Source organism: Mobula birostris, chromosome 6 (assembly GCF_030028105.1).
Source record: "Mobula birostris isolate sMobBir1 chromosome 6, sMobBir1.hap1, whole genome shotgun sequence".
NCBI lineage: Eukaryota > Metazoa > Chordata > Chondrichthyes > Myliobatiformes > Myliobatidae > Mobula > Mobula birostris.
This window is the reverse complement of record NC_092375.1, coordinates 44,412,394-44,700,751: the sequence shown is the minus strand read 5'-3', so window position 1 is coordinate 44,700,751 and position 288,358 is coordinate 44,412,394. Positions and strand designations below refer to the sequence as shown.

The 288,358-nt window shown below is 41.5% G+C and overlaps 1 protein-coding gene across 1 annotated transcript; it reads left to right on the top strand.

The window, feature by feature from the left end:
* Positions 1-67,060: 67,060 nt before the first annotated feature.
* On the top strand, positions 67,061-264,991 carry igsf3 (immunoglobulin superfamily, member 3). Its single transcript, XM_072260381.1, has 10 exons — positions 67,061-67,407; positions 148,226-148,603; positions 201,432-201,839; positions 211,433-211,822; positions 217,224-217,625; positions 224,142-224,543; positions 242,240-242,647; positions 245,166-245,576; positions 252,202-252,624; positions 258,511-264,991. Exons 1-10 carry the CDS (start codon positions 67,368-67,370, stop codon positions 258,759-258,761), a joined length of 3,513 nt encoding a protein of 1,170 aa, XP_072116482.1. The 5' UTR covers positions 67,061-67,367; the 3' UTR covers positions 258,762-264,991.
* The last annotated feature ends 23,367 nt before the right edge of the window (positions 264,992-288,358 follow it).

Below are 288,358 nucleotides of genomic sequence, written 5' to 3'. Positions count from 1 at the left end.
TTTATTCCAATGGTACTAGAAAAGCTGAAAGGATATTCATAACCTAACTTGTTGAAATATGAGACCTGGGGACAGGGGTTGGCAAGGCTCATTGAGGTGGATATGGTAATCTATTACTAGTAAGCAGATAGTAATGCAGTTATCTATAACTATTTAGAAGGTTATATGAGGTGTGGGGCGTGGAGGGAGCTGGACGTGATGTTGTATCTGACTAACGACCACGAAGGCAATCTATGCAGTATTGGATGAGGTATAGATTCAGGACAAATCTGAACTACACCCACGATTGTGTGGCTAGGCACAGCTCAACCATTATCTATAAACTTGCCAAGAACACAACTATTGTTGTCAGAATTTCAGATGCTGATGAGGAGGTGTACTGAAGTGGGACAGATCAGCTGGTTGAGTGGTGTGACAGCAACAACTTTGCACTCATCGTCAGTAAGACCAAGGAACTGATTGTGGACTTCAGCAAGGGGAAGTCAAGGGAACACACAACATCACGTCTAGCCCCCTCCACCCCCTGCACCTCATATAACCTTCTAAATAGTTATAGATTATTGCTTTACTACCTGCTTACTAGTAATAGATTACCATATCCACATCAACGAGCTTTGCCACTCCTGTCCCCCGATCTCATATACTTCAACAAGTTAGGTTATGAATATCCTTTCAGCTTTTCTAGTGCCATTGGAATAAATAAATGAGGTAATTTCACTGCCTGAGGAGGTATAAGTCAGGTATTTACAAAAGAAGTCTAGTGCATTGATTTTTGCTTTTGTCTTGCTTTCACATTTCTCTTTCCAATATTTTTATTAATTTATATATATAAGAATACAGAGTACAGGAAAAAAATATATGTATGTCAATACATGAAACTAAATCGCATATAAAGACTCCTTACCCTATATTTGCACAAGTCAATTAGTTTGTGAAATTGCTTTCACATTTAATAAAACTCATCGAGGGGTCAGAAGTGGAAAGGCTGAGCAGCTTCAAGTTCCTGGGTGTCAACATCACTGAGGATCTATCCTGGGCCCAACATATTGATTTAGTTATAAAGAAGGCAAGACAATAATTATACTTCATTAGGAGTTTGAGCTGAATTGGGATGTCTCCAAAGACACTCGCAAATTTCTACAGATGTACCTTGGAGACCATTCTAATTGGTTGTATCATCATCTGGTAAAGGCGGGGTGGGTGGTGGGAGGGGGGGCTACTGCACAGGATCTGAAAAAGCTGCAAACATTTGTGAATTCTGCCAGTTCCACTATGGGCATGAGCTTCCTCAGCATCCAGGACATCTTCAAAAGGTGATGCTTCAAAAAGCTGGCATCTATCATTAAGGACCCTCATCACCCAGGACATGCCCTCTTCTCATAGCTACCATCAAGGAGGAGGTACAGGAGCATGAAGCCACACATTCAATGTTTCAGAAACAGCTTCTTCCCCTCCGCCATCAGCTTTCTGAATGGACAATGAGTTCATACACCTCAGTATTTTTCCCTCTCCTTTTGCACTACTTATTTCTTTTAATTTTCTTTTTTTATATATGCTTCTTATTGTAATTAATAGCTTTTATTAGTGTGTATTGCACTGTACTGCTGCTGCAAAATAATAAACTTCATGTCATATGCCAGTGATATTAAACCTGATTCTGATGTTGTTACTTTATCTGCTACAATTTTCTCTCTGCTGCCTTTTTGAGGAAACCCTCCTATAGAAGCTATTACCACAGCATTAACTGTGTGAGATAGGTGTCCGTTGAAAAGCTGGGCTGATTCTTAGTTGCATGTACTGAAGAGCAGAAATGCCATTTTGGCATCAATCCAAAGAGGACGCATCAAGCAACAAGAGTAATTATAAATACTACTAACAGAAGGAGCATTTTATAACCTATATGCTTATATCATTCAGAAAATAGTAATTTCTCCTTTTACACTAAGTACTGAAGGAACTTGCCAGGTCAGGCAGCATCAATGGAGGGAAATGAACAGTCGATGTTTCAACCAAGACTCTTCATCAGGACTCCATTGTGGTAGTTTCAGGTTCTTCAGACTGTTATGGAAATCACTGCTGTGCCTCACTTACTTTTTCCACTCCATACAACTTTATCACTTTATTGCAGCCTCCTCCATTCTAACTGGACACATCTTCTCCATTCTAACTAGGCATATCTTCTCCACTCCTGTAAGCTCCCTCGTGACAAGCATACTGCTCAGACCCTCTTCCCCATCCACCCCAATCTCACCCCCAGCTCAGTCCCAAAATCTTCGGATTCTTCCTTCACTTATTTGTTTCTCCAGATTCTGCAGTATAATGTTACACTTCAGAACTGGTCTTCCACCTGGCCTTCCCTCAAAACTCTTCCTTAGTGTCCATTTCTCCAGCAAAGCACTGAAAGTGATTCATGATAGCAAAGGTGTTTTGGTCAAGGAAATTGTTATTGGCTTTTGAGACTTGTAGACTGATATCCCAACAAGTTACCACCACCAGAGACGGAAAGGATAAGATGATGAAATACAGCCTCTGGGTAAGTGCTTTCATGCTGTTGCCGACTGATTTCTTTAATTAACTTTGAAAATGAAGCTGTGGGTCAGCTTGGTTGCTGACCAGAGAATTTCCAATTAAGATTGTCATTCTGCAGCCCATTAGGTGCAGTATTTATCCTTAGGTTCATCAGGAAGTTGTGCCCTTTGATCGTATTTCAAGCTTACCAACTCTAAAAATATTCCACAGATCTGATTAGCACCATTTACCCAACAACATATTGATCTTAAAAAGACATTTGATCTCCAGAGGAATAATCAAACACAACAAAAAGAGCATTAGGTTTGAGAACAATATGGAAATTAAAAGAATTTGATCCTTATCAGGATCAATTTGTATTGTGATTTGTCCCATTAAAAAGTGCTCATTAATTGTCCAAGACTCCACTGCGATTTTTGTTTGCTAACCGTCTGTTTATTAGTCAGAAAGTACTGACATTAAGTCACACTTAGAAACATCCAGACTCTTGTGGTACTGGGAAGATCCAGAATGGCTACACGACAGTTTTTGGACAAAATATCAATCTACTTTCTACCATTTATACAAAAAATACCATTGCATTATTTTGAAGAACAGACAGACCATAAGACCATAAGACATAGGAGCAGAATTAAGCCATTTGGTTCATTGAGTCTGCTCCGCCATTCGATCATGGCTGTTCCTCTTTTCCCCTTCTCAGTCCCACTCCCTGGCCTTCTCCCCATAACCTTTAATGCCATGTTCAATCAAGAACCTACCAAGCTGTGCCTCAAATACATCTAACAACCCAGCCTCCACAGCTGTCTGTGGTAACAAATTCCTCAAATTCACCACCCTCTGGCAAAAGAAATTTCTCCACATCTGTTTTAAATGGGTGCCCCTCTATCTTGAGACTGTGCCCTCTTGTCCTAGACTCCCCCACCATGAAAAACATCTTTTCCACATCTACTCTGTCTAGGCCTTTCAACATTCGAAAGGTTTACATAGAACATAGAATAGTACAGCACAGTACAGGCCCTTCGGCCCACAATGTTCTGCCTCCTATATAAGCCCCCACCTTAAATTCTTCCATATACCTGTCTAGTAGTCTCTTAAATTTCACTAGTGAATCTGCCTCCACCACTGACTCAGGCAGTGCATTCCACACACCAACCACTCTCTGAGTAAAAAACCTTCCTCTAATATCCCCCTTGAACTTCCCACCCCTTACCTTAAAGCCATGTCCTCTTGTATTGAGCAGTGGTGCCCTGGGGAAGAGGCACTGGCTGTCCACCCTATCTATTCCTCTTACTATCTTGTACATCTCTATCAAGTCTCCTCTCATCCTCCTTCTCTCCAAAGAGTAAAGCCCTAGCTCCCTTAATCTCTGATCATAATGCATACTTTCTAAACCAGGCAGCATCCTGGTAAATCTCCCCTGTACCCTTTCCAATGCTTCCACATCCTTCCCATAGTGAGGTGACCAGAACTGGACACAGTACTCCAAGCGTGGCCTAACCAGAGATTTATAGAGCTGCATCATTACATCGCAACTCTTAAACTCTATCCCTCAACTTATGAAAGCTAACACCCCATAAGCTTTCTTAACTACCCTATCCACCTGTGAGGCAACTTTCAGGGATCTGTGGACATGTACCCCGAGATCCCTCTGCTCCTCCACACTACCAAATATCCTGCCATTTACTTTGTACTCTGCCTTGGAGTTTGTACTTTTTTACTCTTCCAAAGTGTACCACCTCACACTTCTCCGGGTTGAACTCCATCTGCCACTTCTCAGCCCGCTCCTGCATCCTAACAATGTCTCTCTGCAATCTTTGACAATCCTCTACACTATCTACAACACCACCAACCTTTGTGCCGTCTGCAAACTTGCCAACCCACCCTTCTATCCCCACATCCAGGTCATTAATAAAAATCACGAAAAGTAGAGGTCCCAGAACAGATCCTTGTGGGACACCACTAGTCACAATCCTCCAATCTGAATGTACTCTCTCCACCACCACCCTCTGCCTTCTGCAGGCAAGCCAATTCTGAATCCACCTGGCCAAACTTCCCTGGGTCCCATGCCTTCTGACTTTCTGAATAAGCCTACCGTGTGGAACCTTGTCAAATGCCTTACTAAAATCCATATAGATCACATCCACTGCACTACCCTCATCTATATGCCTGGTCACCTCCTCAAAGAACTCTATCAGGCTTGTTAGACACGATCTGCCCTTCACAAAGCCATGCTGACTGTCCCTGATCAGACCATGATTCTCTAAATGCCTATAGATCCTATCTCTAAGAATCTTTTCCAACAGCTTTCCCACCACAGACGTAAGGCTCACTGGTCTATAATTACCCGGACTATCCTTACTACCTTTTTTGAACAAGGGGACAACACTTGCCTCCCTCCAATCTTCTGGTACCATTCCTGTGGACAACAAGGACATAAAGATCCTAGCCAGAGGCTCAGCAATCTCTTCTCTCACCTCGTGGAGCAGCCTGGGGAATATTCCGTCAGGCCCCGGGGACTTATCTGTCCTAATGAATTTTAACAACTCCAACGCCTCCTCTCCCTTAATATCAACATGCTCCAGAATATCAACCTCACTCATATTGTCCTCACCATCATCAAGTTCCCTCTCATTGGTGAATACCGAAGAGAAGTATTCATTGAGGACCTCGCTCACTTCCACAGCCTCCAGGCACATCTTCCCACTTTTATCTCTAATTGGTCCTACCTTCACTCCTGTCATCCTTTTTTTCTTCACATAATTGAAGAATGCCTTGGGGTTTTCCTTTACCCTACTCGCCAAGGCCTTCTCATGCCCCCTTCTTGCTTTTCTCAGCCCCTTCTTAAGCTCCTTTCTTGCTTCCCTATATTCCCCAATAGACCCATCTGATCCTTGCTTCCTAAACCTCATGTATGCTGCCTTCTTCCACCTGACTAGATTTTCCACCTCACTTGTCACCCATGGTTCCTTCACCCTACCATTCTTTATCTTCCTCACCGGGACAAATTTATCCCTAACATCCCGCAAGAGATCTCTAAACATCGACCACATGTCCATAGTACATTTCCCTGCAAAAACATCATCCCAATTCACACCCGCAAGTTCTAGCCTTATAGCCTCATAATTTGCCTTTCCCCAATTAAAAATTTTCCTGTCCTCTCTGATTCTATCCTTTTCCATGATAATGCTAAAGGCCAGGGAGCAGTGGTCACTGTCCCCCAGATGTTCACCCACTGAGAGATCTGTGACCTGACCCGGTTCATTACCTAGTACTAGATCTAGTATGGCATTCCCCCTGGTCGGCCTGTCCACATACTGTGACAGGAGTCCGTCCTGGACACACTTAACAAACTCTGCCCCATCTAAACCCTTGGAATGAATCAGGTGCCAATCAATATTAGGGAAGTTAAAGCCACCCATGATAACAACCCTGTTATTTTGCACCTTTCCAAAATCTGCCTCCCAATCTGCTCCTCTGTATCTCTGCTGCTACCAGGGGGCCTATAGAATACCCCTAATAGAGTAACAGCTCCCTTCCTGTTCCTGACTTCCACCCATATTGACTCAAAAGAGGATCCTGCTACATTACCCACCCTTTCTGTAGCTGTAATAGTATCCCTGACCAGTAATGCCACCCCTCCTCCCCCTTTTTCCACCCTCTCTATCCCTTTTAAAGCACTGAAATCCAGGAATATTGAGAATCCATTCCTGCCCTGGTGCCAGCCAAGTCTCTGTAATGGCCACTACATCATAATTCCATGTATGTATCCAAGCTCTCAGTTCATCACCTTTGTTCCTGATGCTTCTTGCATTGAGGTACACACATTTCAGCCCTTCTACCTTACTGTCTTTACACCGTTTATTTGGCTTCTCTTTCCTCAAAGCCTCTCTGTATGTTAGATCTGGCTTTACTCCATGCACTTCTTTCACTGCTCGATAACTTTGGGTCCCATCCCCCTTGCAAATTAGTTTAAACCCTCCCGAACCATGCTAGCAAACCTATCCAATCAGATACCCTACCCCCCCAACCCTTCTAAATTCCAGCAAGTACAGACCCATAGCAATCAAACATCCCTCATATGATAACCTTTTCATTCCTAGAATCATCCTTGTGAACCTCCTCTGAACCCTCTCCAATGCCAGCACATCTTTTCTTAGATGAGGAGCCCAAAACTGTTCACAATACTCAAGATGAAGCATCACCAGTACTTTATATAGCCTCAGTATCACATCCCTGCTCTTGTATTCTAGACCTCTTGAAATGAATGCTAACATTGCATTTGCCTTCCTCACCACCAACTCAACCTGCAAGTTAACCTTTAGGGTGTTCTGCACAAAGACTCCCAAGTCTTTTTGCATCTCAGATTTTTGAATTTTCTCCCCTTTTGGAAAATAGTCTGTACATTTATTTCTACTACCAAAGTGCACGACCATGCATTTTCTAACATTGTATTTCATTTCCCACTCTCTTGCCACTTCTCCTGATCTGTCTAAGTTCTTCTGCAGTCTTCCTGTTTCCTCAACACTACTTGCCCTCCACCCGTCTTCATATCATCTGCAAACTTGACAACAAAGCCATCTCTTTCATCATTTACATCATCTAAATCATTGATATACTGCATAAAAAGAAGTGGTCCAAACACCAACTCCTGCAGAACACTACTAGTTACTGGCAGCCAGCCAGAAAAGGATCCTTTTATTCCCACTCGCTGCCTCCTACCAATCAGCCAATACTCTAACCATGCCAGTAACTTTCCTGTAATACCATGGGCTCTTAACTTGGTAAGCAACCTCATGTGTGGCACCTTATCAAAGGCCTTCTGAAAGTCCAAATATATAACGTCCACTACATCCCCTTTATCTGTCCTCCTTGTAACCTCCTCAAAGAATTCCAACAGATTCATCAGGCAAGATTTTCCCTTAAAGAAACCATGCTGACTTTGTCCTACCTTGTCCTATGTCACCAAGTACTCCATAACCTCATCCTTAACAATTCACTCCAACATCTTCCCAACCACTGAGGTCAGGCTAACTGCTCTATAATTTCCTTTCTGCTGCCTTCCTCCTTTCTGGAAGAGTGGAGTGACATTTGCAGTTTTCCAGTCCTCTGGCACCATGCCAGAATCCAATGATTTTTGAAAGATCATTACTAATGCCCCCACAATCTCTACTTTCAGAACCTTAGAGTGCAGTTCATCTGGTCCGGGTGACTTATGTACATCTGGCATACTGCTAGTGTCTTCCACAGTGAAGGCTGGTGTAAAAAAATGAAGAAAAAAAAAGAAACGCAGTTACCTCTCGTGTCTTGGACAATATTCATCCATCAGCCAGCATTGCAGGAGCTGATTCTTTGATCATTATCATATTGCTCATGTGGGAGTTAGTTGAAGTGATTACCCCATTAAAAAAAGTGACTATCCTTCAAAAGTTCTCCATGACTATAAAATGCTTTGGAGGAATGTGAAAATGTTATATAAGTATAGGACTTCCTTTTCATGTCTCCTACATTAAGAGTATTAAATGTGGAAATGAAGCAGCCAGATGTAGAAGATGCAGATCTGATCTCTAATCTTAGTTAGTATCATTTGGGGTGTATTAATAAGCATGTTCAGCTAAGGTGAGCAAGCTGGAAAGCCCATGTGTTTCCCATAGGTATGTGTGGGAGCTCCTACTGAGAGCTGTGTGTGCATGGACTTTGTATCGGCCATTATGATGATCTCACCAAGAATCGGAATCAGTTTTATTTTCCCTGACATGATAGTTGTCGTTTTGTCACAGCAGTACACTGCAAGCCATAAAAAAAACTTAAAATAATCACTCTCTTTTTGCACTATTTATTAATATTTAAATACAGTTGCTTCCGGTTAATTGGGCCATCAGTTAATTGGGACAGCCGGTATTTGGGACATGCTTAAAGAGCAAAACCAAATTGAGGAAATAGCTGAGTTTCTCTTCATTTAGTTTGTACACTATGCCATTGCGCTACTTAGCTGGGACAGGACATTGTGGCCAAACAGTTGCTAACCAGTGTTGTCAGTCACGTGCACTTGCGTGGCCGTTAGAGACCACACTGTGCTTAGAGCAAATAGTTTTTAAATAGCATCAAGTGCATGTGATTGCGATCTAAAACGATGATTTTTATCACAGGAATTTGGCGAAAAATAAGCAGCGAGACGATTCAGAATTGTTTTGCTCACAGCGATTTCAAGCATTCAGGCTTGGAGTTGTGAAACGCAGCCGGCGGTGAAAATGAAATGATTTCACTACTTCAGCAAGTTAGGAATTACAAAAGATTTTATGGTATCAACAATCATCGTGAATGTTACAATGAAAATGAAGATTTGGAGGATGCAACAGTTTCTAACTAGTGTCAGTTGCGTGCACTTGTATGGCTATTAAACACTACTCTGTGCTTAGAGTGAACAGTTTTTAAATAGCATCAGTTGAGTACACTTGTGTTATGTATTCATTTGGGCAAACCAATGCTGAATTAAAAGCAGTGATTTTTGACACACAGAAATCTTCATACAGAATGGCAAAGAAGGTAGTCCATTATCTGCACGAGGTGTCTGGGCTGAGTATGTTCTTTTACAGTCTATCAGAAAAACACGGCAGCAGACACTGGATGAATTCCTGTGTCGATAACTGTGGGGAACTAAATCACAGTTTTATAGTAGTCATATTGGTAGTGTTCTACTTTGTTCTGTATTTCATTTAAATACATAATGTGTTATCAGTTAAGCAATAGTTTGTCTTTTTTAAACTATTTCCATGAATCTTTGGCTAATTGGGAGAGCCATTTAAATGGGCCAAAATGTACTGATCCCGATATGTCCCAATTAACCAGAATCCACTGTATTACAACTAAGAATATAGTTTTTTAAATAAATAAATAATGCAAAAAGAGAGTGGTACAGTGAGGGCATAGCCCGGATTGTGAGGCTCTGACATGATATGCGCTGAAATCTTGAGGCATTGGCTTTTGAACATGTCCTCGATGCTGGGGAGGCTAGTCCTCTTCAGCTGTTTCTGATCCTGTGTAGGGTGACAGAGGACACATATTGTTCATAATGTGTGCCCCTAATCGCATGCTTGAGTGGTCAGCAGACATGACCAGAGCACTTTGATGACACCAAATGAGCTCTTTCGAACACAACTTTACTGGTGCACCATCTCCCCAACACTCCTATAGCCATCACTACCGACACCTCAGACTATGTAGTGGGTGCTGTGCACAAACAGTTGTTTGGAGGCATGTGGCAGCCACTCACCTTCTTCAGCCGGCAGCTCCACCAGTCCCCAAGAGGAAGTACAGCACGTTTGACTGCAAGCTGCACAGTTTCTATCTGGCTATCCACCATTTTCACTCTTTACTGCAGGATCGGCATTTCACAGTGTTCGTTGGCCACAAACCGCTAGTGCATGGGATTATCAAAGTGTCAGACTCTTTGGCACTTGGCCTAAATTTCAGAATTCACAACTGACTTACAGCGCATAGAAGGGAAAGATAACGCCATGGCTCATTGTTTCTCACGGCCCACCGTCGACGCTGTACACGTTGGGGTTGACTATACCGGCATGGCAGCCGACAAGCTACTGACCCAGAGACCCGGGCTTACAGGACAGCAGTGGGCTGACGTCAAGTTCAGGGATGCAGGAGTTTCTCTCCTATGCAATGTCTCAACCAGCGCCTTCACCACATAGTGTCTGCCAGCTGGAAGCGTATTATTTTTAACTCCATTCACGGCCTCTCAAAACCTGGTGGGAAGGCTTCAGAGAAAATAGTTGCCTTAAAGTTTGTGTGGCACAGCCTTGGGAAGAACGTGTGAGACTGGAGTGCAACCTGTGTTGTGTGTCAGCAGGCGAAAATTCACCGTCACATTCAGACACCGTCAGCACCTTCTGAGGTACCTAAGTGACGGTTTGACCTGATTGGTATTCTTCACCCCTACTCCCGCAGTTTCACCCATCTCTGTACCACCAGGTGGCCAGATGTTGTCTCTCCAGCGTCAGTGATGGCTGTGGACATGGCTCAGGTTTTCATCAACACCTGGGTCACTCGATTTGGCACTCCATGAGATATTTCTTCTGACTGTGGTCCCCAGTTCATGTCAGACCTCTGGGCTACTATGGCCCAGAACCTCAGCATTAAATTGTATTACACTACAGCGTATCACCCGTAGTCTAATGGCCTGTGTGAGCCATTTCACCGCTCCTTAAAGGCTGCTCTGAAGGCTTTCCTGACAGACAAATGTTGGCACGATCATCTCCCATTCTGCTGGGGCTCAGAATGGCTCCAAAAGAGAATCTGCGGTCCTCCACAGCTAAGCTGGTGCACAGCCAGCCGCTACGGGTGCTGGGTGATTTTATTCTGATGCCATGACCGCCTGGTGGTTGTCTCAGCAGCTTCCCAGCATCCTCAGTAAACTCAATTTCTTTTCTCACATTTCTACCTCCTATCATGGCATACAGCACCCTTGGGTTCCAGCTGACCTACATTCTACCTCATTCGTTATGTCTACCACGATGCACATCAACACCCCCTTAAGCCCACTAACGATGGCCCATTCCACATTTAGGATCGGGGCAAAAAGACCTTTATTGTACATAGGAAGAGTAAACCTGAATGTATTTCTGTAAATCGCCTTAATCCCACCAAGACCCAGATAATTCCACTATCATACCTCCTGCACCACAACGTGACCACGTACATGTCAGCACATCCCTGGATGAGTCAGAGGCACCTGCTGTTACTCCAACCAAGGCAGATATAACCCACGCCGGGCTGCTTGTGCGAGCTCCAGACAGACTCATGATGCCGGTTTTGGTGAAGATTCGTGGGGGTGGCGGTGAGCTCTGTGCAGGGTAATGTAATGCGTGACAGATGACACATACTATTCATAACAGAAACTGGTCTACGCAATTCACAAACTCCGTCATTGAGTTGTTGTGTTGTTAAGAGACAGTGTCTGACATAATGACGTCAGTGTAAGACAACTGCTTTTGGTCTTGTTCATAATGGAAGTAAAGAGCTGTGGCTTTTGTTAAGCACATAAAACGACTCTTGTATGTTTTATTCATAAAATCCCACACCTCCATATCAGGCAGTGATGCAGGCAGAATGATTGATAGAAATTTTCTCAAAATTCAAAGTTCAAAGTAAATTTATTATTGAAGTATATATACTGTATGTCACCTTATAGTACCCAAATTAATTTTTTGTGGGCATTCAGAGTAAGTACAAAGGAGCACAATAGAATCAAAGTAAAATAACACACAGATAAAGACAGACAAACAACCAATGTGCAAAATACAACAATCTACGCAAATACAGAAGGAAAAACAAAATAATTATAGGTAAATAAGTAATAAATAATATTGAGAACATGAATTGTATAGTCCTTGAAAGTGAGCCCATAGGTTGTAGAATCAGATTAGTTGCTGGAACCTTTGGTGATATACAAAATCTCCTCAAACTCTTAATTAAATCATTCATTAATTTACTGAGATGCAGCACAGAATAGGCCCTTGCCATGTTGCCCAGCAACCACTGATTTAACACTGGCTTAATCACAGGACAATTTACAATGAACAACTGACCTACCAACCAGTACATCTCTGGACCGTGGGAGAAAACTGGAGGACCCACGTGGTCATGGGGAGAACGTATAAACCCTTTACAGACAGCAGCGGGAATGAAGAATAGCCGCATGCATGCCTTTTTTAATTGCACCTCTATGTTGGACACATGATGTCGAATTCTACCTATTTCCGCTGAATGTGTAGCCATTGGGAAAGTATTGTGGTGCTAATTTAGCAATTCAGTCACATTAGGTGGTCTGCTTTATTGTGATTATGTTGAAAAGGTAGCACAGTGCTAACAGTTTCACATCATCAGACAACACCTTAGAGAAAATGCACAGACATGATAATATTATTTGAAACACTGCCACAACCAAATGACTTGGAACAAAATCACTTGCACGGGTTATATTGAAAATCAAAAAGCTACATATGGTGGAATTCTGAAATAAATACAGAAAATGCTGGGGAAACTCTTCAGAGTTCCAGTTTAACCTTCAACCTGAAACATTCTCAGTTTATGTCTCCATGAATGCAACCTGAGCTGCTGAGTCTTTCTAGCATTTTCTGTTTTTGTTTTGGATTTCCAGCCGCTACAGATTTTTTTGATTTTCAGAAAGTACTTGTGTCTGAGGGCATTCTCTTATATTTTTCCCAAAGAAAAGTGAGATCTTCAGCAATTATGACTTTGAATTTACACAAGCATATTGACCCAGAAAATCCAGAAAACTCTTTTTATTTTTTTGTTGCTCCTACCAGGGGATAAGATTCCACCCTCAGCACCAGGAACATTGATAAATCATTGCCAGTTCATTTAAATAAATGATTTTAGCACCACATCTCCCACTTAACAGCACACATTTGACTTGTAGCCCTTAGGAGAACCATGGATAGGTGAAGATTGGAGCTCATAAGAAAGCAGAGTTATATAGGTCTGATCCTCAGGTTGAGGTTCAGACTTGGAGAAAGACCCATTTTGATGATATCAGAAAGGACCTGTCAAGCGTGGATTGGGACAGGCTGTTTTCTGGCAAAAATAAAACTTTGAGAGTACAGAGTTTGTACATTCCTGTCAGAATAAAAGGCAAGGATAACAGGGTTTAGGGAACACTGGTTTAGAGAGATATTAAGGCCCCAGTTAAGAAAAAGAAGAGGGTGCATAGCAGGTACAGGCACATAGGAACAAATGGGGTGCTTATGGAGTATAAGTAATGAAAGAGAACACTTAGGAAGGAAATCAGGAGGGCTAAAAGAAGGCAAGAAGTTGCCTTAGCAGACAAGGTGAAGGATAATCCTATAGGATTCTACAGATATGTTGAGAGCAAAAGGTTTGCAAAGGAAAAAACTAGTCCTCTAGAAGATCAGAATGGTAATCCATGTGTGGAACCAGAAGAGATGGGGAGATCCTAAATGCATTTTTTGCATCTGTATTTACTCGGGTGACTCGGCAGTAAGACAAAATGGCATTGACTTCATGGACTCTATACAGATTGGAGGAGGAGATACCTGTTGTCTTGAGGCAAATCCCCAGAGCCTGACAAGAAGATCCCTTAGATCCTACAGGAGGCAAGTGCAGAAATTGCAGGAGCCCGGCAGATACTTAAAACATCCTTAATGACAGGAGAGGTACCTGAGGATTGGAGGATAGCCAATGTTGTTCCACTGTTTAAGAAAAGCTGTAAACATAAACCAGGAAATTATAGGCCAGTGAGCCTGACGTTAGTAGTGGGTAGGTTATTGGAAGGACTTCTAAGGGGCCAGATATATAAGAATTTGGATAGACAGGGACTCTTATAGAGTTTTTTGAAGTTACCAGGGAAGATGATGAAGGCAAGGCAGTGGATGTTCTCTACATGGACTTTAGGAAAGCCTTTGACAAGGTACCGCATGGGAAGTCGGTCAAGAAGTTTCAGTCATTTGGCATTGAAGATGAAGCAATGAATTAGATGAGGCAATTGCTTTGTGGGATTGTATAGAGTGGTAATAGATAGTTGCCTCTCGGACTGGAGGCCGGTGACTAGTGATGTGGCACGGATTGGATGCTGGGTCCATTGTTTGTCATCTATGTCAGCAATCTGGATGATAGTGTAGTAAACTAGATCGGCAAATTTACACATGACACCAAGATTGGTCGTGTAGTGGACAGTGAGGAAGGCTATCAAAGCTTGTGGTGGAATCTGGACCAGCTGAAAAGGGCAGATGGAATTTAATGCAGGCAAGTGTGAGGTGTTGCACTTTGGGAGGATAAATCAGTGTAGCACTTGCATTGTGACAATTGCACTGAAGGGTGTGGTATATCGGAGGGATCTGAGAATACAGATCCATAATTCCCAGAGGAAGTCCTACAGATTATGATGCAGAATACAGCCAAAGTGGTGAATTTGGCCATCAATTCTTTGGCAAATGTATAAACAGGACAAGAAGAATCATTGAAAGAAATCCACTTATTGGAGGGGAATTCCTTATTTTTCCTATTTGGTTAGTGATGTCCTCTAGTTACTTTGCTATTCCTGGTGGATTACTTGGTTACTGGTGCTGTTATGTCAATGAAGGTCATGATGCTCCACATAATTTCTACTAATTCAGTGGCTGTTTTCTTTTGGGATATCCTGACAGAATGAAATACACTTTAAAAGTCTTTCTTTCATGACCATGAGACTACCAGATTGTCCATTGCAGAATTGCCAATGATTGATCTGATACAGCACAATCATCAGAGTGTTACAGCAGTCAATAATACCCCTGTAATCCTGTTAGTCCCCGTCCCTTCCCTATAGATCTGCTAGTCATTCTCCCTAATTGCCAATTCAATTCTCTTCTGCACCACTTTAAAACAGTGAGTTACTCTTTGCATCAAAAAGTTTATCCTCATATCCTCCTGTACCTTTGCCCAAAAATTTACGTGTTTCTGATCCTTGAGCCATACATTAATGGAACCAGATTCTTTCTACCTTCCTCATCTAAGCCAGTCAAGATTTTGTATAACTCTGTCAAATCTCCTCTCAACCTTCTTTGCTTCAAGAAGAATATCCTCAGTGTTTCCAGTTTGACTTTACTGCCAAAATCTTTCATCCTTGGAAACATTTATCTAAATCTCTTACTAGGACCTTCCAGGTCAACCTTAAGATATAAGTAAAGATGTAGTACCCAGCTGAGACCTAACCAGTGCTTAAGTCAGTTTCAATATGTTTTCATTAACCAGTGCCTAGAAAGCTTCTTAATTCAAGAGCAATGAGAGATTCCTAAGATACCAGCACTGTCCATGTTATGTAAAGGAATAAAATGAAACAAAAATGACAAGTAAAGAATATGCATGTATGTAATATTAGGAATTATAATTTATCGTTCTGGGTTTAAATTAAAGGAAATATTTTCATTTATATATTTTTAAATAAGCTGTTGACACATATATGCACACACATAATACAAAAATAGAGCACTGGCTTTCATAGTGTTGTTCAGTCGATACATTCATTGTGCTATTGGTTCAGATTTATACTGTTAACACATTTCATGTACAAAGCACTACTGCCACCCATATGATGCCTGGGAAAATATAAATCTCAAATACAATATTTGTGAGTCTTCTATACATGGCTTAGCGCCTCAATATCTAGTAGCAGAAGGACATTATATTGCAACAAGCTTCAGTTTGTCACTTAGCATGTCCTCCTGCAGCCTGGAATACATCAGCGGGCAGCGTTGCCATCTCGTACTGGGAGACGAGTGATCTTCCAGCAGCACTTGCATTTATAAATGCTATTCAATTATGCATTAGACAAGTATTTATGTGGCTTTATCTGGTGACTGATTATAGCTTGGCAGAACATGGACTACAATATCATGCTAATGGTAACTTTTTAATGATTCGCTAAGATTCAATGGAACCCTTTGTTAGTAATCAAGTTCTACAACATGCAAGCAGCTAAGAATGTGTACAAGGCATTCTAATTACTGTGATGTACTACTCAAACAATTAAATCACAAATCATCTGAGCATAGCTTCAATGATTTCCTCATTTACATGATAAGTAGAGTGCTAGAGCTAATTAATATCTATCAGTGTAAATTCCAGGTTAAAAAAAAGTCCTTATTGAGGACCTCAGGCAATTTATGCCAACAATTCCTGAGAATTGCTTTGGGTTCCTGTAAGTGAACAATTCAAATATAAATCATGTTCATACCAATCTATTCTGCCGGTTCCATGGGTTTTCTATATGTTTTTATCAAACACTGTAGGCATTTTGGACTGCGAATGAAAGCAATTCTTGATTTTAAAAATGTTTAAGACAGAAGTGGACTCATCAATCAATCTTGCTAAGATCAGTAAAGATCTCAATTATACTTGGTTTTTTATACCACTGAGACTGAATTAGTGATTCTATAACCTGTCCATTGGTTGCAGTGGATTAAATATATACTCCGTGGCCGCTTTGTTTTATGTACACCTGTACGCTTTAAAATCTAAACATGAGAAAGTCTACAAGACACTGGAAATGCAAAGCAACACACACAAGATGCTGGGGGAAATCTAATTATTAATGCAAATATCTGATCACCCCATCATATGACAGCAACTCAATGCATTAAAGAATGCCAACATGGTAAGAGGTTCAGTTAAGACTGATTGTACCTCAGTGGTACAGGCAGTACAGCAATATATGCAAGACAGATATTATGGTTTCTTACATTTCCATGCAGGTGGTTCAAAAGATCCAGCAACAGGTCATTCAGATCTATCTGTTTGTTCCAAAGTTTTAAGCGACTATTAAGAACATATTATCAGCCAAGATATCAGTATTCACATCTGAGATGGTCACTATCATTTAGCCGTGGAATGGATCAAAGAAGTACGCCCTGATTATGTACTTCTCTTGACATCTATTAAAACAGGTAGAGTGCATTCCCGTTAATTGGGCCATTGATTAATCAGGGCAGCTGTTTATTTGAGAGAACTTTTAAAGAACAGAAGCTAAATTGAGAAAATAGCCGGATACCCTTCATTTACTTGGGATACTGTGCCACTTAATTGGGAAAGGAGACTACTGTATCACCAAACAGTTTCTAACTAGCGTCAGTCATGTGTACTTGGGTTGCTGTTAGACGTTACATCATGCTTGGATCAAGCAGTTCTTAAATAGAATCAGTTGTGATTGTTTGTGTTCAAAAAGCATAATTTTGGCAAGAAATAAGCAGTAAGACAATTCATGACTGCTTTGCTCACCACAGTTTTAAGCAGTCAGGTTTGGAGATGTTAGAAACGGCCGCGAGTGAAAATGAAATGATTTCGTTACTTCAACAAATTAGAAATTATGAAGATTTTGAAGATAGGTCACCTTGAATGTTACAATGAAAATCCAGATAAGTGTGAGGTGTTTCATTTTGGTGGGTCAATTATGATGGCTGAATATAGCATTAATGGCAAGACTCTTGGCAGTGTGGAGGATCAGAGGGATCTTGGGGTCCGAGTCCATAGGACACTCAAAGCTGCTGCGCAGGTTGACTCTGTGGTTAAGAAGGCATACAGTGCATACGTCTTCATCAATGGTGGGATTGAGTTTAAGAGCCGAGAGGTAATGTTGCAGCTATATAGGACCCTGGTCAGACCCCACTTAGACTACTGTGCTCAGTTCTGGTCGCCTCACTACAGGAAGGATGTGGAAACCACAAAAAGGGTGCAGAGGAGACTTACAAGGATGTTGCCTGGATTGGGGAGCATGCCTTATGAGAATAGGTTGAGTGAATTTGGCCTTTTCTCCCTGGAGCAACGGAGGATGAGAGGTGACCTGATAGAGGTGTACAAGATAATGAGAGGCATTGATCGTGTGGATAGTCAGAGGCTTTTCCCCAGGGCTGAAATGGCTAGCACGAGAGGGCATAGTTTTAAGGTGCTTGGAAATAGGTACAGACGAGATGTCAGGGGTTAGTTTTTTACTCAGAGAGTGGTGAGTGCGTGGAATGGGCTGCCGGTGACGGTGGTGGAGATGGATACAATAGGGTCTTTTAAGAGACTCCTGGATGGCTACATGGAGCTTAGAAAAATAGAGGGCTATGGGTAAACACGAGGAAATCTGCAGATGCTGGAACTTCAAGCAACACACATAAAAGTTGCTGGTGAATGCAGCAGGCCAGACAGCATCTCTAGGAAGAGGTACAGTCGACATTTTGGGCCGAGACCCTTCGTCAAGATAAACTGAAAGAAGAGCTAGTAAGAGATTTGAAAGTGGGAGGGGGAGGGGGAGATCCAAAATGATAGGAGAAGACAGGAGGGGGAGGGATGGAGCTAAGAGCTGGACAGTTGATTGGCAAAAGGGATATGAAAGGATCATGGGACAGGAGGCCTAGGGAGAAAGAAAAGGGGGAGGGGAGGAAACCTAGAGGATGGGCAAGGGGTATAGAGAGAAGGACAGAGGGAGAAAAAGGAGAGAGAGAAAAAGAATATGTGTATATATAAATAACGGACGGGGTACGAGGGGGAGGTGAGGCATTAGCGGAAGTTTGAGAAGTCAATGTCCATGCCATCAGGTTGGAGGCTACCCAGACAGAATATAAGGTGTTGTTCCTCCAACCTGAGTGTGGCTTCATCTTTACAGTAGAGGAGGCCATGGATAGACACATCAGAATGGGAATGGGACATGGAATTAAAATGTGTGGCCACTGGGAGATCCTGCTTTCTCTGGCAGACAGAGTGTAGGTGTTCAGCGAAACTATCTCCCAGTCTGCGTCAGGTCTCGCCAATATACAGAAGGCCACATCGGGAGCACCAGATGCAGTATATCACCCCAGCCGACTCACAGGTGAAGTGTCACCTCACTTGGAAGGACTGTCTGGGGCCCTGAATGGTGGTAAGGGAGGAAGTGTAAGGGCATGTGTAGCACTTGTTCCGCTTACAAGGATAAGTGCCAGGAGGGAGATCAGTGGGGAGGGATTGGGGGGGACGAATGGACAAGGGAGTTGCGTAGGGAGCGATCCCTGTGGAATGCAGAGAGAGGGGGGGAGGGAAAGATGTGCTTAGTGGTGGGATCCCGTTGGAGGTGGTGGAAGTTACGGAGAATAATATGTTGGACCTGGAGGCTGGTGGGGTGGTAACCAGTTCCCCTTTACCACCACTCTGTTCCGTCTAGCGGAATTAGTCCTTACTCTTAATAATTTCTCCTTTGGCTCCTCCCACTTCATTCAAACTAAAGGTGTAGCTATGGGCACCTGTATGGGTCCTAGCTATGCCTGCCTTTTTGTTGGCTTTGTGGAACAATCTATGTTCCAAGCTTATTCTGGTATCTGTCCCCCACTTTTCCTACGCTACATCGACGGCTGCATTGGCGCTGCTTCCTGCACGCATGCTGAGCACGTTGACTTCATTAACTTTGCCTCCAACTTTCACCCTGCCCTCAAGTTTACCTGGTCCATTTCCGACACCTCCTTCCCCTTTCTAGATCCTTCTGTCTCTATCTCTGGAGACAGCTTATCTATTGATGTCTACTATAAGCCTACTGACTCTCACAGCTATCTGGACTATTCCTCTTCTCATCCTGTCTCTTGCAAAAATGCCATCCCCTTCTCGCAATTCCTCCGTCTCCACTGCATCTGCTCTCAGGATGAGGCTTTTCATTCCAGGACGAGGGAAATGTCCTCCTTTTTTAAAGAAAGGGGCTTCCCTTCCTCCACCATCAACTCTGCTCTCAAACGCATCTCCCCCATTTCACGCACATCTGCTCTCACTCCATCCTCCCGCCACCCCACTAGGAATAGGGTTCTCCTTGTCCTCACCTACCACCCCACCAGCCTCCGGGTCCAACCTATTACTCTCCGTAACTTCCGCCACCTCCAACGGGATCCCACCACTAAGCACATCTTTCCCTCCCCCACTCTCTCTGCATTCCACAGGGATCGCTCCCTACGCAACTCCCTTGTCCATTCGTCCCCCCCATCCCTCCCCACTGATCTCCCTCCTGGTACTTATCCTTGTAAATGGAACAAGTGCTACACATGCCCTTACACTTCCTGCCTCACCACCATTCAGGGCCCCAGACAGTTCTTCCAGGTGAGGCGACACTTCACCTGTGAGTCGGCTGGGGTGATATACTGCATCCGGTGCTCCCGATGTAGCCTTCTATATTGGTGAGACCCGATGCAGACTGGAAGATCATTTCACTGAACACCTACGCTCTGTCTGCCAGAGAAAGCAGGATCTCCCAGTAGCCACACATTTTAATTCCACGTCCCATTCCCATTCTGATATGTCTATCCATGGCCTCCTCTACTGTAAAGATGAAGCCACACTCAGGTTGGAGGAACAACACCTTATATTCTGTCTGGGTAGCCTCCAACCTGATGGCATGAATATTGACTTCTCAAACTTCTGCTAATGCCCCACCTCCCCCTTGTATCCCATCCATTATTTATACATACACACATTCTTTTTCGCTCTCTCCTTTTTCTCCTTCTGTCCCTCTCACTATACCCCTTGCTCATCCTCTGGGCTTTTTCCCCCCTCCCCCTTTTCTTTCTCCCTTGGCTTCCTGTCCCATGATCCTCTCATATCCCTTTTGCCAATCACCTGTCCAGCTCTTGGTTCCATCCCTCCCCCTCCTGTCTTCTCCTATCATTTTGGATCTCCCCCTCCCCCTCCCACTTTCAAATCTCTTACTAGCTCTTCTTTCAGTTAGTCCTGACGAAGGGTCTCGGCCCGAAACGTCGACTGTACCTCTTCCTAGAGATGCTGCCTGGCCTGCTGCGTTCACCAGTAACTTTTATGTGTGTGGCTATGGGTAAAGCCTAGGTAGTTCTAAGGTAGGGACATGATCGGCACAGCTTTGTGGGCTGAAAGGCCTATATTGTGCTGTATGTTTTCTCTGTTTCTATGTTACTAAGATTTGGAGGATGCAATCATCTTAAGCATTGTATGAAAGTAGTCCATTTTCCACACTGATTTTGTTCATTTACAGTCAATCATAAGAACAGGGCAGATGAATTCCTCCATCAATAAATATTTGGAACTAATACACAGTTCCATAGTACTGTAGAGTTATTGGAAGTGTTCTAATTTGTTCCATATTTCATTTGAATGTATAAATTGTTATTCAGTTAAGCAGTAATTTGTCCTTCTAATACCTTTTAACTATATCAGTGAAACTTCATCTAATTGGGGCAGCTGCTTACTTGGGCCAAACTGTACTTGTTCTGATCTGTCCCAATTAACCAGAATCCATTGTACTTCAAATTGTAGGCCAGACACTCTTCTAGAGATTGGAGAGCGTCTGTTGAGCTTGCAGTGTCCAGGTTCATGTATCCATTTCTTACGGGTCTCTGCCCATGTTGGCATTGAAGGAAACGAGGAGGCAGACCTTCCAGCAAGCAATCACTAAAAACTAAACACAGTGGTGCCTTTGCATAGGGGGAGGTGAAAGCCATTGATAGAAAGTCTATTTGATCACTGTGTCAAAAGAGTTGAGATAAGGCATTTATATAAAATTCAGAGGACAGTGGGAACTCAACTAGGAGATGGGTATAACACGTGGGAAGAAGATTTACCTACACATTTACGTGTTGGACATACTAGGTTGAATAATTCCCTGTTCAAAACTAATATGCATGATATGGACATTTGTAAGGAGTGCATTTGTCAAGAAATGGTGCAGCATATATCGTTTGATTGCAGATCCTATGAGTTGCAACAGAAGCATCTAATTGCTAAAAGGAGATCTTTGGGACAGATACAGTTTAGCATGCATAGCGTGTTTCGATATCACTGCCATTGTAATGTGCAGAAGTATGTATCAGTCTTTCTGAAAGGTATTAGCCTTTTTAATATGAGTTTTTCTTTGGTGGGGAGGGGGAGTTAAAGTGGATGTACTTCCTGACTCTTTGCTCCACACTCCAGCTCAATAGGTGGCGGTAATGCGCCATGCGTTGGTCTGCCAACTGCCATTAACTTTACTGGAAGAAGAGGTTCAGACCAAACATCAGAATGGGTAGAAATGTGCCCTAAGTGATTTTGATTGTAGAGTGAATATTGGTGCTAGACGAAGTGGTTTGTGGTATCTCAGAAACAGCTGATCTCCTGGGATCTTCATGCGCAACAGTCTCTAAAGTATACAGAGAATGGTGCGAAAAAGGAAAAAAAATCCATTGAGCGAAATTTCTATGGGTGAAAAAACCTTATTAATTTGAGAAGTCAGAGGAGAATGGCCAGACTGGTTCAAGGTGACAGTAACTCAAATAGCAATGGATTACAAGAGTGGTGTGCAGAAGAGCATCTCTGAACACACAACACATTGAACCTTGAAGTGGATGGGCTACAGCAGCAGAAGAGCTTGAACATGCCTTCAATACCTAATAAAGTGGTCGCTACGTGTAAATGCGAATGATGAAGTATATTGAAATTTGAGTGAAGTAAATGGTAAAGAGGCCTCTGGAAAAGTTACATTTGTGCAGGTTTTTATAACCAAAATGAACTTTAATCATAATAAAAAATAGATAGTTTACAAAAATAAACTCTGGTTTTGTTTTTTAAGTCCCACTAGCATGAATTCCAATGCCTGACTGCACATTGGTATAATATTACTGCCTGACTACATAGTTCAGTCTACCTGACATTCAATGAAAGTGCTCGAGAAATTCACTGGCTGCAATATTTAGCACATTTTTAGCCATAATATTCAGTGGCCTCATGTCTATTGACAATGGGATATCTATTCCTATGTTTTGAGGAGGAAATGCAAAAGACTGAGTGGGAGTGCTTAGAAGTAAGCATATTTATTTATTTATGATGTATTTAATGATACAGCGCGTGTAGGCCCTTACTGCCCTTCAAGCCACGCCGCCATAGCAACCCCCAACAAACCCGAATAAACCTAACCTAATTACAGGACAATTGACAATGACCAATTAATCCACACGGTACATCTTTGGACTGTGGGAGGAAAGCAGAGCACCAGGGAAAACCCACATTTTCCTTGGGGAGGACGTACAAAGACTCCTTACAAATGGCGTCGGAACTGATCTCTGAACTCTGCCATCCCCAGCTGTAAGAACATTGCACTAACTGTTAGGTTACTGCGGGGCCCTGATCCCTGTTCATCAACACCAATCACTTAGAGTTTACAGAACGGGAAGACTCTAGCTGAATTTCTTTGTGCATCCTCTGTTCTTGGTGCTATGATTCTTCCTGGAGGCAAAGGAGGAAACATGTCAATTCTTGAATAAGGGCCTTTAACCCACTTCCACTGTTGCCTACGTCAATCAAAGTCACCGGATCATTGACTTCATTGCCACTGATGCCTTCCAGCGAGTTTCTGATGAACTTTGCCAAATAAATTTGGCAGAAGTTAACACTTTCTTAGCACTTTATTGAAGAAGGCTTGAAATTAATTTCCTTCCTTATGGAAAAAGATAAATAAAGCAAATGAATCTATTGAGTGCAAAGTTCCCAAATGTGCAAGAAGTAATTCATAGTCATCACGTAGTACTTAAAGCCCTAAATGAGAACCTTCATTCCTTCCTGAATTGTCATTAGTGAGGAACACATGCCAAAGCCAATCAGTATATCTTCCACAAAAATCTTTGACATGAAGGTTGATGTTCCAAATTATTTACATTTAACATGTCCCAGTGGTGCAACCATGACTAGTAGTCAAGGCTATGTTTACCATGTAATCATGAGTTAACCCTAACACGGCTTCCAAGAGGTTAACAGCAGATGTAGTGAGCTTCCTAGAATTCAAAAAGTGCAATGCAACTAAAAAAGCACTCAGAAGTGTCATGTTCAGTCCTTGAATCAATCTCCTGCAGCTCTACAAATCAACACAATCATAACCATCAGAATCATTCTCACTCCTTGTGTATCACATAATATAGGAATGAAAAATAGTTGCTATTTTCTGCAGATGAGGGGGAGATTGAAGCCAATGGTAAAGGACCTCTATCTCCACATCGTGAGTAGGAGTTCAGAGCCTTTACGGTAATGGATTTAAACCAATTTAAAACCATTCAAGAACAAGCTCTTAAGACTAAAATCGAAGTGAGGCCTCAGGCCTGCTGGATGTTGATATTAGTCTTCCCTGTTAGATATGTGCCTTTTCACCCCAAGAACAATATATTCAAATATAATCAGTGAATTCTTGCTAAATTGTTTGGTTATGACATGGTTTTGCATTTGATCAGCATTGTCAAGTGGTAATCTTACAGCATTAAAGATGTTAAAGTTAAGTTTATTCATGTTTATTTGCATAAGTAAATAAATATTAATGTTTGACAATTTATAAAGATCGTTGTAAAGCATTCACAGTCGTAGAATCCTGTAGCACAATATCAGGCCCTTTGGCCAATCTAGTCCATACTGTTATTCTCCCGAGTCCCATCGACCCACACCTGGACCACAGATAGCCCTCCATACCCCACACATCCATGTACTTATTCAAACTTCTCTTCAATGTTGTAATTGAATCTGCATCCATCACTTGCACTGGCAGCTAGTTCCCCTCTCACACCATCCTCTGAGTGAAAATGATCCTCTCCATTTCCCCTTAAATATTTCACCTTTCACCATTAACCTCTAGTTCTGGCCTCACCCAACCTCAGTGGAAAAAGCCTGCTTGCATTTACCTGTCTATATCCCTCATAGTTTTGTATACTTCTATCAAGTCACCCCTCATTCTCCTATGCTCTGGGGAATAAATCCTAACTATTCAATTTTGCCCTCTAATTCAGGTCCTTGATTCTTGGCAATATCCTTTTAAATTTCTCTGTACTCCTTCAATCTTACCGATTTATTTCCTGTTGGAAGGTGATCATACCTGCACAAAATACTCCAAATTTGGCCTCACCAAATAATTCCTGGATTTTAAGAGTTAATCAGCAATATGCAGTCCTAAAAAATGTAGAAACAAATCTTCCATGGAAAAGTTCAGTTGCTATTTCTGGATACACTTACATGGTTAAGTTGCTATTGTGGGAATGTAAGCAATTGAGGCAATGTTAAAATAGTTCAAATTATAGGCAATTTGTGTAAAAGACTGTAAGTTTAATGGACAAAATAGGTTTTTCTGTGTCTCCTATGTTATTTTCCTTGTGAGGAATAATAGTATGAACATCTTAGAGACGGTACTGAATCACCATCTTGTATGAAGGCTCCAATGCACAGAGTCAGAAACAACGCTGCTCAGGGTTTTAGAGAGGGTCTGCTCCGTCATGGGCACAAGCCTCCTCACCGCTGAAGACATCTTCAAAAGGTGGTGTCTCAGGAAGGCGGTATCCATCATTAAGGCCCTCACCATTCAGGACATCCCATCTTCTCATAACTACCATCAGGGAGAAGGTACCGAAGACCCACACTCAGTGCTTTAGGAACAGCTACATTCCTCCCCCCCCCCCCCCCACCATCAGATTTGGACAATGAACCAACCTTTAAGCACCACCTCAACATGTTTGCTTTCTTTTTGCACTATTTATTTATACGTATATTTCTTACTGTGTCCTACAGTGATTTTTTATGATTGCACGGTAGTACTGCCACAAAGCAAGTATCATGACATATGTCAGTGATAATAAAGTTGATTGTGATTCTGATTGTAAGCAATAATTGTAATTGGTTTTTCACATCCACCAAATCTTGCTGTCAGCTATACATTCGTTAGATTGATGAAAAGTAGATTTTGTACAGGACTCTCATCTGCTACTCAATTAATTAGAGTTGGAGCAAGCTGAACAGAAAGCTATTTAACACCGTCTTAAACAAGCTATCCAGCGAGATGGCAATCCATATATTCTTACTACGTCAACTGAAGAAACAAAATTATGTGTTACCTGTCAAGCACAGTTAAATATGGTATCAATTAGCATAAAATAAGCAATAAGGGAAGGCAATAGGCCGAAGTTGAACAAGCACTTTAAAAGATGCATGTGCCAGGTGAATTCAACTCTTCCTCTAATGGCACAAGTAAATAGTCAGTAGCTGAAACGCAGACAGAAAGAGAATTTGTCAGGCTGATCCCAAAGGACAGCATGGCTGCTGAACATCTTTTGGCAGCGCAGCTTCGAAGGCCCTTTGTTTCTTTAACACAGTTTTGCCTTTAGTGAAAGGAACTCTTTTTATCTCGGAGATGCAGTGTAAGGTTAAAAGCATTAACGGAAAAATGGGAGGTTCAAGACTACTTATTATTTGTCATTTATCAGGGATATTCTTCAGCCCTGACTTAGCTTGTCTGGATATCAGCTGTCATCAACAATCATAGGGAAGAGCTAATAACTTCAATAGTAGCAATAAACAGACAACATTCAAATATTCTCCAAGGAACACAGACGCCTCCGGATGTGCTGTCAATATGAGTACATTCAGAATTGCATACGAAAAACATCATCACAGTTCTTAGCTTCAAACTTGACTATACGTTGCAGCATATAAAAAATATCTTTGCACTTAATTGTCACTTAAGAATCAAGTGTCAGGAAACAATATCAGTGAACAGGTTACAAGTGTGTGGCTTAATAAATATTGAAGAGTTAACAAAACGGCTACAATAAGATAGCAAGTAGAAGAATAAAGGGAATCTAAATTTCCCATTGATTAGCTCAGTTGTCCTACTTTTACAGGGAAGTTGCAAAAAAGTTTTATGCAAATATGGAAAAAAGTGGCTAAAGCAAAAAAGATCAATGGTCTTATCTATTACTCTAGAACAAGATTTGCAATAAACCGATTTGGTTTAGTAACTCCGATCAGCGAGCAGAAAATATGAAATTCTGGAATTTAAGCCAATTCTGAGAAGGATGATTTTACACCTGAAACCTTAGTTCCGGTTGTACGTGAAGTTACCATTTTTGGCACATCACTGAAATCGATGTCACAATTTATTTTCCTGCCATTACTTTTCAAATTTTCAATGCTTTTAAAGAGTAATAGAGTCCAACATTAAATATTCAAAAGCTTCCACAAATGCACTTTTTTAGGTATGTTCAGCTTACTGTGTGCAAGTGATTGTTTGATTACATTGATAAATGTTAATTTTTATATCAATAAAGAGATTTAAATGTGGAAGATAGCATAAATCCCATTGTTCCCCTGGCCCTAGTTATCTTTATTGATTTCCACTTGTTGCGTGCTGGGATTTAAAATCTGTTGAATGTTAATGCAATTTTCAGGAACTTTGAACAACTGACTAATAAATTTTCACAAAAAATATGATGCACGAAGTTCAAAAGGCAATGAAATCAATCAAAACACTTCTTAATATGCACCTTTTCTTTAAAACCAGTCACTTGGTGATAAATGAAATGCTTGTGTTGTAACTTAATGGGCCAGATGGCCGTCTGCTTCATGAAGGAATTTGAACCTAAAACTGTACAATTCTCAACAAAATCTAAGAACGTTTTTAAATGTGATTTTCTGCTTTCATCTGTTGGATTAATTTGTTTATCACCGTAAGTATGTGGAGGATCTGAACCAGAAAGTCATTAAAACTGACAGATTTCAGCCCCACAACTGCATGACAGTGTCCACAGTTTACTGAATATGGGTACGCAGTGCACGGGATTACTTGCCACCTGCCTGGATGAAGAATCTGAAACACCAAAGAAGCCTGGTGCCATTTGTAAGACGTGATTTTATTGTCAAATGATATTGATTGTGCAGAGTCTTTGCCCCAAGGTTGGGAATCAAGAACTCAAGGACATAGGCTTAGGGTGGGAGGGGAGAGATTTAATAGGAACCTGAGGAGCAACTTTTTCACTCAGATATATATGGAATAGGCTGCCAGTGGAAGTGGTTGAGTCACCAGGACAGCTACTTGGATAGATAAGCTTTCAAAGTGTGTGGGCCAAAAGTAAGTAAGTGGGATGAGCTTAGATGGGATTCTTGGTGGGTATGGACCAGTTGAGCCAAGGATCCCGTTTCTATGATTCGATAACTCTAAACCATTCTGTTTCTTGCTAAGCATCTGTGAACTGTGAAACTCAGTGCCACCCTAGTCATCTGATGATTTCGACCCCTCTCCCTCAAGCAAATTATCTCACCCATTTGCATCAATACTTCACGTACCTTGAGGGCTATTGATGATGTTACACAGTCTTTTGCCATGGGTTCCCAGAAATGACACAGTTCCTATCCCAAAACCCGCAGCTAGCTCCACGCAGAATGTCAACTCCAAAGTTACAGGATAGTCTCTACATTAAGACAATTTTCACTTCTCTCTTCAGCCTGTGAGCGCACCATGTTTCCAATCAGGGAAAGATTATTCTTGTAGTGTACAGGATCGGATCTTCACATCACACACTAACAAATCTTTCTTCAACCCAAAGACATTAGAAACTTCATATCCAGCTAGATATCAAGCTATTTAAACAGGAATAAAATGTGACAAGTTCACCAAGAATGAAAATTTGGTCAAGATTTACAAACAGGACGATGGTATTTATTGTGGAACAACAAACTGGGCACTCTTTCTGCTGTGGCCCTACATAAACACCCTATAGCATTGTGGAAGTGCCTACGCCTGAGGGACTGCAGTGAAGTGCCTTCTCCTGAGGGATAGCAAGAAATGCGTCATCACCACCTTCTCAACGGCAACAAGAAATGGGCATTAAGTTCTGGATTTAATGATTCCCACATCTTGTAAATGAATAAAAGCAAGAGAGATTTATTCATTTATTTTATTTAGAGATGCAGTGTGGAACAGGCCCTTCCGGCCCTATGAGCCACAACACTCATTGGCTCTCCTATTTAACCTTAGCCTAATCTCAGGACAATGTACAATGGCCAATTAATCTACAAACCAGTACGTCTTTGGAATGTGGGAGGAAACCAGAGCACCCAAAGGAAGCCCACGTGCTCATGGGAAGAACATACAAACATCTTACAGACTGCGCCGGAAGTGAACTCTGAACTCTAACACCCCGAACTGTAATTGGCTTGCGCTAACCGCTACGTCACCATGGCGCCCAAAATCATTGCCCAATAAACTGTAGAATATTAGTAACTGTTCATGCCATGGATTGATATTATCCTTTGTTTATTATCATTTCCTTTATATCTTGCTACTTATTTCACCAGCTTTATTTATTGAACTATGACCAAAATATGCTTGCACATTGTGACTGTGCTTACTTTTCTTATGTTACAATGTCCCTGAAAGAAAGAACCAGTACTGTATCAGAATCAGGTTTTATTATCGCTGATATATGTTGTGAAATTTGTTGCTTTGTGGCAGCAAGGCATAAAAAAATTACTATAAGTTAACAAAAAATAAAATAGACAAATACTGCAAAAGAGGAAGAGAAAATCAGTGTTCACGGGTTCATGAATCATCCTGAAATCTGACGGTAGAGGGGAAGATGTTGTTCTTAAAACATTCTGAGTGTGGATCTTCAGGCTCCTGTACCTTCTCAGTGAAGTCAGTAATGAGAAGACAGCATATTCCTGATGGCGAAAGTCCTTAATTCAGTACACTGTCTTTTAAAGATGTCCTTGATGGTGAGGATGGCTGTGCTCATGAAAGAGCTGATTGAGTCTACATTCTTCTGCAGCTTCCTTGGAAGAAATTTGGTAGATTCTTTGATGAAATACCAAATTTCCTCAGACTCCTAATGAAGTACAGGCTTGGGGACACCTTCTTCATGATATTGGGCGCAGTATAGATCCTCCGAGATGTTGATGCCAAGACATTGAACTGTTCACTCTTTCCACCACTGCCCCCCTCAGTAAGGATTGGTTTGAAGTCTAATGACTTGTTCTTCAATAGACAGCTTACTTATACCTGTGCAGTGTCACAAACAGCAAATTAATTAACCTGTAAGAATTCCAATAAAACCACTTAAACACTGTTACACCTTTTGGGTTTACTTAGAGATCGTATGAAGAAAAAGTTGCATTTTACTCTTTATGTATATGCTGAGCGTGGTTAGGTTAATCATCTTAACTCAACCTGATCATTCGTTTAATGGCAAATTCATAAGAGTCTTTACATGTTCTCAATACCAAAGAAACATGAATGGAAACACAAGGTCCTGCATATGCTTACAGGCAAACTCTGCTTGATCAGAATTCTACTGTATAAAAATTTACAGAAACAACAGAATTCAGTAAGATATTAATAAATAGTAAAAAATCAAACATGTTATAATCGGCTGACAACTAAAGGAAGGTAGATTTCTAAACCCCTTTATACTTCATTGAGTTTGGAACACTGTACCACAAATAGTGATTGTGGAAGAAAAGCGGTTCATGTTCATACTACAAGTTAAAGCTGGATAACCTTGAAGTCTAAGAACATTAAAAGAGTATGTGGACTATAAAACATCTCCGACTTTGAATACTATATAGCGAGCAGCGAGACATTCCATTGAGGCCAATTACAAAATATATATTTACAATACATGAACAAAGACTTCTGTTTGATTTTGCATTTCAGTGTACAGTGGTTATCACCTCACTTTACTGTGCCAGTTCTCATCAATCAGAGTTCAAGTCCTGCTGCTGCATATACAGAGTCTGTATGTTCTCCCCTGTAACCATGTGGGGTTCCTGCAGGTGCTCCACAGTTTCCTCTCACATTCCAAAGGCAAATGTTTAGGGTCAGTGAGTTGTGGGTGTGCTGGCAGCATGGCAAACTTCTGGGCTGCCCAGCACACTCCTCACTGATTGGATTTGAAGCAAACAATGCTCATTTCACTGTATGTTTCAATGCACATGTAACAAATAAAGTTCATCTTTATCTTTAGTATCACTCTATCTGTGAGACTGAAACGAAATACTATTTATGCTACAGGTTTCGAAGCAAAGACTCACTCGCTTTAAGCCAAATACACTGGGTACTAAGTACTCTCCAACAAAGGTACGAATGTCAGAAGTTCATTTTATTGTTAAAGTATGCGCACACAACACAACTCTGAAATTTGCCTTCTCCAGATAGCCATTAAATACAGAAAGCCCATGGGCGTAGATGAAAGAAAAGATAGTAACTCCCTCCCCCCCCCAGCAGCATGAAAAGGAAATGAAACACAACTTGAAAACCCAATCCACCCTCCCCCACAGCAAAAAACAGCCACCAGCCCTACGCATGACAATCAGAGCCCCTCATTTGCAGAAAAGAACAGCAACGATAGCACCAACCCCCAACCCCACCCCCACACATAGACAAAAATTAACAGATCAATTAATAAATTAATCCCACGAGAAATGGAGAAAAATTATTCTAATTTGCTTTGAGCAACATCAGAATGATTGATTCCAAGTGCCAGTTATTCTGCTTACCCATATCAATAATTACAATGTAAAGTATTTCAGTAATTTCTTATGTTCGGAAGTAGAAATTTAGTTTCAGAAAACAATGCTAAGTGACTTTCAAGTAGCTCATGCACTCCAGTAATCAGTGTACATCTATGCTTTTAAGGTAACTCATCTTTGGTTAGTGAGAACAAACTAGAAGGAAAATGCACAATTTCAGCAATATTCAGAATAGAATCTCATCAATTTATTAGAGGGGGAAATTAAGAGGTGACTGAACTTAGTAATCATGAAGTATGTAAGTATGGTAAAGATAGCCTGGTGATGTCTTGCATTTGTGCATTTATATTACAGTCAGTGGCCACTCAAGGTCTTCTCGTAGCCCATCCACTTCAAGGTTCAACGCTGAGGTGCTCTTCTGCACACCATTTTGTAACATGTGGATATTGAGTTACTGTTGCGTTATTGTCAGTTTGAACCACTCTGGCCATTCTCCTCTGACCTCTCTCATTAACAAGGCATTTCCACTGGCAGAACTGCTGCTTTTTGTTTTGTGCACCATTCTCTGTTAACTCTAGAGAGTGCTGTACATGGCAAAACCAGGAGACCTCAATGTTTTAATGCATCAAGTTGCTGCCACATGATTGGCTGATTAGATATTTGCATTAACAAACAGGTGCACAGGCGTATCTCATGAAGTTACTACTGTGTGTGTAGGAAGTAAGAGCATTCACCTTAAATAAATTGTACAGAAAATGAATATAGATACATGTGAACAAATTATGGATTAGTAGAATGAGAGTGCAACTTTCCCCATACCAGAGTGGCAGGGCATAGGAGTTAGAAAGAGGATTAGGATACTTGGGCCTCGTGCTTGCAGGTGAATCATGTATCACTTTAACTTATACACCTTCATGCACAAGGATGTGCATTTTTGTCCAAACGTCAATGCGTTTCTATCTCCCTCTTGATTTAAAAAACACCATATTTCTATAGTTTATATATAGAAGATTTCACATATCTCTACTTTAAATTCCGCATTAAGCAGTGTTGTGGGAAGATTGGCATACTAATTTCAGCAAATATTTTTGAGGTTATTTATATATTCCCAGGAAGCTACTAGCATAGAAAATCTGTAATTGAGATTGGACAGGAAATTACATGCTGTCGCAGAATTTATAGATTGCAGCTTGCTAAAAATTGTATTTTTTTTGTAAGGCAGCAAATAGTTCTTCAAGCTGTTCAACACTGCATAAACAATCTGATAAATTCTCTGGTAGATCTCTCAAAATTCTGATAGAGAAATAGGAGCAAGGGGAAGGAGCTTAGCTTGTAATGGAACACCACAGGACCTTTAATGAGTTGCCCAACGTAAATGTCGTGAGCAAGATGATGCACACCTGGGCATTATATAAGGTGTTTAATGATCTGAGCAAATCTGTGAAGGTAAGAAAATTCATATTGTTTTAGGATGTTAAACGTCTATGATAATACCAATTACCTCCCGCTGTAGAGTCTTGAGTCATTTTCAGTGTTTGTCACTGACTGCACATTTAGCACAGGGTGCATATTAACAACACATCCTTCCTCTGCAAGCACCCTCTCATTTATACCACTTACCCATTTGGGCCAAAGTAATCCTGCTATTAAATGTGACTGCATGCTGACATCCTAACTGATCATAATAATTGCCACCATTCACTTTAACTCTAATTGCAGAAGATGCCAGCTCATAACAAAAGAGAGAGAGAGAGAGAGAGCAGCATTGATGGGAAGAAACAAAAGAGAGTGACAGGAAAAAGGAGGACTTAACTAAAATCAACATCAGAATGTGAAACAGAAGCTCTGCTAATCAGGCCCAGATTAGTGAGGTGAAATTATACTCATCCTATTTTGATTTCTCCTCTCTTTTCCTTTAATCAAATACACCTGCTGGAAATCACAAGAACATCTTTATAAGTTTGCTCCTCTTTTCCTTCTGAAAGTATATTAGGTGATAGCAATGCAGGCAGAGTGGTCTTGGATCCGTAATAGTGCACAGTGTCAGCCATTCTATATCTCTTAAAGATCACTCCATTGTGTGAAATTCAGAATGTAAGAAAGATGAGGAACTAGTCAGAGCTGAGAAGGACTCTATTCTTTTGGACCTGTCAGCACTGGACTAATATCTACTGTAGTACCTGCCAAGACAATCCGTTTTCATTCTTTCCAAAACAACACCATTATTGTGTCAGAGAGGCGACCAGATCTTTTATTTCTCCATGCTAATATTCATTTGATCCCCTCCCAGGTACACTCTTCCTACATTCCATTTCCCATCAGGCTCATTGTATTCACAAGAGAGTCTGCAGATGCTGGAGATCCAATGCAACACATACAAAATGCTGGAGGAACTCAGCAGGTCAGGCAGCATCTATGGAGAGGAATAAACAGTCGACATTTCAGAATGAGACCCTTTATCAGGACTGGAAAGGAAGGGGGAAGTCACCTGAATAAAAAGCTGGGGGGATGGAAGGGGAAGGAGGACCAGCTGGAAGATGATAGGTAGAGCCAGGTGGGTGTAAAAGGTGAAGTGCTGGAGAAGAAGGAATCTGATAGGAGAGGAGAGTGGACCATAGGAGAAAGAGAACAAGGAGGGGCACCAAGGGAAGGTGATAAGCAGGTGAGGAGAAGAGGTCAGAGGCCAAAGTGGAAATAGAAGGGAGAAGGGAGAGGGAAAAAATTACCAAAGGAGAAATCGATGTTCATGCCATCATGTTGGAGGTTATATGAGGTGTTGCTTCTCCATGTTGAGAGTGGCAAAAGAGGAGGCCATGGACCAACATGCAAGAACAGGAATGGGGAGAGGAGTTAAAATGGTTAGCTACTGGGAAATTCTGCTTTTAGCAGATGGAGTGGATATGTTCAACAAAGCGGTCACTCAGTTTATATTGGGTCTCACTAATGTAGAGGAAGCCACATCAGGAGCACCAGATACAAAAAGTGACCCCGACAGATTCTCAGGTGAAGTGTTGTCTCATCTGGAAGAACTGTTTGGGAACCTAAATAGAGGTAAGCAAGGAGGTGAATGGGCAGGTGTAGCATTTCTGTCGTTTGCAGGGATATGTGTCAGGTGGGAGATCAGTGGGGAGGGATGAATAGAAAAGGGAATCAACGGAGGGAGCAATCCCCGTGGAAAGCAGAGAGTGGGGTGGTGGGAAAAGATGTCTTTGGTGGTGTGATCCTATTGCAGATGGCGGAAGCTGCGGAGAAGATGATGTGTTGGATGCAGAGGCTCATGAGTGGTAGGTGAAGACAAGAGGAACTCTACTCCTGTTAAGGTGGGGTGAGCGTGAATGTCCAGACAAGGGCTGCGTCAATGATGGATGTAGGGAAACCCTATTCCATGAACATTTCTTATCCTGAAAATTGAAGTGGTGGAGGTGAAGGAACTGAGAAAGCAGAATAGCATTTTTACAGGAGACAGTGTGGGATGAAGTATGGTCAAGATAACCACTGTCATAGATAGGTTTATAAAAGGTGTCGGTAGACAATTTGTCTTCAGAGAATGAGTTAGAGAGATCAAGAAAGGGAAGGGAGGTGTCAGAAATGGACCAAATGAATTCAAGGGAAGAGTGGAAGTTAGAGGCAAAGTTGATGAAATTAATGAGTTCAATGTGGGTGCATGAAGTAGCACCAGTTGCCAATGTAGCACTGCAAGAGTTGAGGAGAATTTCCAGGGAAGGATCCGAACATGGACTGTTCCATGTAGCCAATGAAAAGGCAGGCATAGCTGAGGCTCACACAGGTGCCCATGGCTACACCTTGAATTTTGAGAAAGTGGGAGGGGCTAAAGGAGAAATTGCTGAGGATAAGGACCAGTTCTGCCAGATGGAAGAAGTAGTGGTGGAGGGGAATTGATTTTGTTTGTTGTTGAGAAACAAATGGAGTGGAGAGCTTTGAGGTGCTCTTGCTGGAGGATAGAAGTGTATAGGAACTAGACATCCATGGTGAAAATGAGGTGGTCAGGGCCATGGAACTGAAGGTTGCTGAGGACATCGAAAGCATGTGTGGTGTCATAGATGTAGGTGAGAAGGGACTGAAGCAAGCGAGCTAGGATAGAGTCGAGGTACGTGGACACGAGTTCAGTGGGGAGCAGAGAGGCAATGGGCCCACTCACACAATCAGGCTTGTATTACTCATTGTATTTCCCTCTTCACTTCCAGCTTGCCCCAGCCTTCCTATTGCTTCTCCTACCCATTCAGCTTCTCATCATGGAACACCTGCCTTCTGTCATTTCTCAACGTTCTGCCATTACAATTTGCTTTCTCATAAATCCCATTCCCTATTCTCCTTCACCTTACCTCAGCACAATATGAAGATAAACAACTTCAGGGTGCTCAGTGTTTCTCCTACAATCTTCTCTCATGGTGACCTCGCTGCAGAGTCATTATGTCATCATGCTATCTCTGTCTGTGCTTTGTGGCATTCCAAGGACTTTCAAAAAAAAATCTTTATCTCCTCTTAAAAATCGAAATTCCTAAATAACAAAAGGCAATGAATATTTTAGTAGGTGAAGTATCTTGATGTTACAAAGAACTACAATGACATGTAGTTCTCTGGTTATGTAAGGCTGGTTGAGTGGCATTGCAACAACAACTTTGCACTCAATAAGAACAAGGAATTGATCGTGGAGATCAGGAAGGGGGAGTTGATGGAACACTCATCAGTCCTCATCAAGGGATCAGCTGTAGAAAGGGTGAGGAGCCTTGAGTTCCTGGATGTCAACATCTCTGTCAACATCTCTGAAGATCTATCCTAGGCCCAATATATTGATGCAATCATGAAGAAGGCACATCAGAGGCTATATTTCATTAAAAATTTGGAAATATTTGATATGTCACCAGGAACTCAGGCAAATTTCTACAGACATACCATGCAGAGCATTCTGACCAGTTTCATCACTGTCTGGCACAGAGGAGCCACTGCACAGGATCGGAAAAGGCTGCAGAAAGTTGAAAACTCAACCAACTCCATCATGGACATCCTCAGAGGGCAATGTCTGGAAAAGGCAGTGTCCATTATTAAGGACCCTCATCACCCAGAACATTTCCTCTTCCCATTGCTACCACTGGGGAGGAGGTATAAGAGCCCAAAGATACATACTCAGTTTTTTTGTAACAGCTTCTTCCCCTTTAGCATCAGACATATTCCCCCATTATAGGCACAGGAAGAGCTTCTTCCCTGAGGCTGTGACACTGCTGATCCTCTCATCACAGCGCTAAGCAGTATTGCATCCGATTTGTACTGTCTCAGTACTTTTATATCTGTGTGCTGTAGCACTTTTTTTATTCGCAGTTATTTTGTAAATAACATTATTCTTTGCACTTCTGGTCAGATGCTAAATGCATTTCATTGGCTTTGTATCTGTACTCGGCACAATGTCAATAAGGTTGAATCTAATCTAATCTAATCTAATTAAGGACCCTCACCATCCAGGATGTGCTCTCTTCTCAGTACTGCCACCAGGAAGGAGGTACAGGAGCCTAAAAACAGACACTCGACGTTTTTGGAACAGCTTCTTCCTATGGGTCACAAATCCATGAACACTAACTTTTTGCAATACTTTTTTTATATTTCCTATTGTAACATATTGTTTTTATAAAGTATAACGCTTTATTTCTGTCACAAAACAAATAAAATTCATGACATATGGCAGTGATAATCAACCCGATTCTGATTCTCAACAATTTTAATTGAGAAAAGTGCACAATCACAAAGAAGGTACATAATATTAAATGCAGCTGGGAAAGCAATCTAAAAAACTTCAATATTAATAATGGTGAAAGGCAGTTATCCCTCTGAATGAGGAATAAAACTGAAGATCCAAATTATATGTTTGTGCTACAGCTTTAATTAAGAATTTAATGTGTGCAATTTTGTTTGTTCAGTTAGCACAACTAGAAAAGGTTCCTAAATCCCATAACTCTCCAAGACATGATCAGCCATCTGTAATCAATAATAGATTGAATACCAATATAGAGATTTTTTTTAAAGTTCAGAATTTATCTTTATGTAGAGCCTGCTACGACTCCATTCATTCCAGAATGCTTCACAAGATGATGAAGTTCTTTTGTACTGAAATCAAAAAACCAGCTGGTAAAGTCCCACAAATTGATAAACACACAGTTAACTTGTGTTTGGTGTTTATTGGTTACTGAATAGGTTTTCAGCAAATCAGCTGGTATTTTTAAATAATACTGTGGGATTTCTGAAATCTACATGACAGGGCATACTTAATATGTTAGAGGTTTAATGTCTTGTTTAAAAGTTCACAGACATATCTGATAACACATGGCTTACTCAATATTGAATTGAAGCTTCATTTAGGTTCTGTTGTTTATGGAGTAGAGCTCGAAACTACAACCTTTGGTCTCAGAGCTTAGAGTGTGATCACTGTGCCAATGCGGAAAGTTTTACTGGACTTTCTTGTACTTTATGTAGTTTTTTATTCAACAGTATTTTCCCCTTTTCCTGTAGATAACAAATTATATTGGGCTGTGGTATCAAGAGCCCAGGTAAAGCTTTATCTATCATTTGTTATGTGTAAATTTAAGCAAAGAAGTGCGAACTTGCAATTAAATCTGACTTTACTCCAAACTATCATTTGTTTTTGGACAGCAATGAGTAACTTTAAACCACTCTGATTGAACACTGAAGCCAACTGTAACAGCCTACAACCATTTTGTCTAAAGTCCATCAACTGCAGACCAACTAGGGCTGGTATGAGATCTTTCTGTGTTGCTTCCATAGGATCATATAGTTACAGAAAATACATGACAGAAGGAATCGTGCTTCTCAGTGGTCAAAACAAACCTCTTCACCCTATTCCCTTATTTATTTACTGCCACAGATAATGGATCTTCAAGTACTGTGCAAATTTGATGAGGATTTCTGCCTACACCACACTTCTTAGTGCTGCTGGAGCTGACAGTCCCATGGGAAGATAGCTTGGAAGAGGTCTTTGAAAGGAAGCTCTCCAAGTACACAGGACTGGTCAGCAACTGTCAGCAGGCTGGATGGAGAGCGAGGTGTCTCCCAGTGGAGGATGGTTGTAGGGGATTCGCAGCCCGTTCCTTAGTTAGAGTCTTCAGCATTTTGGGCATCGAGGGAGAGAGGAAGAGGAGAACCATCCCGCAGTACCACCGATGCGGCAGGGAGGGCCTCAAGGTGGCTGTGGCTCAAAAGAGGGGAGCCATGGAGTCATAAGTAGCTAGCCATCTGGACACAAGCTGGGGTCTGATCAGCCCTGGCTGGGTCACCTGGAGGAGGTTGTATGATGTTGAAAGACCCGAAACACCCGATGATTCCAGGAACATCACTGAAGATGTGTCCAGAAACATCAGTAGATGTATGTACACAGTTTAGACTGAGAGTTTCAGACCTGGACCACTCCCTGGAAAATAAAGCTTTCATGCTTCCACCATTTACTCTAAATCAATGCCCTTAGTTTTTGACCCCTCTGCTAGGAGAAACAAGTCCTTCCTACTTATTTTGGCCATTTATAATTATACGTACCTAAATAAGTCACTCCTTAGCTCTGTTCCAAAGAAACCAATTTTGGCTGATTGATTCTGTCTCATTACTGCATTATTCCAGCTCCACGGGTCCTTGGAAATCTCCCATGTACTTACTCCAGTGAAATCACATTGTTCTTGTACGTAGTGACGAGTGCAAGTCAGTACTCATCTGTGTGCCAACTAGACGTATACTTTTCTGGCATAATGTCCTTGCTCTTATATTTTACGCCTCGACTAATTAAAATATCACTCGTATTAAAAATTCATGTTATCGATCTGTCCTGTTACATTTAAAGATAAGAGAACATACACTTGAAGGTTCTACTGTTCCTCAGCGCAATTCAATATCCTCCCATTTATTTTGTGCTCTCTTAACTTATTTCACCTTTCTGTCACTTCAGATTTCTTCATATTAATTTCATTAACTATTTTGCTCCTCAATTGACTGGAGACAATTTGTATCTAACTAAGGTTCTAAGTAAGTTTCTAGTACATTGTTTTTCTGAGGGTACTGCCAGTCTTCCTGATAACTACATCTGCATGATGTTGCTCAAGCTGCAGCTCCTTAGAGATCGTGTTAAGGAACGGGGAGCTGCAGCCCATGAATTTTGGCTCATATGGGAGAATGAGGTCGTGATAGATAGGAGCTACAGGCAGGTAGTTACCCCTAAGTTGCAGAAGGCAGGTACCTGGGTGACTGTCAGGAGAATGGGCAGGCAGTGCAGAGTATCCCTGTGGCCATTCCACTCAATAACAAGTGCACAGTTTGCATCCTGTTGGGGTGTATGTCCTACCAGGAAGAAGCAGCAGTGACCAGGGCTCTGGCGCTGACTCTTGCTCCGTGGCTCAGGAGGGGTGACAGAGGAGTGTGGCAGTGATAGGGGATTCCATAGTCAGAGGAGGAGACAGGAGATCCTGATGATTCTGTGGGCATGAAAAAGAAACCCGGATGGTTCTTGGATGGTCCCAGATTTTGCTCCCGGGAGACGGGGTTATCTCAGATCAGGTCCACAGCATTTTAAAGGAGAGTCTGAACAGCCAGAAGTCATGGTACATATTGGTTCCCGTGCCATAGGTAGGAAATCAGAGAGGTCCTGAAGACAGAATAGAGGGAGTTAGGCAGAAAACTGGAAAGCCGGACCACCAGGGTAGTAACCTCTGGATTGCTGCCTGTGTCATACGCCACTGAGGGAAAGAGTAAGATATTTGACAGGTGAATGCATGGCTGAGGAATTGGTGCAGAGAGCAGGGTTTCAGATTTCTGGATCATTGGGATCTCTTTTGGGAACGTATAACCTGTACGAAAAGGATAGGTTACACCTGAACCAGGGGAGACTGATATCCTTGTGGGCAGGTTTGCGAGAGCCATTGGGGAGGGTTTAAACTAATTTGGCAGGGAGATGGGAACCAGAGTGGTTGGGCTGAGGATGGGGGAGTTGGTGCGTAGTGAGATTGTGAGGAAGGAAAAGCAGATGATAGGGCAAAATCACAATCAATTGGATCAGTTGAATTGTAACGGGGGACAATATCAAAAAAGGGTGATGAATAAAGGACTGAAAGTGCTAAATTTGAATGCACGCCGTATACAGAGTAAGGTAGATGATCAGTTAAAGATTGGCAGGTACAACGTTGTGTGCATCACTGAATCATGGCTGAAAAAAGATCACAGTTGGGAGCTTAACATCCAAGGATATGCATTGTATCAAAAGGACAAGCAGGAAGGCAAATGGGGAGGGGTGGCTTTGTTGGTATAAAATGAAATCATATTCTTAGAAAGAGCTGACATAGGATTGGATGATTTAGAATCTTTGTGGGTAGAGATAAGAAACTTCAGGGGGCAAAAACATCCTGTTGGAAGTTATATACAGGCCCCAGAACAATAGCCAGGATGTGGGAAACAAATTATAATTAGAGATAGGAAAGGCATGTATACAGCTTGTGGTTGAGCCCACCAGGCAAAAGGCAATTCTGGATTGGGTGTTGTGAAATGAACCAAATTTAATTAGGGAGCTTAAGGTAAAGGAACCCTTAGGAGAGCGGCTATAATGTGATAGAATTCACCCTGCAGTTTGAGAGAGAGAAGATAAAGTCAGATGAATCAGCATTATAATGAAGTAAAGATAATTACAGAGGGATGAGAGAGGAACTGGCCAAAGTTGATTGGAAGGGGACACTATCATGACTGATGGCAGAACGGCAGTGGCTGGAACTTCTGGCATCAATTTGGATAGAGGCATCCTGAAGATGAAGAAGTATTCCATGGTATTACAGAAAAAAATATGTGCGTGACAAGGGAAGTCAAATACAGCATGAAAACAAAAGAGAGCAAAAATCAATGGGAAGTGAGAGACCTGGGAACCTTTTAAAAACCAGCAGAAGGCAACTAAATAAACTAAAAGGAGAGAAAAGATGAAATATGATAGTAAGCTAGGCAATAAAAGAAGATGCCTAATTTTTTCCGGATATATAAAAAGTAAAAGAGAGGTGAGAATGGATATTGGACCACTGGGAAATTATGCTGGAGACTTAGTAATGGGGGACAAAGAAATGGTGGACAAACTTAATAAGTATTTTGCATTCGTCTTTACTGTGGAAGACACTAGCAGTATGCAGGAAATTCAAGAGTGTCGGGGCAGAAGTGAGTGTATGTGCTCTTTCTAAGGAGAAGGTGCTTGGGAAGCTGAAAGGTCTGAGTGTACATAAATCAGCTGGACCAGATGGACTACACCCCAGGGTTCTGAAAGAGTTAACTGAAAAGATTGTGGAGGCATTGGTAATGACTTTCAAGAATCACTAGATTCTGGAATTGTTCCAAAGGGCTGGAAAATTGCAATTGTCACTCCATTCTTTAAGAAAGAGGGGCAGAAGAAAGGAAATTATAGGCCAGTTAGCCTGATTTCAGTGATTGGAAAGATGTGGAGTCCATTATGAAGGATTATCAAGGTACTTTGAGGCACGTGATAAAATAGGAAGAAGTCAACATGGTTTCCTTAAGGAGAAACCTTGCCTGACAAATCTGTTGGAATTCTTTAAGGAAATAACAGACAGGATAGCAAAGTGGATATTGTTTACTTGGATTTTCAGAAGGCCTTTGATAGGGTGTTGCACTTGAAGCTGCTTAACAAGAAAAGGCCCCTTGATATTACAGTAAAGGTATTAGCATGGATAGAACATTGGCTGACTGGTAGGAAGCAAAGACTGGGCATGCAGGGGGCTTTTTCTGGTTAGCTGCCAGTGACCATTGGTGTTCCACAAGGGTCGGTGTTGGGACTGCCTCTTTTCATGTTATCTGTCAATTATTTGGATGATGGAATTGATGGATTTGTGGCCAAATTTGCAGATGATATGAAAATAGGTGGAGGGTCAAGTTATGTTGAGTATGCAGGGAGGCTGCCGAACTTAGACAGATTAGGAGAATGGGCAAAGAAGTGGCAGATGGAATATAGTGGAGGACAGAGCATGGTCATGTACTTTGGTAGATGGAATAAAGGAGTAGACTATGTTCTAAACAGGGAGAAAATTCAAAAATCAAAGGTGCAAAGGGACTTTGGAGTCCTTGTGCAGGATTCCCTCAAGGTTACGTTGCAGGTTGAGTTGATGGTAAGGAAAGCAAATGCAATGTTAGTATTCATTTCAAAAAGACTAAAATATGATGCTGAAGGTTACGTTGCAGGTTGAGTTGATGGTAAGGAAAGCAAATGCAATGTTAGTATTCATTTCAAAAGGACTAAAATATGATGCTGAGGCTTTATAAGGCAGTGGTTAGGCTACACCTGGAGTATTGTGAGCAGTTTTGGGACCATATGTCAGAAAAGATGTGCTGGCATTCTAAGTTAAAATATTTTACAGAAAGTGTGAGAATGAGTACGGGGCTTCAGTGGAACCCTTCTGCAAAAGCACACTTCAAATATTACCTTTGCTTCCTGACACTAAGCTAATTATAGATCCAATTTACCAGTCTCCATTGGATCCCAGGGGATTTTACTTCCATGACCATGTAGGACCTTGTCAAAAGCTTTGTGAAAATCTACCTAAATTAATCACTTGATATTGTTTTGGTAAGTCACCCCTCAGTCTACTAAAACTGCATTTTAAAAACTTCCTCCTCACTTACCTTTGACCTTTTCTGATTATGTTAAATCTGATTGAATTATAATTGCTGCCATACAAATGCTCTGCCAATGATATGCCCTTCACCTGCTCAGATTCATTTCTGAAACTAAATCCAAAATGTACAGCCCCACACTGCCCCCAACCCACGCTCCTGTCGAAGTTTGTTATATACCAGCTGAAAAATGTCTCATGAATTCAGTTTAGTAATCTTATGCTCTCTGTGCCTTCTACACAGACTGTCTCCAGTTATTATATGGGCAATTGAAATAGCTGACAATTGTTTTACTGTTAATTTTGCATGGCATCAATTTGCTGCATCTTTGCCCTTGGACTGTTTGGAGATGTTGAGAGAAATTGCTCATTTTATCTTTTTTAGCTCAAGCAATCCAGCCTCCTAATCTTATCATGTGTCCGCATTTATGATTATTTCTTAAAGTATTATTGACCTCCACCCTACTCTTTTATTGGTTTATCCAGCTTCCCTGAAAACGCTGTCACCAGGATTATTAGATCTCTGTCCTTCCCTCTTTAAACTACATTCTATAATAACTATAATATCACACTTGCATAGACCTCACTTACCATATTCCTCTCGTTAAGTGCAATCCATTAGCACAGCCAGATTCTTTTCTGAATATTTTATCATCTTTGTTTTATTTTCTCTTCCACCTCTTGTTAAGCAAATTTTTAACCAATCAAAATACTGAAGGGGTTACAATCATCATCATCATTATGCGCCAGTGTCGTATGATGTGGGCGATCATGGTCTTATGTCCATTTGTCGTTCTTGGCAAATTTTTCTGCAGAAGTGGTTTGCTATTGCCTTCTCCTGGGCAGTGTCTTTACAGGACTGGTGACCCCCAGCCATTATTAGTGCTCTTCAGAGATTGTCTGCTTGGTGTTGATGGTCACATAAACAGGGCTTGTGATATGCACCAGCTGCTCATGTGGCCATCCGCCACCTGCTCCCATGGTTTCACGTGACCTGATCAGGGGGCTAAGCAGGTGCTACACCTTGCCCAAGGGTGACCTGCAGGCTAGCACCTTACACCTCCTTTGGTAGAGATATATCTCCACCCCGCCATCCAGGGGCTATAATGGGGAGAAATAAACATGTTTTAGCAATTTAAAAAAATGCATGTGGGCATCAGTATAAGCAAAATTCAAAGATGTTATCTGGTGCTAACAGTTATACATTGATCAATTTAAAGAACCTAGCCTTGTTTTTCAAATTACATCTTCTGGTTGACAACATATGGTAATATAGATAGGTGAGAATTCCAGAGTTGCTTGTTAAATGATTCATCAACCTGTACAATATGTAAAATCCTGCAGGCATCTCGCTAACTTCTAAGTACCATTCAGACTGTATTGCCAGGATTCACACGCATCACATTTGTACTCACTGTCAGTGTAGAACTATTTATTTTAAAAATTCTGAAACACTGACGATCTTGGTACGTCTTAGTCTCCATCATTCTCTTTCTTCTTCTGCCTTTTGTCTTTACGCTTTTAAGTCTGCATCTTTCTTCCTCTCATTTCCTTTTCCTGGAGCATTTTCTTTCTTCTATCTTCCTTCCTTTTTGCTTTGGTGTTGTCATCTTATTTATGCAAATCATCCCTTTCACTTTCCAATGAATGCAGCTTCCAATCAATATTTATATTCATTTCCCCCTCATTTTAAACCTCAAGTGGTATCAAATACCCTATGCAAAATTCTCTTAAAATCTTCAAGCTGTGGACTAGGAGCTGTGTAATAGCTAAGAAAACTAACAAAACCAGCTTAAAACTTCCAAGGATTGTGAAGATGAATGTTATTCCAGTGCCCTCTATCACAGACACTCCCACAGATCCGTCATCCTAAAGAACCACCTGCCAACACAATCTCACCTCGGTTTCTGGAGTCTATGAACATGTTTCACTTCCATGAAATGGAAGGTTTATTGAACATAGAACATAAAACCGTATAGCACAATACAGATATTTTGGCCCATGATGTTGTGTTGACCTTTTAACCTACTCCAACAACAATCTAACTCTTCCCTCTACGTAACCCCCCATTTTTCTGTCATTCATATACCGGTCTAAGAGCTTGTTAAACGTCCTTACTATATCTGTCTCTACCACCATCACTGACGGGCCATTCCACACAATCACCACTTTCCGTGTAAAAAAACTTACCTCTGATATCCCCTCTATACTTCCCTTACATCACCTTAAAATCATGTCTCCTTGCATAATCCATTTCCACACTGACCAAAAAGTATCTGGCTATCCACACTATCCAAGTCTCTTATCATCTTGTACATCTCTATCAAATCACATCTCATCCTCCTTTGCTTCAAAGTAAAAAGCCTTAGCTTGCTCCAACTACTGTATCTTCATTAGACATGCTCTCTAATCCAGGCAGAATCCCGGAAACTCTCATCTGCACCCTCTCTAAAGCTTCTACATCCTTCTTAGAATGAGATGACCAGAACTGCACACAATATTCCAAGTGTGCTTTAACCAGGGTTTTATAGAGCCCCAACATTGTTGATGTCCATTGTTCCTTTATCCCCAAAGCCATGCAAAATCAGTGGATGGATGCAAAATATTTTATACCAATGAAAAACATTAGATCTTCTAATATTTCCTTATAACCTGGAATTAAGACATTGTGGCTCAGCTTCATGACCCTTCACTGTGCCAGGATTTCCCAATAACCAAAGCTGAATGCAAAGGATGAGTTGTGAACTGAGCTGAGTCTTAATCAGGTATGGGGAGAATATGGGGCAATACGGGGAGAAAAGATGTGGTACGAAGGAAAGCTAGCCAAGAATATAAAGTAAAAGCTTCTTTAGGTATGTGAAAAGGAAAAAAATTAGTTAAGACCAAAGTTGGGCACTTGAAGACAGAAACGGGGGAATTTATTATGGAGAATAGCAGACGAGTTGAACAGATACTTTGGAACAGATACTTCACTGGGGAAGACACAAACAATCTCCCAGATGTAATAGTGGCCGGAGGACCTAGGGTAATGGAGGAACTGAAGGAGATTCACATTAGGCAGAAAATGGTGTTGGATAGACTGATGGGACTGAAGGCTGATAAATTCCCAGGACCTGATGTACTGCATCCCAGGGTACTTAAGGATGTGGCTCTAGAAATCATAGACACATTGGTAATTATTTTCCAATGTTCTATAGATTCAGGATCAGTTCCTGTGGATTGGAGGGTGGCTAATGTTATCCCACTTTTTAAGAAAGGAGGGAGAGAGAAAATAGGGAACTATAGACAAGTTAGTCTGACATCAGTGGTGGGGAAGATGCTAGAGTCAATTATAAAAGATGAAATAGCGGCATATTTGGATAGCAGTAACAGGATCGGTCCAAGTCAGCAAAGATTTATGAAGGGGAAATCGTGCTTCACTAATCTTCTGGAATTTTTTGAGGATGTAACTATGAAAATGGACAAGGGAGAGCCAGTGGATGTAGTGTACCTGGACTTTCAGAAAGCCTTTGATAAGGTCCCACATAGGAGATTAGTGGGCAAAATTGGAGCACATAGTATTGGGGGTAGGGTACTGACATGGATTGAAAATTGGTTGGCAGAAAGGAAACAAAGAGTAGGGATTAACGGGTCCTTTTCAGAATGGCAGGCAGTGACTAGTGAGGTACCGCAAGGCTCGGTGCTGGGACCGCAGCTATTTACAATATACATTAATGATTTAGATGAAGGGATTAAAAGTAGCATTAGCAAATTTGCAGATGACACAAAGCTGGGTGGTAGTGTGGAATGTGAGGAGGATGTTATGAGAATGCAGGGTGACTTGGACAGGTTGGGTGAGTGGGCAGATGCATGGCAGATGCAGTTTAATGCAGATAAATGTGAGGTTATCCACTTTGGTGGCAAGAACAGGAAGGCAGATTACTATCTGAATGGAGTCAAGTTAGGAAAAGGGGAAGTACAACAAGATCTAGGTGTCCTTGTTCATCAGTCACTGAAAGTAAGCATGCAGGTACAGCAGGCAGTGAAGAAAGCTAATGGCATGTTGGCCTTCATAACAAGAGGAGTTGAGTATAGGAGCAAAGAGGTCCTTCTGCAGTTGCACAGGGCCCTGGTGAGACAATACCTGAAGTATTGTGTGCAGTTTTGGTCTCCAAATTTGAGGAAGGACATTCTTGCTATTGAGGGAGTGCAGTGTAGGTTCACTGGGTTAATTCCCAGGATGGCGGGACTGTCATATGTTGAAAGGTTGGAGCGACTGGGCTTGTATGCGCTGGAATTTAGAAGGATGAGAGGGGATCTGATTGAAACATATAAGATTATTAAGGGATTGGACACGCTAGGGGCAGGAAACATGTTCCTGATGTTGGGGGGAGTCCACAACCTGAGGCCACAGTTTAAGAATAAGGGGTAAACCATTTAGAACGGAGTTGAGGAAAACTTTTTCACCCAGAGAGTTGTGGATCTGTGGAATGTTCTGCCTCAGAAGACAGTGGAGGCCAATTCTCTGGATGCTTTCAAGAAAGAGATAGTGCTCTTAAAGATAGTGGAGTCAAGGGATATGGAGAGAAGGCAGGAACGGGGTACTGATTGTGGATGATCAGCCATGATCACAGTGAATGGCGGTGCTGACTCGAAGGGCCGAATGGCCTACTCCTGCACCTATCGTCTATTGTCAGATTCACTATTTCAACAACTAGTAATGATGATCAACAATGTACCATAGGTGTCTTCACTACTTGCTTTATGTATGCTAGCATTTTTTAAAACACAGTTGTCAAATTAATACTTAAAAATGATATTGACCTTAGCATGAAGATTATTTTTTAAAAATGGACGATTATGACATTTAAAAACGAAAACACAAGAAAATCTGCAGATGCTGGAAATCCAAGCAACACACACAAAATTCTGGTGGAACACAGCAGGCCAGGCAGCATCCATAGGAAGAAGTACAGTTGACACTTCAGGCCAAGACCCTTCGTAGTCCTGACGAAGGGTCTCTGCCCGAAACGTCGACTGTACTTCTTCCTATAGATGCTGCCTGGCCTGCTGCGTTCCACCAACATTTTGATTATGACATCTGTTTTCTTTATGGGTTCTGTCTGATGATTTGGTTGTAATTTACATTTTCGAACTGAAAGCACTATCTCAACTCAAGAAGAATAAACAGATCTACAAGATCTGAAGGCCAAGGTCCAATAAATATCAGATGACTTCATGAACAGATGATGGGTGGAGAGAACAACCAGCTAATAGCCATGTCAGCACTGTTGAGAACATTTACAAACCTGACGCCAAGGACCAAAATGTTAGTGGCCTGTGCCAGACCAACATCCCCAACATCAAGGCTCTGATTGTGTTCATCCAGCTTTGATGGGTAGGCCCCTTTGCTCAGATCCCTAAAATAAAAAGCACTCTAATAAAAATATCCGCTGTAGAACGTGAAAGTGAGATACCAGAACAAATCTTTTTTGTTCACTAACACAATCACAATGAAGTTAGAAAGAACTCAAGATTAAAAGTTCAATCATTACTTCTTACTATATTCAGCAAAATGCCTTTACCATTTAAATATCTGTCTAAATGCCTCTGAAACAGAAAAATTGCATCAGATTTCACCACCTCCTTCGACAACATATTCTAGATGTCATTCACTGTTTTTGTTTCAAACTTAACTTTCAGATCCCCTTTAAACCTATTTCCTCTTACCTTAGACTTATGCCCTCTTATGTTTGACACCTATTATGGGATAAAAGATTCTATCTACCTTATTTACAGCACCTATACTTTTATAAACTTTTATCAGGTCATTCCTGAGCCTATTTCTCTCCAGCAAAAACAAGCCTAGCCTATCCAACCTTTCCCATTAACTAATGCCCTCTAATCCAGGCAGAACCTGGAGAATTTCCACAGTACTCTCTCCAGCATAACCATATCCTTCTCATAGTACAGTGATCAGAAATGCATACAATACTACAAGTATGTCCTAACCACAGTTCTCTAAAGTTGCATTTTAACTCTAATAGTCTACACCCAACCTATACCACTTTTAGAGTTGTTCAGACTTGGACCCCTAGATCTCTTTGTCCATCAACATTTCTTCATGCTCTATAATTTGCTGTGCATATCCTACCTGTTTTACTTCTAAAAATGCACCACCTCACACTTGATGGGATTAAATTCCATCTGCCAATACTCTGCTCATTTTTTCATTTGGTCTATATTACGTTGCAGTTTTAGACAACCTTCCTTGTTTACCATAACTCCACCTTTTTTGTGCCGTTTGCAAGGGGAATATTTCAAGGACATCCTGAAAAAACTTCTTGGATAAAGTAACTTCCTCAACAACTCATGGGAATTCCTGGTGCATTACTGCACAAATAAGTAAAATCTGTGAAGGAAATGAGCAGATGGAATGCCTTCCCTTCCATCACCCTTCACCTGTCCCACCTGTGACAGGTCTTGCAGAGGATTTATTAGTTACTTCAGAACCTCAGAATCATTCTTGTCCTGAAGGGGCTGCGCAAGCAGAAAATAATGCTTTTTACTTTCAAAAATATTTAATTTGGCTGTCTCCCTGCTTTGGACTATGTGGATCATTTGGAAACTTTTGTTTTCTCTGGAACTCAGGGGTGATCAGATGAATTCCCTTGACAACAAACCTTATAGACCCTAAATTTTTGTCAGTTTTGAAACACAGAACAAAAAAAAAAGCTAGTTAGCACATAATGCATACTTTCTAGTTATAAAATAACATAGGGTAAAATTTTACACACAACACTTTTGAAATTAAATAATAAAAAGATCTACTGTAAAATATGAAAGAGAGGTACCAGAAAGAATTTTTTGTTCGTTCCACAAACACAATCACAATGAAATGAGAAATAACTCACAGTTAAAAGATCAATCATATTTTTTTTTTCTATTTAGAATTTTAGATTTTACTGCCTTAATCTACAAAAACAGCATTATGCACCCACACAATTTTTTTGTTATTGTCACATGTATCAAGATATAATGAGAAGCTTGCCTTGCATAATGTTTGTACAGATCAAATCATGAAGATAATGAGCATTGCCATATTCATAACCAAAGAAGAAGTAACAAATGCTAAGTATTTATAGTAAAATTGCATCATGAAGAAAATGGATTTGAAAGCACAATTTTTTGGGGCCCTGCAAGCAAGTGCTGTTTAACTCTTCAGTCACTGTGTCCACGATGATCTTGGAGAGCTTTGTGAACTCAGTAGTGGCTGCAGGAACATACCATTTCTGGAGTCAGGCATTTGAGTGTCAGAGGGTAAATGTACTTGGTCAGATCTCAGTGGCCACCTTCTATGAAAATGATAGCCTCTGGGCACATTGCTTTGGACAAAATGCATTGTCTGGATTCTTTGATTAATTTGTAGGTGAGAAACCAAATTCAGTGCTCACCACAGCATATCAACATTATCAATGCTTTTTGCCACAGTAAGAACAGAAGTGACTGACAAAGCACCTCAAGTTCCACCTGGGTAGCTTCCACCTAATGCATGAACATCAAGAATAATGTATACAAAATGCTGGAGGATAGGCAGGTGAGGAGCAGAGATGAGGTAAGAGGGGAGCCACATGGGAAATGAAAGAAGAGGGATCGGAGAGTGGGAAAAATTACCAGAAGTTAGCGAAATTAATGCTCATGCCAACAGGTAGGAGGTTACCCAAATGGAATATGAGGTGATGTTCCTCCAACCTAAAAGTGGCCTCATCGTGGCAGTAGAGGAGGTCATGGACCAAGATGTCAGAATGGGAAGGGGGATTGAAATTAAAATGGTTGGCCACTGGGAAGTTGTGCTTATTGCAGATGGAGCAAGGGTGCTCAACAAAGCAGACCTCTAATCTAAACTGGGTCTCACTGAGTTGCATCAGGAGCATTGGATACATTGACAACCCCAACAGACATGCAGGTGAAATGTTGCCTCAACAGGAAGGATTGTTTGCGGACCTGAATGGAGGTGAGGGAGGAGGTAAATGGGCAGGTATAGCACTTCTTCTTCTTGCAGTGATAAGCGCCAGAAGGGAGAGTGGTGGGGAGGGATGAATGAACAAGGGAATCACAAAGCCAGTGATCCCTATGGAAAGTGGAAAGCAAGGGAGGGAAGGTAAAGATGTGTTTGGTGGTAGGATCCCACTGAAGGTGGTGGATGTTTCACAGAATGATAATAGACAATAGGTGCGGGTGTAGGCTATTCGGCCCTTCGAGCCAGCACCGCCATTTACTGTGATCATGACTGATCATCCACTATCAGTACCCTGTTCCTGCCTTCTCCCTATATCCCTTCACTCCGCTAACTTTAAGAGGTCTGTCTAACTCTTTCTTGAAAGAATCCAGAGAATTGGCCTCCACTGCCTTCTGAGGCAGAACATTCCACAGATCCATAGCTCTCTGTGTGAAAAAGTTTTTCCTCAACTCTGTTCTAAATTGTCTACCCCTTATTCTTAAACTGTGGCCTCTGGTTCTGGACTCCCCCAACATCGGGAACATGTTTCCTGCCTCTAGCGTGTCCGATCCCTTAATAATCTTATATGTTTCAATCAGATCCCCTCTCATCCTTCTGAATTCCAGTGTATACATGCCTAGTCACCCCAATCTTTCAACATATGACATTCCCGCCATCCCTGGTATTAACCCAGTGAACCTACACTGCATTCCCTCCATAGCAAGAATGTCCTTCCTCAAATTTGGAGACCAAAACTGCACACAGTACTCCAGGTGGGGTCTCACCAGGGCCTTGTACAACTGCAGAAGGACCTCTTTGCTCCTATACTCAACTCCCCTTGTTATGAAGGCCAACATGCCATTAGCTTTCTTCACTGCCAGCTGTACCCGTATGCTTACTTTCCGTGACTGATGAACAAGGACACCTAGATCTCGTTGTACTTCCCCTTTTCCTAACTTGGCACCATTCAGATAGTAATCTGCCTTCCTGTTCTTGCCACCAAAGTGGATAACCTCACATTTATCCACATTAAACTGCATCTACCCACTCACCCAACCTGTCCAAGTCACCCTGCATTCTCATAACATCCTCCTCACATTTCACACTACCACCCAGCTTTGTGTCATCTGCAAATTTGCTAATGTTACTTTTAATCCCTTCATCTAAATCATTAATGTATATTGTATTGGGGTACAGCACTACCCAATGCCTGCCATTCTGAAAAGGACCTGTTAATCCGTACTCTTTGTTTCCTGTCTGCCAACCAATCTTCTGTCCATGTCAGTAACCTACCCCCAATACCATGTGTTCTAATTTTGCCCACTAACCTCCTATGTGGGATCTTATCAAAGGCTTTCTGAAAGTCCAGGTACACTACATCCACTGGCTTTCCCATGTCTATTTTCATAGTTACATCCTCAAAAAATTCCAGAAGATTAGTCAAGCATGATTTCCTCGTCGTAAGTCCATGCTGACTCGGACCTATTCTGCTACTGCTATCCAAATATGCCACTATTTCATCTTTTATAATTGACTCCAGCATCTTCCCCACCACTGATAGCAGACTAACTTGTCTATAATTGCCTGTTTTCTCTCTCCCTCCTTTCTTAAAGAGCGGGATAACATTAGCTACCCTAAGTTGGATGCGGAGGCTCATGTGGTGGTAGATAAAGACAAGAGGAACTTTATCCCTGTTAAGGTGGTGGGAAGATCGGGTGAGCATGAATGTCTGGGAAATGGAGGAGATGTGGGTGAGGGCAGCACTAATGGTGAAGGAAGGGAATCCCCATTCTTTGAAGAACAAGGACATCTCCAATGTTCTTGAAAGGGAAGATTCATTCTAGGAGCAGATGCAGTAGAGACAGAAGAAGTGAGTAAAGGGAATGGCATTTTTACAGGTGACAGGGTGAGAAGATACATAGCCAAGTTAGCTGTGAGAGTCAGTACATATATAAATTATATTGGTGGGCAGTTTGCCTTCAGAGACGGAAACAGGGAGATCAAGAAAGTTTTTCAACTCCATCCAGAGTTGTCAGTTGCAGTGAAGAAAGCTAATGGCATGTTGGCCTTCATAACAAGAGGAATTGAGTATAAGAGCAAAGAGGTCCTCCTGCAGCTGTACAGGGCCCTGGTGAGACCACACCTGGGGTATTGTGTACAGTTTTGGACTCCAAATTTGAGCAAGGACATTCTAGCTATTGAGGGAGTGCAGCGTAGGTTCACGAGGTTAATTCCCAGGATGGCGGGACTGTCATATGTTGAAAGATTGGAGCGATTGGGGTTGTATACACTGGAATTTAGAAGGATGAGAGGGGATCTGATTGCAACATGTAAGATTATTAAGGGATTGGACATGCTAGGGGCGGGAAACATGTTCCCAATGTTGGGGGAGTCCAGAACCAGAGGCCACAGTTTAAGAATAAGGGGTAGACAATTTAGAACGGACTTGAGGAAAAACTTTTTCATACAGAGGGTTGTGGTTCTGTGGAATGCTCTGCCTCAGAAGGCAGTGGAGGCCAATTCTCTGGATTCTTTCAAAGAAGAGTTAGATAGAGCTCTTAAAGATAACGGAGTAAAAGGATATGGGGAGAAGGCAGGAAAAGGGTACTGATTGTGGATGATCAGCCATGATTACAGTGAATGGTGGTGCTGGCTTGAAGGGCTGAATGGCCTACTCCTGCACCTATTGTCTATTGTCTAAATCAGCCATGTGAATTTAGGGGCAGGGTGGAAGTTGGAAACAAAGTTAATGAAATTGCCGAGCTCAGGCTGGGTGCATGAAGCAGGAACGATGCAGTCATCGATGTAGCGCAGAAGGAGTAGGGGAGCATTACCAGTGAAGGCTTGGAACATAGATTGTTCCACATAGCCATCAAAAATACAGGCATAGCTGCGACCCATGGCTACACCTTGGGTTTGAAGAAAGTGGGCGGAGCCAAGGGCAATTGTTGAGTGCGAGGTCCAGTTCCGCTAGACGGAGGAGGGAGGTGGTGGAGGGAAATTGGTTCAGTTTGTTTTTGAGAAAGAAGCCTTCTTGAAAAGGGATGGAAGTGCATAGGGACTGGACATCCTTTGAAAACATTAGGAGAACAGGGCCAGAGATTTGAAAGTTACTGACGAGATCACTTTGTAAACATCAATTTCCACAACTTGCAGTAATTTATTCCCCTTCACTCCTTTTCTCTTGGTCTGTTCCTCATTGTGGCTACCCTATCACCCTTTCTATTCTCCTCACATGCTCATCACCTCCCTCTGGTTCCCTTCCTCCTTTCCTTTATTCCAAGGTCCACTATCCTCTATTAGATTTCTTCTTCAGCTCTTTCACCTATCATATCTTGGCTTGTTACTTCATCTCCTCCCACAGCCACCCATCTTCCCTCTCACCTGGTCTCACTGTCCCCTCCTTTGCAGTCCTGATGAAGGTCTAGGCCTGAAATGCCGATTCTTCATTTTCCTCCATATATGCTACCTGACCTGTTGACTTCCCCCAGAATTTTGTGTGTGTTGCACAAAGCGTTATTGTTTGCCTAGCATTAGTTTATTAATATTCAACTTAAGTAGAAATGAAATGGGAAATGTAGGAAATCACAAAACTATTAGCACACAATATTGGGAAGCTCTTCGCATATTCACTTCCTTTAATATTTCAATTGTTCACATCGATCTGATGGGGAATTCTCACGTGTTTTAGATTCAAATGTACAAGATTTTCAATACAGCAGAGTCATTAATGAAAGCGATCATATTTAATTGCAAAATGGTGTTAAATCTTTTTGCTCTGGTGTTGTGGGGTTTTAGCGGATAGCAAATCGCTTTTCAGTAACAGCAATCATGCTCAATTCCCGACCCTCCATGAAAGGAGTTCTCCCCGTGACTTTGCATTTCACTGCATGTTTGAATGTACATGTGACAAATAAAGTTAATCTTTAAAAAAATAAAGATTTAATTTCACTTGTCCTATGCTTATTTCTGCAAGATAAACAAAATGAAATCAATTATACACATAGATTCCCCATTGCCTGTGAGATCATAACTTGTCCTTTCCAATATGTTTGGTCCACATTTGGACTCTCTATTAATTTCTCTTTCTCTACCCAACAACCTTTCTTAAATTAACACGGGTAGTCCTCTCTGCCAACTCTGTCTCCCAATCTTGGTGTTAGATTTTATTCTGGTATCTTCCCCTTTCCTTCTCAGTCCTGAAGACTCCCAGCTCGAAACGTCAACTGTTTATTCATTTCCACAGATGCTACCTGGCCTGCTGAGTTCCTTCAGCATCTAGTGTGAGCTGTCTTGGTGTTAGATTCTTGCTCCTAAACTACCTTTACATTCTATGCTCTTGGTCTGGTGCTTTTGCTGTCAGTTGTTAAAGGGTAATTGTGTCTTTACGGCTCCCGGCTCCCCCTTCATTAAGTACAGAATAATTTTGTCTGTAACAGTCTCTGGGTTGGAACAGTTCTCTGGAGAGGTTTTCTGAGCTTGTTTGTAATAAACAGTCATGCTGTGGTGAGCAACACATACAACATGCTGGAGGAACTCAGCAAGTGAGACAGCATGCTATCAACTCTTACAAAGTCAAATCAAGTGACATGGCTGACAACAGGGCTTCGCCTCCAGATCAGCTCTATGCCTGCCATGCTCACTTTGCCCATCAAAACATGGAAGGAACTATCACAAACTCCCACAGCCCCCGCTGGCCCTGTGATTTCAGTCTCTGAGGCCAACATGAGAGCATCCGTCAGGAGGGTGAACCCACAGAAAGCATCCAGCCCAGAGAGGGGTGCCTGGCTGAGTACAAAAGACTTGTGCTGATCAACTGGCTGGAGTATTCACTGAGATCTTTAACCTCTCACTTTGGCAGTCTGAGATACTCACCTGCATCAAGCAGATTTCAATTATACCAGTGCCGAAAAAGAACGTGGTAACCTGCCTCAATGACTAACATCCAATAGCACTTACATCCACAGTGATTAAGTGCTTTGAGAGGTTGATGATGAAACATATCAACTTCTGTCTGAGAAGCGATTTGGATCCATTCCATTTTGCCTACTGGCACAACAAGTTGATGGCAGATGCCATTTCATTGGCTCTTCACACAACCCTGGAACATCTGGACAGCAAAGATGCATACATCAGGATGCTCTTTATTGACTACAGCTTGGCATTCAATACAATCACCCCCTCAAAACTAATCAATAAGCTTCAAGACCTTGGCCTCTATACTTCCTTCTGTAATTAGATCCTCGATTTCCTCACTTGCAAACCCCAATCAATTTGGATTAGCAAAAACATATTCTCCACAATCTCCATCAGCACAGGTGCACCACAAGGCTGTGTGCTTAGCCCCCTGCTCTACTTGCTTTGCACTTATGATTGTGTGGCTAAGCACAGCTCCAACGCTATATTTAAGTTTGCTGCTGACAGCACTGTCGTAGACCGAGTCAAATGTGGTGATGCATACAGGAGGGAGATTGAAAATCTGGCTGAGTGGTGCCAAACAACAACCTCCCACTCAACGTCAGCAAGACCAAGAAGCTGATTATTGACTTCAGGAGGAAGAAACCAGAGGTCCATAAGCCAGTTCTCATCAGGTGATCAGCTGTGGAAAAGGTCAACAAATTTAAACTCCTTGGTGTTATCATTTCAGTGGACCTGTCCTGTACCCAGCCTGTAAGTGCAATTATGAAGGAAGCACAGTAGTACCTCTACTTTCTTAGAAGTTTGTGAAGATTCGGCATGACATCTAAAACTTCGACAAACTTCTAGTGTAGTGGCGAGTATCTTGACTGGTTGCATTATGGCATGGTATGGAAACACCAATACCTTTGAACTGAAAATCCTACAAAAAGTAGTGGATACAGCCCAGTCCATCTTGGGTTAAGCTCTCCCCACCACTGAGCACATCTACATGGAGTTTGTCGCAGGAAAACAGCATCCATCATCGGGAACCCCCCTCCACCCAGATCATGCTCCGTTATTGCTGCTGCCATCAGGAAGAAGGTGCAGGAGCCTCAGCACTCACCCCATCAGGTTCAGGAACAGTTACTACCCCTCAACCATCAGGCTCCTGAACCAGAGTGGATAACTTCACTCAATGTCACTTGCCCTATCACAGATCTGTTCTCACAATCCATGTACATACTTTGAAGATCCTTCTTACTTTGTACATCCTTCCTTCAGTTAGTCCTGACGAAGGGTCTCGGCCTGAAACGTCGACTGCACCTCTTCCTACAGATGCTGCCTGGCCTGCTGCGTTCACCAGAAACTTTGATGTGTGTTGCTTGAATTTCCAGCATCTGCAGAATTCCTGTTGTTTACATACTTTGAGGACTCTTCATCTCATGCTTTTGATCTTCATTGCTTATTTATTTATTATATCTTTTGTTTTCTTTATTTTTGCATTTGTTCAGTTTGTTGCCCTTTACAGATTGGTTGCCCACCTTTTATTATGATCTTTCATTGATTCTATTATGGTTATTGGATTTATTGGGTATGTCCACAAAAAATGAATTTCTATGTTGTATATAGAGGCATACATGTATTTTGATAATAAATTTACTTTGAACTTTGAGGATCTATGGAAAAGAGTAAACAATCAATATTTCAGCTGAGACCCTTTGGAAGGGAAGGGGACAGAAACCAAAACAAAAGGTTAGTGGAAAGGAAGGAGTTCACACTGGCAGCTGATAGGAGAGATGAGGTGAGGGTGAGGTGAATGCATTGGGATAGATGAATGATGTAAGAAGTTGGAAGATGACAGGCTTTGTTCAAGCCTTCCAGCATTTGCAGAATATCTGGTGTCTCTGAATGATGCTTTGTATTTATCTAAATCACTTCTATTATTTCAAACCTATTTGATTGAACAGGCTGGTATTGGCAAGTTTGAATTAGTGGTTTACTTGAAATTAATAACAATCTGATCATAAAGAGTGAAATCTCCTCTGTAATTCAGCTTCTGTTCCAGCTCTGTGACTTAGCGGGGCATACAAAAATAGGTGGAAGGGCAGGAAGGGTTGAGGATGCAAGTAGTCTGCAGGAGGATTTGGACAGATTGGGAGAATGGGTATAGAAGTGGCAGAAGTGGAATACGGTATTGGAAAGTGTATGGCCATGCACTTTGGTAGAAGGAATGAAGGCCTAGACTATTTTCTAAATGGGGACAAAATTCAGAAATCAAAGGTGCCAAGGGACTTGGGAGTCCTAGTGCAGGATTCCCTAAAGGTTAACTTGCAGGTTGATTCAAGATTAAAAAAACTTTATTGTCATTCTAACCATATACCAGCTCTGCAGGGCAGAATGAGACAGCATTTCCCAGGAGCAGTGCAACCATAACATAACAAACACAACACTAAATAATAAACATAACAATAAATAGTAAAACACAACAGCCACGTGTCAGTTAAAATCAAGTTATAATTGTCCAGTGCAAGTTAAAATTGTCCAAAGCAGAGTCAGGTAGAGCAGCTATTTAGCAGTCCGACTGCCTGTGGGAGGAAGCTGTTTAGTAGCCTTGTGGTTTTAGTTTTAATGCTCCTGTAACATTTGCCTGATGGCAGAAGAACAAACAGTTCATGGAGAGGGTGTGAGGGGTCTCTAATGATGTACCGTGTCTTCTGGAGGCATTGACTCTGAAAGAGGTCTTGGACAGAAGGTAGGGAGACCCCAATAACCTTCTCTGCTCCCCAAACCACCCTCTGCAAGGCTTTGAGTCAGTACTAAGAAAGGCAAATGTAATATTGGCATTCATTTCATGAGAATTAGAATATAAAAGCAAAGATGTAATACTGAGGCTTTATAAAGCATTGATTTGATAGCATCTGGAGTATTGTGAGCAGTTTTGGGCTCCATATTTGAGAAAGAATGTGCTTGTCACAATGAGGGCATTGGAAGTGGACCCAAATGCAAGACAGACACAGACACTGAAGTACAAGGAACAGGACTTGACTAGAGTAGGGACGTGACAGGATACAGACAAGGAGCAGGGACAAGAACACAGATTTGGGCTAGGACAAGGACTAGACAGGGAACCCAGACAAGGAACTAAGAACTAGGAGCCTGGGCTAGGGAGAGTGGGATCAGGACTAGAAACCATGGACTAGGAGACAAGGCTTGGACTCCGAGCCAGAGACTGGACAAGGACCCAGAACCTGGGTCTTCCCTCGGGCTTGGACCCCAGAACCAGGCAAGGACATGACATGGCTTCAGGACAGGACATGGCTGGGGACTAGAGGCCTGAGCTTGGAGACAGGCTAGGGCCTTGGCTCTCGAGGCTTGCAGGCTGGAAGCTGGGGTCTTGGAATGTGGAGGCTGATAACTCGGAGGCTGGAGCTCAGAGACAGACTAGGAACTGTACATCAACATAGAGCCAGGACTTATCCTTTGAAAAGCCAGGACTTATCTTTAACACAACACTAACATGAGACCTGACAGAACATAGACATAGAGCCGGGACTTATCCTTAGACAAGCCAGAACTCAAACTCAAATTCATCTCCACACCAAGGTGGGACAGGTCTCTACGTCAGGTAACAGCAGAACAGCCAGACTTACCCAACAGAGGCAAGGACAAGACAGATCCCCCTGCAGGGCAATAGCAGAACAGCCTAACTTACCCCATGGAGGCAAGGACAAGACAAACACCAAAGAACAACAGACAGTTCCATCTCTGCATTGGGGTAGCTCCAAGTCTCAGTTCGGCCAGCAACCTCAGCTGGTTACGGAAGCAGCCAGATCCCTACCTAGCTCAGAGTAGCTGGCAGCCACTCAGATGGCCCAGGAGACAGCCAAATCCATACCACAAAGACGGCTCCAACTATCAACAGCAAGGCTCCATGAAGCAATAGTTCTCTAACACAGCCTAAAGATGGCAAAAGACCACTCTAGCCTTCCACTAGCAGGTTGCTCCCAGAGAATTTTAACAAGACAAACCAGCAGCCCACACTCAACCCCAAGGCTTATATTCCAAGCCCCAAGATGGGAATCAGGTGCCTATGATGAACTCAAACAAAACAAGGGACAGCTGGAAGACCCGGAGTCCTGAGTCCACAGACCGGACTGTGCACCGGAATGTGGACTTTACGGACGGGACCATTACAGTGCTGGCATAAGAGAGGATCCAGAGGCGGTTTACGAGAATGATCCTGAGGATGAAAGGGTTAACATCTGGGCTTTTATTCATGAAAGAGTTGAGGGAGGATTCTCATTGGATTCTACTGAACATTGAAAGACCTAGACAGGGTGGGTCTGCAGAGGAGTTTCGAATAGTTGGAGGGTCTAGGACCAGAGGTTCAATAAGGCCTGATCTTTAGGAATTCATACCTTTTTTAAAAAAATTTCCTATTTTCCTCAAGCAAAATCTTGAAATCAAAACTCAGTCCTTTAACTGTCTCTGAAGAACACTCAGCTGATTGTGACAGAGGGGAGGAATATCTACGGCAGAATCATGGGCTTCTGTGAATGTGTTGATGACAGATCACAAATTAATGAAGGGTAGTTTGAATGTCAGTATGTAGAGTTAAATTATTAAGAAATAAGTATTTTTCTTTCTCCTACAATTGCTTGTTCAGGTATTTTTCTGTTCTTGCCATGCACCCTCTAGTTCAAGTGACACTAACTATGACAGGCAGTGTCACCTGATTGCTACTCAATACAACAGGTAGTACTGTTCAGCCCAGTTATCACTACACTTCACTTACCAGTAAAATGATGAGAAGCAGGAATCATTTTCCTCTTAATCTCTGAAATGGAGACACGTTGAGGGTGATTGGAACACCCATGCTTAATTGATGACTGACAGCTCCTAATTCCATGCAATGCATCCTGATAGTCTAACATGCAAACTCATGGACTTGTTTGACTTTGCTAATCATTTGGGGGAAAAAAACTTCGAATGTCATAGAAGTCTATACCAGTAAAAGTGTAAGAGTTGTCTAACATTGTGTTAGACGTATCTCAGTAGTTACTCTGTAAGATTCTTAAAAATAGTAGCATAGTGTATCTCATTAATATTGTGAATAATATGCAAATTACATAGACCCTACTGGAGGGTACTTTTATTTCCTTGACAACCAGTATTTTGTTATATTACTGGTCTTATAGTGCATTGTTCTGTTCAATGAAATGAGGGATGTTTTCTCCCAGAAATAGAACACTCTACTATCTTCTTCCACTCATTATACAAGACACTGAGGAAATGTAGCTAAATTTCCCTCTAGCTGTACTACACAATGATTTTTTTTACTTTCCAAACGCTGATTCTATGGGAAAGTATTTCATTGCTCCAGGTGATAAGATAGCTCTAATGTAAAGTGTTACTTGTTTGAGCACTTTTTCAATGATAATTGTGATGACATTAATTTGAATGACATGAGGCTGCACTTGTAGCTTGTGTGGAGGAAGTGTCTAGATTAGGCATTTTACTCTATGTGTGTTAATTTTGCTTTCTGCTCAACAGAGACTGTTAGTTAGGTTTTGGTATACTGCATGGGGCAGCGCGAGAGGTCAATGGTGAAGTTGGGGATGTTGTATTAGTTACTGTAATTGTATGTTTGACATTCATTTCCCTCAAAGTCAACAAAACAAAAGAGCTGGTCATTGACTTCAGGAGGGAGTTCCTGCACATACTACTGTCTGCATCAATGGTGTTAAAAATGAGAGGGTGGAAAGTTACAAATTCCGAGGAGCGAACATCATCATTATCCTGTCTTGGTCCAGTGATGTAGATGCTATGGCCAAGAAACCTCACCAACGCCTCTTCCCCAAGAACCTAGTAAAATGTGACATGCTTCCTTTGACCCTCACCAATTTTCATCACTGCACCGTAGAAAGCATCCTTTGTAGATGCATCACAGCTTGGTATGGCAACTGCTCTACCTGTGACTGCAAGAAAATGCAGACAGATGTGGACACATCCATGGAAACCAGTCCCTTCATGGACTCTGTCTATACTCCTTGCTGCTTCAATAAAGCAACCAAATCAAAGACCTGACCCACCCTGGACATCCTCCATTCTCCCATCAGGCAGAAGATAGAAAAACCAGAAAGCTTCTAGTTTCTACCCTGGTGTTATAAGAATATTGAATGTTTCCCCAGTATGGTAAGATGGGCTCTTTACCACACAGTCTACCTCATTAAGATTTTGAACCTTATTGTCTCCCTACACTGCACGTTCTCAGTAGCTGTTGCACTTTATCATTGATTTATCTTGTATCACCTCAATGCACTTTGTAATAAATTGATCTGAATTAGTAGTATGCAAGACAAGCTTTTCACTGTTTCTCAGTACATGTCACAAAAACAAACCAATTCCAATTATTCCTGTGTTGGATCCAGATCCACGGGATTTAGTTGGGGATGGATCAGTTTCATTTTAGAATTTGATTAGAATGGATTGTGTGTAAGGCCTGGGACTGGAGCCATGCAATATTTAAAAATTTCAATAATAAGCTTTATTCACACAAATATACTGTATGCAAGAAAAATCAGAGTATTGTTCAGTCCATACATTCATAATGTTATTGATTCTGTATATTTGTAGTTTAGGCATATTTTCTGTATGTAGCCCCTGGAATAGCAAAGCATCAAATGTTGAGAGGCTCCTACACAGGGCATAGCCCCTCTATGTTTAGTAGTAGAAGGACCCAAGACTGCAGTCCTTCTTTCACATCGTCAGCGCTGAGCCTCAGCATAACCGTTATCAGGTACTGCTGTATCTGGAATGTGCCAGTCAACAGCATTCCCATAAGGACACCTCACTGTACTGGAAAGCCAACAAGTGTCTGGCAGTCCAAAATCTATGTCTTTCACCAACCTGATGATCTTGCAGCAGTACATGATGTCTGCATCCACCTACTCCCCTGGAAACAATCTAGAGATCAGAGTCCTCTCTTACGCTGCTGCTCAGGATGAACCTTAACAAGGACCCTCCTATCATCAATGCACAGTGCGTAAAGAGGTGGGCAATCTAATTGAATTGAATTGAATTGACTTTATTTCTTACATCTTTCACATACATGAGGAGTAAAAATTGTTATGTTATGTCTCTGTCTAAATGTGCAATGTGCAATCATAGTAATTTATAATAACTTATAGTAAATAGAACAGTCAATGAAACATACAAAAACACTCAAATCAGTATGAGTTAATCAGTCTGATGGCTTGGTGGAAGAAGCTGTCCTGGAGCCTGTTGGCCTCGGCTTTTATGCTGCAGTTCTGTTTCCCGGATGGTAGCAGTTGGAATAGATCAACTGAACACCACTCCAATCCCTTTGCAATTTTTGCTCATTTCTTTCTCAATTTCTGCTAAAACATTGTTTATATTTACATCATTTATTATTATATTGTAATTTGTCCTTTACTGTACCTATTGTCTTGTTTATTAATTACAGTATGGTACTGTTTTGTGCACTTTATGTAGTCCCGTGTAGGCCTAAAGTCGAATGTAGTTTTGTGTTGTTTCACGTAGTCTAGCGTAGTTTTTTGTTGTTTATGTAGCACCATGGTCCTGAAGGATCGTTGTTTCGTTTTTACTGTGTACTGTACTAGCAGTTATGGTTCAAATGACAATAAAAATGACTTGACTTGACTTGGTTGGGGTGACTTGGGTCCTTAATGATCCTTCGGGCCCTTTTTTCACACCTGTCTTTGTAAATGTCCTGAATCATGGGAAGTACACAACTACAGATGTGCTGGGCTGTCCGCACCACTCTCTGCAGAATCCTGCGATTAAGGGAGGTACAATTCCCATACCAGGCAGTGATGCAGCCAGTCAGGATGCTCTCAGTTGTGCCCCTGTAGAAAGTTCTTAGGATTTGGGGGCCCATACCAAACTTCCTCAACTGTTTGAGGTGAAAGGCACTGTTGTGCTTTCTTCACCACACAGCTGGTGTGAACAGCCCATGTGAGGTCCTTGGTGATGTGGACGCCTAGGAACTTAAAGCTGTTTACCCTCTCAACCCCAGATCCATTGATGTCAATAGGAGTTAGCCCGTCTCCATTCCTCCTGTAATCCACAACCAGCTCCTTCGCTTTTGTGACATTGAGGGAGAGGTTGTTTTCTTGACATCGCTATGTCAGAGAGATGGCTTCTTCCCTGTAGGCCACCTCGTTATTGTTTGAGACAAGACCAATCAATGTAGTGTTGTCGGTAAATTTAATTAGCAGATTGGAGCTGTGGTTGGTGACAAAGTCATGGGTATACAGGGAGTAAAGGAGGGGACTTAGTACACAGCCCTGACAGGCTACTGTGTTGAGAGTCAGAGGGGTGGAGTTGAGGGAGCCCACTCTTACCATCTGCCAGTGCTCTGACAGGAAGTCCAGGATCCAGCTACACAAGGCAGGGTGAAGGCCGAGGTGTCTGAACTTCCTGTGGATTTATGGTGTTGGATGCTGAATTGTAGTCCAAGAACAGCATTCTCACATAAGCATCCTTCTTCTCCAGATGTGTAAGGATTATATGTAGCGCAGTGGCTATTGCATCATCTGTTGTGAATTGTAGGGGATCCAGTTTGGGTGGTAGCAAGCTGAAGATGTAATCCTTGACCAGCCTCTCAAAGCATTTGCTCATTATTGAGGTGAGTGCGACAGGACGCCAGTCGATCAGGTATATAACCTTGGTTATTTTTGGTACAGGGACAAAGGTGGATAATTTGAAGCATCAGGACACTCTACACTTGGAGAGGGAGAGATTAAAAATGTCTGTAAACACACCTGCCAGTGGTGCTGTGCATATCCTGAGTACTCGCCCTGGGACACCATTCGGTCCCGCAGCCTTGCGACTGTCCACTCGTTGGAAACATCTCTCAGCCTCAGAGATGACCAGGTTGCTGGTTGTAGTGGTGGCTTTCCTCGGAGGCTCAGAGTTAGTGACATTGAACTGAGTGTAAAAGCGATTGAGCTCATCTGGGAGAGAGGCCGTGATGTTGGCGGCACCACTACGTTTGGCTTTGAAGTCTGCGATGATATGCAACCCTCGCCAAAAGTCACGTGTGCTATTCGTTATGAATCTTGGCTCAATCTTGTCCCTGTATTGTTGTTTCGCAGTCATGATAGCTTTGTGCAGATCGTAGCTGCTTTTCTTGAGCTCCTGCTTATTGCCAGCGGCATAAGCTCTATGTCGCGCGGTAAGTGCTGCTCGCACGGAACTATTGATCCAGGGTTTCTGGTTCGGGACGACCCTGACCGACTTCTGGGGGACAACATTGTCAAGGCACTTCCAGATGAAGCACGTGACTCCATCCATGAACTCGGAGACATCCTCATCATGGAAGACATTCCAGACGATGTCATCAAAGCAGTCTCGCAGCGTGGAGGCCGATTGGTCGGACCAGCAGTGGACGGTTTGAACTATGGCCGCCTCTTGCTTCAGCTTCTGCCTGTATGTCGGCAAAACCAGGATTGAAGTGTGGTCTGATTTTCCAAAAGCTGGGCGAAGGGGAGCTTTGTAAGTATTGCGGAAGGGAGTGTAGCAGTGGTCAAGTGCCTTATCTCCACGAGTGCTCACCTGGATGTGCTGACAAAACTTCGGAGAGACGTTCGTCAGTGATGCACGATTAAAGTCACCGGTGACGATGAAGGCAGCCTCCGGGTGTGCAGTCTCCAGCGTAGTGATAGTCTTGTACAGTTCCTTGAGAACCAGGTTGGTATAAGCCTGCGGTGGAATATACACTGCTGTGATGATTACAGCTGTGAACTCCCTAGGCAGCCAGTAGGGTCTGCACAGCAGCACCAGGTACTCCAGCTCTGGGGAACAAAAGGATTTGAGGGCATGCACATTCTGGGGTTCACACCAAGCATTGTGGTCCATGAAGAATACCCTTCCTCGTTTACTTTTCCCATAGAGGTTTATTGACCTGTCCACCCGGAACAGGGAGAACCCAGAGGGCTTGATAGTGTGGTCCAGTGTCTCCTCCATCAGCCAGGTCTTCACAAAACACAAAAAATTACATTCCTTGTGTCATTACCATCTCAGCCATTGCAAAGCCAGCATCTGTTGGGAGTTGGACATTGTTCTGGTGGGGAGGAGCCCTCTTATAGCCAACTGGGTCAGGTCTTAGTGTTGTTGGTGAGTTCTGGTGATGAGGCATGCTGCTGAATGGTCTCGACAGTCTGCTTAGGAAAGCATCCCACAGGATCCACCATGTTCTTCAGAGCATCCCCTGCTGACCCCACTGCCTGATCGACCTGAGTTCAGAGGTATTTTCTGAAAGAACCATTCCATGAAGGACAGTTAGTGTTGTAACATCCAGCGGAATGGGACACTGTGTGAATGAAGCCAGGCTCACCCTCCCCAACCAGGGACAGGTAAAACCTCAGGACAGAGTGACACAGCGTGCTTGCGCACTTCAGCTCCATGCACGGCTTGATGCAACCCTGCATAAAGATGGTCAACAGGCCAAACATAAAGTTGGGTAACCTCCTGGCTCAGCTCTCTGGGGACGTGCACATCATGACCCATTGGCCACATTCCCACTTATATTCCCAGGTGAAAATGAGTTGTGCAACTTATATATATAAATGAATAATATTTGTCTTCTCTTATTTTGTTGCAAATTATGGGAAAAAAAGGGACCAATTCACTCATCAACCCGAGCAGATATATCAGTTCCGTGATCCGTTACTCACTCCAGATAGCAAGGTTTCATATGCATTAATAAATTAAAAGATTGGAGCAGGTCTAATTATAGTTCTATCATTTATGTTTAATTTATTTTAACTAGAAATGACCAACAGGGACAGCAGGACTTTTTAATCATTTTATTCCCTGATTCCTTCCAGCTATCGGCTGTTTTGGTAGTCGCGTACGACACAGCCAACCTATATTCCTTTGTGTATGTGTATGTATGTGTGTGTGTCTCTGGCCCTCCTTTGTATATACGCCTATTGGTTTTGTATCACGGCCTCTCTGTTCCTAACCAAACTGTACTAACGTTTCTCTAGGACCCCTCTACCTCTACTCTGTTCGAGGCTTGTTCAGCCCACATTTCCACCTACGCTTTGACGTCGTGATCCAGCCTCGTCTCCTCCACCCTCGTTGTGTAATTGGATCCCATTCCGGCTGTTCCAGGGCGGCTCCCATGATTCAAACCATCCTATAGCCGGAGTGCGTGTGTGTTCGCAGTGTATCCTAGTAGCTGTTCCAATGAAATGAAACGCAGAGGAGCGCTGGACCATACCTGGCTCTAACCCTCAGCGAAATCCACCCTCGCCCTCTTACTTCATACACAGTGTTCGGCACTGCCTACCCTGAGCTCCGGCCATCTCTCCTCGTGTACCTTCAGCGCGAAGACGCAGGGGTCCAGGCTGAAGCCGGGACCTTCACTGATTTCGGATAGTTGTTAAACAAATCGGGCTGTAGCGCGTCGGAGGCAGAAGCATTGTTCAAGCAATTGGAATCAGCGGGCGAAAATGAATTACCTTCCCATCCAGTTGATAGTTTTGTTCTTGGGTGAGTCGCTATGTCTGTTAGTTAGTGGAACTCTACGTTCTGGGATTTTGAATTATTAAAGGCAAATGCTCGATTTAAAAAAAAGTATTGCTGGATAAAAAGTACATTTTAAACAGGTTAAGAAAATACTCTTTATGGTATGAATGTGTGTGTATTTAAATGGCTTCAAATGAGCTTGTGACATTTTGCGAGCCCTGGACTAAATATATTTAAATCACTTGCGCTGAACATTCAGTCAATCTCAGAAGTGGTTACTATCTGATCCAAACGTACAAAGCAGAAAACGTCACGTCTTTGAATATCGATACTCAGTTGGTCCATTTTTTTGACCAGTATATTTTTTTCGGGGGGTGGGGGTGGTGATGGCGCTGGAAATTTAGTGAATATCACAATTAGATTTCGCTGTCGCCAGTCGGTATAGCCGTTTCCTTTTTGTTCATTGACAGTTTGCCAGAACTGGTAAGGGTTACCGTTACCATTGAATTTTGGGACTGCAAGCACTATGTTTGTTTACATGACTGTTATCAGTAGAGTTGATTAATTTCTCTCCAGGTTGGCTAAATGCTCGTGAAGATTATTGAATTAATTTCTGGTTTTAAGTTTATTGCATAATTTTTGATAATGCCGCAGGCAAAGAATATTAAAGTATCACTTTATGTAGCCTTAGAATCAAGGAAACAGTAGTCCAATTCTAGTCTATCAGATCGGGTCTTTAATATCCTCTGATCTGAATTTAAGCTGTATGCTCAGCTGCACATGGTTAACAATATAAGAATTCATTTGAATGTATTAGAAATTATTCCTCCTTTAGCACATTTTCATTTTTGATTTGTATCTCAGTAATCCTTGTAGAAGTTAAAACCATAACACTGAGTTGCTCCTTGTGCGTTCTGGAAATTAATATTCACCCCAAAGAGGTGGTTTATTTTAGGAAGATTTATTGTATTCCTCAAAGTGAGAATGAGGCACTGTTCTATTTTGAGTGTTCAGCAATCATGTCAAACATTTTTGAGTTAGACAGAAAATGTTTTCTTCCAAACGTGTTTTTGCCATAACAGGCTCAGGAAAGCAGGACTTGCTTTGCAAAGTGAATTTTTCGACTCTTCTTTTGACTGTTACTGGTGGTTTGCAATCCAATTTAAAGGTGAATTTTTCAACTCCCACAGCACTCACTTAAATTGGGAGCACAGCAAATGTAACGTGCACACTTCCATCAAGAGCGATCTGATCCCATTCACCCAGCCCCGAAGTATGGATTCAGGGGAAGAGGGGGAAAGCAAACCTGTGTGATTCAGGGGAAAGAAACTGAAGAACTTCTATTCCTCTCTAAAGTCATACCATGGTAGCAGTTAACAAGTAACATATTGCATATGGCTGGAAACTTATTCTCACATGCAGCTGTGAAGTTTCCGCTTAAATAACTGAATCCTTTCTGCATGTTTTAGCACTTCCTTCCAAAGAGCAATGAACTGCTAATTTGTTGTTAATGGATAATATTAGCATTAGTCATGTCCTGTGTTTCAATCCAATTGAAATTAAATTTAATCAAATTAAGCTGTCTCCCACCCCATCATTTTAGAGAGTGATACAATTCCATATCTCTTCCACTTTCATTCCCGCATGAATTTCCCTCAGTCCTCCGAGCCAGTGCTTTCGTTCTGCCTCAATAATCCTTTGAATCCGTTTCCTTGACTAAGTGTTTAGAGGATGAATTATGTTCTATTCCCATTTCTGGAGTTCTGATATCCGTAACTGTGTACAGATACTAAAATGCAACACAGTGTTTTGTGACAAAGCCTTTCTTAACCTATTATGAACCCAAGATTCTGCAGATGCTGGAAATCCAGAGCAACACACAAAATACTGGAGGAACTCAGCAAGTCAGCAGCATCTATGGAAAGGAATAAATAGTTGCCACTTCTTGATGAAAGGTCTTGGCTCAAAATGTTGATTGTTTATTCCCCTGCATAGATGCTGCCTGACCTGCCCAGTTCCTCCAGCATTTTGTGCGTTAACTGATAGTGATGTTCCTTGTTCTGTATGCTATGTTCTGGTGAAACCCAAGCTCCCATTTCTGGTTCCCCATTACCTCAGTGTGTTCAATCAGCGTTTACTGTGCAAATCTTTTGCATCCAGCAGTGCAAGTCATTAAGGAGCAGAAAGTGAAAATGAGCAAAGCACATGAATTATGAATTGAAGTACTATGATCAGTGCATTTTCGAACAGCTGGTGACACTCATGCCCAGCTAAATAGAGGCATTGCCAAATTTTACTGTCATAAAAGCTGCCAGCACCATGGGAAAGTATTTATTGGACATGAATACATGATGTTGCCTTAGCTGTCCTTTTGAGTGTACCCCTGTCCAGAGGCTGGTCCTCTGCCTGTAACCATAATTGTTTACATTGTACTCTAGCAATTTTTATCTAGTTGAGCTCAATTCTTTACAGATTTTGGGGCTGTAAAAATTCACATCTATTTCTGTGTTGGTTGTGAAGCCGATCTGTGTCCATCTGCAAGGAGGGTTAGTCCTTTCAATTAGTCCTTTAAATTTGATCCCAATCTCTCTACAATTCCCAGTCATAGAAACAGGATAGTTTAAAATTTCCTTTCTGCAATCTGAAAGTTTTTCAGAATTTAATCCACAGAAGTCTCAGCAGATGCATTTTGGATTTTTGCATTTTTTTAAAATAATTTTAGGTCATGTGAATAGTGCAAAGAAAAGCTCACTGCTTTATTTGGCACTGTTTATGTTCCATTGCTTTATTAAAATTTATTAAGAAATTCAATAATATAGCTCTCTTCATAACCCCAGCAATTTTAGCAATTGGCATGTGTTTCATGCATATCCACTTTAATGCATGATGTTTGATTATTTAAGTACTTTTATGTCTTCAAGTGAACACTTAATGAAAATGGCATGACAAATTTCAGACCTCTGGTTAAAGCTGGAAAAACAGTTCATGTGATACTGGCACAGACTCTTTGTTTAAAACTGTAGCAGTTTGATCCACATGGTTTGTGCCCTTTAATATTGTAAATGACTATTTTCTGTTGCACAGTAACAAAACTTACAGCTTGTATAGTCTTCCTCTTTGTAAAGAATAGAGTTGGGGGCGTAAAGGGGAAATTTAGGAATTTTGCTAGTCTTGCTTTGCCAGCTACTGCTATCTCAAAGGTTTCCAAGATATTTTAGGTGGGTGTAAGGAAATTAGATACTAATGAAGGAAGTCCATCATCTGATGCATTTGCTATTATTACATTTCTAAGAGGCAGATGCTGTTGTTTTGTGGATTATAAAACAATTCATTGCAATTGACTTGTGTACTAAATGTAAAACGTTGCAAATATTATCTTCTGGATTTGGCCACCCAGAAACAGCTGTCCATTATATTATTCAAGGCCAGCAGTTGCAACATGCCTTCTCTCTTCTTCCCCTCCCTCCACCCTTCCCCCCCCCCATCCCCCTAGCTCACCAATCCCAGGCAGTTTTCCAGATTCAGACAGAAATTCTGAAAGAACCCATTAAACTATAATTAAAGCAACACACATCAAAGTTGCTGGTGAACGCAGCAGGCCAGGCAGCATCTCTAGGAAGCGGTACAGTCGACGTTTTGGGCCAAGACCCTTCGTCAGGACTGTAATTAAATGTGTTGATTTGGCATTATCTTCCCAGATCAAATTAATGATTTTAAGAGAAAGAAATTTAGCCCCACATGATGAGTAAATTGGGTTTCTTTTAAAAATCTATGAACTGTCTCACTGTTCACTATGGGTTTGTTTTAGACTACAACACAAGAATTAGATTTGGATGTAATGTTATGTGATTTCATGTGTTGGACTGGGACATTGTAAAGTTTGGATATAGGTAATCTTTTTGGAGTTCCTAAAATGGAAGGAAATGTAAAGCAATGTTGGCATTTCACAATGAAGTGATACAGATCTGTGACTGCTATTCTTGGAACAAGAGTGTGATTACAGTCTCACTAAGTGTTGTGATTTGATATGCCTGCAGAATCTTGTTTACCTGCTTCACCCCACCTGCCGTGAGGTAGAAATCTGCTAGAGGTTCATCTACTTTGTTTTTTGTTATTCTTTTCCCAAAGAAGGAAGCACATAAGAAATTTAATTACTAAGTTAGCCTGAGTTGTGATCCAACTTAGCATGATCAGCATGTGTAGTTTCAATTATTTGAGAAGACTCTGCCACTGAGCCTATACATAATGGAGTGTTTACGTGAGGTTGTCAATTTATGTTCATTTGCAAATGATTATGGGATTCTCACTAGTATGATTCAGCAATAGGGCAATATTGCAATAGCCTGTTCCAGAGAACAACTCTTTGGCCAACAGATTGAGGAGCCTTTATCTTGTGTTTGAATTCTGGTCAGTTCCTCTCGTCTCTCTGATAATTGCACTTAATAGAACTTGTGTCAACTATTGTAGGGCATTAAGACTTGAAGATGATACAGAAGACAGTTGCTGATAGATCATTTGTTATAACCAGAACATCTCATTTAACCCTTTCTCAGTCTGAGTGATGGGGAAGTAGTACCTGCATTTGGGAAGGGAATAAACCAACATATTATTCTCCGTAACTTCCGTCACCTCCAACAGGATCCCACCACTAAGCACATCTTTCCCTCCCCCCCCCCCCCCCGCTTTCCGCAGGGATCGCTTCCTACGCGACTCCCTTGTCCATTCGTCCCCCCCATCCCTCCCCACTGATCTCCCTCCTGGCACTTATCCTTGTAAGTGGAACAAGTGCTACACATGCCCTTACACATGCCCTTACACTTCCTCCCTTACCACCATTCAGGGCCTCAGACAGTCCTTCCAGGTGAGGCGACACTTCACCTGTGAGTCCGCTGGGGTGATATATTGCGTTCGGTGCTCCCGATGTGGCCTTCTATATTGGCGAGACCTGACGCAGACTGGGAGATCGTTTTGCAGAACACCTATGCTCTGTCCGCCAGAGAAAGCAGGATCTCCCAGTGGCCACACATTTTAATTCCACATCCCATTCCCATTCTGATATGTCTATCCACAGCCTCCTCTACTGTAAAGATGAAGTCACACTCAGGTTGGAGGAACAACACCTTATATACCGTCTGGATAGCCTCCAACCTGATGGCATGAACATTGACTTCTCTAACTTCCGCTAATGCCCCCCCCCCCAGTTATTTATTTATTTATATACACACATTCTTTCTCTCTCTCTCTCTCCTTTTTCTCCCTCTGTCCCTCTGACTATACCCCTTGCCCATCCTCTGGGTTCCCCCCCCTCCCCCTTTTCCTTCTCCCTGGGCCTCCTGCCCCATGATCCTCTCACATCCCTTTTGCCAATCACCTGTCCAGCTCTTGGCTCCATCCCTCCCCCTCCTGTCTTCTCTTATCATTTTGGATCTCCCCCCTCCCCCCTCCCACTTTCAAATCTCTTACTAGCTCTTCCTTTAGTTAGTCCTGACGAAGGGTCTCGGCCCGAAACATCGACTGTACCTCTTCCTAGAGATGCTGCTTGGCCTGCTGCGTTCACCAGCAAATTTGATGTGTGTTGCTTGAATTTCCAGCATCGGTGGAATTCCTCGTGTTTAACTCTTTTCTTAACTGGTGATAGCATTGTTGCTGAAGGTTAGAAGAGATTAATGGCAGTTGTTTCATTTATCATGAAATGTTCTTCTCCTTGCATACATGCCCTTGTTCCATGTCATTGGGTATATTTAAAATAGAGGTTGATGGATTCTTGATTAATAACAGGGTCAAAATTTACGGGGAGAAGGCAGGAGGATGGGGTTGAGAGATATAATAAATCAGCAATTTTGGAACAGTTGAGCAAATTTGGGCCAAATAGCCTAATTCTGCTCCTATGTCTTATGGTCTCTAATATGGCAATTGTATTTATAACACCATAAGATATAGGAGGAGAATTAGGCCATTTGCCTCATTGAGTGTGCTCCACCATTTCATCATGGCTGATCCAATTTTCCTCTCAGCCACAATCTCCTGCCTTCTCCCTGTATCTCTTCATGCCATGACCAGTCAAGAATCTATCAACCTCTGCCTTGAATAATACATGAAGATTTGGCCTCCTCAGCTACTTGTGGCAATGAATTCCACAGATTCACCACTCTCTGGCTAAAGAAATTCATCCTCATTTCCTTTCTAAAAGGAAGCACCTTTATTCAGAGACAGTGTCTTCTGGTCTTGGACTCTCCCATCATAGGAAGCGTTCTCTCCACATCCACTCGATCAAGGCCTTTCACCATTTCATAGGTTTCAATGAGGTCACAACTCATTCTTCTGAATTTTAGTGAATAAAGACCCAGAGCCATCAAACGCTCTTCATATGACAAGGCACTCAATTCTGAAATCATTTTCTTGAACCTCCTTGAACCTCCCCTCTCCAGTCTCTTTCTAGTGATTTAATTTCATTTTTTACCAACCGAGCAAAGCTGCCCCCTCTGCCTTACTGCCTGTCCTTTTGATACAATGTGTATTTGGACATTAAGCTCCCAGCTTTAATCTTTCAGCCACGATTCAGTGTTGCCTACAACATCATACCTGGCAATCTGCAACTGTGCTACAAGTTCCTCTACCTTATTCCATATACAGTACTGTGCACATTCAAATATAACCCCTTCAGTCCTGTATTCACCCTTGTCGATTTTCTCTGCCTTTTACGTTGCAACTCATCCTGCTGACAGCAAATTTGCCCTATCAAGAGCCTTTCTCTCTATGCATTGCCTCTGTTTGTAAACCAGTTAACTCACCTTCAGCACTATCATCCATCTTTCCTATAATATTTCTTGCATTGAAATGTGTGCAGCTCAGGACACTTGTCACACCATGCTCAACATTTTGATTCCTAACTTTGAGGTCTTACCAACATCTGCCTCCTCGACCTCTCCACTACCTCTTCTGGCACTCTGGATTCTGTTCCCCTGCAATGTACTGCCTGCACTCATTAGTAAAAATATACCTTTACATGTAGATTCCTTCCCCCCCCCTCCCCCCGCCTAACTGAGAATAGCTATAAGATTTCTTAATCAGGATGGCACTGTAAATTGTAGATTTTTAAAAAAGATTTGCACTTACCTTCTTTTGATAATAAATACTTCAAAAGGCAGAAATCTGAAAAATAAGAAAAAGCTTAAAATAACTCTGCAGGTCAGACAGAACGAAGGAAAGATGATCAAGCTGAAATGTTATCTCAGTTGCTTTACTTCACCAATGCTGTTAACCTGCTGAGCACTTGCAACCTTCTTGATTTTTTTTTTGCTTGTTGCAGCCTGGCCTTTATGCTCTGACCATTTGTCCTGCAGTGTTGCCTTATCAATGCTTACCGCGCACAGCTACTGTCAATTTGTCAGCTGCACACAAACTGCTTGTGTTGTTAGTAGTCTGCTCTTTGTAAATCACATGCTGCACAGTTGCTTTCCCTTGTCTTGTTTTTGTGGAAACTCATTACACTTCTGTAAAAATCCTAGTGGTGAAATACCCGACTCGTACTGTACATGTTTGACTCGGCTCGCATTGTTTTTCTCGAAGCATAGTCTTTTAAGCTTTCTGCACATTGGAGCTTTGTCAATTGATTGGCCACTGGTTTTGTACCATGCTCATTAGGAATTGTTAGATGGTCTTGGCTTAAAAATACAGCCTGGGTATGAAGCAGGGAAAGCAATTAAAGACATTGTAAATCATGTAAATCTGAAATAAAACCAATTACTGTAAATACTCAATGTGTCAGACAGTATTTGAAGAGAGCACAAAACAATTAATGTTTCAGGTTGATGACCCTTCATCAGACATGCTGACTAGTTCTATTTCCAGCCGATTCTGGTTAAGTGGGCCAGCGGTTAATCGGGCACCCATTTATTTGAGACAACTCTTAAAGAACAAAAACTAATTAAGAAAATTGCCAGGTTTCCCTTTGAATATTTGGGACACCATGCTGCTTAATTGGGACTGGAGACTGTTGCCGAACAGTTTCTAACTAGCGTCAGCTATGCGCACTTGTGTGGCCGTTAGACACTACATGGTTCTTCGAACAAGAAGTTTTTCAATGGCATCAGTTGTGAGTGTTTGTTTTCAAAAAGCAGCGATTTTTGTCCCTAATAGTTGGTGAGAAATCAGCGGTCAGACCTGTTTTGCTGACTGCGGTTTCAAGCATTCGAACTTGAAGATGCCATAAACAGCCGGGAGTGAAAACAAAACTATTTCACTACTTCAGCAAATTAGGAACTACAAAGAATTTGAAGGTATTGACAATCATCTTAAAATGTTGCGATGAATATGAAGATTTGGAGGATGCAATCGTCAAAAGCATTGCATGAAGGCAGTCCATTATCTGCACTTGGTGTCTGTACTGATTTTTTTCATTCATAGTCAGAAGGGTGTGGCAACGTGCACTGGATGAATGTCTCCATTAATGTCTACTAGGAGCCAGTACAGTTTTATAATATGATAGTAGTATTGGTAGTCCTAAGTTGTTCCTAACAGCATTTAAACACATATTTGTTATTCAGTTAAATGGTAGTTTGCCTTTTTTATATCTTTTTAACTAGTTCCATGAAATTTTGGCTAACTTAGGAGCTGCTTAATTGAGTAAAAATGTGCTGATCCCAATGTGTCCCTGTATTAATATCATTCTAAGTTTATATTTGTGCTGGTAGTTTTATTCTATTTAGAGAGGATGGGAAAAGCCCTGCACGTGCTGTTGTTTGTCCTTGCCATTGGTACGGTTGAATGGACTGATTGGCTGACTGCAACGCATTCTGTAAAGGGTTATATCCTGCAGGCATTGTGGACCCGATTTGAACGTTTAAGGTAGTGGATGGGTTGGCACATAAGTAGGCCACTTTGTCTTGGATGGTTTTCAACTTGGGAATTGCTGGAGCTGTTATGAAACAACTTGGCTAGTGCTGTTGATGAATCTGGATGGTAGCTCTGGTCTTCAGGATTCAAAGTACATTTATTATCACACAATATATTACAATATATTTAAATCATGCTTATAGTCTCATTACCCCATATTCATGCAAATTAAATTGAATCGTAATATTGAAAAGTAATAATTTTATTATACAAAAAAAATCTAAACCCACTACCAAGAAAAGCTGTTTGGTAAAGAAAGAAAAAAGGAAAAAATCCTTATCATTTTGTAAAACATATTAGCCAACATCTGTACATAATAACAAATCAAAGATTTTGAAAATAATTCAAAAATAGTCCCCACAATGTTAGAAAGTCTTGTCTAGATTCAGAAATTGAACAACGAATCTTCTCTAAATTTAAGCATGACATAACATCACTTAACCATTGAGCGTGAGTAGGCAGAGCAACTTCCTTCCCCCTAAACAACAATGCCCTCCTAGCTATAAGAGAAATAAAAGCCAGAATGTGCAAATCAGGTGTCTCCAAGATAATATCTTTTCCTCCAACAATACCGAATAAGGCAGTCAAAGGGTTAGGTTTAAAATTTACGTTGAAAAGTACAGAAAAAGTTTGGAATACTTCCTTCCAATATTTTTCAAGACGCAGGCATGTCCAGAATATATGATTAATGAAGCTTCTCCATTGTTACATCTGTCACAATAGGGAGATATATCCGAATAAAAACGAGACAGCTTATCTTTAGTCATGTGGGCCCTATGGACGGCTTTAAATTGTAGGAGGGAATGACGGGCACATAACAATGAGGTATTCTAATTGATATATATATCCTCCTGTACTCTGTATTCTTTTATGTAAAAAATCAATAAAAATATTGTAAAAGAAAGTACATTATTATCAAAGTATGTATGCAGTATACAACCCTGAGATTTGTCTTCCCTCCAGACAGCCAGCAAACAATGAAAACCATGGAACCTGTTCAATGAAAAAGATCAAATCGCCCCCAACGTGCAAAGAAAATCTTGTAAATGGCAACAAAAAAAACCAAGTGACAAACACAGAATATAAAACACGCAATTGAAAGAACCCAGGCATATTCAGTTCAGCTCAGTTCATCAACTGCAGGCTGCCGCAATCAAATTCGCCCAAAATCATAACGTATCATAACATGAATGAGAGTCCCATCCTCGAACCGCGTGGATTGTACCTTGTATCATAATGTGATCTGCAGAGTCCCATCCTCGAACCGCGTGGATTGTACCTTGTATCATAATGTGATCTGCAGAGTCCCATCCTCGAACCGCGTGGATTAGATCATAGTCATACTTTATTGATCCCGGGGGAAATTGGTTTTCATTACAGTTGCTCCATAAATAGTAATAGAACCATAAATAGTTACATAGTAATATGTAAGTTATGCCAGTAAATTATGAAATAAGTCCAGGACCAGCCTATTAGCTCAGGGTGTCTGACCCTCCAAGGGAGGAGTTGTAAGGTTTGATGGCCACAGGCAGGAATGACTTCCTATGACGCTCAGTGCTGCATCTCGGTGAAATGAGTCTCTGGCTGAATGTACTCTTGTGCCCAACCAGTACATTATGTAGTGGATGGGAGACATTGTCCAAGATGGCATGCAACTTGGACAGCATCCTCTTTTCAGACACCACCGTCAGAGAGTCCAGTTCCATCCCCACAACATCACTGGCCTTACGAATGAGTTGGTTGATTCTGTTGGTGTCTGCCACCCTCAGCCTGCTGCCCCAGCACACAACAGCAAACATGATAGCACTGGCCACCACAGACTCGTAGACCATCCTTAGCATCGTCCGGCAGACGGCTCTGACCCTTCTTGTAGACAGCCTCAGTGTTCTTTGACCAGTCCAGTTTATTGTCAATTCGTATCCCCAGGTATTTGTAATCCTCCACCATGTCCACACTGACCCCCTGGATGGAAACAGGGGTCACCAGTACCTTAGCTCTCCTCAGGTCTACCACCAGCTCCTTAGTCTTTTTCACATTAAGCTGCAGATAATTGTGCTCACACCATGACCATGTATCATAACGTGAATGAGAGTCCCATCCTCGAACCGCGTGGATTAGACCTTGTCAAAGACCCAGAACTCTAGCACCATCCTCCAACAGCATCGAGGGAGAGAGACCATTCAAACGCAGGGACCTTCCTTCGGACGTAGCGAGCAAGAAGGAGAGAGAGAGAGTCACATGCAGACACCTTCCTCCAGCAGCAGCAGCAAGCGAGAGGCTAGTGGTGGCGGCTGAACAGCCCCTCACCTTCCGCAGTCTTCCTTGGCGAGATCAGTGAAAAATTGAGTCAATCATGGGCTTGCTCCTTGACCTCAAAGCCACTAATTTCACTTGAAGCCTCACAAAACTCTCTTGGAGATGAGCTCAATCAGCTCGAAAACACATCACAAAAATGTAGATCACAGGCTCGAGCAATGGCAGGAGCAGATGTTTTATAGAAGCTCAGTTTTGGGCCAAGCCCCAGAGTTGTTGTAGGAAACAACTTTAAATGATTTTCTACTCCAAATAACTATGAAGATGTAAAGTTATTGGATGTTGAATATTCCACAGTTACTTTGCATTCTTATACCCCTGATAAATATTCCTCTCCCCACTCCTATTAGTAAACACCCTGTACTGTTAGAATGGGGTTTAAAACTAGACATGCTCAGCAAATTGGATCAAACAGATGGAGAGCATTCTGTCCTGCTGCTGAGTGTGGTTGTAGATCGGGGGTTCCTAATCTGGGGTTCACAAACCCCTCAGTTAATGATAGGGGTCCATGGCATAAGAACAGTTGGGAATCCCTATTGTAGATGCTGGAAAGGCTTTGGGTGTTAGGAATCGAGTCACTCACGATGGGTTTAGCCAGCATCTGGCCTCTTTGTGTAATTACAGTATTTATGTATGTCAGAGCAAGTGAAGCTGCTGCTGTTCACAACTTCAGCAACTAACCCAAGTTCAATCCTGACTGGTGCTGTCTATGTGAAGTTTACGTGTTCTCAAGTGATCATGTGGGTTTCCCCTGGGGACTCTGATTTCATCCCACATCCCAACGATGAGTGGGTTGAAAGGTTAATTGGCTTCTTGAACCTTGCCGATCTGTAGGCTTCAGACAAGTAGGCAACTGAATAAAGCAGTGGAGAGACGCCAGCGAAGTTATCACTGAAAATTCCTCCAACTCAGTTGGCAGGATAGGGGAATGGCTGTCATTGCTGCTCTGCGGTTAACGTGTAGTTAACAGCATGGTCGCGTAGCGGTTAGCGTAGTGCCATTACAGTGCCAGCGACCTGCATTCAAATCCCGCTGCTGTCTGTAAGGAATTTGCACGTTTTCCCCTGTGATTGTGTGGGTTTCCTCCAGAAGCTGGGTTTTCCTCCCATATTCCAAAAATGTGCGGGTGAGTACGTTAATTAGCGCCATGGACTGTTTCAGCCGGAAGGGCATGTTGCCATGCTATATCTCAAAAGAAAATATAAATACCGCATAGAGGTTCTGACTGTGCACAGACAGCTCCGGGAGATGAGAATCATCGTCCGCATGATTTGTCACTGAACTCCATCTCCATCACGATGCAGAAGAACAGAAAACACTTAAAGAACCTGTTAAACATCTTCTTAGGGAACAAGTGTAAGTTCATAAGCAACTTGTAGAAATCCCTGTGCTGTGATCACTCAGCGTTGAAGAGAGGCATCTGTGGCAGTGTTTAGCACCTTCATTCTCTGCCTTTAGAGCCCATGAGGCCAAGTGGAGGATACCCCATCCCTAAAGACTCTCGCACCCCCCCCCCATGAAATATGATCAGTGGCATAGACCTCATCGGAACTCAGAGAAACGGTGTGGAAGGAAGCCATGCTTGACTCCAAAATGCTAAGAGGAGACTTTCTCTGTAGAGTCACAGTTTGCTGTGTAATCCACAACTAACCATTTCCATATTCCATAACCCACATGAATAACCAGTGTTGATAAATTAGCTTCCAGTCAAGGACAATGATCCCATTATATGTTGCTTCTCAGCACTATGGCAGCCCAGCTAGGCTCACTGAAAGCTTTGATAAATGTATAGAGTGGCTTTATCGTCAATTCTTACAAGGCCAGTCTCATCTAATATTATGTTGAGTAATAACTCAATGATAAAAAGTATTTCAGTAAAGATCTCTACTTTCTTCTTTGTTTTCATTATTATACTTGAAGCTTTGCCTCTGCTATTACTTGACAACATTTGATTTTACCCAGTGGTGTACCACAGGAGTTTCCGAGTTTGGGGCCATCCTGACGCATCAAGGAAGCCTGCAGCATCATAGACCATCCACCTTTTTGCTGCACATACTCCTTGAAAGTTTAGTCTTAGGCAATACTAAAATGCAGATGTAACTGGGCGTTCATTGTTAAAGTAGATCTGGCTCATCTCCTCTTTTCATATAAGAAGATATGGTCCAGTGGAGATTTTCCAGCTTCTATCTGAAATATGAACAGAAATTCTGGGCTACTCAGCATCTGTGGAGAGGGAAATCATTATCACCTTGCTTAAACACTGATCTGTTTATTTCAAAGTAAAATGGTCATAGTATTTAAGATTCAGTGATGCAGCATTCTCTGTTCATATTTTAATTGCATTACTTCGTAGAGCTGTTTCGTCAACTAACCACTTTAGTAAGGTCTGTTTGTTGCTTATTGTGTGCCAAGCATTGTGGGCGTGCTATGTCGGTGCTGGTAAGAGTAGCAATCCTTGCGGGCGGACCCCCAGCACATGCCCTTGGTTTGCTGGTTGTTAACACAAACAACACAATTCACTATATGTTTCAATGTGAAACAAATTTGAACTGTTAATCTTACATTGAAACATAGAAATCTACAGCACATTACAGGCCCTTTGGCTCACAATGTTGTGCTGAGCATGTAACCTACTCTAGAAACTGCCTAAAATTTCCCTACCCCATAGCCCTCTATTTTTCTAAGCTCCATGTACTTATCTAAGAGTCTCCAGTGTCATGGTAAAGGAAATTGAGTTGGGGGCCACTGCCTTCGAAATGCTCTCCCACTGAGAGATCTGACACCTGACCAGATTCATTTCCCAAAACCAGATCAAGTACAGCCTCTCCTCTAGTTGGCTTATCTACATATTGCATCAGGAAACCTTCTTGACAGGCCTAGCAAATTCCACCCTATCTAAACCCGTTGCTCTAAGGAGATGTCAGTCAATATTAGGAAAGTTTTAACAACCATCACAACTACCCTATTATTATTGCACCATTCCAGAATCTGCCTCAATGTTTCTGTTACTATTGGGGGGGGGGAGTTCTACAAAAACCCCCGGTAGAGTTATTGCCCCCTTCCTGTTTCTGACTTCCACCCACAGTGACTCAGTAGACAGAACCTTTGTGACTTCCTCCTTTTCTGCAGCCATGATACTATCCCTGATTAGCAGTATCACTTCCCCCACCTCTTTTGCCTCCCTCTCTGCCCTTTTTGAAACACCTAAAGCCCAGCATACTCAACAGCCATTCCTGCCCCTGAGACACCCAAGTCTCTGTAATGGCCACAACATCATGGTTCCACGTATTGATTCACGCTTTAAGTTCATCCACCTAGCTTATGATTCCTCTTGCATTAAAATAGACGCATCTCAAACCATCTGGCTGAGTGCTTCTTTGCTCTATCATCTGCCTATCCTCCCTCACAAACTCCTTACAACACCCCCCCCCCCCCCAGTAAATCTAGTTTAAACCTTCCCCAATAGCATTAGCAAACTTCACTCCCAGGATATTGGTTTCACTCCAGTTCAGGTGCAACCCGTCCCACTTGTACAGGTCACCCCTTCCCCAGAGGAGGTTCCAATGAACCAAGAACTTGAAAACCTGCCCCCTTCACCATCTCCTCAGCCACTCATTCATCTGTGCTGTCTTCACTAGCTTGTGGCACTGGGAGTGATCTGGAAATTACCATCTTAGAGGTCCTACACTTCAGCCTCTTTTCCTAACTCCCTAGACTTACTGCGCAGGACCTCTACCCCTCTCTTGCCTATGTCATTGATACCAACATGAATCACAACCTCTGGCTGCTCACCCTCCCCTTCAAGAATATTCTCCAACTTCTCGGAGGCATCCCAGACCCTAGCACCCGGGAGGCAGCACACTACCCTGGCATCTCTTTTGCTGCCACAGAATCTCCTATCTGTCTCCCGGACTGTCGAGTCCCCTATGACTATTGTGCCGCCTGACTTCACCCTACCCTTCTGAGGCTCAGAGCCGACCGCAGTGCTATTGGTCTGCCTGCTGCTACCTTGTCCAGATAGGTTTTCAAACTTGAAAATTTTGGCTGTAGTAAAAGACCTTTCAACCATGTTGAAATGAAGGCATTGATGGAACAAATGGAAGTCAAGAATGGGTGTTGGTTTGGCAAATGATAGAACTGGGGTTGGACAAGTTGGAATTTTGGATTCACTGGGGTGTGATTCCTGTCGCTGTCTGGAAGGAGCTTGTACATTCTTCCGATGACCATTTGGATTTCTTCTGGCTGCTCTAGTTTCCTCCCACATTTCAAAGACGTGTTGCTGGTGTTTGGGTTAGTGAGTGTTGGGCTTGCTATGTTGGCTTCTTTCTGTGGACGCTGTCTGGCCTGCTACGTTCCACCAGCATTTTGTGTGTGTTACCAGAAGCATGGTGATGCTTGCGGCCTGCTTCAGCAAATCCTCACTGATTTGATGCAAATAACACATTTCACTGTGTGTCTTGATGTATACATCTGACAAATAAAACTAATCTTTTAATCTTTTTAATTGCTAATGGTGGTTGGGGGGTAGATCAGACACTATTGAACTTTATAGTGATAGATAGGAGAAGAGTAGTGAGATGGAATGGGAGTAAAGAATGGGGAGGCAATTTGTGGGAGAACCTTCCTGAAGGATACTAGATGCTGAATTTTCTCAACCACAATCTTTGATCAATGTCAAGGCCAAGGCAGGCTTTTTTTCAGTGTGGGTGACTTGCTCTTCTCATGGACCTTGACTGCGTAAGTGACATAAAGAGCGCGCTGCTTGACATTACTTCATTTGCCTGGAGGACTCATTATGTTATACGTCTGGAGTACCTGGTTGAAATTTGCAGAAGTGTGTCATGCATACAGAAAGGACCCAATTACAGCTCTCAATATACAACATAGTGGTATAGGGCAAAAATAGCTGCACACTCAATCTCAGTTGTTCCTAAAAGGATTTTTCTAATTTAATATCAGCAGGAATAGATTTTTGTGTATGAGCATGGACTTTTCGCTCAGTGAATGTTCAACACCAATTTTAAATTTTGGAGTTAAACAATAAAGTGGTGGAAGAACTTGACGTCAAGCAGCGTCTTTGCAGATAAAGGGATTCCTCAACATTTGGGTCAAGGCCTTGTATCAGTTTTAACTTTAGGCTGATTTAGATCCAATGTGGATGATATTCACATTGAGGCAAAACAAAGGTTGCAAGATATTTATGAGATCAGAAAGTTGTAAGGTATTATACTGCTTTCAGATTTATATTTCATCTATGTGGGTACTCATTTATGAATCGTGGTCTTGTGAACCTGTTTCCTATTCCGACATTTATTGAAGGTTCAAAATAGATTACATAATCAGAAATTTAACGAATCACCAAATTCCATTAACTAAATTGCAAGGCAGATAAGCTTTAATCTCCTCAGTAGGTTTAACAAGGACTCATGTGGAAGTTAAAGAGGCAAATTGGATTACAGAACAAAATATCAAAGGATAATTTACTAGCCTTGTGTTATAGTTGCTGTAGTTGTCTCTGTAGATAGCTTAACAGCTGTACTAGCAGCTTCCGGTGAGAGAGCTCTGACACTGAGATGTAACATGATGGCAGTGTTATAACCCTGATTAAGTTATGGACTACGCATCACCTATGTTCAGTCGTTTATCATCTTGCCTTTGCACTTAATTGCTTTCTTGGTTCAATTTCCCTGATGTTGCTAAGCATCTTCTGCTTTGTAGAAACAAATGATTGTGTTTGTCATTAACTAGTCAACTGAATAAATTACATCTTGCTTATGATGAAGGTTGTACCAGGTTATGAGCAACAGGAGACTGAGGCGATGTTTCTGATTATTGGTGAAAGTGGTAAAGTTTATCTATTTGCAAAAAAAATACAAGTTTAATAAAATCATCCTCCATTCCAGTGAGCAATGGGAAATGAAGAAAGCCTTTGTAAAATCGAACTTGTTGCATTGATTAACTCTGAATAGACCAGTTAGCCTGCCGTCGGTGGTGGGAAAGATGCTGGAGTCAATTATAAAAGATGAAATTACAACACTTTTGGATAGCAGTAACAGGATCGGTCCGAGTCAGCATGGATTTAGGAAGTGGAAATCGTGCTTGACTAATCTTCTGGAATTTTTTGAGGATGTAACTATGAAAATGGACACGAGAAAGCCAGTGGATGTAGTGTACCTGGACTTTCAGAAAACCTTTGATAAAGTCCCACATAGGAGATTAGTGGGCGAAATTAGGGCACATGGTATTGGGGGCAGAGTACTGACATGGATTGAAAATTGGCTGGCTGACAGAAAACAAAGAGTAGTGATTAACGGTCCCTTGCGGAATGGCAGGCGGTGACTAGTGGGGTACCGCAGGGTTCAGTGCTGGGACTGCAGCTGTTTACAATATATATTAATGATTTAGATGAGGGAATTAAAAGTAACATTAATAAATTTGCCGATGACACAAAGCTGGGTGACAGTGTGAAGTGTGAGGAGGATGTTATGAGAATGCAGGGTGACTTGGACAGGCTGGGTGAGTGGGCAGATGCATGGCAGATGCAGTTTAATGTGGATAAATGTGAGGTTATCTACTTTGGTGGTAAGAATAGGAAGGCAGATTACTTAAATAGAGTCAAGTTAGGAAAAGGGGAAGTACAACGAGATCTAGGTGTTCTTGTACATCAGTCACTGAAAGCAAGCATGCAAGTACAGCAGGCAGTGAAGAAAGCTGTTGGTATGCTGGCCTTCATAACAAGGGGAATTGAGTATAAGAGCAAAGAGGCCCTTCTGCAGCTGTACAGTGCCCTGGTGAGACCACACCTGGAGTACTGTGTGCAGTTCTGGTCTCCAAATTTGAGGGAAAACATTCTTGCTATTGAGGGAGTGCAGCGTAGGTTCACGAGGTTAATTCCCAGGATAGCGAGACTGTCATATGTTGAAAGATTGGAGCGACTGGGCTTGTATACTCTGGAATTTAGAAGGCTGAGAGGGGATCTTATTGAAACGTATAAGATTACTAAGGGATTGGACATGCTGGAGGCAGGAAGCATGTTCCCGCTGATGGGTGAGTCCAGAACCAGAGGCCACAGTTTAAGAATAAGGGGTAGGCCATTCAGAACGGAGTTGAGGAAAAACCTTTTCACCCAGAGAGTGGTGGATATGTGGAATGCTCTGCCCCAGAAGGCTGTGGTGGCCAAGTCTCTGGATGCTTTCAAGAAAGAGATGGATAGAGCTTTTAAGGATAGCGGAATCAAAGGTTATGGGGCTAAGGCAGGAACTGGATACTGATTGTGGATGATCAGCCATGATCACAGTGAATGGCGGTGCTGGCACGAAGGGCCAAATGGCCTACTCCTGCACCTATTGTCTATTGAATATTCCAGTCATTTAGTATCAAAGGTGCCATTTCACTATTGATAGAGTTCACTATGACTTTTAGTCGTGTCTGATATGTGAACAGTAAGATTCTCAGCAGAACAATCAATGCATAAAATTAGCTTTATTTTTAGATTTTAGGTTTGAGGCTGATAGACATTTGCATGAAGTGTTGTTGCCTAAAAGGTCCAACTAAACACTCATCCTGCACCAGCAGTGCACTGCATAGATTATTGTCCATTTATTTATCTCAGAGTGGAGAAAGTATTAAAATACCTCACAATTGCTATGCTTGTTGTAAGTACTGTACTTTTAGAGAAATTGGCATGTCTCAGCATCTGGCTGAACAATGGATGTATTCTCATCAGACAGTTAGATTGACAGCACGACCATTCATTCATCACCTGGTTAGCATTTTAGTCTAGTTAGCTTTTAGGTTTTTGTGGCTTTTCTGGGAAACGTGTTGTGCTGTTGCCACTGGACTCTTTCTGCCCACCTTGGAAAATGTTTCTTCAGTCAGGGTGGTCCATTGAGTTTGCATTTGTAGCTTAGTGGAGTGTTAACGAATGAAGAAGACAAGATTAGATGAAAAGGTGGATACAGTGTTGGCAGATGAGATTTATTCCTGGGGCCAAATAGGTACACTAAGACCCTAAAGAATGCTGGTGAACATTGGGGTTTCAATTCACAGCTCCCTGAAGATGGCAGTGGTAGATAGGGGGACGAAAGAGGCATTATTCTGTGCTTGCCTCCTAGCTGGGGCATAAGATATAAGAATAGGGATGTTATGTTGCAACTTTACAAAACATTGGTTTGGCTTATTGGGAGTATTGTGTGCAGTTCTGGTTGCCACGCCATTTAGAAAGGATATGGTTGCACTGGAGAGAGTGCAGAGAAGATATACCAAGATGCTTCTTAGATTTGAGTTACGAGGAAAGATTGAATAGATAGGTTTGTTTTCCTTGGAGCTATAGGGCATATACAAGAGAGACGGTCAGAATCCTTTTCCCATAGGTCATAGGTTTAAGGTAAGAGGAAGGAGTTTTAAAAGAGATTTTGGGTGATTTTTTTTTAATGCGGTGGTTGATATCTGAAACTTGCCACCAGAAGTGGTGGAGTCTGAAGCAATCACTATGCTTAACAGGTATTTAGACAGGCTCTTAAATAGGTAAAACATAGATGGGTAGTGTGAGCAAGTGGAATTAGCATAGATGGGCAAAATGGTTGCTATGGATATGATGGGTCAAAGGATCTGTTTCTATTCTGGGCTGCTCTGTGACGTGGAGAATGATGTGCACCAGGTGCATTAAGATGCAGCTCCTTGGAGACCGTGTTAAGGAACTGGAGCTGCAGCTCTGTGACCCTCGGCTTTTTAGGGAAAGTGAAGCAGCGATAGACAGGAGCTACAGGGAGGTAGTCACCCCAAACCTGATAAATGGGTGACTGTCAGGAGAGGGAAGGGAGAACGTCAGATAGCGGAGAGCACCTCTGTGGCTGTCTCACTCAACAATAAGTACTCCCTTTAAAGTACTGTTGGGGATGACATACCTGGACAAAGCAACAGTGGCTACACCTCTGGCATTGAGTCAGTCCCTGTGGCTCAGAAGGGCAGGAAACTGAAAAGGACGGCAGCAGTAACAAAGGACTCTATAGTCAGGGGACAGACAAGGATTCTGTGGACGTAAAAAGGAAACACAGATGCTAGTTCACCTCCCAGGTGTCAGGGTCCACAATGTTGCTGAACGCATCCACAATATCCTGAATTGGGAGGGTGAGCAGCCAGAAGTCATAGTACGTATTGTTATCAATGATATAGGTAGAAAAATGGAGGAGGTCCCGAAAACAGAATACAGGGAGTTAGGAAGGAAGCTGAGAAGCAGGACCTCAAGGGTAGTAATTTTGGGATTACTACCAGTGCCATGCGACAGTGAGAATAGGAATAGAATGAGATGGCTGATAAATGCGTAGCTGAAGAATTGGAGCAGGGGGCAGGGATTCAGATTTCTGGATCATTGGGACCTTTTCTGGGGCACGTGTGACCTGTACAAAAGGGACGGATTGCACTTGAATTGGAGGGGGACCAATATTCTTGTGGGCAAGTTCGCTTGACCTGTTGCAAATGGTTTAAACTAATATGACAGGGGGATGGGAACCAGGATAATAGAGCTGAGGATGAGCCTGCAGGTTTACAAGTAGATAATGGATGTAATGTGAATGTAAGGAAAGATAAGCCAGTGATGTGTACAACTGCAGACAGTGCAAAGAGTTAAGTCGTACCACAGGCAAACTTCATAAGGACGAAGAGAGCAGGACTGAAGGTGCCGTATTTAAATGTGTTTAGCATTTGGAATAAGGTGGATGAACTCGTGGCGCAACTAGAGATTGGTCGGTATGACATTGTGGGCATCACTGAGTTGTAGCTGAAAGAAGGCCATTGTTGGGAGCTTACCGTCAAAGGATATACTTTGTATCAAAAGGACAGGCAGGAAGGAATAGGTGGTGGTGTGGTTCTGTTGGTAAGAGATGGAATTACGTCTTTAGAAAGAGGTGGCATAGGGTCAGAGAATGTTGAATCTTTGTGGCTGGAGTTAAGAAACTGCAAAGGCAAAAAAAACGATTATGGGAATCGTATATAGGCCTCCAAATAGTAGCCAAGATGTGGGGTTGAGATTGCAAAGGGAGCTGGAAAGGACTTGTATTTAAAGTGATGTGACAATTGTAATGGGGGACACTTGAATATGCAAGGGGGATTGGGAAAATCGGATTGGTGTTGGATCACAAGGGAGAATTTGTTGAATGCCTATGAGATGGCTTTTTAGAGCAAATAAAGCTAATGATAAAATAAGTCAAAGTCAGCATGTTTTCTGTAAAGGAAAATCTTGTCTGACATATTTGTGGAATTTTACGAAGAAGTAACAAGCAAAGTGGAAAAAGGAGAGGCAGTGGATGTCATTTACTTGGATTTTCAAAAGACAGTTGATAAGGTGCCATATGAGGCTGCTTAACAAGATAAAATCTTATGGCGTTTCAAGAAAGATACTGGCATGGATAGAGGAATGGCTGACAGGCAGGAGGCAGTAAGTGGAAATAGAGGGGGCCTTTTCTGGCTTCATCGTGCCTGACGCCGGCCCCCTAGGCTGAGTCAACGTATTAGTAGTACTAGTTTTCTGGTTGGCTGCCAGTGACTAGTGGTGTTCCTCAGGGGTCAGTATTGGGACTGCTACTTTTCACATTGTTTGTCAGTGATTTAGATAGTGGAACTAATGACTGTGTGGCAAAGTTTGTGGATGATACGGAAGTAGCTCGAAGGGTAGGTAGTGCTGAGGAAGCAATGTGGTTGCAACAGGACTTAGACAAATTGGAAGGATGGGCAAAAAAGTAGCAGGTGGAATACAGTGTTGGGAAATGTATGTTAATTATTTTGGTAAAAGGAACAATAGTGCAGACTATTATGTAAATGGGGAGACACTCAAACATCAGAGGTGCAAAGGAACTTGAGAGTCCTCGTGCAAGACTCCCAGAAGGTTAATTCACAGGTTGAGTCTGTGTAAAGAAGGCAATTCAATGTTGGCATTTATTTTAAGGGGAATAGACTACAAAAGCAAGGAGATAATGCTGAAGCTTTGTAAGACACTAGGCAGGCTGCACTTGGAGTATTGTCAACAGTTTTGGGCCCCTTATCTCAGAAAGGATGTGTTGTCATTGGAGGGAGTCCAGAGGAGGTTCACAAGGGTGATTCCGGGAATGAAGGGGTTTACATATGAGGACCATTTGGCAGCTTTGGGCCTATACTCACTGGAATTTAGAAGAATCCTGAGGTATCTCATTGAAACCTACTGATTGTTGAAAGGGAAGGACTAGATAGGGTGGATGTGGAGAGGATGTTTCCTTATGGAGGGGGTATCCAGAACCAGGGGGCACAGCATCAAAACTGAGGGGCGACCTTTTAGAACAGAACTAAGGAGGAATTTTTTAGCCAAAGAGTGAATCTGTGGAATGCACTGTCACAGATGGCGGTGAAGGCCAAGTTCGTGGGTACACTTAAAGCAGAAGTTGATAGATTCCTGATTGATCGGGCATCAAAGGATATGGTGTGAGTGCAGGTGTAAGGGGTTGAATGGCGTCAGCTATAATGGAATGGCGGAATGGACTCGATGGGCTGAATGGCCTAATTCTGCTCCTTTGTCTTATGGTCTTCATTGCTGGGCCAAAATATTGGGAGAGTAGCAGCTATAATATCTTGAGTTAGGGAGCAGAGTTTTCCCTCAGCAGTCAAGTCAAACGAAAGTCAAAGTAAAATTATTATCTACCTTTATTATTATGCTACCTTTAAACTAGTTTTGTTGCAGGCATTTACAGGAAAATAAAGAAATACAAAATAATCTATGGGGGGAAAAAAACACATGACAAACAACCACTGTGCAAAAGAAGGCAAACTGCACAATCAAGACATATGAGTTGTAAGGTCCCTGAAAATGAGTTTGCAGGTTCTGGAGTCAGCTCAGAAGTCTGATGGTTGGAGGAGGACAACTGAGGAAAATGCGAATAGATGCTTGCTGTGGGTGGGGGTGATGAGTAGCTCTTCCAGACTCTGAGAAGGCAGCAGCCGTCCTTCCTGAACCTGAGCTTCATCACTCCCACTGCCTTCATTGGGAACTACGTTGTATGTGTGGCAGTGTTCCAGAAATAAAACTCTTTTAATGTGACTTCTGCAGCTGATTCTTTATTCTGAGTTTCTGTCATTGGACAGCTGATCTGCATTGTGTTTTAATTCACAAGAGTCAAACTGGATCTCCCTCTTCCTGCCCAATGTCTGGACTCAGTTCCTCACTGGTGAGGAGCTGGGAACCCTTTCATGTGAACCCATTCGTGTTTCATGCCATATAGTGAGGCAAATTCCCTTTTAAGGGTGGCCAGCTCTGCCTTGCCATTGGTACTGAATTCCACCATCCATGTGCAAACATAACTGGGGATATCAGTGCACACATCACTTCAGCTCTACTTATTGAAGGTGATAAAACTGCAGGAAATTTGATCTGCCTGTAATAATCTGATGAATTAAGTTCCTACAGAGGAAGACGCAGCGAATAGTGCAAGAAACCTACTTTAAATATGTTTGGGCCACTTAAAAGGAAACTTTCTCTGTGAGTTGGAATCTGTAGAATTAGTTCAATTATTTCAATTTGTTCAATCAAGTACTGAGTTATTGCGCTTTGGTCTGACTAAAAAAGAAGCCGCAATATACTAATGCATGTATTATTGTAATTTCATCTTTTGGGTAAGTGTTTTAAGTAGATAAAATGATTTTAAAGCTTCATATTTCTTGAATGGAACACAAGCAAACCTTCAGGTTAATTTTTGGAGATAATCAACAAAATAGCATTTAGTTGGCTAATATCTATTGATTACAAATACAGTAATTATCTTGTGGTTGTAAAGAAAAATATTTGAATGGTATTCAGGAAAGAGAAACCTTAGCTCCCATACTTAGAATTTTTGTCATACTGAATCCCTGGTAATAATTCACACTTCCTTCTCATTGCATTGTCAAATTATGTCCTTTCTTCATGTATGAATCAGATTCCAAGTGTCCTCTAACTGTTTCAACTATGATATTCAGTCTTTCCTCCGATAACATTCACCTTTTCAATTAGCTTGGATTAGAAAGTGACTGGAAGCAGCAATCCAGTTTGATCCTTGACATGAGGTGTCAATATTAATTTGGGTGAACCATGTTCTAGGTTGCCACTCTAATCCTGAAGGATTGCTACGGCCTTTTAAATTGTTAGAAAAAGCACCTGTCTGTCTTCCCTGAAAGTGAAAGATTCAATAGTATGCCTAAAAGAAAAAGCATTGAATTTCTCACTAGTATCTAACCAATATTTATCTCCCAACCACTCATAAAAATAGATCATCCCATAGTTATCTCAATGCTGCTTTAAGAGGCCCAGCTGAGTGCAAGCCAGTCACTTTTTATGTTCCTGCATTCAGCAGTGTCTGTGCTCCTAAACCATTCAAACATTCTGCAGGCTGTAAAATTTAGGTGCTGTCCACAGAGAGCCAAATCCAGCCCTTAAATATATATATTTCTTTCTTCCTTTACCTTCCTTTGTGACCTAAAGTAGAATCCTTGCATAAACTAATATTGTTGATCATGATATCAGTCGCTCGAGCTTGCCTCTTGTCTGCTATTGTGAAATGCTGGACAACATATCACTCAGTGAATCTTTAGTTTCCATGCTCAGAAACTGCTTGTAGTCATAGCAACATACATGTTCCTGGGTCAGGACCTTGTTAAACAGAAACGCAGTACAAAGGAGTGAATGTGCACTGTCCTTTTTTCCTTCCCCCAAAGGCAGACACAAAGTAGAGAGCACAGTAGAGAGTCTGACAGAACAACTCATAACATTGAAGGGCAGAATCTGAGGGACAATATTTTAACACGGAGGGTTGTCAGTATTTGGAAGGTGCTGCCAGAGGAAGTGGGTGAGCATATTGACATTTAAAAGGTACTTGGACAGGAATATAAATCAAAGAAGTTTAGAGGGATATGGGCCAAATGTGGGAAAGTGGGATCAGCTTAGCAGAGAATCTTGGTTGTCATGAAGCAGTTGGGCCAAAGGGAAGGTTTTTGTGCCTTTAAACTGACTGTATGACAAGCGCAATAAGATTAAAAATATTAGAATAGAACAATGGTACCAAGTTCATTACCTCTGAAAGATGTGTGGAAAATGCTCCAGCCTGTATATAGTTTTGGAGCTAATGGAAACACAGAAAAGCTGCAGCACAATACAGGCCCTTCGGTGTTAATGCTCTGCGGAACATGTACTTACTTTAGAAATTACCTAAGGTTACCCTTAGCCCTCTATTTTTCTACAATAATACATGCATTGATACACCATGTACCTATCCAGTTGTCTCTTAAAGGCTATTGTATCGCCTCTACCACGGTCGCCGGCAGCCCATTCCACATACACACCATTCTCTGCATTTTTTTAAAAAAAGACAACTTGCCCCTGACATCTCCTCTGCACCAACTTCCAAGCACCTTAAAACTGTGCCCTCTCGTGCTAGCCATTTCAGCTCTGGAAAAAAGCCTCTGACTATCCACACAATCAATGCCTCATCATCTTATACACCTCTATCAGGTCACCTCTCATCCTCCATCGTTCCAAGGAGAAAAGGCCAAGGTCACTCAACCTATGCTCGAAAGGCATGATCTCCAATCCAGGCAACATCCTTGAAAATCTCCTCTGCACCCTTTCTATAGTTTCCACATCCTTCCTGTAGTGAGGTGACCAGAACTGAGTACAGTACTCCAAGGGGGGTCTGACTAGGGTCCTGTACAGCTGTAACATTACCTCTTGGCTCTTGAACTCAATCCCACAAATGAAGAAGGCCAATGTACCACATGCCTTCTTAACCACATAATCAACGAGCGCAGCAGCTTTGAGTGTCTATTGACTCAGACCCCAAGATCCCTCTGATCCTCCACACTGCCAAGAGTTTTACCATTAATACTATATTCTGCCTTCATACTTGACCTACCAAAATGAACCACCTCACATTTATCTGGGTTGAACTCCATCTGCCATTTCTCAGCCCAGTTTTCTATCCTATCGATGTCCCGCTGTAACCTCTGACAGCCCTCAACACTATCCACAACACCCCCAACCGTTGTGTCATCAGCAAATTTACTAACTCATCCCTCCACTTCCTCATCCAGGTCATTTATAAAAATCAGAAAGAGAAAGTGTCCCAGAACAGATCCCTGAGGCACAACACTGGTCAGCAACCTCCATGCAGTATATGACCCGTCTACAACCACTCATTGCCTTCTGTGGGCAGCCAGTTCTGGATCCACAAAGCAAGGTCCCCTTGGATCCCATGCCTCCTTACTTTCTCAATAAGCCTTGCAATGGGGTGCCTTATCAAATGCCTTGCTGAAATCTATATATACTATATCTACGGCTCTACCTTCATCAACGTGTTTAGTCACATCCTCAAAAAATTCAATCAGGCTCATAAGGCATGACCTGCCTTTGACAAAGCCATGCTGACTATTCCTAATCATATTATGCCTCTCCAAATGTTCATAAATCCTGCCTCTCAGGATCTTCTCCATCAACTTACCAACCACCGAAGTAAGACTCGCTGGTCTATAATTTCCTGGGCTAACTCTACTCCCTTTCTTGAATAAGAGAACAACATCTGCAACCCTCAAATTCTCCGGAATCTCTCCCATTCCCATGAAGATGCAAAGATCATCGCCAGAGGCTTAGCAATCTCCTCCCTCACCTCCCACAGTAGCCTGGGGTACATCTCATCCGGTCCCGGTGACTTATCCAACTTGATACTTTCCAAAAGCTCCAGCTCATCCTCTTTCTTAATGTCTCTATGCTAATGGTGAAAGTTCAAAGTAAATTTCTTCTCAAAGTACATGTACGTCATCATATACTACCCTGAGGTTCATTTGCTTGTGGGCATTTACTGTAAATACAAAGAAACACAATAGAATTAATGAAAAATTGCACAAAACAACCAATGTGCAAAAGACAACAAACTGCAAATAGATGCAAATACATCTTGAAGAATATGGATGTGAATTATGGAAACCTTTGATTTTATTCCATAAATATACTCTTGGGAAATTATGCAACTGTAAGTGTGAATTTTCATCTAGTAATCAATGAAAACCAAAGGTAATTGCCAAGAATAACAGCACCAGTAAGTCCCTTCTCCTGGGTCGTTATAGGATATCCACACCTTCGCAGGCAGAATTGATCAGACTTTTTTTATTCTAAAAGGTGGCAACTGCAGCACAGACCCATTTTAAAAGGGTATTTTAGGAGCAGAATGCGAAAGGCAATGTCCAAGTGGTGTTAGCAGCATGGTGAAAATCCTGTGAAATCTTCATATTGTGTTCAATTTCTACTGAAGATATCCAGTGCAAAAGGTATAGATTTGGGATTTCTCAAACATCTAGTAATGCTTCCCCCCACCCACCCCCCCGCCAACTTCTCCATTTCCCATTCCTATTTCCCTCTCTAACCTTATCTCCTTACCTGCCCATCATCTCCCTCTGATGCTCCTCCCCCTTAAATTTCTTTCATGGCCTTAGGCCCTCTATCAGATTTCCCCCTTCTCCAGCCCTGTATCTCTTTCACCAATCAACTTCCCAACTGTTTACTTCACCCTCCCCCCACCCCTAAGTTTCACCTACCCCTTGCGTTTCTTCCACCCCTCCATCCACCTTACTCTGACTCCTCATTTTCTTTTCTCCAGTCCTGATGAAGGGTCTCGTCCTGGAATGTTGACTGCGCTCTTTTCCACGGGTGCTGCCTGGCCTGCTGAGTTCCTCCAGCATTTTGGCTGTGTTGCTTGGATTTCCAGCATCTGCAGATTACCTCTTGTTTGAGATTTGGGATTGTTGTTCGTGAATGTACTTTTAGTTCCTGTAACATGAGAGTGACGAATTGCCAGTGTTGTTGCAAGAACACTACATTAATTTAGTTTTGCCACTAAGGCTATGTAATGGTTTTTTGTTAAAGAAATTATGATTGCTAAAACATTTATTGTTACCCAGAACACTGGCAAGGTCATGGTTGGGAAAATATTGTGCCCTTCTTGGCAGTTTTCATTTCAGAATCACAATCAGAACACAGTAAGTGATAAAATTTAATAAGGAGTGCAAAAAGAGAGGAAAAAATAGTGAGGTGGTGTTGATGGGTTCAATGTCTGTTCAGAAATCTGATAGTGGAGAGGAAGGAGCTGCTTCTGAAACATTGAGTGTGTGTCTTCAGGCTCCTGTACCGTCACCTTGACGGCAGCAATGTGAAGAGGGCATGTCCTAAGTGATGGAGGTCATTAATAATGGACGCTGCCTTTTTTTTTTGAGACATTATCTCTTGAAGGTGTCCTTGATGCTTGTGCCCATGATGGACTTAGCTGACTTGGCAGTTTTTGCTATGCTGTGCAGTGGCCCCTCCATTCCAAAAGATGATACAACCAGTTAGAATGCTACAGTTTTTGGTGACATACCATCTCCTCAAACTCCTAATGGAAATGATTGGACCTTCCAAAGTGTGGGCATGGGATGGTGCGATAAGCATTCTTGGTGATGGTATAACAGTGGTCAAATGTGTTGGCTGCTCTGGTTCCACAGGTGATTTATTGGTGGTCGTTGTTCGAGCTGGCTGAGTTGAACTGCCCCACAATGATCAGTGTGCAGTATTTCAAGCCTGTTGATTATGGTGCTGATCTCCTCCAATTGCTGCCTGACACTGGCCCGAGGTGGAATGTACACCACTACCAGGAGGATGTCAGGAAACTCCTTCAGCAGATAAAATGGATGACATTTAACCACTAGATATTCTAGGTCATGTGAACAGAACTGAGACAGAACCACCACATTTGTGCACCATGATCAGTTAATCATAAAGCGAACTCCACATCCTCTGTCTTTAAAGCACTGGGCTTTCCTGTCTTTGCAGTGAATGATGAAGCCATCGGACTGCAGCGCTGCATCTGAAATTGCAGACATGAGCCACGTTTCCATAAAGCAGAGTACACAGCAGTCCCTGATGTTCCTCTGGTACACAATCTTGCTCTGAAGTCTTTTATTTTCCAGTGACTGTACATTCACCAACAGAACAGTTGGGAGTGGTAGTCTAAGGACCTCGGCGTTCTCATCCTATCTGCAGACTGGTACGGTACCCCGCTTGTGTTTTCTTAAAGGGGAACTGCTGAGTGTCGTCAGTTTTGAGTATTGATAGATGTTTAAAGCATTTTAAAAGGCTGCTTACTGAAGTACGCATGGGTGTGATTGTGGATTTCAGCTGTAGTAGTCCTGAATGAGAATATTTGATGATTCCCATCAGAGCTGCACTGAAAGAGTCGCCACTTATCGGCGCAACCTTAACTTACCAGAATATCAAAGCTGCCTAACGATGTTTCCATTTTAAGTGGGTGTACAAACAAAGTAGTAAAGTGGGAAGTGAAAAAGAAACTCAGCTGCTGCTGAGGTGACTGACCTACTGAATGATGGATTCGTTAGAAGGAGCCCTGCCGAGCTGAATTTTGGTACCGTCAAAGCTCAAAGGAGAGAAGATCAATTCGGAATGACTGAGTTGAATTTAACAATGCTCTACATTATCAAGTAATACAATAACGGTGCAGTAAGTTCAGAACTGTTTACATAGCAAGTTCAAGGGATGAATAATTCCCAGCACTTAAAATTATTCAGAGCCATAAATTTGTTCAGATGTTTGGCAAGAAATTATCTTCAGGCATCGTGAATACAATGTAATGTTTGGCAGGATTGTTAAAATCAAATGATTAATGTGTGGGCAGTTCCATGTGCATGAAGCGTTCTCACGGTGCTACAGCGGAGCCAGCACAGCTCAAGGTTGAGACATGGTACAGGCACACTCTTGTTTTTGTTCATGTGTTGGACCACTGCTGGACGGTGTGGTATGATACAAGTGCTGCATATTTTCTAGTGATAAGCAAAAACCTTCATTCTGTGAACAGATCAGGAAGCATCCATGAGGAGAAGCAAAGTTAATTTTTGAGCTGATGGTCTTTACCAGAGCTGGGAATAGTCTGAGCTAATACAGATTTCAAATTGCAGGGAAGGGATACCATCAGCTGACTTTGCAAAGTTAAGCAATTGAGTCTGCTTAATGGCATTCCTATATTAAATGTGTTTATGGAACTGGATGGAAGTAGGAGATTTAAATGTCAAAGGGTATTGTGCCCAGAAAGGTTCAAAGGTTCATTTATTATCAAAGTATATAGATCTGAAATTCTTCTTCTCCAGATAGCCACGAAACAAGGAAAGAAGAGAACGATGGCATGATCATCAACCCCAAAATCCCTCCTCCCCCCACAAAAAGATTTAACAAGAAGCCGAACAGGCACATCAACCTCTTTTTCACCCCCCCCAAAACCCCTCCCCTGCACACAAAAAAATGAGAAGGGTCGGGTGAAGAACCCAGTATAGAATAGTCCAAGTTCATATCCAAAACACAGAAAACCTGAGTAACATTTTCCAGGCACAGCACCAACCTCTCCCCTCTCCAGCAACAGAGCAATATCCCCCGGTGATTAAAAGGCAGAGTCTCCTCTCCAACAGCAGAGCGATTTTTTTTTTTTTTTTCCTTCCCCGCCAGTGATCAAGAGGCAGGCCGCCGGCACTCATCTTCTACATTTGCCTCGATGTTTCGATCTCCCTGATCGCTTTAATGGGCAAACAATGGAAGCTTTAATTGGTGAGATGGAGTCAAACATTGGCTTGTGCCCTGTCCCGCAGCCTGCTTGCCCTGAGTTTCATGCGCGCTGCGTCTGCCTCCCAGAATCCTCTTGGAGAGTGCTGAAACACTCAAACAATCTTTAAACTGCAAATCGAAGGCTCCAGCAGTTCCAGAATTAGATTCAAGGTGAAAAACAAGCGTAAAAAACATAAAAGAAGTGAAGTATATGGTGTCAAGATCCATCCAGAAGATGTCGACCAAAGGAGTATTGTACACAAGGTTCATCTTGACTGGAAGCCTTCCAGAAAAAGATAGGTAATGGGAAAGAAGTGGAAATGCAAGCACAGAATAATTACCTGATTTTGCTATAGTGGAGTGTAAACTGAAAATGTGTAAAAACAACGCTCTGTTGATTATCTGAAATGATTGACTTCCTTGTCAAGTCTAGAAGATAGATGTGCCCAATCAAAGGATAAGCTGCTGTTCCTCAAGCTTCAGTTAACATTGCTGCAGCAGTGTAGGGTGTTGAAGACAAAGAGTTCAGAAAGAGGAAAAGGCACAGCATGAATCTTCCAGGCCACGATTGTGCTTGTGAACAAGATGAGATGTTGCATAAAGTGGTTTCCCTGTCAGTGTTTGTCTTCCCCAGCAAACAGGAAGCAGCAAATAGAAGCAACAATATTAGAATGGAAGAAACACAAGTAAAATCACTGCTTAATATGGGAAGGTGTGTTTGGGCTCCTAACAGTGGAGAAAAGGGTGTTGAGATGGTGTGGAGTTGGAGTACAGTAACCCTCTGAAGTGAACAGTTCCTTTGGAAAGTAGGGAGGGGGTAGTGTTGACAGTTTTGGAAATCGCTGAAACTATTAACTTCTACTGTTCAAGTTTATTGTCATTCATCCATATACAGCTAAATGATACAAAAAAACAGTACATACAGCACATAAAGTAATATTAGCTCGATAACGTTAGCAGATAAGGTACTCAGTAGGCATGCAGGTTAATGCTGATGAGATAGAATGTGAGGTCAGAGAACGATGTGCTGGCTTGTGAGAAGAGGAATGATCTGGTGACCACCACATCCAAAAAATAGACTATTAGAAACATTGCTTAACTTAAAGCATTTAGATAATGTAGATATTGAATTGGTTAGATGGTTTCTTAAGGTCTTCATGATAACTCTTTGGTTCTTGAACAAATTCCTGTTTTCTGGACCTTGCATTTTTTTTTTGTTTCACTGGGAACATAAAACTCTTCATTGCCTCAGTTTCTCTTCCAGGACATCCTTTGCTTCGAAGAGTGACCTCACCAGGCTTCAGCCATAAGAACCTTCCTGGTCTAGCTGAACTCTTTCCTTGAAGGGCTTTTCCTGTAACTTCGTGCCTGTTCTGCAGTTAAAATTTGCAGCTATGGAAACCTGCAAAGAATCTTTTTTTTCAGGACATATGGAACAGTCTTCCCCAGCATGACTTCCAATGCATATTTCTTAAGCATTATTATACTTCATTAATTTGTCATCAAATTTCCATTTGTCCCATATCTTTCACACAGCCTGTTTGATTCTTCCCTTCCAAACTTTCTCTCCTTTTCTCCCTGTCTCCGGTTCTGTGGAAAAGAGCTTTTCATTTGGCTCCATTTTATCTCACTGACTCAAATTTTTCTGGACAGTACTTCACACTTCATCGTGGATTCTATTCTACTCTGTCGGTTTTACATACCACTTTCTCTGCTAGAACTTCAAAAATATCCACCTCTTTCCTCAACTGTGGGCCCTTGATTGAGTCCAATCCATTCTTGAGACATCTGCTCACTCAATTCTCCCTAATTCACTAAGCTCTGTTTGTGTTTACCCCTCCCACATTTTCAGCCTTATACAGATCCCCTACCATCCACTTCCAATGTGACCTGTCCAGATCCACAAATATTTCTCGAAGTGAGTCAACATTTTATTTTTAATTTCCGCCAGCCCGGCATATTTCCCATAATATATTCTTCTCTCCAGTGATCAGATAAATGAACATTTTGTTTTGAAGGCTGATATTCTGGCCAGTAGAATGACTAAGGGCATCTTTGTCATTTCATACAGTGGTCCCTCATTAGCACAGGGCTGTAGGCATTGATTCATTGTGGTATTATTGATTCTACAGCCCAAGTAGCTGCAGGTGCATATCCTGTATATGTTAAAAACAATTGTAGGAACCATACACTGCTGTGCTGGGAACCCCTGCCCTCCAGTGTGTTATCCCAGCCATGAGTTGTCCTGTTGCTTGTAAGAAGGCTGCAGTTGAATGGGCTGTGGAGTACTGAGGCCGCATTTTGTCTGGCCTGATGAGTGAAGGCAGTTGCTGGGGACTGGTAGTGCTCGCTCCATGTGGTGACAGACCGATCAGCTCTGGCACCCCCTCATCACTTCCTGATGGATCTGATGACAGCTGAGTTCCCCCTTCACCCCTTGACATTCAGAGAAGCGTCTCCGGTAACAAGCTCAGCTGTGCTCACTGTTTCCCTGGGGAAATGTCCATGCCAGGGAGACGGCAGTTTCCATCACATCCCCCAGGGGGCGCACAGGCGCTCTGGAAAGCAGGCTGTCTGACAACGCACGGAGTAGGTGCTGCCAGGCCCCACCACTGGCCTGCACTACCTGTTCTGGCAAGGGTGCAGTCCTGAGCCCACACCTTAACACTGAATGGCCACTCGCTCCGACCCTCACAGGCAGACTGGGAGGGTTCCAGTGGGTCCCTGCCACATCTGTGAGCAGGAGCGGGGAGGGGTGAGCATTCACACAATTTCTGGCAGCTCTGACAGTGACCTGTACAATGTCAGAACCCCCTTGGTGCTGATGCTCTTCCAGCATTTGTAGAACTATCCATATGCTCCTGCAAAAGCTTGTCGTCTGAACACACACAATGTTGTAGCAACAGCTTGTTCCCCTCCACTGTCAGATTTCTGAACTGTTCGGCCCATCAAGTCTGCCCTATATCTGAAACAGTCAAATGTTATTATTTCTTTCAACCCCACTCTTCTACCTTCTCCCCATAATCTTTGATGCCCTTACTAGTCAAAAATCAATCAACCTCTGCTTTGTAAACAGAGGGGCAAAGCTGGGTGGGGAAATACATCAAACAATGAAAAGGGTGCATCAGCCCATGGGGCCGCATGAATGGCACATTTGTTTGTTTTATTTTCTTTAAAAAATGTACACTACTGAATGTATTGACCATGAGAATGAATATATATATATTTGCACTGTTTTTATCCTCTGTGTGTGTGTGTGTGTGTGTGTGTGTGTGTATGTGTATATATATTATTATGAATAAGAGTTTATGTTTGAAATTAAAAAGAAAATGCTGGAACAACTCAGCAAGTCAGGCAGCATCTGTGGAAATGAATAAACAGTCAATGTTTTAGGCCAAGACCCTTCTTCAGGACTGGAAAGGAAGGGGTAAGATGCCAAAGTAAAAAGGTGGGGATAGGGAAAGGAGGACAAGCTGGAGGTGGGTCAAGTGGGTGGGAAAGGTCAAAGGCTGGAGAAGAAGGAATCTGATAGGAGAGGAGAGTGGACCATGGTGGAGGGGGGGGGGAGGGAAGGAGGAGAGGACCCAGGAGGAAGTAACAGGCGAGTGAGGAGAAGAGGTTTTTTAATTTATTTACTGAGATACAGTGAGGATTAGGCCCTTCAAGGTGTGCCGCCTAGCAACCCTCGATTTAATCCTAGTCAGATCACGGAACGATTTACAACGGCCAACATCAACTGAGGCCAGAGTGGGGAACAGAAGAAGGAAGGGCGAGTAGGAAAGAAAGAAAATAGAAAAGAAAATTATAGGAAGGAGAAATCAAATGTTCAATTATTGAATTATTCTTGAGTGGGAATTGGGCTGGTTTAATGGTCAAGCAAATTGTTAACTTGTGCTCTGGTTTACATGTGGACAGCAGATTATTGGCTGCGTTGCCAAAGGGCTGGTAATACTGAAACATAAAGTGGAAGTAACAGAAGCAGCGAGATAAGAAGGGAAAGTAAATGGTGTGAAAAGCCTCGTTATTTAATATCAGCATCACTCTGCTTATTTTAAGACGTTACGTGGATGCAGCTGAGCTGGTTGGGCCTGATGACTGACTCATTGTGAGATGGTGATTCAAGAGGAAGTGAACTGATTGGGTATCATTCTGGAGTAAAGTTGATTTGATTGCTTACTGTTTGTTACAAATTGCTGTTTGGTGTGATTAATGTCAGTGAGGAATGTTAACAGCTGGTTTGCAGAAAGCTGCACAGTGATAGCTGTAGCAATATTCTTGGGTAACGTGCTCATTACTGATTTCAAGGTGCTCATTACTTATTTTCACTTTTTATTCAGACTAAAACTGGGATCCAAGGGCTGGATATCATGCAAAAGAAGAGAATGTGATGTGAAGCTGAAGTGTGTAGGAGGAAATATGTTAAATCAATCTCCAATGCATTCAAAAACAAATGAAACCCCACATTTAATACATAGAAGCTCTTAACCGACTCTTCAGATTGCTTTGGGTTTAAGTTAAATTTATTCTACAGCTTGACACCAACAAAACGTCTGTCTAGTTTGGAACAACTGGGTCATACATTAACTCGTTCAATTGCTTTACACACATGGGTCTGTCGGATTTGTAAAGAACTAGTTTGCAGCAAAGGAGATTATCTCACCATCCAAATTTCAATGAAGTAAATTGTCTGATGCACTAAACCTCTTGCCTGTTACCTGTGCTGACAGCTAACTGAAGTGTCCATCATGCTTTGAACACCGGGATCTACACTGTGTTTTAATGCAAGAGACGTGGTTTCTGTGAAGTGGATGACTTTCAAGCTACTTTTATTCTTTCTTGTCATTTTAAGAGAGAATGCCATTTGTATTGTGGTACTCCTAAGCTCAGAAGTAGAGAACTGGTACTGATTAGTCAGGTGAAATGAAAAGACTTGGATGTGATTCTAGTGGAGCAAGTCAGGTGCCGATGTATTCTCTTTTTGCTGTACCCTCAGTTTTGTGGTTATAAATGTGGTTTCGATCTGAATACTATTGGGAAGACCCGGGCAGATTCAAATGCAATTTCACTCACACATGGATATATCAGGTGGTACAGAAAACAAAGCGAAGAAAGGAAAATTTGTATGCAAGTGAAAATGGAAGCAAAACCCAGGTGCTGGCGTACAGTGGAAGAACCCTCAAGGGTTCTGGGAAGGATAACATGCAATTTGAATTCATTAGCATATGTCAAGGTTAGGAAGGGAATAATGATGAACAGCCTAACAGTCTCATGGCTTGGCACTACAGTATGTCTGCAGGGAGGTGCTCTCAGGGTTTAAGTCTCAGACACTGTTTCCTCTAAAATGTGTGAGTGCGCGGCCACGCAGTAACTGAAATGCTCCCGCGCACATGACCTTTTTTTCCTGGGCAGCTGGGCTTTTCTTACTCAGCTACTGTTATGAGCCATGGCGAAAGCACTGCCTCAAAAATATGGCAACAGTGCTCTGACTTCAAATTTGCCGTTTCTGAGAAAGTTAAGACTGGTTCGATTAAGGTGTTCACCAATATGTTGAGCTACCTGCTTAGAAACAAAGAACTTGAAGAACTGTAAGTTCTTGTTGACATCGTTGGAACATTTCAAGTTTCTCTTGCTGAGTGTGACTATGGATTCAGTCTTTTGAATTCAATCAAATGTAAATGCAGAGGCACACTAGAAGTGGAACATTTGGATGATCTAATGAGGATTAAGGCCCATCTTTCATCTGGATGTGAAATTAATCCAGACAATGTTTATAGACAATTGATTTGGAATAAAGACAGATTAGAAGTTTATGAAAAGTGTACGATTTTCTTTGTGTTGTGCAGTATTTCATTACACCCTTCAATTAATAAATAACATTGCACGATTTTTCCATTTTCATTCTGTATTATATTCTATTGTAGCGAAAATTCGGCCCATGATGACAGACATGCAAACTCATTTAACTCAACAACTTTTTATGTGATAAACTCAAAAACAAACCAGGCGTTATAACCGGGGGAGAGAACCCACTCAGTTACATACAGACAGAGGAGGTGATTATTACACACCCCAGTTACTGTCAGAGTGACACACAAACTCACGTGCAAGTAACTATATAATCTGAGCTAAAATGTAACAATAAATGAATTTGAACATTCCACCATAATCCCCCAAAAGCATTTTAGCACAAGAACAATAAATAGCACTGGTCATTAGAAATGTGGGGCAGGCTATCGACCACAACCCCCCTTGGAGCGTCACGCTATATATGTTTTTCTCATTCTATATATTCTATATTCATAGTATGCATATTACAAAAGAAAACATATGAAGTGCCGCACAGTTTTCAGGCCATGTAAGCAATTTCCTGCTCAGAACAATGATTGGTTCATGCAGCTATAAAAAAAATAACTACTTTGAGGAAACATTGTTCGCAGGTGACTGCTATCATCAATATGCTGTAGCTACAGACAGATGGATTTTGTTTTCTCTTGTCTTAGGCCTGAAGATCATTTGGGTTTGTTTTTGTAATGCCCATCGGCATTTCTGTACTACTAAGAGTCATAGAGCATTACCGCACAGGAACAGGCCCTTCAACCCATCTAGACCATGCCAAACCATTATTCTGCCTAGTCCATTCAACCTGCTCCTGGACTCGATACCTCTCCCATCTAAACTTCTCTTCAATGGTGAAATTGAACCTGCATCCACCAATTCTGCTGGCAGATCATTCCAAGTTCCCAAGTGAAGAAGTTCTCCCTCATGATCCTCTTAAATATTTCACCTTTCTCCAATAATCTGTGACCTCTAGTTGCTGTTCAAGTAACAAGGAGAGAGCAAACAACGAATAAAATAATTTTTTGGAGGAGGTGAACATTTTAACTAATCACTGTAGTTGCTGATACAGTTTGTAAGGTATAGTTGTATTTGTATATACTGCGCTGCTACTTACTTAAAAAGGAGCAAACCACCAAGTATGGGAGAGGCTGACGCAATGGGACGTTTAAGAGGCTCTTAGATAACTGTGTGGATGTTTGGCAATTGGAGGATTATTTGAACCCTTTGTTCATATAAGTGAGTACTACGACCAGAGATTTTGATCAATTTAACTGAGAATTTTTATTTGTGAATCACATGCTCCTTTTTTTCCACAATAGAGCCCAAAAAGGGGAAGATTATAAAGCCTGAAAAACTTAAAAAAAAAAAAAAAAAAAAATCTGAATTTTGATTCTTGCAAATTTTGGGCTATTGGTTCTTGCAAAATTGTCAGAGATGTTCATTCAGGTTAAACTCAGGACTCTGACTGGGCCATTCACGGATGTCAATTTTCTTCATTTGAAGCCACTCCATGGTTGCTCTGGCAGTGTGCTTTGGATCATTGTCCTGCTGAAAGACAAACTTCCTCCCCAGTTTAAGCATTCTAGCAGAGGTTAGCAGATTGTTATCCAGTATCTATCTGTATTTAGCAGCATTTATATTCTCATCAACCCTGACCAGATTTCCAGACCCTGCTGCTGAAAAGCATCCCAACAGCATGATGCTGCCTCCACCATTATTTACAGTAGGGATGTAGGGATGGTGTTACCCGGCTGTTGCATAGTATTCAATTTACACCACACGTACCACTTAGCGTTGAGGCCAAAAAGTTCCACTTTAGTCTCATCCACAAGACCTCCTTCCACATCTTGCGATACTTTGCAAAGTCTTTATGGACAAGGATATGCTCTTCCTCTTAAGCCGTATGAGTGGCGAACTTTACAAGGCTCTGTATACATTAAGCTATTTCAGTAGCTAATTACTTCCCTTCTGCAATTCATTGTTTTAAAATTGCACAATTAGTCATTTTAAGAGATGATTACATTGTTCTTAAACAAACTTACTCAGTTCCTTCATTATTTTGAGGACATATTTCTAACTTGCAGTATAAGCCAAACTTAAATCACTACAGTTATCCATTCCAGATACAGGTAATTCGAATAAAGCACTTTTCAAGTAACTTTCACTCCTTTAACACTTGCATCCAGGAATACAATTGTTGCAATATGTTGTATAACATGTATTCGGAAGATTGTCTGAAGGTCTGAACTTTGTGGGGCAGTACTGCTTGTTAACTACAGCAGTTACAGTTATACAATGTTTTCAGTGTATTACTAGGCAACGTAAATAAGCCATATCATCTTCTATGATTCTTTCCCAAGTCTTATCTTCATGTCTCTGTTCTCTCAATCTTGTGAGCCTTGACTTCCTGAAAAACACAAAACGCTTTCTTTTTCAGTTGAAGTTAGACAGACATTGCCTTTGTCCTTCCCTTTGGTCATAGTGCACTGAACTGACATCAGGAAGAGCAGCCCTAATTTAACATCACTCATGGGTGTTTTGAACTCTCAAATTGCCTCCAAGTGCATAACATTCCTTCCTGAAGTTTGGTCTGAGCTTAATTCAGCCCATTCAATGCAGCAAACAAGAGGTCCTGTAAACATCAAATGCTTTCATAAGGCTTGCGTAGTCTCATTTAGCACAACAGCATCACCTGACTTGCTTGAAATGACCTTGCTGCAGTACACCATATTAAGCTTCTGTGATTTCATCTTATCTGTGTGTATCATTGCAATGGCAAAACCATGACTGCAGCATTACAATGAACTAATTGCCATGTTCTGTCCAAAATGAATGCTGTTCTGAACTGCCGGTATTCCCGTTACCCTTAAAATACTGTCATTGTCCGAGTCATACTCTGTACTCAGTCAGTCAGGTCCTCTTTGGGACCTCTCACCCTCTTTTACTAGCTTACTTGATACAATGTACCAAAGGTATATTTTTTCCAGGTTGTGGGGATCTCTGCAGAAGCGTTCAGAATGAACACCTTCAGCCTAAGAATTTTGCTGCCATTGTCAAACAGTGTTTGCTTCACTCCCTACCTAAAAGTGAAATTAGTATGCCCAGCTCAGGATATTGAATGGTCAGATCTGCAAACTGAAGGTTTTCAGAAAAGATGTGGTAAATGTTTTCTTTCTGTCTGGAAAGGTGTATTTTTCACTGCTGTTTGAAACTCTCAGTGAAGCCGCACCTCTGGGAATGTTTCCATGCTGTTCACTGCTCTACTGTTTCTCCACAGTCTTTGGCCTATACAACCTGATCTTCTTTTGATCTCCTTGGTACAGTACCACAGCATGCACTGGCCAACATCTAGTGTGCCTGCCCTTGGGGAAGTTCTCTCCTTTAGTTCTCCGATCCCTTTTCAATCAACATCTGACAGTGAGTCATAAACTCTATTGCCACAGGTTCTGTGTGCGTTGCATACCTGGATCACTACACCTGTCCCTGGAGGGAACAGCTTCTCTTAACTTGATTATATTTTGGCTCAGATTGTGAAATGGTAGCCATCAATCTCTGACAGTGATCACTCTGTCAAATCCGTAGCCGCTAGCTCTTGCAAACCCGCAGCCTGATACCTCCTCAAACCCATCTGACCAGTGATCTATGCAGCTGCAGGACCTTTTCAATGTCACTGCACACACATTCCTCCAATCCAATGAATCCCCAGGTAAGTGGAGCACACCTCTCTCCATAACCATGGCACGTAACTGGGCTGACCTGTTTCCATGGCAACCTAATTATCTTCCTCCATAACCTGGAAAATCACCTCCACCATTTATCTCTTCCTTCACTACAATTAGGAGTGGTTCCATTGCACATTCTGCATGTTGGATGACCAACGTTTTTCAACATCTCAGAGCACCTATTCTGGGCGCATCATATTGATGCAGTCATGAAGACGCGCCAGTGGCCATACTTCACTATGAGCTTGATGAGGCTTGATAGGATACCAAAAACCCAAGCAAATTTCTGCAGGTGTGCGGTGGCGAGCATTCTGTGTGGTTGCCTGGTGTGGAAACTCCGGTGCACAGGACTGAGAAAAGCTGCACAAAGTTGTGATCTCAGCCAGCTCCATCAGAGGTACCAGCCTCCCCAGCATTAAGGACATCTTCAGATGGTGGTGATCAAGAAGGTAGCATCCATCACTGGGGACCCCCGTCATCTAGAACAAGACCTCTCATTGCTACCATCAGGGAGGGGGTGCAGGGGCCTGAAGGGCACACTCAATTTTATGAACAGCTTCTTCCCCTCTTCAATCAGATTTCTGAATGGCCCTTGAACCCCTGACACTGCCTGTCTCTTTTGTTCTCCTTTTGTACTTTTATTTTTTTAAATATGTTTCTTGTTGTAATTTATAGTAATTTTTATGTATGGCATGAAAACTAATTAAGGTAAACAAATTTCCAGACCTATATCAGTGATAGTAAAACCAGATCTGATTCTGATTATTATAGTACTGATAGGCATTCTGAATTCATGAAGAGGCCTTGAATGAGCTGCCTTTGTGCTGCTCTCTGGTGTGCAGTAAATTCCATTCAGCTACTTTATCCGATACTCACAGATGGTTGATGCCCAGTGGAAGTGGGTTAGTTACTCCCTTACCCCACATATATGAGGCAAAACAGGACTGCTGTTGTTGATGGAATTTAGAAGAATCCCATGGCAGGGTGTTCTTTCTGGTTCCTGGCCAATATTTATCACTTAACGAACAGCACAAAAATGGATTATCTTTTTGTATATCTCAGTTCAGACCTTGCTGTTCGCTAATAGGCTGACAGTTTTCTCTAGATGCAAATGTAATTACATTTCAGCTGCGTTTTAATTGAATGCAAACAATCTGGGATGCTCTACAGCAACTCTTATTAGAAGTACAAACGTTTGTAGATATATCTGGAGGACACAGGTTCAGGGTAAGGGGAAGAGCTTTTGACTGGAAATGAGAGGGGCTTTATTCACCCAGAGAGTGCCAAATGCCAGGAATACACTGTCCGAAAGAAGAGTTGAAGCTGGGCTACTGACAGCATTAAAAAACATTCAGATGAGCATTCGAGTCACTTAGGCATAAATGGCTAAGGACCAAGTGCTGAGCAATTTGATTAATACAGATGGATACTCACTGGTTGGTATAGGCAAGTTGGGCTGATTGGCCTGCCTCCATGCTATAGGATTCTCTGAACCATGTTTACTATATTAATAAAAGTTTTTTTTTGGTCCCCATTTATTCCAGACTCATTTGTAGTTTCTAAAGGATCAAATGAGGTAGTACCTTTTGAAATAAACCAAAACTCGTTTCCTACAGCCTAGTAAACATGATTAATTATTTCTTTCACTGGTACTTGAAAAAAAACCTCTGGTGAATGTTGATAACTTATTTATTACATCGTGTTTGGGGTGAAGCCAATTAAAATCCTGCATTTGGATAGGCAATCCCTTTCCCCTTGTGAAACTTTATGATTTGTGAGTTCTCAAATGTTGCATCTACTGAAGTGTATTCCTGTGCTACTCTGATCCAGTTGCTTCCAGATGTAAAGCTCTCTGCTGTCCTTGGCGTCTCCAGCTGCTTACTACTAACAGTAGTCAAGGCTTTTGATTTTAAAAAAATCCCAGCTCCTAGCAAAGTTGCAACATAAATGAGAAGGATTGATAAAGAAATTGTTATTTGCTTGATGCAGAATAGAGCGTGTGTTCAAATGTGAATAAATTTATTCATTTATGATGACTTTAAGTTCTTTTTAAATTGTGGAATTCAATAGATATTCACACACGCGCAGGCTGGGATGAGCTTTTATAATATTTTGATAGCTGTCCAATAGTTTCCATCCCACTGTGCTTGAGGCTTGCAGAAACCATAATTCTCCTTCCTGATTAGTTATACCCATTGCAGTATCGAAGTCTCTCGAACTTGCTCTCTGGAGAGTTTGGTGTCATTTGGCTTGGCTGCTTGCTTTTATCTATCTTTCACTCTTCTCTAATGAGAAGGCCTAATTATAAATTTTGATGTTGAATGGCTGTCAGCTCTGGTTTACTGTGCAATACAGTGGAAGGGAGGTACAGAGTCACTTCCAGGCAGCAGCTGTCACGCAGCTGTTCGAAGCACTATTAAAGGCTCTTTTATCTATTTCATTTGGAAATCTCACTCTTCATTAATTAAGACAGCTGACATCAAGCTGCCTCCTTTAGTTACCAGAAACGGAGGAGCTACCATGATCCATTGTTTGCTACTAGAAGTGTTGTTTATGGGAAGCTGTCAGTCAGACAAGTCCATCTTTGGAGTTATTGACTTGTCGCTGCCTTGACTGAACGATGATGATATATATTTCTTTATCCTTTTTCTCCTCATGATAATACGGGAACAAATCAAAATGGCCCTAAAGGTCAAAGCTAGTTATAATTGCACTATAGAGAGAAAGCCTCTTCATTTCAGGCAGTCCCTCAAAGCCAAATGCATCTTGATTCTGGGCAGTTTCTGTGTTCCAAGGTGACTACTCAGACCATGGTGAAATATACAGACTCCTTACACAGGTGGGCAGGTGAGTAATATTGACTGCTGTTTTCACTGGGCATCTTGTGTGCTTCAACAAAAGGCAGTCTTGGTAGTATCTAATTTGTGATTAGAGGTGCCTGCTATAGAAGGTCCACATCTCAGAAGTATACATGAATACGAGGATAACAGTGCCAAGTAGTCATGAGTTTTGTGCTGAGGTCTTGACATGTGAACCATCTTTTCTTTAGACAGTTGCTGTTCCTTTTGCTAAGAGATGGTTCTCTAGGTACAGGAAGCATACTTATTTCCCAGAATCTGGTCATGAATCATTATTGTCAAGGAGCCACATTGAGAAGTAGGGCAAGTTTGCTTAGGACTGTTTTTGCTTTTCAGGCATTGAATGTGGAGCGCTTTCCTTTGTGTGGTCTATGAATGAGTAAAGGACAACGGGGATCTTGGCTTCTGAACCTGCACATACTGCAGCTTGCTTACTGAGGCTGGTCTGATCTTGGTTCTGAAGTGGAGGTGATATAAAACATGGAACATTACGTCATATTGCAGGCACTTTGGCCCACGATGTTTGGCCTACTTTTGAACCTACTCTAAGATCAGTCTGACCCTTACCTCCTACATAACCCTCCATTTTTCCAGGTTGAACAGTTCTACATATGAAGCAAAGGATGCTGTAGGTACTGGAATCTGAGGTAATATAAAACTCTGGAAGTGCTCAGCAAGTTATGCAGCGTTTGTGGAGGCAGGAAGTATAAATTGATGTTTTGGGTCAGAACCCTGCATCAGAACTGAGAGGACAGACGAAGAGGTGCCAGGTTTCAGTGTTCCCCTCCCTCATACACCCACTTGTTCACTATGAACTGTGGGTCAAGCGGATCTGGGGGGCAACATTTCAGGTTTGGATTGAATGTGCAGATGATCTTTAAATGAGTCTTGGTTTGCTTGCATTATGGAGTGACATAGACTGGAGGTGGATTTCTGAGGGAAGCCCAGTTTGAGAAGAATTCTCCACTGTTCCCGACAGAGTCTAAGGCATTTGGAAGATGTAAAAAGGCTATGTGGAATGATTATTGCTGTTCCTCCATTTTTCACAGTGAAGGCTATTCGTAAAATTCTTGTGGTGAAGGTGACATTTACTGTGCATACAAGTGACCAGAATCCACACCAACTTGGAAAAGCCCTTCAACTACTGTGTGAAAGGAATTGAGGAAGACCCTGGCAATGAAAGTAGGCTGACTGCTCTGGAGTTACTGTCTTGAAAATAATCACGATTATCGTTTTTCTGAGCTCCCGTATGTGTCTCAGATGTGGGCGAAGAGGCTGATAATTCAGGGGTAAAGTTCCTCTCTGCTAAGTTTTAGATGGTGTGGTGACACAGCTCATCAGGGAGGCCAGAGAGAACAAGGGCAACCTGTCAGTGTTGTGGCTCGACCTGGAAAATGCATATGGCTCCATTCAGCACAAGCTGGTGCAGCTCACACTGACCAAATATCATGTCCCCAGCAGAATCAGAGACCTTATCGCTGATTATTACAGCAACTTCAGGATGAGGGTCTCTTCAGGAGCAATTACATCAACCTGGCACAAGGTAGAGATTGGCATCATCACAGGGTGCACTATCTCAGTGACACTGTTCTCCCTAGCCATGAACATGCTCACTAAGTCTGCTGAACCAGAGTGCAGAGGGCCCAGAATGAATTCCGCTCAACGGCAACCACCTATCAGGGCATTCATGGATGACCTCACAGTCACCACAGAATCAGTCCCAGGCTGCTGGGGGATTCTGCAAGGGCTCGAAAAGCTGGTGGAGTGGGCCCGGATGCGCTTCAAACCTGCCAAATCAAGATCGATGGTGCTGAGGAAAGGGAAGGTGGAGAACAAGTTCTGGTTCAGCATCGTAGGCACAGCCATCCCAACCATCACAGAAAAGCCATTCAAGAGCTTAAGCAAAGTTTTTGACAGCTCATTAAGGGACACAACATCCATTCAGGCAACCTGCACCGAGTTGGATGGCTGGCTGAAATCTGTGGACAAGTCTGGCCTACCTGGGAAGTTTAAAGCCTGGGTGTATCAGCATGGCATTCTTCCCAGAATCCTGTGGCCCCTCCTTGTCTTTGCAGTTCCGATCTCGACAGTCGAACCTTAGAGAGGAGGGTTAGCAACCACCTCAGGAGATGGCTGGGGCTGCCAAAGAGCCTGAGCAACATCGCACTTTATGGACACCGCAACAAACTGCAACTGCCCTCCAAATCCTTGGAGGAAGAATTCAAGGTAACAAGAGCCAGAGAAGTGCTACAGTATAGGGACTCAAGTGACCCGAAGGTGGCTAGAGCAGAGATCCAAGTAAGTACTGGCAGGAAGTGGAGGGCAGAGGAAGCTGTTCAGGAGGCAGAGCCGAGGCTGCGTCACAGGAGGCTGGTGGGAGTGGTCACACGAGGCCGAGCTGGGCTAGGATCCTTTCCAACTCACCAAGTGGACACCAGAGGGAAGGAAAGGCGTCGTCTAGTTCAGGAGGAGGTGAGAGCAGTAGTGGAGGAGATGAGAGCCTGCAAGGCGGTGGGTATGAAGCAACAGGGAGCTTGGACAAGATGGGAGAATGCGGTTGAGAGGAAAGTGACCTGGGCTGATCTTTGGAAAGCCAAACCTCACCGCATCCAATTTCTCATCCAGGCAGTGTACAATGTGCTTCCAAGCTCATCAAACCTGCATACATGGGGCAAGGCAGAGTCATCTGCGTGCCCACTGTGCTCCAAGCGAGGAACCCTGGAGCACATCCTCAGCAGCTGTGCAAGGGCACTTGGTGAGGGACGGTACAGGTGGAGGCATGATCAGGTCCTGAAGACCATCGCTGAAGCCGTCAGCGCAGGAGTTGAGTGGGCGAAGCGGTCCCGACCCTCCAAGCAGACCATTGCCTTTGTCAGAGCTGGGGAGCAGCCAATACCTGCCAAAAGAACATCTGCAGGCATTCTGACCTCTGCAAGGGACTGGCAGCTGTTGGTAGACCTCAAAGGGCAGCTGAAGTTCCCCAACCATATCGCAGCCACCACCCTGCGACCAGACATTGTCCTAGTGTCTGAGTCGACTAAGCAAGTGGTGCTGCTGGAGCTGACAGTCCCATGGGAAGATAGCTTGGAAGAGGCCTTTGAAAGGAAGCTCTCCAAGTACGCAGGACTGGTCAGCAACTGTCAGCAGGCTGGATGGAGAGCGAGGTGTCTCCCAGTGGAGGTTGGTTGTAGGGGATTCGTAGCCCATTCTTCAGTTAGAGCCTTCAGCATTTTGGGCATCGAGGGAGAGAGGAAGAGGAGAGCCATCTGCAGTACCACCGATGCGGCAGAGAGGGCCTCAAGATGGCTGTGGCTCCAAAGAGGGGAGCCATGGAGTCATAAGTAGCTAGCCATCTGGACACATCCACATCTGATCAGCCCCGGCTGGGTCACCTGGAGGAGGTTGTATGATGTTGAAAGACCCGAAACACCCGATGATACCAGGAACATCACTGAAGATGTGTCCAGAAGCATCAATAGATGTATGTACACACCAGAATTTGTTCAGATACTGCTGTATCATGTAAGAATGGCTTCTGAAGATCAAAGTTAAATAATTAAATTTTGATCATGTTATGAGTACAATAGAATATCTGGCCTCATTAAACTAAGTAGTTCTTCTGTAAGTCGGACTGGCCTCATGAGTTAATCTGTCATGAATAGCATTGTCAATGTCAGAGTCATTTGTCTCTGAAATGAATATAATAATCAAATCAAAGAGCAACTTCATTTGGCTGAGAATTGGTGATGGGAGGCAATGGTGAGTGATAATCCAAGCAGATCCACAGACTATGATGTTGGGTTGATTTGCACTGCCAATTATGCTGGGTTGGTTTTGTCATGTATGTGTGTATATTTTATCCCAAATTAGGGTTATCATCCACATGGTGAAGTTTTATTTTCATTGTGTAAGATTATATGTACTATGGATTCAATTATGTAATTAGCAGAGAGATGGTGTGAGGAAGGGGTGCTTCATATGCATCTTGCAGGGATTTTGTCCTGGCCTGTTCCTAGTATATGCTTCAGTATCCTTATCTACAAAAAAACTAAATGATCAAGTCCATACATCTGTTTGTTACATCTGCCACTCTTCCTGAAATGGAGGCTTGCTCTCATGCAGAGAGTGATGGCTATGGCCTTGCATTCACAGTCATGAAGGAATAAGACGTGGCTGCCCCTGCTCTCCACTGTCATTAGGGATGTGGCCATCGCGAGCCAGCCCAACCTTCCTAACGTTGCATGACTTTGGTGGGTAGTAAAGAAATAACCTTGCTGCTGTCGTTCTGGAGTAATGAACAGCAGGACTGAGATAGGATGGTGGATATCCACTTCGCGGAGCTTTAGTGGACCATGTTTCTTCTTATGGCAGTCCACAATCTGCTGGTCACCATTAGTGATCACGTCATCTTCCCAGTGTATTTAGTTATTTGAAACCCAGCTGCAGTGGTGGGATACGAACTAAACACCATGCCCACCTTTGAGTTTTGTGTTCAGCAACTTCTATTGGACCCATTGATGTGATTTTTATTTTGGTATTCCTCATAGACAACTGCCTAGAGACTGAATTTCACCTTCTCAGAGTGTTAAGCGGGTACTGTGTATAGAGGTAATACTCAATCAGGTCCCCTATAATGTTTGTGAAGTTGGCTAAAACGAATCAACAGGGTGGTTCACACTCAGAAAGCTGCACCATGTGACTTTGCCCAATTTAACCCTGTTCCTGACACCAGCGAATGGACCAGTGACAGGAGGTGCCCTTGAGATGTCACCATACCGTGGTAGCTTAAGGAAAATGCATGGCAGGAGGAATAGGGCTCAAGGTACGAGGTAGAAGTACCTGGCAAGAGGTGGCTATGGTGGTCTGCTCCCGGAGTAAACAGGCCCCAAACCATGTAAGAGGAAATTTCAGGGCCTTTATGAATATGTCAAGGTGAGCATTACACCAACACAAAACAATTCCGTGCTGAGTCGAATGTGTTTGTTTGCTCAGACCCACGCACACACTCTGATAGTTATGAACCTTATAATTTCCTTACTTTATTCCTGTGCACTCCACTCTCTTCCCACCACAACACAGTTGTCAAGTCTCCAAATTGGCAACAACATCCTTCATGACCTCCAGTTTTGCACTTGCAGCAATAGTAATGAAGATGCCTCAGCTGATGGGCAGTGTGGCCACAGAACACTAAACCACCTGCAGAGGAAATGTGGTCTGCAATCAGACAATACGGTCATTAACAATTGTTCATTGTGATTGCCACTGTCTTTTGTAGAAGAGGAATTGCGTCACCTGTGAAGGATTTTCTGTCACAGTTTAATAGTGCAATTGTTCTCTGTGCCTGTTCAGAATATAAATATTGTTCACCTCTTCCCCATTGCCAAAAGAGAAGAGCTGGGAGCAGGAGGGACAACCAGAGGAGGATTTGGGTAAAGGACGATGAAGGTCATAGTGCATGCTTCACCTGATGTTGCACGGTGCTGCTTTAGAGACTAGCAATGAGAGGGCTGAGCAGAACGGGCCAGAGGGCTGCCCGTTGCTTGGAGGTACATTGAGAATTAGTAGATTGAAGTCTGGAACCATATGCAAGAAATCTGGTCTTGGGTCTTGCTGGAGGTGGTGGGAGAATCGAGGCAACTGTGTTACTTTGCAACACTCTGCCATGCTGTCATGACAAGCCTGGTACAGATGGCATATTGGATTGAGAGTACAATGTCAGGCCTCCTTACCATGTGTGGGAAGCCTTCAGCTGTGTGCAGAACGGAGAGGCCAGTGATCTCCACTCTGTGTGTCTGGTGGGTCTGTTGACTATTCCACGTCACTAGGGGTTAGGGTTGCCAACTTTCTCACTCCCAAATAAGGGACAAAAGTAACAGTTAAATACGGGACACTGGTGTTTACCCTGAGAAAGACTACCATGACCATGAAGCCTTGCACGGGCACCTGTGTGCGCATGCGTGACGTGCACATACGTGTACGTGCTGATATTTTTTTCTCTACAAATTGGTTTTGGCTTAATCTTCCCGATTCTGTCTGAGTGAAACTACACTGTACATACATTATTTCTACTTTATATAGGCTGTTTATTTATCATATCATTCCTGCTTTTACTATATGTTAGGTTTATGTTATATTTTAGGTTTTATGTGTTATTTGGTATGATTTTGTAGGTTATTTTTTGGGTCTGGGAACACTCAAAAGGTTTTCCCATATAAATTAATGGTAATTGCTTCTTCGCTTTACGCCATTTCAGCTTACGAATGCTTTCATAGGACACTCTACCTTAGCGGGGGAAATACTGCACAAGGGCGGTCCTGTATGGGACAAACCAATTTAGCCTAAAATAAAGGATATCCCGGCTAATACGGGACAGTTGGCAACCCTACTAGGGGTGTAAGTGACAACTACTGCGGGGCAGCAGTAAAAGCCTCCCAACTCTCACTCGCCATCTATGCATTTGTTTCTTCATCTGGCTGGGGGCGTGGTTTCTCAGCATGGGGCAGCTTGAAGCTCTTATGGAGCGGTCATTGGTCACCAGGGAGTAGCTCGAGATCCCCGCGGAGCAGTGAGGTGCCTTTAAGGGACGGATTGCTGTACTCAGTGGATACAGTGATGCTCCCCAGGAGCAACTGGCAGAGCAATATGCCACATGTAATCAGGTTATCCTCCTGCTTTAGCTGAGATACAGTGCTCTGGAACCAATCTGCAGGGGTGCTGATGTGAGCTGCTGCTCTAATTGTACCTGGGTCCGGCTTAAAGGTGAGGAGTGATGGCAGCAGGAAGCAGGCACGTGCCGTTCAGCAGTTGTGTGCCAGGCAATTGAGACCGTGGTGACATGTCTGAGTTTTGGCAGAGCATTGTGCCTTTGTCCACCCAGTCCTCAAGGTCAACTGGAGAGCAGGTTTAGGACATTGATGTCTCACCTCAGAAGGGCACTGGTTCACCCTTCACTGCAACCATGTCCCATCACCAACCATCTCACTGTGTCCCTGGGGCAAAACCTTCTCGTGGCTCATTCAGGATATCTGTGAGGACTCAAAAGAGCGCCGAATGGCTTTACTGTAGCCGTACAATGGCAGTGCTAAGACCCCCTTATAAAGTAGCTGAATGAGGACAGTAGAATTTCCATAACTTTTGAGTTTTTTAACAATTGTTTCTTTTGTGCTGTGAATATTTCTGACATGCCCTCATTTACAAGAAAATTCCTCTTTCTTTCTTTCTCCCTGCCACCACCCGGGTTTCATCATGTATGAAGCTCCTGTAGCATAATACTGTTTACTTTTTAACTTGCATCATATGTGCACCTTATTATTTGCTACTTTACTTGTGAGACTGTTACCTTCTTATGTGAGTGAGTAATATACTGTATACTATGTTGTGCACCTTGGTTCGGAGGAACCATTTGGCTATATACATGTGTATGGTTGAAAGACAATAAATACGAACTTATTAAGGGACACGGGGCGGGGGGCCGCGGTTTGCTGCTGCTATCTGACTTGGACAGATTGCTAATGGACTTCTGGTGCCCACCTAAAACGCACAAGTAACAACCAGAGAGTTGTTCCATGAGTGTTCCATTCAGGTTGTTCTGATTAACACTGTCGAGTGGAAATGGTGTTGTGGTTGTATTGATGTTGTTATGAGCACATATGATGCTGGCAGTCAGGAGCCTTAATGTGATTTAGAGCACAGAAGTCTCCAGTTCAGGTACCCGGTGGGTGCAATTTCACCTGGAAAGGATTGCTAAAGCTTGTGTTAAATCACCTTATACACAATAAATTTTTAAAAAAATTAATCAATGCAAGTTCTGGGCAAGGGAAAGAGTACTATTGCTCACTACTCACTGTCGCAACCAGTCAAGTCAAGTTTATTGTCATTTAACTATATACATTTATATAATGTATATAAACATATAATGTATATAGAAAAGTTGTCTTGTTTCTCTAAATCTAGTTGTTGTCGTGCAGTAGTAGAAGCACCCTGCTTCTAAATTAGAAAGCTGCTTACATATTATAGGTTGCTGGTTCTGTGCAGTACGATGAAGGGCTGTCCTGTTGAAAGTACTGCCTTTTATAAATGAGAGAGTGAAGCGGGTGTAATATCACATCTTACATGATCAATGGGATCCTGATTTCCTGAGGCCACGCAAGTTTTCTGAGCAGGTTCTTTTATTAGTTTTTAACTTTTTTAAGTTTTTAAGCATTTCTACTTTAAAATCTTCTGCAATGAGGTGAGACCCATAGGAACCAGTTTGTTCAGGGATTAGCTGATATACCTTGAAGCTTCTTTTGTCAAAATGCAGTTTGTTGTCAGACATGAGTCATGATGGAAAGTGGGTTAGGGAGTGGACAGTTCCAGGATGCAGACTGGGCTGGGTCTCTGATAGCCTGCAGCACTCTCAAGCACCAATCTGACATTTCATTGTGAAACTGGCAGGGAGATGAGGGCCCTGTGGTGGGTGTGGGATGCGGGAGACATTGCAATGGATGTTTAAAATCTTGTACTATTTAACTTACTCAGAATCAGAATACAATACCAGCCCCAAAGAGTATCTTCATCACTAGTAAAATACGGAGTTGTGGAATTCAGCAATGTAAGAATGGATTAAGCATTTTCCATTGGACTTTATGATGAAGACCCCTGTGGTAAATTGAGCTCCCTAAGTTACAAAATGACTGACAAGTATCCAACTAAATTGTGGGCTGTGGAATCTAGAAATGTAGGGTTGGAAGTGACATGACATGTAATCTGTTTTCTTGTCATTTAGTTGACAAGGAAAAGTCAAAATAATCTGAAGAATTGTGGAATTGGGAGCCTCTTGAAGGTTCACACCTGGTAAAGGTGTACATAAGCAATATTACATTAATACAGTGATCCATTACCCATCTCAATTTATTAATTGTCTGCAATTTTCTGCTTAGCCTGGTTTCTTCGCTCTGGAAAAGCCCAGGAGTAGAAATTGTTTTTCAGTATGTGCCTATCCTAACCAACCGAATGATCAGCAGGACGAGTCAACGCTGAATCCTCACACTGCTGAATACGGATCAGCTTTTTAAAAGCATCGTGGCATGTACATGAACCAAAGGTTCACCGCCTTAGCTACCTGACCAAGAGATACAATGCTTCTCCAAATATCTTACTGAGCAATCTGTCCAAAAATTAACCCTGTACAACTTGCAGTATTTTACAGTATTAACCTTGAAGCCATTGGTGACGTACCGATTGCTTTTATGACGGAAAGTGTTCCAGTGGGATAAAACTGTGTAGTTCACCCAGACTTCACAAGAATTCCCAGTTTTGAGGTTTGCACGATCTCCTTTTTCCCTCATACTCCCAATCCCAACCTGAATACCCAGATACTTGCCTAAGGGTTACTGTTGGTTAGGTAGCTGACTCAGAATCAATATCTTTGCTGAAGTAAACTGCCATTGCAGCAGAGTGCAGTGATGACAGCTCACATCTTGATACCATTCTGTTCAGGAATGGCCAGGGTATTTGCAACAGTGTCTCTTTGCCTAACACCATCCCTAAATCAATAGCAACACTCTAGAATGTATACATGATATTAATATTCTATTAAATAATTATTGATATTCTATTAAGTAATTTTCCCTTTTGTACTAAGCTCTAATGTTGATTGGTTTAGGAGACAATGGCGTTACTTCATGGGGGGGGGGGGTGGAATAGAAGATTTGTATATTACCATTCACAATGCTCCAAAATACTTTAAAGCCATTAAGAAGTTAACCACTGTTTTAATTTCGGGAACATTGGAGTTACCTCGCACACAGCAGGCTCTTCAAATAGCAGTGTGTGGTAATGATCAGATCTTCTAATTTGGTAGCACAGAGTGGAGGAAAAGATTGGCCAGATTACTGTTATGCTGTGTGGCTCCAAAACATTAAACTAATTAAAAAGGAGAAGACTGGAGTCCAAAATGTGAGTCTAACTTTGTGTTTTTTTTTTACTTTAAACTGAGGTAGCACCATGACATATGCAATTCACTTATTTTATATATAAATCAATGAATTATTTAAATGAACAAAAATGCTTAATCAAACAATATTTACTAAATTACTCCAATATTAATTACACAACAAATAGCCTGCTGCGTTCACCAGCAACTTTGATGTGTGTAGCTCAGATATTCTTGTGTTTTCATTAAAATAGAATCTTGTAAACTTTTTTTTAGAGAAGTGATGAGGTCTTGATTTACAATTTAATCCAAGAGGCAGCACCCTCAACAATGAATTGCTCACTCAGTGTTACACTCTTTTGGCCAAATCTCCGCAACAGGACTTTATCTACAAACTGGGCCACTCTTGTCATTATGGTATTGCACCAGATTGTTTTCAGAGTCTTATTTAGAATCATTTCTTCATTTATCATTGTCTAACGGCCCTTCCAATTTATGTTTCCCTGTCACATTGAAAGAATATGCCTTCATGTGAGCCTCTGCAGTTTGCAGATTTCTGCTTCTAAAATGCCTAAGGCATTGCTATACAGGTACATGGGGTGATCCATTACTGGAGCTAGTTTGGACTAGTTTGGATCTTAGGACATATATTCCACAGCCATCAGTAATATCAGTGTGTGAGGCGATCACTAATAACAAAAAACTTCCCAGGTTTTCAGAACCCAGATGAAAGTAACTGCTGAAGTAGGCCTCCATCACCATGTTACATGAAGACGACCTCATCTCATGATTGTGTTCAATAAGTCTATGAAAAAAATGCTCTCATATAGACTCAAAATATCCCAAAACACTTCACAGTCAATGGAGTACTTTTTGCAGTATAATCACTGCCTTAATAAGGAAATTTACTTTATTTGACCCATATAACTTGATAACATTTAATTCTGTACACTGACAATTTTCAGTAACATTTTGGAATTGATCAAGCATTGGTTTTAGCTTGCCTTAAGGGTCTTCAGTGATTGTGCCTGTTGGAATGAGAGAATGCTTTCAACTAAATACTGTTTGCCAGTAACTTTGTTCTATTTTTCATTCTATTGCCACAACCCTTTTATAACCCCATCTGCTCCTTGCTGATCTCTCTCTGCCAGCAGAGCTGTTTTAGTGAGGAGCACTTATAATGAGGTATCTCATTGCTGGCAGGAAGAACATTTTTTTTTAAAAGTCCTCCTTGTTGTGCAAGTCAATATGAGACTGAGAATGTCAGGGTGACAGTCAGTTATCTTTGTAAGTCATGTTGTGTTTTCTTTTAAAGGACTAAAGGAATGTTCTATTAATTCTCCAAGGCTGCTGAATAAATGTGCATTTGATAATGTAAAAGCTGTGTTGCAATTTACATGTTGACTACTGTGAATGGAGAGATCCATTCCTGCTGTTACTTGTTAAATTGTTTAACAAACAGGAGCATATTCTCTCTTGCTCCTTCTGGGTGCATTTGTGGATCTATGTCAGTCATGCAAATACTCTCAAATTCCAGTTCCTAGCCATATAACTGGATGAGCGTACTCAACACTCAGCAATTGGCAGTGTGGTGGAAGATCAGTGAGTTAGTGGCGAGGTGGAGTGGGCAATCTTCATAACTTCATGAGCAAAATATTAAATATCTTTTGAAGATCCTCTATTACTTCATTTTAGGTTTTAGGAGCAGTTTTCCCTTCAGGTAAGCTGAAAGAGAACATGGTTTTATGTGAGATTTTATTAATAGTATATGAGCTTGACCTTCTGGTCAAGATGGTGCCTGCATGCAACGTTCCTCTGTTCAACATCTTCTGGATAAACCACGAAACCATATATTTCACTTCTTTTATGCCTTTTACATCTGTTTTTCATCTTGAATGGGATTCTGGAACTGTTTGATTAACAGTTTGGAGATCGTTTGAGTGTCTCAGCACTCTGCAGTCTCCGAGAGGATTCTGGGAGACAGAAGCAGAGTATGTGAACCTCATGGCGAGAAGGCTGTGGGACGGGGCACAAGCCAATGTTTGACTCCATTTTGCCGATTTAAGTTTCCATTTTTTGCTGATTTAAAGTGATGAGGGAGATTGAAATATCGAGGTGACCACAGAATGTGAGTGCTGGCTGCCTGCCTTTTGATTGCTGGTGGGATCACTCTTGTGCCAGAGAGGGGAAAAACCTGCCTCTGTGCCCAGAGAATGTTATCCAGGTTTTCTGTGTTTTGGATATGGACTTGGACTATGGACTTAATTTTTTCAGTCTTATAGTTTTTTATATTTTGTATTTTCCACCCAATCTTTCTCTTTTTTGTGTGTGTGGGGGAGGGGGAATTGAGGGGTCGATGTGCCTGTTCTGTTTTTGTTCCTTTTTTTTGTGCAGAGAGGGGGTGTTTGGGATTTGATGATTGTGCTGCCATTCTTTTCTTGGTTTTGTGGCTATCTGGAGAAGAAGAATTTCTGAGTTGTATACCTTGATAATAAATGAACCTTTGAACTTTGAATGATGTTCTCTTTGGCTCCTGGCAAATGAACAAATCTCTGAAGATCTGATTGGCTAATGGATCAAGCTCATCTAATCAAAGTGATCCAATAGCTTTGCCTTATGAATTGCAAACAAAAATGCTTTTTGCTTGATTCCTAGGATGATACCAGAAGCTCCCCCATTTGGAGGATGGACAGCAGCAGCCTATCCTTGAGAATTGGTGGTTATTGATGATTTACAGATTATTTTGTAAGAAATCTCAATGGACTCTGATCAATCGGTATTAGTTTAGGCAATGTTGGTGTTGGCTACACGGTCAGCACTAATATGAAGCTGGCCTCCCATAACAAGCAACAGCCCTATTCCTCAACTTTTGAGTTCTGCTCCTCATTACTAGTGCAATTTTGTAGGTATTGAGTTTTGCATTGTTTGATCTGTGGGCTCTTCGTGAGATATTTTCATTGCTTCCCTTTGCTGATGATTTTTGCTGTGAATTCAGATCCAATGCCTATGTTTAGTTCCTCATATGCTTTAATTCTTCTCTTTTGCATATGAATCATGTGTAGGAGAAGGCCACTTTGTCCCTCAAGCCTGCCCCACATGTAATGTAACCTTATCTAACTGTAAGCTAAATTCCACTATCCCATCCTACCCTGGTGACCTTTTACTTGCACTTCCCACTCTTTTCTTATCTGAAATCTATGGCCGCCTTAAAAATATTTAAACATTGAGGGTAGCGTTCCAAAAATTCACAGCTCTGAGAGGCAGGGTAGGTGTGGGGGAAGCATTCGCTTCATCTGTTTTAAGCAAGTATTTAATTTCTATGTGGTCTCTAGTTCTGTTTGGCCCCTTGTGGAAAAAAGATCATCGCCAGATCCCCCTCTGAACACCCCTCATGGTCATGCCTCAGATGAGTCTGTTTTTATTCTTAGCTGCTCTTGGGACTGGAGTCAAGTTAAGTCTACTCTTTTTTTCATTAACAACCTGTCCATTTCCAGTAACAATCTAGGAAACTCCGATCTGCTTTGCTATCCTGTTTCAAATAAGGGACATGTGGTCCCACCAGCGCTTGATATAACTGAAGCTTCACTTCCCTAACTTTTACATTTGCTTCTCCTCGTCATAAACAAAGTATTCTGTTGGCTGCTTGCTTGCTGCAGTGGCTGTCCTAATTACCTGCAGATGAGCATTTTGTGAATCGTGTACTAGAAAAACAGATCTTTCAAAGCTCTGCACTCTCACCCTGCAGATAATATGCTTTTTATTCTTTCTTGTCAAAATGGACTATTTATTTCTTCCCTTCAATGTACATCATTCTATCTGATTTTTACCCACTTGCATAACATCTCTAAATCCCTCTACTCTCCATATGCCAGCATCTCAACTTAATTTCGTACCTATCATTGTATCATCTGCAAATTTAGCAGCCGTATCTTCAGCACCAAACTAGCTTATCTGAATGACCCTAGTTGTGGTGTATAGTTAAATAGCAAAAGGCTGAGATCCTTGTGACATGCCACTTATTATACAGTATCTTGCCCAGCAGAAAAATATCCTTTTATTCCTACTCGCTGTTTCTGATTGGCCAGCCAATCTTCTGTCAACTTGCCACTTGCTCCACTATGAACTTTTACTTTTTGCAATGTTCTTTGCTGTGCCCTCTTATGGAATGTATTCTGTAAATCTAAATTTAATACATCCACAGGTATCCTTTTATCCACAATATCATCCTCCTTCAACGAGCTCCAAATAAGTAATCAAACATAATTATAAAAATCATATCAACTTTAGTAATAGCTTCCAGCAATTTCCTCGTGACAGATTAAAGCTAACTAGCCTGTAGTTTCCTTTTTTTTTTGTCTGCCACCCTGTTTGGATAAAGGTATTATATTTTCTATTTTACAGTTTAATGGTACCTTCCCTGAACCTTCGTTCTTTGTATATTAAAATCAATGCATCAAATGCTTCAGCAAAAAATGCAGATAGTGGTAAATTTGAAATGCTCAACATGCCAGGCAGCGTTTGTGGAAAGAGAAACGGTGTTAATATATCAGGTCAAAGGCCTTTTTATAAAACAGGGACAGGGAGAAAAATTAGGTTTCAAGTTTTAGGGAGAAGGCGGAGGGATAGAACAATGCAGGCTTTCCCCAAGAATAAATTATAAATGAGGCCATCAAGTTGATGGGTTAATGAGGGTGGCAGCAGATAGGAACATGAGCCTTGACTTGTGAGTGCTTTAAGATGAAAGCAGTTCAAAATCAGGTTTAATAGCACGGGCAGATGTCATGATATTTGTTGTTTTGCAGCAGCAGTACATTACAATCCATAATAAATTTATAATTTATAGTAAGATATTTATAAAAACTTTATTGGATTAGTACAAAAAAAAAGGAAAAATTCTGAAGTAGTATTCATGGGTTCATTGCCCATTCAGAATTCAGATGGCAGAGAGGAAGAAGCTGTTCCTGAAATGTGGAGTGTGTGTCTTCAAGCTCCTGTACCACCTCCTTGATAGCAGTGAGAAGAGGGTATGTCCCAGGTGATGGGGGTCCTTTATAAAGCAAGCCGCCTTTTTAGGAATCACCTTTTGAAGCTGTCCTGGATGCTGAGAAGGCCAGTGTCTATGATGGAGCTGACTGAATTTACAACCTTCTGCAGCCTTTTCCGATTCTGTGCAGTGGCCCCTCCTTACTGGACAATTAGAAATTCTCCACGGTATACCTGTAGAGATTTGATAGTCTTTGGTGATATACCAAGTCTCCTCAAATTTCCAGTGAAATATAGCTACTGTCATGCCTCTTTTGTAATTGCAGCAGTGTGTTGGACCCGGAATATACTGTATCTTCAGAGATGTTAACACCCAGGAACTTGAAACTGCTCTTTCTTTCCACTGCTGGTCCCTCAATGAGGACAGGTGAGAGTTCCCTCAGTTCCCCTTTTCTGAAGTCAACAATCAATTCATTCATCTTGCTGATGTTGAGTGCAAGACTGCTGCTGCAAAAATCACTTAACCAGCTGATCTGTCTCACTCCTGTACAGCTCCTCGTCACCGTCTGAAATTCTGTCAACAATAGTTGTATCATAGGCAAATTTACAGATGGTGCTTGAGCTGTGCCTGGCCACACGGTAGTGGGTACAGAGAAAGCAGAGCACTGGGCTAAGCTCACATCTTTGAGATGTGCTAGTTGATTGTGTATTGCTTTTAAATCATTTCCCAGGTCCCTGTTAAACAATTTGCTTCTGCTTTCCAGCATATGTCATGGATGCATCAATTGAATCCCTCGCTTGTCTGTTTACATTCTCCTTTCCTGCTTTGCTTAATGCAATGACTTACCTGCTTATCCTCTGACAGCACTTCAAGTAGATTACACTCTCAGCACAACAGAGCTCATCTTTCTCTCTGCACATCCACATATTTGTATTATTTTCTATTTGTACTTCACACTTCCCTTAATGGTTATTTTATCTTCTGGAAAATTCCATTGAAGTTTAAAATCAAAAAAGAAGAATTAAATCAAAAAGTGAGAACTATAAAATCTAGAAATGATATATAAAAAAATAAGAAAGATCAAGGGGTGGAAATTGTGGTAAACACGAGATTCTGCAGATGCAGGAATTCCAGAGCAACACACACAAGATGCTGGAGGTGCTCAGCAGGTCAGGTATCATCTTTGGAAACGAACGAACAAACAGTCTATGATTTGAGCAGAGATCCTTCAGGACTGAAAAGGAAGGGGGGAAGAAACCAGAATAGAAATGAGGGGGGAGGGGAAGGGGACTAGCAAGAAGATTATGATTGAAGCCAGATGGGTGGGAAAGATAAAGAACGGAAGAGGAAGGAATCTGATAGGAGAGGAGAGTGGACTGTGGGAGAAAGGGAACCTGGGGGAGGTGATAGGCAGCTGAGAAGAGAAGGGAATGTCGACTCAGACCATGAGAGGCCTGCGTTGGGCATTTTCATGACTTACAAGGTGCAGACTGGAAGTCTGTGTGGGGCGCCACTCCTGGCACAGACACTAGAGCAATGTGTGGTTAAGAGCCTTGCTCAAGGACACAAACACGCTGCCACAGCTGAGGCTTGAACTAGTGACCTTCAAATCACTAGACGAACGCCCTAACCACTTGGCCACGTGCCCAACACAGGGAAGAGGTAAGAGGCCAGAGTGGGGAATAGAGGAAGGGAAGGGGAAGGAATGTTTTTTTTTACTGGAAGGAGAAATCGATATTCATACCATCAGGTTGGAGGCTACCCAGATGGAACACTAGGTGTTTCTCCTCCACCCTACGGATGGCCACAATGTGGCACAAGAGGAGGCCGTGGACCAACATGGCTACGGGAATGATGTCAGTTTGCAATTGTTTCCATTTGTCACCTCCCTCCCCTTTCTCAATCTCTCTATCTCCATCTCTGGAGACAAACTGTTGACCGACATCTTTTATAAACCTACCGATTTCCCATGGTAGGGGAGGAGGCTAGCTGGAAGGTGATGGGCAAAACCAGGTGGGTGGGAACGGTAAAGAGCTGAAGAGGAAGGAATCTGATAGGAGAGAAGAGTGGATCCTCGTTAAAAAAAAAATGCTATTCCCTTTTGTCTGTTCCTTCGTCTCTGATGCATCTGTTCCCAGGACGAAGCTTTCCTTTCCAGAACATCAGAGATGTCCTCCTCCTTCAAAGAACAGGGTTTCCCTTCCTTCACTATTGATGCTGCCCTCACTCGCATCTCCTCCATTTCCTGGACATCCATGCTCACCCCACATTCCTGCCGCCTAACAGTGATAGAATTTCTCTTGACCTCATCTACCAACCCACGAACCAACGCATCTAACACATCATTCTCCGCACCTTCCACCATTTCTGAAGAGATCCTACCACCAAACACATCTTCACCTCCTCCCCACTCTTTGGCTTTGCACTGTGATCCCTCTGATTCTCCTGTCCATTCGTCTCTCCCCACTAATCTCCCTCCTGACGCTTATCCCTGCAAGTGGCAGAAGTGCTACCCCTGCCCATTCACCTCCTCCCTCACCTCCAGTCAGAGCCCCAGACAGCCCTTCCACATGAATCTGCTGGTGTCATCTATTGTATCTGGTGCTCCTGATGTGGCCTTCTCTAAATTGGTGAGACCCATTGTAAGTTGGGGGACCGCTTCATCGAGCACCTCCACTCCATCAGCTAAAAGCAGAACTTCCCAGTGGGCAAACATTTTGATTCCCATTTCCGTTCTGACATGTCGGTCCATGGACTCCTCTTAGAGGCCACCCTCAGGGTGGTGGAGCAACACCTTATATTCTGTCTGAATAGCCTCCAACCTGAAGGCATGAATATAGATCCCCCCCCTTCCCAGTTTAAAAAACATCCCTCCCCTCCCCCTCCCCCTCTTACTTCTTCTCATCTACCTGTCACCTCCCCTTGGTGCCATTCCTTCAATTTCTCCTATGGGCCACTCTTTCCTCCTATCAGATTCCTTCCTCTCTCGGCCTTTACCTTTTCAACCCACCTGGCTTCATCTATCATTTTCTAGCTGGTCCTCTTTCCCATCGCCCTCACCTTTTTATTCTGGTGACTTCCCCCTCCTTTCAGAACTGAAGTGTATAGACCCCAAAATGTCAACTAGTTATTCGTATCCATGGACGTTGCCTGACCTGCTGAGTTCCTCCAGCATTTTGAGGTAATTGTGATGTTGTTGCAGCTTGACATCCTAAGAAGGTATGAGTGAGATTATTGGAAGATAAATGACGAGGGCAGAGTATTTTTGCAGCCTTTTTGGTTCTCATCCTGACCTGTGTTTGTAGTGGTCATGGTTGGGGCTGTAGCTTTGCCTCAGACTCATTCTGATGATAATTATTTCCTCATGCAAAGCTCCACAGAGCAATATGCATGTTGTAATCATGTTGTTGTTCTTTGCTAATTGTCCATTCACCCTGATTGGCAGATTAGCATTTGCTAGCAAACAGCGTGCATTGCCTTTCTCTCCTGGGGGATTTCTTGCAGCAACCCAGCAGCAATCGCTGGTTTATCCATCTCGCAAATATTGTCCGATGTGGGCAGCAACTTCGCTGGCAAAGAAATACCATTAAGGAGACTTTTGGACAGTGAGATGTTCCATTTACAGTCAATAAAGTATTGTTTTGGTGTTATAATGTGGGGAAAAGAGTGGTTAATTGGCCCATTGAACCTTCCTGTGTAGCAAGTGGGACCATACAACAGAGGCCAAATGCTACAAGACAATAAACGAGGAAGGATATAGTTGGATTGAAATAGAAATGGAACCATTTTGGCAGCAGTCAGCACAAAAACGGTGATCTATTAATGTACTTCATGCTTTTAAGGTAAGTTCTGGAAATTCCAGAGTGAGATATTGCTTCTTTGGAGAGTGGGATTGCTCCCAGTAGCAGAACACCATATGCAATAGGCACTTGGCTGTTATACTGGGGAATGGACTGACATAACACCTAGTAGCCTCCAACCCGATGGCATGAACATCAATTCCTCTCACTTTTAGAAATTTCTCCCTCTCCCCCTTCCCTCCTTTTCCATTCCACACTCTGGCTGCCCTTTTACCCCTTCTCTTCTCAGCTGCCTATCATTTCCCACTGCCCGCCCTTTCCCTTTTCCTCCATGGTCTCCTCTCCTCTCTCTTCTCCGATCAGATTCCTACTTCTTCAGCCCTTTACTTTTTCCACCTTCTTCCAGTTTCTCACATCATTGCCCCCCCCCCCACCACACACAATCACCTAGCTTGTGCTCCATTCCGTCTTCTTCTTCCCACCTTCTTATTCTGGCCTCTCCCCCTTTTTCCAGTCTTGAGTAAGGGTTTGGCCTGGAACATCAGCTGTTCATTCCTTTCCATAGATGCTGCCTGACCTGCTAAGTTCCTCCAGCATTTTGTGAGTGTTGCTCTGACACGATACATGTTTTCATTAACAAGAGAAGATCTGAAGATGCTGGAAATCTAAGCACAGCACACAACATGCTGGAGGAACTCAGCAGGCCTGTTCTGCTGAACGGTCTCAGCCCAAAATGTCGACTTGTACTTTTTCCCATAGATGCTGCCTGATCTGCTAAGTGTGTGTGTTACCTGTTTTCACTGCTGTGTCGCAGTGAATGCAGGCACAAGCCACAAAGACAATCGTCTCTTTAATGTGCTGAGTGACATGCCTGTTTCTGTTAGGATATTTATATAAAAGAGCACAGAGCTTATAAATACTTATTAGTTAAAGAAGAATCCACTTCTGAATTTGCAGTCAGCCAGCAAGCAGTTGGCCATTCCTCAGCATCAGCTTATTTATGCAAGTTGCAAATTCAAACAGCATCATTTAAAATGAAGAATAATGTACAGCGTACTGTTTAATGCGCTGACAACAAAACCTGAGGGCACCTTTCCACATCCCGGCTGATTATTGCTGTCACTTTAATGGATCTGGCAAATTTCAGGCTGCACCTTGTGCAGCTACCGGATCAGGATGCGTTGTGAGTGATTGATGTATGAGGTTAGAAAGACTTGGTTCGGGGACCGATTAAATTCACCCACCCAGAAACACTTTGGCCACTCTTGCTATCCGTTGCTGTGCACTTTTGCAGGAAGGTATTAGCAAAAGTTTTAATTGACTTTGAGCTCACAGGTCAGGTTTTGCGCTGTGGTAGTCCTTTGTCACATGTCCTGTCCATCCAGCTTTTGGCTTTGACCGAGTTCACAGAGCTACATTTAGATACTCTAGTACTTGAGTTTAATTACTCAATTCACGCCAACTTTGAACAGATGGTCTAATTAAAAATAAAATATGCAAATATGCCATCTTGCTCTAATGAACTCCTGTATTACATCAGTCTGAGCCAAGCGCCAGGAGTTTATACAAGTGTTAGTCTGCACTCAGTTTTTTGATGCTGTAACTGGTAAAATATCTTGGGAGGTTGAGTGGGATCTTTTTGAACGTTGGTGTTGTTACTTAATCAGTGAAAAACTTCCAAGCTCTAATATTTGTAAAATGGATTTTCGGCATCGATTTAATGTTGACTGTAAAGGTTCAGTGAATTATGAAATATACTTTAGCATTTGTGACAGAATACAAAAATGATTCACTTTTGGAAATGTGGCCACATAACAGGGGCATGGATTTTCTTCTTTTGCCTGCCCACCGTTTCAATGTGTCCCTTATAAAGCCAAAGCATTATTTATTAGTTACTGCCCGTTACGTTGCTGACATTTAGGGCATCAGTGAAGGTCCTCCATCTCCATCTCTCCTTGGCCATCTTCTCTCCTGTCCCAGGTGTGGTTCAGGGTCTTCATTTCTGCCTCTACAGTACTGCGCCAAGTTGCCTTTGGTCTCCCACGTTTCCTGGCCTTGATGATGGAGTTGGCCCCTCTTCTCATCACGTGCCTAATCCATCTCCAATGTTTCCTCATGATGATTGTGGCCATGTCCTCATGGTGACACTGAAGGAGTAGGGCATGGTTGGAGATCTTGTGAAAGCAGACCTCATGTTGGTGTCCTTGAGCTTGTCAGCATCAAAACATCTTTGCACATGTGTTCTGGTCCCAGTGCTCCTCAGCTTGCGTTTCATCACTACTACAACAAAGTGGTGATCACTTCCTGTATCTGCTCCTCTCTTCACCTCAATATCCTGCAAAGGTCATCTCCACGTCCCATTGATCATTAGATGGTCAATCTGGTTCTTGTCATGTCCATTGGGTGAGCACCATGTCAGTTTGTTGATTTTTACACTGTGGAACGAGGTGACCAGATTGTTCATGGCACAGAATTCCACCAGTCTTTCTCCATTGTTATTCATCGCTCTACATCCATGCATACCCCTGACTCTAGAGAAGTGTCAGTTGCTATTTCCCACTTTGGCATTTAGATCTCCCATGACAGTGATCATGTCATGGCGTGTTAACTCTACTTCCCATTGCAGCTTTTCATAGAAACCATACTTTTCTTCAATGTCGCTATCATTAGTTGGAGCACAGCACTAGATCACAGTCATGTTCACTTGCCTCCTGTTCGGCCTGACTCCCATCAGCCTTCTGTTGACAGCTTTCCACTCCAGCAAGTACTTCTCAGTGCCTTTCTTCAAAATGACAGCAGCACCATCATGATGCTGACCATCTTCCCTTCCAAAGTGTAAAACTGTTTCACCAGTGGTTGCCTTTAGTCTGCCAGACCGTGTCCATCCACACTCACTGACCCCCAGTGTATGGAAGTAGTAACGATGCATTTCTGCAGTTATTTGTGCTAGCTTGCCAGTGTTGTACATGGTTCGTACATTCCCAAAAAAACCCCCAGCTTTGGTCTTGATCCTGGCAGTGTGCAGGGTTTCCTCCTTCTTGCCAGTAGTTCACTTCTGTCAGTCATGCATATCCTAGCAGGAGACTCAGGAATACCGTCACACGCAGATATAGGATTCTTCACTGCTGTTTCTGTAACAATTTTTTTTTTGACCAGTCAGGGTTGTTAGCCCTGAGCTGAACCCTCCAACCTCGAGGACTAGTCCAAAGCATTATTAATAGGGAATAATTAATGATTTTTTAAGTTTTCAAAAGTTTTATAATTTACTCATTTTTCAGTGCAAGTGCCTGAACATAAAATGATCTATCCTTAAGTACCTTGAACCACAGCTGTCCATCTTGTGAAGGTATTCTCTCAGTGCTGTAGCATAGGAAGGTACAGCATTTCAACACAATGATCTACTAAAAACTACAGGACATGTATTTTCCCATTCAGCAGAGTGGGCTACTTGGAGGGAAACCTGCAAGTTCCATCTACCAGTGGTAGATGTCATTGGTTTGGAGGATGCTGTGACAGTTGCCAAGGTCCAAGTTGTAACTGGTACACAGGACGCTGTCATGGCAGAAGGACTGAATGCTTAGACTGGCGGATGGGCTGCCAATTCACTGGGCTCCTTGTTTCTAGTTGGTGGGAAACTGCTTGAGAGACGTTGGAGCTGGACCCATCCAGGCACTTCCATTTGTGACTCTGTGGTGGTTTTTAACCAAAGGTCTCCATCTGGTAACCATACCTGGTACAAATGTCCAAAGAGTAGCTCTAAGAATTTGTTTAGTGGATCTTCCAAATAGGAATTATTGATTCATAAAGAGGATTTAAAGGTTTAGAGGCACAGGGAAGTGAAACTGATCAGAATTTTGTTGATGGTCCTATAATTCAGCTTTATCCATTTCATTATTTACTGACTGCCCCAGCTCTGTTAAGTACCATAGAGCACTTTCTCGAAATGCTGTTCTTCTGAATTTAATCAAAGTCATAATGTAACTTGAGGCAGCTGTCGACAAAGTGAAGCCGAGAGCTGATGAGGCCACAGAGGCCAGCCGGTTACTAATAACTCTCCAAAGTTAGTTAAATATTCTGTTTTAAGATATCTACCTTTTGGTGGTAGTCCCAATTGTCTTGTTAAGGAACATTTTTATATTGGATATGAACGTGAATATTTCAGTGGAAAATTCCCATCCAGCAGAGGCCGAGAAGAGAATCTGAAAACAGTATCAACTCCTCTAGCCACATGGGATTCTAGTCTTGTATCTCTGTGCCTAGGACAGCATATTTGCGAATCTCTGGATTTGACATGCTGTCCCTGGTATTTTAAGAATATTCATGAGATTAGGGTCTTTACAAGTATCTCTGGGTCACTGAATATCATTGTAATGTTTGTAGTAGAAAACTGTACCATGAATAAAAGTTTCCTGAGGGGGAAAATTATATAATTACAATATTATAAAATTAAAAATAAAGAAGAAATAATGGTTCCCTGTATGATGTTGCAAATCTTTAGTAGCAGGTGTTCTTTGCCTTTGATAATGATTAAGGCTCAAAACCACAAATGCAATTCAGGAAGGGTTTAAGCAATTATACTTCTTAAACGGTCTACAAGAACACAGGGACCTGGGGACATATGTGCATAAATAAGATGTTAGTAAAATACACACGAATCTGGAATTCATAAGAAAGAGGCAAAAATTACAACAGCCACGAGGTGGTATTGAGCTGTAACAGTCCTGGTTAGCCTACAAAATGGAGTGTCACTTCCAGCACATCAGAGAGGACTTGAAGGTTGCCATGACAGTGCAGAAGAGAATTTTCCAGGGGTGAGGAATTTTAATTGTAAGGGCCAACTGCAGATGCTGGGATGGTTCTCCTGGAGTAAAGAAAGTTGTGAAGACTTGAAAAGAAGCACACATGATTCTGACTGGTTAAGGGAAGGATATAGAAAGAAGGTATTCTATTAGCAAATTCCCAAGACACCGATTTAAATTTGAAGTTGGTCAATGCCTTCAAAAGGGAATTCAATTATTTCATTGAGAAAGACATTTTGCAGGGTGACGTGAAAAGAGCAGCCTCTAAGGCTGGTACAATCTAGGTGGGCTGAAAGGCCTCTAAGGTAGAAAATGGTGGAAACACAACAGCTGTGACTCTTCACATCAAAGATCCTTCATCAGAATATACTCTGACCTGCTGAGTTTTTTTTGCATTTTCTATTTTAATTTCAGATTTCCTGCATTTGCAGATCTTTTTGATTTTCATCCTGTGCTATATCTGTTCCACAGTTCTGTAATGGCCCCCAGTTTAACCCAGTCTTTGTTAGATTAGCTGCAGGATAGACCTCACCTCAGGCAATTTAGTGAACAGCTAGGTTTCCATTCTTTGTCATAATCCACTGGATCAAGCTCCGGTGTTGTGGCGCTGGGAAGTATTGACTGCTGAATGAATCTTAATTGCATGAGGTTCTGCATTCCCCTAAGGAAGAAATGGGAAAAGAGAAAATAGAATCTAATTTTATTGAAAATGATTTCTTTCACAACTTGTTTATGCACATCTTGAACAGAAGCGGATTGGAATGTCACCACACACCAACACAGCTGAGCCCACAGTCACTGTTACGGGCACCAGATCCATCTTCCCGAAAGTGAACCCGCGGAAAGCATCTGGCCTGGATGGTGACCTTGGCAGTGTCCTTGAAACCTGTGCAGATCACCAAACTCTTGAGACTTTTGGGACTTAACTTTTCCCTTTGCACCTGGATCCTTGACTTCCTGATCAGCAGACTGCAATCAGTTAGGATAAGTAGTAATGCTTCTGTCATGATGATTCTCAACACTGATGCCCTAGAAGTCTGTAATCTCCAACTCTACGCCCTTTGGTGTTATGACTATGTTGACAGAATCTGCTGCAAGTCCATTTACAGTATGCGGAAGATACCACCGTAGTGTACCGTATCTCAAATGATGATGAGTCAAAATACAGGAAGGAGTTAGAGCCTTGAGATGTAGTGTCAATCAGAATTAGCTTTCTTTCAGTGTCAGTGACTTCAGGAAGTGGGGTGGTACATGTGCTCCTGTTGACATCAATGGTGCTGAGGTTGAGAGGATTGAGACTAACAAGTTCCGAGGAGTGAACATCACCAGTCACCTGTTGGTCCAGCCACATTGATGCCATGGCCAAGAAAGCTCACCATCAGGAGGGTAAAGAAATTTGACATGTCCCTTTTAACCTTTAGCAATTTTTAAATGCTGTACCATAGAAAGCATCCTATCCTGATGCATCAGTGGTTGGTATGACAACTGCTCTGCTCGTGACCACAAAAAGCTGAAGAGTTGTGTACACGACCTTGCACATCCCAGAAACCAGCCTCTCCTCCATGGACTCTGTCTACTCTTCTTGCTGTCTCAGTAAATCACCCAGCATAATCAAAGATCCCAACCACTCTAGACATTATCTGCTCTTCCTCCACAACACCATGGGCACAGATAGAGGAGACAGAAAGCACATAACGTCAGGCTCAAAGACTGCTTCTATCCTGCTGTTATAAGACTTGAATGTTTCCCTAGCACACTGAGATGGACTCGTGATCTCTTGATCTATGTTATCAAAATTCAAAGTAAATTTATTTTCAAAGTACATATATATCATCATAAACAATCCTGTGAGTTGTTTACTAGCAGGCATAGAGTAAATCCAAGAATTGCAACAGAATCAATGAAAGACTGCACCCAACAGGACGGACAAACTACCAATGTGCAAAAGACAACACAGGTGCACCACATGGCTGTGTGCTTAGCCCCCTGCTCTACTCACGTTATACTTGTGACTATGAGGCTAAGCACAGCTCCGATGCCATATTTAAGTATGCTGACGACACCACTGTTGTAGGCCGAGTCAAAGGTGGTGGTGAATTGGCATACAGGAGAGAGAGATTGAAAATCTGGCTGAGTGGCACCATAACAACAACCTCTTACTCAATGTCAGCAAGACCAAGTAACAGATAATTGACTTCAGGAGAAGGAAACCAGAGGTCCATGAGCCAGTCCTCATTGGAAGATCAGAGGTGGAGAGGGTCAGCAACTTTAAGGTCCACTGTGTTATTATTTCGGAGGACTTGTCCTAGACCCAGCATGCAAGTGCAATTACAAAGAAAGCACGGCAGTGCCTCTACTTCCTTGAGAGTTTGTGAAGATTCAGCATGACATCTAAAAACTCTATAGATGTCTAGTGGAGAGTACATTGACTGGGTGCATCACAACCTTGTAACAGATCACCCACCTACCAATGCCCTTGGAACAGAAAATCCTGCATATGGTATTCATTGGTTGAGCCCTCCCCACCATTGAGTACATCTACAGGAAACACTGTGGCAGGAAAGCAGCATTCATCATCAGGGACTCCCACTATCCAGGATATGCTCTCTTCTCAAAGGTTCATTTTATTTCAAAGTATGCTTGTACAATGCAACTCTAATATTTGTCTTCTCCAAATAGCCATGAAATATAGAAAGACCGTGGGTGTTGATGAAAGAAAAGTACAAAAAAGAAATTGATGAAAGAAAACTACAAAAAAGAAAAGAAACGAAACTCACAGACCCCCAGATCCCCCACCCCTCCCTGCAGAAAAATAACAGCGACAATAACAATCCCCAACCCCTTCCCTCACAGAAAAGAACAGTGACGGCAATATCAAAACCCCTAAACCTGCCCCCTCCACACACACAAAAAAAAACAGATCAACCACCTGGTAATTGACCACAAGAAAGAAAGCACTGAAAAACTGTAGGAAACCAATATAAAGTACAGTCCAATAATCACATAAATAACAGAAACATCTTTTTTCTGCGTATGAGGGGAGCCACATGAACTCAGTCCTTCTGTAAAGAATGACTGCTGATCCAGGTCTGAACACCATTGATCAGGTTCAATCGCGTCGATCCAGCCCCAGTGGGCTCCGTTGGGAGCCATCGATGCTTCAATCTTCCTCGCTGCTTTGAGCCCATGCCTCTTCTCTGGTCTCTGGTCTTTTCCACGAGTCAGTTCATGTTGTTGGTTCTTTTCAGCCCCCAGTCTCTGATCTCCACAAGATAGCTCTCCAGACAGAGCAGAGCACTTGATCCTTCAATCAAGTCCCAAACTATGCATCACAGTTTCCATAACATGACCAAGACAAAGAACAAGCTGAAAGTGTAGAAAAAGTGGAATAATTAGAGAGATTTGCTATCTGGAAAACATTGCCCGAAGAATTGTTTGCTGCTGCCATCAGGAAGAAGGTGCAGGAGTCTAAGGACTCCAAACTAGGAACAGTTACTACCCCTCAACCATCAGGCTCTTGAACCAAAGGGGATAACTTTACTCAACTTCACTCGCCCATCATTGAAGTGCTCCCACAACCAATGGACTCACTTTCCAAGACTCTTAATCTCATGTTCTGGATATCTATCTGTCATCTGTCATCTGTCATCTGTCATCTGCCATCTGCCATCTGCCATCTGCCATCTACCATCTACCATCTACCATCTACCATCTACCATCTACCATCTACCATCTACCATCTACCATCTACCATCTACCATCTACCATCTACCATCTACCATCTACCATCTACCATCTACCATCTACCATCTACCATCTACCATCTACCATCTACCATCTACCATCTACCATCCTGTTATATTCTGCACTCTTGTTGAATGCCCAAGTTGGGCAGTCTTTCATTGATTCTGTTATTATTCTATAGATTTATTGAGTATGCCTACAAGAAAATGAATCTTAAGGTTGTATATGGTGAAATATATGTACTTTGATAATAAATTTACTTTGAACAGAAATAAGAATAATAAATAAATAAACAATAAACATTGAGAACATGGGATGAAGAGTTCATGAAAGTGAGGTTATGGGAACAATTCAATGATGGGGCGAGTGAAGTTATCCCCTCTGGTTCAAGAGCCTGATGCTAGAGGGGTAATAATTTCCTGAACTTGAGACTCCTGTACCACCCTCCCAATGGCAGCAGCAGCATGAAAAAGCATGGCCTGTGTAGTGAGAAGGGGCCTTGATGATGGATGTTGCTTTCCTTATGATAGTGCTTCACGTAGATGTGCTCAGTGGTGGGTAAGGCTTTATCTGTGAGGGACTTGGTTGTTTCCACAACTTTTTGTAGGATCTTCCATTCAAAGTCATTTGTGTTTCTGTGATACAACCACTCTATATACTCTCCACCACATGCTTATAGAAGTTTGTCAAAGTATTAGATGTCATGCCAAATCTTTGGAAATTTTTATGGAAGTAGAGGTGCTGCAATCCTTTCTCTGCAATTGCACTGTGCTATACCCAGGACCGAATTTCTGAAATGATAGCACCGAGAAAGATGAAGTTGTTGATCCTCTAATGAAGACTGGCTCATGGACCTCTGGCTTCCTCCTCCTCATATAGTCACTAATCAGCCCCTGGGTCTTGCTGATATTGAGTGAAAGATTGTTGCTGTGGCACTCAGCCAAATTTAGAATTTTTCTCTTATGCTAATTTGTCACCACCTTGATTTGCCCAGTAGCGTGATGTCATCAGCAAATTTAAATATGGCATTGGAGCTATGCTTGGCCTCATTTAAGTATAATGTGAATAGAGCAGGGATGAAGCACACAGCCTGGTGGTGCACCTGTAATGATGGATATTATGAAGGAGACATTAATACCAATCCAAACTGACTGAGATCTGCAATTAAGAAAATTGAGGGTCCAATTTCTCAAGGAGATATTGAAGGCAAGGTCTTGAAACTTATTGATTAGTTTTGAAGGGATGATAGTATAGAATGCCAAGCTGTAGTTAATAAAGTGCATCTTGATGTATGTATCTTTACAGCCCAGGTGTTCTAGTGTTGAGTGAAGAGCCAAAGAAATGGTATCTGCTGTGGACCTATTGTGCCAGTAGGCATATTTTGTATGCCTCTATCGAATTTCCCCTCATCCTCCTACACTCTGGGGAATAAAGTCATAATCTGTTCCTCCTCTCTCTATAACTCAGGTCCTCAAGTCCTTTTAAATTTTCTTTTCACTCTTTCAGTCTTATTGATATCTTTCCAGAGTGTAGTTGACCAGAATTGCACACAATACTCCAAATAAGGCCTCACCAGTGTCTTATACTACTTCAACATAACATGCTAACCCTTGTACTCAATACTCTGGTTTGTGAAGCTCACTATGCCTAAAGCTCACTTTATGGCCTTGTCTCATGTGCCTGTGATGCCATTTTCAAGAAATTATGAATCTGTATTCTCAGAACTCTTTCTTCTCCTGCACTCCTCAGCGCCTGACTGCTCAGCGTGCAAGTCCTACCATGGTTTGTCCTCCCAAGGTGCAACACCTCACACTATTCTGCATTAAGTTCCATCTGCCATTTTTTTCCAGCTGGACCAGATCCCGTTACAAGCTCCGAAAGCCTTCCTCACTGTCTACTATGCCCCCAATCATGGTGTCATCCACAACTTTGCTTATCCAATTTACAATGAATTGATCTGTATAGAAGGAATGCAAGATAAGCTTTTCGCTGTACCTTGGTAACTGTGACAATAACACACCAAACAAAACTCTAAAGAGACCTCTGTTCCCTCAACAGTTTTGCTGATAATTTAATGACTCGGGTTCTAGTGCTTGACTGTTCAATTCACGCTGGTTGATATATTTGTTTATTTCATCGGTAATTTCAAATACTGTTAACCTTGTACTCCACTTTCAAGTTGATGTGTTTCTTAAATCAATCCTGCGCTAATTTTTAGAACTGTCTTGAAAATGGAGAATGATTAATGACCTTTGTGTTAGTTTAAGCAATAACATGTCACCCGAGAATTGACTGCATGTTGGAATAAATGGTTTGCTGCAGGAAATATTTCTGTGTATTGTGTTTTGTACAGTCAAGCAGTTTTATTCATATTTATAGCTTAACAAAGGGAGAATTAAAGGGGACTATATCACAGAATTGTGTGAGCATGGAAGTGCATTTGTGCTTTCATGTCATTGCTTGATTTGAGATATCCTTTTAAAAAAAATCTAAGTTCAGGAACAGAATATGAACAGTAGTAGTTAACTCTTTGTTTGGCAATGCGTGTTGAAGGTAATAACTGTTATAATGTAGAAAATATGAGCATGTATAACCTGTTTAGACTCATTGTGATCCTCTTCAGTCACCTCAGTCCCCAGGCACCTGATAGTGTCTCTTCTGTCCTCAAAATTGAGAAGCCGTCTCATTCCTTAGCAGTGCACAAACACACACCGCTGTTAATGCTCGTCCTGGATTAATGGGAATTATTGACTCCACAATGGAACTTGATCCTTGCCTGTACTCCAGGTATTAAATTCAGGATCCATCCTGCTTAGATTCTTTTCATTCTCACTTTTCCTTAATATATTCTGAGTGAGTGACTGAGCGAGCTATTATGCATGGTGGGGGTGGAAATTTTATGTTACCTAATACAAAGGCTTTAAATTGGGTTCCTAAAATGCTATTTGAAGCCATTTCAAATACTTTTCACTCTATATGTTAATTATGGGTTTCATTTATCAAATGCAGAATGGATAAAATTGTGGTGGTTGAGCATCCTCAAGCCAGGTACAGACTTGTTCCTGTTTATAATCTAACTGCAGGACATCCAGAGGAATCATTTTCTCTCAAGCAAATGTGATTTTGAAAAGTATACTTTAATTGCTGTTTTGTTGCCCCCTGTCATTTCAAAAACTCCAATAATGAAGAGGGAAGTGTCAAACATTTGTGAAGTTATGTACTCATCATCCAAGTTGCTGTAATTGTTCAGTATGATTATTCAGCGTATGATAAAGGATGTCTGATCTTCCTTTATGAGGCATTTATACTACACGTTCTATAACTGACTCTTAACCTGCGCAGTATGCCTTAAGGGCCAAGCTGAATGATACAATCAAATATGCCGTGAGGCCCTGGGTTAAGAAGGGAAACTGCAAGCCATTTAAATCCTAGTTATTGTGAAAAGTCTGGAATGAGGAGGAGACCTAGATGCGGGGAAGCTTGGATGCATGAAGTTAGAACTGGCTTGCCCACAGAAGGCAGAGGGGAGGAGTAGATGAAGTGTATTCTGTCTGGAGGTTGGTGTTTTGTGGTGTTACACAACAATCTGTTCTGGGATTCTACTCTTTTGTGATTTTTACCAATTATTTAGATGAAGAACTGGGTTAGTAAGTTTGCAGATGACACAAAGATTGTGGGTGGTGTGGGAAAGTTGTCACAGGTGTACAAAGGGATATGGACAGGATATAGAGTTTGGGCTGAAGGGTGGCAAATGGAGCTCAGTCCAGAAAAGCAGGAAGTAGATGCATTTTGGAAAATTGAACTTGAAAGTGGAGTACAAGGTTAACGACAGTATTCTTAGTAGTGTGGAAGAACAGTGGCATCTCAGGGTCCAAGATCATTGATCCCCTAGATTTTCCGTGCAAGAAGGCATATGCTGTGTTGGCCTTCATTAGTCAGGAGTCATACGGTAATGTTGCAGCTCTATAAAGATCAGGTTAGACCATACTTGGAGCATTATGTTCAGTTTTGGTCACCTCACTATAAGCAGGAGGTCAACGCTTCAGAGAGGATGCAGAGGAGATTTACCAGGATGCTGCCAGGATTAGAGAGCATGTATTGTGCAGAAAGGTTGAGCGAGGTTGGGCTTTTCTCTTTGAAATGAAAGAGGATGAGAGGTGACTTGATACTTGTGTATAAGGCAATGAGAAGTACAGATACAGCACCTTTCTCCCAGGGTGGCAATGGCCAATAACAGAGGTGCTTAAGGTGAGTGTAGGAAAGCTTATGGGAGATGTCAAAGGTAGACTCTTTGCACAGAGTAGTAGGTAGAGGAACGCACTGCCGGAGGTGGTGTTAAGGGACTCTTGGGTGCGTGGATGTCAGAAAAACGAAGGGCTATAGGTGATGTAGGAGGGAAGGGTTGGCTTTCTTGTGGAGTAGATTTATGGTGATTGGTAAAACATTATGGGCTCTACTGTTCTATGTTATAGGTACCATGAGTGTGGACCACCTTGGGCCAGACTCCGGTTTTCATGTTAACTCCAGTCATGGTTAACTGAAGCTGTAGTTATTGCTGCCCTGATTCTCAAATAAGGAATTCCTCATGGGGTATGGTCTTCAATAATAGTTGATGTTCATGAATCCCAAACCCAGCAAGGGTCAAAGTCAACAGTGAAAGTTTAGGGGAGGGTGCAGGAAACAGAGGCCTGATTTGAGCATTTCGCTTGAATCAGTTAATTTTCAGAAATATCCTGTCTTTTTCTTTTTCAATATTTTTATTGATTTCTTACATGAAGGAATAGAGTATAGTAGGATATATAATATATCGATTACAATATATTGAAATCACAAATATAGTCTCATTACCCTATATCCATATACATTAAATTTAAACATAATATTGAAAAGAGATAATTTTATGATACAAAAAAAATCTAAACCCACTACCAGGAAAAAAAAACAGCTGTTTGGTTTAAGAAAAAAGGAAAGAAAAAAATCCTTAACAAATAATAAAACATATTGTTAGCCAACATCTGTGCTTAATAGCAAATCAAAGATTTTGAAAATAATTCAAAAAAGGGCCCCACAATGTTAAAAAACTCTTGTCTAGGTTCAGAAATTGAACAGCGAATCTTCTGTAAATTTAAGCAAGACATAACATCATGTAACCAATGAGCATGAGTAGGCCGAGTGGCAGCCTTCCACTTAAGCAACAATGCCCTCCTGGCTATTAGAGAAATAAAGGCTAAAATGTGCAAACCATGTGACTCCAAAATAATATCATTTTCTCCAACAATACCAAATAAGGCAGTCAAAGGATTAGGTTTAAAATTTATTTTAAAAAGCACCGAAAAAGTTTGGAATACTTCCAGTATTTTTCAAGACTCGGACAAGTCCAAAACATATGAATTAGTAAAGCTTCTCCATTGTTACATCTATCACAATAGGGAGATATATTCGAATAAAAACGAGAGAGCTTATCTTTAGTCATGTGGGCCCTATGAACCACTTTAAATTGAAGAAGGGAATGATGGGCACATAACGATGAGCTATTGACCAATTTAAAAATTTCATTCTAAATATGCTCAGAAATTGGAATCTGTAAATCTTGTTCCCAGAGATTTTTAATTTTGTCTAAAGGAATATTTCTCATTCCCAACAACATACCATAGATATAAGATATAGATCCATTATGGAAGGATTTCAAATTGAAAATTGTAACAAGTAAATTCTTATCTGGACTTTTAGGAAATGTACGTACTTGAGAACGCAAAAAGTCTCTAATTTGTAAATACTGAAAAAAGTGGGTTTTGGGTAGGCTATACTTAGTCTCTCTTCAATTGAACAATTGTCTGCTATCTCTAACAAACAAATCCTGAAAACATTTAATACCCAATCTATTCCACTCTTTAAAAACTACATCAGTCATAGAAGGTTTAAAAAAAAAAGTTAGGAAACATGGGACTTGACAGTGAAAAACTCAATAAACCAAAATATTTTCTAAATTGTACCCAAATCCTCAAGGTGTGTTTAACTGCAAAATTATCAGTTAAATTACTTAAAGATAAAGGAACTGAGGATCTGAGAAGAGAAATGATAGAAAACATTAACAGAATTAGCTTCTGAAGAAACCCAGAGCGAACAGTCCTCCCGATTAATATAATATAACCAAAACGTAAGATTCCGTATATAGACTGCCCAGTAATAAAACCTAAAATTGGGTAAGGCTAAACCTCCATTCTTTTTAGCTTTCTGAAGATGAACTTTATTTAATTGAGAAATTTCATTTTTCCATATATAGGAAGATATCATAGAATCCAGAGAATCAAAAAGGATTTAGGAATAAAAACAGGTACGGCCTGAAATAAATATAAAAATTTAGGCAAAATATTCATTTTAATAGAATTAATTTGGCCAATCATCGACAAAGAGAGGGGTGACCAATTTGATAGTGCCTTCTTAACGTAAATCAGAAGTGTAAAAAAAATTTCTTTAAAAAGGAATTTATAATTCCTAGTAATTGTTACGCCCAAATAAGTAGTCGTCATAATTTATCGATCCCGGGGGAAATTGGTTTTCATTACAGTTGCTCCATAAATAATAAATAGTAATAAAACCATAAATAGTTAAATAGTAATATGTAAATTATGCCAGTAAATTATGAAATAAGTCCAGGACCAGCCTATCGGCTCAGGGTGTCTGACCCTCCAAGGGAGGAGTTGTAAAGTTTGATGGCCACAGGCAGGAATGACTTCCTATGACGCTCTGTGCTGTATCTCAGTGGAATGAGTCTCTGGCTGAATGTACTCCTGTGCCCAACCAGTCCATTATGTAGTGAATGGCAGACATTGTCCAAGATGGCATGCAACTTGGACAGCATCCTCTTTTCAGACACCACCGTGAGAGAGTCTGGTTCCATCCCCACAACATCACTGGCCTTACGAATGAGTTTGTTGATTCTGTTGGTGTCTGCTACCCTCAGCCTGCTGCCCCAGCACACAACAGCAAACATGATAGCACTGGCCACCACACCATCAAGTAAATTGATTTCTTACAATTTTAAAAGGAGGGTTAGTATTAACTAATACCAAATTATTCAAAGGCAAAAGTTCACGCTTATGAAAGTTAAGTTTATATTCAGAGAACTGACTAAAGCAAGAAAGTAGAGAAGGTAAAGAAGACTCCACATTAGAAATGTGGAGCAAAAGGTTATCAGCATAAAGCGAAATTTTATGGGTAATACCCCTCCTTAAAATACCAGTGATATCACTAGATTCCCAGAAAGCAATAGCTAAGGGTTCTAAGACCAAATCAGAAAGCAAAGGACTCAAGGGACAACCTTGTCTAGTACCGCGATAAAGTTTGAATGGTTCAGAGTACTGAAAATTAGTAAGAACCTGAGCGGAGGGAGATAAATAAAGTAATTTAATCCATTGAATAAAATCGGGCCCAAAGTAAGTTTTAAATAAGTAATTCCATTCAACCCAATCAAAGGCTTTCTCAGCATCTAAGGGTATCACACATTCTGAAATCTCTTTTGAAGGGGAATAAATAACAGTCAATAAATGACGAATATTAAAGTGGGAGTATCGATTTTTGGTAAATACAGTCTGATCATCAGAAATAATAGATGGCAAAATATTTTCAATTCTACGAGCCAAAAGTTTAGATAAAATTTTAGTATCAACATTAAGTAAGGAAATTGGTCTATAAGAAGAACATTCAGTTAGAACCTTATTCTTTTTAAGGATAAGCGAAATAGAAGCTTCATAAAAAGGTTGTGGCAACTTACCTAATTTAAAAGAATCCGAAAGGACTAAATATAAGTGAGGTATAAGCAAGGAGGAAAAAGCCTTATAAAACTCTCCAGAAAATCCATCAGAACCCGAAGCCTTCCCCAAGTGCAAAGAGTGAACAACCTCGGCAATTTCTGCATAAGAAATGGGTTGATCCAACAATTTTCGATTATCCTCAGAAAGTGGAGGATTGTTTAATCAATCTAAGAAATTATTCATTACAATATTATCTTTAGGAGGATCAGAACTAGAGAGTTTAGAATAGAATTCTTTAAAAGTATCATTTATTTCTAAATGATCAGATGTTTTATTTAGCTTTACAAATTTCTTTAATTTGGCGTTTAACTATAAATGTCTTCAGTTGGTTAGCCAATAGTTTACCCATTTTATCTCCATAAACATAAAACTGACTTTTATCTTTTAAAAGTTGAGTTTCAATTGGATAAGTTAAAAGCAGATCATATTTAGTTTTAATTTCAACATGTCTTTTATATAAAGCAGGATCTGGAGCCAAAGGCTATTTTTGGCCTAATTTTTTCAATTCTCTCCTTATCAGCTTTTTTCTTAACACTTGCGGTAAAAGAAATAACTTGTCCTCTAATATAAGCCTTAAAAGCATCCCATAAAAGCGAGAAAAAGCATTCAAAAAAACCTGAATCATCTATATTTGGGGTATATAAATTAGTAAAAACCATTAATTTGTTATCTAATTTCCCTGACACTATAACAAAACACCCATTGTTATCAGACACTGCATTATGTTGAACAAAAGAAACTGAATTGTCTATAAGAATCAAAACTCCTCTAGCCTTGGCCTGAAAGAAGGAATGAAACAATAAATCCTTCCAACGGCTGAAAAAACGCAAATTATCACATTTACGAACATGTGTTTTTTGTAAAAAAAAATTGAGACATTCAGTTTCTTAATAAAATATCTTATTATGTTTCACAGGATGGTTTAATCTTTTCACATTAAATCTAAGTAAATTAATAGTATGGTCCATTTTAAATATTGCTTAAGAGAGAGGTTAGAATAAAAACTGGTGAAATGTATATTAAATCCAAACAATGAGCTTTAAGATAAAGTAACCAAGCAACAAATGAAGCTAAGAGAACCAACAGCTGATAGAAAAGAAAAAAACACCCCCACCCCCAACCCAAAGAAATAAAGTGGACCAAAGGGCAGTCAACAGCTGAACCTACCAACATTACCCACCCAAAACAATTTACTGGCTGAGCTCCAAAAAATTTCCAAGGCTAACTGCATTCCAACAAGACATAACAAAAAACAGAGCAAAATTAAACTTACTAAAAAAAAACCTCATGAAAAAATATAGTATAAAATATTAAAAAGAACTAAGAAAAATCAGAACATATTAATTTGGAAAGTATTAACTCAATGAAAATTTACTAATGTTAAATCCTTAATTTTCTGAGCAAAGAAATAAAAGTACAAAAAAAAATTAGGTACGAAGGTATACCAAAAGTGAGAAAAATACAATTGTTCATAAAAGAAAGTAATGAACAGTTAGACTGCTGATTCTTTAAAAAAGATCCACCAGGCAGACACAACATAGAGTTATGTAAGGTATTATTGAACAATTAAACTTCTGATACTGATTCGGAAATTAAGAAATCCTGCACCTCTTGAGTCGAACGGAACCATTTCTGAGAGCCATTTTTCAAAATGATTCTAAGACGAGCGGGGTAACGAAGAGAGGGTTTAAAACCTTTTATTATACCACTCTGACATCATTTTTTTAAACTTGAAACATTCATTCAACACCTCAAGTGAAAAATCCTCCACAATTCTGATCTTCTGGCCTTCATAATTTTCCAACAAGATTCACGAATTAAAAGTTCCTTAGTTTGAAAGTCATGAAGAAAAATTATTACTGAACGGGGTTGTTCTCCTGAAAGGGGTCTTGATACTGGCGATCTATGAGTTCGGTCTATTTTCGGTGGAGATTTTAAAATATTCAGAAATAATTTAGCCAAAAGGTTTGCAAAAAATTCCGAAGGCTGATTACCTTCCATTAACTCTTTAAAACCCAGAATATTTAAGTTATTTCTTCTTCTATTTTCTAAGTCAATAATCTTCTGTCTTAATGTATCATTAACCTTTGACTGTTTATCACAGATCATTTCCAGGTCATCAGTCTTCGCACCCAAGATTGTCAAAGTGTCTTCATTCTCTTCTATCTGTTTATCGTGTTCACTTAAAGTTCTTTGAATAGAATCCAATTTTACATCCATTCGTTTAAATTTAGCGCTGAGTTGCCGGAATTCCTGCTGGAACTCCTCCGAAAGTTCATTTTTATGCTTCCAAAGTGTCTCCAAAATAGATTCCAAAGTTACGGGAGGGTCCTCTTCTTTTTTAGTAGCTTTGGCGCGACTCATTGTAAGACAATATTGCGTTTAAAAGTAAGTTTTCAAAACAGGTTGGAAACAGTAAATTAAGTAGAGTAGGAGCAATTATAAAAACGCTGCTACTCCATCAACAGCCAGTAGGTTCTCCAGAAATATTCTGTCTTCTAACCATGTTTTTATATCCATTCCCTTTTGCAGGCGTGTCCTCTGCTCAGAGGCGAGTTGAGGTACAGCAAGGCCCCCTGATCAGAGTGGAGGGGTACCATGCAACCATCTGGTGTAATGTGTCTGGGTACTCGGGATCCACGCAACAGAACTTTGAGTGGTCAATCTATCTGCCTTCGGCACCAGAGCGACAAATCCAGATGGTCAGCACCAATGATCCAAACTACTCCTATGCAGTGTACGCAAACAGAGTGCGGAATAAGGAGGTCTACGTTGAGAGAATTGACCGAGATTCGGCCCTATTGCACATTACCAAGCTGCAACTGGGAGATGCAGGGGAATATGAATGTCACACCCCAAACACAGAATCCACATACTGGGGGTCCTACAATGCCAAGGGGAATCTGACAGGTAGGTGACTTTTAATAAGACCATAATGAGCCTTAGGAGCAGAATTAGGCTATTTGGCCCATCGAGTCTGTTCTGCCATTTCATCAAAACATTGATTTATTTCCCCCTCAAATGCATTCTCCTGCCTTCTCCCCATAACTTTCATGCCTTGACTAATCAAGAACTTTATCAACCTCTGCCTTAAAAACATCCAGTGATTTGGCCTCTACAGCTGCCTGCGGTAAGGAATTCCGCAAATTCAGCAAAGCCTGGCTCAGGAAATTCCTCCTCATCTCTGTTCTAAATGGAGGTCCCTCTATTCTGAGGCTGAGCCCTCTGGTCCTAGACTCCCCAACAGTGGAAACATTTTCTCCATATCCACTCTATCTCGGCCTTTCAACATTTGATATGTTTCAATGAGATCCTCTCTCATTCTTCCAAATTCTAGCGAGTAAAGGCCCGGATCAATCAATCCTTCCTAATACGGTAAGACTTTCATTCCCAGCATCATTCTCATGGACCTCCTCTGAACCCATTTCAATGTCAGTACATCCCTTTTTTAAATAAGGGGCCCAAAACTGCTCACAATGCTCCAAGTGAGGCCTCACCAGTGCCGTAAAAAGCCTCAACATTACATCCTTCCTTTTATGTTCTAGTCTTCTTGAAATGAATGCTGAAATTACATTTGCCTTCCTCATTACTGATTCAGCTTACAAATTAACCTTTAGGAAACACTGCATGAAGACTCCCGAGACCCTTTTCACCTCCTGATTTTTTTTTTGAATTTTCTCCCCATTTGGAAAATAGTCTATACTTTTATTGCTTCTATCAAAATGCATGACCATGCAATTCCTGACGTTGTATTCCGTCTGCCACTTTGACCATTCTCCTAATTCGTCCAGATCTTTCTACAGCCTCCCTGCTTCCTCGACACTACCTGCACCTCCACCATATTGGCCACAAAGCCATCAATTTCGTCATTCAAATCATGGGCATACCACAAAGAAAGAAATTAGCCCAAAACTGACCCCTGTGGAGCACCGCAAGTCACCAGCAGTCAGTCAGAAAAGACGCTCTCTATTCCCACTTTGCCTCCTGCCAATCAGGCACTGATTTATCCATTCTAGTAACTTCCCAGCAATACCAGGATTCTAAGTTTGTTAAGCAGCCTCATGTCCAGCAACTTGTCAAAGGCCTTCTGAAAATCCAAGTACAGAACATGCACCGATTCTCCTTTGTCTATTCTGCTTGTTATTTCCTCAAAGAATTCTAACAGATTTATCAGGCAAGACTTTCCCTTAAGGAAACCATGCTGACCTTGGCCTATTTTACCATGTGCTTCCAAGTACCGCAAAACCACATCCTTAACAATTGACTCCAACATCTTCCCAACTGCTGAAGCCAGGCTAACTGGCCTATAATTTCCTTTCATCTGCCTCCTTCCCTTCTTGAGGAGTGAGGTGACATGTGCAATTTTCCAATCCTCCGGAACCATTCCAGAATCTAGTGATTCTTGAAAGATCATTACTAATACTTCCATAGTCTCTTCAGCTTCCTTCAGAACCCTGGGGTGCCATCAATCTAATCCAGGTGACTTACCTACCTTCAGACCTTTCAATTTCCTAAGCACCTTTTCTCTAGCAATAGCTACTGCACTGGCTTTTGCCCACTGACACACTCAGAATTCCAGCATACTGCTGGAGTCCTCCACAATGAAGACTGGTGCAAAATACTTTTTCAGTTCATCCGGCATCTCCATTACTTCCTCTCCACTGTTATTTTCCAGCTATCCAATATCTACTCTTGCCTCTCTTGTACTTTATTTATCTGAAAAATCTTCTGGTATCCTCTTAGATATTGTTGGTCAGCAATATTTCATCTTTCCCCCCATGACTTTTTAGTTGCCTTCTGTTGGTTTTTAAAAGTTTCCCAATCATCTAACTTCCCACTAATTTTTGTCTATAATATGTAAACTTTTTCACTTTTATGTAGCTTCAACTTCTCTCGTCAGCCGCAGTTGCGTCATCCTGACTTTCGAATACTAGTTCTTCTTTGGGATGTATCTATCATGCATCTTCTGAATTCCTCCCAGAAACTCCAGCCATTGCTGCTCTGCCCTTATCTCTGCTAGTGCCCCTTCTAATCAATTTTGGCCAGCTCCTCTCTCACTTTTGGCTTTACTGTGATAGCCAGTATCATTTCTTTATGTGATGCATGCATATCAAACTTCTAATGTAGAACCATCTCATTGCCAAAGCAACGAATTTTAGCAACAATGCTATAACAATGATTTCACATACTTTGAAGCACATTGGAATACAAGTTTGGAGTATTCTGTACTTGAGGATATTACATAATTTTACTTGGCCCGTATATTTAAAAAGTGACAGAATTTCCCATTAGCTCTGTAGATGTATACAGTGCATCAAGCTTATTAAAATGTGTTTCTGCTTATTTATTTTTCCTGTACTGAAACTTCAATAAAGTTGATTTTATGGGCAGTGGCTTTTTTAGAATTAATCCCAGACGTGATGCATAATTTAAGGCAGTTGGCTGCAATAGCAATTTGCATTACAAGGGTCAGAATAATGTGTTACATCTGGGGCCAGATTCCAGGGATATGCATCTCTGATGTGGAAAAGTATAAAGATCCAAAACAATGCTGTGATGTTTCCCTTACCGCAAATGATGCTATAAAAATACATTCAGCATCACACAGACTCCTCCTTAAGAAGTTTGTCTGTGCATCATTAGCCTCAGATTTACAGTGGTACTAATAATGTAAGCTGCTTCCAAGTCATTCCACGACATGGAACAGGCTGCACTAGAAACTCAGACAGCTAAGCAGACATCTTTGCAGTTCCAGCTTGTATGGTGGAAGGAAACAAAGAGTTAAATGTAATGCGACGATGGTAAATCAGCCTCCTGACGAAGGGTCTCGGCCCGAAACGTCGACTGTACCTCTTCCTATAGATGCTGCCTGGCCTGCTGCGTTCACCAGCATTTTTTGTGTGTGTTGTTCCAGATAAAGTATGTGTTTCATGAGCATTAATACCCCATGGCCTCTCTTGTTTGTCAGCAACCAAGCCCTGTACTACAGCTATTCAGATAATGGAAGTCTGTCCTATAGAATTTGCAAATCACTACCACAAGTTTTAGATGTGGAATAAATTGGCTGCCAAAAAATTTGTGAAGAATGAATAAACAAATAATCATTTTTTTTCCAACTCCCATTGCTTGATGCATGCAGAGGTGCTTGAATTATAGATATAACCCTCAGGTTCGGGTAGCGGCTTAATCTAGGGGAAGACGGCCTCCGGCCCAGCCAAACTTGAGCAATCTGTTTGGGTGGATGCTGTGTGATGTGTCCCCTGTTACAAATCAGTACCACAAAATAACAAACAGCACACAATATGCAATTAAATGATTGAGCTTTGTAATTCTTAATTTGACTATAGGGTTAGTAAAGAAGCAAAAAAGAAAAACAGCCCATTCTCATGAAACAGTCTAATGCACAATGTTGGCGCTCATGGTTTTCCCGTCTGTTGCTCCTCCATCAATTTTCCCCTCGGGCACCGACTCCCGACCCCATTCCACGTCCACTCCGTCTTGCAGACTATGACTTCCCGGTTCTGCATCTTCTCTCTCCATCTTCTGCCGAACGAAAGACCGCAAACCTTCGCTCGGACACACAAGAGAAACATCTCCCCTTCATTGGCCAGTGCACATTCCGAAGTCCCCGTTATCTCTAGCCATAACGCAAACACTGCAGCTATAGAGAAACCATTACATTAGTATGAAACATTATGGCGCGTTACATAGAAAATCGCTATTAGTCTATTTTCTAAAAACGGAAACTCCCTCCCCATCCTGTAATGTTGGAGTCACCCATACTTGCTGTGCAACAGAATTTTATAAAATTTGGAGCCAGTTTAAATTAGACCCAGATTCTCTGTGCACATTTTGTACATACACAGCAATCACCAATACAGCACAAAGACATTGAACAGCAGGCTTTAATATATGCCCTGTTTGCATGGAATATTCCTACACATATGCAATCTAAATCCTCAGGCCTGAGAAGAAGGGCTGAGGGTGTATGCAGTTGAAGGGGACCTGACCTTGCCTGAGCTGCTGCTGGGGAGTCTAAGGCATCCATTAATCTAATCACAAACAAGAGAAAATCTGCAGATGCTAGAAATCTGAGCAACACACATAAAATGCTGGAGGGATTCAGAAGGTCAGGCAGGATTTTGTGTGTGTTCCATCCATTAATGTTCTAGTTTCGATCTCCTATAAGTGATTTCCTTTAATTTGTTACTTTCCCTCTTAATTGATAACTTTGTATCCCACTCACCTTAAATCTTCCCAAAACTGACCATTTCCAACAGCTGCATTGTTGCTGGGTGTGACGTATGATAAAATCTGTGCTGGGGCTCCTTGTGTCTAGCCCTTTCTCATGCACACCCTTGTGTTTATCTTTCCTTTCAAATTCCATTCAAATGTTCTACATTAAGTACATGGCTTTACACTGCAAAGCTGTGCCTGCACTCAAATTTTGCTTGAGGTGATATAATTGTTATAGCGAGATCCTGGGAGCCCTTTTCAGGTGGGTGTCCAGGGTAGCTAAAGATTACCTGAAGTAATATGGTAGTCTGGTACATCAAAGGTGATGTATGGTTAGACTGTCCAGGACATCGGAACACTCCTCACCGTTGTGTACGCCACATTAGGCTGGTCCTGGACTTATTTCCACCTGGCATAGTTTGCACATTGTTGTTCGATTGTTTGTGGTTTTTGTATTGCTATATTTATGCTCTATTCTTGGTTGGAGTGGCTGTAACGAAACCCAATTTCCCTTGGGATCACTAAAGTATGTCTATCTATCTATCTATCTATCTAATATGTAGCCTCCACTGCATCTAACCGTTCAAAGTAAATTTCTTATCAAGAAAGTATATCTCACCATATACTACCCTGACATTTATTTTTTTGCTGGTGTTCACAGTAGATTTAATATGCCATAATAGAACCAATTGTACATCGGTAACTAAGAGATTGAACAAAAGACCAGCTTTAATTACCTTGGTAGCTTTATATCACAAGATGCTAGAAGTAAAGTAGAAATAAAAAGAAGAATTGCCATTGCCAAAACCAACTTCCAAAGAATGAAACCCATTTTTACCAACAGACACATTTCTATGACAACAAGGCTTAGGCTACTAAAATGTTACATCTGGTCAATCTTGCTGTATGCTTCTGAAACATGGACTATAACACCAGAACTCCAAAGAAACTTAGAAGCAACAGAAATGTGGTCTCTTAGAAGAATGCTGAAAATATCATGTAGAGATAGGGTAACTAATGAGACAGTACTCCAACGTGCCCATACAAAGAGATCTTTAATGAGAACATTAAATGAGAGGAAACTTAAATTCCTGGGCCATGTCATCGGAAAGGGAGAAATGGAATGCCTTACATTACAAGGCCATATGCCTGGGAAATGCGGAAGAGGAAGGCAAAGAAGAAAATATATGGACACTGTGAAAGAGCTAACAGATCTAAGTGTGTGAGATGTCATTGACACTGAGAGGGATCGTTCGGTGTGGAGAGCCATGATCTCCCAAGCGTGTAACGTGCAAAGCACATGAGGAAGAAGAAGAATAGAACCAATGAAAAAGCACACACAACAAGACAAACAACCCCTGTGCAAAAGACAACAAACTGCAAATACAAAAAGAAAAAAATAATAAGTAAGCAATACCTGTGGAGAACATGGGTTGAAGAGTCCTTGAAAGTGAGTCCATGGGTTTTAGGAACAGTTCCACTATGGGATGAAATGAAGTTGATTGAAGTTATCCCCTCTGGTTCAAGAGCCTGAGGGTTGAGGGGTAATAACTGTTCCTCAACCTGGCGATATAGGTCCTGAGGCTCTCCTACTCCTGGATGGTAGGGGTGCTTTCCTGTGACAACCTTTTGTGTAGATGTGCTCAACAGTGGGGAGGGCTTTACCAGTGATGGACTGGGCTGTAACAGATCCAGTAATGGATCTTGTTTGAATGAACAACAAATAAATCACACACACGAGCAAACCTGCAGATGCTGGATAACCAAGGTAAAACACACAAAGTGCTGGAGAAACCCAGCAGGTCAGGCTTGGTGCTATCCCACCACCGAGCATATCTTTCCCTCATTTCCCCCCCCCCCCCTTTTACACTTCTGCAGGGATCGCTCCCTACACGACTCCCTCATCCACATATCCCTCCCCACTGATCTTCCTCCTGACACTGATCCTTGCAAGCGGAACAAGTGCCACACCTATTCCCACACCACCTCCCTCACTACCGTATACAGCCCCCAACAGTCCTTCCAGATGAGGCGACATTTCACCTGTGAGTCTGGTGGAGCAACTACTGTACTACACCTCCTCTCTTACAGCCATTCGGATCCCCAAACAGCCCTTCCAGGTGAAACTAAATTTCACCTATGAGTTTGTTGGGGCCATCTACTGTATCTGGTGCTCCTGGTGTGGTCTCCTGTGTATTGGTGAAACCTGATGGAGATTGGGAGAAGGCATCGCTGAGCACCTTTGTTCTGTTCACCAGAAAAAGTGGGATCTCCTGGTGGCCACCCGTTTCAATTCTACTTCCCTTTCCCATTCTGGCATGTCGTGATGAGGCCACAGTCAGGTTAGAGGAGCAACACTTTATAATTTGTCTGGGTAGTCTCCAACCTGATGTCATGAGCATCCATTTCTCGAGCTTCCTGTAATGCCCCCTCACCCTTCTCCATTCCCCATTCCTGTCTCCCTCTCTGTCCTATCTCCTTATCTGCCCAGCCCCTCCCTCTGGTGCTCCTCCTTCCCTTTCTTTCATAACCTTCTGTCAGATTCCCCTTCCTTCAGTCCTGTATCTCTTTCAGCTATCAACTTACCTCCTCTTTCGTTCACCCCTCGCCCTGTGGTTTCATCTATCACCTGCTATCTTGTGCTTCTTCCATTCCTCCCAGCTTCTTAGTCTGACTTCTCATCTTTCTTTTCCAGTCCTGATGAAGGGTCTCAGCCCGAAACGTCGACTCATTATTCATTTCCATAGATATTGCCTGGTCTGCTGAGTTCCTCCAGCATTTTGTGTGTGTTTGCCCCAAAACAAATAAACGTTCACCAAGCAAGCCAGCGGCCTGATCCATGGGGCATGATTCCCTTTAACAGGACTATTTTCTGATACCTCCCAGTGCACTTGGCTTGAAATTGTGTCCCGTGGTCTTCCTAACCCATTTAGCAGAAACAAATATCTATTCAAACACAGTTGAGCTTTTTCATCATTTCTTTAGTCCTCAATCAGGTCACCCTAAGGCTGCATCTCCTTAAAGTGTAGCAGCCTAATTTCTTGATCCTATCTTTTTAATGAAGATGGTTTAACCTGCAAATTAATCAGGTAAATTCTTGTCTGCACCCTTTCCAAATCTGAATGTCACCCAGTATGTGAGGATATTGTAAATGGAGCATAAACAAAATGTAGTGTAAGGATGAAACAGTGACTGATTCATGCTGGCAATGGCCAGTGGTCCAAAGAAACTACAAGCATTCAGCTGCACCTATGTGATACACAGATGTGCAGGTGTGTCGATTGCTCTACTCTGTTGCTGTGCATTCCAATAGGGAAACCTTTCCATGCTGGGATACCCCAGCATTAAATGAGGGATCATGCATTGGCAGCACTCCTGCAGATGAGCAGACCCTGCTCTGAAAATGAAGTCAGTTGCCTTCATAAAACATCACTAACCTCGGGTACATTTCTGAACCAATGTTTGCCTTTGACTTGGTACATGAATTCTGTTTCTTTCTCTCTGTTGCTTGACCAACAGAATATTTCCAGCATATTATGTTAACTAACCAGTTTATGTCACTTTGTGATTTATTTTCCAATTTCCGTACAGTTTGCTTTCTGTGCCGTATTAGGAAGCCAATTTGCCAGCTTGGTCTCTTCACAAAAGTTAGATGCAGATTGTTCACAGCTGAAGTTCTGAGCATTTATCCAAGTGGTATTCCAGGCTTATCCAAATTCACCTGCAATCTCTTTCAGCTAATTCTCAAGTCATCATTTTATCTGCCTCTTAACACCCAGTGTGTCAGTTATATAGAAAAGCCTCTTATGCAATACTTTTGCAGAAGACCTTCTGAAAGGAACATTTGGATACAACAGATAACTGCACATGATTCTAATGCCTATTGCTGCATTTGTCCCCAGAGATAGTGCCTTCCTATTATTGTGCAACCTATGCTTTTGATTTATTTAATAATCTTTCATATGCAAAGCCATGATGGAATTTTTCACTATTTTCATTTTATTAAAAACATACTAACATTAGGAATATTTCCCAAACAAAGTTTTTACCTGAAATGCATCTTGTTATCAGTAAATGCATCTTTTAAACCACTTTATAGGCCCTAGTCTTATTTATTCCTATAATGTGAATACATTGACCTATATGAAAAACAATGTTCTCTTTTAAATACGGCTTTTTTTCTATGGAATTCAGGCTCCTAAAATTATAATTGTAAGTTGTTGATTCTGTCAAAGGTGAGCTTCATTTTTGAACTGTGAAATAAATTAATTTTTCAGTGCGCGAAAGCATGAGATGTCTCATGCTGATGCTGTATTTTGGTTGCTGAGCTATCGCCACAGGCAGTTCTGACAATCAGTGACATTGTGATATAAAGGAAATAACTCAAATGCTTCCAGCAAGGAGGCCTCTGTGTCCTCTTCTGTTGACAGTAGGTACTCCGAGCCACCACAGGCTGCTGTTTCTTTCTGGCTGGAGGCCATGTAAAATGCCTTTCTCGTTGTATTGGTAGCCTGGAGTTTTATTGCAGTTTCTTTCAGATTCAGAATCAGAATCACTTTATTGCCAATACTTGAAACATACCAGAACTGATTGTGGTTCGGTGCCAAGCATAAAACACAGGATAGTACCATAACAGACAACACAATAGCAACCAACAGGTTACAAGGCACTAGTGTAAACAATGATGAGCAATCAACAATTATCCCAAATGTCAATAATCAATCTTACATAAATGTGAACATATGAACAGACTAAATAATTATCAGCAGAATAAAGAGAGCAGGAAAGACGGTTAATAGATGTTGCGCAGGGACAATTAGAGTATTACACCTGAGTGAGTTTTGTTGAGAGGCTAGATAGCCACAGGATAGGAAATTTGGAAATGACTGGTAGTCCATAAAACGATTACACATAGGAGCAGAATTAAGCCCTTCGTGTCTGCTCCACCATTCCATCATGACTGATTTATTATCCCTCCCAATCCTATTCTCCTACCTTCTCCCCGTAACCTTTGACGCCCTGATTAATCAAGAACCTATCAACCTCCGACTTAAATATACCCAATGACTTTGCTTGCACAACTACCTGAAGGTGGGTGTAGTTGGAAGCTGAATGGCCAAGGTTACATATTGTATCAGAGGAGTAGGAAGGTCGGCATGGCATCAAATCATTAGAAAAGTCTGACATAGGATTGGAAGATGTTGAGATAAGAAACTGCAAGGGTAAAGGGATCCTGATAGCCGCTATATAGAGGCCTTAAACAGTAGTTGGGATCGGGACTGCAGATTACAATGAGAAAGAGAAAAGGAGTGCCAAAAGGGCAATGTTATGATAGTAATGAGAGATTTTAACATGCAGGTAGATCACGTTGATAATGGATCTCAGGAGAGTGAATTTGTTGAAAGCCTGCAAGATGACTTTTTAGAGCAGTTTGTCATTGAGCCTACTAGGGGATCTGCTGGACAAGATTGGGTGTTATATAATGAATTGGAGGTGATTAGGGAGCTTAAGGTAAAGGAACCCTTGTGAAGCAGTGACCACAATATGATTGAAATCAACTTGAAATTTGATAGGGAGAAAGTCAAATCTGACATAGCAGTGTTTTAGTGGAGTGGTAGGAGTGAGGAGTTGGCCAAAGTAAATTGGAAGGAGGTTCTGGCAGGGGTAACAGCAGAGCAGCAATGGCTTGAGTTTCTGGGAAAAATGAGGATGGAACAGGATAGATGTATTCCAAAAACAAAGAGATACTTAAATGGCAAAATAGTGCAACTGTAGCTGACAAGGGAAGCCAAAGCTAATATAAAAGCAGAAGAGGGCATACAACAAAGCAAAAATTAGCAGGAAGATAGATAGAGGATTGGGAAACTTTTACAAATCTACAGAAAACAACTTTAAAAAAGACATGATGAAATGTGAAACCAAGCAAGCAAACAGTATCAAGGTGGATAGAAAAAGCTTTCTCAAGTATATAAAATAAAACAGGAGAGATGAATGTGGATATAAGACCGCTAGAAAATTAGGCCAGAGAAATAATAGCGGGATAAGGAGATAGCAGATGAACTAAATGAATATTTTGCACCAGTCTTCGCTGTGGAAGACACTGACAGTATATCAGGTATTGAAGGGTGTTAGGAAAGAGAAGTGAGTGCAGTTACTATTACAAGGGAAAAGGTGCTCAAAAAGCCAAAAGACCTAAAGGTACGTAAATCACCCGGACCAGATGAACTGCACACTGGAGTTCTGAAAGAGGTAGTGGTAGAGATTGTGAAGACATCAGTCATGATCTTTCAAAAATCATTGGACTCTGGTATGGTCATAGTCATACTTTATTGATCCCGGGGGAAATTGTTTTTCTTTACAGTTGCACCATAAATAAAAGATAGTAATAGAACCATAAATAGTTAAATAGTAATATGTAAATTATGACAGTAAATTATGAAATAAATCCAGGACCAGCCTATTGGCTCAGGGTGTCTGACCTTCCAAGGGAGGAGTTGTAAAGTTTGATGGACACAGGCAGGAATGACTTCCTATGACGCTCTGTGCTGCATCTCGGTGGAATGAGTCTCTGGCTGAATGTACTCCTGTGCCCACCCGGTACATTATGTAGTGGATGGAGGACATTGACCAAGACGTCATGCAACTTAGACAGCATCCTCTTTTCAGACACCACCGTGAGAGAGTCCAGTTCCATCCCCACAACATCACTGGCGTTACGAATGAGTTTGTTGATTGTGTTGGTGTCTGCTACCCTCAGCCTGCTGCCTAGCACACAACAGCAAACATGATAGCACTGGCCACCACAGACTTGTAGAACATCCTCAGCATCGTCCGGCAGATGTTAAAGGACCTCAGTCTCCTCAGGAAATAGAGATGGCTCTGACCTTTCTTGTAGACAGCCTCAGTGTTCTTTGACCAGTCCAGTTTATTGTCAATTCGTATCCCCAGGTATTTGTAATCCTCCACCATGTCCACACTGACCCCCTGGATGGAAACAGAGGTCACTGGTACCTTAGCTGTCCTCAGGTCTACCACCAGCTCCTTAGTCTTTTTCACATTAAGCTGCAGATAATTCTGCTCACACCATGTGGCAAAATTTCCTACCGTAGCCCTGTACTCAGTCTCATCTCCCTTGCTGATGCATCCAACTATGGCAGAGTCATCCGAAAACTTCTGAAGATGACAAGACTCTGTGCAGTAGTTGAAGTCTGAGGTGTAAATGGTGAAGAGAAAGGGAGACAAGACAGTCCCCTGTGGAACCCCAGTGCTGCTGATCACTCTGTCGGGCACACAGTGTTGCAAGCACACGTACTGTGGTCTGCCAGTCAGGTAATCAAGAATCCATGACACCAGGGAAGCAGCCACCTGCATCGCTGTCAGCTTCTCCCCCAGCAGAGCAGGACGGATGGTGTTGAATGTGCTGGAGAAGTCAAAAAAGAGGACTGGAAAATTGCAAATGTCACTCCACTCCCTAAGAAAGGAGGTAGGCAGCAGAAAGGAAACTATAGACCAGTTAGCCCGACCTCAGTGGTTGGGAAGATGTTGGAGCCAATTGTTCAGGATGAGGTGATGGAGTACTTGGTGACACAGGACAAGATAGGTCAAAGTCAGCATGGTTTCCTTCAGGGAAATTCCTGCCTGGCAAACCTGTTGGAATTCTTTGAGGAGATTTCAAGTAGGATAGATAAAGGGGTTGCAGTGGATGTTGTATATTTGAATTTTCAGATGGCTTTTGACAAGGTGCCACACGTGAGGCTGCTTACCAAGTTAAGAGCCCATGGTATTACATGAAAGTTACTAGCATGGTTAAAGTCTTGTCTGATTGGTAGGAGGCAGTGAGTGGGAATTAAAGGATTCTTTTTTGCTTGGCTACCAGTGACTAGTGGTGTTCCATAGGGGTAAGTGTTGGGCCCACCTCTTTTTATGCTCTATATCAATGATTTAGGTGATGGAATAGATGGTTTTGTTGCCAGCTTTGCAGATAATATGAAGATTGATGGAGGGGCAGGTGGTGTTGAGGAAACAGGTAGGATACAGAAGAACTTCGATTCAGAGAATGGGCAAGAAAATGGCAAATGAAATATAATGTTGGAAAATGCATGGTCATGCACTTTGATAGAAAAAATAAATGTGCAGACTATTTTCTAAATGGGGAGAAAATCTAAAAATCTGAGGTGTAAAAGAACTTGGGAGTCCTTGTGCAAAACGCCCTAAAGGTTAAACTGCAGGTTGAGCAGGTGGTGAGGAAGGCAAATGCAATGTTAGCATTCATTTCAAGAGGCCTAGGGTACAAGAGCAGGGATGTGACACTGAGGCTTTATAAGGCACTGGTGAGGCCTCACCTTGAGTATTGTGAACAGTTTTGGGCTCCTCATCTAAGAAAAGATGTGCTTGCATTGGAGAGGGTCCAGAGAAGATTCATAAGGATTATTCTGGGAATGAAAGCGTTATCATACGAGGAATGTTTAATGGCTCTCGGTCTGTACTCGCTGGAATTTAGAAGGATGAGGGGGAATCGCATTAACACTTTTTGAATGTTGAAAGGCCTAAACAGTGTAGATGTGTAAAGGATGTTTCCCATGGGAGGGGACTCCAGCACAAGAGGGCACAGCCTCAGGACAGGGGTGTCCGTTTAAAACAGAGGTGCAGGGAAATTTCTTTAGACAGAGGATGGTGAATTTGTGGAATTTGTTACCACAGGTAGCTGTGGAGGCCAGGGCGTTGATTGTATTTAAGGCAGAGATTGATAGGTCCTTGATTGGCCATGGCATCGAAGGTTACAGAGAGAAGGCCGGAGAGTGGGGCTAAGCAGGTGAAAAAAGATCAGCCATGACTGAATGTGGAATAGACTCGATGGGCCAAATGGCCTAATTCTATTCTTATGTCTTATGGTCTTGTGGTTATGGTCTGTCTGTGGCAATGAATCTCACCCTGTGACTAAAGATGTTTCCTTATCTCTGTTCTGAATGGATGACCCTTGATTCTGAGGCTGTATCCTCTGTTCCTAGACTCCTAAAGTCCCCACTATAGGAAACTTCTCTCTATGTCCACTTTATCTAGACCATTCAATATTAAACAGGTTTTACTGAAATCCCCAATGCCCCTGCTCCCCTCCACCTCAGTGAGTACAGGCCCAGAGCTATCAAACACTCCTCATATGTTAACTCTTTCATTCCTGTGATCATTCTTGTGAACCTCCTGTACCAGTACATTTTTTCTTAGATCAGGGGCCCAAAACTGCTCTCAGTACTCCAAGTATGCTGACCAATGCCTTATAAAGCCTCAGCATTACATCCTTGCTTTTGTATTCTAGTCCACTTGAAATGAATTCTAACATTGCATTAATCTTCCTTACCATTGACCCAACCTGCAAGTTAACCTTTAGGGAATCCTGCACGAGGACTCCCAAGCCCCTTTGCACCTCTGATTTTTAAAAAAAATTTCTCCCCATCTATAACGTGTTCTTGTCTTTATTGCTTGAACCAAAGTGCACAACCATACCCCTTCCCTACATCATATTCCATCTGCCGATATTTTGCCCAATCCCCCAATCTGTCAAAGTTCTTCTGCAGAAAACCTGTTTCCTCAACATGACCTGCCCCTCCACACTACTTCTCCTCCACCTATCTTTGTATCATCTGCAAACTTGCCCACAAAGCCATCAGTTCCTTCATCCAATTCATTGACATGCAACGTGAAAAGAAGCGCTCCCAACACTGACTCCTGCCGCACACCATTAATCATTGGCAGCCAACCAGAGAATGCCTCCTTTGTTCCAATTTTTTGCCTCCTGTCAATCTGCCAATCTTCTGTTCATGCTAGTACCTTTCCTGTAATTCCATGGGCTCTTGTTGAGTAGCATCACGTGTGGCACCTTGTCACAGGCCTTCTGAAAATTCAAGTAAACAACATCCACTGACTCTCCTTTCCCTATCCTGCCTGTTATTTTATCAACGGATTCCAACAGGTTTTTGTAAAGTGAGTTTGTAAATCTGGCAGGAGCAAAGGATACATGTGAATGGCTAAGACAAAGCCCTGCCAGAGGGTTGTGGGACAGATGGCAGAGGAGGAATACCGGGTGCAGGTTCAAACTGACCCAGCCACAAGACAGCAGGCAAGGTCGTTTGATTCCAAAACAAACTGGTTTATTAATCATTACAGAATGTCTCTTTGGTGCTTCCTGCTCCCTCCTTCCTCCCTTCCCCTTTTCCCAAACATGATTGCCTTCTCCTGCCCCCTTACCACTTCCAGTTCACACCTGAGACCTATATCAGAATCAGTTTTATCATCATTCACATATGTCTTGACATTTGTTTTTTTGCAGCAGGACAGTGCAAAACTTAAAATTATTTCGGTACTGTGCAAAAGCCATAGGCACCCTAGCTTTACATAAGTGTCTAAGACTTTGGCACAGTATTGTATTTTATCATGTGCTTCCATGTACCCTGAAACCTCACTCTTAATAATCGACTCCAATATTTTTCCAACCACAGACGTCAGACTAAATGGTCTATAATTTCCTTTCTTCTGCTTCCCACTTTTCTTAAAGAGTGGAGTGATAGAGAGGAATTTTTCAGTCCTCAGGAATTATTCCAGAATCCAGTGATACTTGAAAGATCATTACTAATGCCTCCACAATCTCTTCAGCTACATCCTTCAGAACCCTGGGATGTCATCCATTTGGTCCAGGTAAAAGTTCCGGGTTTCAGGGGGCACGAAGTGTGTGAAGTTACCGTAACTAGAGAGAAGGTTCTTGGGAAACTGAAATATCTGAAAGTAGATAAGTCACCTGGACCAGACGATGTACACCCCAGAGTACTGAAAGAGGTGACCCTGAAGAGATTGTAGCAGCATTAGTAATGATCTTTCAAGAATCACTAGATTCTTGAATGGTTCAAGAAGACTGGAAAATTGCAAATTTCAGTCCACTCTTCAAGAAGGGAGAGAGGTAGAAGAAAGGAAATTATAGTCCAGTCAGTCTGACCTCAGTGGCTGGGAAGATGTTAGAGTCCATTATTAAGGATGAGGTCTTGGGGTACTTGGAGGCACATGGTAAAATAGGCCGTGGTCAGTATAGTTTGCTAAAAGGAAAGTCTTGCTTGACAAATCTATTGGAATTCTTTGAAGAAATAACAAGCAGGATAATCAAAGGAGAGGTGGTTGATGTTATGTACTTGGGATTTTCAGAAGGCCACTGACAAGGTGCCACACATGAGGCTGCTTAACAAACTACGAGCCCATGGTATTACAGGAAAGACTCTAACCTGGATAAAGCAGTGGCTGATTGCCAGGAGGTAAATAGTGGGAATTAAGGGAGGCTTTTCTGACTGGCTGCGGGTGACTAGTGGTGTTCCGCAGGGTTTATGTTGGGACAGATTCTTTTTACATTATATGTCAATGATTTGGATGATGGAATTGGTGGCTTTGTTGCAAAGTCTACAGGCAATATGAAGACAGGTGGAGGGGCAGGTAGCTTTGAGGAAGTAGAGAGGGTACAGAAGGACAGATTAGGAGAATGGGCAAAGAAATAGCAGAGGGACTACAGTGTCGGGAAGTGTATGGTCATGCACTTTGGTAGAAGAATTGGAAGGGTTGGTTATTTTTTTAAAGGGAGTCCTTGTGCATAATTCCCTAAAGGTTAATTTGCAAGTTGAGTCTGTGGTGAGGAACGCAAAGGCAATGTTAGCCTTCATTTTATGAGGACTAGAATATAAAAGCAAGGTTGCAATATTGAGACTTTATAAAGCACTTGTGAACAGTTTTGGGCTCCTTATCTAAGAAAGGATTTGCTGAAACTGAAGAGGGTTAAAAGGAAGTTAACGGAAATTATTCCAGGACTGAAAGGCTTCTCATATGACGAGTGTTTGATGGCTCTGGGCCTGTATTCACTAGAATTCAGATGAATGAGGGGTGACCTCATTGAAACCTATCCAATGGCCTTGTTAGAGTGGATGTGGAGAAGATGTTTCCTATGATGGGAGAATCTAAGACCAGAGGACACACCTCAGAACAGAGAGGCGTCCTTTTAGAACGGATATGAGGTGGAAATTTCTTTAGCCAGAGAATGGTGAATATATGGATTTCTTTGCCACAGTGCAGTCCAGACTTGGAGAGGGAGGAAGCAAACGGTGATATAGGTGGTGACAACACTCTTAATGATGGCTGAGTAAAAATTCATCAGGACTTGCCCTGAGGTGTTAAGCTTCCTAAATTGGTGCAAGGAAGAACAATCTCTGCTGATCAGTGTAAAAATTCATCAGGACTTGTCTCACTTCATCATACTGGTAATGGTCGTCCCCAGGAATTGGAATGACTCAACCAGTCACGGCCTGACCATTAATTTCAAGGGGGCGGGGTGCAGGTAGGGGTTTGTCTTTACGGACTCCTGATTACCTGCAGAAGTTTGGCTAAAAACCATTCAAAATGATGTTAAATGGCGAGTTTGGACCTTTAAGACTATATTTCATCTAGTGTTCATGTAATATGGTTTTAAAACCTTGTCATCATTGTTAATGAAGTGTGTTTTAAAATGTACATTGTTTCTCCTCTAAATTTAACTGCATCCTAGATTGAATTCATTACTATTTTATCATTTTGCATTTCACCTAATCATGCTCAGTTGCAAACCTGCACTACGACTTCTACATGAGGCTGGCCATCAAACACCAATGTAACTGGGAGATGGTTCTGTGAATTTTGTTCATTGATTAAAATAGAGTGATACACAATACATTTGATAACATGATTAGGAATGCATGTTTTGTGATTACGGTGTTTCCAGTTGTGTTAACAAAACCACAACACTTCTTTTTTAAGAGGCATTTTTGTTTTGCCATTATGTTCTTGTAATGACGTTGTCATTTTTATACATATATACAATGCTGGGCATTTGAATTTGATCAGAGATGTAAAACAAACCAAATCAGAATATAATCTTCCTTGATTGTAAATTGGTGGCAAAGTAAAAGTTTTATTCCATGATTTTGCTGTAATAATGTAAGAACTCCAAATCCTGTGCAGATACTTATTGTGTCCAACCCTATGATATGTACTCTACTGTATAATTATGAAATACTCCGAATTATTAGAAAGTAGCAAAGACATATTGGAGAAACACTTCGATGGTATATCCATGCAGGAGGAACTAACAGCGTTGATTTTCTTTAATAGCCTGAGGCTCACGTAATGATGGACTAAATTATTTCCTGTAAATTGTACTCAGCCTGAGACAACTGTCTAGTCCTATTGTCTATGCAATTCTGTGTACTCGAGTAATGTCTTTTTGATGCTTAGATTGACGTATTGACTGTCAATAGCATCTCTAATGTTATCTCCAAGGATTACATTTACCAGACAACCCTGCAAAAATAAAAGTGAAATTTATGCATTTACACTATAGTTTATCTCATTCTGGTAAATGCTGCTTGAGGGTGTGTGTATCCAACACAATATCTCAAGTTTTAAATGTTAACTCTAGATGAGTGCCAAGGCAGCAGAATGGCCTTACAGCACCAGCGATCACCACCTGCGCGTGGTTCGATTCCTGCCGTCTGTAAGGAGTTAGTATGTCTCCCCTGTGACTGTGGGGGCTTCCTCTACATTGCCAGTTTCCTCCCCCGTTCATGAAGATGTACAGTTAGGGTTAATGAGTTGCAGGCATACTTGTTTGTGCCGGAGAGGTTTGTTTGTGACACTTGCAGGCTGCCCCCAGCACAATCCTTGGAATGTGTTGGTCATTGACACAGAAACGATGTATGTTTCGATATACATGTGACAAATAAGGCTAATCTTAATCTTTGTCATACATTCCTAGTGTTTGTGCAGGCACTAATCTGCGTCTGATGCTGGAGTGTGCATCACTAAAGCATTGGGGCGTCCTTCCATTCCCATTCCCTATGACACCAGGCTTCCTCCCATTATTATTGTTGGCATGATGTTTGTTTTTAGTGTTCCCCCATGATGATTTAGGCCACTATTTCAAACTTCATATGTCAAATATCTGTGGAGCATTCGACTGCGGGAGCCATTGCATTGTTCACACCCGATGCTGTAAAGCTGTACTTCCCAGCAATCATCATTGGTTGGAAATTGGAAGGAGAATATCTTGGGATTCCCCCCACTCCAGTTTTCCTGCCCTAGTCCCAGATTTGTCAGGTTTCTGCCTCTGTAACTGAAAGATCAGGTGAAGATTCACATCAGACCAAAACACCTTTGGTTTAGTGGATGCTCACAGTGAAAAGCTAAAAAGGAGAGTCAATGCAGAGTTAGCTGATCTCAAATGGGCACCAGCTGGGTCCTAATAACCTTTTGAATCCAAACAAAGGAAGTCCACAAAATAGCGAGCAACTCCCCCGCAGTGCTTACAGATCAATATCAATCGAGGTTGTTCCGCCTCAGCTGTGGAGACCTTAGGACTGAACAGACTGCTGGCATTCATTGTCAAGTGTGACACAGTATCGGAAAACAGCCAACAGCTTCATAACTGTCCCAGACAAGAGTCAAATGCCTTCATGGATGAGGCAATTAACAAAAGAAGTACTTGAAGCTCTTCTTTGCTCTCAGAATTCATGTACTACATTTATCCGCAGAGACATCAAAGAAATGTCTCCGCCAGGAATCACACTATCTTTTGGAATATTCAAAGTATTCGCACGTCAGTCAGTGTCTGGCAAGGCCATATCTCTTATTCCAGTCAGTCTTCTCTCTGTTATTCAGCTCCTACATTTGACACTTGACTAGGTCAATCCTCACACAGCCCAACAAGGTACCATTTTGGCATATCTAAGTCAATATTTCAGTATAATCATTTAGCAAAGAATTCTCATTTTTTTCCAAGTGCCACGAATTTTTGAATTTGGGTGCTTGAGCCTACAGAGTGGAAGGTAAATTTTATTCTTGGAATGAAAGTTGAGTCGCTATGGGAGTGGAGCAGAGAAATCCAATCCTTCTCACTGTCCCAGGCTCAGCAGTTTAATTCAAACCCATCTGTCGTTAAAGGGAGAGGAGCCTGCATTTTCCTGTCAGCAGTATTTTAATCCTAGCAGTGATCCATGCGGAAAAAAACTATTGCGCTGTTCTCATGAAGCAAATGCACCTAGAGTATTAGCCTGTCTTGCCTACAGATGCTGACTCGGCATTACTTAATATCCAACATCTTCTGCTTTTATTTCAAGTTTACAGTTTTTATTCTCATATACTTATTAAAGAATGGCAATCTGTGAGAGTCACAACCGTGGAGATTCAATAAAAAGAAAACTCTACCATTTCTATTGCTGGTCATTTTTAAAAATTGACGGTCCAATTATGTCAAAAGCTGAATTAATGAGCAATTGATTTGATTCACAAGTCACTCAGGTATAGCAATTTAGAATGGGAAAAGGTCACTTGGCCTCTTAAGTCTCTTTTGCTGTTGTGTCTGATTATGGCCTTCAATTCCCTGCCAATGATCCACCAGGGCCAAACTTTCTAATTGTTAAGTGGTGAGAGTGAAAAATAGCTGTGGCAGCTGTCCATTTTCCTCCCTTGATGACCACAAATAAAAATTATTTTTGAATTTGTCACTGGCTGTTGGAATATGCTGTAATCTCCTGTACTATTTGTCAGATAGCATTGGCAGGCAGTGCCCTCCAACAAATGTCTATCCTCGACAGTTGCCTGCAGCGATTATGTCCAAAAAGTGTCTCATCACTGGCAGCCCTCAATGTAAATCAAGGTACATCTGCCAAACCCTCTCCCAAGGTTAAAACTTCCTCTTTCTTGAGACTGATTGCTATCTCATATTTTCTATCATTTCAACAAAACACTCATATTTTGATGCAAAATACAGATGCAATAAACTAGTTTGTGTGATGAACCAAAAGACCCCAAGACAAATGAGGAGCAGAATTAGGTGATTCCCCCTACCCTCATCAAGACGACTACATCATTCCATCATGGCTAATTTTAGTATCCCTCTCAACTCCATTCTCTTGTCTGTCTGTATCTTGTTTTACGGCGGTTGGCATCCAGCTTAATGGTGCATTACCGCCACCCTCTGCTCCAGAATGTGCACTAGACATACATTCTAAATCCCTTCACCCAATCTCTCACACACACACACACACACACACACACACACACACACACACACACACACACACACCCCTACACTTCACCCTCCCATCTTTGACCATCCTAGTATCCTATTCCTGTTTATTCGTCATATTCTATAAAAAACCCCTGTACCCCTTAAAAACGCTAAAAATACCCGGACTTGTGCTTTCTCACCCATGCCCAGCAACCCTTTTAATGTGAATTCCTGCATCCCCAACTCCCTTAATTTATTTCTCATCATCTCTCTCTGTATCCCATACTTCCTGCAACACAAAACTACATGTTCTACTGACTCCTCTTCCTGACATTCCTCACACAATCCTGTCTGGTGTTTCCCTATCATTTTCAATGTTTTGTTTAATGCACAATGCCCCAGCCTTAACCTAGTCCACACAATTCCCTCTCTTCTGTTTCCATTACCTACCCTAGTAACTGCAACACTCTTTTGTATTTGATATAAATGCCTCCCTTTCCCCTCCCTGTCCCATCTTTCTTGCCACATTCGGTTGACTTTTTCCCAGATTACACACTTAACCTCTGCTTTACTGATACTAATGTGCATTTCCACATTTTCTTTCTTTAACGCCCTCTTTGCCAACTCATCCACCCTCTCATTCCCCTTCACCCCTACATGTGCTGGAACCCATAGAAATTTTACCTGACCTCCCTGATTTGCAATTCTTGTAACTAACTGAAGGACTTCATAAAGTACATCTTGCCGACTGTTTGTGTGAAAAGACCTTAAACTTGCTAGAACTGAGGATGAATCTGAACATATCAATGCTTTGGCTTGTCTGGCTTTCTGCACCCATTGCAACGCAACCAACACCGCCAGCATCTCCGCTGTAAACACTCCTAACTTATTAGATGTTCTTCTGCTGATTCCAATTTCTTTTGCTGGTATGACCACCCCAAACCCTGTCACTCCTGTTGCAGGTTCCTTCGCACCATCCGTATAAATGTGAGTATAATCACTATACTTTTCCATCACATGACAGTTAAATGCATTTACCAAATCTGTTTTATATCTTTCTTTCCTTTTTACCTCTAACAAATGCCAGTCTATGTCAGGCCATACAAGCTTCCATGGAGCTACAACCGGATAAACTACTGAAGGACTTATCCTCAGATCAAATACTCCACATTCTTTCGCGATATCATTCCCTACCCGACTAAAGGTATCCCTCTGAAACCTCCCATTTTCCCAGCACTCCTGCAACACTCCTTTAGTAGGGTGAGAATCATTGTGCCCCTGCAAGTTAGCCCAGTAGTTTGCCATCAGTTGCATCCTTCTTAGTTCCAAAGGCATTATTCCCATTTCTACCTGTAGGGCTGACACTGGTGACGTTTTAAAAGCCCCACTGCACACTCTCAAGTCCTGAGCCTGAATCACATCCAGTTTCCTTATAAGAGACCTAGCTGCTGATCCATATACTATATTTCCATAATCCAATACAGATCTTACTAAAGCCACATACATTCTCTTCAAAGCTGAACAACTTGCTCCCCATTCCCTACCAGTCAAACATCTCATCACATTTATTGCTTTTTTACATTTCTCCTCAACTTTCCTGATATGGTCTGCCCATGTTAATCGTGAATCAAATATAACTCCCAGAAATTTAAATGATGCAACCCTTTCTAATTCAACCCCATACATCCTTAACTGCTTCCCTACCTCAACCCTTTTCCTGGTAAAAAATACAGATTGAGTTTTGTCTACTGAAAATCTACATCCCCAATCATAACCCCACTCCACCACTTCATCATCCATTCTCTTGTCTTCTCCTTGTAACCTTTGATACCCCTACTAATCAAGAACCTATCAACCTCCACTTTAAATATACCCAATTACATGGCCTCCACAACCATCTGCAGTAATGAATTCTATAAATTCACTACCCCCTGGCTAAAAAAAATCCTAGTCACCTCTCTTCAAAAGGACTTCTTCTGTTCTGAGGCTGTGCCCTCTGGTCCTAGACTCCCATTAATTGAAACATCTTTTTCATGTCCACTCTGTCTTGGCCTTCCAATACTCAAATTGTCTCCCCTCCTCCACCCCACATTCTTCTAAATTTCAGTGAGTACAGGCCCCAATCTATCAAACACTGGTCATATATTAACCATTTAATTCCTGGGATCATTCTTGTAAACCTCCCCTGGACCTTCTCCAATGCCAGCACATCCTTTATTAGATATATGACCCAAGACTGTTCACTCCAAATATGGTCTGACCAATGCCTTATAAAGTCCCAACATCCTTGCTTTTATATTCTAGTCCATCTCCTCCGTTAGTGTCAGTACCAACATTGTAAATACTGTTGAAGTCAGAAGTTTACATACACCTTAGCCAAATGCATTTAAGCTCCGTTTTACACAATTCCTGACATTTAATCCTAGAAACATTCCGTGTCTTAGGTCAGTTAGGATCACTACTTTATTTTAAGAATGTGAAATGTCAGAAAAATAGTAGAGAGAATGATTTATTTCAGCTTTTATTTTTTTTCATCACTTTCCCAGAGGGTCAGAAGTTTACATACATTTTGTTAGTATTTGGTAGCATTGCCTTTAAATTGTTTAACTTGGGTCAAACGTTTTGGGTTGCCTTCCACAAGCTTCTCACGCTAAGTTGCTGAAATTTTGTTCCATTCCTCCAGACAGAACTGGTGTAAGTGAGTCAGGTTTGTAGGCCTCCTTGCTTGCACACACCTTTTCAGTTCTGCCCACAAATCTTCTATTGGATTGAGGTCAGAAAATGATGTCACGTCTGGTTCGTCAGTGGGAGCAAACGCCTGAAGGTACCACGTTCATCTGTACAAATAATAGTACGCAAGTATAAACACCATGGGATCACGCAGCTGTCATACTGCTCAGGAAGGAGACACATTCTGTCTCCTAGAGATGAACGTACTTTGGCAAGAAAAGTGCAAATCAGTCCCAGAACAACAGCAAAGGACCTTATGAAGATGCTGGAGAAAACAGGTAGGCAAGTATCTATATCCACAGTAAAACGAGTCCTATATCGACAAAACCTGAAAGGCTGCTCAGAAAGGAAGAAGCCACTGCTCCAAAACTGCCATAAAAAGGCCAGACTACAGTTTGCAAGTGCACATAGGGACAAAGATCTTACTTTTTGGAGAAATGTCCTCTGGTCTGATAAAACAAAAATTGAACTGTTTGGCCATAATGACCATTGTTATGTTTGGAGGAAAAAATGTGAGGCTTGCAAGCCAAAGAACACCATCCCAACCATGAAGCATGGGGGTGGCAGCATCATGTTGTGGGGGTGCTTTGCTGCAGGAGGGACTGGTGCACTTCACAAAATAGATGGCATCATGAGGAAGGAAAATTATGTGGATATATTGAAGCAACATCTCAAGACATCAGCCAGGAAGTTAAAGCTCGGTCGCAAATGGGTCTTCCAAATGGACAATGACCCCAAGCATACCTCCAAAGTTGTGGCAAAATTGCTTAAGGACAACAAAGTCAAGGTATTGGAGTGGCCATCACAAAGCCCTGACCTCAATCCAATAGAAAATTTGTGGGCAGAACTGAAAAAGTGTGTGCAAGCAAAGAGGCCTACAAATCTGACTCAGTTACACCAGTTCTGTTTAGGGGAATGGAACAAAATTACAGCAACTTACTGTGAGAAGCTTGTGGAAGGCAACTCAAAACATTTGACCCAAGTTAAACAACTTAAAGGCAATGCTACCAAATACTAACAAAGTGTATATAAACTTCTGACCCACTGGCAAAGTGATGAAAGAAATAAAAGCTGAAATAAATCATTCTCTCTACTGTTATTCTGACATTTCAAATTCTTAAAATAAAGTGGTGATGCTAACTGACGTAAGACAGGGAATGTTTTCTAGGATTAAATGTCAGGAATTATGAAAAACTGAGTTTAAATGTATTTGGCAAAGGTATATGTAAACTTCTGACGTCAACTGTAGATGTGTCAGAACCTGTGTAGTTCCCTACTCTATTATCTCATTCTTTTGGCTGTTTGTGACGCAGTCAGGACAGTGTGTGGGAGATTGCTGATGGATCTCTGCAACAGGGCATCATTTAGTAAGTGTGCAGAGTAACGTGTGATGCTAACTATGGGGGAGGACTATAGATCGGGCACTGTAACAGAGCATTGTGGGTCTGGGCACAATCTTGAGAAGGCAGATGGAAAGCTCAGAGTTGATGGTAGGGTACATGAGGGAAGAAAGGAAGGCTTTGCGGGAGTGTGTCATTGTGTGTTACAGAAAAAGGATCAGTTGTGCTATTTGAGTATTTTTAAATCTTTTTGGGTATTAGTTTTGTTCAGTGCAGGAATGATAGAGTAAATGATTTGCAAGTTCAGCTCTAGCATAGGAGTCATTACGTTCTATATAAAAGGTGAAACTAGCCTCTCTCCCTCCCTCCGTCCATCCTTCCCACGTGCACATGCACAGACGTTAAGGCACTGCAATCCACGCAGTGGTCCAGTGACAACAAGATTTGTTTCCTAACCCAGCAAGTTTAGTTGTTAAGCCAGGACCAGTCCTGGGTGCAGTTGAAGAGCAGGTGATTGGCCTCATTATTCAAATGATGAATTCCCACTGCCGAAGGGGTAACTGAGTAGCTGGTGGAGGGACCTGTTACCCACACGTTCTGATTGCTAGAACTTGCGTGGAGAATGTGCAGGTGGGAACAAAAATGAAACAAGGAATTGAGCCCACCTGAAGTGTGAAGTTTGTGGGTGGTTATTAGCATCACCTGCTGGAGGGAGTGGTCAGTATGGATTCTTTCTAACATTTCAGAGAGGGTTAGAGAGCTACATGGATGAGAGGGGTTTGGAGGCATATGCTCTAGGTGCAGGTAGATGGGGACTGGTAGGAGATCATGTAGGCATGCACTAGATGGGCTGAAGGGCCTGTTTAAGCTGTAGTACTCTGACATATGCAGGTGGTTGGATTGCACATGTTAGGGTTGTACTAAACTGCTGCTTATCTTTATTGTAAATTGATTTAAAAATCCTTTGAAACTTGTAACCAGCTGGAATGTACAATACTGAATGATGTCTCTGTGGACTTCGTAATTACTTTGAAACTCCAGCTTTTTTGAACTCATTAAAAACTATTTTTGGGTTTGAACTAGACAATCAGCCCTGTATTTTTTTCATAGAATGATTTCAAATCCTTTTCAATTTATTTGTTATAAATTAATAGGTTAAGAAGTAAGTGCCATTGTCAGCATCTGCAGAGATTAACTATAATTTATTTAATGCCATCAACCCAGTTAGCAGCATTTTCTCTGGTGGTTTATGGGTAGAAGCAGCTTTGCTGTTCATTTGGCAACTGTAGCCCCAAGCAGTATCCAGAGTGAGCAGTTCTATGCTACAAGAGAAATGAATCACTAAAGAGCCACATCCTGTGCAGTTCCATGTTTGAATCTTTCAAATTGGGTTGCCAGCTATGCCGTTACACTGCACGGCTTCATGCTTCATATTGGAAGTTCCCTGCCTTGTATCCCGGTGCTCCCGATGCAGCCTTCTATATATTGGCAAGACCCGACGCAGACTGGGAGATTGTTTCGCTGAATACTTACGCTCTGTCCGCCAGAGAAAGCAGGATCTCCCAGTGGCCACACATTTTAATTGCACGTCCCATTCCCATTCTGATATGTCTATCCACGGCCTCCTCTACTGTAAAGATGAAGCCACACTCATGCTGGAGGAGCAACACCTTATATTCCGTCTGGGTAGTCTCCAACCTGATGGTTGACTTCTCAAACTTCCGCTAATGCCCCACCTCCCCCTCGTACCCCATCCATTATTTATTTATTTATATACACACATACTTTTTCTTTCTAACAACACACATCAAAGTTTCTGGTGAACGCAGCAGGCCAGGCAGCATCTCTAGGAAGAGGTACAGTCGACGTTTCGGGCTGAGACCCTTCGTCAGGACTAACTGAAAGAAAAGCTAGTAAGAGATTTGAAAGTGGGAGGGGGAGGGGGAGATCTGAAATGATAGGAGAAGACGGGAGGGGGAGAGATGAAGCCAGGAGCTGGACAGTTGATTGGCAAAAGGGATATGAGAGGATCATGGGACAAGAGGCCTAGGGAGAAAGAAAAGGGGGAGGGGGGAAAAGCCCAGAGGATGGGAAGGGGTATGGTGAGAGGGACAGAGGGAGAAAAAGGAGAGAGAGAAAAAGAGTTTGTGTATATAAATAAATAACGGATGGGTTACGAGGGGGAGGTGGGGCATTAGCAGAAGTTTGAGAAGTCAATGTTCATGCCATCAGGTTGGAGGTTACCCAGATGGAATATAAGGTGTTCTTTCTCTCCTTTTTCTCCCTCTGTCCCTCTCACTATACCCCTTGCCCATCCTATGGGTTCCCCCCCTCCCCCTTTTCTTTCTCTCTAGGTCTCCTGTCCCATGATCCCCTCATATCCCATTTGCCAATCAACTGTCCCCCTCTTGGCTCCATCCCTCCCCCTCCTGTCTTCTCCTATCATTTCGTATCTTCCCCTCCCCCTCCCACTTTCAAATCTCTTACTATCTCTTCTTTCAATTAATCCTGACTAAGGGTCTCGGCCCGAAACATTGACCGCACCTCTTTCTAGAGATGCTGCCTGGCCTGCTGTGTTCACCTGCAACTTTTATGTGTGTTAGTTCCAAATAGTAATCGATAGAGGAATTCATCCAGTATATGTAATGAACAGATTCAGCACAGACACCTAGTGTAGACAATGGGCTACATTCATACAATGCTATTGACATTTGCATCTTCCAAATTTTCCTTTTCATTGTAATATTCAAAATGATTGTCGGTACCTTCAAATTCTTTACAGTTCCTAACTTATTGAAGTAGTGAAATAATTTCATTTTCACTCTTGTTTCTGACATCTTCAGGCATGAAGCCATGAAACTGCAGTGAGTAAAATGGTTCCTACTTGTCCTGCTGCTTATTTCTCGCCAGCTATCAGTGACATAAATCACTGCTTTTTGAACTTAAGCACACGCGATTGATGCCACTTAAAAACTGATTGTTCTAAACACGGCATAGCAGCTAGCGGTCACACAAGAATTAGAACCTGTTCGGCAAGAGTATTCTACCACAATTAAACAATTAAGCAACTTAGTGTCCCACATAAATTAAAGAAATCCTGGCAATTTTCTTGATTTAGTTCCTGTTCCTTAAACGTTGTCCCAAATAACCAGCTGCCCCAATTAGCTGATGGCCCAATTAACTGGAATCCACTTTCCACTAGCCACTTAATGCACAGTTCAGAACATATCAGTTTTGTCACTTAACCTTCTGACTAGGTTGTAGATTGATAGAGGCATCCTTCAACACTAATAAAAGGGCTATATATTTTGAGTGTCTGCAGTTTGTACTTAGGCTTTTGGAAGCGATCCCAGTATTGAAAATTCAAAGGGTTTCTGCCAGTTGGGATGTGTAGAGGGCTAGCAAGTGATAAGATTTGAAGAGGACCCTCTATTATCAGGTTCCCTGCATGAGGCTAGGGTCTTTTCATAGGGGTCATGTTGCATTATGCTACAGTAGATAGAGCAAAACTATGAAGACCTGGAGCAAAAAAGCTGAAGATGTGCCACATTTGGAAGAAAATGGAAAACCTAGAAGATCTGAGCCAGTCAGTATACATCAATGGGATATAAACAGTTAATGTTTCAGGTTACAGATCTTACACCAGAACTGGAAAATCGAGAAAACGAACGCTTTGATTTGTAAACAGGAGGAGGGATGGAGAGGTCAGAGGTATTTTTGGTGCTAAGCTACAGATTAAAATTGATATGTTGACAATTACTTTCAGAGAAAAATAGCCATTGAAACAAAGACCTGCCCACATTAGTGGGATAAAGGGAGAGTATGTGAAATTACCAGAAGCAGTTTGCTCCCAGAGTTCCCAGTAACAGGTGCATCTTTGACCATCATGACCTAGTTTCTGAGGAGTTGATATTCTGGAATGGAACAGTGCACTTTGGAAATGGTCACAATCACGTTGCTCTCTGAATTTAATCCATTACTGAGTTGGAGTGGGGGGGGGGGAAAGTGCATTGCTGCTGAGTTTCTAAATCTAAACATAATAACATTTTTCTAAGTATACTTTGATCTAAATGGAAATGACCTTGAAATAGAATACATGAACATCATAAAAAGAACTTTGTCACCATTCAGGTCAACTAATCCCAGTTTCAGTGTGAATTTCTATTTCCTAAGAAATAACAGATTTGACAAGTTGTCTTCACTAAAAGCATGAAAACTCCTTACATTTTTAGTCAACGTCAGCATAACTGCAGGTACAATTTTGAATCTTGAATTTTAAATCCTCTCTTTTTGAGTTGTACATGATTAATTTATGCTGATGCTTTGATTACTAACTATCTCATGTTTTGAATTGTCTCGGAATCCCCTTTCCAAAATGTTGGCTCAGGATTTCCTAACGGGTGACAAAAGACCCTGACTTGATGCTGAACTAGATTTTTGCCCGTACGTTAGCACATTTTCTAGTGACATCTTCCTCAGTGAAACAAGCTTCATCTCACTCAGCAAATACACAGCGAGGCCCTTACAAATATAAATATCATCATGCAGCTATGTCTAAGCAAGCCTCTCCTGCAGAAAAGCTGTGTGTTAATGTCCCTCACAAACCATCACTTAATAATCAGTGAAGTAATTCTTCCTCATCTAATAACTAGCTATCCATTGGTAATGTCATTGATGCTTCCACGTACTGTAGCCTCCTTGGTCTTTAATGATGGATGCTGCCTTTTTCAGGCATCATTTTTTGCTGGGGAGGCTAGCGTCCTTGCTGGAGCTGACTGAGTTCACAACTTTCTGTAGCTTTTTTTCCGATGCTGTGCAGTGGCCCCTCCATATCAGACGGTGATGCAGCAAGTTAGAATGCTCTCCACGGTACATCAGCAGAAACTTGGATGAGTCTTTGGTGACATACCAGGTATCTTCAAACTCCTAATGAAATATAGCCACTGTCATGTCTTCTTTGTAACTGCATCAAGACGTGGCCCCAGCATAGAACTTCAGGGATGTTGGCACCAGGGAACTTGAAACTGCCCGCCCATTCCACTGCATTTTCTTTGATGAGGACTGGTGTGTGTTCCCTCGACTTCTCCTTTCTGAAGTACACAATGGGTTCCTTGTTTTTGCTGCACTGGGGGCAAAGTTGTTATTGCAAAACCACTCAACTAGCTGATCTATCTCACTCCTCTATGCCTCCTTATCATCATCATCAGGTGCCATGCCCAGTTTGAGTTTTGACTGTCATGGCCCACGCACTCCTATTTCGGGTCAAGTAGATCAATTCATTGGTATTCATTTCCAGTTCTCTGGCTGCTGTCTCCATCATCATTTGTCTTTGTCTTCCTCTTGCTTTCTTCCTTTCAATCTTTCCCATAATTACTGTGCATTCAAACTCCTCTTTTCTAATCACATGTTCAATGAAGTTACATTGCCTTTTCATGATCTCATACATTATTTCTCTTTTTGTGTTTGCTCTGCTCATGACATCCTCGTTAGATATTCATTTCGTCCATGATATTCTTTGCATCCTCCTCAAAAACCACATTTCTGCTGCTTCAATTCGTTTCCTCATGTTACTAGATATTGTCCAACATTCTGAGCCATATAACATAACTGGATAAAAGTAACATTTCAGTACTCTGAGGCAGGTTGTCATGCCTAGTTTAGTATTGGTCAGTATACTCTTCATTCTCGTAAAGGTGTCTTTTGCCATCCCTATTCTTCTTTTGATGTCCATGTCACACCTGCCATCTGATGTCACCCAGCTTCCTAAGTAGCAAAAGTTCTGTACTTGTTTTATGTCTTCCCCGTTTATTCTCAGTCTGCAGATAGGATTCTCCTTTTTGGATATCACCATACATTCTGTCTTTTTGCAATTTTTGTACTTTCTTCAACAAATATATCAATTAAGTTTTGTAGTTCTTCCTCTGTACTTGCAATTAACACAGTGTCATCTGCATTTCTGAAATTATTGATGTTTTCGCCTCCTTATCACCATCTGAAATTCTGCCAATAATGGTTTAGTTTTTGGCAAATTTATGGATGGTATTTGAGCTGCACCTAGCCACATGGTCATGTATGTAGAGAGTGGAGCAGTGGGCTAAGCACACATCCTTGAGCAAAGTGATGTTATTTCCAGTTCATGCGGACTGTAGTGGGCTGATGAGGAAGTCAAGGATCCAGGTGCAGAGGGGGATGTCTGGTTTTTGAGCAGGATTACAAAGACAAATATTAATAAACTTTCATGTTTAACATAATGGAGATGACACAGATAGATTGACATGTTTTATTTGACTTGGAATGTCCAATTACTAGTATAATAATCTGCACATGCTTATGAGTGATGTACAACTATTTCTAGTCCTGATGAAGGGAGTCACCCCAAAATGTGGACTGTTTATTCCACTCCATGGATGCTGCCTGATCTACGGAGTTCCTCCAGCACTTTGTCGGTGTTAAAACTATGATGTTTGATGGTTGCCAATGCCAGCTATTCTTTGCTATATTTAAATTCATATCTGTTCATGGTGTGTGTGGTACAGTAATATATGTAAAGAATTCATAGAGACAGAGGATGGAATTACGTCAATATTGTAAGCATATTCCTGTTAGAATAAAACAATGATTCTTGTTTGAAGCACCAGTGCCCTGTAACTGCATTGGGAATGGAATCTTCCAGCATGGGTCACCTTGGGGTTTATCAAGGAGCAGCGTTTAATTTCAATGCAGTGCAATAATAGGCAAGTCAACTGTTTTTATTACATCCACTATATTGTGAAAAACATTGAGAAATAATATTATAGATTTTGTTTTTTATGTAATTGGATCATATCCCAAGGTAGTATTTTGAGTTGTGGACTGAAATATTGGGAGAATCAGAAAATGTATTTGGTTGAAAGCAATTTTCATTGGCCATATAATAGAGTGAATGTGGTAAGAGCACTGGTAGCACAACTGCAGCATTGTTGGGGCAGTCCAAAATGTTGTGAATGATGGGCTCCTGAGGGAGGGAGCATAACTAACGCTGGACTTTGTTTGCCTAGTTCAGAAAAAATAGTTTTGTACATCCAACTGGTTCTTTTACTCTAGTGTACAGAGTTCATATTTGCTGCCAGCATCTTGGGGTAGGTTACCATATTAAAAGAACTATGTAAATACAAATTGCTGTTGTGCCTTTTTTGATGTACCTAGTCTGTATGGACCTATTTACCTATATAAAGTTCAAAGTTACTTTGAACTTGGAACTTCATGTCATGATATTTTAAATTCAATTTGTAAACGATCTATGTATGAATTTGCAGAACGACTCCAGTAGTAGATCCCATGGAATCATGGGTTTGTGCCTCTGGTGTACTGTGTCCTCTCCAGGGCACAAGCCTGGGCAGAAAGATTTGAAGAACTGACTGTTCCCCCTCTCCACGTCACTGATGTGGTCCAAGGGCAGGGCGAGCACCGATACAGCTTGGCACCAGTGTCGTCACAGAGGTTGCCAGAGTGAAGCTGTAAACAACATCAAACTGCCTTAGGGACCCGAGCTCCGGATTTCTTCCTCGCTGTTTACTCCTGAAGCCTTTCCCATTGGGGGATATGGCTGCAAGGCAGCGGAGGTTTAAAATCAGAGTTTTCCTTCTCCTCGGTGGGCTGCCGTCCAAGGCTTACAAACCCCACCTGCCCGAAATTGCAGAATGTGCCATTTATATATCATCACATATAAAATAGTTTCAATATCAGTAATGCCACTGAAGATCCAGACATGAATGATATTTTACATTTTCTGACCACAGAGCCCTAAACAACACAAAGCTGATTGAGCTTTTAAATTACCCCCCCATCTTTTAAATCTACCCCTCAGCTTTTTTTCTGCAGTCCTGCCGAAGGGTTACCATCAACTGTACTGTTTTCCACAGATGCTGAGTTCCTCCGGCATTTTGTGTGTGTTGCCTGGATTTCTAGCAGATTTTCTCTTGTTTGTAAAGCTGTTAGAAATAAGTTCCTCATGTGGCTGGCTCCATCATGTACAATGAGGATAAACCACTGAAGAAATGAGGGTGGGGGTTCATCACGTATCCATATATTGGATACCAGATTGCAGAACATGAATGATCCAAAAGACTGGAATGTGGGATATGGGTCACTGCTGAAGTACATTGCTACAGTTGTGTACAGAATGAGGTATACTAGTCGGATTTAATGTGTATTCTTCCGTAAGTTCTTGTATTATTATGGAGTCTTTGCCAACTGGACGGAGATGGTAAACCAGAGGAACAGGCCTGTTTCCAAGACTCTTCGAGTCTTAATGAGTATTATAATTTTTCTCACACCAGGACTAGTTTCCATATTGACTCTCTTGGGATCATGTAGTCGTACTGCTTCTTCAGTGCAATGCATTGGCTGAGATGTACTCTCTCAGGATCAAGTTGGGAATGATAAATAGTACAAATTGTTTCTACCATGGGAATTAGAATCAGTTAAATGCTCATTGCATGAAATTGGGCTTGCTGTTGCTGTGATAAGTAACATCTGGCTGCAGTTGGGAAGAAAGCCAGGAATCTACATATGTTCCGGCCCTGGATGTATGCAGAAAGAGGAGTGCTGGGAAACTGAGATGGTCTGCATTTTTTTTATGTTGATTGATTTGGTATTTGAACATGACCAGAAAGGTGCAGTTCAGAAGCCTCCACCACTTTCTACAAACATATAAAACTGGAGAAATCTCCCCAACCTCTAAAAGTTAACAATGGCATTTGGTGACTGTTGACCCATTTCAGAAATGATTTTTTTCCATGATCACCACACACAAAAAAATGTCTAGAAACTCATTGTTAAAGGCTCTTACTGTTTAAATAAATCCACAATATTTACCTAATCTGGGTTAGGCAAGACAAAGCAAAACAATTACTTTATTATTGGTCTCAGTGTTGTATCCTAACAGTTGCTACTATTTTATACCATTTGACCAACATTCCAAAAAGTGGTGAATCTTAAACAAAATGTCTGTGGCTCACATTCCAGCCAGCTGTGCGAGTCCAGCCTTTGAAAGTACAGAAAGCAAATTTGAATTGATGAGCTTGGATGTAGAAATATTACTTAAAATTGACTGCTTCTTTTTCAATAGCTGTTTTTTTTTCCATATTCAGACATGATGTGGAATGTTGAAAACAGAGCATAGATTGCATGTCTTTTAAAAACAAGTATAACCATAATTATCAAAAAATGAACTTTATGAGCAAGCAACTTTAAATACTGGTTATTCAGGATCCACGATTCAAGAATTTTTAATGCCATTTCCAGTATACTGCCTGTAGTATAAAGGAGAACAAAATAATTGTTACTCTGGATTCGATACAGCACAATAAACCCAATAAGATAAAGAACCGGATAATATAAAAACACAATAAATATAAATACATAAGATAGTTTATGTACATAAGTTGACTCTATGTTCGTAAAAATAGTCAGTGAAATCAGCTCATTAAAAAAATTTTCTATAGTGCAGTAATGCTTTAAAATGTCTTAATGCAGTGAACCACTCACACATTCAAAACTTGTCTTTCAATCAGATATTAACACCACATGCTGTAATGCTGCAGCCAACATGTAAGCCTTCTTGATGTCAAATCTTTGGTAGAATATAAACTGACTATAGAAAGAGTAAGGAAGCATTTGTTGCTCAAATTAAGAAAGGGTTGCAAAATAATATAAACCTGAGGTCTGTGACCACATTTGGTATAGATGATCCTATGATACCTTGTCCGCATTGGCTCATAGTCCGTATCATCTGTACCAAGCACAGTATTGAAATTTCATTCAAATTAAGGCTTTGGCAAATGGCAAATAACCGGCTGGTGGTGCAGTGACATCAGCGCTGGACTCTGGAGCAAAGGTTCCTGAGTTCGAACCCGGTCGGGCTGCTCCAAGGCACGCTTTCCGTCTGTGCCGGGTTGAGTGTTGAGCTCGCAACTCCCCCTCATAAAAAAAACTGCGCAGTGAGAAGGACGGAATCTTTCCTCCAAGACAACCACTTGAAAAAGTGGTCGCCGAGGTCTGGCAGAGTATGGCGCACAAAAAGAAATAGCAAAAAGGATTGTGGGCAAACTAAATTCTGGTTAACATTACATGTTGTTTGAATGATCATGCAGGGGTGGGGGATATAGACTAAAATGTCTCATTGCCGAGATTCACCACCCTCTAACAGAAAAAGTGATGTATCATTTCTTGAAAATGCAAGCAGAATTGATGAAGCAAAATAAAATTCCAACTACGTTTCATGTTTTTTTCCACCCCAATTACCTCTTGGAATCTAGAACTACAGAAGACATCCCATTACAGAGAGGACATTAAATCCAGCATCATGGATAATATGGTTTTACCCGGCACAGTCCCAGAGATAGATACAGAAACAATGAGAGAGTTGAGATGGTTCATTTATCAAAATAAACAGATGTTTCGTGGCATGAATAAAAAAAATTATCATTTCCTCTGGAAAGGCAGTTTAAAATTGACAATTATTCAGGGAGGGGGAGAAAGGCTTGCAGAACCTCACTCAGAGGATTGGTTGCTAAATGGAATGATTTGGCCTCTGGAAGTAAATTGGTTTGAGCCCATCCTGTCCACCATCATGTTAGCTCCTGTTTTACATTTCAGATCAACATGGCACCAGATCAGTGAAGTGAATGGTGTCCTTCTGTGCCGTAACCTTTGGAGATCCCTGAAAGTGTTTGGTTGAAAGTGCTTCTACCCTTGTCATGTCACACACCTCAATCACCTTACTACACGACAAAATCAGTGCATCATTCCTAACAGAAACTCAGTTTAAAATCATTCCAAGAGATGTACACGATTATGCCATATACCACTTTTTAACTACATTTTAACCAGCATTTCCCATCAGAAACAATCATTTGGACATCAGACCGGCTTTTGAGTCTTTGACACTGAGTCTTTATGGGAGCAAGCCTTTCTTCATTCTGTTTCCCAAAAGAAAGCCCAGCCTTTAATTTGGACTTTGTCACAGTTGTTGTATTAGGTACAAGAATTTGCAAAGAGGGGTTTCACTTTCAGAACTGCACGTCTTGCTCAATTCAAAAGCATGCATTGTCTTAACAACAAATTGGCCTCAGTTTTTTAAAGAAATTCAATGCAAGGTCAGGAAAATGTTAGAGAAAATCAGCCAAGATTTTATTGAATTGCAAAGCAGCCGCAATGGGCTAAATGGCATCCATCTGCTCCTGTTATATTCTTCAAAATGCAGACATAAATGAGCTTTTCAATACTGTTTGTGTTTTAGGATTATTTATTATGCGGGGTGAAATTTGCATAAGATAAAGAGGATACATGAATGCTAATGTTTATCTTCAGTAAAATCAGCTGATGCATCTCACCCAAGCTGGCCTTTAGTATTTCAACGCCACAGTAGCACGGGTTTGTGCGATGCTGTTACAGCTCGGGCTGTTCCAGAGTTTGGAGTTCAATTCCAGCACCGTCTGTAAGGATACGGTACATCCTCCCCATGACCACATGTGTTTCCTCCGGGTACTCCAATTTCATCCCACATTCCAAAGACTACTGGTAATTAGATTAATTGGTCATTGTAAATTGTCCCCATGATTAGGCACAGTTAAATGGGGGGTTTCTGGGCAGTGAGGCTCAAAGGGACTACTCTGTACGGTATCCCTAAATTAATTAATTCCAGTCTTTGCCGAAATAACGTTAAAATAGGAATTCAGATCTCAGTAGAATACTCTTGGAATATAGACTAAGGTCTTTAATAGCATACATCATAAGATGCAGATTAATTAATTAAAAAGCTGAGATTTGATCTTCAGTGTGATTTGTTATAATTGCAATCCATAGTGCAAAAATATACAGCTTTTGTAGATTGATTAATAACACATTTTTGAAGAAAATGTTACCAGATGGTACATTCAAATATGTGTGTGTATTTGTTTTTAGCTCTGTAAAGAATATGTTATGTAACTTTTAGTTTTACCATAAGTGTTCTATCTAAAGCAAAAGCGAAGCCTAAGGTTAAAGTTGCAGTGGTGATTTGTTTAATAATATTATCTTTTTGAAAACATTTTACTCATGGTGCTCCAGGCTTGTGAATGTATCACACAACAGTTCACCTCAAAAGTGTGACAGCTAAATTATCAACACACTTTATATGTGCTGTAAAATTGTACAGAACTAAAGCACAAATTATTCAAAGTACTGAAATGCTTAAATCCTGTTTGTGAATACTAATAAAAATTGGCAAGTTCTTCAGCATTTTCTGCTATTATTTCAGATTCCTAACAACTTTGTTTTTTTTTGGTATGCTTAAGCAGAATAATTCATGATATTTGTACAACTAATACATTTTAATATCTTGGATTTCATATTTTGAAACTAATTTTAATTTTTCTCTTGCTCTGGTTGTTTTCACAAGATCTATTCAATATGCCAGCTTTTATGTTGTTTCATTATTACTAACGCCGAAGGATTTCTATGTGATAATTTGCACATCCACAATCTAATATCCTGTTTCTCAATATAACGGAACATTTGACTTTATTGAGAGGTTGCATTCTACTGCAGACCTCTTGCAAACCTTTCCCATTTTGAACATTTTTCACTTTGGATCATGAAGACCTTGAGTTCAGCTTATTGATTGTCTTCCTTCTCCAGTAGCACCATCAGTAAGGACCCCCATCACCCAGGACATACTCTGTTCTCTTTACTATCATTAGGGAGAAGGTACAGGAGCCTGAAGACATACGTTCAATGTTTTAGGAACAGTTTCTTCCCCTTTGCCATCAGATTTCTGAATGGACAATGAACCCATGAACACTACCTCAGTATATTTACTCTCTTTTTGCTCTGCTTATTTAATTTATTTATAGTGCCCATAAAAAGTATTCACACTCACCCCCCCCCCCGGAAGTTTTTATGTTTTATTGTTTTACAACATTGAATTGCAGTGGATTTAATTTGGCTTTTTTGACACTGATCAACAGGAAAAGACTCTTTCATGTCAAAGTGAAAACAGATCTTTAGAAAGTAATCTAAATTAATTACAAATATTAAACCAAAATAATTGATTGCAAAAGTATTCACCCCCCCCCTTTAATATGACACACCAAATCATCACTGGTGCAGTCAATTGGTTTTAGAAGTCACATATTTAGTTAAATGGAGATCACCTGTGTGCAGTCAAGGTGTTTCAATTGATAGTAGTGAAAATACACCTGTATCTGGAACATCCATCTGGTGGTGAGTCAGTATCCTGGCAAAAACTACACCACAAAGTCAAAAGAACACTCCAAGCAACTCCGCAAAAAGGTTAGTGAAAAGGCATAAGTCAGGAGATGGATACAAGAAAATTGCCAAGTCACTGAATATCCCTTGGAGTAGAGTTAATACAGTCATCAAGAAATGGCAAGAATATGGCACAGCTATAAATCTGCCCACTGCAGGCCATCCTCAAAAACTGAGTGACCATGCAAGAAGGGGCTAGTGAGGGAGACCACCAAGAGACCCATGACAACTCTGGAGGCGTTACAAGCTTCAGTGGCTGAGCTGGGAGTAATTGCGCATACCATAACTGTTGCCTGGGTGCTTCACCAGTCAGAGCTTTATGGGAGAGGGGCAAAGAGAAAGCTACTGTAGGAAAAAAAAAGCTCACATAAATTCTCGGCAAGTGTTTGCCAGAAGGCATGTGGGAGACTGAAGTCAGGTGGAAGATGGTTCTATGGTCTGATGAAATCAAAATTGAGCTTTTTACCTATCAGACTAAACACTATGTTTGACATAAGCCAAACACCGCACAATATGAAAACTCTATCCCTACTGTGAATTGTGGTGGTGGCTGAATCATGCTGTGAAGATGCTTCACTGCAGCAGGCCCTGGAAGGCTTGTGAAGGTAGAGGGTGAAATGAATGGAGAAAAATACAGGGAAATCCTGGAGGAAGACCTGATGTAGTCTGCAAGAGAACTGTGACTTGGGAGAAGATTGTTTTCCAGCATGACAATGACCCCAAGTGTAAAGCCAAAACCACACAAGAATGGTTTAAAAACAACAAAGTTAATGTCCTAGAGTGGCCAAGTCAGAGACCAGACCTCAACCCAATTGAGAATTTGTGGCTGGATTTGAAAAGTGCTGTTCAGTCATGATCCCCATGTAATCTGACAGAGCTTGTGCAGTTTTATAAAGAAGAATGGGGAAAAATTGCAGAGTCAAGATGTGCAAAGCTGCTAGAGTCCTCTCTACACAGGTTCAAGGTTGTAATTGCTATCAAAGGTGAATCTACCAAATACTGACAAGAATGGTGTGAATACTTATGCAGTCAATTATTTTGTGTTATATTTGTAATTAATTCATTTAGATCATTTTGTAGAGATCTGTTTTCACTTTGACACCAAAGAGCACCAAATTATATCTACTGTGATTCAATGTGATAAAACAATAAAACACAAAAACTTCCAATGAATACATGAATACTTCCTATAGGCACTGTATGTGTGTGTGTAGGCTTAGCTGATTTGTACACAAGTCAGAAAGATCAGTTTCCCATAGTAACACATTGTATCATACTATGTATAATTCCTAATATTGTTTCATGTCATTGAATAATCAGCTTAACACTACCTATTGAACTGATGGAATATATACTGTATTCAATCATTAATGAATACTATGATTTTTTTAATTGCTAGATTAAAAATGCTTTAAAATTTTTTGCGGAGTTTTGTGTAAATTTGGATTTTCATGAATCGGGTCATTCATAACCTGGGGAGCCCCTGTGTTTGAATTAGGTTAAAAGATTTGTTTTTGAATTGTAAATGCAATTAGAAGACAAATACATAACTCATTCCACTGTTCCATCATCTAACCAGACATGTAAAGACAAGTTCAGCACTGAATGAATTAGGCCACAGAACAATAACTATTGGTGCATTTTTCCTCCATATCTTTGGACTTTCTGTTGTTTGGTTGAGCTTTCAGTAAAGTTATGGTGATGTGGCAGAATATCCAAAGACGAATGGAGTTTTGGGCTGGTAAATTTTCTATTACTGAAGTTCCACAGTCACATTGACTTTGTTGACCTTGAGCTGACTCTGATGAGGTGTGTGGGTGTGTGATGTGGATTGATTTAGTCATTGTCTGCTCTCTCCTCTAAATGATGACTCGGTCTCAATTTTTTGTGTTCCTCTCAGTGATGTGGCCTGCTCTGAAGCCACATCTGTGCAGGTAATAATGTACCCTTTAGACATTACTGTAATAGATTTGTGTGCTGTGATGTCTGCCTCAATGACTAATTTTCAACATTACTAAGTTATTTTAATTTCTTGAATCTAAAGCAAAGGATTATTCTTATTTCATTGAAAATTAAATTGAGCACTGCTTGTTTCTACCTCCTACCCAAGATCCACAAACCTGACTGTCCCAGTAGGCCTGTTGTATATGCCTGCCTAGCCCACTGAACTTGTATTTACATACCTTGACTCCATTTTGACCCCCTCAGTTCAGTCCCTTCCTACCTATACCTGTTACGCTTCACACACGCTCAATCAGTTTCTTGGCCATGATCACCACTTTCATTATGAACATCTTGTCCCTATACACTTCTAACCCTCATCAGGAAGGCCTTAACACTCTCTGTCTCTTTCTGGACAACAGACCCAACCAGTTCCCCTCCACCACCACCCTCCTCTGTATGGCAGAGCTGGTCATTTCTCTTTTAGCTCCTCCCACTTTATCCAAACCCAAGGTACAGCCATGGGCCCAGTTGTGCCTGGCTTTTTGTCAGCTATGTGGAACAACCTCCACTGTTCCACGTAGCTGACACTGATAATGTTCCCTAAATCTTTCGACACTGCACTGATTGCACCATTGGTGCTGCTTCCTGCACCCATGCTGAGTTCATCAATTTGGTTAACATTGACTCCAATTTCCACCCTACCCTCAAATTTACTTGGTTCATCCCCAATACCTCTTACCGCTTTCTCAATCCCTCTTCCCTTTCTCAATCCCTCTTCCCTTTCTCAATCCCTCTTCCCTTTCTCAAACCCTCTTCCCTTTCTCAATCCCTCTTCCCTTTCTCAATCCCTCTTCCCTTTCTCAATCCCTCTTCCCTTTCTCAATCCCTCTTCCCTTTCTCAATCCCTCTTCCCTTTCTCAATCCCTCTTCCCTTTCTCAATCCCTCTTCCCTTTCTCAATCCCTCTTCCCTTTCTCAATCCCTCTTCCCTTTCTCAATCCCTCTTCCCTTTCTCAATCCCTCTTCCCTTTCTCAATCCCTCTTCCCTTTCTCAATCCCTCTTCCCTTTCTCAATCCCTCTTCCCTTTCTCAAACCTTCTTCCCTTTCTCAAACCCTCTCCCTTTTCTCTCAAAAAACCTACGGACTCTCACAGCTATCTTGACTATATCTTTTCCCACCCTGTCACTTGTAAAAATGCTATTCACTTTTCTCTGTTCCTTTTTCTCTGCTGCATCTGTTCTCAGGATGAGTTTTTTTTCCTAGAACATTTGACATGCCCTTCCTTTTCAAAGATCAGGGTTTCTATTCCACTACAATCAATGCTACTTGCATCTGCATCTACTCCATTTCTTGGACATAGGCTCTCGCCCCATCTTCCCACTGCTGGAACAGGGTTACAATTTCACCTATCCTTACCATTCAGCATGCGAGCCGCCATATCTAGCACATCATTCTCTGTAGTTCCCATCATCTACAACAGGATCTTACCACTAAACATATCTTTCCCTCTTATCGACTCACCATTTCCATAGTGATCGATCTCTGTGTGTCTCCCTTGTCCACTTGTCCCTCCCTACTGATATTCCTCCTGGCATTTACCCCTTAAAGCATGACAAGTGCTACAACAGCCCCTAAATTATCTCCCTCACCACCATTCAGAACCCAAACAGTCTTTCCAGGTGACGCAACACTTCACACCTTGGAGTCTGCCAGTCATCCATTTTATCTGGAGCTCCCAGTTGGGCCACCTCTACATTGGTCAAGCACCTTCACTTCATCTGCCAGAACATGTGAGCTTTCCCTGTGTCTACCCACTTGAATTCTCCTTCTGTTTCCTATTCTGACCTGTTGGTCTTCCCCTTCCATTCTATTGCCAGGATAAGGCCAGACTTAGGTTGGAGGAGCAACATCTCATATTCTTTCATGAAAGCCTCCAACCTGATGGCATAAACATCGATTTCTCTAACTTTTGTTAATTTCTTCCCCCTTCCCCTTTTCTGTTTTATCATTCCCCATTCTGGTTCCTCTCTCATCCCTTCTCTTTTCCTCACCTGCTGATCATCTCCCTCTGGTGTCCCTCCTTCCTTTTCTTCAATGATTCACTCTCCTATCAGATTTCTTTTTCTTCAGCCCTTTACTTTTCCACCTATCACCTGCTAGGTTCTTATTTCAACAAACTCCCCCACACATACACGCACCTACCCTCCGAGTCAGAATCAGGTTTATTACCACCGGCATGTGATGTGAAATTTGTTAACTTAGCAGCGGCAGTTCAATGCAATACATAATCTAGCAGAGAGAAAAAAATAATAAAATTAAATTAAAATAATAAATAAACAAGTCAATTTATGTGTATTGAATAGATTTTTAAAATCGTGCAAAAACAGAAATACTGTATATTTTTTTTAAAAGTGAGGTGTCCAAAGATTCAAAGTCCATTTAGGAATCAGATGGCAGAGGGGAAGAAGCTGTTCCTGAATTGCTGAGTGTGTGCCTTCAGGCTTCTGTACCTCCTACCTGATGGTAACAGTGAGAAAAGGGCATGCCCTGGGTGCTGGAGGTCCTTAATAATGGGCGCTGCCTTTCTGAGACACCGCTCCCTGAAGATGTCCTGGGTACTTAGTAGGCTAGTACCCAAGATGGAACTGACTAGATTTACAACCCACTGCAGCTTCTTTCAGTCCTGTGCAGTAGCCCCTCCATACCAGACAGTGATGCAGCCTGTCAGAATGCTCTCCACAGTACAACTATAGAAGTTTTTGAGTGTATTTGTTGACATACCAGATCTCTTCAAACTCCTAATGAGGTACCTCATCTGGTTTCACTTATCACCTGCCAGCTTGTACTGCTTCCGCTCCCCCCATCATTTTCCAGCTTCTTCCCCCTTTCTTTCCAGTCCTGATAAAGTGTCTGAACCTGAAATGCTAGCTGTTTGTTCCCATCTCTAAATACAGCTGACTTGCTGAGGTCCTCCAGCACTTTATTGTGTTGCTGAAGATGTCCAGCAGCTGCAGAACCTCTTGTGTTTATGAAGTAGTATCTAGATCATGCATACTATATGGAACATAGACTCTATTGCAGCACTTTGATCTGCAACTCCTATTCTCGTGTAAACTTATTCTTTTGTTTGCCTTGGTAGATGTGGTCTTGAATTTTTAAAAAATATGAAATTATTATTTTTTATTTGGAGATACAACACAGAAGCAGGTGCTTCTGCCCCAACAAGTCATGCCATCCAGATACACCCTTGTGACCAGTTAACCTACTAACTTGTAAGTCTTTGGAATATGGAAGGAAACCGGAGTGTCTGGAATAAACCCGTGTGGTCATGTGGAAAACATAAATCTCCTTAGAGACAGCAGCGGAATGGAACCCGGGTCGCTGGTGCTGTAGTAGTGTTATGTTGATCACTATCCTACCGAGCCGTCCTGCACTTTATCCAGTTGTCAGTGAGGGTTTCATTTCATAAATGCCTAATCCAGGGGTCTACAGGTCTACCCGTTGGTTAATGGTAGGGGTCCATGGCATAAAAAAAGGTTCGGAACCTCTGGCCAAATTCATCTGGGGAAAACTCTAACCAGCAGCTTCCCAGATTTTACTTCCCACTTACTCTGGGCAAAATTAAATACAAGCGGCTGGCAGTATCCAGTCACTGGTTGACTGGTTTCAAATCCTATGTGTTGTCATTGAAGTGAGGGCTTAAACCGAGGTTTTGGTTATCTGTGTGTATAAAAGTAAAAAGTTCCTTGGTACCCCTTGAAGACTAGAGCTTCTCCTGGCCGACACTGATTCCATAGCAATGGTCATTTATCTGATTTAGTTTGAGAGCTTGCTGTATTCAAGTTCTCACATTGATCAATTGAAATGTATGGGGATGAATGAAATGCTTATAGGCTGAGGAAGGAATAAAAGATGTCAGCAATTTGCTAAGGATGAGAAAATAATGGTATGCATGAGGCAAGAAGCATAAAAGCACTACTTCTTTTTTCAACCTGAATCTAAATTTCAATACGCAAACACGAAATCTGCAGATGCTGGAAATTCAAGCAACACACACAAAATGCTGGTGGAACAGAGCAGGCCAGACAGCATCCATAGGAAGAAGCACAAGGGACCCGACGAAGGGTTTCGACCTGAAACGTCGACTGTGCTTCTTTCTATGGGTGCTGTCTGGCCTGCTGCGTTCCACCAGCATTTTGTGTGTGTGTTGTCTAAATTTCAGTGTTAGCTTGTTATTGCAAGATTTTAATATCTTAATTGTCAAGTTGACTGCAGGCTGATCACAGGCCAGATAATAATTAATTATAAACACAATATTAAATTTAGACCTGAAGTCAGAGGAGTCACTAGAGACTGCATATGCAGGAATCTGGAATAACTAATCAATCTACTGGAAGAACTAACTCAGTGGGTGGGATGGTGTCCGTAGGAGGAAAGGAACTGTTGAAGTTTTGGGCTGAAGCCCTGTATCAGGACTGAGGAGGGCTCTTCCTGCAGCATTTTGGCATAAATCATCAGCGATTCTTTTCCTCCAGCAGATGCTGTTTGACTTGCGGAGTGCTTCCAGCAGATTGGTTTCTTGTTTTACTGGTGTACTGAGAATGTTTCCATTAACATTTGATCAAAAAATTGTACCCATGTTCTGCATTTGAAAGAATAGGTGAATAAAGAGGACTGCAAATAGGGTTGGGATGATTTTCTCACTTGGTAGAACATTGTCAATTTAAATTGATATTTTATTCCTCTCAAGGCAATAATGCTTTAGACATTGAAAATTGATCTATCAGTCAAATTTCTGATGGAACATTGCAGTTATTTTCTGTAATTTTTTTTTGATCAAGTACAAAAGATGTTACACAAGTCTTTAATATATTTCTCGTATTCCAGTGCTTAAAAAAAAAACACTCCCACTTTCCTTCTCTTTCTCTTGGCTTCTGTTTTAGCCATTAACTTACCATTTTTGTTTATTCTGACTTTTCATCAATTTTGTCTCCTAACTAACTACATACTGCTGTGTAAAAGAGTAACTATGAACAATGGGATATTTATAAATAAGAACAAAGGATGGAAATGTACTTAAAAAGATTATCAGAACAAAATAGTACCAGCTGTACATTTTTTTTTTCTTTTACTGCTGTGTAAAAGAGTAACTATGAACAGTGGGATATTTATAAATAAGAACAAAGGATGGAAATGTACTTAAGATTATCAGAACAAAATAGTACCAGCTGTACATTTTTTTTTCAGAATATTAAATTGCTTTTCATTTCTCCCCCCAAATTAACTTTACAGATTTTTTTATCATGGTGTCTGAATTTTCTTTGTTTACTGTGGTAAATATTGTTTCTGCTTAAGAATAGGGAGACAAAACTAAAAAAAATTAAGAACCTTACTTTTACAACTGACTGATTGCAACACAATGAACAAAAGAAACTCCACTGTGGAGAAATAATGCCATAAATGTTTCACATATTTTGAGAACAATCCCTAAATGGGGTGCTTTATTCTTTGTGTTGTATTGGAAATGAATGGGTTGAAATTTTACCTTGGGAGTCATTGGTATTATGAGGATGGTTAGAATTAATACTCTACTGAGTGTGACACAAGAGGATTCTCTCCATTTCCAGCAATGCTGAATGCCTACCAATCACCCCAGTTTTTTGAAAGCAAACATGATCTGCCAGCTATCAGGCAATATAACTTTAAAATAAGTGGCTTCTTTGGTTCAGTGTGATAATTCAGTGACCACAGAGGTCAGCCTAGTGCTTTTAGATAGCATTTGGGCCAACTGTATGAGGCTTGCGGAATTCAGGGATTACCGTCCCTTGGAGTGCTGCATGTCTGAACGGTTTTGTTAGTCGTACACAGGATTTGGACGTTGCTGGCATAGCCAGTACTTGCTGTCTGTCCACCATCTTTAAACTCCTCAGTTGCCCAGTTAAAGATGTTTTAGGATCTGATGATATGGATAGAGACCCTTTGAGAACGAAAGAATGGAGAGAGACTTCCATAAGACCATAAGACATAAGAGCAGAATTAGGCCATCTGGCCCATCGAATCTGCTCTGCCATTCAATCATGGCTGATCCTTTTTTCTGTTTTTTTTGGCGTGTACCTGCGTGCGTGCGAGTCTCTGTGTGTGCATCCGTGATGTCCTTTTCATGTCTGTTACAAGGCGCAGAGCGAGAGAGAGACTGTGTGGCGCGCCACTCCTCACACAGACATTTTCGCAGTATTTTTCCCTTTTATTTTTACGAGGTCAAATTGCGATCTCGACACTCAACCTAGCATGGATGGAAAGCGTACTCGGGAGCAGATGCGACTGGTTTCGAACCCGGGAACCTCCGCTCCCGGGTTCAGCGCTGATGTCATTGCGCCACCAGCTGGCCCAGGCTGATCCTTTTGTTCTATCTCCTCCTCAACCCCAGTTCCCAGCCTTATCCCTGTAACCTTTGATGCCATGTCCAATCAAAAACCTATCAATCCCTGCCTTAAATACACCCAGTGACCTGGCCTCCACAGCTGCATGTGGCAACAAATTCCACAAATTCACCATCTTTTGGCTGAAGAAATTTCTCCACATCTCTGTTTTGAAAGGGCGCCCTTCTATCCTGAGTCTGTGCCCTCTTGTCCTGGACTCTCCCACCATGGGAAATATCCTTACCACATCTACTCTGTCTAGGCCTTTCAACATTCAAAAGGTTTCAATGAGATCCTCCCTCATCCTTCTGAATTCCAGTGAGTACAGACTCAGAGCCATCAAACATTCCTCGTATGATCTTTTCATTCCTGGAATCATCCTTGTGAACCTCCTCTGGACCCTCTCCAATGCCAGCACATCTTTTTTAAGATGAGGAGCCCAAAACTGTTCACAAAACTCAAGGTGAGGCCTCATCAGTGCCTTATAAAGCCTCACCATCACATCCTTGCTCTTGTATTCTAGACCTCTTGAAATGAAAGCTAACGTGGCATTTGCCTTCCTCACTACCGACTCAACCTGCAAGTTAACCTTCAGGGTATTCTGCACAAGGACTCCCAAGTCCCTCTGTGCCTCAGATTCCTGGATAGTCTCCCTGTTTAGAAAATAGACCACACGTTTATTTCTACTACCAAAGTGCATGACCATGCATTGTCCTTCTGCATCCTACCTGTTTCTTCAACACTACCTGCCCCTCTACCAATCTTCATATCATCTGCAAACTTGGAAACAAAGCCATCTATTCCATCATCTAAATCACTTACATACAGCATAAAAAGAACTGGTCCCAACCCCTGCGGAACACCACTAGTCACTGACAGCCAACCAGAAAAGGATCCTTTTATTCCCACTCGCAGACTCCTTCCAATCAGCCAATGCTCTAACCATTTTAGTAACTTTCCTGTAATATCATGGGCTCTTAACTTGGTAAGAAGCCTCACGTGTGGCAGCTTGTCAAAGGCCTTATGAAAGTCCAAATATACAACATCCACTGCATCCCCTATATCTATCCTACTTGTAATCTCCTCAAAGAATTCCAACAAATTTGTCAGGCAGGATTTTTCCTGAAGGAAACCATGTTGACTTTGTACTATCTTGTCCTGTGTCACCAAGTACTCCATTACCTCATCCTTAACAATTGACTCCAACATCTTCCTAACCACTGAGATCAGGCTAACTGGTCTATAATTTCCTTTCTTCTGCCTTCCTCCTTTCGTAAAGAGTGGAGTAACATTTGCAATTTTCCGGTCCTCTGACACCATGCCAGAGTCAAATCATTTTTGAAAGCCAATGCCCCACAATCTCTTAACGCTAACTCTTTCAGAACCCTAGATTGCAGTTCATCTGGTCCGGGTAACGTATGTACCTTTAGGTCTTTCAGCTTTTTGAGCACCTTCTCTCTTGTAATAGTAACTGCACCCTCTTCTCTTCCTTCACACACTACAACATCAGGCATATACTACTAGGGTCTTCCACAGTGAAGACTGACACAAAATACTCATTTAGTTCATCAGCCATCTCTTTGTCCCCCTTATTATTTCTCCTGCCTCATTTTCTAGCAGTCCTATATCCACTCTCATTTCTCTTTTATTTTTAACATACTTGTAAAAACTTTTACAATCCACTTTGATATTATTTGCTAGCTTGCTTTCATATTTCTTCTTTTCCTTTCTAACGAGTTTTTTAGTTGCTTTTTGTAGGTTTTTGAAAACTTCCCAATCCTCAATCTTCTCACTAATTTTTGCTTTGTTGTATGCCCTTTCTTTTGCTTTTACAATAGCTTTGATTTCCCTTGTCAGCCACAGTTGTACTATTTTACCATTTGAGTATTTTTTTCATTTTTGGAAAACACATGTCTTGCACCTTCCTCATTTTCCCAGAAACACACACCACTGCTGCTCTGCTGACATCCTTGCCAGAAGCATCTTCCAGTTTACTTTGGCCAACTCCTCTCTCGTGCAACTGTAATTTCCCTTACTCCACTGAAATACCGCTGCATCGGACTTTACTTTCTCCCTATCAAATTGCAAGTTGAACACAATCATGTAGCGATCACTGGTTCGTAAGGGTTCTTTTACCTTAAGATCCCTAATCGCTTCTAGTTCATTACATATCACCCAATCCTCTATAGCTGATCCCCTTGTAGGCTCAACGATAAACTGCTCTAAAAAGCCATCTCTTTCCAGTTGAGGATGGTTTGTGACTTGGAGGAGAACCTGCAGGGTATGATATACCCACTTCCCTTCCTGCCCTTGCCCTTGTCTTAAGTCTGGGTGCACAATTTATTTCAGAAAGTGTCAGATTGACCATCCACCCCTACCCCCCCCATGTCACTTTCATGAGTTATTTCAACCATACATAACTATACAATACAAAAGCTATAATATATCCATGTTTTCATTTCAATTACTGCCAATCAACAAGTCAGTAATACTTCCCTTATTTTAAAAGTTAGTAATTTTGACTGGTATTTTTTATGATTTTCTTCAAATTATTTTTAAAACACTTGCCAATGTCAAAGACTGAATAATAGTCTGGGCCTTTGGTCTAATCTGATCTCATTACTGATTTTAAAATTTTTTCTGTTTTATAAATCGAGTATGCAATGTATACTTGGCATTATTTATATTTGTTCTTTTAAACTTCTTTCGATTCTTATTTTGTTGTGCTACTTTACTAGTTAATTCTCTCACTCTTCATTTGAGGCAGGATTAAATTATTTTCATGGAAATTTGATCCACATATTTGCAATTACAGTCCACAAAAGCTTCTATTACCTGCAGAATTAAAAAAAAATGAATGGGAGAATTTGTTTCTAAAGGTACATTTTGATCAAAGCAATACATTTTCGAAATGAATTGGACTTCTTATTTCAGAAAATAAAAAGGTTGTAGTGAGAATTAAAAATTCAAAGCAGAATAGTTTAAAAAGTTCCAAAGTTTTACCTGTATATTTTACTTATTTCATATTTCAGTACTTTTAGTTACAATTTCCAATTAAATTTGTTCTACCTGTGTATTGAACCATCAGCTAATATAGTAAGAAAAGTTGAGGCAGTTGTGCTGAAACTCATTGGGCTCGATCTTCTCAATTTTTCTTCATGTCAACTTATGCATTGTTTAGTTACTCCCGGGCAAGTTTATGCCTCTTCAAATAAGGCAACCAAAACTGTTGAAACAATTCCAGACATTGATCTTGCCAAAGTGCTGCATAGTTGTAGCAAGACTTTTATACTGCACCCCCTTTTTGCTTTAAAAGCTGATGTTCCATTTCCCATCCAGATTACTTGCTGCACCTATATGCTGACCTTCTGTGATTCATGTGCGAGGATATCCTGATCCTCTGCATAGCAATATTTTGTACTCTCTCCCTTTTTAACAATATTCTTCCATCCATAGTGCATGACCACAGGTTACTGTGTAACTAATTCTGGTGCGCCCATCTTTAGCCAGGGTATTGCTGACAGACGTGTCCAGACTGTTCAGTGATCCTTTCGTCAGGTGCTTGGGCAATGGCCGAAGAACCCCTGCCTGTTAAGCTGCTACAAGCCTCTGCAGTAGCATCTTGGTTCATGGTCAGAAATGCAACCCACTGTGATGCCAGATTTTGTGTAATGTTTTGAAGAGCCGATTTTGGATTATGTTACCATTTAATTTGCCTCGTTGTACATTCACTCAACTGGGCTTTGTTGAGTTTTGGGGGGAAAAGTCAGGTAAATGAAGATAACAAACATTAGACTATATCTGAAATGGGTGGGTACATTTTATAAAATTAACTGTTGTTATTTCAGTTAGCTGCATCTGATCATCTGCCTCATTTTCAGAAGGAACATTTTTATGACCTTTGGCTTCATTTCCATGCTAGTCAAGTATTGAGTGTCTCCAGATGCATAATTATTTCAGAGGCTTTTTTCTTTTCCTCACAGAGGCCTCAGAGCTGATCTTACTTAGTGGTGGTATTTTCTTGATATCCACACAGTAATATCACTTTGCTGAATTCCCGTGGTCTACAAATAATCTTAAATCATTTTCTTTTGGCTGGTAGAGTTAAAAGCTGTTGCCAGATTTGGAAGGGCAGATAGATGATTTCCATGCTTTAATTCTATTAGCTTTGATTCTGAAGAAACAAATTAAAATGTTGCCTTACCAGATTGTTGCTGTTACGTTTTGCTACCTTTGCAATATTTCAGTCACAAGTTCTATACACAATCTTCTCTCTTTCTATAACTAGCACCTCCAATATAATAACTCGTCTGTAGAAACTTGATTTTTTGCTCACAGGGTACAGGTTTTAACTGTGATTTGAAAGACTCCCAGGAAAGGCAAAGCTTCTTTGTGTAACTGGGTCAAGGCTTGATCTCCACACGATGCCCACCTGTGACCGATTGCTTTTTGACACATGCACACAATTTCTCCTGCAAGAATAATTCATAAGTGTGAAATAACAGCAGCTCTTTTTGATGTTCTATCTAATTTGACTATCAGTAGGCAGCAAAGTGAAGGATATAGTTAGATATTTGGACATTGGAGATGAGCTTCAAAGGGTTAGCAAGCATTGCAAGATGTGAGGGAATGTTAAAGAGAGCAGACTGTGACAGGCAATCACCCAGTGTGTGAAGGAAAATATGTTCTATGAAATCCCAATGATTCTAAACCTCAACATAGCATGGAACGCGATGAATTTTCTCTGAGGCCTTCTGCAAGTTGTCAAGGTGGTCCACTGGAGATTGGTTACATTTACTTACTGCCCTACTAAATTTAGTAAACTACTTTGTGCACTATCAGTCCTGATAAAATCATCCTTGGTATCGTGGTGATGCTGCTAGTTGCTACTTTTGCCTCCGTCCATGTACCAAGGGGCTACATTCACAAGAAATGACTCTCAAAGCAAAGACCCACACCATTGGTGCTTTATTCTCAGGTGCCATAGTCTGAAACCCACTCCTCTCCTGGCAGGTACCACTTCCAACTCTCTGGGATGCTAACCCCTTTAACCAGGTTTCAAAGGTCTGCTTTAGATTCGTTCTTTGCCTACCTTCATCATTTTCCACATCTTCCCTTTCTGCCACAGGTCTCCCAGCTCAGGCCTATTTTTTTGGCAATTCTCACATCCTGTTTCTAATTTGGAATTTTCTGTTTAAATGCATTAACTCCCTGATTTTAGGCAAGGCACTCATGTGCTGATGCCAGCCAGAATCCCTGTCATCCTATGTGGAACACAGCCAAGTATCCTCAGCTGTGCAAACTAAAGAGTATGTAACTACTTGTTCATCATGGCTCATGCTAATCATTGGTACTGTTTATAGCAACGAATTTAGATTCTTGTTAAAACAAAATAGCTGAAAACTAAAATCTTAAGTCCATAATGAAAATCCAAAAAGTTGGACAGCAAAATTTTCTGCAAGATTGCTGTTGACATATAGCTCTGCTTGTTTTTGTTTACTTAAATGTGTGTGTCATAATTAAAGCAGGATACATGGGTAAATAAATGTTGAATATACTTATCTGAAATCCTCTTAATTTTAAAAAAGGTGTTAATGTACTGTACTTGCTGATAAACCAAAGCATTAATAGGTCAACATTCACACTGAAATGTTTGCAGTGCTTTAAATGAAGGCAGCTAAGACACTGCTGAAATAGCTCTGGGTGTTGGCTCCGGAATAATGCAAAATCTCATCTCATCCTTTTTTTTCAGTGTGCTTTTTTCTTGTCTATTTTTATAGCCCTTTTTGTGGTTCTTTAATCCTAAAGGCTTGCTTTAAGAGGGGAGCTCCTTAGAATGGATCAATTCTGTAACCAGTGTTCAAAACTGAGCATACCTAAGAGCTGCTCAAGCTGGACGTTTCTTTCAGTCTACAGTGAATGTCATGATGCTAGTACGTTTTAACCTATCACTGAAATGATTCTGAGTCAAAGCAAGGTCAGCCACGGAAACATGCCCTTCTGCCCAGCAGGTCCCCCTGGCTACATTAATCACCCTTTTATTTCTTTTCTCCCCACATTCTGAGATGATTAGAGCCGTAAATTGAGCGGACAGCTAGAGGGACATTTTCCCAGCGGTAAAATGGCTCATACGAAGGGCCATCATTTTAAGGTGATTGAGGGAAAGTATAAGGGTGATATCAGAGCTAAGTTTTTCATGGTGGGTACACGGAATGCACAGCCAGGGGTAGCGGAGGAGGCAGATATATTAGGGACATTTAAAAGACTCTTAGGTAGGTGGATGTTGGAAAAGCAGAGAGCTTTGTGGGAGGTTTGGGTTAGACTGATCTTGGAGGAAGTTAAAAGATCGGAATGACATTGAACCGAAAGGATGTGTGTACAATGCTGTAATGTTCTGTGTTCTATTCCCATCAATCCGTCCCAGATTCTGCAATGGCCAGTTGGCCAACCAGCCTGCACATCTTTGTGATGTTGGGGAAAAGGCAACATCTGGTGGAAATCTATGCAGGCACAGTGAGAACATGAAAACTCCACACTGAAAGCACCCAAAATCAAAATTGAACCTGGGTCTCTGGCGGTGTGAGGCAGCAGCTCTGCCAACAATGCCACTGCATTGCCCGAAATTGATCTATCCTTCAGTCCTGTACAGCCCTTTTAATAAACGATATCCTGTGGTATGCCCTATTGATAATTTCTGTATTATCTTTTTCTAGTTATTCCAGACACGCTCAGTGCCATATCTGTGCCCAAGACTCTGAATAAAGTAGAAGGAGACTCACTGGAACTGGTCTGTGAAGTGTCTGAACAAACACCATACCACACGCATATGGCCATCACGTGGTACCTACAAAAGGGAGATCACAGTCTCAAAGTCATATCTCTAACACGAGATTTCATTCTACGCTCTGGAGAGTCGTACAAACAAAGACACGCATCAGGTGATGTACGGCTGGACAAGTTGGGAGCCAATTCCTTCAAACTCACCATCTACAGACTGCAAGCATCTGATCAAGGGGATTTCTACTGTGAGGCAAGGCAGTGGATCCAAGATCCAGATAAGTCCTGGTACACCATAGCCTCCAAACGCACTGACAGAACGACTGTGAATGTAAAAGCTACTGGTAAGGCATTGTTTTATGGTAATTTGTCTTCAAAGGATAAATCAAAATCAATATCGCCATGGCCTGAATAAGCAAAGGGAGAGCCTGCTGGCTCACTATTATATAAAAGTGACACTCTGGGAATGGTGGTCAGGGTTCAGAGCACTAAAGCCTGATTATTCTTGAAAGTGAGCCCATGTCAACCTTTTTTTGCTAAATGGAGTTCACAACAAAGTGTTGCATTGACATTTTCTGACCACTTTCAATAAAGTCACTTTTGGTAGGTTGTTTATCCAGGTTAGAAGACATGTTGGGACTTGTACACTGAGAATGGATTATCAAACACAAAGCAAAAAATGGGAACATTCAAATAGAAACCATAGAAACATTACAGCACAGAAACAGGCCTTTTGGTCCTTCTTAGCTGTGCCGAACCATTTTTCTGCCTAGTCCCACTGACCTGCACCTGGACCATATCCCTCCATACACCTCTCATTCATGTACCTGTCCAAGTTTTTCTTAAATGTTAAAAGTGAGCCTGCATTTACCACTTCATCTAGCAGCTCATTCCAGCTCTGTGAAGCTCTGTGAAGGAGCCCCCCCCCCCATGTTCCCTTTAAACTTTTCCCCCTTAACCCATGTCCTCTGTTTTTTTTCTCCCCTTGCCTCAGTGGAAAAAGCCTGCTTGCATTCACTCTATCTATACCCATCATAATTTTATATACCTCTATCAAATCTCCCCTCATTCTTCTACGCTCCAGGGAATAAAGTCCTAACCTTTTCAACCTTTCTCTGTAACTCAGTTTCTCAAGCCCCGGCCATATCCTTGTAAACCTTCTCCGCACTCTTTCAACCTTATTAATATCCTTCCTGTAATTAGGTGCCCAAAACTGCACACAATACTCCAAATTCGGCCTCACCAATGTCTTATACAACCTCGCCCTAACATTCCAACTCCTATACTCAATACTTTGATTTATAAAGGCCAATGTACCAAAAGCTCTCTTTATGACCCTATCTACCTGTGACGCCACCTTTAGGGAATTTTGTATCTGTATTCCCAGATCCCTCTGTTCTACTGCAGTCCTCAGTGCCTTACCATTTACCCTGTATGTTCTACCTTGGTTTGTCCTTCCAACATGCAATACCTCACACTTGTCTGTATTAAACTCCATCTGCCATTTTTCAGCCCATTTTTCCAGCTGGTCCAAATCCCTCTGCAAGCTTTGAAAACCTTCCTCACTGTCCACTATTCCTCCAATCTTTGTATCATCAGCAAATTTGCTGATCCAATTTACCACATTATCATCCAGATCATTGATATAGATGACAAATAACAATGGACCCAGCACTGATCCCTGTGGCACACCACTAGTCACAGGCCTCCACTCAGAGAAGCAATCCTCCACTACTGCTCTCTGGCTTCTCCCATTGAGCCAATGTCTAATCCAATTTACTACCTCACCATGTATACCTAGCGACTGAATCTTCCTAACTAATCTCCCATGCGGGACCTTGTCAAAGGCCTTACTGAAGTCCATGTAGACAACATCCACTGCCTTGCCTACATCTACTTTCCTGGTAACCCCCCTTGAAAAACACTTAATAGATTTGTTAAACATGACCTACCACTCACAAAGCCATGTTGATTCTCCCTAATAAGTCCTCGTCTATCCAAATACTTGTAGATCCTATCTCTTAGTACTCCTTCCAATAATTTACCTACTACCGACGTCAAACTTACCGGCCTATAATTTCCCGGATTACTTTAAACAAGGGAACAACATGAACTATCCTCCAATCCTACGGCACCTCACCCGTAGATATCGACATTTTAAATATATCTGCCAGGGCCCCTGCAATTTCAACACCAGTCTCCTTCAAAGTCCGAGGGAATACCCTGTCAGGTCCTGGGGATTTATCTACCCTGATTTGCCTCAAGATAGCAAGCAATTTGTATAGGTTCCATGACCTCACTACTTGTTTGCCTATTTCTATTGACTCCATGCCAGTTTCCTTAGTAAATACAGACACAAAAAACCTATTTAAGATCTCCCCCATTTCTTTTGGTTCCATACATAGCCGACCACTCTGATTTTCAAGAGGACCAATTTTATCCCTTACTACCCTTTTGCTCTTAATATACCTGTAGAAGCTCTTTGGATTATCCTTCACCTTGACTGCCAAAGGAACCTCATGTCTTCTCTTAGCCCTCCTGATTTCTTTCTTAAGCATTTCTTTGCATTTTTTATATTCCTCAAGCACCTTATTTGCTCCCTGTTTCCTATACATGTCATACATCTTTCTCCTCTTCTTTCCAATATTCCTCGAGAACCAAGGATCCTTATTCTTACTCACTTTGCCTTTAACCCTGACAAGAACATACTTTCTTTGCTGGCAGGCTGTTAATTTTGAGCTACTACAATGGTCACAGTTTGGGACCTCAGCTTTTTCTAATCTATATCAGTGATTTGGCAGAAGGGACCAATTGTTATATTTCCAAGTTTGCTGATGATACAACACTTGGATGAATTATCAGTAAGGAGGAGATCTAAAGCAGTTTCAAGAAGCTGTGGACAAACAAGCTGAGCAAAAACAGCAAATGTTTCTTGCTATTAATTTTTTTCCCTTTTTGTATTTGCGGTTTATTGTCTTTTGCACATTAGTTGTTTGTCTATCCTACTGGGTGAGGTCTTTCATTGATTCTGTTGTGTTTCTTGGATTTATGGTGTATCCCCACAAGAAAATGAATCTCAGGGTTCTATATGGTGACATAAAAGTACTTTGATAATAAATTTATTTTGAACTGTGAAGAACATGAAAAAATGCAAAGCTATCTACTCCGAGGCGCAATACAAAAAAAGAGGGTTTTTTTTTTATAAATGGTGAGAGATTCTGAAATGATATTGTTCACAGAGACTCAAGAATCTTTGTCCATAATTCACTGAAAGCTAGGGTTTAGGTCCCACAAACAATTAAAAAGGCAAGTGGAAGGTTGGCCTTTGATTGGAGAGGAAATGATGACAGGAGTAAAAATGTCCTGCTGTATTTATAAAGGGCCTTGGTGAGACTACACAGTGCATTAATTAAGAATAATGTGAGCTGCCTAATAACTATCACCCAGTAGCACTCACATCTACAGTGATGAAATGCTTTAAGAGGTTGGTCATGACTAGATTGAATGTCTGCCTCAGGAAGGACCGGGATGCACTGTAATTTGCCCATTTCAACAATAGGTCAATGGCAGATGCTCTCAATAGCTCTTCACACAGCTTTAGACCACTTGGATAATACAAATACCTAGGATATTGTTCATTGACTTTAGCTCAGCATTTAACACCATCATTCCCACAATCCTGATTGAGAAGTTGCAGAACCTGGGCCTCTCTACCTCCCTCTGCACTTGGATCGTGGACTTCCTAACCGGAAGACCACAATCTGTGCGGATTGGTGATAACAGCTCTTCCTTGCTGACGATCAACACTGGTGCACCTCAGGTGTGTGTGCTTAGCCCACTGCTCTACTTTCTCTATACCCATGACTGTGTGTGTGGCTGTCATAATCCGGTCCGTAAAGTGCATATTCCAGTTCACGGTCCGGTCCATCGACCCTTGCTCCAGGTTTTCCTACCTACCCTGTTTCTGTCCTTGTTGAGCTAATTGAGGCAGCTGATTCTCGTTGGGGCTGTTGCATTAATACCTTCAGAGACCAGGGTGTGGTTGCTGGATTGTTCTTGTCCTTACTCCTTGTATCCCTTCCCCTGCCTTCTGTTTCCTCACCTGAAGCCCTGTCTTGTCTTGCCGGTAACTCTCGCCTCCCCTGAAGTTCTGTCTCGCCTTGCTTTGCCAGAAGCCCTGCCTTGTATTGCCGGTAACTCTTGCCTCACCTGAAGTTCTCGTCTTGCCTTGCTTTGCCAGTAGCCTTGCCTTGTCTTGCTGTCTGCTCCTGGGGCTACCCTGTTCCTAGCTCCTTTCCTGTCCCTAGCTCCTTTCCTGTCCCTAGCTCCTTTCCTGTTCCTTGCCTCCGCCCAGGTAAGCTAGTCCATCCTGCCGTTACCTGGGGTTGGTTCTGTTTCTTCCTCTCCTTTGTCTCTGTCAGGTGGTGATCTGCGCCCTGCCCAGGAGTACCGCGCCCAGCCCAGGTGATCCACGCCCTGCCCAGAAGGAGCCTGCTAAGCCTGCCTCCAGCCTGGCCTCGCCTCAAGTCTCCAGCCTCCAGCCTGGCCTCACCTCGTCTCCAGCCTCCAGCCTGGCCTCGCCTCAAGTCTCAAGTCTCCAGCCTCCAACCTCGCCTCAAGTCTCCAACCTCCAGCCTGGCCCCGCCTCAAGTCTCCAGCCTCCAGCCTGGCCTCGCCTCAAGTCTCAAGTCTCCAGCCTCGCCTCCAGCCTCCAGCCTGGCCTCGCCTCAAGTCTCCAGCCTCCAGCCTGGCCTCACCTCAAGTCTCAAGTCTCCAGCCTCCAACCTCGCCTCAAGTCTCCAGTCTCCAGCCTCCAGCCTCGCCTCTAGTCTCAAGTCTCCAGCCTCCTGCCAAGCCTCGCCTCGTCTCTTGCCTAGCCTCGAGCCTGAAGACTCCAGCCTCTAACCTCTTGCCAAGCCAAGTCTCTAGCCTCTAGCCTCTTGCCAAGCCAAGTCTCTAGCCTCTAGCCTCTTGCCAAGCCGAGCCAAGTCTCTAGTCTCTAGCCTCAAGCTTCAAGCCTGTAGATTTCTGCCTCGTCCTGCCTGCCTGCCAAGCCTCGTCCTTGCCTAGTTCTGGGGTCCGAGCCAGAGGCAAGACCCAGGTATTGGGTCCTTGTCCGGTCTCTGGCTCGGAATCCAAGCCCGGGCTCCTAGCTCTTTTGTCCAGTCCTGTTCCAGGTTCCTGCTTTTCCTGTCCATGTCCTTGCCATCGCCCTGTATCCTTGTCCTGTCCCTAGTACTTCAGTGTCTGTGTCTTGCACTTGGGTCCGCTCACAGCCACCCCACCTTATGACAGTGGCTAGGCATAGCTCAAATACCATCTATAAATTTGCTGATGATACAACCATTGTTGGTAGAATCTCAGATGGAGACGAGAGGGCATACAGGAGCAAGATATGCCAACTAGTGGAGCAGTGTCACAGCAACAACCTGGCACTCAACGTCATTAAGACAAAAGAGCTGATTGTGGACTTCAGGAAGGGTAAGATGAAGGAACACATACAATCCCCATAGAGGGATCAGAAGTGGAGAGAGTGAGCAGCTTCAAGTTTCTCGGTGTCAAGATCTCTGAGGACCTAACCTTGTCCCAACATATCGAGGCAGCTATAAAAAAAGCAAAACAGCGGCTATACTTCATTAGGAGTTTGAAGACATTTGGTATGTCAACAAAAACACTCAAAAACTTCTATACATGTACCATGGAGAGCACTGTAACAGGCTTTATCACTGTTTGGAATGGGTGGGGGAGGCTTACTGCACAGGACTGAAAGAAGCTGCAGAGGGATGTAAATTTAGTCGGCTCCATCTTGGGTACTAGCCTACAAAGCACCCAGGACACCTTCAGGGAGCGGTGTCTCAGAAAGGCAGTGTCCATTATTAAGGACCTCCAGCACCCAGGGCATGCCCTTTTCTCACTGTTACCATCAGGTAGGAGGTACAGAAGCCTGAAGGCACACACTCAGCGATTCAGGAACAGCTTCTTCCCCTCTGCCATCTGATTCCTAAATGGACATTGAACCCATGAATACTATCTCACTTTTTTAATATATATTAATTCTGTTTTGCTCGAATTTTAATCTGTTCAATATATGTATACTGTAATTTTTTTCTGTTATGTATTGCATTGAACTGCTGCTGCTAAGTTAACAAATTTCACGACACATGCCAGCAATAATAAACCTGATTCAGATTCTATGCACAGTTTTGGTCTCTTTACCTAAAAACAAGGTTTATATTTGACAGGGATGGAATGCAGCAAAATTTATTAAAGTGGTTCCTGTCTTGCTAGGTTTGCCATAAGACGTACCATATGCGTACACCAGGCTGGTATTTGCTAGAATTTAAAAGACTTAAGTAATCTCATTGAAACTTGTACAATCTTTATAGACTGGATGTTGGGAAAATGCTTCGTATGGCTGAGAAGACACCTGGAATCAGAGCCAAGACCAATGTTCCCTCATATGTTTATATAGCTGTGCAGACCAGCCACTTCTCTGAGCAGGAAATTTGTACACGGCCTGAAAACTGCGCAGCATTTTAATGAGACATTATGTAAAAGAAAGTTCCAGATGTGTGGCAACAAAAGTTATGTGCGCAGGAACATTATAGTTACTGCAGAGCTGCGTACCCATGCAGCTTAGAGGGAACAGTGAGAGTATACGGGAAAGGTCACTTAAGACTGAGATGAGAAATTCGTTTACGCAGCAGGGATAAATCTTTGAAAACTCTACAGAGCTATGGAAGCTCAGTAAATGACAGATTTCCGGATGTTCATAGTTTCACAGGATATGAAGTTAGTCTGGGAAAATGTCATTGAGGTTGAATACTGAGGATATGCAGTGCTGTAGCACAGCTAGTTGAGGTGGTGCCAGACAGCTCCAGAGTTTCAGGTTCAATCCTCACCTCAGGTGCTGTCTGTGTGGAACTTGCATGTTCTCCCTGTTCAAAGTTCAAAGTAAATTTATTATCAACATACATATAGATCACCATATGCTACCCTGAGATTCATTTTTTGCAGGCATGCAGAGTAAATGCAAAGAAACACAATAGAATCAATGAATAAATAATTTCTGGTAAGATTTCACTATTAATTGGCAACTCTTTGTGTGCGAGTCATCAAATATTCCCGCTTAGGACTGCTACAGCTGACATCCACAGTCACAGCCATGGGAACTTCATTAAATAGCATTGTTTTAAAACGTTTTTAAAAATATCTATCGACACTCAAAATTGACAAACCTCAAATGGCAGACTCTGGTCATGAATGCAGATCCTCTTTAAGAAAACAGCAGAGAGGACACTGCCCCTGTCTACATGTATGATTGAAGCACTAAGGTCTTTGACTTGCACTGCTCTCTACCCTGCTGGTGAATGTACGGTCTCTAGAAAACAAAATTGAGGACCTCAGAGAAAGATTGTTGCGTACTATGCTTTATGGAAACGCGTCTCACGCCAGCAATTTCGGGCACAGTGCTGTAGCCCAATGGCTTCACCATTCTCTGCAACGACAGGACAGCTCAGAATTTTAAAGGCACAGGAGGTGGAGTATGCTTTATGATTAACACATCGTGGGGCATCATGCTCACCTGCCTGGAACATCTAGCGGCCAAATGTCGTCCATTTTATCTGCCGAGGGTGTTTCCCCCCACCATCCTGGTAATGGTGTACATTCCATTTCAGCCACATGTCAGGCAGGCACTAGAGGAGCTGAGCAACGTTATCAGCAGGCATAAAACTGCATACACTGCTGCCTATGATGGTGGGGTTTCAACCAGGCCAGCTTGAAGAAGTCTATGAACAACTACCACCAACATATCACCTGTGGAACCAGAGGAACCAACACACATGACCACGATCATACCACCATCAAGAATGCTTACTGTGCCCTGCCAGTTACTTGGCTGTAGTCCTGCTCCCAGCATATAGGAAGAGACCGAAGACCAGAATGCCAGTGGTGAGGACCAGGAAAGTATGGTGAAGGGCGGTGGAGAAGCGCTTACAGGACTGCTTTGAGTCGATGGACTGGACAATACTCTGAATCTAAATGAATGTGCCATAGTTGTCACTGGCTTTGTCAGGACCTGTGTGGATGAGTGTGTGCCTTCAAGAACATACCAGACATATCCAAGCCAAAAATCATGGACGAATCAGGAGATTCATTGTCTACGGAGAGATAGATCTATGATATTCAAGTCCAGTGATCCAGAACTATACCCTAAGTTAGGTACACCTGCAGAAGGCTATTTTAAGAGTGACACAACAGTTCCGATTGAGGTTAGAAATACAATCAGATGCATGTCAGCTCTAGTATGGTTTACAGCCCAATCCTTCCTACAGAGCGAAACCTAACATGACTGCGTGCGACCCTTCACTCCCAGATGAGCTCAGTGCCTTTCCGCATGCTTTAAAAGGGAGAATAAAACCACACAGTGCGAGTCCCTTCAGCATCCAGAGAGACTGTGATTTCTGTTTTGGAGGCCGATGTCAGGACATCTTTCAAGAGGGTAAACCCTCACAAGGCTTCAAACCCTGGTGGTGTACCTGGTTGGGCTTTGAAAACCCGTGACAACCAGTTGGCAGGGATGTTCAAGGACATCTTCAATCTCTTACTGCTGCAGTCGGAGGCTCCTACCTGCTTCAAAAGAGCAACAACTATAACAGTGCTCAAGAAGAGCGGGTGAGCTGCCTCCATGACTTTCGTCCACCAAGCTTCTCCACTCATGAGTCACATATGATGCAAAGCATCAAAAAGATATTGCAATGGTTGTCGCTGCCTTGAGTCTAACCTTGACTTCAACAGAACTGGGGGATTGCAGCAATTTGCCCATTCCAGTCAGCTTCACAATTCTTCAAAATCATGAGTCTTTTAGAAGTAGAGAGTCATCTAGCATAGAAATAGGCCTTTCAGCCCATCAAGTTGCACATACTATCAACTTGCATCAATCCTTCATTTTCCTAATTTTTTTAATGTTCTTCCATTCTTATAAACCCTACCCAGATTCTACTACTCGCCTATGTACTAGGGGCAATTGATAGTGGCCAATTAACCCACCAAACATGCACGTCTTTGGGGTGAGGGTGGGAACTGGAAACACCAAGGAGAAATCTATGTGGTCACAGGCCATATACCACAGACCAGATAGAGAGGCCATGTTCTCTTCTCGCTGCTGCCATCAAGAATGAAGGTATGGGAGCTTTAGGACCTACACCCCCAGTTTCAAGAATAGTTATTACCCCTCAACAACCAGGGTGTTGAACCAGAGGGGCTAACTTCACTCACCCTAGCACTGAACTGTTCCCACAACCCATGGAATCACCTTCAAGGTCTCTTCATCTCATACATTAGAGTGAGCATTTTCAATGCCAAGGTAGAGTGTTGGTACCAAGTGCTGGTAAACGGGATTAGCATAGTGGGGTACCCGATGGTCAGTGTGGACAAGGAGGGCCAAAAGGCATGAGTTGTATGACAGTATGAATCCAGTGAAGAGAACATTCATTTTGCTCTTGCTATCTCTGTGCTTTCACTGGTTACTATGTTTGGACGGTCTCCAGATGTAGACAGAATCAGTGTGTCTGCTGTGAAGGGAATCAGAGCAAATATTCCAGATGCTGATGATTTGAAATGGAAACACAATAAAGTTGAACCACGCCAGATCAGGCTGTATCTATGACAAGAGAAACAAGGTTAACATATTGAACCAGTAGGCCTTTAGGAAAACTACCTGCTGACATTCACTGAGCTTGTTAGGGGTGAGCGAGTACCCAGTGTGGGGAATGCACCATGTCAGCAAGAGTTGAGTTTTTAAGAGAAAGATGGAAAATTTGTGAAACTCAGAAGGGAAGCTGAAGATTTAAGCAACAGTTTTGGGGTTCATGTTTAGTCGTGATTTCTTAGCACAGTATTCCCAAGCAGTAACGTTATCTATGCTCTGTTACAGATAAGAGCTTCAGTGTTCACTTGGAGAACAATAGGAAAGTCTTCACAGCTGGAGACAGCATGGAATTAAGATGTGTCATTCAAGCTCAAAATATACAGGACCGATATTTCTCAGTATTGTGGATTTATAATGGTACACAAATTGCCAACATTGGCCGCAATGCTGTACCAACAATCCATGCTGACTATACAGTCAAAGAACGTTTGGGATATATAAAGTTTGCAAAAGAAACCGATACAACATATCTGCTGAAAATCTACCATGTTCAGCTGGAAGATAGCGGAAAATATCTTTGCCGGGCCACTGAGCAAGAGAGAACAGTGACAGGAGACTTCATTGCCAGAGACACAAACAGATCCAGTAAAAGTTTGATCATTGTTCAGCCTGTCAGTAAGTAACTGTCTAAAAAAAATTCTAATTCTCACTCGCAGTATTATCAACATGTAAAATTTTGGTAGCCAGGAATAACAGCTGGAGGACTCCAGATTTTTTTTGTATCCCTTTTCTGCACAGATGAAGAAGCTGATTAGATACAGTATTGCCTCCAGTTGAAGAGTAATTTATCAGAAACAGTCTTTCTCTGCAGTTACTGTTATCTCATACTTTAAATTCAAATAATCTAAACAAAGAGTTAATTTACAGTTCTCATATTGTCAAGTTTGCTCCCAGCAGTGTGAAGATAGTGTTGCTAAGTGACAAAACTCTATCTGTACAAGAAAAACAAAAATCTCACTCATGGTTACATAAGCTTTTCTTATCTTTGATACCTTTTTACAAGAAACCAGTTTCTTGACCCAACCCATTTTTTAGTAACATAACAAAGGGCATCTTTAGGCCCAGTTTGTTCTTCTAAGAACAATAACATATAAAGATGTAACAGAAGTAAGAAGTATTTTTGGAACTGTTTATATTTCTAGTTTTGCTGTCATACTGCAGTCCCACTCCAAAGTATATATTGCTGCAAGCTCTTTTGATTTTGAATGACATGCCTTTGACTACTGAGTGTTGACTGAGTTTTGCATCTGCCTGACAAATGCCATTGTCAGAAGCATTACTCATGCAGGCATGAATAAAACCTGACCTCACTGGTTGACTGGTAATCACTAACCAATGCTACCAGTGAACAAACTTCCGTTTGTTTATTTTTCTCCAAAATTAATCATAATTTGGATTTACTAAAGCAGCACTACAATATGACTTAACACCAGATTTCAAACTTGAAAGTACATGGATCCTCAGTAAGAAATGAATAGAATGATGAATGTATTTTGTGCCTAGAGTCGCTTGTTGGGATGAGAATGCTTCAAGCTACTGTTTTCCAAAGCGTTGTATGACGTGAAGAGGACAGCGTGAAATCAGTGTCTGGACTAATGGCAGAGCACAGAGCGTGGAAGCCTCTGCAATTTTCTTCCACCTGCAGTTTTAATTGCCTCAATTCAAGGGCTACTCATTTGCAATTCAGTTTCCAATTTTTCAGTGAAGTTAAAATTAAAATTACACTGTGAACAGTGTGGAGACAGCTGGATTATCATTGTATTTACTCTTGCTTGAGTTTTCCTCTTTCTGTGATAATTACAACATTACAATAATTACAATCTTTTTTTTTACAAGTTAATCTCTCCGTTAAAGTAGAATTTGGAATGAGCATGCCAGATTAACATTGCTCATAGCAAGTTTTTGCCCCATATCCTCTTTCTGCTTAGAAGAGGGAATTGAAAGTGAAGTGTCCTTGTGGGAAGATGAAAAGGTATTCACTCATCTGTAACATTAACGTATTCTTTCCAACATTTTTTATTCATGGTCAATGCAAAAGTCAGTTTCTTTTGGTAACTCTGCACTTCCTGTAATCTGAAGTTAAATCTTTTTATAGGAAATAATTCAGGATGGCATGACCAGAAGGCAAACACAGGAATTTTTTCTTGTCATTTTTAATAAGCATTGAAAATAACGTAGCCAACCCATGATGTCATGTCTTCAAGCAAAGAAAAGTGGAAACTCTGTAGCTCAGCCTAAAAATTTAAAGCAAGGTTAATCTACAGTAAGATTATACCATCAAAACAATCAAAATGGGCATTAAAAAACATTAGTTGGCATTCTCAAAATATTTTGCTTAAGACAAACCCTGTCATGATTACCAAGGCCCTAAGGAATTAACATCACCAGATGTACAGTAGGCAGCTTCTGCTCAAATCAGATTAAATACAAATCAGATTCAGTAATTTTTATATTATATTGATTAACAGTAGAATAGTAATCCAGCGGGCTATAATTCTAAAAATATAAACATTATTTTAGAACATAGAACAGAATAATACAGCACAGTACAGGCTGTTCGGCCCACAATGTTGTGCCGACCCTCAAACCCTGCCTCCCATATAACTCCCCACCTTAAATTCCTCCATATACCTGTCTAGTAGTCTCAAACTTCACTAGTGTATCTGCCTCCACCACTGACTCAGGCAGTGCATTCCATGCACCAACCACTCTCTGAGTAAAAAACCTTCCTCTAATATCCCCCTTGAACTTCCCACCCCTTACCTTAAAGCCATGTCCTCTTGTATTGAGCAGTGGTGCCCTGGGGAAGAGGTGCTGGCTGTCCACCCTATCTATTCCTCTTACTATCTTGTACACCTCTATCATGTCTCCTCTCCTCCTCCTTCCCAAGCCCTAGCTCTCTTAATCTCTGATCATAATGCAAACTCTCTAAACCAGGCAGCATCCTGGTAAATCTCCTCTGTACCCTTCCAATGCTTCCACATCCTTCCTATAGTGAAGTGAACAGAACTGGACACAGTACTCCAAGTGTGGCCTAACCAGAGTTTTATAGAGCTGCATCATTACCTCGCGACTCTTAAACTCAATTCCTCAATTTATGAAAGCTAACACCCCATAAGCTTTCTTAACTACCCCATCTACCTGTGAGGCAACTTTCAGGGATCTGTGGACATGTACCCCCAGATCACTCTGCTCCTCCACACTACCAAGTATCCTGCCATTTACTTTGTACTCTGCCTTGGAGTTTGTCCTTCCAAAATGTACCACCTCATACTTCTTCGGGTTGAAATCCATCTGACACTTCTCAGCCCACTTTTGCATCCTATCAATGTCTCTCTGCAGTCTTCGACAATCCCCTACACTACCTACAACACCACCAACCTTTGTGTCATCTGCAAACTTGCCAACCCACCCTTCTACCCCCACATCCAGGTCACGAATAAAAATCATGAAAAGTAGAGGTCCCAGGACCGATCCTTGTGGGACACCACTAGTCACAACCCTCCAATCTGAATGTACTCCCTCCACCACGACTCTCTGCCTTCTGCAGGCAAGCCAATTCTGAATCCATCTGGCCAAACTTCCCTAGATCCCATGCCTTCTGACTTTCTGAATAAGCCTACTATGTGGAACTTTGTCAAATGCCTTACTAAAATCCATGTAGATCACATACACTGCACTACCTTCATCTATATACCTGGTTACCTCCTCAAAGAACTCTATCAGGGTTGTTGGACACGATCTGCCTTTCACAAAGCCATGCTGACTGTCCCTGATCAGACCAAGGTTCTCTAAATGCCCAGAGATCCTATCTCTAAGAATCTTTTCCAACAGCTTTCCCACCACAGACGTAAGGCTCACTGGTCTATAATTACCTGGACTATCCCTACTACCTTTTTTGAACAAGGGAACAACATTCGCCTCCCTCCAATCCTCCGGTACCATTCCAGTGGACAACTAGGACATAAAGATCCTAGCCAGAGGCTCAGCAATCTCTTCCCTCACCTCATGGAGCAGCCTGGGGAATATTCCGTCAGGCCCCGGGGACCTATCCGTCCTAATGTATTTTAACAACTCCAACAGCTCCTCTCCCTTAATATCAACATGCTCCAGAACATCAACCTCACTCATATTGTCCTCACCGTCATCAAGTTCCCTGTCATTGGTGAATACCGAAGAGAAGTATTCATTGAGGACCTCGCTCACTTCCACAGCCTCCAGGCACATCTTCCCGCTTTTATCTCTAATTGGTCTTACCTTCACTCCTGTCATCCTTTTTTTCTTCACATAATTGAAGAATGCCTTGGGGTTTTCCTTTATCCTACTCGCCACGGCCTTCTCATGCCCCCTTCTTGCTCTTCTCAGCCCCTTCTCAAGCTCCTTTCTTGCTTTTCCTTATATTCCTGAATAGACCCATCTGATCCTTGCTTCCTAAACCTCATGTATGCTGCCTTCTTCCACCTGACTAGAGATTCCACCTCACTTGTCACCCATGGTTCCTTCACCCTACCATTCTTTATCTTCCTCACCGGGACAAATTTATCCCTAACATCCCGCAAGAGATCTCTAAACATGACCACATGGTACATTTCCCTGCGAAAACATCATCCCAATTCACACCCGCAAGTTCTAGCCTTATAGTCTCATAATTTGCCCTTCCCCAATTAAAAATTTTCATGCCCTCTCTGATTCTATCCTTTTCTATGATAATGCTAAAGGCCAGTGAGCGGTGGTCACTGTCCCCCAGATGCTCACCCACAGAGAGATCTGTGACCTGACCCAGTTCGTTACCTAGTACTAGATCTAGTATGGCATTCCCCCTAGTCGGCCTGTCAACATACTGTGACAGGAATCCATCCAGGACACACTTAACAAACTCTGCCCTGTCTAAACCCTTGGAATTAATCAAGTGCCAATCAATATTAGGGAAGTTAAAGTCACCCATGATAACAACACTGTTATTTTTGCACCTTTCCAAAATCTGCCTCCCAATCTGCTCATCTGTATCTCTGCTGCTACCAGGGGGCCTATAGAATGCCCCCAATAGAGTAACTGCTCCCTTCCTGTTCTTGACTTCCACCCATACTGACTCAAAAGAGGATTCTGCTACATTACCCTTTCTGTAGCTGTAACAGTATTCCTGACCAGTAATGCCACCCCTCCTCCCCCTTTTCCCCCCTCTCTATCCCTTTTAAAGCACTGAAATCCAGGAATATTGAGAATCCATTCCTGCTCTGGTGCCAGCCAAGTCTCTGTAATGGCCATTTTGCCGGTTCAGTCAGTTTGAAATCACAGTGTTTTGAAAGAGGTTGCTTTTGAGATAATGAATGCTATGGTTATCATCTTCCAAAGCCTTTATTAGAAGAGGATTTGATTACTGGGGTAGGGAAGTCAAACTGGAATTGTACAAGGCCTCTGGTGAGACTGGACCAAGAGTATAGTGTTCTTTTTCGGCCACCTTACCTCAGAAAGGATGAGCATGACGTGGAGGGAGTGCAACAAAGATTCAGTAGATTGATTCGAAGTATGGGGGAGGGAGGTAGGATTTGTGAGGAAAGACTGAGTAGCCTGTGTTCTCTAATGTTTGGGAAGAATGAGAGGGACCTCACTGAAACACACAGTTCTTGAAGGATTTGACAGACTTGATGCAGGGAAAAATCTAGGGCTGTTGGCCATAGTTTCAAAATTGGTGTATTATGAGTGTGATGAGGAAATTGTTCTTCACTCCAGGGTTGGTAATCTATTAGAATTCATTATCCTGAGGGGCCATGGAGAATCAACAGTTGTGCTCATCACAAAGTGGATTGATAAATTTTTGAATTTTAAGGGGATTTGGGGATAAGGCTAGAAAGTGATGCTGAGGTAATAGGTCAGCCATGATCATAATATATGTCAGAGAAGGTTCATAGTACTTGTTGGCCTGCTGCTGTTCCTGTTCCATTTCTTATCCTTGTACCTTCTTAGTTATTATTCTATGAAACTACCAGTTGTACTTATGGCATTTTGTCTTCTACAGAAAGTAATTTGGATGTCACCGTTACCAGTAACACCACCAAGGTTTTGGAGGGTGAGATGCTTCAGTTTTTCTGCAACATCCATTCACTAATCAGAAACCACAGTCGTCTCTCTGTCACCTGGCAGTTAATAAGCAAACGGGGACAGGCCAGGGACATCATCAGCCTGCACCAGGATGGGACTCAAGTTACGAATACGTTCTATCAGAAGCGTGGCGCTAGCGGAGACCTCAGGTTGGTCAAACAGCAGCCAGGTTCCTTCATGCTCCAACTCCACAACGCAGCAGTATCAGATGACGGAGTGTACGTTTGTACAGTGGCTGAGTGGATCACAAATATGGTTGGAGACTGGCAGCGAATTGGAAAACAATCTGCTCGCACTGTAGCAGTGGTTACTCCCCTTGGTAAGTGCCTGCGCCAAAAACCCAAGAACAGAAGATTTTCTGTCCTTTCCTCTAGTTAGTGCCTGATTGTCAAAAGTTAAACTGTTTTGATTATACCTAGATTTTCTAGATCATCGTGTTGACTTGGGAGCAGACTATTTTGGTATTAAGCAATGACAATTGGTTAACTGATAATTATGCAGGTAAGCTCCCTTTAGAAGAGGAAACAATAATATGATAGAACTTAAAAAAAAAGATGGAAATGACTCTGATTAATCTGAAATCTAATCAAAACAAACCAAGTTTTACAGAGTTGACTACATTATGATGATGACAAGCACACAGTGGTGAACTTTTTCAAGAACTAATACATAGTTTGTCACAAATATACATACCTTTTTGTCACATAAAAACCTAGCAGGAAGTATTGGCCAACAGTGATTAACAAAAGTTAGTATAGGAAACTCCTGGTGATTATTTTGCCGACCTCATTGTCAGTTGTTTCATAACCAGCTGTGAATTTTCCTTGAGGTTCCAAGCAGTGGGTGGTGTTGTGTTTTGTAGCTCCAAAACGTAAAAGTAGTGGAAAGAAAATCACGGAGCTGGGAATAACGTGTCTAGTTGCATTTTACTTCTAGTAAGATGAACACGTGAGAGGTAATGGCATTATGTCATGAGCTACTCAAGTACTTTTAGATGTAACCCGTAATGTTTTATGTAACAACAATCAATGTTTAATCAAACAATATATTTTACAATATTACTCAAATATTACTGAAATATTACACAGCACACCTCCCTACTTAGCTATAAACTCCAACTCAGTACAGAATGCATCTCAGTTTAAATATATAATGGTATTAGTACAACTACTATGTAGCCATACACAGTACAGTAAATTTTAAATTACCCCATTCAGGCTTAAAGGATTTCTTACTCTTGTGGGATAACATCTTTCCTGACGAGGATGGGGCTCACTCTGCTTGGCAGGTGAGACTTGTGGCTTTGAAACAATCTCAGGTTCTGGGTCCTCCTGCATTGAGGTTGTAGGAGTTGACTCTGGGACTGCAGGAAGTGGCTCTGACAGCTCTGGGCATCTTTCTTCTCTAACAGTGGATCCTGCTCTCCACAGCTGATTGATGTGCCGTCTCCAGATGATACCAAACACATTCTCTGCTGTGTAGGAGAGTGGTCCAGTTCTGTCCATAACCTTTCCCAATACCCATTTTTAATCACCTCTGTAGTCCATCACCAGGACTGCCTGTCCAGGAATGAAACGTCGAACGTGTTTGCTTGAGGAGCCTTCAATTTGTCTCCGCTGTTTGTCCTGCATACTCCTTCTGAGATTGGGTTTGAGGAGATCCAAGCATGAGTGCAAGGGACAACCCAGGAACAGCATGGCTGGTGAATTGTGGGCTGTGGTGTGTGCTAGGTTGTAATATGCAAGGAGGAAATTAGCAAGCTTCTGATTTAGTGTCAGTGTAGTGTGTTCTGCTGGCATTGCTCACTGTGTGTTCTTCAGACTCGGACAAACCTTTCCACCAAACCATTTGTAGCTGAGTGGTATGATGCCGATGTAATTTGTCTTATTCCATTCATTTTCAGGAGTGGCTGAAACTGTTTCACAACAAACTGTGGTCCATTATCACTGGTTCCATCGAACTCAAGATATAAGTTTGCTGATGACACAACAATTGTAGGCTGTATCTCGGGTAATGATGAGTTTGAGTACAGAGAGGAAATTAAGAACCTGGTGGCATGGTGCGAAGACAATAACCTATCCCTCAACGTCTGCAAGACGAAGGAATTGGTTGTTGACTTCAGAAGGAGTAGCGGACCGTACAACCCGATTTACATCGGTGGTGCGCAAGTGGAACAGGTCAAAAGTTTTAATTTCCTCGGGGTCAACATCACAAATGACCTGACTTGGTCTAACCAAGCAGAGTTCACTGCCAAAAAGGCCCACCAGCGCCTTTACTGCCTGAGAAAGCTAAAGAAATTTGGCCTGTCCCCTAAAACCCTCACTAATTTTTATAGATGCACCATAGAAAGCATTCTTCTAGGGTGCATCACAACCTGGTATGGAAGTTGTCCTATCCAAGACTGGAAGAAGCTGCAGAAGATTGTGAACACGGCACAGCACATCACACAAACCAATATTCCGTCCTTGGACTCACTTTACACCGCGCGCTGTCGGAGCAGTGCTGCCAGGATAATCAAGGACACGACCCACCCAGCCAACACACTTTTTGTCCCTCTTCCCTCGGGGAGAAGGCTCAGGAGCTTGAAGACCTGTACGGCCAGATTTGGGAACAGCTTCTTTCCATCTGAACGGATCCTGACCCGGATCTGGGCTGTAACCTCCAAATATCTGGACCTGTTTCTCGTTTTTTTTTTTGCACTTCCTTACTTTCCCTTTTGTATTTTCTATTTATGATTTATAATTTAAATTTTTAATATTTGCTATCGATTTGTAATCCAGGGAACGCGAAGCACAGAATCAAATATCACTGTGATGATTGTACACTCTAGTATCAATTGTTTGGTGACAATAAAGTGAAGTAACTGGTTAAGTGTTCTGAAACACCAGTCCTTGAAAGGAGACTTCTCAACACACCAACATTGTGTGAGGCTGTATTGGAGGCCATTGGGAATACTTCTGGCCTCTTTGTGCCTGATTCCACTACTACAAAAAATTTGTGCCCATGACGGTCCGGCAAAATCTATATGAATCCTCTGCCAGGGCAATGCAAGCCATTCCCAGGGATGAAGAGGCACTGTTCTTGGCACCTTCCGGAAATGTTGGCATCCTGAACAGTGCTTGGCAAGCTGCTTGACCTGTTGATCTATCCCAGGCCACCAGACAAAGTTTTGAGCCAATGCTTTCATTGTAACTATGCCTAGATGACCAGCTTGTAACTTCCCTTAACACTTTAGCTCTTAGCTTGTATGATACAACAACTCCCAATCCCTACATAAGGAAACCTCTGTCAAGGGCAAGTTTGTCCAGGCGCTAGTAAAAGTGGGGGAAATATTCAGGTCATTTCAGGTGGCCATATAGACCTCAGACAGTATGGGGTGTCTTCTGATTTTCTTTTGGATCAGCTCTCCCATAGGGACACTATCGGTTTGTGTTAGGGAGAATACATCAAGGGGAGTGTCCTTTTTTGTAAAGTTTCAGCTAATTCCTTTTCCAAGGGTAAATAGAACAATCCATCAGCATTTCCAGGATTAGTTGTCCTCTTGAACTTGAACTTGTAATTGTGTCCTCCAAAAAACAGAGTCCATCTCTGCACTCGTGCTGCTGCTGTTAATGGAACACCATTCCATCGATTGAAAATGGACACTAGTGGTTGATGATCAGTGAAGAGGGTAAACTCTCTCCCGTACAAGTACTGGTTGAAATGTTTTACAGCCCAAACCAGACTCAAGGGCATTCTGTCAATCTGTGTTAAATTTTCCTCTGCTGCACTAAGGGAGTGCAGTACAAAAGCTATGGGGCGTTCATTTCTCCCACTCATAACATGTGACATGACTGCATGTATACCGTAGGGCGACGCATCACAGGTAAGCTTCACTGGACAATGTGGATCATAATGTCTGACGTCACCATTCCTTTACCTTTTTGAAAGGCCATCTCGAACTGCTTTGTCCATTGGAACTCTGACATGTCTTGTAGCATTGGGGTATCCACCACTGCTTAAATTTTTCTCAGCACACTTGTACATTCTAGTGTGTCAACTGTATAACACTTGGTTTAAAGAGTTGCTGGGCTGTGCCCTGAGTGCATAATTTTCTAATTCTTGTAACACTGTCTTGAGATTTTGGAGATGTTCCTTGTCATCCTCACAAGTAACAATGGTGTCATCCAGGTGACACTGAGTACCTGGACAGCCTTGCAGTACCTAGACCATAGCTTTCTGCCAGAGTGCAGGTGTGGATGTTACTCCAAAAATAAGCCTTTTATAGCAATAAAGCCCTTTGTGAGTGTTCATGATGAGAAACACTTTGGACTGTTCCTCCATTTCCATCTGTAAGAAAACCTCAGCTAGGTCCACTTCATTGAACTATTTTCCTCCAGGAAGATTTTCAAAGATATCCTCTACCCTGGCAGAGAGTATTGATTTACTTTCAGTACTGGGTTGATGATAACCTTAAAATCACCACAGATCCTGGCAGGCCCATTTTACTCAGCCTCTGGAACCATTGGCATTGCCCATGGGCTCCACTCAACCTTGGAAGGAATTCCTTCATCCATCAGGTGATCTGCAGTAGCTTGCTTTGTAAAACTTGGGTGTGACATTTTTATTCAACTCTATTTTACCCTCGAGATGTTTGAGTTTTCCAGTGCTATCCTTGAACACTGCTGTGGCATCATCCAGTACTTAATTCGCTTTCAGTTGACTCTATTGCAGGGGATGTGGCATGTAAATGATGGCTGAATCTCCAATCAAGTTGTAGTTCTCTCTGCCAGTCACGACCCTACAGTGCTGACCCTCATGTTTTTACCACGTTAAAGCCCAATGTGGCATGTTGGTGGTTGTATTTCATTGTTACGAATGTCATACTCTTTTCCCCAAAATAATTTCTTAGTTGGATATCTGCAGGATTTAGTTCAGATATGCCATTCAAACTCATCTTATGGAATGACTGAAACAGCTGAGCCAGTGTCTAATTCTATTTTAATTAATTTGTCATTAACTTCTCGTGTAAGCCATATTGCTTGTCTATTGTTAGTGTTCATATTGTAAATCTCAAGGCTATTCAGTCCTTTGTCACACACATTATCAGGTTTTTCATCAACAGCATGTAGATTAGGGCTCTTTTTGAAATCGCAACTTGACTTTTTTAATCTTTTTTTCTTCCCTGTGCAGTCCATTTACTTTTGTCTGCTGGGCATGCTCTTTGTATGTGTCCTACATTGTTACATTTTCTGCAAGTTTTGCCTTTAAACCTGCATTGGTCTGCTGTATGTGAGCCCCTGCCACGATGGTAATACGATTTGTTGGGCCAGGCAGGTTTCGTTTAGACATTGCAATTTTGTTCTCGCTCACTTTCATTTATGACTGCAATTCAATTGCATCGCTGTTTGCTGTTTCCATAGATATAGCAATTTCAACCACTCTTTTAAATGAGTTGTGCTTCAGTTAGGAGCCATTTTTTATGCTTTCTTGCAAGATTCCACAAACTAACCGATCTGTCAATGCATCATTAAGGCCATCACTGAGCTGACAACTATGTAAGCTGAAATGGACTCCCCTTCCTTTTTATTCTGCCTGTGAAACCTGAAGTGTTCTACAATCAATGATGGTTTGGGTTCTAAATGTTCCTGCATTACTTTTATGAAATCAGCAAAGCTCAGTTTGGCTGGTTTGATTGGAACAGACAAACTTCTGAGCAAACCATATGCCTTTCCAACTAATGCACTCAGCAAAATTGGCACTTCCTTTTCATTGGCTACTTCATTTGCTTCAAAATACAGCTCAGTTCACTCAGTATACAATATCCAATTATTATTTGTGCAATCGAACATGTCTATCTTTCCAATGTAGCCAGTCATTTCTGATTTATTTTTACTTTATGATCATTATCACCCAGTACTCTTTGTTAATGAACCCGTGAATTCTGTCTGTTTCTACCTTTTTTAACTTATCCACCTATGTCCCTTCCCAAAGATGCACGTGCTGTGTTTTTTGAAACTAGAATGTCTCACTGCTCTTTTTTTTTTAACTCAAATGTCTCACTGTGCTGCAACAGGTAAGTAATCATCTTGGGTTCATTTAAAACTTCCTTGTCAGCACTGTTAAGTTTTGTAACTGCAAAACATAAAACTACTTGAAAGAAAAACACGGGTGACCAGGAATAAACTTGTGTACGTACTTTCTTTACTTTAGTGAGGCGTGCACAACAGATGTAGTGTTGTAATGACGTATGCCATTCACATACTTTTACATATAACCAGTAATAAATTATTTAAAACAAACAATATCTGTACAATATTACTGAAGTATCAAATATATATAACAGGTAGGAATGTGTGGGAAGGATAGTAGTGAGAATAATGAAATCTGGTAAATATAATCTCTGGGCCCCAAGTAATATAACTGAAAAAGGAAAAGTGCGTTTCAGACTTGCTGATTTAGTACATACCCAGGCCTATCTGAGGACTAGCCACAGTCAAATATTTTGGCTAGGTGTAAGTATGAAGAATGACTACACAGCCAAGAGAACGTACGTGTGGGTGCTTTCAGGAAGATGTGGATGAGGGGTTTTGGAGAGAACAGGCAAAAGATCTTGTTAACCTTTTGTGGTTTGAAAGGAGAGAAATGATCCTTTGATTTCCAGCACTAAACACTCGCAGCCTTGTTCTCCGTCAGTTCTAGTCGCATTCACATTAATTTCATCTGACGCAAGGCTGTGGAAGTGAGTGTAATCTGTGGATTTATAATCTCTTCTGCGCAGCTTTGAATTTCTTACCACGGTCTGTTTTGATTGTAATATGATGGAAGTTGACACAATCACTTTTTTTGATTACAGAAACTGGTTTCAGTGTTACTGCAATAACACGAACACCTTTGGTGATCTACAACAACACGTTTGAACTCCAGTGTTTCATCAAGCCTAACTATCCACCTCGAGTATTAGTATCTGTAAAGTGGAAATTCCAGCCTAATGAATCTTCCAACAGCTATGACATCATCACATTTGGCCGTGACACTTCTATCACATGGGGAGAGAAGGCAACTCATTTTAAAAGCAAAACCACGATAATAAAGACATCATCCAACAACATCCGCCTGGCTGTCTCTAAAGCCAGTAACTTGGAGGCAGGAAAGTACGAATGCATCGCAGAACTGTGGCATCAAAATCAAATGGACCGGTGGATGATGAAAATCAGTAAATCTTCAAATATTCTGGAGGTGAAGGTTAAACCTCCAGGTAAGTGCCTTGGCTGCCTTATTCATTTACAGAACTACTTAGTAAGCATAGAATATGTTTGCAGTCTCGTCTTTCAGGCACCCTGTCTATTTGTTGTGCAGTATGGGCTATTCAACTTTCTAAATCATCTATCTCCTGTCTTACTAACATTCTGCAGCTAAGGATATTTGGATTGTCTAATGTGACCAATCCTTTAGGCTGTACATTTTCTGCTAATAATTGTAAGCTTTTAATACCACAGAGCTCTGCATTGTGCTCCAGTTACATTTCACATACATGTTTTCACTGAATGCATCATATTTAACAAAAGACATTTTAGGTTTTATTGTCATTTTAACAGCCTTCTTTCTCTGAGAATTAGCAATTACTGAGATAGTTCACAGGCTCTAGGTGTCTTGCCCAGGGACACAATTAAGTGTTGCACGATCATATTTTCCCAAACATACCAGGTGCACATTGGTTGTTGGTCAGCCTTAGTCCTTTTATTGATTCTATTGCAGTTCATTGTTTTTCTGTGAAAGACTGCAAGAAGATGTATTGAGGTCGTACTGTATATGCTGACATGTATGTACTTTGATAATATATTTATTTTGAACGTTGATTTCAGTAGAATCTGGATGCTGATGCGTTTTTGAACTGTCATCATTTTTAAGGTTGAAACCACGGTAGTCAATTTTCAACCAGCAAACCTGCAAGCGGCAATGTTTGTTTGGTTTATTTTCAGTGATTGACCGATAACACTGGCCAGAGCACTGGAAATAATTGACCTACTCTTCCTTGATAGTACTCTGACAATGACTTTGACTCCCTCACTACAGCACCACAATATCAGCCTTGACTCCACAGCGTTTTGAATTAGAAGTCGAGACGAATTAAGCCAGCGATATCAGGCAGAATTCTCACCTCAACACTGCTTCTGACCAACTAACTCAGCATGACTCATTGGGTAAACTACTGAGCCCTCACACTATGATTGTTGATATTTTGTAAACCTGCGTTTACTTTTAGACAAAAAGTACAGTTTGCCTCAAAACATAATTCTGTCATATTGTCATCATGGTTCAGTTCACAGATCGTTTTGTTACATCAGCTAAGTGCCCCTTGTCTCCCTCTTCATGCTACATTGGTGAAGCTTCTTATCAGCTTTGAAGGACATTATGAATTTCAATGCTATCAGTCATGGTCGAACTCCCTGTCACTCAATCCATAATTTAAACATTATATCTCTTTCTCCTTCTTTCCATCTCCATCATCTCATCTGAAATGTCACTGTCCCTTGAGATGAGAGTTGACTTTATTCAGATTATTGTGAGAAGAATTGACTCTTGCTTATGACCAGTAATATTCTTGAGGTTGCATCTCAGCAGTAAGTATAGTCTCTGTGTGTCAGGAGCAATGAATGTTCAACTTTGAGCCATTCATAGTGCCTCACCAGACATTATTTCCTTGCACAAGAGGAATGATTTCTCTCCTTTGGTTTGCCTAGATCTTTCATAATTTCAAATATCTTTATCAGATCCATTTCTCTGTTTGAAAACTAACGACCCCAGCTTCTCTCATTTAACAGTGTATCTAAAGTTATCCCCAGAATCAACTACTAACTCCTTTCTCCTTCGAAATATCTTTCCCACACAGAACTGGACACATGCTCTAATTGGGGTGAATCGGTGTTCTATGAAGGTTCATCATGTCTTCCTGGCTCTCACACTGCATGCCTCTCTCTGTAAAGCCCAGAATACATACTGTCTCTGAAACACTTTGTCAATTTGCCCCTTCGCATACTGTACAACGTGTAATAATGCACACAAGACCTTTGATCTCCCAGTTCCTGTGTAATTTTTAGATTTGTGTCCACTGGTTTGTGCTGCCTTTCCTAATGTCCCTTGCTGATACTTAATGATAGAGTGATAGACCACAACAGCACAGAAACAGACCCTTCAGCCCATCAGCTCCATGCTGACCATTAGTCTGCCTAGTTCTATCGATATGCACCCGGATCATATCCCTCCATGCCCCTCCCGTCCATGTACCTATACAAATTTCTCTAAAGTATTGAAATCGAACCTGCATCCACCAATTCATTCTACATACTCACCACCCTCTGAGTGAAGAAGTTCCCCTTAAATTTTTCACCTTTCATCCTTAACCCATGATCCCTAGTTCTAGTGTCACCCAACTTCAGTGGAAAAAACCTGCTTACAGTTACCCAATCTATATTCTTCATGTTTTTGCATACCTTCTACAAATCTCCCCTCAATTTTTATGTTCTAGGGAATAAATTCCTAAGCTATCCAGCCTTTCCCTATAACTCAGGTCCTCAAGTCCAGGTAACACCCTTTTAAATTTTCTCTGTACTCTTTCAATCTTATTTACATCTTTCCTATAGACAGGTGAGCAAAACTACACACAATATTCCAAATTAGGCCTCACCAACATCTTATACAATTTCCAAGTAACATACAAACTCCTGCACTCATCACATTGATTATGAAGGCCATTGTGCCAAGAGCATTCCTTACAGCACCATCTTACCCAGGACACCACTTCCAAGGAATTACGGATCTGTATTCCAAGATCTCTCCGTTCTTCCAATTAGGGGTTGATCGTCATGGAGTCCTAAAAATTCAGGGTACTGCTTAACTCATCGTGCCTAATCTGGGTTTTTGAAACAACCATCCTAAATAACCCCACTCTCCTACCTTTCTCCTGTTAGCCCTGAAGAAATAATACTCTGCGCCCAGGTTTGTGCACGTGAATGTTTCTCTTTATGTATTCAAGGAAGGTAGTGACAAAGATGAAAGAATCCTGAAAGCTGATTTTTGTTCTCTCAAATTCATCCTCAGGCCCTGTCCATGTCTAAAGCTAGGAACTCTTTCTCTCTTCGGCTGTTCATCGATTTTCGATGATGACTTGAGACCTGGGCAAGGTTGTATGGAAGATCAGCAGTTGCCCATGCTGCAAGTCTCCCCTCTCTGTGCGACTGATGTTGTCCAAGGGAAGGGCTAGAACCCATACAGCTTGGCACTGGTGTCGCCACAGAGCAATGTGTGGTTAAGTGCCTTGCTCAAGGACACAACAGCTTCCTCAGCTGAGGCTCAAGCTAACAACCTTCAGATCACTAGACCAATGCCTTAACCACTTGTCCACACGCCACACAAACTAGGAACAGACCCAGTTTTAATCTGCACATTAGACAGGAAGAGGTGTTTGTGCTCATCTTACACTTCCTTACTGCGCACCTACCTTGAAAACTCCAGAAATACCTTGAAATGCTGAGAACTACACCTTACTGAAGGCTTTCTGGAAAGTACCATCTTCACTGGTCCATGTATTCCTAAAAATCTTTGGCAGTCTTGTGAGATTGAATCAGGTTGATTGCGCAATGGGATCTTTAGATTCTTGACCCAAATAACTGCTTCTCCATTCATGGGGCATGAGCCAGTTCCCAGGAACTGCTGGGACCTCTTGGCAGCATTACAGTGAAGTCTTCCCTTCAAATCTGGATTCAAAAGTTTCAAAGGTACATGTAATGTTGGTGAACATATGCAATAGACATCCTGAAATACTTCTTCTTTGCAGCCATCCACGAAAACAGAAGAGTGTGCCCAAAGAATGAATGACAGTTAAGTGTTAGAACGCCAAAGCCCTCCCCAGCTCCCCCTCCCACATGTAAACAGCAGCAAAGCAACAATGCCCCCTCCCCCACCAGCAGAAAATAAACATTGGCACCCCCCACGGAGCACTCAAGTGTGCAGCAAAGCATCAACAAAGTCACAGACTTGCAGTACCCCAAAGACTACTCGTTCACCCGGTATTCGACATACCACAGGCTCTCTCTGTCTCTCTCCCTAATAAGGGAGAAAGAGGGGTCCCCGTTTCACAAGAGGGGAGACATAGCAAGCAACTCGCCAGAAAAGACAAAATAAGAGGTAATAGGGAGGTGAAATACAAGCAAATAAACATGAGAAGAAATGAAACGATTCCTGAAATGGTTAAGTGGAGATCAAACAATGAAGAAATAAAAGACGTATACGAAAAATGTGTGAAAATGAAAAAAGCTGACTGTTAAACCAATGGAGAGGGAAGGGTGTAAAATCTGTAAAAGTGAATAAGATGCGTGGATCTAGGAACCAACCAGGACAGTAGGAATAAAAATGGGCTGGTTTGTAACAGGCAAATAATCCCTTTCACCATTTATCAGTCTTGATATTGACCATTTTTCGCTGCGCTCCACCCGCAGCTATTGAGCTCCTTGATCATTGCAACTACCGTTTTATACATTCACATCTTTGATTTCACCCATGCGATCTCTCTTGATAGCTACTCCTAACGTGCCCATAGTTCCTACCATTTTTTCTTGTGAATTAATATAAAATTGTTTAGAATCTGAATTAATAAAAATTATATTTTCATGTCTAACAAATTATTCATAAATCCATTAATATTACATTTTTAATTTTTATCTGACCCAAGATCAAGTTTCCTTGATACCTAACCAAGAAAATGATAGCTGTTATGTTAAACAGAATGCTGAATACAATTATTGTGCAGTTATCTCTCTCATTGTGGAACAAAATCTTGCTCCTACCTTCACTGTACAAATTGCTGCAGTTTGTGGCAGGTACTGTCTGTTGACCTTTCTTTTAGAATTAATCTCCAAAGACTTCACAGAAGAGAATCCAATTAACTTAATATCTTCCCAAAGCGATATTGAAAAATACCATTTTTCACTGTTGGTTCTTTCTTTCATTTACTAAAGTTGTAATTGTTTTCTATCAAATTAATTATAGTCATTTTCACACATAATACAACAGGATTCTGTGACACAGTGCAACTTGTTTCTAACATTGGTATTACATCTGATTTCAAACCTGACTAGTGCAACGTAATTGCATTAGTAACTCCCCCTGTGCATTTGTGGGATGCTTAAAACTTTATTTTACTTTTTAAAAAGTTTCATTGTAATTTTTGTATTGTAGAAATTTATTTGTGCTTCAGTTTCAAAGACAGGCCAAGTAACACCTAACACATGTGAGCCTCGACAATGATTGTTGTACTATTTACTCTTGTAACTGTCAAAGTTAAACTGGCTCCGGGACTGGTTTTTCACATTCCTATCTTGTGAATATCTGAGCCAATTTTAAGGCTGTTGCTGCTGCTACAGGATCAAGTCGACACCTTTCTGTTCAATATTACATTGCCACTCATTGTGTTGACTGGTTGACAATTAGGATTCCTGACCTTACAGTCTACCTCATGGCTTTGTATCTCATCACCTTATTGTCTGCCTACATGCACCTCCTCTGTGAAGGTACACTACTTTGTTTTACGTTATTCCTTTCCAGTGTCCTACTTTAATATACTATTCTAGTGAAATTTTCTGTAAAGACAGCATGCAAAACAAAGATTTTCACTATACCTCAGCACGTGGTAATAATGAAACAATCACCAATTAAAGGAGGAATTCTCCAGTACGTCCTCCCGCAGTCTTCTGATTTTTCGTATGGGGACTGAAACAACTCTGGAATGAGAAATGGCTATCAATTGGTCAAAGAGTGGATTGGGAGTAAAATCAGAGTACCAAAAGAGAAAGAAACATAGAGTATCTGCAGTTTGCTGATTGATCTTCCACAATTTTGATTAGTATAATTTGAAAGAGAGAAAAGAAATTCTGCTGCTGATACTCCTGATTCCTGCTAATCTTTCAGGTAGACTTGCACCTTGTCTCATTTAGAGACCTAATTATGTAAGTCTCATTATCATCCTACCATTCAAAATCTTAGAGCTTTGTGGCTTCTTGTTATATTTTGAGATACCAACTTTAACTCTTCAAAATATACAATTAACTTTGCTTAACTAAAATGCACAATTTCAGTGTAAAAATGCTTCAGGTTACTTCATGTCCTTTTGGACTCAGTTGCAAGTCAGCTGTGTATTGTTTTTCTGAAAGTTAATTAGTAAGCACAAATCAGAAAAGTTTATAGATTGTAGATTATGTAATGTCTGATAACAGGCTGTGCAATGACACCAGATACAGAAAGACAAATTAATGCAGTAATGAGAAGGTGTAGAGAGTCACCTGCAGAGAATTACAGAGGCAAACTTTTCTTCAAGTACAGAGATCAATTGATTAAAAGTTACTTGTTTGATCACAGCTACTGGAAAGCCATATTGATGTTTTAAATTTCTTGGAGCTGATTATTGGAATTTCAAAACCAGTCAACTACAAGTTTTGTTAGTATTTCATTACAGAGTCACTCAGCAGCTGAGACCCAGGGAGACTATTCATGATGTGTCTGCCTCTGAATGCCTGGCCCACTTCATAAAAGGGCAGCACTGAGAGATCATGAAAATCAACTTATTTTGACACAGCTTCTAATGCTGAAAAAGACTTTTATATCATGGAGCTTAGAAAAATAAAGGGCTATAGGTAACCCTAGCAACACATCAAAGTTGCTGGTGAATGCAGCAGGCCAGGCAGCATCTCCAGGAAGAGGTACAGTCGACGTTTCAGGCCGAGACCCTTCGTCAGGACTAACTGAAGGAAGAGTTAGTAAGAGATTTGAGAGGGGGAGGGGGAGACCCAAAATGATAGGAGAAGACAGGAGGGGGAGGGATGGAGCCAAGAGCTGGACAGGTGATTGGCAAAGGGGATATGAGAAGATCATGGGACAGGAGGTCCGGGGAGAAAGACAAGGGGGGGATCCCAGAGGATGGGCAAGGGGTATAGTCAGAGGGACAGAGGGAGAAAAAGGAGAGCGAGAGAAAGAATGTGTGTATAAAAATAAATAATGGATGGGGTACGAGGGGGAGGTGGGGCATTAGTGGAAGTTAGAGAAGTCGATGTTCATGCCATCAGGTTGCAGGCTACCCAGACGGAATATAAGGTGTTGTTCCTCCAACCTGAGTGTGGCTTCATCTTTACAGTAGAGGAGGCCGTGGATAGACATGTCAGAATGGGAATGGGATGTGGAATTAAAATGTGTGGCCACTGGGAGATCCTGCTTTCTCTGGCGGACAGAGCGTAGGTGTTCAGCAAAGCGGTCTCCCGGTCTGCGTTGGATCTCGCCAATATATAGAAGGCCACATCGGGAGCATCGGACGCAGTATATCACCCCAGCCGACTCACAGGTGAAGTGTCGCCTCATCTGGAAGAACTGTCTGGGGCCCTGAATGGTGGTAAGGGAGGAAGCGTAAGGGCATGTTTAGTACTTGTTCCGCTTACAAGGATAAGTGCCAGGAGGGAGATCAGTGGGGAGGGATGGGGGGGACGAATGGACAAGGGAGTCACGTAGGGAGTGATCCGTGTGGAAAGCCGGGGGGAGGGGGGGAGGGAAAGGTGCTTAGTGGTGGGATCCTGTTGGAGGTGGCGGAAGTTACGGAGAATAATATGTTGGACCCGGAGGCTGGTGGGGTGGTAGGTGAGGACCAGGGGAACCCTATTCCTAGTGGGGTGACGGGAGTATGGAGTGAGAGCAGATGTGCGTGAAATGGGGGAGATGCATTTGAGAGCAGAGTTGATAGTAGAGGAAGGGAAGCCCCTTTCTTTAAAAAAGGAGGACATCTCCCTCGTCCTGGAATGAAAAGCCTCATCCTGAGAACAGTTGCAGCGGAGACGGAGGAATTGCGAGAAGGGAATGGCATTTCAGCAAAGCGGTCTCCCAGTCTGCGTCTGGTCTCGCCTACGCTCTGTCCGCCAGAGAAAGCAGGATCTCCCAGTGGCCACACATTTTAATTCCACGTCCCATTCCCATTCTGACATGACTGTCCACGGCCTCCTCTACTGTAAAGATGAAGCCACACTCGGGCTGGAGGAACAACACCTTATATTCCGTCTAGGTAGCCTGCAACCTGATGGCATGAACATCGACTTCTCTAACTTCCGCTAATGCCCCAGCTCCCCCTTGTACCCCATCCGTTATTTATTTCTATACACACATTCTTTCTCTCACTCTCCTTTTTCTCCCTCTGTCCCTCTGACTATACCCCTTGCCCATCCTCTGGGTGCCCTCCCCCCTTTGTCTTTCTCCCTGGACCTCCTGTCCCATGATCCTCTCATATCCCCTTTGCCAATCACCCGTCCAGCTCTTGGCTCCATCCCTCCCCCTCCTGTCTTCTCCTATCATTTTGGATCTCCCCCTCTCCCTCCCACTTTCAAATCTCTTACTAACTCTTCCTTCAGTTAGTCCTGACGAAGGGTCTCGGCCTGAAACGTCGACTGTACCATTTCCTAGAGATGCTGCCTGGCCTGCTGCGTTCACCAGCAACTTTGATGTGTGTTGCTTGAACTTGCAGCATCTGCAGAATTCCTGTTGTATAGGTAACCCTAGGTAATTTCTAAATTAAGTACGTGTTCGGCACAGCATTGTGGGCCGAAGGGCTGTTTCGTGCTGTAGGTTTTCTTTGTTTCTATCATATCAGTGTAAAAGCAAGCATGAATTGTCACAACTTTGGAACAGTTCAGTCCAGATGAAATAACTAATAAACAATTGAATAAAAGGCAGTTGATCTCCAATTAGAATGATGCCTGAACAAGATTAATTCAACACACAGTAAAAAATCCTAACATGTCTTAGAGGCTATAATTTGTTGTCAAAATAATGGTGAGCCAACTAGCATCCATTGCTCCTCTGCTCATATGGTACAACACCTTCAGGCAAGGTGCATGTGTGAGTATCTAAATGTTGGTGTCCGAAAGGCATTGTACTGTGTTTCATGGAAAGTGCATCTTGCTGAATGGCTCATTGTTGAAATGTATAAGAACTATAAAGTTGCTGCATTTGTGCAGTAGGTCAAATTAAACTTACACAGCAAGTTCAAAGTCTTATTCCATCAATCAGGCAGAATGATGTGATGACTTTTTAAATACTACCAGTCAGAATTCCTAACATTGACAATTGAACTATTGTAAGCAAAGAGTCCCCATTCTTTATTGAGAGATTTCACAAATATAAAATCCTTTTTCCTTATTTTTATTTCTTCCTCTTTCTTTGATTTAGCTTTGAATCTACTTGCTTTAATTTATGATTCCTTCGTACTTTCTTAGTGATATCACAATCTATTAATTTGATTGAAGATGCATAGTTCATTGTTGTTTTGCTCTCATCCTGAGAACAAGATTTCTCTTGTTATGCAGACATCCCACCCTGCAAAAACTCATTTCAGAGAAGTAGCACCCCAGCCCCCCGCAGCCCCATATTCCCCCCCACCCCCGTCGACCTTCAAGGGTGTATGTAATACTTTGTTTAGTGATTTTGACCAATCTGTAAACCAAGTTGGGTATATGCAGCAAATGTGACATTAAAATATGTACTTGTATTATATTATCATGTTTATTCTATTACAATTTTAAGCAAGTCTACAGGGAGTTTGGCCTCATCACGTAGGACATCAGTAGCGTAGCTCCTTGGCAGCTAGCCAGCTAGTTTAAATCAGGGGTCCCCAACCTTCTTTGCACCGCGGACCAGTTTAATATTGACAATATTCTTGCAGACCGGCCGACCCAGGGAGGGGTGGGTGTTAAACGCAACCGGAATATAGGTGATAAGTCCACTATAAGTCATTTGTAAGTGGCTAATACACTCAATTTCGTTTCTAAAGGGGTTTATCTAACGAATTTAATATCAAACACACAGCGCATGTTTTCCTCACATGAATGTAGTGGTAAGTCAATTATAACAGTGGTCCCAAACCTCCGGGCCGTGAAGAATGCAGTGGTACAACAGTAGCCAGAATGCACCCAGCACATCTTTAAGAAAAAAGCTGAAATAAACAAGCTAATTGATTAGGGGCCGCCTAGCACATAAATGTCTGCCCAGATCAGAGGCAACACAATCGGCAATCACCTCTGATCTGGCGGCACCTAATTAATTAGCTTGTTTATTTCAGCTTTTTTCTTAAAGACGTGCTGGGTGTGTTCCGGCCACCGCTGTATTCTTCGCGGCCTGGAGGGTGGGGACCACTGAATTATAAGTCACTAATAAGTCAATAGCATCATAACATTTTAAGTAATGTTTGGATATTAAACACAGCACATATTTTCCTCATATGAACATATAAAATCATTGCAACACACCAGTATCGCTGAATCAGTGGGAGCCCTGGGCTTGTTTTCCTGCAACAACACGGTCCTATCGAGGGGTGATGGGGGACAGCGATACTCAAAGGGGGTTCTTTATGTCCAGTCTATTCCGCAATTTCGTTTTCATTGCATTCATTGCAGAAAACTCCGCTTCGCAGAAATATGTTGGAAATGGAAGCAATGTTTTCAGTGCTTTCATGGCTATCTCAGGATATTCAGCCTTGACTTTGATCCAGAATGCCGGCAGAGATGTTATGTCAAACATACCTTTCAGCCCACCGTCATTTGCAAGCTCGAGGAGTTGATCTTTTTCCCACACTGACATGGATGATTCACCAGGGACATTCACAAATGGGTCACGGACCCATTCCTTTGCACGTCTTGGGTCACTGATGACCTCGCGTGCGTTAAAATTCAACAGTGCGTGACAGGGAATGAGGAAAAGTGCAGCTGACTCATATTGTTTCATATCGCCAAATCATATTGTTTCCTCGTGGCCCAGTGGTTGGGGACCAATCTGAGCATGAAGAGAGACCAATCAGGATGCACGCTTTCCCTCTCAAAAAATATCTATTTCCGGGATATTGTATATAATTTCCGGGCGTCAGGGAGCTACTATCGATATGCGGGAGACTCCCGGAACTTCAGGGAGAGGTGGGATGTCTGGTTATGACATTATCTGTAAAATTGGCAGAAGAATATCATTGTTATTAAAGAGACAAGGGTCAGCTTAAAGCCAACTCCAACAGTTGCCCAACTACAGCAAATGCCTGTTGCTGTAAAATGTAGAACATAGAACAGTACCGCAAAATAGGGGAACTCTAGCCCACAATGTTGTGCTGACAACACGATTAATTCTGGTGAATGCAGCAGGTCAGGCAGCATCTCTAGGAAGAGGTACAGTCGACGTTTCAGGCCGGGACCCTTCGTCAGGACTAACTGAAGGAAGAGCTAGTAAGAGATTTGAAAGTGGAAGGGGAGGGGGAGATCCAAAATGATAGGAGAAGACAGGAGGGGGAGGCATGGAGCCAAGAGCTGGACGGGTGATTGGCAAAAGGGATATGAGAGGATCATGGGATAGGAGGCCCAGGGAGAAGGAAAAAGGGGGAGGGGGGAAACCCAGAGGATGGGCAAGGGGTATAGTCAGAGGGACAGAGGGAGAAAAAGGAGAGTGAGAGAAAGAATGTGTGTATATAAATAACGGATGGGATACGAGGGGGAGGTGGGGCATTAGTGGAAGTTAGAGAAGTCAATATTCTTGCCATCAGGTTGGAGGCTACCCAGACGAAATATAAGGTGTTGTTCCTCCAACCTGAGTTGTCTCGGCCTGAAACATCGACTGTACCTCTTCCTAGAGATGCTGCCTGGCCTGCTGCGTTCACCAGCAACTTTGATGTGTGTTGCTTGAATTTCCAGCATCTGCAGAATTCCTCATGTTTACGATTAATTTTAATCCTTTCCTCCTACACAGCCCATAAACCTCTATTTTTTTTCTACAAGCTGGACCGTAGCAGGAGGCCTTGGCGAGTTCATTTCTGGGTTGTCATCTAGTATTAAAAAAAACAGAAATCGGTGCAAGTGTGAATGGAAATTTGGCAATAAAACCAATCTAACAATCTATCATGAAGTGATGTAATTATTCAGAATAATTAGATTTTGAATACGTAAATTACCTCATTATTAGATTGCTGCATGTTGGGCTGTTACAAATTGTAGCAACCACCAAAAAATCAACAATAATCCTTTCCTCGTAAGTTTGGGTTGTTTCCAGGCCTTTATTAAACCAGAATAGAAGAAAGACGTCCAGTCTCAAAATAAGCTGTACTTTGGGTAATAATTTTCTGCATTTGTGAGCACTAATGAAGCAGGGGGCTTGATTTAGCTTCTGGGTGAAGTGATTATGCAAATTATGTTGTCTTTCATAATAAAACAGCAAACCTCTCAACACCTTCATTAACACAGTTTTAAGAAGCTCTGGGAAATTGCATAATATCCACCCACTTACTGGCTAAGGCAACCAATGATCGTTGGAGTCAAGTGCTCAATCACTAATTGCAGATGTGCAGTCGAGAATTTACACATCAAAGCTTTTGTAAAATGGAGCCATTTTCCTCAGAATGCATGTTCAGTTTCTCAACAACAGCGCACCTTCTCACCCTAAATCATTGTCCGGGAGAGCATACATCATTTTTGATAATTGCCCACAAAAAATAAAACTGATCATAATAAAATAATGATCCAGCTTTTGCTTTGTTATTGAAATAATGCCAGCAGCATTCACTATTGCTGAATTTCAACAACTGAATCTGATGTTTTCCCTAAGTCAGGTTATCCCCTTAAATTAAAAAAAAAACTCTTTCATCTCCTATTTAATCTACTGCATTTTCACAAAGCAACAGGGAGTTATAATTAGGAATACATATTTCCTATTAATAAATGTACCACAAAGATTATTAATCCTTTTATATTTTGTTTCAATAATTTAGGAACTTGCAGGGATTTACTAGATTCTATGCATTGAGAAATTATTGTTGAAGTTTCCTCAATCAACATTGCTCATTCATAATCTCATGCATTTAATTCACAAAATTGACCCATAATTGTGATAAGGAAAATCACTAAAAGCAACAATCCAGTGAAATGCTGAATGCAATGCATTTTATTCAAACAAAACGTAATAGTAAATAAATGGAAGCTAACAAGAATATATGTGGTTGTAGAAAAAGGAAGACTGCACAAACTAAGTATATTTCCATGCATACAGTTTAACTCAGTTTATGATCATATATGTATTTTGTTTGTGTTTTCACCAGTGACTGTCTGAGCCTTTCTATCTTCATCCTTTTGTACCAGTGTCATTCTGTATGACTATATCTTTGTTACTATTTGTAGTTTGTGTCATTTATGTGCAGCATTGTTCTGTAACTCCGAAATATTTTTTTTAAAATAACAGATCTATTGTTCTCCCTTTCTTTATATACCCTGCAGTGTTTTCACATACAGCAATCAAAATACAGAAACACTGCTTTTGTTTTCTCATTTTCCTTCTTTTTGTCCTCTCCACTTTGTTCTTTCCAGCCAGCATCAGTAACTTGTTCATTTATCTAAATTTATTAACCCTTGTGGATTACTAGACTTGTTTATGAAATGAGCCATAAAATTAAACTTTATATGTAGAGAATGTGTGCTAAATTGGCCTGAAACCTAGAGGGCTATATTCTAGATGACCATAATAATGCACTGGTAGGAATTGTGAGCAGTCAGTGTCATCATGAGAGGGTTTAAGGTTTTTTTAAAATTTTGAAATATTTGATCCTCATTTCAGAATGATTTCAGAGTATGATAGAAAGCCTTTGCTAGACGAACACATAAACATCGGAGTAGTTCCGTAACACGTCATCCATTAATGCATGCCTGAGCCACTCAGGTCTATTAATCAATGTATACTGCAGATGCACCATGTTGCTCCAAAGCCCAGAAGTGCCACATAGAGCTCTCTAACTCCATTTGTCTGGGAACTGTCATCTGTGCAGTTTCAGGCTTCTTGCTTTAATTGCCAGCGTATGCAATGTGTTGTCCAACAGTGTGGAATGTAGTTAGCACTCAGCTGGTTTAAAGTGGATAACGTAAAGTGGACATCTCTGTAATGCAAAGTTCTTAAAAAAAATGTCAGATAAGCATCCACTTTAAGTACATGCTATGCTTGGAGCAGCTATTTCTGGTTATTTTGTTTATTCTCCCTTAAACAATCAGTTCCTGCCAAGAATGTCCCAAGGTTCTGAGGATGTGGACATCTACAAACCCCATGACTGGAGCAATTGCCAGAGCTTACCTCTATGACCCTCCCGACAACCCAACTAAGGGTGGGGGAGTGGTTAGTGATAGGGTGATCATTTAATAAATATATTTCATTTACAATTTTCCACAAGGCACCCATGCTGCCAAGTGTGTACCTCAGGTGCCAGAGTCCAGGTAGGGCAGGATGATGCCATAGATCATAGGTTCCCAACTTTGTTTTATGCAAGGTGTCTGTGGACCCCAGGTTGGGAACTCATGCTGCATATAGATCCACCAAGTATCCAAGAGCCATTCAGCCCATCGAGTCTGCTCTACTATTCCATCATGGCTAATTCTTTTCCCTCTCAACCTCATTCTACTGCCTTCTCCCTGTAACCTTTGATGCCTTACTAATCAAGAACCTATCAACCTCTACTTTTAATGCACCCAGTGACTTGGCCTCCACACCCAATTGTGGCAATGAATTCCACAGATTCTCCACCCTCCAGCTGAAGAAATTCCTCCTCATCTCTGTTCTAAAGGGATGCCGTTTTATTCTGAGCATGTCCTTTTGGTCCTAGACTCTTCTAATTTTGGAAACAGCCTTCCCATGACAATTCTATCAAGGCCTTTCAATGTTTGGTAGGTTTGAATGAGATCCCCTCATTCCTTTAAAGTCCAGCATGTACAGGCCCTGAGTCATCAAATGCTCCCCATGCATTAACCCTTTCACCCCAGGGTCATTGTTGTAAACCATCTCATTTCTTAGATATGGAGCCAAAATCTGCTCACAACACTCCAACTGTGGTGTGACAAATGCCTCGTAAAGATTCAGCATTACATCTTTTTTTAAAATTCTAGTCCCCTGGAAATGAATACTAACATTGCATTTGCCTTCTTTAGTATTGACTCAACCTGCAAGTTAACCTTCAGGGATTCCTGCACGAGGACTCCCAAGTCCCTTTGCACCTCCAAATTCCATCAAAGCGCATGACCGTACACTAAGGGTACGTCCACATTACACCGGATAATTTTGAAAGCAAAGCTTTTTCTCTTCGTTTTGCCCTCCCGTCCACACTGAGCCGGCGTTTTCAGCCCCCGAAAACGGAGATTTTCGAAAACACTCTCCAGAGTGAATAAATCTGAAAACGCTTAATATCCGGCGAAGTGTGTACGGGGTAACCGGAGAGATTTTAAAACGCTGTCATGACAACAACACAACAACAATGCTTTTTTCTGCTTCTGCTTGGTACTGCGCAAGCTGTTATAACGCGCAGTCGGTGTGACGGCGTGAGAGTTAAATCGTAAAGTGAGTTTTTTTGACTTTAAAAACGCTGTCATGACATGCTGGAACAGATGTTCGTTGTTTTCTTGAACGCCACCACCTAACAATTTCAGAACAGACGGGCGAGACTGAAGCCAGTTGACCCATAGTTTACTGAATAAATAAGTGTACTCACTTCGCCCTGTTTCCTGTCCTTGCTTGTATGAAGGTGGTTTACCTATTTATGCAAGTACTTCTCTGACAATAGATGTGTAACAGCCTAATGTAACATTGTATGGAAATACAAGATAACGCTGATGCAGATGCTTTATATATTTAACAAGGGGCTTTATTAATGTAATAGAGTTAGTTTTTCAGTTCGTCGTCAGCTGGGTCATACTGTCAGTGAACTCCCTGTCGGTTGCCTCCATACGCTCCAGTATTTGTTTTTTTTAAGTTTTAAGTCCTCCGGTGCGAGAGCCAAGAGCAATTCCTTTTAAGTTTTTCTACTCTGTAACTGGACAAATGCACACGAAGTATATCGTTTTCGCTTCGCTTGTTTTCTGTGTGTCCTGCGCATGCCCAGTAGGAGGAGATTTGCTCAAACATCCGCCTAATGTGGACGGAGATATTTTGAAAAACGCTTAGTGTGGACGCCTGTCATTTTTACTCGAAACCGGCGTTTTCAAAATTATCCGGCGTAGTGTGGACGTACCCTAACTTGCGCTGTAGTCCATCTGCCACTTCTTTGCTCATTCTCCTAATCTATTCAAGCAGACTCCATTTCCTCAAGATTTTCTGCCCCTCCACCTGTCTTGTATCTTTTTTCCATCATCCAGGTCATTAACCTATAAAGTGAAAAGTGGCGAAATCAGCACTAACCCTGCAGAACACTACTAATCAACGACAGCTGACCAGGAAAGGCCCCCATTATTGCCACTGTTTGCCTCCTGACAGGCAGCCAATCTGCTGTCCATGCTAATATATTTCCTGTAATACCATGGGCTTTTAGCTTGTTTAGTAGCCTCATGTGTGGCACCGTTCCAAAGTCTTTCTGGAAATCCAAGTAAACAACATCCAGTGACTCTCCTCTGACGTTCCTGTCTGTTATTTCTCAAGAATTCCAACAGATTTTTCAGGCAAGATTTCCTTTTAGGGAATCCATGCTGACTTTGGCTTGTTATATCACATGCCTCCCCTGCTACCTTCAACCCTGAGTTCCCTGCTACAAATCCATCAGGTCCCCTGTTCTTGAGTCTGTTTACTCATGCCCCCCCCCCGACCGCGCCAACCCTATTCCCCCACTTACCTCAGGTACGAGGCTGTGCCCTGCTCCAGACTGACATGATTTCCTTTGTGTGCTCTGTCATTGTGGCATGTTCTTTTGTCTAAACAACACACACAAAAAATGCTGGTGAGTGCAGCAGGCCAGGCAGCATCTATAGGAAGAGGGTCCCTTGTTGACAAAGGGTCTTGGCCCGAAATGTCGACTGTACCTCTTCCTATAGATGTTGCCTGGCCTGCTGCATTCACCAGCATTTTTTTGTGTGTGTTGCTTGAATTTCCAGCATCTGCAGGCTTCCTCGTGTTTACGTTCTTTTGTCTAAACCCTGTTTGGTAGCATCTTACCTTGGCCTTCATATGGTACTGAATTTTCCAATGCTAGTCCCTTGAAAATAGTATTAGTTGGTCACTGGGAACCAACTATTGTATCGAACTACTCACACTATACTTGCTAAGCATCTATTCCACACAGTAATTTGTTCCTAGAAACCAATTTTATCACAGGGCTACTTGCTATCATGCAATCTGAGAACCCGCAATCTACGAGTTACTTCTAAATTGCCAGCAGGAGTAACATTACATTTGGCATGTTAATGTGTGAGTACGTTGATTAATTATTAATTTGGTGCACATTTGCACAATAAAGATGCAAACACAGCAACTACACAGCAGTGTTTTGGATATGAAACCTGTTGTACATCACACTGATGACCTCAATGAATATTGCAAAGCAGAGACACTGTCAGTACTGAATTACTCCAGGGAATGTTAAAAGCAGGAATGGGGGAAATGTTTTCTGTTTATCAGCCATGTTTCCTTCCATCTTCTGTGCTAGCTGGATAAAATCAGGTTAAAGTTCAGTATAATTTCTAAACTGTCCATCTTGTGTCTGAATAAACCTGAATTCTCCAAAGGTAAAGTCTGTTGTGCAATTATTTAATTGGCTGGGGAAGAAGAATATGCAGAACAGTTCTTGAGGTACCATGGCTTTGAATTTGATTCTCCATGCTATCTGAAGATCCAAATCAATGTGTGGTGAAGAGTTTTATTTGATGTTGAGTACTTGCTGAAGTTCTGGAGCTCAGTGGGTGAAGAGTGAAAATGAAATAGAGGGAAGATTAGTATCTTGCTAATAGCAAATTGTCTCAGTTCAGTTTGTGGAAAAGTATTTCATCCTGCTGCAGAAACTGTTATAGTGCTTAGAGAGCCAGAGAGAAAAATGAGCAAATTACTAATAACATGTGTTCGTCTTTGTTTTGCCTATGACCAGCTCTTTGTTTGTCCTCACAGATGGGAAATTAAAAGTTAACCAACTAAACCGAAATCTTGTGGTAGTTGAAAATGACAACATCCACTTAAGCTGTGTCATCACTAATCAAACAAGTCCAGACTCTCAATTCTCTGTGCAATGGTATGTCAAGAAATCACAGGAGAAAGAGAGCAAACTTATTATGAAATCAAATCGTGACTGTGTGTTTGAATATGGGAATGAGCTGGGAAGTCACGAGAGGAAAGAGAGAATGCAAGCTGCAAAACCCTCACGTGGCCATTATACTTTGGTCTTATTCAAGACTGATACAGCTGATAGTGGCAAATACTATTGTCATGTGGAGGAGTGGCTGCTGAACCCCAATAACATCTGGTATAAAGTCGGAGAGAACACATCAGGAGTGACCTCTGTCACAGTCAAGCGACCAGGTACTGAATTCCATATTTCTTTCTTTCATGTATTCAACACAATTCAGAACCATGAATGCTTGGGTTTAATTCTGTGGAGAAAGACTTAAGTGATTAAATCTGATCACAAGCCACTTCAAGGTGGTCCTCGCACATTTCCCTTGATAACTGCAATGGCAAAGGGCTATTCTCAACCCATTGAGCAAAAAATGAGATTCAACTTTAAAGAGCAATAACCTAAAATTTACACCTTTAAAGGTGTGATATTTGCACAATACACCAATGACCAGTTAACTTGGGCCAAACACAAAGCATCTAGTTCGGAATATTCAGACCAGGAGTACTTGGGGGGTAAAAGGTGTGCCCCAGATGACAGGGGTGAAAGGGGATGGGCATTGCAGGCATAGTGAGAACTCTGAGCGTGCAAGTTGGTACCAGGTGTGAAGGATCCCAATAAATAATGAGACTTAAGGTAATGGGGTTCCAGCCCAGCACCGCATGGTTAAACCTTTCCAGTTGCAACGTTGCCTGGGGAACAATGGATGTCATTTGGAGTGCATCTGACACAGAAATCACATCAGCTGTGCAACCTGCTCCCAAAAAGCAGTTATGCAGAACGACTGTCATCAACGTCACATTTCAGTCTGGAAAAGTTCCATTTCAGTCAGATACCACTGAGCTGAACAACACTACACAATCAGCTTCTTGTGGTTATGCTCATCTTAAAAAGCCAATAGAGGCTGCTCTGCTCTCGTCTTACTCTCTGGTGTATGGTGGTCTGTGTATTCTAAAAATGTTAGTTTTTCCATTTTTAAACTGAAGAGTGGAAAGATTTTACAGATCTTCTTTCCTGGCAGAAGCCATTACACTAATCTACCTAATTACAATTTAAGTCCAATTTATTATCATTTCCTGATGATTTGGGAGTCATTTGCAGCATTAATGGATGTGTAGTATTCTACAAATTGTTCGTTAGACTCTGGTATTCGCTTTCAATTTTATGATCATAAGCTATGAGGGGAAGGGCCAGCCTTTAGCAGCTTTGATTTTTTTGGGCATTTTGCTGACTAGACAGCTGAATGATTCAGCTCCAGGGTAAATGCACTGTTATCTTTCATACATTTCTTCAGTCCTTCCTCCCCGTGATCATCAAATCAAGACCAACTGTAAAAAAAAATTATTGCATGCAGTCTTAGTGCTGCAGATGGTGAAGATTATGAAAAGGGAGCAAATCTTCCCAGCTGTTTCCATCTGCTGACAGCCTCAGTGCCAGCTCTGCAATAGCTTGCAGAGAATCATTAAGTTTGTAACTGTTTCCACCTGTACCAAGAACCCAAATCCACTTGCTTTGGATTATCGCGCTGAGTACGTTGAATCCGCCTCCCTCTGGCATTTTATTAGCCCTAGTTATAACTCAAAGTTGGCTTGGATCTGAACCTATACCAGCCACGCCAACCCAAGCCTAAATAAAGCCTGAGGACTTGTAGTTCAAAGTGCGAGTAAAAATGTCATCTATACAAACCTGAGATACATTTTCTTGTGGGCAATCAGGGTAAATCCAAGAAACACAAAAGAGTCAATGAAAGACTGCTCACAGCAGGACGGACGAACATCCAATGTGTAAACAGCAGACTCTGCAAGTATAAAAGAAAAAAAAAATAATAGGAAATAAATATCAAGAACATGAGATTAAAAAGTCCTTGAAACTAGTCCACGGGTTTTGGGAACAGTTGTGATATGGGGCAAGTGAAGTTATTCCCTCTGGTTCAGGAGCCTGATGGTTGAGGAGTAATAACTGTTCCTGAACCTGGTGGTGTGTGTCCTGAAACTTTTGTTCTCCTTCCTGATGGCAGTAATTGGACGAGAGCATGGCCAGGCTAGTATGGGTCCCTGAAGATGGATGCTGCTTTCCTGCGACAGTACTCCGTGCAGATGTGCTCAAAGGCGGGGAGTGCTTTACCTGTGAATGACTGGGTCATATACACTACTTCTTTGTATAAAGTTTCCATTCAAGGGCACCAGTGTTTCTGTACCAGGCCATGGTGCAACCAGTCAATATACTCTCCACCACACTTAGAACTTGTTAAAATTGTAGATGTCATGTTGAATCTACTCAAACTTCTAAGAAAGAAGATACACTGCTGTGCTTTGTTTGTAATGGCACTTACCTGCTGGGCCCAGGACAGGTCCTCTGAAATAATAACACCAAGAAATTTAAAGTTGCTCACCCTCCCCACCTCTGATCCTCCGATGAGGACTGGCTCACGGACCTCCAGCTTCTTCCTGTCTTAGTCGATAATCAGCTGTTTGGTTCTGTTGATGTTGAGTGAGAGGTTGGTGTAGCACTAGTCAACCAGATGTTTAATCTCCCTCCTATATGCTGATTCATCACCACCTTTTATTCGGCCAGCAAACTTAAATACAGCATTTGGAATGTTCCATGTAACCAGCCCAGCATGTTTTGCACATCACAATGAATGGTAAAAATTTAAACAATCAGATTTCTTATTAATTAAATTAAAATCTTGTGTATCCACAGAAAACAATTTACAAACAGTCAAGACTGAAAGGAGTATATCTGTACCAGAGGATGGTCAGATTCAACTGAATTGCAAAATTAGCAATCGTACCAAATTGGATTCCCAACTCTCCGTGGCCTGGTTTACCCAGAAAACCCCAGAGACAGATAGCTATCCTATTTTCAGACTGAGTCGGAATACTGTTTTTGAATATGCTAATTCAATGGATAACAGTACAAGATTGAAGGATAGGCTACAGTTTGAAAAATCTACCAATGATTTGTACAGTTTGATACTTCAGAAAGCAACTATTTCCGACACTGGTAGCTACTACTGTAATGTGGAAGAGTGGCTGCTTGATCCTAACGATAGGTGGTATAAACTGGGAGAAGATCAATCTGGATTGACAACTGTCATTGTACAACAGCCAGGTACTGTGAAGTCATTTCTCTCAGTTTGGATAATTACCGTTTACAGAAGCAATGCTTCTTATTAGAAAATTTTAAATGAAAGTTGTGTGGTTCAGCTAGCTTATGGTAAAAACTAATTAGAGTAGGTGCAGAAGGAACATGAAGATAGAACTGCCTGCCAGTCCCATTCCCCGTATCTCACATTTCCAGCTCTCCCTCCCAGTTGCGCGTTACCCAGATGTGAAAATAAATTAAAGGTCTTCATAGTAGCTCCTGGAAATTCATACTCTGCAACACAATGGGACGGCATTCAAAACATGGTCAGCTCATCTCCATCTTACCAGGGGAATTTAAGGATGGCCAATAACTTTAGACTTAACTAATGGTGCACAAGTCCCTTTTAAAGAAAAAAAAAAGTCATTGTAATTCTTTCACAAACAAGAGAAGATCTGCAGATGCTTGAAATCCAATCAACACACACAAAATGCTGAAGGAACTCAGCAGGCCAGGCAGCATCTATGGAAAAGAGTACAGTCGACATTTTGGGATGAGACTTCTATGGAAAAGAGCTAGACAAGTGCTAGACCTGGCTTGTAGCTCCTCGCTCACTACCTTTCAGGGCTCTAAACTGTCCTTCCAGGTGAGGTGACACTTCATCTGTTGGGGTCATATACTGTGTCCGGTGCTCCAGGTATGGTTTCTTGTATATCAGTGAGACTTGACATGGATTGGGAGACCTTTTTGCCAAGCACTTACGCTCCGTCCGTTAGAAAAAGTGCTACCCATTTTAATTCCAATTCCCATTCCCATTCCATGGCCTCCTTCACTGTCGTGATGAGGCCACACTCAGGTTGAAGTAACCACACCTTATAATCCGTCTGGGTAGCCTCCAACCAGATGGCATGAACATTGTTTTTTTGAACTTCCCATAATGGCTCCCCCTCTCTTTCGCCATTCCCCATCCCCTTTTCCCTCTCCAACCATATTTCCTTGCCGGCCCACCTCCCCAACTTTCTCCCATGTCCTCTGCTCTCGCACTCCCCCTTATCCAGCCCTGTGTCTCCTTCACCAATCAACTTCCCAGCTCTTTACATCACCCCTCCCCCTCCCAGTTTCACCTACCACCTTGTGTTTCTCCCCCCCCCCATTTTTAACTCTATCCCTCATCTTTTTTCTCCAGTCCTGATGAAGGGTCTCAGCCCGAAACCCCAACCATACTCTTTTCCATAGATGCTGCCTGGCCTGCTGAGTTCCTCCAGCATCTTGTGTGTGTTAATTGTAATTCTTCCCAATTGATTAATGTGTAGTGAGTGAGGCAGTTTAAAATTAGTGTTTACATCATGTACTTTGCACACAGCATCCATTTTATAACATTGCCAACACAGTACTGTTAGGGTTACAGAAGAGGGTAAGGAGTGGGAGCAGGTGTAGGTTACTCAATCCCTCGAGCCTGCTCTGCCGTGTGATTATTAGTTTGACCAGTTCTGGCCACAATGTCACTTCCCAGACTTTAGAATCACTTATGCCCTTCGACTCTCTTATGGTTCAAATGTCTACCTGTCTTTGTTTTGAATCTATTCAATAAAAGTTGTTCCACAACTGTATGGGACAGAGAATCCCAAAGTGTCAGCACTCTCTGACAGAAGAAATTCCTTTGTATTGTATAGCACTTAACTATGAAAATATGCCCCTAGTTGTAGATTCCTCCATCAAGAATAAACATGCTCTTGACATGCACCTTGTCGATCCTCCTCATAAATTTATGTTTGAATAAGGTCACCTCTCATTCTTCTAAATTCCAGTAAGTAGGACCCAACCTGCTCACTGGTACTTCACACCAAGAATCTAGTTGACAAGCGTTATCCACAATGCTTCCAATCTTAAATGTGGAGATCAAAACTATTTACAGTTTTCCAAATGTGAACTCAATATTAGTCCTGTAAAGTCACTTCAAAATCGACCTACCTTTAAACTTTTTTTAACTTGCAGTTAAAATCGACATTTCACTCACCTTTTGAGTTACTTACTGCATCTGCATTTAAACCCTTTGCTGATTCATATACTAGGGTTCACAGATCCCTTTGTTCCACAACAGTTTTCAGGCTCACTTAAATTAACAATTTTGCAATTATGGATAGCCTCACATTTTCACGCATTACACTTCTGGCCCACTGACTATCTGCATTCTTTTTGTAACTTCATTTTAAACTCTCACAACTTGCTGACCCACTTACCTATATATAATGAGAAAATTTGCCTACAGCACAACATAGATGAGGCCCAAATGCAATCTGTGTGCCAGTCTGAAGAATTTCAGCTTCTGCAATATCTCTGAAAATGACCCACATATCCTGACTAATAAAGGTCATCGAGCCCTACAGCAGAGATATAGGCCCTTTGGCCCATTGAGTCCATTCTGACCATGGTGCTCATCCAGTTTGTCCCAAATTCCTGTGATTGGCCCACATCACTCTAAATCCCACCCTTCCATGTCTTCTTAAATGGTACAATTGTATCTGCCTGAGCCACTTTCTCTGACACCTTGTTCCATATAGTCTCTACCCCTTGCAAATAAAAATCAGGTCCCCTAAGCCTCCTTTAAATCTTTTCCATCTCATGCTACATCTTATGCCCCTAGCTTTGGACTTCCCTACCCTAGGGAAAAGACCAATGCTATCCACTATGTCTATACCTCATAATTTCTAATTCTTCTGTAACGTCACCCCTCATTGTCCTACGTAACGAGGAATAAAGCCTGGCCAACCTCAAGCCCTCTAGTGCTGGCAACATCCTTGTAAATCTCCCCAGTTTAGCCACAGTTTTCCTACACAGTGAGCTGAACTGCACACAGTATATTCCAAGTGTAGCCCCACCATTGATTTATTCAACTGCAACATAATGTCACTGCCCTGACTAATGAAGGCCAGCATGCTAAATGCCCTTTTCACCACCCCATCTACCTGCGATGCTGCTTTCAGTGAACTATGCACTTGTACTCCTAGATCCCTCTATATCTTTCTAATGCCCCACCATTCATTGCATAAGCCCTACACTGGTCTGACATTATGCTTGAACTGTCTTTGTAATTTCAATTAAAATGTGCTCTCCATAACAGAAGCTGCAACAATGTTATAGGTTAGCACAATCCTTTTAGTTGGATAGTATTCATAAATTCAGTTTTTCAAGAACTAAGGCTACAAGATTGACCAGCAAGCCTAGAATACATTTTATACAGATCAGTAGAAAAAAATCCTTGTATCTTAGCCCTTATTTTGATGCAACTCCCTTGATTTATATTTTGCTATGCCAAGCTAAACAAAAAGCAAGACTTTTAAAAGACCTACGCAAATAAATTTATAAAGTTTTATACACTCTCACCTAGACGTTATATAAATAGTACTTTCATCTGGCACTATGTGATTGAAATTAGCTTAACCCAGTTTAAAATGTCTTCACAATTAAGGCAGATCAAGTTGTCTCAATTTCCCCAAGTGCTTAGTGTTGTAAGTCACCTTTAGGACTTTGATGTGATTTCTATGCAAGGCTTATATGGGATGACCATGCATTGGAGGATAACTTGATAGCTTAACCTTATGGGTACTCTCAGAACAACAATCCCTTAATCCTAACCACACTTCACATGAATTCCTCAGGAGCCCCCAACGAATTTAGAGATATTGGTGGCTTTCCCATTGCCTTAAAGGAACATCATCCCCAATCTCAAACCACCTTATTCTCACCTGCTGAGCTCTGCAATACCCACTATCCCAACCTCCCGGTCAAGAACCACCCACATCCTGGACTCTGTGCCCAACCTGGAGCCCAGCCATAAGAGAACAGAAAAAGGCATTATATTTTCAGATTTTTAATATATGACTCTTAGCATTCAGTTGTTAGCAAATGTTGCATTACATGTTGCATTATACCCTTAGAGCACACTTGAATTATTTGGCATCTGAACCATTACTGATAAACAAGTGGTTAAATCTTTTCATGATATTGCACCGTCCCATTATATACAATACTTCACCAGCCTAAATATAATATTTCATATCCTCCGTGAGCATTCATGGAAATGGAGTTTGAGTGTGGGAAAAGGAGCACGGAGCTGGCGTTGAAGAATAGCCTGAACTTCCTTCAATAATAAACGTGGCTCAGCTACTTGGGTCATTTTGCAAGGCATAGAAGATATTAAATCAAAATAATAAGCAAACAAACCTAATGATGTAGTTTTGACTTGCTAGAGGCAGTCTCTTAAACACTTATTAACCCTAGTGGTGTTATTGATTTGATCAGAAAGTGACTTTTGTTTTAAACAATTAGATAGAAATGTCACTCACGGCGTTTTTCTCTGCCTTATGTAGTCAGTTATATTTAGTCATGACAGTATAATCATTCACCAGGTGTAAAGATACCTTTAGAGATTAAAGGTGACTAAAGTTATTAATAATAGATACATTCTTTCATTTAAGTCCAGGAGCTTGCCCTTGAGAATTCTGATGCATTATAAAAGTAGTCTAACAAATATAATATTTGAATATTGAGAACTGTTATAGCGCAAATATAGGAGCTAAAACTATAGTAAACCACAAAAATGATTTGAGCAAAGTAACAATTCTTTGTTTTATCCATTGGTATTTAACTCAGAAATTAATTGAGATTTTTTAAATTACTAAGTTAGCAGAAGCTGCCTGTCCATTCTATTTAATCATTAACAGTTGATAATTCTTTGGATTTGAGTTTGAGAATTTGAAGAGAGGAACTTTAATGTATAGGTAGATGGAGTTGCTGCTTTTTTTGCCTCAGCTTTTCCAGTGGTTTCTGCAAGCTTAAGGCATTAAATGCTCAACATTTTGTTGCACAGTATAAGCTGGTTCAGCAAGTTAAACCGTAGATATAAATGTTCAAGATCAAAATGTGATAGAAACAAGTTATGATTTTAGAATGTAATGTTTGAAATTCCTTCTTAACTAAGCATTCATGCAATAGATTCATTCATCTTATTTGGGAAAACTCCTAATTGATAAGGAGTAAAACATCTAAACAGTTTACCCAATGTCTCAAAACCTGTACTGACTCTGATTTTGCACTAGTGTGACTTAATGCAAAGGAAAACCCATTCAAGATAATGATGGTCCAATTCAATCCAGCAGGTACGATAGATTTATCTAATGTAAAGAAAAATGTTACATGGTGCTAAAAGTACAGGAAAAAAATTGTGGCCATGGCACGTACTATACTCCGAGTTCTTCAGCAACTCAATTTTATGTATTTTAGTCTGTGGTTTTAAATTACAAAGGACGGCAAGCCACTTGAATGTGAGGTACCGTCACAGGTGAGCCAACCCCTGCATCAGCTGTATAAACTAAAATGAGCTGAAAAATTGTAATTGTTGAGTGTGGCAATTATACTCAAGAGTTCATAGCAATAGTCTATTACAGTTGCTGCCCCACCCTCATCTCAGGAATGAGAGACTTAAAGTATGAGGAGCATTTAATATCTCTGTGCCTGTACGCGATGACGTTCAGAGGCATGAGGGGGATCTCACTCGAACCTATCGGATATGAAAGGCCTGATAGAGTGAGCATGAAGAGGATGTTGCCATTAGTAGAGTCTGTGATCGGAGGTCACGGGCTCAGAATAAAGGGATATGCCTTTTGAGCTGAGATGAGGAATTTCATCAGTTGGAGGGTGGGGAATCTGTGAATTTGTTGCTACAGAGGATTGTGGGAGCCATGTCACTAGGTGTACTTTGTTGTCATGTGAAAAAAAGTCACTGGAGAGTCATCGAAGTTAATGGATATAGAAGTGTTTTATTCAACAAAAAAAGGTGTAAGCATCATATTGAGACCGTTTCAGAGGAAGAGGCCTCCCGACCCAATATTACATGACATTTTTAAATGCTAAAGATCAAAGGTAACAGCAGGACAACTCTATAATTTCAATATATCTACAATGCTTCCTTTAAATTATATATAGTCTTCACACACCACCTTCTTCACACTCACACTCCAGACACCCAAAATGAATGTTAATCCTCACTGTCTGGTTTGGAACTACCCCAGTTCACAGCTCCAGGAAAACTATTGTTCAAGGCTGCATTTTGAATTCAATCTACAATCCATGTTCATGTCTGAAGATTGATTGCTGATGAAATTAATATCTGCTATATACTCTAACTCCAGAATGCACCCTGACAATTTAAAGCAGAGATTGATAGATTATTGATTGATAAGGTGCTTAAAGGTTGCAGAGAGAATGGAGCTGAGAACATAAAAATTAGCCTTGAATGAAGGAATAGAGGAGCAGACTCAATGGGCCAAATGGTCTAATTCTGCTCCTGTATCTTATCATTCATCCTGTTGGTTTGATCTGGGTAGGGATGGTTGAAGGCAAGGGGGTTGTTCCATCCCTGTCTGAGGGACATAGTGTCAATATTAGACTAAATTGAGTGAACCTTTCCCTCAGCTAGGAATCAAATTCAGAAGTCAGAGGACCACAGAAGTGTGGTTCTGATTCATTGACCTTAGGAAATGACTTTCAGACTGATACATTTATTTTACGGATTTAAGGGATACAGCTTGTACGGCTTTTCATAATTAAACATTAAAATGTGCTGTCTCTTTGTTTTTGATTTCCGGAACAGAATTTAAGATGCAATTGGATAAAGCAGAATTGAACATCAGTATATCAGAAAAGGACCTGTTCCAGCTCAGCTGTAATATAACCCAACAAACACAAGAGAATTCCCAATTTGCTGTGTCCTGGTTTGCTTGGAAAGTCAAAAAGGATACTGATGGAATTATTAAGGAGACAATTTTAAAAGTTGATCATAATACCGTGTTTGGATTTGATACCTTAATCGATGGGGCTAAAGGAATGAAGGACCGATTGCAGTTCGAGAGGCCTTCCAATGGATTGTACACCTTAACAATACAGAATGCTGGCAAAGGTGACACTGGAAATTACTATTGCAGCGTAGAGGAGTGGATTCAAAATGCCAACCACATCTGGTACAAACTAGGAGAGGATGAGTCCGGGCTGGTCACTATCACTGTACAAAGCAAAGGTAATTTACCAAAGCAACACAGAATGATTACAACACAGAAAGTGACTAGCTAGCCCATTGCGTCAAGAGGGACTCACTTGTTCCACACTTAAACTTTTTCACATTTTTTCCCTCACCATACATAATTCTATCTTGAAAACCATGATGGAAGCTACCTCTATCATGTTTGCAGGCACTCCATTCCAGATTCCAGCCGTATATGAGTAGTTCCCCAGGTTTCTCTCTCTTTTACACAAGTAATTTCTATTCCTTAAACAGTTTTGCAATGTGAACAGGCTCATGCTATCTGCTGTGTCCAGATCCATCATTATTTTCTATATTTCTATCAAATTCCCTCAAGCAACTTCTTAAAACAATTGCAGCTATTTTAATCCATTTATCTAACTGTAGTGCTTCCTAAAGCGGACCCTCTAGGATCCTGGGCCCTCTCTAATGCCTCACATCCGGAATTGATTGCTGTGTTTCAACTGAATCTGGACCACCAATCTATAAAGACTATAAAGTTTGTACGTTCCATATCTAAGTTGATAAAGCCTAGAGTTGAGAATATCTCATCAACTGTTTCCTCAACCTATCCTGCCACTTTTGATGATTTGAGTGCACCTACTTACATGTCCCTCTATGTTCATACTCATTTTAGAACAGTACCCCTTAGTCTATAAAAATGACTCTTCTAATTAAAATTACTCACTTCACATTTCATCTGCCTCTTTTAACAGACAGTCTGTATCCCCCAATCCATTACAATCCCCTTTGCAGTTCACTATATAACTAAGTTTTGTATTGTCTGCAAACTTGGAAATTCTGGTTTACATCCACAAGTCTCATCCATTAATATAGGTTTTCTTTTTTTTTTAAAAAAAATGCAATGGTCTCAGCATTGACCATGGTTCCACTATACATCATCTTCTGGTTTGATTTTAAAAAAACAATTCACTTTGTCTTTGGCTGTAACAATAAGGTTAAGTGAAAGAAATATAACCTCAGTTCTTAGTGTTGAATAACCAGGGCACTTGTGCCTGATGGTTAGTGGACAATATATATTGGGATACAATCCTTAAAGAGTTAAGGGGTACGTGAAATTACTTAGATGTTTAAAGAGTCATTGAACACCTGTCTCTTCCATGTGTGGCTAATATACTTGCTGATTTTGCAGTGTTCTGTGGGAAAGAGCCAATAACACTCCCTCAGAGCTGCAGTCCTTGGAATGAGGCTTAAAACTTCAATGATAAGGCTTGGCAATAGGAGAGTTATTACAGACCCACATTACCGTAGAATAGAATCCAAGAAAATTAGGCTCCAAAAATGAACTAATTTATATTTGTTCTAATTTTGTCTCTTTGGATTTGAACTTGTTTCCTCTTGGTGCAAAGCAGTGGCTTAATCTGAAACTCAAAAGATTTATTTTTATAAAACTGTTTTACTACCTTAAGAGGCAAAATTCATTCCAATCAAATGGTTACTTTTATGTTAAAAATAAATGTAATTTGTATTAAATTCATCTTGGATCTATATTAATAAGTGACTTTGGACAGGTCTTGTAACTTCAGCACACTTTTATTTGCTGTTTAAACTCCACAGTAGCCCATAGATATGTTCAGAAAGGTGGTATGTCATTCTTCTGCCAGTAGATCCACGGCTAGATAAAGGGTGTGTGAAAGTATGAGAAAAAAGCACTAGACGACAAAGTGCTCTGAGATGGAGTTTAGGCTGATTTTTTGTGGAATGTTTTGTGTTTCCTGAATGGAAGAGACTCTTCTACTGTTGTGTTAAATGTATATTTTAAAAGTAAAATACTTCAGGTGCTCTGAATTTGAAATAAAACAGAAAATATTGGAAATGCTGAACTGGTGAGGCCACATCTATGTAAAGGCATGTAACGTTGCACATCCACAACATCAACCCTGTTATTTTCTCATAGATGTTGTGTTATCCCCAGCAATTTCTGGTTTTATTCCTTTATTATCTTCTTCATTGTTATTGTGTGATCAGTGAAAGATTCCGTGAGGATAGTTGGACAAAAAAAGTGGTATTGAACCATGAGGGAATTAATACTTGGGGAACTGGCATGGGACAGCTGCCTTAAACTCAGTTTCTCTGTTGTTGAAACCCACTTGTTGTCCGCCTACCAGCTCTCTTTTCCTCTCTTGGCCAATGTCAATTCCTGTGAATCTGCAAAGCTTTGCTCCATAACCACTGTCCCCAGTGCTTTGAATTCCCAGTATTGTGCTTAAAACTCGCCTTTGTCATATTCCTCGCTATCCCTGTGTTGTATTGTCACCCTAAACTATACATCTGACCATTACAACTCCAACCCCGTTTAAGTCCATCAATTCCTTGGGCTTCTTGTTCAGTGAGAAGTGTCAATTGGATAAGCTATCTCGGCTTTCTACTAAGGTCCCAATTAATACAGAAGCCAATCCTCTGTCAAGAAGTGGCTGTGAGCACTGGATGCAGCAAATGCTATGGGGACAGACATCAGTGCTGCAATAACCTCCTTTCCAAAACTATCTGCATCTCTTTTCGAGTAGTCCCAGCAGAGTTACACCACTGGCATCCTTTGATCAGCATGAAAATTTTCCAGATATGTCCTGTATAACCAAAAGAGCAGGACAAAGGACCTGGTGAACCTGAGTCCTCAGCAAGGTCAGCCACTGGCATCTATTGAACAACATGAAAATTGTCCAGATATGTCCCGTGCAACCAGAACAGCAGAATAAAGGACCTGGTGGAGATGAGTCTATGGCCAGATCAGCCATGAATGGTGGAGCAGTGCAATGGACCAGATGACCTACACCTCCACCTATTTATTTATGTCCTAATGCAATCCAGCTAATTATTACAAGATAACCTATACCATGCCATCACAAAATGATAGAAGGTGCCTCTGAAGGTGCTATCAAATGGCATTTGCTCATTAAAACCTTGCTGCACTTGGGGTTTGCCTGAGCAATCCATTCCAGACCTCCACACTGCTGGTTCAAGCATGGACTAAAGAGCTGAAATCCAGAGGCAGAACAAGAATGATTGTCCTTGATATCAAGGCGGCACTTGACCAAATGTGCCATTGAGGAGCTTGGATAAAACTTAAGGGCATCATGGACAGAATACTCCAGTGGTTGAGGTCAAAACTTGTTCAAAGAAAAACACGTGGGTTTTTTTGGTGTCAATATATCTCTGCCTCAGCATGTGTTTCTCAGAGCAATATTCCAGACTCAATCATCTTAAGCTGTTTTATCAATGATATTCCTTTCATATTTATTAAAAATGGATTTAATCAAAGGTCCTTTTGATTGTCCTTGAGAAGATGATGGTGAGCTGCTTCTTGAGCCGCTACAGTCTGAGATTTTGACCCAGTGACAGTGACGGAATGGTGATACATTTCCAAGTCAGGATGGTGGTGGCTGGGAGGGCACCCTGTTATTCTGTCACCATTACAAGTTTAGAGGTGGAAATGTCTGCTGATGATTGCATACTGTCCAATTCAATTCACAATCCCTTGGCAAATGAAACCGCACAAACTTAAAAAATTAAACAACTTTCAGTGTGGACTAATGAGTAAGAGAGTGAGAGACTGTTTGACAGCCACTGGCATTACCATTTTTGTGTTATCCTCCCACCAGCATCCTAGGGGTTACATGGATCAAAAACTTAACTCAAAGTATCATAAGCACTTTAGTGACTCTAACAGCAGATTGGAGACTGTGTATGCTGCATTGAGTGACAGTCGCCTGGCCGGTCCAGCAACTCTCAAGACACCAACAACAGGATAAAGTGACCCCATCAACTCCTGGTGCACAATGGCTGCAGTGCATGCTATTTACAAAAGGTATCGCAATAACTTTCGCAGGCTGCTGCAATAGCCCCATCCACAATCTCTATCAGAAAAAGAACAAGAACTTCAGGGGCGTGAAAACACCATCACCTGCAGCTTCTCTCAAAGTCAAGTGCCATTTTTTTTTACATAGAAACATATCACTGGTTCTTCATCATCACTGGATTAAACCTTGGAACTTCCTACAACACAGTGTAATGAGTACCTTCACTGGTCTCACAATCACCGTTCCAAGGGCTTCACAAAAATGGGCAGAAAATGCTGATTCTGCCAGAAGCGTACAGGTTCTGAAAAGTGAATATTTTTTTAAAATCCGTTAAATCTCACTTTATTTTCTTGAAGGGGTATCCTTCAGATTCATCTCATCGTGGCATGGAGTCATAAGGAAAGAAAACCAGCAATTCAGCCGTCTGCATTCATAAATCCATACAAATCCCATGTTTCCACTCCCATTCCAACCAACTCCCACCAGCACCACTACCTCCCGCTACTTTCTTCGGGCAGCATGGTGCTGCCAATTAGCCTACCAGCCAGATTGTCAGAGCATAACACTATTACAACTCCAGTGACCTGGGTTCAATTCTGCTGCTTTCTGCATGGATTTCCTCCACGTGCCCCAGTTTCCTCCCACATTCCAAAACCATACGGGTTAGAAAGTTGTTGGGGCAGAATAGCCTCTTACCTTTTTGTATCTCTAAATAAAAACAATATAATGAACACGTGCCATCTGCAGGGAGAAACAAACATTTTTAATGAAGGCAGTAATCAAGATCAGGATCAAAACAGAGTCTCTAATCTGTGAGGCTTTGTCACACATTTTCAAATTTCCTGCTCTCTGCTCAGTATTAATCTTTACATCATTGTACCTCTGTTAAATGCCTCGGGGTGATTTTCTGTGTTTCAGCTGCTATGTAAGTGCAAGTTGATGCTGCAATATAGAGAGTGACAAATGTGAATCTGTAGCAACAGAAGCAGCTGGCTTCTCTATAACCCTGTTAATGTTTGAGGGGAAAATGCCCTAAGGTAGTCCATAGAGGTGTGTCATCTTAAAGGCTGTGCTAGAGTTTCACATTTCTTTTCATAGTCAAAAAATGAAACCCCTCTTTGTAGAGAACAAAACCAATAGCGTGGGATTCAATAACAACTACTTATGATAGCTTCTGAGCTGCTTTGTTCTAAAACACAGTATATGATCCCTTAACCAGCCAGGAAGAAATAATATAAAAGTATGCATGATACTGGCCCCTGCCCCTACATGAAAATTATATATTAATCAGATTTGCCCACCTTTAGGTTTATTTTGGGGCATGAGCCTTATTACCAATTCTGATATATAAAAGATTAGTTATGTGTAGATACGTGGAAAGCAAAGCAACCAGACTATAGATCTGAAACAATAAAAGGAGGTTCTGGAAACAAATGGGATGCCTCATTAGTAACATAAGCGAAAAGAGAATGCCATTTATCCATATATGCGAGTTTAAATCTTCTTCAAAATTAGAAGGGGTATACTCATTTGTCTTAGCTTCTTGTGAGCTATTGGGGAACTTAAGCTAAAAAAAAAATGTGATTTCTATCAACGGCTAAAACCTTCAGATAATTTAATCCTTTGTAAATACCAGCTGCCTATGAAATAAATCTATTTCTGGAGGAAGCCCAAATTAAAAAGAAGAAAATAATAATGTTACAAGGCAGTTGCGGTTGTATTTGCAAATTGTGTCTGTTTCAGGAGGTCAAGAACAAATGTTATTCAGGAGCTATTCACTGATTTCAGAATAACATCTGCTGCCTTGATTTTTCCCTATTAGAACAAATGGAGTAATAACAATGGGTTCATTTTCTAAATTGCTCATGTGTCTTGGATGAAAAAATTGCTGAGCCACCAGAATGCTGTTCCCAAAGTATTTACTTTAGTTAGAACAATGGAATGTTTTAGGCACAGGTCTACAACTGAGTGATATGGTTTGAAGAGAAAGAAATATGAGCCAGCGTAATAGGAATGACAAAAACAATAGGAAGTTTCTGATCTTCTCATTATTTCTTTTCTGCAGGTTCTTCTCTTCAGCAAGCAATTTGTTCAAATGATGCCCTGTTTTACTTCATATTTTTCTATCCCTTTCCAATTTTTGGGGTCCTTCTTATTGCTATTTTACTAACGCGCTACAAGACTCTAAACTCACAGAAAAAGTCTGATGCCAAAAATGGTGTTCCATTACTCTGGATTAAAGAGCCAGCGGTGACTTATTCCCCAACAAGTCTTGAACCACCGGATTTCAGAATAGGACCAGGAAGCATCGCTTAACAGAAGGAAAAGAAAAGGATTTTGGATAGAATGATTTGACATTCAGCTGAAAGAATCAAGTTTGAACTAGTGGTGAATATTCACCACAGAAGAAAATCTAAATTTGAAAGCAAACTCCTCCATCCATGTACAGTGAGTGTACTTTCTAAAGGTCACTTGATTGGGAAGTGGGGGAGAAAAGGCACATATATTGTAAAATGTTTGGCTCAATTGGCCTCCATCCCAATAAGCCTGAAAGGAATACTTGGTGTAGCTGGAATGTTTAATTTCACACTAATGTCTTTATCTGTGCCTAGAAATGTATTCCTGGTCGGTAGCGTTGAGTGCACTATATATCAGCAATATTGTGTTGTGTGTGTTTTGCCTCTGAAATTCGCTGATGCAGAACACAGCAGTGTCCTATTGCTGTTGTTTGGTGTGGCTACCACCAATGACTTGATGAATTTTCTAGATCTTTGCCAACTATTCTCACTGCATGAGCATTTTCACATTAGTCTGCTATGTGTAATAGATCTGATGTCATAAAAACCAGACAATCTACTAAATATTAAGAATACAGAACTACATGATGGAGGGAAAATATTGAACTATAATCTAAATTTGAGGATTTTTTTCCCCAAAGCTTCATGACTCAATTTCCCCACTGGTCTGGTTAGCAAATCTAAGAGTCAACATTATATCCAAAGCAAGTCACAACTGGAGAGATGGTTGTACAGCCAGACATTTTGCTCAATCAGCACAGCTTAGAATATTGAGCAAAAGAAGCAATGGAAAACGAGTATGAAGATCATGAAACCCAAGAGAATCTGTAGAACTGAAGGCTCATAGATATTGAGTCAGGCAAACTTCCATGTTTGACGAATGTCAAATGACTATGATGTGCAATAGAAAAATCACAGAGGACACCTTGTGCAGGTGGTAATGATCATCAGTGTCATAAATGCAGTGTGACTTACATGAAGACAATGTAACCCAAGTGCAAGATGTGGGACAATGAAATTCCATTCCTCTAGTGAATACAGATGAAGATGAAGCAGATTATTAGTAGGTACAGCTAATCGTTCTCGTTTATGAATTTTTTGATACAGAAGTCATATGGAGCTGCAACTTTGTAGAATGGAAAATAGTCATGCAGCTGAATAACATTTTTTTTATACTTAATTTTCTTTGCACTTTTTAAAATAACTTTTTATTCCATGTATGAACCCGAATCATTATAATTGCCTGTTTTGTTTCAATATTGTTCTTTGAAAGAGGACCATTTGGTCAAGAGAAATGGTTACAAATCTGAACAAATTACTTGCCCAACCTAGTTAATTTTGTTGTCAGGATATTAGCCTTTGCATAAAAACCTGCCAGTGTAAATCACAGAGGAATTTCCTCAACTTACTTACCTTGGAGAACCTTGAAAGAAACTGTAATGCTCTGCTACATCAGCAGATCCTTTTCCATGTACTGAGTCAATCTTATGCACAATCTTGTATAATTACTTGTACACAATTAAGAGAATGAAAGTGGGGTTTAATCATCTATGAATTCTTTTTAAGGATTTTTATTTCCCACTAAATTAAAAACAACAATTTATGGATCACTAACATATATAAGTTACACAGGACAACAAATAAAACAATAACAACAAAAATCACTAATATTTATGTGGGAAAACAGAAGTGGCTGGAGCTGGTTGCAGTAAGCAAGCAGGAGAATACTTTGATAAGAAATATTTTACCACTGCAGTGACTGTCAAAACGAAAATGCTTGTATCTCCATGAAAATGCTGGTTTGTAAGGTTTTCAAGTTGAATATGTTTAATTTCAGACACCACATAATTTGAATTGATAGATAATTATCCAGTCTTTAATGATTTGCAAGTTGTTTACCTGAATGTCATTGAGTGAGCTAATCAGAACTGAAGCAATTACTTTATGGTTAGTTAGTCCATATTATCATATACAATATACATGTGCTGATCCCTGCACTAACATTGACAACTCCCAGATATAAGTTCATAGTAAATCTTCAATATCTAGCAGTTCTAGCTTGTACCCTATTGCTGTCATTACCAGGATTTAAGAACAAAGGAGCAGACATTCTGCGCTGGGCAAGACCAATGAAAGCCTCATACACTATTTTGTTTCTTGTAATATTGGGTTTGTTCTTGTTTAGCTGTCATCTTTCTGTACATTAAGAGCACAGTCGGTTCATGAATAACAACAACATTGGGTAACCAGCTGGTCTGCGGTTTCTTTGAAGCAGGTATTAGAATATATTTATTTAGTAGAGTTGTTTCATGAGATGGCATGACATCCAAGTCTGAAGTCAAACCTGGGGTTCCTTGTCAGACTAAGGATCTTCAAGCGAGAATGTGATCAATGGAACATAATATCTTTATTAGCCAGAACTTCTAACCACTAACTTTCCTCGGGCAGTCCCCTGGAACTAACAGTATTTCTTCTGCCTTGGTCCGGAGGGGTGGAAGTTGCCTATATGTGAAATGTGAGGTGACCATTGCTCACCAGCCACCCCTTGATAAAGCGTGGTTTTGGTTCATTGCAAAGAGGTTAATTGGAGATTAAGCTTTGCTACATAAATTTAGCTGCATGCACATACCCACACAAACTCACCACTTTGCCCACCCCCCACTTGTACTTGGCCCTAATCATGCCACTTGAAGCCTGTGGTCTAACCCAGAATCTCCAAGCATCTCCCAGAAAAGGTGTTGACAGACTGCAATCAGCAGGTGTCACTGCGGGTGGGTTAGCGGGTACTGGTAAATGACTTAATGGCAGAAACTTCTCAGCTTCCATCAACACCCTAAGTTTTGGGTAGGGGATCAGTCTGTGACACGTTCACTTTAGTTGGGAGGTATATTATCCCCAATATGGATCTTCAGTTAGAGAATTTTAAAAGAAATGAGAAACTGGTTTCGGAGTTGAATAGTGCATTAACAAGGTGTAACTGAGTACATCTATTGGTAGGGAAATGTGAGTTGTGGTTTATGACATTGCCATTTAATTCTCTTTCACCCAACTCCTCCAAACTTATTGATGGATTTAAATCTTAAACCTGAGATGTTCATTGGGTTGATTATATGATTCCCTCTCCCAGCTATGTTTACACTGTAATGTAACGTCAGGTTTAGCATGCCTTGGTTTTCCAAACAAAATCAACAGCCTTCGGTGTTATGCTCTTATAAACACGCTTAAGGAAATTCGTAGCTTGAAAGTTGTTTCTGATCCTGGACCATCCATTTTTTTTAATAAATCAATTGATGCTTAATGTCTTGTGCACTTAAAATGGAGAGTGTGATAGCTGATAGAAAATAACTTAGAATAACTTGGTAAGTCAGCACAGGTTCTCTCCCATTTCTGGGTTTCAGCAGGGTTCTGTTCCTGAGAACTGTCCATAACCCGAACAGTTTGCAATTTAGAAAAGCAGCTGGAAACAGAGTTCCCACAGGACAGAAGTGCAGTCGCCAGCAAATTCATCTCAGTGTCTTCCAAATGTTTGTTCATATGCATTGCCTGTATCCAAGTCAGGTATTCAGAAGCTGCGGAGAATCTGTACTGTTTAACATAGCCGGGAGTCTGAAGTAATGGTAGAAGAGTTAGTTTTATTATACAATGTGCCACTATTTTCCCTTAGGCACTTTGAACAATCTGAACTTAATTTCATAAAACAGAATTACTTTTCCTAATTATAAAAGTCCAATGAAACATCTCAATCTATAAAATGATAAAACTTTAATAATAAATTAGCCATCATCTAGAGTAAATGTATGATCTTGTTTCAATAACTGTTGAAGGTTTCCATGACTTCAGTAAGAAATGGTAATTATATCTTTGCAGAGTTCACGAGTAAAAGAAAAACAATTCTGACTGAGAACTGTAACAATTTTCAAAGGAGCAACACAGTGACATTTGTTAATTTAAAAAAGTACAGAGATGAGTCTAGAAATAATTGAAACAATGCTGGAATCTGGAATCGAACAGGACTGGTTCAGGAAAAGTTTAGGTAGAGGATCTTCTGAAAAGAAGTTTTGAAAATTTGGATTCGTGTTTCATTTAGTGGTACATATATATGCATAAGAGTATTGGGGTAACATTTCCAAAGTTTTAACCTAAGATGTATTTTGGGCAAGTTCAGCTTTATCTTTATAAGCAGGTCAAGAAAACAAGTATAACTTTGCTGGAATGACCTGCAGAGTCTAATAGAGTGAAATAATTGTGGTATTTGGGAACTGCAGCACTTGACACCATAGAGGCTATAAATGAGTAAGGGAGCAATAAAATATGCATACCAGTTAAATCTTGGCAGATTAAGTTTAGAAGAACATAGAACGCCCTGTGCTGCAGTCTACAACTTGAAAGCTCAATAAGCAACTTCAAAAAGGAAAAGTAATTGGGTCTCCTATGGACCTTCAGTAAATGCACAAATATTGCAGACTGGATTGAATAATTGAATAGGAATATTAAAAGAGTCTATCTATAAATTTTGTGTTTGGCACTTCATTGCACACTAGAAAAATCCTATATTCAGCACTATTTTGGCAATACAAGTCTTGCAAGCATACACTTTCATTAATATTTAAATGGAGGCATTATGTCATGAATGATGTACGGCATTCCCATCATCCCCTGCAGGGAAATAGATATTGAAGGCACAAATTGCAGGTGCAAGTTTTCCAAAGGCAGTAATTATTAATGTATTTAATAAACTTTTACTGCCTACCTAAGAAAAAAAACAGTTTTATAAAAATTGGAAATATAGACAAATGTCTTCCATTCAAATAGATTCTGCAAGTAGAACACAGAAAATCATATTAGTTTTAACCAGTAAATCTGGCCAGAAAGGGAACTGCCATTCCACAGAACAAAATAAAAACAAAATAGTATTCCACATAATATAAATCTAGAACAGAAAATGATTCACAAGTTCTCAGTTATCTCCTTGAGAATTGCCTATGTAATCAAAGTGGGTAGTCCACATCGTTTGAGTATGATGCAGAATTGCAAACCAAGTATTACTGAACGAGAATATGTTGCACCTGTGTCATTACAGTCATAAAATTTACTATTTTTTATACGTCCTGCAATTCTTTGTTATACCTCCCACTATCCAAATGCTCACCTAATGATTTCAAAAGTGTATTTGATTATGTATACCATATGACTGTTAGCTGATCCTTTTCTCATTGTGATTTTTATATAGTTCTCCAATTTGTCACAGACAGGGTTTTCCACTGACTCTTTGGAACAAACTATAGAGTTCAATTGCTATCACTAAGGAATAGTCCAAAGTTGATTGGAAGGGAACGTTAGCAGAGAGGATGGTAGAATAGTAATGGGAGGAGTTTCTGAGAGTGATTTGGAAGTTGCAGGATGATTTCATCTGAAAGAAGCAGCAGGTTTCTAAGGGAAGGATGAGGAAACTGTGGCTGACAAAGTAAGGTTAAGGAGAGCATAAAAGCAACAAAAGGACATACAGTTTTAGAAACATAGAAAATAGGTGCAGGAGTAGGCCATTCAGCTCTTCGAGCCTGCACCGCCATTTATTATGATCATGGCTGATCATCCAACTCAGAACCCCGCCCCAGCCTTCCCTCCATACCCCCTGATCCCCGTAGCCACAAGGGCCATATCTAACTCCCTCTTAAATATAGCTAATGTACTGGTTTCAACTGCTTCCTGTGGCAGAGAATTCCACAGATTCACCGCTCTCTGAGTGAAGAAGTTTTTCCTAATCTCGGTCCTAAAAGGCTTCCCCTTTATCCTCAAACTGTGACCCCTAGTTCTGGAATTCCCCAACATCGGGAACAATCTTCCTGCATCTAGCCTGTCCAATCCCTTTGGGATTTTATACGTTTCAATCAGATCTCCCCTCAATCTTCTAAATTCCAACGAGTACAAGCCCAGTTCATCCAGTCTTTCTTCATATGAAAGTCCTGCCATCCCAGGAATCAATCTGGTGAACCTTCTTTGTACTCCCTCTATGGCAAGGATGTCTTTCCTCAGATTAGGGGACCAAAACTGCACACAATACTCCAGGTGTGGTCCCACCAAGGCCTTGTACAACTGCAGTAGTACCTCCCTGCTCCTGTACTCAAATCCTCTCGCTATAAATGCCAGCATACCATTCGCCTTTTTCACCGCCTGCTGTACCTGCATGCCCACTTTCAATGACTGGTGTATAATGACACCCAGGTCTCATTGCACCTCCCCTTTTCCTAATCGGCCACCATTCAGATAATAATCTGTTTTCCTATTTTTGCCACCAAAGTGGATAACTTCACATTTATCCACATTAAATTGCATCTGCCATGAATTTGCCCACTCACCCAACCTATCCAAGTCACTCTGCATCCTCTTAGCATCCTCCTCACAGCTAACACTGCCACCCAGCTTCGTGTCATCCGCAAACTTGGAGATGCTGCATTTAATTCCCTCATCCAAGTCATTAATATATATTGTAAACAACTGGGGTCCCAGCACTGAGCCTTGCGGTACCCCACTCGTCACCGCCTGCCATTCTGAAAAGGTCCCGTTTATTCCCACTCTTTGCTTCCTGTCTGCTAACCAATTCTCCATCCACATCAATACCTTACCCCCAATACCATGTGCTTTAAGTTTGCACACTAATCTCCTGTGTGGGACCTTGTCAAAAGCCTTTTGAAAATCCAAATATACCACATCCACTGGTTCCCCCCTATCCACTCTACTAGTTACATCCTCAAAAAATTCTATGAGATTCGTCAGACATGATTTTCCTTTCACAAATCCATGTTGACTTTGTCTGATGATTTCACTGCTTTCCAAATGTGCTGTTATCACATCTTTGATAACTGACTCCAGCAGTTTCCCCACCACCGACGTTAGGCTAACCGGTCTATAATTCCCCAGTTTCTCTCTCCCTCCTTTTTTAAAAAGTGGGGTTACATTAGCCACCCTCCAATCCTCAGGAACTAGTCCAGAATCTAACGAGTTTTGAAAAATTATCACTAATGCATCCACTATTTCTTGGGCTACTTCCTTAAGCACTCTAGGATGCAGACCATCTGGCCCTGGGGATCTGCCTTCAATCCCTTCAATTTACCTAACACCACTTCCCTACTAACAAGTATTTCGCTCAGTTCCTCCATCTCACTGGACCCTCTGTCCCCTACTATTTCTGGAAGATTATTTATGTCCTCTTTAGTGAAGACAGAACCAAAGTAATTATTCAATTGGTCTGCCATGTCCTTGCTCCCCATAATCAATGCACCTGTTTCTGTCTGTGGGGGACCTACATTTGTCTTTACCAGTCTTTTCCTTTTTAGATAACTATAAAAGCTTTTACAGTCAGTTTTTATGTTCCCTGCCAGTTTTCTCTCATAATCTTTTTTCCCCTTCCTAATTAAGCCCTTTGTCCTCCTCTGCTGAACTCTGAATTTCTCCCAGTCCTCAGGTGAGCCACTTTCTCTGGCTAATTTGTATGCTGCTTCTTTGGAATTGATACTATCCCTAATTTCTCTTGTCAGCCATAGGTGCATTACCTTCCTTGATTTATTCTTTTGCCAAACTGGGATGAACAATTGTTGTAGTTCATCCATGCAACCTTTAAATGCTTGCCATTGCATATCCACCATCAATCCTTTAAGAGTCATTTGCCAGTCTATCTTAGCTAATTCACGTCTCATACCTTCAAGGTTACCCCTCTTTAAGTTCAGAACCTTTGTTTCTGAATTAACTATGTCACTCTCCATCTTAATGAAGAATTCCACCATATTATGGTCACTCTTACCCAAAGGGCCTCTCACGACAAGATTGCTAATTAACCCTTCCTCATTGCTCAAAACCCAGTCTAGAATAGCCTGCTATCTAGTTGGTTCCTCGACATGTTGGTTCAAAAAACCATCCCGCATACATTCCAAGAAATCCTCTTCCTCAGCACCTTTACCAATTTGGTTCACCCAATCTACATGTAGATTGAAGTCACCCATTAAAAATTAGTGGAAAATTAGAGGATAGGGATGCTTTTACAAACCAACAGAACTAAGAAAACAATAATGGGTGAAAAGCTGAACTATGAAGCTAAGCCAGCCAAGAATATAAAAAGGGTACCAAAGGTTTCATCAGATATTATATGAAGACTAAAAGAGAGACAGGGGTGGACATAGGACCACTGGAAAGTGACACTGAAGACGTAGTAAAGGGAAACAAAGAAATGGCAGGAAAAACTGAATAAGCATTTTGCATCCATCTTCATTGTGGAAGTCACCAGCAACATGCCAGAACTTCAAGAAAGTCAGTTGTGGTGTGAGAGGAGTAGATGTGTTTGTTGTTAGTAATGAGGAGAAGGTGCTTGGGAAGCTGAAAGTTCCAAATAAATCATCTGAGGCAGATGGACTGTACTGCAGGGTCCTGAAAGAGGTGGCTGAAGAGATTGCAGAGGCATTAGTAGTGATCTTTCAAGAATCACTGGATTCTGGGATGGTTCAAGAAGAAACACAAATGCCATTCCAATCTTTAAATAGGGCCAGAGGCAAAAAATGGAAAATTATAGGTCAGTTAGCCTGACTTCAGTGGCAGGTAAGATTTTTTTAAAGCTATTATTAAGAGTGTAGATTTGGGGGGACTTGGAAGTACATGACAAAATAGGCCAAACTCCGGATAGTTTCCTAAATAGGAGGGTTTTCCCGACAAATCTGTTTGAATTTTTTGAGTAAGTAGCAAGCAGGGTAGATAAAGGAGTTCAGTGGGTTTTGTTTACATGGATTTTCAGAAGGCTTTAGATAAGGTGCCACACAGGCTACTAAACTGTTTCGGAGCCAAGAGTATTACTGAGTTAAATTCCACTAGTTAGGATAGCTGATTGGCGGAAAGCAGAATGAGAATAAAGGGGCCTTTACTCATTGGCTGCTGTTGACTGGTGGTGCTCTGCAGAGACTGGTGTTTCTGCTGCTTTTCAGATTATATATTAATGATCTGGATGATGGACTTGATGGCTTTTTGGCCAAGTTTGGAGAATGAGTTAAAGATAGATGGCGGGACAGGTAGTGTTGAGTCTGCAAAGCAACCGGACAAGTTGAGAAAATGGTCAAGAAGTGGCACATGGAATACAATTTATGGAAATGTATGGTCATGCCCTTTAGAAGAAATAAAGGCATAGACTATTTCCTAATTGGGGAGAGAATTAAGAAATCAGAGGTTCGGGATTCCCTAAATGTTAACATGCTGGTTGAGTTGGTAGTAAGGAAGTCAAATATAATGTTGGCATTCATTTCAAGAGGACTAGAATGTAAAAACTGAGGATTTATAAACCAGACTTGGAATATTGTGAGCAGTTTTGGAGCCAATATCTGAGGACAGATGTGCTGCCATTGGAGAGTGTCTAGAGGAGGCTACTAAAAATGATACCAGGGATGAAAGTGTTAACATTAAGGAGCATTTTGTAGCTCTCAGACTGTGCGCCCTGAAGTTCAGATGAATGGGGTGGGGTGAGGGGAGTAGCTTTCATTGAAGCCTGCCCCATATTGAACCACTTGAATATAGAATAGATGTGCAAACAATGTTTCCAATAGTGAGAGAGTCTAGGACCAGAGGCACAGCCCTCAATAAAAGATGTCCCTTTCGAGTAGGAACAAGGAAGAATTTCTTTAGCCAGAGGGTGGTGAATCTGTGGCATTTATTGTCACAGATGGCTGTGGAGGCCAAGTCATTGGGTATATTTAAAGCAGAGGCTCATAGTTTCTTGATTAGTAAAGGTTACGGGGTTAAGGCAGGAAAATGGGGTTGAGGGTTAAAAGTAAACCAGGCATGAATAAATGATGGAGAAAACTCAATGTGCCTTTTGGCCTAATTCTGCTCCTATGAAACTGCTAAATGAAGCCACATCAAGGAGTCGGCCTTCTCGTCTGCCATGTTTCCTTTCTGAGGTAAGGTTTGCTCATCACCATAGGCGACCTTTAATTCGCAGAATTGTACACAGCAGAGAGGTGTTATTTTAACCATAATTTCTTATTACTTTTTTAAAGCTGTCTAGTTTATTCCAAAATCTATTTCTGTTTCTCTTTCTATTACTCATGATGGTGTACAATTCAACTTTGAAAGTTACCATATCAAAATAAAATTTCATCTCTCCTGCTTAAATCTATGTGCTCTAGTTATTCACTTGATGGAAATGGCGGGGGGGGTGTTCATTATAGATTGTACCTTAGAGTCACAGATCACCACAGCATGAAACAGGACCTTCAGCCCATCTAGTCTGTGCCAAACCATTATTTTACCTAGTCCATTGATTGGCCCCTGGGCTGTAACCCTGCGCAATCCTCCCTTCCATGTACTTATTCAAATTTCTCTTACATATTGCAATCAAACCCACATTCATCACTTGACTGGCAGCTCGTTCCACACTCGCACCGCCCACTGAGCAAAGAAGTTCCCAAACCAACTTGTTTTAAATATCATGTAATTTGGGAAGAGTTGATGAGCTAGCTGAGAGATTTCAGATTTTTTGCTAGAATTTACAATTATCTTTCACATCAGTGCCATTCAAGAATGACTTCAAATTTTTTGTGCAAATCAAATGATTTTTCTAGACAGAATTTTAAAAAAGGATTTAAATGGTAGTTATACATTTGAAGCTACTTTGTCATTAAATATTTTCAGTTGAAGTCTGTCTTCTAGTTCTCCCATCAGCTGAAACACAAGCTGTAGGATTAACTAGCATGTTTATCTGGAAAAGTGGAGAAGGGGTGGTTGATCAGCTATGCAGAGTTAAAGGGCTGAATGACTTCCTCCTGATCCGATTATGTATTGAGAGATGCATTAAGTCTCACTCCAATCCTCTATAAATCTGAATTTCAAAGAGGCAATAAGTTGTACGTTAATAGGCTTGCTAAATTGTAATTAAATGCATCCTTAAAGTTAAAATCAAATTTGACACTTTGAAACTGGATGTTTTGTGAATACATCTTTCGGCATCAGTTACCTATCTTAGTAAGTGCATTAAATACTAAATAGCATCTTTCTATCAGTTTGTGAGTGTATTTAATACAGAGCGATGAAAGGGTACTTTGTTGGTATGGATAGTTCTGCTGAAGGCTCAGTACCATATTAGTGAGGGTTAGCCTCAATTTACAGTGCAGTTATCAACTTTGATTTCTGCCCACCCCATCCTTAATTGCCCAAGTACAATGTTTGAACAGTCACTGGAGAGAAACAGGCATGAATCTAATGGATAACAATATGAATTATTCACCTCGTTTGTCATTGGATCCAGGGAGTAAACAGATCATTACAAGAATAATCAGTTTTCTCTAAAATTGGCTCCATTAAATGATGTCTCCAGTGTGTTATAAGCTTTCTCCTGGCATGCAACTTAAAATGTATGTTTGAATTTAAGTGGTATGTATTCTATTTTGCTTCTTTCAGGATTTCTCTCATCTTTGGAAATTTTGACCAGTCCAAAGGCTCTGTTCACTTTTGTCATAATTACATTAAACTATCAGTTAATTTAGTAAATTTGTATTGTTGTCACTGATCAAAATTGTTGCACTTTGTAACTATAGTGATGGCATTTCTGAAATGAACTTGTACTCCCTGCACTGCCTTCAGTTAGAGGCATTACACATGAAGTGACCCTCCTGGTTTGAAGTCTAATGTACTCTACAATATTAAAATTAACTGATGAGTAAAAAGTGTCACACAACCAGCCTAATGTACCAGCTTTTTGTTGGGCGGGCAATTATTTTGGCATGGCCTCCTATTTAGTTAACCTGATGCTAAATTTCACATTGTGAGGTGGAATCTTTACTTCAATCCATGATCACGAACATTTTTGTACTGTTTGCACTGTAATATGTACTCGCTGTAATCTAGAACTCCTGTAATAATTGGGCACTTCGGTCGGAATGTAAAACGTAGCTTATCATGTTGGGACATTCCCAATTTTGACATTGTTTGAATGAACATCCTATTTTAAATATTTTCCATGTATCAATAGTGCATGATACTGCTGGATTTAATTTGTGATATGAGTGTCCAATGTGAATTTTAAAATGTGATGCGCTTCGTTTGAAATCTCTTGTTATTTAGGTGTTAATAAAATGTTGGTTCTTGAGAAGATTTGTTATGTTTCAGTAAACGGCTGTAATTGTGAACTTTTCAATGCTCTGCTCGATCAGAGACATCAATTGCTCTCTGTTCTCTCACCTAAGTGATCAACTTGTAGGCAGCAGGGGCTGCTAAATGAACAGAAAAAAATGCATTGCCAACATAAATGTAGGGTTTAAATGTTAGTCAGAACCCTCGAAGAACTCCCTGATCATCTTCTAATACTGCCTTGTCCTTTCTTCTTCTGTCCATCCGAAAAAGCAGTTAGCACCTGGGCGGAACGTTTCGTCTGAAAACTTCAATCTCTTACTGTGCAGCACTCTCTCAGTATTTCACCAAAGTGGCAAGTCTAATTTGTGCTTAAATAGGTCTGCACAATTAATTTCTGATTCAAAATTAGAAATGCTACCACTAAGGCAAGACTGGTATATGTTGTGCTCTGTATACGTAGGGCAGAAGAAGTGATCATCACTTTGATTAAAAACTTCAGGAGAATCACTATGGTCCATCCAGCCCACATACACAGAACTTGCTGATAAATGTGAGGTGCTACATTTTGGTAGGACTAATCAAAATAGGGCATACATGGTAAATGGTAGGGCATTGAAGAATGCAGTAGAACAGAGGGATCTAGGAATAATGGTGCATAGTTCCCTGAAGGTGGAATAGGGTGGTGAAGAAAGCTTCTTTATAAAGAAGCCTGGCCTTTATAAATCAGAGCATTGAGTATAGGAATTGGGATGTAATGTTGAAATTACATAAGGCATTGGTAAGGCCAAATTTGGAGTATCATGTACAGTTCTGGTCACCAAATTATAGGAAAGATGTCAATAAGATTGAGAGAGTACAGAGGAGATTTACTAGAATGTTGCCTGGGTTTCATCCCCTAAATTACAGAGAAAGGTTGAACAAGTTGGGTCTTTATTCTTTGGAGCATAAAAAGTTGAGGGGGGAGTTGATAGAGATATTTAAAATTATGAGGGGGATAGATAGAGTTGACGTGGATAGGCTTTTTCCATTGAGAGTGGGGGAGATTCAAACAAGAGGACATGAGTTGAGAGTTAAAGGGCAAAAGTTTAGGGGTAACATGAGGGGGAACTTCTTTACTCAGAGAGTGGTAGCCGTGTGGAACGAGCTTTCAGCAGAAGTGGTTGAGGTAAGTTCAATATTGTCATTTAAAGTTAAATTGGATAGCTATATGGACAGGAGAGGAATGGAGGGTTATGGGCTGAGTGCAGATCAGTGGGACTAGGTGAGAGTAAGAGTTCGGCACAGACTCGGGTGTTGGGCCATGCAGTCATGGTGAAAAGAGTATACAGCAATCATCTGGGGGGCACCTGCGTGAAGGATGATGGGGAGGGAAGAGTGCATCTTGACTTCCTGAGGTATGTTGATTAGGAAGTACCACACGTAGTTGCACAGTGGTGTATTCAGACCAAGGAGTAGGAGTTTCTTCATCAAAGTCTGTGGGGCAATAGTGTTGAATGTGGAACTGAAATCAATAAACAGCATTCTGACATGGATCCTTGTTTCCTAGGTATGTCAGGGCCAGGTGCATGATATATGCTATGGTTTCTATCAGTAAGCATATTGATGAGTGTCCAATCTGGCAGGATTGGAGGTTTTAAGATGTGCCATCACCAGCCATTCAAAGCACTTCATGATGATTGACGTCAGTGCCACCGGGCAGTAGTTGTTCAGTTCGGAAGGTATAGAGTTCTTTAGTAAGATGGTGGCGGATTTGAAACGTGGGGATGGCAGCCTGGATGAGTGAAGTCACAAACACGAGAAAGTCTGAGGATGCTGGACACCCAAAGCAACTCATTCAAAATGCTGGAGGAACTCAGCAGGTCAGACTGCGTTTGTGAACAGAGTGAACAGTCGATGTTATGGACTGAGACTCTTATTCTGGACTGAGAAGGAAAGGGAAGATGCCAGAATAAAAAAGTGGGGGGAGCAGGAGGCGGCTAGCTGGAAGGTGAGAGGTGGAGCCAGGTGGGTGGGAAAGGTCAATGACTGGAGAAGTAAGAATCTGATGGGAGAGGAGAGTGGACAATAGGAGAAAGGGAATGAGCAGGAGACCTAGGAGGAAGTAACATCAGAATGGGAATGGAAATTGAAGTAAAATGTTTGGCCATGGGGAAGTACCGCTTTGGCGGATGGTGCAGAGGTGCTAACTGAAGTGATCTCCCAGTTTACAGTGGGTCTCACCAATACAGAACTTCCGTCACCTCCAGTCAGGGCCCCAAACAGTCCTTCCAGGTAAAGCAACACTTCGCCTGTGTCCGGTGCTCCCACAAGCGGGACCCCCTGGTGGCCAAACATTATAATTCCAATTCCCATTCCCATTGCAATAGGTTGATCCATGGCCTCCTCTTGCACCAACATGAGGCCACCCTTACATTCCATCTGGGTGCCCTCGAAGCTGATGGCATGAATATCAATTTTCCCTTCTGGGGAGCAAATTTCTCTTAACACCCCCCCTCTATTTTTCACTCTAACCTTTCACTTCATTTCACCTGCCTATTACTTCCCCCTGGATCCCCTCCTCCTCCCCTTTCTCCTATTGTCTAAGGACAATGTGGTGGCGTTGGAGAGGGGTCAGAGGAAGTTGATGGCAATGATCCTAGGGTAACAAATGAGCGTTTGGTGGCTCTGAGCCTGTACTCACCGAAGATTAGAAGAATGAGGGGAGAATCTCATTGAAACCTACAGAATATTGAAAGGCCTAGAGACAGCAGACATCGAGAGGAAGTTTCCAACAGTGGGAGAGTCTAGAGGGCACAGCCTCAAAATAGGAGGTTCCTTCAGAACAGACTTGAGGAGAAATTTCTTTTAGCCAGAGGATGATGAGTCTGTGGAATTCATTGCCACAGAGGCTATGGAGATCAAGTCATTGGGTATATTTAAAGCGTAGGTTCATAGATTCTTGATTAGAAAGGGTGCCAAAGGTTACAAGGAGAAGGCAGGAGAATGGGGTTGAGTGTGAAAATAAATCAGCCACATTCAAATGGTGAAGCAGACTTTATGGTTGGAAATGGCCTAAATGGTCTCCCACGTCTTGTTATCTTATGGTCTACATTCTAGCCATCTTGAAGTGAATGATAAAATTATATTTTCCTTCCTTACTACCAACTCAAACTGCAAGTTAACTTTAGAGAATCCTGTATTAGGGCTACCAAGTCCAAATTTCTGAATCTCTCTACCTGTTTAGAAATCAGTCTAGCCTTGATTTCCTCCACCAAAGTGCATAACCATATACTTTCCTGGAATATATTCTATCTGCCCTTTACCTATTCCCCCAGCCTAACAAAGTTCTAATGCAGATACCCTGCTTTTCAACACTACCTGTCCATGCACCTGTCTTTGTAATCATTTCACAACCTCAAAGCTATCAATTCTGTCATCCAGATCACTAATATGTAAAGTGAAAAGTAGCAAACACAAAACCAACCTCTGGAGAACACTACTAGTCACTGGCAGCCAACCAGAAAAGTCCTCCTTTATTCTCACTCTTTACCTTCTGCCAGTTAGCCAATCTGTTATTAGTCCATCAGCCGGTAGGGTTGGTCGGTACCATCTGAGGGGAATAGTGCTCATAGTGATTTTTGACAAGGTATACATCTCTAGAGTTAGAAAATATGTGATAACATTGCACCAGTGGTAGCTTTATTACTTCAAATAAGTAATCACTTTTTGTGTATATTCCATATTAACATCAGTACAGCAGAAAATGTTACCCCCCCCACCCCCCCCCAAAGGTGAAAAACCTCATTTGGAGAGATTTCTGGAGTCTTATCAATGTCATGATATTTTCCATATTGTTCTATCAAATCAAAACAATCTTAAGCTTTTGTCATAGCATATAGAATTACAGTACAATAATTCAAATGTGGGGTTCCACACGGCCATAAACTAGGCCCCATTTGTTTATAAAATGAATATTTTTAATCAAAGACTGCTTTCCATACTTTGTTTTCCATATTTTCATAACCTATTAATAATCATAATTTTCCAAGTCTTCCACGCCTTCCACATCTTCATCCCAACTTTCCACACTCTCTGAGGTGGATGCCTGGTTCTGACAGTCTGCCAGTCTACACGTGTCAGTACACCTGAAGCTATTTGCAACACACATACATCTTGGGAGTGAGCATTTTTTTGGACAGTTACAGGTCAGTAGATCCAGGATGGTATCGGGTGCTGGCTGGCCTTCCATCCAGTGCACCACCAACTGTTCAGCTTCCTCTTCTCTCTCCATCTTCCATCCTCTGCCAACAGGGCTTAGCACTTGTGGGTCCTTCTCCAAATATCTTCTCCATATACCAGCCTGGTAGTTGGCTTGCTGTTCATGTTTTGTTAAGCAGTCCTTGCATGGTGGAAGTTGATGAATTTCGATTTCACCTTTTTTTGGCACAGAAAAGGTGATACCTGAGCTCATTGACCTTGGTAGTCGATGCTTTTGGGGCATACAGGAGACATGTAAATGCCTCCAGTTTGTCCATCAGTTCTGGGGAGAGGTCCCATTCCTGACCCAACTCTAAGAATGTGTCCTCAGTTTCCCTGTTGCTGGGCAGAAGTTCTAGGGCACTTGTCTTCCCTTTGCCTGCAAAAGCGCTTACAGTGTCACATCCTGTATATGCGTGCAACACGATGAAAGCCCTACAAACCTCTATGCCAACAGTGGCAGCAACCTTCCTGATGTCTACAAGCCTTGCACGGGTTCTAGTGCCACACTTCTGGAACAATGGAGCCTCAATCTTGTCACAAAATTCTAAAGACATGACAAAGGCATCTGTGACTTCTGAGCAGATCACTACAGACTGGTATCCCTCTCTTGTGGCATGGGCAGCATGGAGAATTAGGCGGCTATCTGCTCCTTCTTGTTGACACTGAAGAGTTGACACCTCCTCACTGTCTTGAGATGTGATTCTGTAATATTTGTCATTCACAGTTGCATACAGAATCTTCTATAGCTTTGCTCTGTACTCTGCCTTCCTCCATTCATGGACTATGAAGCTAATGAGACTATTTTTGTTACTGACTTTGGTCAGGAGGCTCCTTCACTGCCTCACCATCTGTGTGCCTGTGATACCTTGCAACTCGTGACCAGTCTCTTCACCCCGTAGAGATCTTTCACTATTCTTGATAGAGTTCTCCTTGTATGTGTCGAACACAACATCTATTCTGCTACTCTGACTGCCTTCCCTCAGAGCCATACCCAGAAATGTTGTGGCAACATCTCTGAAAGTAACTTGATCACCTTTCACTCTTTGGAGCAAGTTCATTCCGTCAACCGCTGTAGCAGAGTTTCCTGGGAGTTACTCTTCTACTGCTACGTTTTTTGCAAGGTTGTGGGTAAAGTAGCTTTATTTATCTTTCTCAGCAATCCTTCTGGTGTGGACAGGGCCCAGGCCAATGGTCCAAGGGGATGAGAAAGGATATCTTCCGTACGTAGACTGCGCCCTTGTGCCATCACTATGATGCAACCAAACAAAGACCTGTCTGCTTTCAAGATGATCGCCCTTCCATTTGATTTTACTTCTCTCTTCTTACACATATCACTGAATGTTTTCAGTTTGTTGGTTTTCATTGGGTCATGGAATTTCTTTGCTGATGGGTCTTCCTCTAGTCTCTCATCCTTGAAGGTTGCATAACATTGCTCACCAATCTCATATGCCTTCATCAGGTCGGAGGCATTGTCCTTGGGGGCTGCCTTTGCCGTAGAGATGCTAATGAGGTCCCTCTTCTCTGCAAATGGGTTGACCCATTCATGTATGAGGCTAACCACTCCTGAAACTGCTTCCTCATCTTTCTGGATTCTTGGCCGCTGTAGCTCCACATGACAAAGCTCTGATTTGTTGCCTTGCACCATCTCCCTTAACTGTCCCAGGACTGCACTGTGGTGGTCAGCTGTTATGTAGTAACACTTGATAGCTCCAGCATTCAGGCTGAACCATATTGTGCCTCCAGGAGTCTGTGTGTCTTTGTTCACTGTGGCTTCAATAGCCCTGGTCCACAGGGATCTGCCCAAAGGGACTGTTACTTGACAGCTGCACTGAGAATTGGCCTGTCTTGAAGACCTCAGACACAGAAAGATTCTTCTCTAGGAGGTTCATCATCTGAGCAAAGTAAGGGGACAGGTACCTGGCATAATCCATCTTATCATAGGCAAAGCACCATGGCATCATGGTTCTTATAGCATGGAGGTGCAACTGCCAGTCCCCCTCACAGAAAGCTACCACCGCTGCAATGCTATCACATATTTTCTAGCACTAGGGGTGTATACCTTGCCAAAATTCAATGTAAGAATTATTCCCCCCAGATGGTACCGGTGGTCCAAATTTGGGGTCCTGGCTCATGGACTATATCCATGCTAGTAGCTTTCCTAAAGTATCATAGCTCTTATCTTGTTTAGCAATCTCATGTGTGACACCTTTTCAAAGGCCTTCTACTCATCCACAGACTCCTCGGTCTTTCCTGAAGGAAGCTATGTTGAATTTGGCCCATTTTATTCATTTACTGTACTGCCATGTACACTGAAACTTCATCCTTAATAATATACTCTAAAATCTTGCCAAGCACTGAAATCAGATAATTGATCTATAATTTCCTGTCTTACCTCCCTCACTTCTTGAAGGGTACAGTGGCATTTGTGATTTTACAGTCCTCTGGAACCACTCCTGACTCTAGTGATTCTTGAAAGATCATGATAATGCCTCTACAATTTCTTTAGCTACCTTATACTTGTATGTAGTCCATCTGCTTTAGGTGACTTATTCACCTTCAGACCTTTCAGCATACCAAGGACCTTCTCCTTAGAAATATATTATTCTCACTTCCACCTGCTAACTCTAAAATATCTGGTATATTGCTGGTGTCTCTTGCAGTGAAGTTTGAAGCAAAACACTTCATCAGCTCATCTGTTATTTCATAATAGAATAAAAATATTTAAGATTATGTATAATAATTAAAATTTCAGTCCAGTCTAAATTATCTTTGCTGGTGTCAGGATCCCAAGGTCAACATTAACTGCCCTTTCCTTTGTTACCACTGAGAAAGTGGTAGAGCCAACTACTTTAACCATTGTGAGCAACATGGTGAAGATACGTCCTCAATTGCATTGGAGAGAATTCTGCAATTTAGACCTAATGGTGATGCAAGGATAGCAATGTATTTCCAGCTTGATGGTGTGCAATTTATGTAGGGACACTTGTTAGTGGTGTTGTTCTCATATATCCGAAACCCTAGTCCTTCTGGGTGGGAGAAGTTATCAGGTTGGAAGATGCTATCAGGGTAAATATTGCAGCCACTGTATGCTGATAGTGGAGGAAAGGGATGTTTAGTCTAGTGAGGTGCACACAAGCTTCTGTTTTGCTACAGGTGACATTGTATTCGTTGAGAGTTGTGGGAGCTTCACTCATGCAGGGAAGTGGAGAACTTTTCATTTGTACTTAGGACTTGCACCTCACAGGTATTGGAAAGAATTTACCATGTCAGGAAGTACATTAAGTGTAAAGTAGAAAGCAAATTCCACAGATGTGCTCATCTGCTTTAGACGAGTCTTTTGTGATCTGAACCTTAAACTCAGAAACAGCAGATCCTTAGGAGTTTATCAGGCAGAGGTTTGCGTTACTGTTTAAACTTCTTCAAAGTAATTTCAAAGCCTGAAATCCTCCTCAAAATTCTGTTCTATGAAATAAAAACGAAATGTGCTAGAAATATTTAGGTCAGACTGCATTTTGTGGAGAGACAAACAAGGGTAGCATTTCAGATCAAAGATCCTAGAAATAAGAAAATGCATAATAGAATGACAGCTTGTACTAAATTATTCATTGGTAATCTGTTTATATCAAGAAGTTTTCATTCAAATAGTTGACATCAATTTAAGTTTACAGCATAATTCTTACTTTATTTGTGATTTTGTAGGACAAAAGCCAAATAATTTAACTTATCCTGCTGTTTTATCTGGACGGCAAAAGAAATGAATACTCCTCCAGCATGCATTTCTGACTGCAAAGACCTTCAAAGTTATTTGGAAGTTTGATTTCAAATAGCCAACCCGAGCTGCCAATATTGCAGAATATTTCAAACCCTTAAAGTTGCTTCATTTACTAGCAGCTGCCTCAGAAAATGGAGCACAAGAGACCAAGGAGCAGGTTAAGTAGCAAAGTGAGTTAGAAACGTATTGATTGCTCAGGAATAAAAAAAGTCCTGGATATTTCAACACCCAGATACTTTAAATCTCACCAGTCGACTAAAATGCGGAAACAAAGGCGAGCAGCAACTCCAGCTCCTATAAGTACAACAGATTAACTCAACAGCACTGAGGAATAGAGATCGTCTACCTTGAGAAAAATCATTGATTTAGTCAATTAAACCAATTTATATTTATATATCCCACTGCACTTGGCTTAAAAATGTGCAACTCTTGAGGCTCCATAGCTAATATCTAATCTGTTGAGCAGTATTTTGTGCAAAGAGCACAGGGACAATACAGTTTCATCCAATGGACTGGAGCTGGAAGGGAATTACTGAAGAAACCCATTTTACAGCAAAGGAAACCTACCAAGATGTCTTCACAACCTACAGCAAACAGGATTTAGCTTCTTCAAGTATGGTGAAATTAGCAATGAGAAATAAATTACATAATACAAATGCCTTGAGAAAATTTGAGTGATCTCAATAACAATTAGAAGGAATCGTGCATGATGATTCTGGTTAGGAATAAAGGGTGTCACAAAGTATAGCCTACATTGTGTGGCCATTTCTAACCACAGAACACACTCCTGCTGAACACAGAAATGTTATTCTTATGTGTCTGCCTCCTGACCCAAGTAAATCCAGTTACAGCAGTCTCGCAGTCTTCTGCAATGTCATTTGTTACCGAAATATGTTACGTAAAAACAATGCTGGACTGTTAAATCAAGAGCAGCTCCTTACTAATCCATTCCTGACATGATAAATCAGATCAAAATCAGGTACAATATTACTGGTGTATGTCATGAAATTTGTTTTTTTGTGCATTGCAATACATAAAAATAAAAAATTTATATTACACTAAGTACACTACTGTGCAAAAGTCTTTGACATGTAAAATAGTCTGTAAAGGGAAGATGCTTTCAAAAATAATGAATTGAAAAGTTTCTAAGTATGAAACAATTACTATAAAGAGCAGTAGACAGTCAAAAACTAGAATCAATGTTTGGTGTGACTGCCATTTGCCTTTAAAACTGCATCAATTCCTTTAGGTACACTATTGTGCAGTTTTATAAGAAAATCGGTTCGTAGGTTGTTCCAAGCATCTTGGGGAACTTGCCACAGTTCTTCTGCAGACTCTGGCTGTCTTGTTTGCTTTCATCTCTCCAGGTTATTCCAGACAGCCTCGATAATATTGAGGTCATGGCCATACCATCTAAAACCATATTAAAAAATTTAGTGTGACTAAGACTTTTACCCAGTACTGTATATATTTTAAAAAATAAATAAGTTGTGCAAAAAGAAATGAAAAGATAGTGAGATAGTGTCACACAAAATGTTGAAGAACACAGCAAGTCAGGCAATATCCATGTAAGTCAACATTTCAGTCCAAGACCCTTCTTCAGGAGTAGGGAGAAAGTGGGAAGACGCCAGAATGAAAAGGCGGAGGGAGGGGAAGAAGGAAGCTAGAAGGTGATAGATGAGGCCAAGTGGGTGGGAAAAGTAAAGGGCTGGAGAGGAAAGATCTGAGTGGAGAAGAGAGTGGACCAAAGGAGAAAGGGAAGGAGGAAGGACACCAAGGGAGGTGATAGGCAGGTAAGAAGAAGTGGTAGGTCAGAGTGGGGAAAAGAAAAAGAGAAAGGGGGAGGGAAATATTTTTAATTAGAAGGAGAAATGAATGTTCATGCCATCAGGCTGGAGGCTGCCCAGACCTAATATAAGGTGTTGCTCGTCCACCCTGCGGTTGACCTCATTGTGGCACAAGACGAGGCCATGGATGATATGTCAGAATGGGAATGGGAATCAGAATTAAAATGTTGGGCCACCTGGAAGATTTCTTTTCATGGCTGGAGCATAGATGTTGGATGAAGTGGTTCTCGCAATTTACAGTGGGTCTCACTAATGCAGAGGAGGCATACCAGCAAATTTGCAAGTGAAGTGTTACCTCACTTGGAAGGATTGTTTGGGGCCCTGAATGGAGGTGAGGGAGGAGGTGAATGGGCAGGTGTAGCATTTTGGCCACTTGCAGGGATAAGTGTTGGGAGGGATATTGGTGGGGAGGGATGGATGGACAAAGGAATCACGGAGGGAGCGATCCCTGGCAGAAAACGGAGAGTGGTGTTGAGGTAAAGATGTGTTTGGTGATAGGATCCCTTTGGAGATGGCGTAAGTTGCGAAGAATGCTATGTTGAAGGCTCATGGTAGGTGAGGACAAGAGGAACTCTATCCCTGTTAAGGCAGCAGGATGATGGGGTGAGGGTGGATGTCCAGGAAATGGAGGATATGCAGGTGAGGGCAGCATCAGTGGTGGAGGAAGGGAAACCCCATTCTTTGAAGAAAGAGGACATCTCTAATATCCTGAAAGGGAAAGCCTCATCCAGGCAACAGATGCAGAAGAGACAAAGGAACTAAGAGTAGGAAATAGCATTTTTACAGGAGACAGGGTAGGAAGAGGTATATGTTGATAGCCATACAGATGAAGGTCGACAGTTTGTCTCCAAAGATGTCGACACAGCGATCGAGAAAGGGGAGAGAGGTGTCAGAAATGGACCAAATGAAATTAAGGGCAGGTGGAAGTTGGAGGCAAAGTTGATGAAATTGACAAGCTCAGCATGGGTGCATGAAGCAGCACCAATGCAGTCATCAATGTAACAGAGGAAGAGCATTTCTGGGAAAGACTTGGAACATGGACTGTTCTACATAGCCAACAAAAAGGCAGACATAGCTGGGGCCCCATGTGTCTGGAGAAAGTGGGAGGAGCTGAAGGAGAAGTTGTTGAGGGTGAGGACCAGTTTAGCCAGGCGAAGAAGGGTGGTGCTGGAAGGGATAGTGTTCATAGATTCCTTGTCCATTCAAATATTTGTTCGCAAAGGGAAAGAAGCTGTTCCTGAAACACTGAGGGTGTGTCTTCAGGCTCCTGTACCACTTCTCCAATGGAAGCAGTGAGAAGAGAGCATGTTCTGGGTGATGGGAGTCCTTAATGATGGATGCTGCCTTGTTGAGGCATTGCCTTTTGAAGGTGTCCTCGATGCTGGGTAAGCTAGTGCCCATGATGGAGCTGGCTGAGTTTACAACTTTCTGCAGCTTTTTCCAATCCTGTGCAGATGGTGATGTAACCAGTTAGAATGATCTCCACAGTACACCTGTAGAAATTTGTGAGTGTCATTTGTGACAGACCAAAATATAGCAACTGCCATGCCTTACTTGTAATTGCATCAATATATTGGGTCAAAGGTAGATCTTCAGAGATGTTGAGACCCAGGAACTTGAAACTGCTCACCCTTTCCACTGCTGATTCCTCAATGAGGACTGGTGTGTGTTCCCTTGACTTCCCCTTCCTGAAGTCCACAAGCAATTCCTTGGTCTTACTGACATTGAGTGCAAGGTTGTGGTTGGAACACCACTCAACTAGCTAATCTATCTTGCACCTGTATGCCTCCTCGTCACCACCCAAAATTCTGCCAACAAGTTGTGTAATCGACAAATTTATAGACGGCATTTGAGCTGTGCCTATCCACACAATTGTGGGTGTAGAGAGGGTAGAGCAGTGGGCTAAACATGCATCCTTGAGGTGCATCAGTGTTGAGTGCCAGTGGGGCAAAGATGTTATTCCCAATCCACTCAGACTATGATCTCCTGGTGAGAAAGTCAAGGATCCAGTTGCAGAGGGAGGTACAGAGGCCCAGGTTTTGAAGGTTATGGATTAGAACCGAGGGTATAATTGTGTTGAAAGCTGAGCTGTAATCAATAAACAGAAGCCTAATGTAGATATTACTATTCTCCAGGTATTCCAAGGCTGAGTGGAGAGTCAATGAGATTGCATCTGCTGTAGGCCTATTCTGGCGATAGGTAAATTACAGCAGGTCTGAGTCAGGAGTTGATTCTGGCCATGACCAACCTCTCAAGGCACTTCATCACAATACAGAAGATGTGAATGTGATAGTCATTGAGGCAGCTCACCCTGCTCTTAAGCACTGGTATGACCGTTGCCCTTTTAAAACAGGTGGGAACCTTCGATTTCAGCGGTGAGAGATTGAAGACTCTTACCAGTTGGTTGGCACAGGATTCAGAACCCTGCAGGGTATACCATCAGGGCCTGATGCCTTGTGAGGGTCCACCTTCCGGAAATATGTTCTGATGTGGGCCTCAGAGACAGAGATGACAGGGATTCACATGGGTGTCATTTTATTCTCCCTCTCAAAGTACACATAAAAGGCATTGAGCTCATCTGGGAGTGAAGCATCACAACCATTCACGATTTTTGGTTTCAATTTGCAGGAAGTAATGGCCTGCAAACCCTGTCAGAGCTGACATGCATTCAATCCCATCCCTAACTTCAAATGGAACTTTTCCCCCCTTAAAATAGCCTTCTGTAGGTTGTACCTGGATCTCTTGTATAGTTCTGGATCAGCAGTCTCGAATGCCACAGATCTAGCCCTCAGAAGACTACAAACTGCCTGGTTGATCCACGGCCTATGGCTTGAGTACAGTATGTCTGGTTTGTTCTTGAAGGCACACACTCATCCACACAGGTTTTTGATGAAGTTGATGACAGCTGTGGCAGTCATTTCAGATTCAAAAATGAACGACCAGTCCACTGATTCAAAGCAGTCCTGGAAGCGATCCTCTGCCTCCCCTGACCATTTCTTCTTCATCCTCTCCGTTGGGGCGGTGGTCTTTAGTCTCTGCCTAGGCACTGGAAATAGAAGTGCAGCCACATGATCAGACTTTTCAAAGCTTTGGTGTGGGATGGTACAGTAAGCGTTCTTGATTGTAGTATAACAGTGGTCCAGAGTGTTGGCTCCTCTGGTGATAAGTTGGTGGTAGTTGTTCAGAGACATCTTCAAGGTGGCCTGTTTGAAATACCCCACAATGATCAAGTAGGGATCAGGTTGTGCTGTTTTCATGCCTGCTGATGAGAGTGCTCAGCTCTCCCAGTGTCTGCCTGACGTTGGCCTGAGGTGGAATGTACACCGCTACCAGGAAGATGATGGAAAACTCCTTCAGCAAATAAAATGGATGACATTTAACCGCTAGATCTTCTAGGTCGATCGAGCAGGACTGAGACAGAACTGCTACATTTGTGCACCATGATGAGTGAATCATAAAGCATACTTTACCTCCTCTACCTTTAAAAGACTGAGCTGTCCTGTCTTTGTGGAGAATGGTGAAGCCATCGGGCTGCAGCACTGCATCCGAAATGGTGGTGTATAGCCATGTTTCCATGAAGCAAAGTACTCAGCAATCCCTAAAGTCCCTCAGATACATCAATCTTGCTCCAAAGTCCAGAGACCGTACATTCACCAGCAGAATAGTCAGGAGCAGGAGCCTAAGGCCTCTGGATCTGACTCATACCTATAGACCCTGACATGTCACCCCCACTTCCATTTTCTCAAAGGGGAACTGCACTTGCAACCTGAGTCTGCAGTCTGGGATTCGTTGATTTTTGAGGATCGATAGACTTTTTAAAATGTCTAAAAATGATGTTGCTTATGGAAGTACTTGTGGGTGTGAATGTGGATTTCAGCTGTAGTAATCCTAAACAGGAATAAATGATAATTTTCACCGGAGCTGCACACAAAGCTTTGCCACTTATCGGCGCCATCGTAACTGCTATGAATTGTTTTGTCTTTGAGTAAATTATTTGATGTCTGGTTATTAAACAATAACAAATGAAAATTTCTTAAACATTTTTACCTGAATGCTGCATTCTACAGGCATTGCATTTTACCTTTTCATTACAGGAAAAAGAACCAAAGTAGTTAGGCTATCCTTTTCTAGAATTTCTAACCTGCATGTTTGCAAAATATGTGATGCTTTTCATCGCTAAAATTACCACTTGGAAGTTGACAGGACTGAAGAATAACCGTTATTATTATTGGATAGAGATGAAAAAAGGTTAGCAAATTTGAGATTTTTGTGAAGATTTCAAACAGAGCTGTATGAGAGCTATCTCACTGTATGAGTCAGTGAAAATGAGATCAAACACAAACCTCCATATGGGGAACTCAGAGGGGTCATCTGTTCCTGTAATCTTCATCTCTCCAGAATATTGTGTTACATTACGTTCAGTGTAACAACAGGATAATGATGCAACATTAAAAATGATAAAACTGTCAGAACTAAACAAAAAGATAATACGTTGAGAGATACAAGAGATTCTGCAGTTGCTGTAAATCTTGAGCACCAAACGCAAAATGCTGGAGAAATTCAGCAGGTCAGGCAGCAACTATGGAAAGAAATAAACAGCTGATGTTTTCTTCAAGATAACCATTTATATCTCTGTTAATTCACCCCCAATAGTTCCTCAGGCAGCAATATATCCGGAATAAACAACCATATTAAATATGCCAGCTCTGCATCATGTCAGCTCTATACTAAGTTAATTGATCATAACCTGAACACATATTAGAATGCCATCAATTTTCTTGACATGTCCAGACAAGCTGACAAAGGAAATCAACACAGGAACTCATAATCCAGTAACTCCTATTGATCGGGGATCTCAAGCTTAAATATTAAATGGCAACAGGATTGGACTTGACATTGGTTTTTATCTTTGAAAAAAGCAAAATAAGCCACGTACCCCATTCAACATTTTCCCCGTTCAGTAAGACCATAACAGATCACTGAACTTTGTATCCTAAACACATGAAACAAGATGCAAGGGAAAAGGAGAAGGAGGAGACCACTTGGCCCTTCAAACCCGTGCTGGCATTCGGTACAATCGTTACTCTTCTGTTCAAGCCTCAGCTTCTCCTCTGTACCAGTTCAACATTGCCTTCAATTCCCCAATTTTTCAGAAATTTATGGTGGCCTTTTAAAATACCTTGCTCCACTGATCCAGCCTCTACAATACCCTGGGATGAAGAATTCTGGAGAGTTCCCACCACCTTTGTGCTTAGCTATACTTACCTAAAGCCTGAATGTATTGCAAAGACTGTTATTTACAATACTCTTCGATCCTGGATTCCACCAGAGTAAGAATTTTTCTTCACTTTAGTAGTAAATAGCTGACCCCTTATCCTCAGAATAACGCTACCTATTTCTAAACCACTGAGCTTAAAAAATAGTAACTCAGCATCAATGCTCTCAGTCCGTCTCCAAATCTTGTATGCTCATTGAGATCATTTCTTGGACTAAGTACCATCAATTTCAGACCAATATTACTCAATATCTCCATTTATAACAATTTTTCCATTCCAAAATTCAATCAAGTGCATTACTTTGATTTTCAGACCAAATCATCTGCAGACGCTTATGACTGTGTGGCTAAGTACCATATACAAGTTTGCTGATGACACTACTGTTGTGGGCCTTATCAAAGTTGGTAATGAATCAGCATACAGGAGGGAGATTGAAAATTAGACTGAGTGGTGTCATAACAACAATCTCTCACTCTGTGTCAGCAACACCAAATAACTGATTGTAGATTTCAGGAGAGGGAAACCAAATGTCCATGAGCCAGTAATCATCGGAGGGTCAGAGGTGTAGAAAGTCAGTAACTTTAAATTTCTGGGTGTCACTATCTCAGAGGACTTGTCATATAAATGTAATAGCAAAGAAAGCACAACAGCGCCTCTACACCCTTAGAAATCTGCGGAGACTTGGCATGTCATCAAAATCCTTGACAAACTTCTATAGATGGGTGGTGGAAAGTGTATTGGCTGACTGCATTATGGCTTAGTATGGGAACGCCAATGCCCTTGAATGGAAAATCCAACAAAAGGTATTGGATTCAGCGCAGTACATCATGGATAAAGCCCTCCCAACCATTGAGCACATCTGCATGAAATGTTGCCATAGAAAAGCAGCATCCATCATTGAAGGCCCTCACCACCCAGACCATGCTCTCTTCTCGCTGCTGCCATCAGGTAGAAGTTGCCTTAGGACGCGTACCACCAGGTTCAAGAACGGTTACTACCTTTTAACCGTTAGGCTCTGGAACAAAAGAGGGTAACTACCTTCATTCTATTCCTGGTGTTCTCACAACCAATAATCTTACTTTAAGGACTTTTTACCTCGTTATCTCATGCTATGTTATGTTATTTATTTATATTTGGATTTGCCTAGTTTTTGTCTTCTATGCTCTTGCTCTTTCATTGATCCTGTTACAGTTACTGTTCTATAGATTTGCTGAGTACGCCCACAGGAAAAAGAATCTCAGGGTTGTATGTGGTGACATGTATGTACTCTGATTTACTTTGAACTTTGAACTTTGACGAGTAGGATGAGTATTGAAGTGACAGTAATGTCCTACAGAACCAATCCAGTTTCAAAAGAAATTTGGCAACTTCTCAAGGATTAGTACTCGCAATTAGTTGCTGAAAATTAAAGGAAGCAAAATAACAGTTGTGCTCTTTCAGCCATTCAAAGAAAATGAAATCAAGATGCAACACTTCTACAAGCAGGCTGTTGCAAACTTCTGGAGATCAGGAAGCACAACCTTGCCTTTCAAAGTGTAATGTTGAAATGCTTTTAACCAAAAACCAAAAGAGTTCTTGACTAGTGGGTACAAGACAGAAGTTGTAGATAAATCAGGAGGAGGCTGTAAGGAGAAACATTGTGGAAATCAGACCCTAAATGGTTAGAAAGGGCTTTTTAGATTCCCTGCATGATCTTTGATGACCAATCTCACAATGCTGCCAGATAGTAACTGCCCTTTAGCCTTTAGTCCTCTGACATTCCAAACTACCATTTGCTTCCTTCATTTTTGGAACTACTTTCTCCAGATTCAAATGCCTCTAATGTCCACCATTAAGAACAAAAATCCTTATGTTTCCTGATCCCCAAATTAACTTGGTGCTCCTAGTAGCTACAATTTCAATGAAACTAAATCCCAGGATCATTCATATAACGTTTTAAAACCTCTCTGCCCCAGTATTCTGGAACTTGTTCACAGCATAATCAAAGCCAGGTTCAGTAACAGCGGCACAAATTGTGAAATTTGTTGTCTTGGCAGCAGCAGTACAATGCAATACATAATAATAGGATAACAGTGTGAATTATATATAAATTAAAAAATAATGAGGTAGTGTTCATGGGTTCAATATCCAGATTCCACAACCTACCGTAGAGATTATTGCTGTTAACTCAGGCCCTTCTCAAACCAATACTTTTCAGGTTCACTTTGATGATGATAATTTAATCATTCTTAATAATACTACCTGGGACGTTATCCTTGTTCTCATCAAGCCTCCAATTTACTGCAAGCACCAAGTTTTCAGATGAGGGACATCTCTTTAAATTGAGGGAAAGGCTGCCATCTAATGGAGAAGATCTGCACTCCAGAGTCCTTATGAAACA

Coding starts and splice junctions, on each gene's coding strand:
- igsf3 (XM_072260381.1), top strand. CDS start 67,368: ATGAATTACCTTCCCATCCAGTTGATAGTTTTGTTCTTGG. Junction 217,626..224,141: donor AGCAGTGGTTACTCCCCTTG/GTAAGTGCCTGC, acceptor TTTTGATTACAG/AAACTGGTTTCAGTGTTACT. Junction 224,544..242,239: donor GGTGAAGGTTAAACCTCCAG/GTAAGTGCCTTG, acceptor TTGTCCTCACAG/ATGGGAAATTAAAAGTTAAC.